The sequence below is a fragment of the Anabrus simplex genome, chromosome 4, assembly GCF_040414725.1.
Source record: "Anabrus simplex isolate iqAnaSimp1 chromosome 4, ASM4041472v1, whole genome shotgun sequence".
NCBI lineage: Eukaryota > Metazoa > Arthropoda > Insecta > Orthoptera > Tettigoniidae > Anabrus > Anabrus simplex.
The window spans coordinates 227,275,652-227,562,479 of NC_090268.1; the positions used below are offsets into that span (position 1 = coordinate 227,275,652).

Here is a 286,828-nt window from a genome sequence, read left to right on the forward strand (position 1 = left end):
TTTGACAACATTATTGTACAATTAGATGAACGATTAGAGTCATTAAACCAATTACAGTTTACTTCCTTGTTGTATCCTCTGAAGTATGAAGCGTACAAAGCTACTTTTACTCATTCCGCTTTTGAAAATCTTAAACTGTCCTATAAAGACTTGTTTGATTTTATCCAACTGAAGAATGAACTCGTGCTGTATTCGTTTGATGAATTTTATGGTCAACACCCTCATCAGTTAGAGTGTTCTCTGAAAAGCAAACGATTAGATACAGCCCTGCCTTTAGTGTATAAATTGGGTGTACTTATAGTAACTGTTCCAAGCACAACAGTGTCCGTTGAAAGATCGTATTGAGCCCTCAGGAGGATTAGGACTTTTCAGAGGTCAACACAGAGTCAAGAGCGGCTATCAGGCTTGGCAGTTCTGTCCAGAGAAAAGGAAGTTCTGCACCAACTGAAAAGCACACATTTTATGATGTCATCACAACATTCACAAAACAAGAGAGATGACTAGATTTCACCTTCAAGTAGACTCAAAGAAACCAAAAATCTTGTGGAGTTTTGTTAGTAGTAGACCATACAGTGGACAATAGAAGAACTTCTCACAAAAACGTATCAAATAAGTTACTATCATTTTTGATAGGCCTATGTGTACAATGTAATATGCATGATACTGTTGCAATAGTGTCAGAGGTATTTCAAGTTGGCTTCTATGCTGAAGGGTGAAAAGTGTAACAGGACAGAGAGTTTTCTGATACATACATAAGAGATCAAAGAGTTTTTAACTGAATAGTGACGGGGATACATGAAATAGACGTGATTTCTACTAATCTATGCACTTTCTTGTAGGAAACTGATTAAAATAACAATTTTTAGACAAAAACGCAACAATGGCACGTTTGTCTTCCTCTTTTACGGATTTTGCACTGTCATTGGGAATAAATAAACTATTTCTATACATCTCAATAAGTTAACCTCAGCTTAAAAAATATATCGATTTTTAAAATCTGTAGATGTGATGTCGCTAGTTATTTTGTGTTTCCTGAAAAGCCAAGGATTTGACATGATACAGTACGCTCTGGTTAGAAGTCCTTCAATTTTCATGAGATTACACATATGCAAGTCTATATGGTTACAGCTTGGTTACATTACTTTGTATAATGATATACGTTAAATTATAATTCCTACGTCCGGTAATTAGAACGTCCTACCTTGGACAGCATACCCACTTTTCAAAAACCACCGCACGCCACTGATATCAATGATATGTGTAAAGAAGTGGAATCAGAGATAAGGCTGTTTGCAGGTGATGTTATTCTGTACAGAGTAATAAACAAGTTACAAGATTGTGAGCAGCTGCAGGGTGACCTCGATAGTGTTGTGAGATGGACGGTGGGCAATGGTATGATGATAAACGAGGTTAAAAGTCAGGTTGTGAGTTTCACAAATAGGAAAAGTCCTCTCAGTTTTAATTACTGCGTTGATGGGGTGAAAGTTCCTTTGGGGATCATTGTAAGTACCCAGGTGTTAATATAAGAAAAGACCTTCATTGGGGTAATCACATAAATGTGATTGTTAATAAAGGGTACAGATCTCTGCACATGGTTATGATGGTGTTTAGGGGTTGTAGTAAGGATGTAAAGGAGATGGCATATAAGTCTCTGGTAAGGCCCCAACTAGAGTATGGTTCCAGTGTATGGGACCCTCACCAGGATTACTTGATTCAAGAACTGAAAAAATCCAAAGAAAAGCAACTCGATTTGTTCTGGGTGATTTACGACAAAAGAGTAGCGTTACAAAAATGTTGCACAGTTTGGGCTGGGAAGACTTGGGAGAAAGGGGACGAGCTGCTCGATTATGTGGTATGTTCCGAGCTGTCAGTGGAGAGATGGCGTGAGAGGACATCAGTAGACGAATACGTTTGAGTGGTGTCTTTAAAAGTAGGAAAGATCACAATATGAAGATAAAGTTGGAATTGGGGCAAATATTATTTTATAGGAAGGGGAGTTAGGGATTGGAATAACTTACCAAGGGAAATGTTCAATAATTGTCCAATTTCTTTGCGATAATTTAAGAAAAGACTAGGAAAACAACAGATAGAGAATCTGCCACCTGAGCGACTGCCATAAATGCAGATCAGTAGTGATTGATCGGTGACAACTGGCATTGTCGTCTTGGAAAATAAATGGTCCTAGGTCTGCGCCACACTAAAATGGTCCCTAGCAGTACTGGTATTCAGAACTTTCTTCTTAATGATGTCACAGTATGCCGTTCCATTGACTGAACCCGTGCAAACTTTAATTCTTCCCATCCCTTTAGGAGTTATTACTCCCCACAGCCTAACACTTTCAGTAAATTTCTTAGTTTCCACAACACATTCCTTCTTTAACTTCTCTCCGGGCTCCATCCACAGTTTTACACCACCATCATTACCGAACACATTAAATGTTTTTTCGTCTGAAAAAAATCACCTTACACCAATCCTCAGTTGTCCAATTTTCATACATTTCAACAAAGTTTTTTCTGTCTTTGTTATGCTTTTTTGTAAGGAGTGGCTTCTTTGCAAGCTTTTTCTTTTTAATGTTCATATCTGAGAGACGTCTTAACACTGTTTGGTGTGAAACGGAATGACCTAGATCATGTTGCACGAAAGCTGCCTGTAACTCAATATTCGTCCTTGTTTCGCCATTGCTTTCAGCGCCCTCACATTCTTGGGCTGGCATTCTTCTTGCGACCACATTTATGCCTCAAACTTGTCATCCCTGTCTCCTTTTTTTTCTTCAAAACTTTGCCCACTGTTTTATGGTCAATGAATAACCTCCTAGCAATTTCCCTGTTGGATATTCCTTGGGAACTGAATGCAAGTATCATGCCGTGCTTCCTTGGAGATAGGTCTTTCTTCCTCCCCATAACCTAAAAAAAATATCAACCTTAAATTCTCTCAAAATCCAGTAAGCTATGGGAACACAATTCTATCTATTGAGAAACAGAACAATAGCTCTCTAAGAACTTACCAGATGTGTTTTCTTTTTACAATTCAGCTTACTGAGGAACAACTGATAAGAAGTCAGACGGAAGTACAACTAGAGGTATATGGCGGGAATTTTTTGAACTTCAGTCATGTGCGCGCCATCTTGTGACCAAATATTGTGATGTCTCCTAGGCGCCGTATTTGAATGTGCCTCGTAAGCTGGTACCGTGAATACGGCAAATAACAAGATAAATAAATCACATTGTTCCAGCATTCACATTACTCGAATGTGCCTCGGAAACTGGTACCGTGAATACGGCAAATAACAAGATAAATCTTATCACATTGTTCTAGCATTCACATTACTCCAATTAACCTATCAAAACTGAGTTTTTAATAACAAATACCACTTGAAGAGTGTCTTAACTTCATAGAAAATAAACTGATAGCACGAAAACGCTGGTACCAATGCAAGTCTGTTAGAAAATGAGATTGAAATTGAAATATTGGGCCAGTATACGTAGTGGGGATATTTTTTTGGACCAGAGTGTATGTGGTTGAAATGGTACATACACCTCACCTGCGATGTGGGTTTTCCTTTAAGGAGCTGCACCACCTCGGGGTGAGGACATGAGTTTGCATTTTTAGCATTATATCGCCCATTAGGTTAGCTCTTGGTAACTTGAGATACGGAGTGAAGATTAGGAACATAATTAAACTACTCATTGTAGATATTCCACACTTCATCCAGGGTGATGGTAGTAATGGTGGTGGTGGTGTTGATTGTTTTAAGAGGAAGTACAACTAGGCAATCATCCTCTATATAACACGAATCAGGGAGACAAAATGGAAGAGATCCGAAACGTCGAAAAATTAAGGTATTGGTCAAAGGAAGTCAAGAGCGTAAAATAATGCCCTTTATAATAGAAATAGATTCGTCGAAAATGTGCTTTTTGTCCTGCCTGATCTCTAAAATTTCACACTGTGCACCGGTAAAATGAAATGGCGTCTGGCTTTTAGTGCCGGGAGTGTCCGAGGACATGTTCGGCTCGCCAGATTCAGGTCTTTCGATTCGACACCCGCAAGGGACCTGCACGTCGTAATGAGGATGAAATGATGATGAAATGAAATGTCGTGTGGCTTTTAAAAAGCCGGGATATCCCAGGAGGGGTTCGGCTCGCTAGGTTCAGGTATTTCTATTTGACGTCTGTAGGCGACCTGCGCGTCTTGATGAGGATGAAATGATGATGAAGACAACACACACACCCAGCCCCGTGTCAGCATAATTAACAAAAGATGGTAATATTCGCGACCCTGTCACGTATCGAACCCGGGACCCCTGCCGTGACCAAAATCCACCACGCTAACCATTTAGCCATGGAGCCGGAGATATTGTGGTACATAAGCACCTGTGTCCACACGTTCCTTACTTTACGTTATAATAAGGTTTTGGCGTGTAGGCCTATACATTCCTGTAAATATGGCATAATGTACATGTTCGGCTGAATATCTTGTTGTGCAGTAGAGAAATGCACGCCCTAGTTGAACACCCACAACTTTCAATTGATTGAAGGTATGCTCTGGGCATTTGGTGAGGTATCCAAGAATAACACAATTATATTGTTTCCGCCTCATGTATTTTGTCCTGCCATATAATGTCGTACTTATTTTTTCGGTAAGGTACTGTATGTATGCTTCGGGATTAACGACTCTTTCAAAGGGTGACTGTGTACACACTTCTTTAAAGTCATGTTCATTACCGCATCACAACATTAGTTTGTAGATTATTGCACTGTGCATTATTGGGAAACGGAACCAATACTTGTCCTTGGCCTACCTAAAATATTATGCATCGCTTCGTCCTCGAGTCCGGACTCGAGTACCTCGAGTTTTACGGCCCCAGACTCGATTCTTCACGAGTCCATTTGCAGCCAATCACTACCCTGAACATACCGCTTATAGTCTTCTTCTTCTTTCTTGTACTGTTACCCAGTCACTACACTTTTAATATAGAAAAACACACGAGAAACTGTATGGTTCCATGAATTCACATATGGAATATATCGGATTCACACGCAAAAAAATATAAAAACTATTATGTAACGAGCAGTATTACTAAATGATACACAAGTCTCGTATAGAAGGGGTCGTACACACAATTCTAATGGAAGCAGGGGCGAGAATGAAATTCACAAAGTCAATTGAGCGTCATCGAGGAATTGATTAAGAACCTGTATCTTGGCAGGTGAAGCAAGACCCACTCCAATCCTCAGACCTTAATGCTACTCTCTATCGCTCAAAGATGGCGAATCGACTAGCCGGAATTGTTGGAAATTTGGATTTGTTTTTGTTTGTTGTTATCGTAATATGTTGTCTGTGTAATTTTATGAAAGTTGACGATAAATGTTAGTTTCTTTGTAGAATATAAGTGTGCGAGTGTATTTATATGAGTCTGTGGACACATACGATCTGTAATTATACACAGTAATGTGAGGATTTGCTTGTTTTGACCGTGTTTTTACCCATTAAAGAACATGAGTGAACTAGGTGGACCAGGTTTTAGTCTAACTATGGCAATGCCTCTCATACAACTATTCTTAAGTTCCCTACAGAATAGAACATTAAGATAGAAATGGATTGGGAATATACATCGTGATTATTTTGAAGCCCATGACAAAACTCTAGCGTGCATACGTCATTCTGAGAATAAGTCTGAGGTTAGGGAAGCCATTTCTCTACTTCCGAACTATTCGTGTTCCTCGAAAAATATTAATTTCGATAGAATATAATTGATATTGTGTTATTCCGTCAGTGTCTATGTGCTTCGAAATGTCGAGTGATATAGATGCAAGTTTATTTTACAATAAACTGTGCTTTGCCTGCGGAAATGTTTGGCTGGATCTTGGAGTATAACAAAACGTCAGTTGGAGCAATCTGTATACTGTTACACAGAAGAAATAGTGACTTAGAGGGATTAGCTGGGTTTGTAACGTAGGGTTTTATACTACCAACACCTTCCTATTCATGCTGTGGTTAACTGTTATCAAGCAGATTGCGCCGAACTGAAGCTCGTGCATGTGGTTAAATATCAATGTTTAGTCAATAGAGTTTATGCACTCATGTTCTTTAATGGGTAAAAACCTATTATATCTTTAATGTCTGAACGTTTCATTACTAAGGTTACTATCATTGTGTGAAGTGCTGTCATGCCATATGTCAATATTTTGTTAACATTACCAGGGCCGTTCATTGGCTTAACATAATCATTTCGGGTGTACTTGGGCTGAGTGACTCAGACGGTTAAGGCGCTGGCCTTCTGACCCCAAGTTGGTAGATTCGATCCTGGCTCAGTCCGGTGGTACAGTATTTGAAGGTGCTCAAATACGTCAGCCTCGTGTCAGTAGATTTACTGGCATGTAAAAGAACTACTGCAGGACTAAACTTCGGCACTTCGACGTCTTCGAAAACCGTAACAAATGTAGTTAGTGGGGCGTAAAGCCAATAACATTATTATTCCGGGTGCATTTCCTATTCGTTGGGTTCTATATTTAAGAAATTGTCCACCACTTCGAAACTAAGGCAACAAACTGTGTTTCACTGTTCTCATGAGAGCGAAAAAATCGAGGAATTTCGTACCTGAATTTATTTCAAAACATTCAGAATGATGTTAGAAGTATCATTTTAACAGTTTTGTCATGTATTTACATCTATCCAGCGATGTGAAATCTAAGAAAAAGCGTTATTTGACACATTGAAATTTCTAAATAATCAGTTTGTTGGTCTCTTTTCTAGCAGAATATATGTGATTCTTGTTGGCGAAGCGTTTTCATACGTGTAAAAGTGATTTTCCCTATGATGTTACATTTATTATGTTAATTTACCGCCGTTTATATAATATGTACGTCATATTTTCGTGTTCGCCAATACCATCAATCCGGCTACTTTGGCCGCCATGTTTTTATATTACGGTCCAAGGATTGGAGTCGGTCTTCGGAGAAGGGTCAGATAACAAACTAGGAATACTAGTAGGAAAATGAATGTTCATCTGTATGAGGTTATGAGTAAGTTCATGGCGAGGTTGCAAATATACGGGACATTGGAAAAATACATGGTTAGAGTCTCCATCTGAATCACCACACACGCAATAAGTCAAAGTAGCAAGCCGAAAACGATATTTATATTGGGGAGTAAGAGCATGATTGAACCGTAGGCGTATAATGTTAGTGATATGTCGGCGTGAATGTGTTCCCTTATAAAACCAAGGTTGTGAGGATGATGATGATGATGCTTGTTGTTTAAAGGGGCCTAACATCGAAGGTCATCGGCCCCTAATGGAATGTGATAAACGACATGAGAGATGATGTTAAAATTTTAAAAACATATCCACTGACTAGAGTTTAAAAAATGATGGAGAAAAATGAGGGTGAGATTAAAACAATCAGTGGATCTAATACGCAATGCCTTATTTTCTAATAAAACAAGAGAAATTACAGGAAAACAAAAGAATAAGGCATTGCCTGGTAGTACATAATTTACGAGAGACGTTAAAATAACACATTAAAATAAGCAAAACAAACTAAAATTAAGTCAATAGGATAAAAGCGAAAGTGACACAAAACACACTAGGACAAAGGACAGCATTACACACGAAAAAACAGTCCACTATCCCTCATAAAGCGGATGACGAGGTCTGCTGACTGCTCGTCATCACGCAAGATAAGGGAGATAGTACTCGGAAGGTTAAGACTACGGCGCAGATCGACCAGGTCCACACACTCCGTAAGGATGTGCACCACGGTAAGGTGGTCGCCGCAGGTACACACCGGAGGGGGTTCTCCTTTCAAAAGATGCGAGTGAGTCAAGATACCGTGGCCGATCCGAAGACGACATAATACCACGGCTTCCCTCCGCGAAGCCCGAAGGGAAGTCCTCCATACCTTCGTTGTTCCTTTTATCGCTCTCAGCTTATTGGGAAGTGGAATGGCCTGCCACTCCATCTCCCAATGGGACATAACAAGATGTCTCAGCTGGGAGCGAATATCACTTACTGGAACCTGGAAAGGCAACGTGGGCAGTGTAACTGCCTCCTTGGCAGCCTGATCTACTAACTCGTTTCCCTCTATGCCCATGTGGCTTGGGAGCCACAGAAATGTGATTCTGGTGCCAGCATCCCAACACCCGGCCAGCAGGTCCTGGATTAGCTGCACCAGAGGGTGCCGAGGGAAACAGGTATCTATAGACTGGAGCGAACTCAAGGAGTCGGTACACAGAAGAAAGTGTCGGCGCTCATTGTACAGTGCGTACCGCAGAGCCTCATAGATAACATAGAGCTCTGCTGTGTACACACTACAGGTTGCCGGAAGAGCAAAAAGGAACCTATCATTGTTAACAACGAACGCACAGCCCACCTTCGTATCTGACCTTGAACCATCCGTGTAGACGACGACTGAACCTGGATAGCGGCCAACAACGGACAGGAAGAGCCTCCGATAAATCGAAGGGTCCGTGTTTTCCTTTGGACCAGTGTGCAGATCCAGGATTACTTCAGGTCGTCGTACGACCCACGGAGGTACCCCACTTGGTTGTCTGACAAGGCAAGGAACCGAAGATACGTCAAACAATTCGGAAATGTTATCCAAGCGTATCCCAACCGGCCGCGTCGCTCGAGGACGAGCAGCGTACAGCAAACGGTTGCCATTGTTGAACACGCAAGGATAGCTGGGATGAAGTGGCATCTGTCGCAAATTTGCAGCATATGTAAGTAGAAGTTGCTGGCGCCTCAGGTGTAAAGGCGGCACACCAGACTCAGCGAGCAGGCTAGCGATGGGGCTTGTACGAAAAGCTCCCGTCGCCAACCTAACCCCGCTGTGGTGGATACTGTTCAGCTTCGCAAGAACGCTTGGTCTTGCGGAGCCATATGCTGCACTGCCGTAGTCTAACCGGGATAAAATGTGTGCCCGATAGAATCGCAGGAGCACCGCGCGGTCAGCCCCCCAAGAAGTGCTGCTAAGAAACTTAAGGATATTAAGCTTCCTAGTGCATTGCACTTTTAACTGCCGCACGTGTGGCTCCCACGATAATTTACTGTCAAAAAGGAGCCCAAGAAATCGGTAGGTGTCAACAACTGGAAGAACGACATTACCTAGATAAAGCTCAGGATGAGGGTGAAGTGTACGTTGACGACAAAAGTGGACAACGGAGGTCTTTGCGGCAGAAAACCGAAAGCCATGTTCTAAGGTCCACTTCTCCACCCTCCTAATAGCTTGCTGTAACTGTCGCTCTGCGACTGCCATACTGCACGAGCTATAGTGCAGAGCAAAATCATCAACATATAGGGACGGTATGACGGCTGGACCAGCAGCCGCGACAATACCGTTTATGGCAATCGCGAACAGAGTGACACTAAGAACCGATCCCTGTGGTACTCCATTTTCTTGAACGTGGTATTGCGAATATGTCCTCCCTACTCGGACACGGAATAGACGGAGGGACAAAAAATTCGCAATAAATACCGGCAAGTTACCTCGGAATCTCCATTGATGCAGGACTGAAAAGATGCCATATCGCCAGGTGGTGTCGTAGGCCTTCTCCAAGTCAAAGAAGACAGCTACCAAGTGCTGTTTGCGGAGAAACGCATCCTGGATAGAGCTCTCCAGGCGTACCAAGTGGTCTGTGGTGGATCGAGCGGCTCGAAATCCACATTGGTACTCGGACAAGAGTCCTCGTTTCTCCAGACACCACACGAGTCTGCGATTTACCATCCTCTCAAAGAGCTTACACAGGCAATTTGTAAGACAAATCGGTCTGTAACTTCCTGCATACTTAGGATCTTTGTCAGGCTTGAGGACAGGGATGACTATGCCCTCTCGCCACTGAGACGGAAAATCACCCTCTGTCCAGATTCGGTTGAACACACGAAGGAGATATAGTAAACTATCATCACTAAGGTGTTTCAACATCTGGTTATGGATGTTGTCCGGTCCAGGAGACGTGTCCTTGCAAAGCGCTAATGCGCTGCGGAGTTCCCACTCCGTAAAGGGCACGTTGTAGTCCTCTGAAGCTTGGGTGGCAAAACTAAGGTGATGACGTTCAGCCTCCCGCTTCAGAGGGAGGAAATCAGGATTGTAATTCCCGGAGCCAGAGACATCCGCGAAATGACTAGCGAGATGATTAGCAATCGCGAGGGGATCAGTGGCGACACTGCCTGCAATGGAAATTCCCGGTACAGCAGATGATCCTTGAATACCCGAAAGTCGTCGAAGTTTCGTCCACACTTGAGATGATGGAGTATGCGACGTCATGGACGACACATATCTCTCCCATGAAGCCTTCTTACTTTGTCGAATAAGAACTCGCGCCTTAGCGCGGAGTTTCTTAAATGTTACCAAGTTGGCCACAGTAGGCTCTCGACGGTAACGTTTATGAGCGCGACGGCGTTCTTTGATGGCTGCTGCTATTTCATCGTTCCACCAAGGAACGAGTTTTCGGCGAGGAGCCCCCGAGAAAAACGGAATGGACTCCTCAGCAGCAGCAAGAATAACTTGGGTGACGTAAGTTATTTCCTCGCCGACGGTCCGCCTGACATCATCGTGAAAGACAGCTAGTGATGTGTACTTTGGCCAATCAGCATGTTTAAGAATCCATCGAGGGGGAGCCTCGACGGGTTTATGTTTCAACAAAGTAAGAATAATGGGAAAATGGTCACTGTCACAGAGATCATCGTGTGCATTCCACCGAAACAGTGGAACCAACGTTCGGCTGCATAGACTTACGTCTATGCGAGAGTATGTGCCGTAACGTACACTAAAGTGAGTTGGTTCCCCTGTGTTCAAAATACATAAATCCAGATCTGTTATAAGTGTTTCCAACTCTCTTCCTCGGGGACAAGGCGTCTCAGAGCCCCATATGGGGTGATGGGCGTTAAAATCGCCCAATAAGAGGAAGGGTGGTGGAAGCTGATCTATAAGATCAGCGACATCATTGATGTTCAGATGCTGGCCGGGTGGAAGATAAACATTACACACTGTTGCTATGACAGGCAGCGAGACGCGAACAGCTACAGCCTCTAGAGGGGTTCGTAATGGAACCTCTTCGCTGTAGCTATCAGAACGTACAAAAATGCCAACGCCTCCGGAAGCCCGGTGAGCATAGTATCGTTCTGTCGAGTATAGTTTGAAATTCCTCAAGACCGTATGATGACCAGGTCTGAAGTTGGTCTCCTGAATACAGACTATACTCGCTGCGTACTCACTAATAAGCTGACGTAACTCAGCAAGATGCCTGTCATAACCATTACAATTCCACTGTAACAGTGTCATAGTGTGGACTGTAAAAGGAGTGTTAGGTTATGAGCGAAAAATGCTCGTTAGCCTAAACACTATCTAATTCTACATCCGTAGATGTAGAGGACAGCGCGACATCCATCCCGTCATCAAAAGATGGCAGGGGTGCCGCCCAGAACTTCGACAAATTTCGGGCGCGAGGGGGTCCCCTACGAGGAGAGCGCGCAGGTTTAGGAGCAGGAGTGCCTCCTGGCGCAGACTCATACCCTCCAGATGGGGGGCATGACTTCTCCTTCGCAGGGGAAGGCCGAGAGCGCTCAGAACGGGCGCTCTTCTTCCCCTTCTTTTTTTCAGGTTTAGACGGGCTGGGAGATGGTTTCCCAGCCCTGGTCAACGAAGCCGCCTCCGCCGGCTGGGGCACGACTTTCGTCGACCTCCTAGGGGGGGGGAGACTTAGTCTTCCCCCCTTGCTGTGCCGGCTGGGAGTTCCCAGCCGGCACAGACTTCTGGTTGGTCGAAGGTGGGGTGGTCCCCCCCTTCGAGCTTTGACTATTTGCGACGTTGCTGGGAGCAGCAACAGTCGCCTTGGGCGCAGCGGTCTGGACAGGTGTCTTGGTCGTAAATGACGAACCTGGAAGACTCTGAGCTATCAAGCTATAGTCGAGTGTACGGGCAGGTGTATTCATAGAATGAAACTTACGGCGCGCTTCCTGGTAGGAAAGACCATCCAGGGTCTTGATCTCCTGGATCTTCTTCTCACTCAGGTATGTCGGACAATTCCGATCCCGAGGAGAATGAAAACCGGAGCAGTTAGTGCACTTGTATGGAGTTGTGCACTCCTCCGCGCCGTGAGCTACTCGTCCACATGTACTACATACAGCCTGATTCGAACAGCGAGATACCATATGTCCGAATCGCTGGCATTGATAGCATCGCATAGGAGGCGGGATGTACGGCCTCACATCGCAACGATAAGTTGTTACCTTGACTTTCTCTGGTAACACTGACAACTTGAAAGAGACAATGAAGGCACCAGTGGCAATGTCTTCACCGTTGACCTTGCGCGTAATGCGCCGGACGTGTGTCACGCCACGGTTCTTCATGTCTTCCATCAACTCGTCGTCAGTGTTCAAAATAAGGTCGCGGTGAAAGATGACTCCGCGAACCAGGTTCAAGGACTTATGCTCCTCCACTTTGACGGGGATTTCGCCAAAGTGCTCGCACTTAAGCAACTGATCAGCTTGCAGTGCTGTACGAGTCTTGAGAAGCAAACTACCGTTGCGCATTTTCTTAAGTTCCTCCAGTTCGCCATAGACGCCTTCGATGTGCCGACTAAAAAGGACCGACTTCACCAGCTTAAAATCGTTCCCATCGGTTCTGGTAGCGACCAGAAACCTAGGGAAGCTGGATCCCATTCCTTCACGCTGCGCATGTTCCCAGGGAGTTGAACCTCTCAGGGAAGCAAAAGTTAAAGACTTAGGTGGGCGACCACCTTGAGAGAGCAGACTTCGTTTGGAAGCCATGCCCGATAGCATCCTCCCCGAATGCCACCCACTCCGATCAGGGGTCTCTGTAGCCGAACCAAGCAGCCAAGGCAATACCCACCTGGTCATAGCAGGTACTGCCCGGGGTCCGATGTTGGACGATGCCTAATACGGCATGACTGAGGCAATGAGCACTAAGACTCCCTTCCTCCAGTCACCCGCAATAGCATGTACCCCATAGCGTTTACAGAGCACTAAATATAGAGAAAAAAATAAAAATAATTAATAATAATATGTCCTTCTGGCATTCGGCTGTGCGGGGACCTGCGTTGTCAGGCGGATACCACTGCCCGGGTACATGATACTCCCACCCGCCGCGTCCTGGGTGGTTGCTGGCACGGGCTTTCGAGCGTAGTCGCACACATAGGAGCTCCATCGCCGGGCAGCACGCACATCAAATTTTGAATGGTCTACATCTGACCCTCGGAAAAATAATAAAAAAATAAAGAGGGGACCATGGCCACATGACCCTTTAAGTCGCCTTCTACGACAGGCAGGGATTACCTATGGATGTATTCAGCCTCTCCCATCCACAGGAGGTCCATCACATTATACCAAACCGCAATCCATGTCCGCGCCAAGGTCGCCCCTTTTTGTCGCCTCTTACGACAGGCAGGGGATACCGCGGGTGTATTCTGCATGTGTGTCCCCCACCCGCAGGGGGTAGTGTGTTTGGTCCGCGAGAGGTATTTTATTTCCCTCAAGTCCGCCGGCAAGCCGGTTAGGACCCCCCTATCCGCCACCTGGGACGCGCCACGTGGGAGTATCACCTCTCCCCCTGCTACGCCATCGTAGTAGGTTCGTGGAAGGTTGTGAGGGGATGGATGGTTGTTGATAATAGTAGTGGCCTGTGGAACGTGCGGATAGACTCCGTTATTCTTGACAAGTCCGGTAGGCAGTCTCCTGTAATCATGGGTAGTAATCAAGCGGAGGTATGGCTACTGGGATGGGAGAGGTGCAAAGTCGACTGGCTTCTTTGGCAGCTGAATCGGCGAGCTCATTACCTGCAATGTTAGAATGCCCTGGGATCCATACAAGCGTTAAATATACTCCATCACGCTCAAGTTGAAAAAGTAAAGATTTAACATGGTATAAATACCAATTGAGGGAGGGAGAAAACGATGATAGCCCATGTAAAACACTTTGAGCATCTGTATAAATGGTGACTTTGGGGAAGGAATGTTGTTGAGTATAAAGTAAGGCTTGTTGCATAGCAAATAATTCGGCCTAGAAGATGGAAAATGTTGCAGGGAGATTAAAACGTTCTATTGTGTGGGAATGAGAAATGTAGAAGACAGCACCAACTCCTTGGGAATTTTTTGTAGATATTCACGCCACATACGGAAGGGGTGAGGCACGGTTTTTTCAAGGAGGGACAAGGTAGACTGGAAATAGTCGTGGATACGGGAAATATGGACTTATTAGAATAAATTACATTAGGGATATAGTGAAAGCTATCAAAAGGAAAGGAATACAAAGGAAGCGTAGATGTTTTAAGAAGCGAAGGTCGAAAATTATTAAGGGTAATATAAGCCGTGTATATGGCGGGAAATCGTCCGGTGCGAGGAGGGCTTGTTTGATAATATTTACATAAGAGCCGTAGCTTCGGGAATAAGGTGAGGAGGAAAAGGCAAGGCGTTTAAGCAAGTATTTCTGTGCAAGCATACGCCATCTAAGTACTAGGGGAAATTCAGCAGCCTCTACTAATAATGCGTTGGTAGGTGTAGTCTTGAGAGCTCCAAGGCAAAGTCGTAAAGCGCGAAATTGAAGGGTATTAAGTAGCGTAAGGGATGTAAGTGAGGATTATATGAGAACAATAGTCAAAATATGAGCGAATAGTCGCTCTATATAATGAGAGGGCGGTAACGGGATCCGCACCCCAGTGGCGGCGTATAACACTTTGCAGAATTTGAAGGTATCTATCAGCTTTTTGACATAACGGTGTAAGATGTTGCTGCCAAGTAAGCTTTTGGTCAAAGATTATCCCAAGGTATTTGTAATGAGTTGTAAAGGAAATACTATGCCCTTGGAAAGTGAGAGGGGAGCGGTTATATGAACGCTTGTGTATAAAGAGCATTGCAGCGCATTTGTCGAGAGATAACCGGAGTCCATTGAAATGATACATATATACCTCACTCATGACGTTTCTCATAAGTGCGTGTGCCTCATCAATAATTATGAGATGTGTATAAAACATTGTCATCCGCATAAATGAGGACACGAACATGCTGCGAAATAATATGTTCGAGATCACTAATATATAATGCAAAAAGAATGCCACTTAATATATCTCCTTGAGGCAAGCCATTTGAAGAAGAACGACTAGTTAAGTGATGAGAGGACGATTTAATTGTTAAAGAGCGAAATGTACATAAGTTTTGTAAGAAAGCTAGGAAGGCGGCAGGTAGCCGTTTCGCAGCGAGTTTAGCCCAAAGAACATGTAACGGGACGGAGTTGTAAGCTTTATATATTCCCAAAAAATGGCAAGGGTAAGGTCTATGGTCAAAACATTAATAGGATCATGAGTACTGCGGCCTTTGAGAAATGCAGATTGGTGTTTAGGTAGTGAATTACAATATTCCATTGTCCACAACGAACGTTGTAGGAGTATTTTTAATTTTTTTTTTTGCATACAGGATCCTAAGATGATACCACGATAGTTCCCTGGATTTGTAGGAGATTTTTGAAGTTTGGAAATAGGAATGAGGAAAAAATCATTCCACTGAGGAGGGGTATGAGTGATAAGCAGGATATCGTTGTAAAAGTGCAGGAGCACCGAAGCATTTTACAGGTGATGTAATCTGGACCAGGAGAGGATGTGGATGCTGAATGAAGAACAGATTGCAATTCATTTAATTGGAGGGGTTGAAGGAGGGTGGAGTATTGAGAGTTTAGGCATACGGGGGAGGTGGAAATAGAAGTATAATCAGGGGTCAGTGAATGGAAAAAGGAGAGGATAATATCTTGTGGTATGATTCGTTGAACATTATGTGAGAAGGGACGTGACAACGTCCGAATGGCATTCCATAATTATACGGGAGAAATATACGAAGTGAGAGAAAATATAAATAATTTCCAAGCGGCACGACGTTTTTTATTGAAAATTAATTTAGTTTTGGCAATATGATGTTTCAATCTGAGATAATTCAGACGTGTAAGGGATTGTCGATAGGTGCGGAATAACAGTTTACGCTGTAGAATGAATTGGTGGTATTCATTATCCTACCAGTGAATATACTGAAAGGGACGGGGGGCGGAGGTAACAAAAGGTTTACGAGGATGATAAGAATCCAGACACTGGGTGAGAAGTGCCACGAGAGATTGATACGTTAAAGTGTTTTCCGAGAGAAAGCGAAAGTGATATTGTAAGTATGAGAAAAAGGTTTGATCATCGAAATTCCGTAATGATCGGATAATACTAGCAGGGGTATGTGGATGACCACTGGGGGCAAGGCAGCCAAACCCATATGTAACCCAAATGAGATAATAATCGCTTGTGAACGTGTCCGAGACAAGGGAAATGTTCAATAATTTTCCAATTTCTTTGCGATCATTTAAGAAAAGACTAGGAAAACAACAGATAGGGAATCTGCCACCTGGCCGACTGCCCTAAATGCAGATCAGTAGTGATTGATTGATTGATTGATTGATTGATTGATTGATTGATTGATTGATTGATTGATTGATTGATTGATTGATTGATTGATTGATTGATTGATTGATTGATTGAAGTCCGTAGGGGTGTCAGACTTGAACGGCAAAAGGTAAGGTAGACTGCACTAGGTGGAGATCCAGGGGAAGCGATTCTCGTTGGAGAGCCATCGTTAAGAAGTGTCAAATCGAAACCTTGTAAAGAGAAAAAGAAGATATGAACCACGGGGAGTATCACCAGCTCCACCCCAGGCGGTATGGTGTAAGTTAAAGTCACCTAAGTAGAGGACATTAGGTAAATGCTCAAATTGATGGAAGAATTGCGCACATTGTGTGCTTGTGATATAAGTATCAGGGGGACAATAAAGATTGATAAGGTGTAACTGGTTATAAATAACACCAACAATGAAGGTGTGAGGTATAGGGTTTTGAATAGATAAGGGTTGGTAAGGGAGAGAACGATGGATAAAGAAGACAGCTCCACCATACCCTGGGCCGTCGTGACGATCTCGGTTACATCTTGGTAACGAAAAGGTTGTTTGGTCCGAAAACCACGTTTCTTGCGAAGCAAGAATACGAGCACAGGTTTCATTAATAATCAATTGAATTTCACTCTTTTTATTGAGTACGTTCATGGCATTCCATTGAACTATGTTGATCACGAAGATTTAAAATGTCACATAACCGGTATCGAAGTTGGTAGATGACGTCCGTGATTGAGGGGTGATCATCTAAGGCTTGGATTAAACGCAGAATTATGTTGTGAAGATATTTCTGAAGGTGTACCTTTTGACGATAAGCAGGGTGCTCCATATGTGTTAAGGGAGCGGTGAGGGAAATGACGTTATCTGTAGAAGTAGAGGGTTGCGACTGCAGGGGAGACGGGGGGGGGGGCGTTGATACTCACAGGCGCGTTATGTGGAATGGGGTGGATCTCTGAGAATAGCCATATGTGCAGCTCTACCATACACCGGAGGTGGTGTAGGTCAAGGCGAATGCATAAGAACCTGAGTAAATTTACGTTTTCTTGGGTTTTCGCTGGGAGGGGAGTATGGTTCCCTTGAAAGGTTGGTGGGGGGGGGGACAGTTGCGAATGTTGGGTAGGATAATATACCGGGGGTGAAACTTTGGATTTTGCTTCTGGAAAAGATACGTTCTCGGTGCTCGTAATTTTTTTACAAGTTGTTGATGTTTATGCTCGGGGCATGTAAAGTGCCCTGTTTGATGGTCCCCTTTACATTGTGCACATTTTTTTAATCTGTTCAGTACAATGATCCGTGGCATGTTGCATGGAACAGTTGCCGCATCGATAAGCTTGAGCGCGACACTGCCGTGCGGTGTGTCCATAGCGCTGGCATTTCTTGCAAATAATAGGGTTGAAAATAAATGGTTCAACATCAAGAAAGACACTATAAAGTGAGACGTAGCGTGGAAGATTTTTGCGAGCGAAAACATACTTTTACGGAGCCAGTGGGTATGTATTCAATGGAGTCATTAATAACAGCCTTACGATGGTGCCGATTGACAGATTTGACCTTGTTATCGGATTTGAGATGTTGGAGAATAGCCTCTTGTCAGGTTTTTATCCAACCTCGAATAATGCCAACACGGAAAATATTTGAGCTAGCGTGAATAGTTTCAAATAAAGAATGACGCAAAAATTCGTTCGCTTGAACAGCGAAACAGAAATCAACCTGGAGACGATTTCTTCTGTTGCGTGTAATTGATTTAACTGGCATGTTCCTCTCATAAAAAAGCCGGCCTAAAGCCATGGGATGAAGTTGACCTACATTTTAATATGTTACTGATTCCATCAAAACAATATATGGTCCAGAATGTTCCCGGGTATAAAATTCCTAGATAGCGGGAGGTAGTGGCTTTTGACCACGTTGCGCTGAGTAGACTGTTCTGTAGATTGATTATTCAAAGTCTCGTCGTCCATGGACATTTCAACCTTATTATCAATAGGCAGCTGTAAATTGTCCAAGAGGACCTTCATCCACTGGAGGTTGCCATCACACGTATTACTCACACTGTACCGCTTATAGCCGCCTCCTGGAGAGTAGCGTACATAAGTCGAACACTCGCCCAGCTGGTTTCCTCGCTGCACTCCTTGTAAGCAAGAGAATGCTTGTAAGGAGTCTCGATTTCAGAAATAGCCGTGTGAGCGCTAAAGGTGTGGTGTGTATGTGTCATCTGTCGGTATTCAGCTAAACTATTGGAATGGCTGCAATAGCCGGCAAAAATTATCGTATATTATGTTAACCAGTCCAAAAGTAAGAATACGATAAATATATCGACGCTATTTTGGAATGGCTGCAATAGCCGGCAAAAAATTATCGTATATTATGTTAACCAGTCCAAAAGTAAGAATACGATAAATATATCGACGCTATTTGTAAATAACGGCGACATTGCTGATAGATAAAACTTCCCGTGTTATTTTCTCCTCTGCCTTATTACCATATATATATATTACCGAACTCGTTCGCTTACGTTCATCGATAACACTGATTATAGGCTACCTGCTGAACGTATTTATTATTTATAATTTTAGGAAAGGTGATGTCAATAAAATTTGAGGTTAGGTATATACATAATTCCTAATTATAGTGACAGGGAGGAAATATCCATGCAAGATCCATCTCCGGTGTTAAAAACGCGTAGAATCTGTTGAAGTAAATAAAAAATTATTATTATGCTACAAATAGCATACATGAATATTATTTTGTATTGATTTAAATTTGGCGTACGCGGCATGTTAAATCTCTAACCTAAGTTTCGCCCAGTGAGTACCGAAAGTTTTACACATTTACATACATGCATTCACTTTAGAAGCTCTTAATCTTTTCAAAGATCTCTAGCGTCACTTGGACATTTCATTAGTCGGAGTTGACGTCCAGATGAATTCCTAACTCTCCCCTTCTGTCATTGACCTTCAGAAATTGCTGCAGGCAAGCTCCCCAATCCATTGACAATCTCACTGCTCACATATTCTGGCATCGCAGTAAACATTTCAACGCCTTGCTTAAAAGTTTAGAATGAAAAAAAAAATCCTCAGCCTGTTTCCAGTCATTCGACCGGGTCAGGGATGGAATGGATGAAGCATAGATTTAGTAAATGGTACACTAGAGGTAACATTGGCGCCACCGTCTGAGAGAGAATCACTGTAGCGAGCGGAGCATGTTGAAATCGCAGCTGTTTGGCAAAAAGCTTACTCTGCTGTACTCATCAATGTAAATAGGGGACGTTTAAAACTATGTGGACATATATAAGGTTTAAAATTCTTACATGTAAATATTCTCATAAACTACAGTATACTTGCGATGCTTCTTTCCAGTAAAAAAGAAAGTCTAAAAAGCATGAATACAGGACTAAATCCGTGATAAAAGAGGACAGTGTTCAGGTGCAGTTAAGTAACACAAAATCAATTTACTGTTCATATCAAGTCTTTTAATAACATACGTTTGGAAGGAGGGCACGTATATTTCGCTATGTTTGTGTAAATGACCAGGAATTTGGTATAATTCTGCCCAACGACAGAAAATGTCCTCTGTCGTATGAAGCGGATGAGCGAATTTTAGACCTAAAAACGTTTGCGAGATATTATCATCGCCGGTTTAGACCCTAGCTTTCTGAGCCCAAGTTGGCAGGTTTGAGCCTGCCTCAGTCCGGTGATACTCGAAGGTGCTCAAATATGTCATCCTCTTGTAGACAGATTTACCGGCCCATGAAAGAACTCCCGTGGAAAAAATTCTGACACCTCACTGTCTCCGAAAACCGTGCAAGTAGTTAGTGGGACGTAATGTCAATATTATTATTTTCATTATTAGTATTACCGGTATTATTATTATTATTATTATTATTATTATTATTATTATTATTATTATTATTATTATTATTATTATTATTATTATTGTCGATGTTTTCTAAACGTGATTACAAGTGGAAATATGACACTCGGTTGTGGCTTCAGCCCATTATGGAGGTTTTATTTAGCTTTTCCTGAAATGTATGATTTGCTTTAAGATTTTAACTTGTAAAATTATTTTCGTTAATGGACATGGGGAGTGGTAAATTATATGACTGAAGAGAAGTGAAAAAATACTTAAAATATTGTTTACAATTTGCTTTACGTCTCATCGACACAGATAGGCCTTATGACGCTGATGGTCTAGGAAAGGACTAGGAGTGGGAAGGAAGCGCCCGTGGGCTTAATTAAGGTGCAGCCATAGCATTTGCCTGATGTGAAAATGGGAAACCATGGAAAACCATCTTCGGGGCTGCCGACAGAGCGGTTTGTACCCACTATTTCCCGAAAGAAAGCTTACAGCTGCGTGGCCCTAACCGCACAGCCAACTCGCTGGATCAATAGTTTATTATGCTTGTATATATGCCTGTACGACATTTAAAGGAATAATAATATTGGCGAAAATAAAGGACTCATGTGTTCACACGGTGTTGCACATCTAGTCCCTAAATTGTAAAATCTCGTAAGGTATGATTGGGGACTGCTACACGTATTGTACGAAGGGAAAGCAACAAACTGTATAGGGTCCTATACAGAAAATATATTCAATAGCTTTTAATACTATAAATACACACAAAAAGAGAAAAACGGACCACAACTCCCCTATCATGCACATCTTTTCTTATTTTCTTTTTTGTACCAATTCGCTTTACGTCGCACCGGCACACATAGGTTTCACGATGACTATGGGTCAGGAAGGGGCCAGGAGTGAGAAGGAAACGACTTTGGCCTTAATTAAGGTACAGCCCCAGCATTTACCTGGTGTAAAATTGGGAACCATCTTAAGGGTTGACGACAGTGAGGTTCCAACTCACTATCTCTTGAATGCAAGCTGACAGCTACGTGACCTAAAGCCTGCAGCCACTCGCTCGATATCATGCACATGATTTTTCTGGATATTCGCTTTCAAAGACATGGCCATTCAGTGAAAGGAAAATGGCATGCCCTATATTTCGTTTATTTTCAGTCTTCACGGTAAGATCCAAAGAATCTCATTCACGCCGACAGGGGAAGCAGTCGCGAAGTCAGCCCAAGTAGGTCAGTACACATGACAACGAGTGTCACGCAAAGTATTCTTTTATACGCACGGAAATGCATTTCAAGGAAAATACCTGTGAAATGATACGCCATTGCCCTTTATGAACCTCTCTATGAGGCCATAAGCTGCACAGGAGACTTATTTTCTTTCAGAGAAGTATATAACTCAATTTATCGGGCAGCTCCAGTAGTGACAGTGCCAAACAATCCAGCTTTTGCCAAACAGCCCGCTCGCTCAACTTCGCACGCGACTGCAGCGACAATGCTACCTCCAGTGTATTATTTACTAACTCTATGGGATGAAGCCCTCGTCTAGCGGCGAGGATATGAATTGTGCCGGCTGCTGAAGCTTGTCACATTCCTCTGGGGAAATGATTAATGAATGACAGAGTAAATTAAGTGATTGTTGGGGATTCGAGATGAGTACATATCACGTATCATTTATTTCCAAAGCGTCTATACAGAGCTCACCTGCAACTTAGACCCTGTCCTGTTAGTAGTGAACAAATCAATCTAATATACAGTTATAAGTAATAAACATGCTGTGATAGGTATAATGGCCCTCTACGCAGTGATCACTGCCCGGTGGAGCCTGGTGTTTACCAGGACGAATAGAAGTACATAGTGTGACGACTTCTGCTGTTTGATATGTTCCTACGCTACGCGGCGCTGTTGTAGGTAAACAGGGATCAGCTGTCCCTGATCATGTGATTTTAAATGAGATCTGATGTGACTTAATTCGGAATTTATCGTTTAAATAAATCATTTAAAACCGTGTGTTTATTATTGTTATGTTTCAGGAATGTGCATTCTCTTTACTGACCGTTGACTGTGTTTGTGTGCGATCTGTGTTTCGTGCAAATTAAGATTATAGTGTTCCTTGTTTTGAAAGTAATATGTGACAAAATCATAGGAAATAGTTTACATTTAGTAATGATTTAATGACATTACTTCTGAAATTGGTTCGTCAGTGTCTTAACGAATATGTCAAACGGGTATGTGTGTATAGAGCTATTTCATTAATTCACCACAAAATCAAACTCAGTTGCAATTATCAGCTATAACCTTTAAAAAACACATGTTCGACTGTTAGTGTACCGGTACATGCTACGTAATATAAACATATTAAAACTCTGCAGGCACCCACATGATGTTACGTACCGGTATGTCATACATATGTAATTCCTACATAACATGCTCAAATTAATGAATCTTATCAGCACTTCACCCCATCAGTCAGTTAACTGGACACCTTGGACATTTTCCGGGTATGTTTTGCAGTCGTACAAGCTTGCATTTCTTTCCGTACTTCTTTTGTTCGGAAATAAAATCGGCATCGTATGTAATGAAAAATTAATTTTGGTACCAAGTCCTGAGCATGTTCAGTACAGCATCCAAGTCTATAAAAAACAGTAATTGAAGGTAAACTATCCAGGCATTCTTGAAATATTTCACCCCATATGCTTCTTATACACTAATATTTCTCACAACAACTTCCTCTACATGAGAAAACGTCAATAATAATTCACTCGATGGATAAATAAGATAGTTGGATGCGTTAAAGTATTCTTCTAGACTTGTTAGGTCCTCCTCTGTATTGTTTTGCATAGAACCAATACAAGTTGTACAGCCTATCACTTCGCTTGCATGTTTAACAATATACCTACAGAACTGATGAATGACATTAATTTTTGAACTGGTGAAAGGAGCTATTTGTTCATCTTCCCAACTTGATAATGCTGGACCGAGCTAGTTGGCTGTGCGGTTAGGGGCACGCGGCTGTGAGCTTGCATCCGGGAGATAGTGGGTTCGAATCCCACTGTCGGCAGTCCTGAAGATGGTTTTCCGTGGTTTCCCATTTTCACACCAGGCAAATTCTGGGGCTGTACCTTAATTAAGGCCACGGCTGCTTCCTTCCAACTCCTAGGCCTTTCCTATCCTATCGTTGCTATAAGACCTATCTGTGTCGGTGCGACGTAGAGCAACTAGCAAAAAAAAAAAAAAAAAGATAATTGTGGCTGATCAAAGGTAAGCGTGCTGTAATTTTTTTCCTGAGATGTACTTGTGATTTTGGCATTCTCTTTGACAACCAGCTTTTGCCATGGCTCTAATCTGACTGAAAAATTATGTTAAGGGTACTATCACTTTAAGGCAGATGTTGACGTGGGATAGCCTTCGACCACTTTGAGAACAGGGTGGGATCTTTTGGGGGTGAAACAAAAATGACTCTTATCATTCGAATGTTTATTGTAACCCGAATTACAACCCGGGACATTGCAAGTTGTAGGCATATTTACATGCGGTATTAAATTGAAGCATATGTCAAAGTATACATCCTACTTCTCACTTTTCAGTTCATGAAAAGTTAATGCCAGCTATTTTGCACTTATACAACTGGAGAATGTATAAAACTACTGAAAAAGACCACAAACTGTTTGCACACTTCCACAGTAAGCCGACGAAAAGCGCGCGTACTTGGCCCTTTTACCGACAGCAGCGCTGCAGGTGGCGGAGAACATGTACACCGTGTCTGTTAACATGTGATTCAGAGGGAGTCGTCACACTATTCATTTCTATTCGTCCTGTGTTTACTATAAATTCGGCGATTGCCATGGAATCGCGAGGAAACTCACGATAATACTCAGAGTTTGTAATAATATAGATAATAGCTCCCACATGTAGTGATAACTGCTGGATGGAGCCTGGCTATTAACAAAAGAATAAACTGTAATAGGGATAGTGGGCCCTCCACGCAATGATCACTGCGCGTTGTAGTTACCAGATATTCGGCGCTTGCCAGGAATCGCGAGACTACTCACGATATTAAAGGGATTTTGGAATGATCGGAATAATTGCTCCTGGTTCATGAGTCCATGAACGTACGATTTGTTGGCAATTTTCACTATTTTCGGTACCTCTCGTACTTGTCTGAATTTAAGTTTGATGTTGCTCTTACCTTAATTGTTTTAGGTTTGGTTACTTTTCGTTGATTTATTATAAGTTCCCTTTGACGTGCAATCATGTCACATGTTATACGCACACTGCTTGCCATTTTCTTCCCCTTTTCTTCCCCTCGCTCCGCTGACTTACGTCATTTTTGTCGCCTGTTGATTGGTTACATTGACATGACTGTTTGCGTCATCGGCAACTTGTTTCCAATTGGTACCGAGAATGTATTCTTCCGCGTCTTTCTACTTTTTCATTGGTCATTTCTGTTTTTTCTCTTTGCATTTGTTATATTATTAATTAATTGTAAATTATTGATATTCTTTCTGGACTTCCCTTTTCTCGTTATTTTGTATTTTTGATATGTTTTTTTTATGTACTTTTTAGTAATTACTACTGTTAGTCTTACATCGCTACTTTATGTCGGATCTGGCTTCTGCAGTGCTTATTAAGGACTGCCACTCATGTTCTCCAGGATTCGACTCCTCACTCTCAACGAGCAGCTCACCATAATAGCTGCTACGCGGCAATGTCTATGCTGACTTCTCGTCCAGGCTGATATTTTCGCCACGCGTTTGGAGGCGGAATTTTGACATGCATTTCATTTCGCGTTGCTTGGGGCCGTTGACCTGGGCTTGCTCACCTGTTTGAACTAAAGCATGTCAAGCCGAGCGCTTTCAACATTACTGAAGCTGCCCTGTCCAGCACTTCTATTTTACTGAACTTCATTAATGCCAGCCTGGACTTAGCATTCTGCACAAATTCGTGCTTTACTCTTATGAATATTTTAATCTACGTTTTTGTCAGCATGTCTGTTTCTGGAAGACGACATTTTTTACTCAACTGGTTTGCCTTCGAAGATTTGTCTATAGCACTGCAGTGTTGGACTATTTATTTGACAGTTTAATGTTTGGCAACCATTTCTTTCAATTGTTATCTTCCTGGTAGAGAAGTTAATGCTGACAGTCTTGATTCAAGTTTTGTCATTAAATTTCGAGTCTTTGTTAATCTATTGTTCACGGAAACCACTTTTATATTTAACTTTGTCATTTTTTTATGTCTTTAATATCTAGTTACGCTGTTAAATTTCAATATTGGTCTGGCTTGGACCAGCCTTCCAAGTTAATATAATTTTCAGATTTTCTGAATTTTGTCAGCTTCAATCTATATTTACATTTATGTGCACAGCCCGTGGCCGGTTTTGGCTCAAGGACATGTGTACACTACCCGATTTTCAAGTTTAATCATTGTTTAAATCATTCAAATTATTTATTGTTGTTTTCTTAAAGATTATAATAAATGTTGTGACTGCTGATCCCTTATCTTTATCATTCCCCGTAAAACTTGGAATTCCTCTCTGTCTTTTCCTTGTTTTCCACCTCCCACCAGTACTGCTAACCACTGGATGGGGCCTTGTGACAAGAATTGTTACGAATCCTGATTAGGTTCCGTATCATGGAGAGGAAAAATTAAGCTACCTTAAGTTGGCCTCCTCCTACACGTCCATCTGACCCCGTCAGCGTGTCTGGCAACAAATTGCCACTCGACGCTGATATTATCAAAACATTGCTAAATCAACTACTGACCTACTTATGCTGTCCAATTTTCTGTTTACTTTCCAGACCACCTATGCGTTTATGCAATTACTTCTTGCTATCCCCGACCATACGAGCCTCCGTGGCTCAGGCGACAGCGCGCCGGCTCTTACCGCTGGGGTGGTGGTGGTGGTGGTGATTATTGTTTTGAGAGGAAGTACAACTAGGCAACCATCCTCTATATAACACTAATCACCGGGAAAATTGGAAGGGATCCGACACTTCGAAAAATGAAGTTATCGGTCAAAGAAAGACAAGGGTCACGAAGGGCGTGAAAATGAAAGACTCGCTAGCCCTCGCAAACCTAATAGCGTCGGGGTCGGAAAAGAACAAGAGTTGACCAAGGGAGGTCGGATAGGATAGATGAAAGTGAGGAGCCTGGCACAAGTAAGTGGAAGCAATGCCAGGACTCAGCTAAGGGCCCCGTGGTCGCCAACCCACGCTCCAAAGTTCAGAGCCTCTGGGGCCCCTTTTAGTCGCCTCTTACGACAGGCAGGGGATACCGTGGGTGGTATTCTACCGCCCCCACCCACAGGGGGTTACCGCTGGGGTCCGTGGTTCAAATCCCGGTCACTCCATGTGAGATTTGTGCTGGACAAAGCGGAGGCGGGACAGGTCTTTCTCCGGGTACTCCGGTTTTCCCTGTCATCTTTCATTCCAACAACACTCTCCACTATAATTTCATTTCATCTGCCAGTCATTAATCATTGCCCCAGAGGAGTGCGACAGGCTTCGGCAACCGGCACAATTCCTATTCTCGCCGCTAGATGGGGGCTTCATTCATTCCATTCCTGACCCGGTCACTGATTGGAAACAGGCTGTGGATTTTCATATCCCCGACCATACATTAGCATACCATACCTTTCACTTTTCTTAAACATAGTTTTTTAAATGCACATAAAAACTTATTTAAGATACCTTCACTGTTCCACTGTTCACTATCCACACAAAAAATTTCGTTTATCCCTTTGCTTGCACAGCTCCTCTTGCTTCGGGCTCAGAAACAATGCCATGGACTTCTGTGTTTCTTTACAACAGCCTAGTAAGTGCAAGTCATCAGTTTTTTCCTGGCAAAGGATACACTGAGAGCTCTCTTTGCTCCCCGTCCATCCTTTGTTTCTGTACAATCCCATCAGCCACCATAACAATCCGGCTTTCAACCTTCTATCCCCCGAATCTTATGATTAACTTACAGATTTGGAGTACCTTACAGAATAAGCTGAGCGAAGGTCTATCCCTACATTCTTCCAATTATTTCTGCACTTCTATATCCTTAATTCTTTCTATTATAGCCCTCTGGTTTCTGCTTTCTTTTCCCTTCCATATCTTTCTCCAATATATCCCATACCCAGATTCTCGACATAGGTTTTAAGTTTTGCCAGCCAGCTATCGTCATGCATACCTTTCAATTCTTGCTTGAATGCTTCCTGTAACAAAATACCTCCCCGACCACTTTTAAGTCTCACCCAGTAATTCACTACTCTTTTGACGCATTCCACCTCTAAATACTCCCCGCATATTATTAACGCCCACATATTAGCTTACATTGCGGTAGTATCATAACTATCTTGCTAAATTTGTGTATGATTTGGCTCAAACTGACCATTTTCTTTTCCAATCCCCATAATTCTACCCCATATAGAGCTGTACTTAGTACTAATGCCTTTAACACTAATCTCGGTACCCTATAGTTTATCCCTGGGTATTTAGCCATTAGAATTTTTACTGCTGCGAGAGCAGCAATTCCTCTCAATTTACCCCTCTTAATGTGATCATCCCATCCTCCTCTGCTATTTATCAGCACTCCTAGGTATTCTAATCTCTCATCGTCCTCAATTCTTTCCCTCTGTATCATCCATTTCATTCCATGTTTTTAAACCTGGAACCTATAAATTGTTCACTGCCGGTACAGCCCAATTTGCTCCTCCGTGCCTATCCAGTATATCATTTATAAATAATAAGGAACAAATATTTTAGATTCCCTATGGGAATCAGCATCTTCATCATCTGATGGCCAGGCAGGCATCAATTTTTGAAAATGAGACAAAGTCTCTCATAGTGCACTGGCAATGACCGTGGCTCCAAGTAGCCTAGGCATTTGCATCCATATTATGCACTAGTCATGCGTCTTAGTGGGTGTGCTATTTACCAACTGATAAGCGCAATTTAGCACACTGAGGCGAAACGCTAGCAACCAGGAATGAGTTAGCTGGAAAATGTATCATATCCAATAAGGGACCATTTATATGGGTATTAAAAATTTACTCATTCGGGGCAAATATTTCAGGTTCTCTATGGGAATCAATATTTATATCAAAAGATGGTGTAACAGAAATGGATGTTAGGATGTGTTAGGAGCTTTATGTCTTCCATCAACTCATTGTCAGTGTTCAAGATAAGATGACAGTAGTAGATAACTCAACAAACGAGGTTCGAGTTTTTGTGCACTTTCACTTTGATGGCGATTTTGCTAAAGTGGTCGCACTTGAGCAACTGATCAGCTTGAGTGGCAAACTACCATTGTGCATTTTCTTTCATTCTTCCAGTTTTTCGTAGACACCTTCAGTGTATCTACGGAACAAAACAGACTTCACCACCTTAAAATCTTGCCATTCAGTTCTGGTTGCACGCAGGAACCTAGGGAAGCTGGATCCCATGCTTTCATGCTGCGCCTGTTCCCAAGGGGTTGACCTCCTGAGGGAATCACAAGTTAAGGACTTGGGTGGCGGACGAACCTGGGCAGACCTGAGACGTTTTGAGGCCATGCCGAGAAACATCCACCCCAAATTCCACCCACTCAGATCAGGTGCCTCTGTAGTCGAACCAAGCTGCCAAAGCAATACCAATCTGGTCGTAGCAGGTATTGCCCGGGGTCCAATGTTGAACAGTGCCTAATATAGGCTGACTGAAGCTATGAGCACAAGGACTCCCTTCCTCAAATCACTTGCAATAGCATGTACCCCATAGCGTATACAGAATGATAAGTATAGATGTAAAAACGTCCTTCTGGCATTAGACTGTGCAAGGACCTGCATTGTAAGGCGGATACTACTGTTGAGTACATGGCGCTCCCATCCAACTGGACTCTTGGGATAACATCTGGGCTTTTGAGCATCATCGCACACGTAAAAGGCCATTCCCAAAGCTGCACACACCTCAACATTTTGATTCAGTCTACAACTATACTTCAAGAAAAAATAAAAGGATAAAGAGGGGACCAATGGCCACATGACACATTTGGTTGCCTTCTATGACAGACAGGGATTACCTGTGGATGTATTCAGAATTCAAATCGCCGGCTATTACCGCCATTTCAACAGTTTAGTTGAATGCTGACAGATGGCACCTACAAAACACACCTTTAGCGCTCACACGGCTTTTTCTGAAATCGATCCTTACCGCTCCTTACAAGCATTCTCTTTGCTTACAAGGTGTGCAGCGAGGAATCCAGGTGGCCGAGTGTTTGGATTCGTATGTGCTACTCTCCTGGACTTCGCCAAGCGCTACGCTACAAGTACGCGCAACTTTTAATGATACCTGGGCTCCCTATTGCTGAATCGGTAAACCTCGGTTATCTTCGAGATTCGTTTTAGCAACCTTTGAAACACGAAGTATGAATCGATTATGCATCACCGTGAGACATTTGGCGTACACTTTACGAACTAGTACTTATAGTACTAGTACAGTAAAACCTCGTTTAACTGGCTCTCGTTTATCCGGATCTCCGGATTATCCGGATCAGATTTGTAAATATTAAAAAAAAATAATGTTCACATTAGATAATACATTTAACTATGATAGCAAGAACTATAAGTACGCCAAATATTCGTTTTCTAATTGGATTCAATGTACGGTTCCTGCGTAAATTGAACAATTAATTATGGTACTGTAATACGGTGCTTACGCAGTATGCCTCACCAGTTATAAATAGCGCCGGGGGAAAGCGTTGACCTTGATCCCTACGCGTCACTACACCTCCTTCTATCTCCTCAGTTTTCCTACAATATTCAAACGGCACGGGTCATTAAGTTTATCGTGTTTGTTTCAACCGGATTGTTTTTGTTTCTGATCAAAGTGTTTGGGCGTGTAATTCAGTGTACTGTACAAGTTTAAAATGACATCAAAGCGAAAGAAGGTTGTGGTTTCAGTGGATAAAAAGTTGGATGCTATTAATCGAAGTGATAAAGGAGAAACATTGAAGAAAATAGCCGGGGAACTGGGAGTTGAGACTTCAACAGTGTCCGACTGGAAGAAGCAAAGAAAAGATATCGAATATTTGTGTTGTAAAATTATATGTAAAGACAGCTTGGAAGGCAGAGGAACGGCAAAAATGCAAATGAAGCATTAGATGACACACTATTCATGTGATACCGTGTTCAGCAAGAACGTGGTTTGCCTACATCTGGGCCGGTCTTGGCCCAGAAAGCTTTGAGCTTAACCAAAATGTTACCGAATCCTGACCTATATTTCACTGCTAGCCGGGGGTGGATAGAGCGCTGGAAAAACCGACACGGTATTCGTCAACTTACTGTGACTGAAGAGAGCTTGTCTAGTGATGTTGCTGGTGCTGAAAAATTTAAAACGCACTTCGAACAATTTGTTTCATCTGAGGAATTGACACACGATCAAATTTATAATGCTGACGAAATTGGGCTTTTTTTACTGGATGCTTCAGAGCAAAACGTTAACATCGAAGCTTGAAGATTCGGCTAAGGGGTATAAGAAAAGCAAAGATAGGATAACTGCTATGGCTTGCAGCAATGCATCAGGGAAACATAAGCTTCCCCTTGTCGTTGTAGGGAAATCAAAGAATCCATGAGCGCGAAAACTTTGAACCACAATTCAATGACAGTGGTTTACCGGTCACGAAAAAGTGCGTGGATGGACAGATTTTTGTTTAAGAACTGCTTTTTTTATAACTTTGTTCCTGAAGTTCGAAAATTCCTGAAAATAAAATAGTTTACCAGAAAAAGCAATTTTACTGATCGACAATGCTCCGTCTCCTCCGGGAGAAGAAGAACTCGTGAGTGGAGGAATTAAAGTGAAATTTCTTCCACCAAATGTAACCTCATTGTTGCAGCCTATGGACCAGGGAGTCCTTGAAAACATCAAAAGACTTTACCGAAAAGAACTGATTGGTAAAATAATTGAAGAGGAAGGGGAAAGGAGTGTGGTCGCTTTGTTGAAATCAACCAACATCAAAGACGTTATTTACATGGTTGCTGACGCTTGGGACTGTATTATAAAAGACTCTTTGAAAAAGTCATGGAAAAAAACTGTGGCCTGCTATTTGTGCTACAAATGAAATGGCAAGGGATGATTCGGTGCAAGTGGCTGCAGACGACCTTCTGCAAATGTTAGGAACAATAAGTGGGTGCTAAGATGTTGATAAGGAAGACGTCAGTGAGTGGCTGAAAGACAACAATGACGGCGGCTACGGCACTATGTCGGAAGAAGAAACTGTAGCGGCATGCACATCTACAGCCGACAGTGAAAGAGAAGATGACGTGGACGAGGAGAGACCGATCACACCGCAATAGCGGACGACACATGCCGATGCTGCGCACCATCTGACAAACATTAGGACGTACTTGGAGCGTCAGCCCGACACCACTCCAGCTGAACTATTAGTGATAAAGCGCTTGCGTCACCGTGCTTCGTTCAAACGCCCCATGTATTTAAAAGAAAGGAGGCTGTGGATCAATTCTTTGTTAAAAAATGTGATTTTATGTACAGTAGGGTAATAAACATTTTTATATTTTGTAATGTCTTGTAAACAATACTATGTACAGTACTTAATTTTATTACAAGACGGGCTAGTTTTTATCATCATAAAGGGCAAGTCTGCTTATTTAAGGATTTAAGAATTTTGTTTTGATTATTACCCGTATAACCCGCATTATCCGGATTTCCGATTTTCCGGATTACCTTTGGTCCCAATTAGTCCGGATAAACAAGGTTTTACTGTACTTATTTTGTTCCTATTTTAATACTGTTGTTGCACGGCGGACTGGATCAGAGCTGACGGAAGTACTTTGTCAGCCTTATCACATTTTACACAGTTGGTCGTAAATGCCCTTGATTATGATGAAACTGTGATATGACTATTTCTTGACATTTCAAAGGCATTTGGGTACTGTTGATCATGAAATATTGTTGCACAAATTATATCAGACTGGAGTTAGAGGAATTGTTAACGACTCATTTAAACAACAATGACGGCGGCTACGGCACTATGTCGGAAGAGGAAACTGTAGCGGCATGCACATCTACAGCCGACAGTGAAAGAGAAGATGACGTGGACGAGGAGAGACCGATCACACCGCAATAGCGGACGACACATGCCGATGCTGCGCACCATCTGACAAACATTAGGACGTATTTGGAGCGTCAGCCCGACACCACTCCAGCTGAACTATTAGTGATAAAGCGCTTGCGTCACCGTGCTTCGTTCAAACGCCCCATGTATTTAAAAGAAAGGAGGCTGTGGATCAATTCTTTGTTAAAAAATGTGATTTTATGTACAGTAGGGTAATAAACATTTTTATATTTTGTAATGTCTTGTAAACAATACTATGTACAGTACTTAATTTTATTACAAGACGGGCTAGTTTTTATCATCATAAAGGGCAAGTCTGCTTATTTAAGGATTTAAGAATTTTGTTTTGATTATTACCCGTATAACCCGCATTATCCGGATTTCTGATTTTCCGGATTACCTTTGGTCCCAATTAGTCCGGATAAACAAGGTTTTACTGTACTTATCTTGTTCCTATTTTAATACTGTTGTTGCACGGCGGACTGGATCAGAGCTGACGGAAGTACTTTGTCAGCCTTATCACATTTTACACAGTTCAATCAATCAATCAATCAATCAATCAATCAATACTGATCTGCATTTAGGGCAGTCGCCCAGGTGGCAGATTCCCTATCTGTTGCTTTCCTAGCCTTTTCCGAAATGATTTCAAGGAAATTGGAAATTTATTGAACATCTCCCTTGGTAAGTTATTCCAATCCCTAACTCCCCTTCCTATAAATGAATATTTGCCCCAGTTTGTCCTCTTGAATTCCAACTTTATCTTCATATCGTGATCTTTCCTACTTTTATAAACGCCATTCAAACTTATTCGTCTACTAATGTCATTCCACGCCATCTCTCCGCTGACAGCTCGGAACATACCACTTAGTCGAGCAGCTCTTCTTCTTTCTCTCAATTCTTCCCAGCCCAAACATTGCAACATTTTTGCAACGCTACTCTTTTGTCGGAAATCACCCAGAACAAATCGAGCTGCTTTTCTTTGGATTTTCTCCAGTTCTTGAATCAGGTAATCCTGGTGAGGGTCCCATACACTGGAACCATACTCTAGTTGGGGTCTTACCAGAGACTTATATGCACTCTCCTTTACATCCTTACTACAACCCATAAACACCCTCATAACCATGTGTAGAGATCGGTACCCTTTATTTACAATCCCATTTATGTGATTACCCCAGTGAAGATCTTTCCTTATATTAACACCTAGATACTTACAATGATCCCCAAAAGGAACTTTCACCCCATCAACGCAGTAATTAAAACTGAGAGGACTTTCCTATTTGTGAAACTCACAACCTGACTTTTAGCCCCGTTTATCAACATACCATTGCCTGCTGTCCATCTCACAACATTTTCGAGGTCACGTTGCAGTTGCTCACAATCTTGTAACTTATTTATCACTCTATAGAGAATAACATCATCCGCAAAAAGCCTTACCTCCGATTCCACTCCTTTACTCATATCATTTATATATATAAGAAAACATAAAGGTCCGATAACACTGCCCTGAGGAACTCCCCTCTCAACTATTACAGGGTCAGACAAAGCTTCACCTACTCTAACTCTCTGAGATCTATTTTCTAGAAATATAGCAACCCATTCAGTCACTCTTTTGTCTAGTCCAATTGCACTCACTTTTGCCAGTAGTCTCCCATGATCCACCCTATCAAATGCTTTAGACATGTCAATCGCGATACAGTCCATTTGACCTCCAGAATCCAAGATATCTGCTATATCTTGCTGGAATCCTACAAGTTGAGCTTCAGTGGAATAACCTTTCCTAAAACCGAATTGCCTTCTATCGAACCAGTTATTAATTTCACAAACATGTCTAATATAATCAGAAAGAATGCCTTCCCAAAGCTTACATACAATGCATGTCAAACTTACTGGCCTGTAATTTTCAGCTTTATGTCTATCACCCTTTCCTTTATACACAGGGGCTACTATAGCAACTCTCCATTCATCTGGTATAGCTCCTTCGACCAAACAATAATCAAATAAGTACTTCAGATATGGTACTACATTCCAACCCATTGTCTTTAGTATATCCCCAGAAATCTGATCAATTCCATCTGCTTTTCTAGTTTTCAACTTTTGTATCTTATTGTAAATGTCATTGTTATCATATGTAAATTTTATTACTTCTTTGGCCTTAGTCTCTTCCTCTATCTCGACATTATCCTTGTAACCAACAATCTTTACATACTGCTGACTGAATACTTCTGCCTTTTGAAGATCCTCACATACACACTCCCCTTGTTCATTAATTATTCCTGGAATGTCCTTCTTGGAACCTGTTTCTGCCTTAAAATACCTATACATACCCTTCCATTTTTCACTAAAATTTGTATGACTGCCAATTATGCTTGCCATCATGTTATCCTTAGCTGTCTTCTTTGCTATATTCAATTTTCTAGTAAGTTCCTTCAATTTCTCCTTACTTCCACAGCCATTTCTAACTCTATTTCTTTCCAGTCTGCACCTCCTTCTTAGTCTCTTTATTTCTCTATTATAATAAGGTGGGTCTTTACCATTCCTTACCACCCTTAAAGGTACAAACCTGTTTTCGCATTCCTCAACAATTTCTTTAAACCCATCCCAGAGTCTGTTTACATTTTTATTTACCGTTTTCCACCGATCATAGTTACTTTTTAGAAACTGCCTCATACCTGCTTTATCAGCCATATGGTACTGCCTAACAGTCCTACTTTTAATACCTTCCTTTCTATCGCATTTATTTTTAACTATCACAAAAACAGCTTCATGATCACTAATACCATCTATTACTTCAGTTTCCCTATAGAGCTCATCTGGTTTTATCAGCACAACATCCAGGATATTTTTCCCTCTGGTTGGTTCCATCACTTTCTGAATCAGCTGTCCTTCCCATATTAACTTATTTGCCATTTGTTGGTCATGCTTCCTGTCGTTCGCATTTCCTTCCCAATTGACATCTGGCAAATTCAGATCTCCCGCTACAATCACATTTCTTTCCATGTCGTTTCCCATATACCTGACTATCCTATCAAATAATTCCGAATCCGCATCAGTGCTACCCTTTCCCGATCTGTACACTCCAAATATATCAAGTTGCCTATTATCTTTAGAAATGAGCCTTACACCTAGAATTTCATGTGTCTCATCTTTAACTTTTTCGTAGCTTACAAATTCTTCTTTCACCAGAATGAAAACTCCCCCTCCCACCTTTCCTATCCTATCTCTACGATACACACTCCAGTGCCGTGAGAAAATTTCTGCATAGTTGGTCGTAAATGCCCTTGATAATGATGAAACTGTGATATGACTATTTCTTGACATATCAAAGGCATTTGGGTACTGTTGATCATGAAATATTGTTGCACAAATTATATCAGACTGGAGTTAGAGGAATTGTTAACGACTCATTTAGATCATACCTGGATAAACGACCCCAGTTTGTTGAAATTAGACATTTTAACAGTAAAGGGAATGAGACATATCACTCTCAGATAAAAAAAACCTAAGACTTAGGTATTCCGCAGGGTAGTATTTTGGAGCCTGTTCTTTCCTTGATCTATGTGAAGGATCTTCCTCACAATAATCAAGTAGAAGCTGCAGTTCTGTATGCTGATGATACAAACATAATTATTCATAATCCTGAACCTATGTCATTAAAAGTTCAGTCATCTCACGCAGCATTAGTACCATGGTTACAGCTTGCATCGGCAATATCTACGCGCGGTATGACTGTCCTATGTTTATTTCTCGCAGACGACTCGCCGATGATGAAGCACAAAGCTGCCAATCACTGTATTTAGGAACTAGTCCATCTGTTAGCAAAGGGGGTCTAGGGCGTAAGGCCCCTGGTCTGTACTGATTAGGGTAGGGCATGGATAAGACCATTTGCCTGGATTGTTTATGGTACTGAGCCCTGGACCCACAATTACCTTTCTTTCCACATGTTAGGGTACTTAGCCCTGGACCACAATTACCTTTCTTTTTACATGTTACGGCACGTTGCCCTGGACCACAATTACCTTTCTTTTCACATGTTAGGATACTTAGCCCTGGACCACAATTACGTTTCTTTTCACATGTTACGGTACTTAGCCCTGGACCACAATAACCTTTCTTTTCACATGTTAGGATACTTAGCCCTGGACCCACAATTACCTTTCTTTCCACATGTTAGGGTACTTAGCCCTGGACCCACAATTACCTTTCTTTTCACATGTTAGGATACTTAGCCCTGGACCACAATTACGTTTCTTTTCACATGTTAGGATACTTAGCCCTGGACCACAATTACCTTTCTTTTCACATGTTAGGATACTTAGCCCTGGACCCACAATTACCTTTCTTTCCACATGTTAGGGTACTTAGCCCTGGACCACAATAACCTTTCTTTTCACATTACTACACCACGGCATTCTATTGGGTTACTGGTCAGGAAATGATACGATTGATAGCAGCAAAGCCTACTACGTCTTTCTTCGTACATAGCGCCTCCACATCTAGGCAGCAGTGCATCTGTCCATTGTTGATATAGAAAACAAATCTAATTCTATTGACATGGCATCGTGCGATGGATGCGTTATTAATGTTACAAGTTTAATTATTAGTGAATGAGAAGTTCAATCGTGTTGTTTTTTCATGTCGTTGCCGAGTACAATGGGGTCGGGAATGTGATTGGTATGCCAGTGCTAGAAAAAATACTTTCTTTGTATGGTTTGTAGTGTTTAGAATCGTAATTACTGCATCGACACGTCTCAACTATTTCAACTTCTTATATAATCGTGGCTGGCGGTGCCACGAATGGACTGTGCCATCGCCTGAAGATTTGCCTTATGAAATGTCACTGCCATACTTCAAGATGGCCAGATATTGTTAATCTTATTTGTTTCATATGGTTATTCTTTTACATTGCCTCACTCTTAGGTCTTTTCATCGCGTAAGTTGGTCATAATTTCTGCCTGTATTGAATTATGGGAACGACATTTCTTTGGACTAGCCTTCAACCAATGGCAGTGTCCATTCGCCCACCGTCAGCCATGATTACTATGTTATAAACTTGCGTGAGTAACGCTGAACTTTTACCCCTACGTCTATAGAAACTGCAGCAAATGCAGTCCTGTCTAGGTTAGAATCATGGTTCAGGAAAAACAAATTAACACTGAACCTAGAACAGACCCAATACATGGAATTCAAGGCAACTACCATGACAAAACTGCAAACAAAAAGACAACCTTATATTAAATGCAAATGCAATTGAAAATACGTTGAGCACAAAATTTTTCGGTGTCCATATGGATGAAAAATTAGGATGGGATTGTCATATTAAAATTAGAAAAGTCTCTGAGTTCTGTTTGGGTATAACCAGTGATTTAGTTGAAACGAAATATTTACAGGAACTCACCTTAGCAATTTACAAATGAACTCGTATTGGGTGTCAAAATCAGCGGCCTCATGTTTCCGACTAGTTGTTTCATCAGCTAAACGTCTCCCCTTTCGTAGCCATGACTTGACATATGGATGAGGGTTAAAAATATGCACAGGATGTCCACCGCTGCTTATGAAAATAAGACCGCTTGATCTTTCATCCAGCAGCCTATTTCTCTTTTCGGTGAGGATCTCATTCATGGTACTGAAAGCTCCTTCAGCGTCTGGTGAAGAGATGGGAATGGTCTGTAGTCTTGATTAAAGGCATCAGCTCCACTGGGATTTCCTTGGTCTTGACATACTTTATAAAAGCATTAATGTACCTCGTCTTGTCTGACACGTGGAAAAAGTCACAAAGGTTGCCAACACTCTCATCACCATAGTATATATCCAAAGTAGAAGCGGAGGGCCAGTTATTTTTGTATAGTACCTTTGAATCACTGATACCTTTTGTCATCCTCTCATGTCTCTGCTGACTAGAGCTGGAACCAAGATGAGATGATTTGGACACATTTTCCATAAGCCTGTTGTTTAAATTGTTCACAAGACTTGTGAAAAACTGCTTTCTGACAACTTTTTTTAGAATCATGTAATCCTATGTTTCTAAACATTTTGTTTTCTGCTGCTTTAAGAACTGTTCTGTAGTATTTTCCACGATCTGAGTTTCACATAGATTCAAACACTTTTATAGTGTGCTTGATTGTATTTTGAGCCTCTGTCAGACTTGTCTCTCTTTTCTGCAACTCTAATGACAAATCAGCTAACTCAACAAGAGCATCATACATAATTGCTCTATTTTCTAGGAATTCTACACATGTTAACATATTTTCTAGGCCTTGGAATTTTGCCCTTTCTTTGGAATCTCTCTGGTGGTCATTTTTGGGCTCACAAAAATGTTTTACTACTGCACTATAGTTTTCCCAGACAGCTTTTACAGTTCTCTGGCTCGATGCTACCCATCTTACTGTAAATATTTTGGATTCACTTGGATTCACACAAACATAACAAGTGGAAGAAGGTTGTTGTGCTCACTTCCCGCTCACCGAGTCCAATAGCAGTGTAGCCAACATTAGAGAACCAGAAAACCACCCAGGTGTGAAATCGACCGTATCTTATGAACATAAAACCGTAAGTTTCTGTATTAGTCCGCTAGAGTACACCCATGACGTTTCAGTGCTATGTATAGATTATAAGATTTTCTTACTGAATGTAAAAATCTTACGTCATTGTAAAGCGGGAAAATATTTTTCGGAACGGCGTTCCGGCTCGTTCCGGTCCAACTAAACCACTGGGTATAACTCCCGAGAAGGGTCGCCTGGATAAGTAACATAGTAATCATGTCTGACGGTGGGCGAATGGACTCTGCCATTGGTTGAAGATTAGAGCAATGAAATGTCGTTCCCATAATTCAAGACAGCGAGAAGTTATAGCCAACTTACGCGCGATGAAAAGACCTAAGAGAATGAGGCAATGACAAAGAGTAACGGAATGAAATAAATAAGCACAACAATATGTCGCTGTTTTGAATTATGGGAGTGACGTTTCTTGGGGCAAATCTTCAAGGAATGGCAGAGTCTATTCGTGCCACCGCCAGCCATGATTATATAGAAACAGCGAAGATTTATAACATAATGTTTAAGCAGTAATTACGATTCGGAACACTAGAAATCATAGACAGCGCCACTTACGATTTAATATTAATAAGAAATAGAGGCCTAAAGCCGCGAGAAGAAATGGAGGTTAGAATAATTACGTTTCCGAACACTAGAAATCATAGACATCGCCACTTACTATTTAATATTTATAAGAAATAGAGGCCTAGATGATTTAGTAATAATAAGAAGAAGAAATGGAGGTTTAGTTGTTGACAGACCAATGATTTTTGTAGGTAAGCAGTAATTACGATTCCGAACACTAGAAATCATAGACATCGTCAGCGGCTTCTAACGTTTGCTTGTTCACAGACCAATGATTTTGTCACTACCGGGAGCTAACCTAGCCAGATGATTTAGTAATAATAATAACAAGAAATGGAGGTTAGAAGCCACATCTATAAAATGCCTGGAAACAGAGAGCATGATGACCACTATCAGTGCGACGTCTGTAGCAAGGAAGTTGGAGGTAATGAGAACGCAGTGTAATGCGAAGGTTGCGACAAATGGCAACACGTGGATTGCTGCGGCATATCTAAAGGTGAATGGGATATTATCAAACGAAGACACTGCAAAGTAATATGGTTGTGCACAGAATGCAAGCCAGCTGTATTGAGAAAAACACGCAACGAAGACAAACTAGAAAAGATAACCGCAAGGTTGGAGGACATGCTAGTTAACATGGAAAAAAACATGGGAAATAAATTGGAGGAAATTAAAACCATGATACCAACGGAGATAAAAAGGTATATGGAAAATCAAAGGACATCAAATAGACAAATGGCAATCAAACAGAAAGCTCCTCAGCCCCCCGCCTCAGAGCAAGGAAGAGGAATAACACACAACCAGGAACGTCCCACAATGATAACCAATGAGCTAACACCATTGAAGGAGGCGATGCATTGCAAAGAAGAAATCCCAAATGAAAACCAGAAACTAGCGGTTAAAGAATCAAGAGCTTTTACTACGAACAAAGAAGGAAGGGAAGTAATGCAAGAACAAGAATCCGGAGACTACCGAATAGAAATTGAGTGTAACTGGAATATATACGAGAGGAAAAGGAGAGATACAAGATTAGAAAGGAAAACTGGGAGTGATCTTGACAATATTCATAATGCAACCATCCAACGAAGCAGATCAATAATAGGAGCGAGAGAAGGCGATACCAAGATAAGGGCAGCAGAGTCAAACGCATAGTTATATGTAGGAAGACTGGAACCAAATACAACCAAGGAAGACATATGTGAATATCTCAAGGAAAATGGTATAGACGGCAAGGTGTTCTGTGATACAGTTAGCGAGAGGCCAACCGGCACAGCATTTAAAATTGGAATTCCGTACAAAGACCTAGAACGAGTGCATGATAGTTCGTTCTGGCCTGCCCGTGTAGTATGCCGGCATTTTCGGAAACCTTGGAAATTTCGTAGTACACGGCAATGACGTGGAATGTAGAAGGACTGAGAGGTGCGCTAAATCTAATGTCAAGTAACATACTAGAGGAATTTGGCACATGTGTTCTAAAGGCCGGTCTCCACTGATTAACATTTAACAACAACATGTTAAATGTTAAAAGTGTTAAATGTTAACTGGTGACACCATCAACATGTTAAATGTTAAATGTTAAATGTTGAATACTGTTTCATTTAACATTGTGTCCACACTTAATAAACATGTTAAACTTAACTTTCTTTGTTTATATGTAGGTAGTTCATCATATCAGTTTGCGGTAATAAATTTAGGTGGTGTCTAGTATTTTCAAACAAGGACAATGGACTCAGATGAAAAAGATTTGGCCTTTATTATTGCCACTGTTGCTTCTTGTTATGATTTACAAATGCAGTTTTATTAGACACACTTCCTCCCCTCATCCTGCTCATTGCTTCAAAAGCAAGACACTATGAAGTAGGTATAAACTTCGTCCGTTCCCACCCCCGACTTCAGACTTTTTCTGATTTTTTTGCATTACTCGACTGTACTGGGAGCGGAGGTACGCTAGGTTTTTTTCGATGCACTCGCGGGAATAAGTATAATATAGAGTTCCTGGAAACTGTCGGCTTTCTTCGCTTTATCTCTGTATTCCTTTGATGAGACATCCCACAAACAAGGCCTTTCTATTATATCATTATTTAAGTCCAAAGGAATCTTGCTCCACTCCATTTCTGACTATAAATTTTAGTATAGTGCAGACAGAACGACACGCGTACGCGTACCGGTACTGGTACTGTATTTGTAGCTTATAACAAAGAGAATGAGTGTTGCGGAGTGTTGTAACTATAATCCTACTTCACGAGAAGCACGTCGTTTGCGTCGTTTGGCTATCTGTTGACATGGAAACGGCAAGGAAGTTGCCGAAGCTGTGCCAACATCTCACGAACAACGAATTGACTTGACATGTTTTCCACTTGGAGCGGAAAACACGCCAACATGTTAAAAGTGTTAACCTCAACATTCTGAGTTAACATGCAAAGTCAATTGGAAGACACAATCACAATATACATGTCAATTGTAACATGTTAAATTTAACATGTTGGTGTTAAATGTTAATCGGTGGAGACCGGCCTTAACAGAAACATTCATCAGGGAGGACTCAATAATAAATGTACCAGGTTTCCACAACTATCATGTGTACGCCAATCAACTCAAGGAAAGGGGACGGCCATCTAACCCCATGTAAGCAACTGTTAAGAGACGAAAACCTATTGATTTTACAAACTAAAATATTAGTGATCATGGCAGTATACTTCAGCCCTGAACGCACTGCAGCAGACATAGTTGATACGCTTGAAAATGCGTTGAATATGATAAATGATGAAGAAAAGGTGTTAATTGCCGGTGACTTGAACTGTCCAGTAGATAAACACAGCTGGAAAACTGAAGATTTTATGGACTACCTGAGGCACAGTGGATTCGTGCTCTTAAACAAGAAACAGGAATGGACACATATAGGACCAAATGGAGGCAGCACAATAGATTTAATGCTTTCAAGGGGTCTCATAACATCGGGAACAACAAAGCTGGTCCTCAAAGAAGACTTCATTGTAAGAAAGCACTTACCAGTGAGCACAGACATCATCACGAAGGAAGAAGAGGTGGCTGACCTAATAAAAGGAGCCAAAATCAGAAAGAATATAGACATAAACAAAGTGAAAGCAAAAACAAGCCAGATTGACCTGGTGAAGAAAATTATAGATGAATGTGAAAAAGATTCCGCAGCATGGGGGATAGCAAGTTGGTATGGAGAAGCAGCTCCTCTAAACCTGGGGACAAGAAAGTCAAAACCTTGGTTCGACAAACAATATTATGAGGCAAGGAGAAGCACATTAGAAAAATTGAACAGGACAAGGGAAAGAAGGAACATGGAAAACTTGGAAGAGTACCGGTAACAGAGAGTTCAGAACAAAGAGCTCCTGAAGAGAAAAAAGATTCAGTACGTAGAAGAACAACAGAAAAGGATCATAGAAGAAGCTAAATTAGATCCATACAAGGCTCTACGACCGAAAACGAGCAAAATACATTCTAAGATCGATATGGAAATCACACCTCAACAAAACAATTGCTTCGAGAGACACGAGACCAACACTCAGGTGTCCAGAACCCAGAGACCCAGCAAATGTTATAACGGAAAATGAAATCGTTCAGGCCATCAACGAAGGAAGAAGCAATAGAACACCAGGACCAGATGGAGTCAGAAATGAGCATCTAAAAGAGTCAGTGAGGGAAATGTTACCGGTATGGAGTGCCTTATTGAACAAATGCCTCGAAACTGGAAGGGTCCCAACAGATTGGAGGAAGGCAACAATCCGAATGCTATTTAAGGGGAAAGGAGACGCAGGTGACCCGAATTCCTACGGAGGGACCGCGATGGAACAAACAGGTTTAAAACTTCTGACGAGGATCTTAACGAAGATAGTGATGAATAAAGTGGATCCACTGTTACCAGAGGAGCAATTTGGGTTAAGACGGAAAAGATCTACAACGATGGCACTGGAGAATTTGCTGAATCACATTCGTATTACCCTAGAAATGCCACGAGGCAAATTATTTGTGGCATTCATTGACTACTCCAAGGCATTTGATTGGGTAAACAGAAGGTTACTCATAGATAAGCTGGAGAAGTTAATCGGAACATCTAATGTCACAACACTCATATCAAACCTGTTGGCTGAGAATTATACAGGTGGACGATGACATTGGGTCGTCAGACTGGATGCCACAGACTATAGGAGTTCTTTAAGGTGATCCACTTAGCCATATATGATTTAACGCTTTCATCTCTGATGTAGCGTCAGAGATAAAGGAAAAGACAGACACAGAAATGTACCTGTATGCTGATGACATGGCAATTGCGGCTGAAGACATAACAGAACTACAACGTGCGATGAACTTGCTAGTGGACTGGGCAAACAGGAATGAAATGAAAATAAATGAGGAGAAGACTGAACTAGTCGTATTCAGGAAAGGAGGTAAACTAAAGGAAACAGAGCACATATGGTGTAGTAACGTCCGCCTTCGCAGAGTTAGCAGTTTCAGATACCTAGGTATAACCTTGCAAACCACATGCAGCAGTTTCAGGATCCATATAAGAGCTAGAATTATTGCAGCTCTGAAAGCGATGAATGACATTGAGAATATCACACAAATTGCAGTGGATACAGCCATGGTATTTCTTCGAGTATAAGTTGTACCAGTGTTAACCTATGGGCTTGAGATCATAGGGGAATTTCTGAGTGTGAAGCAATTAGAAGACCTGGAAAAGATAAAATCCAGATATCTGAAGCGAGTCCTGAGTGTATCAAAGACCACAAGATCTCGACTTGTATATGAACTCGCGAGAGAAACTTTCCTGATTGAGGACCTGAGATACAATCTTGTTTTACCAGGAGGCGCAGCATACGATAACCTGTTGCATGAACTTAGAGAAAAAAAAGGGATATTTGGGAAGACATCTACTCAACGGAGACCATGACGGATCGGAAATGGATGGAAACGGGCTACCAACTGAGACACATAGTTACGAGATTGGCTGTGCACGGATTCCACTTCAAGATGTGTAAAAACAAAGTATTTCACGAATCGAACACAAACTGTGTGTGTAGGCTGTGACCAAGTATGTGAAATATATCATATCCAGAAGTGTTCCTCGAGGTCCTGTTCGATTAGTGAATTTATTAAGGACTAACACTTATGCAGAGCTCATTAGACGCCACGCTGGTTTATCTAAAGGCCGGTCTCCACTGATTAACATTTAACACCAACATGTTAAATTTAACATGTTACAATTGACATGTATATTGTGATTGTGTCTTCCAATTGACTTTGCATGTTAACTCAGAATGTTGAGGTTAACACTTTTAACATGTTGGCGTGTTTTCCGCTCCAAGTGGAAAACATGTCAAGTCAATTCGTTGTTCGTGAGATGTTGGCACAGCTTCGGCAACTTCCTTGCCGTTTCCATGTCAACATATAGCCAGACGACGCAAACGACGTGTTTCTCGTGAAGCAGGATTATAGTTACAACACTCCGCAACACTCATTCTCTTTGTTATAAGCTACAAATACAGTACCAGTACCGGTACCGTTGCGCGCACGTGTGTCGTTCTCTCTGTACTATACTAAAATTTATAGTCAGAAATGGAGTGGAGCAAGATTATTTTGGACTTAATTAATGACATAATAGAAAGGCCTTGTTTATGGGATGTCTCATCAAAGGAATACAGAGATAAAGCGAACAAAGCCGGCAGTTTCCAGGAAGTCTAAATTATCTATAATTATTCCTGCGAGTGCATAAAAAGAACTAGCGTCCCTCCGCTCCCAGTACAGTGGAGTATTGCCAAAAAGAAATCAGAAAAAGTCGGGAGGCGGGAGCGGACAAAGTTTATACTTCAAAGAGGTTTGCTTTTGAAGCAATGAGCAGGATGAGGGGAGAAAATGTATCTAATAACTGCATTTCTAAATCATAACAAGAAGCAACAGTGGTAATAACAAAGGCCAAATCCTCTTCACCTGAGTCCATTTTCCTTGTTTGAAAATACTAGACACCACCCAAATGTATTACCGCAAATTGATATGATGAACTACCTATATATAAACAAAGAAAGTCAAGTTTAACATGTTTATTAAGTGTGGACACAATGTTAAATGAAATAGTATTCAACATTTAACATGTTGATGGTGTCACCAGTTAACATTCAACACTTTTAACATTTAACATGTTGTTGTTAAATGTTAATCAGTGGAGACCGGCCTTAATTGTGAACCTTTATGCACATTGTGCGCAATAAAAATTTATTATTAATGTTTGGTTGTTGACAGACCAATGATTTTTGTAGGTAAGCAGTAATTACGATTTCGAACACTAGAAATCATAGACAGCGCCACTTACGATTTAATATTAATAAGAAATAGAAGCATAAAGCCGCGAACGTATCGAGAGCAATGTAGGGAGACAGTTATTACGGAATTGCACACTTTAAAGCATAGATTGGGCTGTTCTTACATAAGTGAGACACTTAGGGCCGAATTCATAGACAGCACGTATGCATAAGTGCCCCTCATAAGTCAGTTTTCATTTCATATTACCTACTTAAGTGTCCCACTTATGGCTATAAGTGGACCTCCCACACACACTTAAGTGTCTCACTTATGTTGCAACAAGATGGAGGATAATGATTTTGCTGAATATGTTGCATTTCATTCACAGACTGCTTTCCGTGCACACGTAGAGATGGAAAATCCTGTCGAAATGTAATGTGGCCAACAATTTAAAGAAGGTTTCGTTTTAGTAAAGTGAGTTATGAATATTCTTGTTCCTTTGATTAAGAGAGTGAACATAACCTCTAGAGGACTCACTATCTCACCATTAATGAAGATATTGTTTTGAGATTTTATGCCACCCCTAATTGCAAGTTATTGTTATTATTATCATCATCACCATCATTACCGGTATTTCGCTTAATTAATTGGAAACGTGTTACAAGTTGATCCGGATTATATCAGAAGTTTCTGAAATTATGGCATGGCACATCAAAACATACTATTTGCATTTTATTGGGAAAGTAATTAGGCCTATTACAACGTAACGGCTACGGATGTACTTGTCAAATCATTAAAAGCGCTGTAAGCCTAGATATTCTACATTTGGATAAAATTTGTATAGGTTCGAGTACCTGGATAACTATAAACATATTGAAAATTAGACTCTGGGCATTTTTGTAGTTTGCATTGTCCACAACAAGTTTTTCACACGTCACTCATATTCTGATGAGAAACTGCGTCTGTCTGCTTGTTCTATATTATGCACAAGTTCTTGCAGGTATCGTCTCAGCTCGCTGTTTTGTTATCCATTCTGATTACCAAATACAATATAGACGATCTTTTAACCTCAAAAATTACGCGCGCGGTCGCGCGATGTCCTTAGATAAACAAAACACAATATATCATCCCACTATTCGGTAGCCAGAACTACACAATCCAGGAAGCATGGGCATAATATACAGCATTGCCACATCTCCAGTGATACTTACTGTATCAATGAGTGTGCTCTGTAAGTGCTGTCTATGAAATGTAAACTCATATAAGTGATAACTTATAATAAATGATCCCCTATTACTTAAGGGTTCCACTTATGTATAAGTGCTGACTATGAATTCGGCCCTAAGACTTTTTTTGTTTTGTCCAGCCCCCTTCCTCACCACTTATGTCACCATCTTTCTCTGTGCCTCAAACTTTTCCTCAGAACAGTGTACCGCCTTCTCGCTTTCTGCGCCGCTGTTCACCACCTGTCTCTTCGTCTGGACAACCACCATCTACGACACCGTCAACTCCAGCCGCATCAGCATTGGCCGCCCCTCAACCAGCATCACCGCCATCAACACAGTCTTCAGTTGCGTCGTTCGCGGCGTCGACCCACTCATCTCCGTAACAGAAGTCCAACGCCAGCTATGCCATCACGCCATATCAGTCTGGAGAGCGTTTCGGATCTTCAACTCCACCGGCCCAGCATACTTAGTGCGCCTACAGCTACCCACTGCAACAGCCGTCGAACATCTCATCGCCGCCGCTGCCCCGTCTATGGTCGTCTCCATAACATCGAACCCTCTCGTTCCCCTCCACAATCTAGACTTCCCCTCACCGCACCACGTCACCGCACCCGGCCTGATCATCCTCATTTTCAATCACCCCACAACGTCCGTCCACCTTCTCCCCCAATTAATATCTTCTTCCCACCGCCGCCAACACTCGAACATCTCCGACACCTCACAACTATACTGTATCACATCGCCTACACACTTCACCACCTCACCCTTCCCCGCAACCTCCATTTAAGCACTCCCGTGTAAACGTCCATTTCTTCCCATCTCCATAACCAAGAGACCCCATCTTTTCTTCTGAACAAATATTCACATCGCTTTACCCATCCTCTTCATTCGGCCACATCGCACTGCTCTCTTCACATCTCCCGACCCGAGAGAGAGCGTCACTCTCTAGAGGGGAATGAAAACAAGAAAACAACATGAAAAAGAAGAGACAGAGCGTGACACTGTTTCACAGAACACACCTCGCCAAGTGGACATACTCTCCGCCGTTGCAACTTCCAATTTTTGCTCGGCCGGGTGGGCTTCATCTCTACCTGCTACCTAGCCGACCTCAATCAGCAGATCGGTTGACGCCTCACTGGCTGTTGAACTCTCCACGACCATGGCCTATTGTATCATCCCCGGAGTGGATCCAGCTACTTCCGAAGAAGACATCATCGATGACCTTCTCGCCGCTGACTTCCCGTTACATAACACCTACAGAATGACGAAAGGCCACACCTCTACACCCTCTACATAGATTCTCGTGCATCTCAGCGGAGAGGACGCCCTTTGCCGCCTCTTCGCTTCCGGCGCGATGATCCACTATAAGAACTACGCAGTGGTGCCAACCCCTCCGTACATTCAAGCCAAGTTCTCTGAAACTCCAACCCTTGTCCCAGTTGTTCACGAGCCCACATCCCGGACGACGCTTCAGCCATCAACACCCTCCTTTCCAACAACGACCACCATTATCATCACCACAGCGTCCGCTAGTATCCTTTCTTCTCTTCCTGTCACAACGGTTACCACTTGTCACCCTTCGCCTGTTACGTCGTCATCTCTCCCAATTTCTTCGCCCATTGCCCTTCTGCAACTCCCTGCTAGCACGCTGGACTCAATTGTCGCCGCTTCGCCATCGAGATCTTCGGCAGCCAACACCGCAGCAGCCGCCGCCCAGACATCATCGACCCAGTCATTTTCACCGTCCCCTCCAGCTGTGCATAGCTGTGTGCTACATGGAATCCCACCTAAAATCTCTGACAGGGACATTCTACAAGAACTTTGTGCAGCGGGCGTTCCCGTCCGGCGTGCTATTCGGATTTGGAACGCCCATGGTCCTACATTTATGGTGCGGCTCCAACTGCCTACATCTGATACCGTCCACCAGTTCATCACCACAGGTGCCAGTGTCCACGGCCAACATTATCGAGTGGAATCCTCTTGTTCCCCATCCTCACCCGGTCGCCAACCCTCTGATCATACGTCTTGTCGCCCCGGCCAGCCCCTCCTCCGCTTTACCCATCTCCACCAGTTTGTCCACCCCTTCCCCCCACCTGGCTTCATCCCCCCACCCCTCCCAACGTTTGAACTCCTTCGTCTTCTAATCGCTTCTCTCAGTCATATGACAGCTACCCTCCATCTCCTTACCTAGCACCTTTACCTCGGCAGTTCCTTCTAAACTTCATCTCTCCTACTTGCTCTCCACCTTTTCCCTCACACCCTTCCGCAAATCATGTATTGTCTCACGTGTACTTCTGAATTATATAAAGCCCCTTGTTCAGGGTGGGGAATGAAAACATTTATAGATATATAGAAAAAGATGATACACCATGCACAGACAATCTAGATAACTCTATGAACAGTAATACCCAAGATATGGAAGGGCAAGAAAATGACAGGCATGTCGAACCAAAGTGGACAGAGGTAGTCAAGAAGAGAGGAAACATAATAATAGGAACAAATACAGAGGAGAACAGATTACAGGCAGCTGTAAAACAAGCTTGGCTATACATTGGAAAACTTAAGGACACCATGACCATGACAGTATCAAGTCATATATAAAGAAAAAAGTGTTTCAATCGCAAAATCAAATGTGAAGAACTAAAGGCCCTTGGTAGCAACAAAGCACTTAAGTTAGGAATCCCATTCCAGATATTAGAAGAAATTGAAAAGCCAGAGTTCTGGCCAAAAGGAGCCATAATATGACAGTTCACTTTTCGGAGAAGGCAACAATACAGTGGAGTCAACGTCGAATAAAAAGACGACGAACAAAATGAAGAGAATCGATCAACGAAATATAAACGTAATATTGTGGGATACTGAAGGCCTTAAAACAACATTAATCCCAAGTAAATCTTTGGAAGAAGAACTTCATTTGGGCATTCTTATTTGGAATACTGAAGGACTTAAGTCACTTCCAGACAGCTTTTGGTGCCAATTCAATATAACCATAGCAACTGAAATCTTCCTTACAGAGCAAATCAGCATACCATATCTGTACAGCAAGCATGCCCTAGCCACTTCTAAAGAAAGAGGAAGACCGGAAGGTGGAATCAGCATATTCCACAAATACAACATAGGTGCTGTAAAGGAAGTTCACACAGAAGAAAACATGATACTTATCAGAACAAACAAAATTACTACTGTACAGTAGGTCTCTACATAAGCCCGGCTAGAAAGGTAGATGATGTAATAGAAAGGTGGTCCTAGGCGGGGATATCAACTGTAGAATCGATAGACTCGATCACAAATCCAGACTTATCCTTGACCTTCTATATGATGAAGGGTACACATTGATTAATAGAACAGAAGAAGTTACCTACATTAATCCCAATGGGAAAAGTACTATTGACCTAGCTTTTGTTAAAGGCGAATATTATAAAATACTTGCTCGAGAAGTATCAAGACCCAGTGGCCACATTAAGAAAGCACATTCCAATTTCAGTATCTATTGACTTTGGAAAAACAAGAGGAAATCTTAAGAACAGTTTTCAAATGCTCACCACAAGGAAAACAGATCTTAAAGCCCTTGAAAGGAAGAAGAGCAGCCTATAGAAAATTCCAGAAATGACTAACAAGACCTCCCAACACTGCAAAGATATGGTCCAGTAAGGAATGCTTCGACCTTAGAAAAGAGACTTCAGAACTTCTGAAAAAAGCAAGACAATTGGATAGTAATTACATACGGCCTACCTCTGACTACTTCTTTGTCACCTTGTCCGGTATTTTCAGAATTCTTTTTCTCCTTGCCCCTGTGTTGTGTATCCATCTTGATTATGGCGGAGGATCGATTAAAAGCTTTGGAGGAACAAAATAACAACTTGCAGAACTAACTCCAACAACTTACTGCTTTGACGAAGCCTTTGCAAGAGCAGAACGAAGCATTACTAGCCCGGCTCCAGGAGCATGAGTCTACTGGTACCGATGTTACATCTAGCAATGTTGGCCTAGTTGCCAAAATCTCTGCAAAGCTACCACCGTTTTGGTATGACAGACCAACTGTTTGGTTCGCCCAGGTTGAGACTCAATTCAGGCTCGCAGGCATCACGGCCGACCAGACTAAATTTGATAATGTAATTTCACAGCTTGACACCAAGGTCATAGCCGAGGTAGAAGACATTGTCATTAACCCCCCTACCACAGGACGTTACGAAAAACTAAAATCTGAACTAGTCCGTCGTCTTTCCGTATCCGAAGAGCAACGAGTTCGCCAACTTCTTGGTGACGAAGAACTCGGTGTGGTGATAGGAAACCATCACAATTTTTACGTCACTTAAAGTAATTAGCCGATAGCTCACTTCATGACGAAAGTATATTAAAACAACTTTTCATGCGTCGACTACCCCAGCACTTGCAGGCTATATTAGCGGCCCAGTTAATGCCTCTAGCTGATATAGCAGAGCTTGCAGACAAGATCTTGGAACTTTCACCTACTGTCACACCACCATATAGCCACTTGGCCGTACATGCTACAGCTGCGCCAAACACTATAGCTGCCGAGATGGAGGAATTGACACGTAAAGTCGATGCCCTGGCCCGTAACCAGCCCCGAGGCAGGAGTCACAGTAAAAGGAGATCTAAAAGCCGTGACCGTTCCCTTACGCCACAGAGCCGGCTTTGTTGGTACCACAAAAAGTTCCAAAATAAAGCTGTAAAATGTACTAGTCCCTGTTCCTGGCAGGCGGAAAACGGAACGAACAGCCAGTGAAGACGGCAACTGTCTGTTCTACATCGGGCCGCCGTCTATTTATTTTTGATCAGAATACCAAAGCAAAATTTCTAATTGACACCGGATCTGACCTTTGCTGTTTCCCGCGTAAGCTTCTGGGAAGCACTTGCAAAGCTTCTGGGTATGAGCTGAGTGCTGCAAACGGTAGTACAATCAGGACATATGGTAGCCTTCCCATGAACCTCAACCTTGGTTTACGTCGTGACTTTCGTTGGCAATTTGTCATTGCTGATATTAGCACAGCCATCATTGGTTCTGATTTTCTGGCTTACTATAACTTACTCCCTGACTGCCGTAACAGATGCCTCCTCGACGGCACCACCGGCCTACACGTTAAGGCATCTGTAGCCTCTATCGAACAGGCCAGCGTAAAGACTGCTGCAATATCCACCGACTCACCTTTCAGCATGTTGCTCGCTGAGTTTCAGTCCATTACTCGCCCACCTGGGATCCAACGTGATATTAAACACAATACTGTACATCACATTAGGACAACCGAAGGCCCACCAGTCTCTTGTCGACCTCGTCGTCTAGGACCCCCAAAATTGCAGATAGCGAAGAAAGAATTCGAGGACATGGTAAGGTGTGGTACAGCGAGACCTTCTAATAGTCCCTGGTCCTCACCCTTGCACCTTGCACCTTACACCTAAGGGGGACAACTCATGGCGTCCATGTGGCGATTACCGGGCATTGAATGCAAGAACAATACCCGACCGCTACCCGGTACGACACATAGGAGATTTTTGTCATAACATTGCTGGGTCAACCATTTTCAGTACATTTGACCTTATCAAGGCCTACCAACAGATTCCAATTCACCCCAGTGACATTTGCAAAACAGCCATAACAACCCCTTTTGGGCTGTTTGAATTTCCCTATATGTCGTTTGGGTTACGAAATGCTGGACAACCTTCCAGCGTTTTATGGATGAGGTCACTAGAGATTTAAACTTCTGTTTCCCGTATATCCACGATATCCTGGTGTTCTCACGGGATACTGAAGAGCATATGCACCATCTCCGCATACTTTTCCAGAGATTAGCTGATTACGGTGTAGTCATAAATCCATCCAAGTGCGTATTAGGTGCAAGTGAGGTAACCTTCTTGGGCTATCGGCTCTCAAAGGACGGTACAAAAACCCCACCAGAGAGAATCCAGTCTCTCTTGGAATACCCTCTACCGAAGACCGTCCAGGGCCTTCGCCGGTTCCTGGGCATGGTCAACTTCTACAGACGTTTCCTACCACATGCGGCTGAATTGCAGGCGCCGTTGGTGAACGTCCTAGCCAATTCTAAGCTTAAGGGTTCTAAACCTGTCCCCTGGACTCCAGAATTGCAACGTGCTTTCCACGAATGCAAAGAAAGCCTAGCGCAAACCACTCAACTCGCTCACCCATTGCCAGATGCGCCTCTAGGTCTCTTTACCGATGAATCAAATACTCAAGTTGGAGCATGTTTGCAACAGAAAGTTGGACACCACTGGCAGCCCCTAGCATTTTTCAGTAAGAAGCTTTCAGCGCGTCAAACAACGTGGCCGACCTATTACAGGGAACTGTTAGCTGTGTACGAGGCTGTCCAGCATTTCCGCTATATACTGGAAGCACAACACTGCACCATATATACGGACCACAAGCCTCTGCTTTATGCATTTTCTCAACACAGAGAAAAACTACCCCCAGCCCAACTAAATCAGCTGTCCTTCATATCCCAGTTCACAACTGATATTCAGCATATAAAGGGAGCAGATAACGTTGTCGCCGATACAATGTCTCGTGTTGAAGCCATCTCACTAGAAGACGACTACGCTGCGCTGGCTCGATCCCAAGCGGACGATGACGAACTCAAAGCCTTATTGCATGGTGGTACGTCGCTGACATTAGAAAAAGTAACCCTTCCGGGCACCACGACTACCATCGTATGCGATACATCAACAGGAAAACCTCGTCCGTTCCTGACACTTCCTTTTCGACGCAAGTTGTTTGACAAGCTCCATAACTTAAGCCACCCAGGTATTCGAGCCACCTCTCGTTTAGTCTCAGATAGATTTGTTTGGCCATCTATTCAGAAAGACACTCGTGCTTGTTTGTCGTGTCAACGCAATAAAGTGACGAGGCATAATATATCTCCTTTGGGGAATTTCGGTGCACCCACAGGCCGTTTCAGCCACATTCACTTGGATATTGTTGGTCCACTGCCTGTCTGCGAAGGCTATAATTATATCCTCACTGCTGTTGACAAATTTACTCGCTGGCCAGAGGCATGGCCGATGCACAGCATCACTGCCGAAGAAACAGCCGATACGCTAATAAGTGGTTGGATCTCCCGATTTGGTCTCCCAACTCGTATAACTACTGACCAAGGAAGACAATTCGAGTCTACACTCTTTCGCAGACTTATGACACAATTTGGTACAACAAAAATCCGTACAACCAGCTACCACCCATCCGCTAACGGTATGGTGGAGCGTCTTCATAGACAGCTAAAAGCTTCTCTGATGTGTCATAGTGCAACGTGGATAAAAGCCTTACCCCTAGTGTTACTTGGCATGCGTGCGGTTCTAAAGGAAGATCTGAAAGCTTCCCCCGCCGAACTAGTTTTTGGGGAGCCTCTACGCCTCCCTGGAGAAATGGTTACTTCTTCGCCCAGTTCTCCTACTCCACTTGACCCTTCTGATTTTGTAAATCACCTAAGGAAGGTAATGGCCGAACTAAGACCTGTTCCTGCCTCCCGCCATAGTCAAGAGAAAATATTCGTCTTCAAAAACTTGGCAACTGCCTCCCATGTTTTCCTGAGAGTTCATCATGTGAAGCCTCCCTTGCAACCCCCATACTCTGGTCTTTACCCTGTGGTCAGCCGTAATGAGAAGACTTTGACGCTAATGATCGGAAACAAGGAAGTAGTAGTGAGTACAGACCGTGTGAAACCTGCATACATAGAAACAAACCTTGCTGTTCCTACCCGCACCAACACACCTGACACATCTGCTGCCCCCATTTCATCCGGTCAACCTAGCACTTCTTGATGCGTCATCACCACCCAGAAAGTACACAACACGATCAGGACGAAGAGTTCGCTTTGCCCGTCCATTCGATTTGTGAACTTTCCTTCTCCATGGGTGGGGGGGTGATGTGGCGGCATCAGGAAGAATGAACTCGCCCCACATACAGAACGCACCCTTGTGCACGATGCAACATTGCATCAGGGTATAGCTTGCTAAACTAGCGTCATTCGGCTGCGTGGAGTGAGCATGAGCATCACGCCTGTTTGTGTCTTGTTGGTGTAATCAGTGTAACCTATCTCACATGCAGAGGTGTACTAAAACTGTGTGTGGTGTAAATAAATCTTATTATCCATGAGGGCTGGTTTATTTATGAACGATGTGGAGCCGCCTACAACCAAGACTCCATAAGCTTTATGAAAGGAAGAGGAACTCTACATATAGTAGCAAACCTCATCATATATGACACAATCAGACGTCAAAATGGCAAATTCTCCGCAGTCTTTATTGACTTCAAAAAGGCATTCGATCTACTTGACAGAAAAATTATTATTACAAAATTGGGCAATATGATTGGACAAGATAATCTACTAACCATAGCAGTCAACAATATCCTAGCCTTCAATCAGATCACAGTGCAAGATGGGAAATCATCATCGAACACCATAACTCAGGGAAACGGAGTATTGCATGGTGACCCTTTAAGCCTCCTCCTCTTCAACATAACCGTAGCAGATATCATGCAGGTCACTGACAATAGTTCAGTTGTACTTTATCTCTGTGAAGACAATATAGGTTCGAATAACAGGGAAGAGCTACAAAGATCAATGGACAAACTTGAAGAGTACGCAGCCAACAACAGCCTTGTGATAAATAAAAATAAAACAGTTCATATGGTTTTCCAGAAAGGGGGGGGGGGGGGGGAGAGAAATCGCAGCTAGTGACAGAATACAGTGGGGGCGGCTAGACCTTGACATAGTGAACTCGTTCTCATATCTGGGTGTCACTTTACAACCTATGGTCACCTCATTTAGAATTCATGTAAGAGAAAGATCTTTAGCAGCCATCAGAAGCATATATGACATTATAAACCCGACTGGACTATCGCTAGGCACGTGCATGGCCTTATTTTGCGCCAAGGTCCTCCCAGTTCTCATGTATGGTATGGAACTTATTTGGGGAAGACTAATGGTGTCTGACCTTCAGACCATTGAAAATGTAAAGGCCAGATTTCTGAAACGAACACTGGGCATCTCCAAGATGTCACCATCACGACTTGTGTATGAATTATCCAAAGAAACTTTTTTACTGGAAGATTTGAAAATGAGAATGCAGCTTCCACATACACAGCTAGAAGAAGTTCTCCAAGAGAGAGAGAAAACAAGCAGAAATCAGCCTGGACTTTTACTCAACTGATGCTATGATTGACCGCAGCTGGACCGGTCCAAATAATGACATGAGAAGTGCTTTGAATAGGCCGGCAGTACATGGGTTTCACCATTGTCTATGCTGGCGATCAGGCTTTCGTGAACCGTCCCTACATTGTGTGTGTATGTTGTGTGATAAACATTGCGATTGCTATCATTTCAGCAAGTGCAACAAGAGAACAAAATCTTTACTAGAATACCAGTATGTGAAAGATTAATGTATTTTTTAATGCACATTCATGTACTATTAAATAAATAAATATTCACAACACACAAGTACAATAAAATAACAAGTATAGATATGTACCAGTACATAGCAATTCTCAATTGACTATTCATTCCTTCAAGTGGTATCAATATAAAACTCGCACAACTCAACTCCGTTGCACTCACAATACCATCATCACATCACTACTACAATCACCACATAACTTATAAACAGTGCAAAGGAAATAATCAAGATCCACCAAGTGGTACTGATACAACTGATGTACAACAACTTGCTGCATAGCATTACACCAATCAAACTCACTCTACTCCCTAACCTACTGCTGAATGACTTCCAACAATCTTGATATATAAATCTAACCACTATGATTCTGGTTTCTTACAACATAATATTAATACAATATACCTGGAAGGTTCTACAAATAATATCCAGAATTCCTTGGTAAGTTCTTGTCCTAGAATTATCTTAAAATAAGTTGGTCATCACAGCATATTACCTAAGGATATCTAAAAAGACCTAGAATACTACACAGATGTCTTTGGTACATCAAGTTTCCAGAGTTCCCTTGAGTCAGCACACATACAACTAGAAGTTTCATGAACAACTTGGAACACAGGAATGGTTATTACAATTGATAAGAACAACCTAACCTAAAATATGTGAGCTACTGTCTGCAAAGCATTGTGACACTAAGGCTCCCAAGTGCTGAGTCGGTAGACATCGGTTATCTTTGTGATATGGATTGGCAAGCAATGACACCAAAGATGAATTGGTTGCGCGTCGCCATGAGACACCTGGCAGTGTAATCACAAAACCTTGAGTATTGTTATTTATACAGCAAAGCAAAGAAATAGGTGAAAACTAAACTTCTGCAACCCAATGCAGTGTATGTCCAACTCTTGTCCCCTTTCTGCACAGGGGTGGGTATGAAGAGAGATGAATCTTCGTAACGAGCTTTTACGATCACAGTTTCTTCCTTCTCAGTTCCAGACCTTTCCAACCAAATTGTCACCATGAGAACTGTACGTGTCGGTGTGACATAAAACAACAAATTGTCACCATGAGAACTGTACGTGTTGGTGTGACATAAAACAAGTATAGTAGTATGGTACTACTATGGAACATGTGACCTGTGTGAAAGATGAGAACAGTGCTACACCCTCTTTCACATGGCAAAAACACAAAAGATACCAGGATCATTAACACCAGACATCATGAAAGCTATCGGTTCAACAACGCACTATCTCTGAGAGGTTTGCAGTGACGATAGGATAGGAAAGGACCAAGATCACAAAGAAAGCGGCTGTAGCCTTTGTTAAAGTATATCCCCAGTATCTGTCTTGTGTGTAAATGGGAAACCACAAAAACCATCTTCAGTGCCGCTGAAGGTAGTATTCGAATCCACCATCTCACAAATGCAAGCTCACGTCCACGCAGCCAACTCACTAGGTGGGCTGTGAAAATATCAATCTAAAACGAGCTGATTGTTGCCAAAATAGGAACAAGAAATGTTGGCATAGGAAGGGATAAAGCCACCAAATATAACCATGTATAGAATTTATCTTTAAATATCTCTTTTTTTATTATAAAATGATTTGGTGCTATTTTATTAATGATTTGTTTACAGAACATCCATGAATAGCAAATGATGCTACATATGCTTACAAACAGTGTACCAACACCCCCATATGTAACTTTGAGAGGTCTATCTTCCTGTAAAACTGTCGTAAATCTAACTTTATTAATAAAATTATAATGCAAACAACAGCCCAGAACTAAATCTGCATACCATCTATAATTACATCAGTTTAGTTTCATAATAATGAAGTATTTGTTAGGTTTCTACTGTTGTTTGTGAAATAAATCCAGAATCTCGAATCCCAAGCATGTAGCCTATTTTATAACTGTGTGCAAGCATAAAAGATCGATTTCCAAAGATAAACAGATTTTGAGCTACGGCACCTTTAATTCAGTGTGCGATATGCTGTCCAAGTTACAATTTATAGCAAGTTTCAGTGAGTGGCCACTGAATTAGGAATTTTAATGAAATTTTGATTTTTTTATAGCATATGAACAGTTGGTTCTCTATTAAAGGTTTGATTCATATCTATTGGTGCCATCAGTGCAAAAGAAGGAGAAAGTTATGGTTATGCTTTGACTCACTGTTCTAGAAACTTATAGTCATAAGCATATGTAAGATATCGCCACAAACTGTGGAAAAAATTAAAAACGGGCGAGACAGTCACTCCTAGTTCGGTTCCTTAGCTACATGGTCATTGTCAGCCTCGTGTTCAGGTCGCCTGCATTAGGATGGCTGTGCTGATTTGTTCTTTCTGTTGCTATCCAGAACATGATCAAGTTTGTGCATGAAATGGTTGTCTAAAACACATTAGTTGCAGGAAGAACACAGGTTCTGTCATCTCTGTGGTTTTAGAAAGCAGTAAACCATATGATATTTATTGTTTCTTATAGTTTAGAGATTACATCTGACAGCATTTTGTATTCACAACTGAATTCCTCTTGCACTGATAAGGTATTATATGACTGATCCCTATTTGGGGCTCAAGATAATTTTGGTGGGAGCATAATTAACAGAAACAGTGGGACTTCAAGGGAAAAAAGTAAATATTAAATTCAATATTGCTATCTCTTTAAAACACGTTCATATTTAGAACTAAACAAAGAAATGTGCAACAACATTATAGTTTAATTCCAAATCCGTTTTCTGAAGGAATGCCCTTTTCCTTTGCTTGATTCACGATATGAACTCATCTAAAACCTCCTCCAGATCTAACGCCTTAGCAGCATCCTCACAGACATGTAAAAGTCTTAAGGGGTTAAAATCCCTCGACTAGATGAGAATCAAACCCAGGGTCCCAAGCTCCAAGGCACTGGCCTCTAAGGCATGCAGTCAGACTTTTGGGGTGTTGAAAAAGACTTGTAGGTAACTTGTAAAGTGCAGAAATTAAAAGTAGTTCTTCAAAATTTAAAAGTTCCTAAGTCACTGGCCAACCACTGTATATCCGGAGAACAACTTTACAAAAGGATCTGTAGGCTGGTTACTAGGTGCACCAACTGCAGTGCACATATTGACTTAAGTCACTGGAGATGTGAAAAATTATATGCAATTAATGACATTAGATTATGAAAGTAAATATAATCCTATGGACGGATTGGTGGGTCCCTAGCATTCATAATTAACACCTCTCTCCTCTGCAAGTTAAAACGAGGCAAGATCAGCTTCATTTACCTCTAGCTACAGTATTATGTTTTCTTACTCAACTCCATCAACTCCACCTTTTAGCATCAACCACAAGACAGTAACATCCATTTGTTTACCCCAGATGAGCAAATCACACAGAGTTGGAAGGGGCACTATCATTAAACTACACATTCTTCATTGAGAAGGTTCACTACAGGAGAGTATGTCTTGTTAGCTGCTGTGAACAGTTGAGTCTGAGGGGTATTATTGCGAGAGCTAGGTGCTGCTCCAACAAACTCCTGGCCGAAAGGTAATCTGACCTTACAGTATATGGATTGGAGATCAACGTACAGGCCATTATTCTCAAAAAATCATGTTTTCTTTTCTCCTTTGGGAAAAAAATTAATTGCAAAACAATACATAATATAAACTTAAAATCAGTGATCATCCTTCAAAATTCTTCCAATCAAAATATTTTCTGTGAACACAGAAAAATTTACTAAATGTTTTATGATTTCTGTGGAGATATTAATGTTTTATCACAGATAACTGATGCATCACAAATGGGTTACATCACTACAAACAGGTAACATCACCACAAACGAGCATCGTGAGCCAGCAGAAGTTGAACACAAGGAAAGAGAGCTTTCTTAGCTGCTGCCATGAGGGGAGTTGAACCTGCATCGTTGAGGATGTTCACATCAGCACCATGATCAAGGAGCAGCTTGAGACAAGCCACGTGACCTTCCCGAGCAGCAAAATGAAGGGCTGTATTGCCCTTTGTGGCTTGGTTAACTTGGGCACCATGATCAAGGAGCAGCTTTACACACCCTGCTCTACCCGATAGTGATCCACAATGCAAAGCAGTTCTCCCAAATTTGTCAACAACATTCACATCAGCACCGTGCTTCAACAACTTCATGCAAGTGACCAGTCCACTTTGTACGGTGACATGTAGTGGTGTAGATCCCTCGTGTGCTTTAGTATCAACATTCCCTAACTTCCCTAATACAACTTTCAAATACTTCTCACCTTTGCTAGCTGCATAGTGGAGAACGGTGCGTCCAAGGGCATCTGAAGAGTAGATGTCTACCTTTTGCAACATTCTCTCAAAATATTCCCAGCTCTTACTCATAGCCATTTCTAGAGGACAAACTGCATCAGAGTTTAATGCAAAGACATCGGCTCCATGATCCAACAATAACTGAAAACAATCGATATGCTGTGAATGAACACTCACATGTAAAGCCGTCCATTCTTGACTATTAGAACGATTGATTTTGGAGCCATTTTTGATCAATAATCTGGCACACTCTGTATGACCATTAGTGACTGCCAAATGAAGAGGTGTTTGTCTCATGCTGTCAGAATCATCGATAAGTGCTCCATTCCTTAGTAATCCAGCTGCACATTCCAAGTGGCCTTTTTTTGAAGCAATATGTAAAGGAGTAAATCCATCAATATCTTTTGCATTCACTAATGCTCCATGTTCCAATAGAGTCTCTACACATTTAACATTTCCATGAAAGGATGCTGAATGTAGTGGGGTTCCATTTGACTCAGGTAAACACACTTCTACATCCTCACCCCAGTCTAGTAGTATTCTCAAAGCTGTTGCATCCAGGGCAGCAGCTATATGCATCAGGGTAACACCACGAGGTCCTGTCTTTTTAACATCTGCTCTCGATACCAGCATTAAAAAGCATTCGACACTCTCGAGGAGAGCAAGGTGGACAGGTGTGTTTAAGCTGATCCAATCAGTGAAGATATTGGCTCCTCTCTGTACCAGCAGCTTGATGCAGCCCTCATCACAGCTCGTCACGGCTAAATGTAGAGGTGTGATAAGTTTTTCGTCTACCACATTTACATTTTCACCTTCATCTAGAAGAAACTTGGCGCATTTCAATCTTCCTTCCCGAGCAGCAATGTGCAACGGGGTGACACCATATTTCCCTTTAACATTAACCTTGGCTCCATTCTTGACAAGCAATTGTATGAACTTGACAGAACCTTTCTCAGCACTGGTATGTAAAACACTCATTCCTTTCTTGTTCAGTATTGAACTATCTGCTTTTGCATTCAGCAAGACATGGACACAGTCTAAGTAACCTCTACTCACTGCAATATGAAGGGCTGTGTTACCAGAAATATCCTGAGTGTTAACATTTAATTTCCTGTTCACAAGCTGCTTAAGTTTAACATGATCACCAGCCCTAACCACAACATGAAGTTCTGGAGCTTTATTATGTTTCCTCACAAACTCATGCAAGAGAAAGATGTCTACATTTGCACCAGGACTAACTTTAGCTCCAAATTTCAGTAGCACTTCTGCACATCTCCATTTCCCCTTTTCTACTGCACAGGTGAGAGCAGTCCTCCCAAATATATCTGGAGCATTAACATCAGCTCCATAGTGAAGTAGCAATGGTATACAATCTGGCTCATCTTGAAGGACAGCTAGAAATAGTGGCGTGACTAAGACATCTTCTGGAAGGTTCTCCGCAGACATCCTCATATTGGGATCAGCTCCTTTCTTCAACACAATCTCCAAACAGTCCATAAAACCACATGTAATGAAATGCCAAAGGAGATCTTCATGCGTCATAGCATCTTTGTATTCTTCTCGCTCCAGAACTCTCTTGATTGCCTTAGCATTTCTGCAATCAAGCAGACATATTAGATGGTCTTCTTGAGACATGGAGCCCAATTACAAACCTAGAAAGATAAAGAAACACATTAATGCTACAGATATCCACCATTAACTTATTTTCACTGCCCGATTCTCATTTGTCCATAACTTGTGTTGATGTCTAACATTTACACTATAGAAGGTTTATCCAGTGGTTTTCAAATGTATTTTATATTTTTGATATTTATATGCACCTTAGTTTGTAAGACTAACATATAGAGTCTGTATTTATATAACAAAACTTAGCATGTTATTTCCGTTGTATTTGTATGCTAAAGATGACCTTGAATAAATTTGAAACTTTGAGCCAAAAATTATATCTAAAAGCCATCATTATGAGTCAACACCACAACATCTCCCTTGGTAAATTATTCCAGTCCTTAATTCCTCTTCTTACAAGGCAGTGAATTTGCTTTGTGCTGTGGTTTTACTAGGAGAATATACACACCGTGTTCTGAGGTGCTTGTGGTTCTGCATGTGATCGTTGGCTGTTGTTGTGATGCACTGATGTGTTTTGCGTACCTGATAGTGTTGTTTATAATAACATTTATTCTTCCTCAAATGACTGAGGTTGTCAAACCAACAAAGATAATATTTATTCTTCCTTAAATGATTGAGGTTGCCAAACCGATAAGGAATATCATACAATATAAATTTTGTACAGAGTAAAAAAGCAATCATTCTATTGATAATATACAGAAAACAAAGAAGCAGCAGATAAATTACTTTAATTGATGTAATTAAGTGGATGGAGCATAGAGGTGATGCATCAAGATTGCTATCGAGGCTTTCAATATTTATACGCCCAGCTCACGATGGTCTCATTCGGTACACCAAAGCATTGTAAGTAGGTGACTAGTAGTTTAGGAATGGTGCACCTTGCACCCAGCATGAGCCCTATGACCTCCTCCAAACCCCACAGCACTTAACACCCTTGAAAGGGCCTTGGCCTGCCCAGAGACTGCTGCTCAGCCCAAAGGCCTGCAGATTACGAGGGGTTGTGTGGTCAGCACGACACATCCTCTCGGCTGTTATTCTGGGCTTTCGAGACCGGGGCTGCCATCTCACTGTCAGATAGCTCCTCAATTCTAATCACGTAGGCTGAGTGGACTCAAGGTTATACTTAAAGAGGTATTATGGAATGGTTGGTAAATATATCATCTTTTTTCTTCATCAACGTCTACAGGCTGTTGTGCATCTGCTTCAAATCTGACAGTCAGGTCAAGAATGAAACCTTTTTTGCTCCCGGGTTCGAAGGCGATCATGTCGATACGTCTTGTCTCACCGTAAATATAATTTAATCTGACACTAAAATATGCTTGCCACTAGACACAGAATAATTAACATATATTTTTAATAAATTTATAGCCATAGGTTTTTAGTGGAATTTTAAGTGCTGTGATGTCCGTACAGATGGTTTCTGATGACTGCTACTGAAAGTTTTATTATAGTTGTTACAATCTGATCTTGAAGCTGTTTTTCCAATTTGTATGTTTCCCTCCACTTTACAAATCCTTTGGTAATCGTTCCTCTGGCTCCAACGTATAGGCCTTTAACGGCCATTCTGTCAACATTAAACGATCTTTGAAAGAAGGGAATTACTGGTTCATATATACACACATAAAATTTTTTTTGCATCACCTTGGTGCTAAGAGGTCCTGAATGTTTACATACAATTGGAATAGAGATATACACAAACAACATTTCAGCTCTCTTCATTGCTCATGAAAACCACACATCGCAGACTGTACAATCATACAGCTAGCCTATCTGAAGTTGTGGTCCAGATTGCAGCATACACCAGTACCTCTAATACCCAGTAGTACATCCTCTTGCATTGATGCATGCCTGTATTTGTCGTGGCATACTATCCACTAGTTCATCAAGGCACTGTTGTCCAGATTGTCCCGCTCGTCAACGACGATTTGACGTAGATCTCTCAGACTGGTTGGTGGGTCATCTCATCCAAAAACACCCCTTTAAAATGTATCCCGGGCATGTTCGAGAGGGTTCATGTCTGGAGAACATGCTGGCCACTCTAGTCGAGTGATGTCGTTATCAGGAAGGAACTCATTCACAAGATGTGAACGATGAGGATGAGAACTGTCGTCTATGAAGATGAATGCCTCTCCAAAATGCTGCCGATATGATTGCACTATAGGTCAGAGGATGTCATTTTGGTATCGTGTAGCCGTTTTGGCGCTTTCCATGACCACCAGTAGTGTTCATCAGCCCCACATGACGCCACCCCAAAACAACAGACAACCACCACCTTGCTGCACTTGTTGGACAGTGAGTCTAAGATGTTCAGCCTGACCAGACTGCCTCCAAACACGTCTCTGGTGATTGTCTGGTTAAAGGCATGTGTGACACTCATCTGTGAAAAGAACATAATGCCAATTTTGACAGGTCCATTCAGCATGTCGTTGGGCCCATCTGTACTGCACTGCATAGTGTCTAGGTTGCAAAAGTGGACCTTGCCATGGACGTCGGGAGTGAAGTAGCAGTCATCCACTGCAATCATGGCCCTTGGGTGGCCTGAGCGAGGCATGTCATCAACAGTTCCTGTATCTCTGTACCTCCTCCATGTCTGAACAAGATCGCTTTGGTTCACTCGGAGACGTCTGGGAACTTCCCTTGATGAGAGCCCAACCTGACACAACGTAACAATGCAGATACAATCAAACTGAGGTATTGACCTTCTAGGCATGGCAGAACTACAGACAATACGAGCAGTGTACCTCCTTCCTGGTGGAATGACTGGAACTGATCAGCTGTCTTACGCGCTCCGTCTAATAGGCCCTGCTCATGCATGGTTGTTTACATCTTTGGGCAGGTTTAGTGACATCTAGGAACAGTCAAAGGGACTGTGTTCTTGATGCTATATAAACATTCAACGTCAGTGTTCCAGCGATCTTGAAACCGAAGTGATGCAACACTTTTTTTGATGTGTGTATATATTTCTTTTCTCTGTCAACCTTCTCAGGTGTAAAACAGACTTCAATCGAATAGTGGGATCTATTATTTCAGCTGAACTTTTGTTGCCATTAATAGCGATTACATCTATGTGACGATTGCTATCACCATCTGCTATGCAATGGACTTCTTCGCAGACCTCAAGTTTCTTGAATCTCAGACCGCTGGCTATCGGCTCTGACAGAGTTGTGACGTATGATGCGTAGTAATTCTCCCCGAGGTCATTTCTCGAGCACGTGTGGGAGGGTTTTATACCCACTACAGTGTCTGCAGTGGCCTGTGCTCGTGGAACATCGAGGGAGGGATGCACCGGAGTGACCATCGCCACCGTCATTTTTAACATGCCTCACCATTCAGAGGTCAAGAATCAATTATGATTTATTACCCTAGAGTTAGCTGATGGGACTTGCACAAGAAATGGAACCTCTCTTCCTTTATGAGGATAGTTACACCAGGTCTCAAATTCTCTGTATTTAAGAATATCTCTAATTTTCCTTACTGTGACTGATCTATCTTCAGTACTAATTTGGAGTTTTTTAAAGCAGCAGGTTCTTGCAGAATTGTAGTCTCAAACAGTATTCACATGTTGATTACTTGCAGCTTGAAGTTTATTTTTGATGTTTAACTGTTGCAAGTAGACTTGCCACGCGGTGCAAAGTACTGAGAGACCCTTATGTCTGTGACTTGCGTACAACATGCTATTCGGTGTATCACTCAGAAGTTGAACAATTTCTTTCACTGCATTCTTGATGATGTTATCTGCTTTAATGAGACATTTCTTAGGAATTTTGTGACAGGAACTGACTGGAAAGGGTATATTAATGTGGGCCCAATGAACTGGTTAATAACTGTTAATTTCTGTTGTGCCTTGTGCCTGTAAAAGATGGGTTGCTGCAAGGTAGTCTAGATTGTTCTTCAGTTTTTTTCAAAGTCTGATCTTCACTGAATATCAAGATTTTATTGAATGATGCTCCCAGGTATATGATTTCTTCATCATGGACTATACTGACAATATTTCCACAGGTGGTAGTAGACAACTTGTTTGATATTTTTCCTTGAATGATAATTGCTAAAGATTTCATAGTATTGATTTGCAGACCTATCTCATTGAATATTTGAATGGTGCTGGTAACTAAGAATGAGGCAGCCTCTTTGTCTTTCCCAACAATAACAATGTCATCAGCAAAGCATAATATAGCCACTGGATCAGCTGTCAGGGGTTAATTCAAAACCATACATATTTGCCACATTCCTGTCAGTGAGTTCATTTAAAATGTGGTTGATGCCCCAGTTAAATGGAAGAAGTGAAATGAGATCTCCTTGCATTACCCCACACATGATGCTAATTTCATCAGTCTGACCTTTACACGTTTTTACCCATTTTATTTTCTCTGAGAAGTTTTATTCAGGTAACTGAAAATGCTCGAGTGTCGCCTGAAGATGACCATGCCCAATGCTGTCAAAAGCTATAGTGACGTCCAGAAAATCCATGCATGCGTAAGATTTACACGATACAGCTGCGTGTAAAATGCCGTCGATGATGTTGGTGTTTATAAAGGTTCCCAGTCATCACAAATCCTTTCTGATATCGATTTAATGACACATCATTTCTGATAATACTATATAGAGTTTTTACTATAATCCTCCTGATGACAGAACAGATGGTTATGGGTCTCCACTTGTTAAGGTTCAAGTCATCACCACTGGACTTAAATATGATTTTATTAATCATGGAAAAAACCAAATCCTGGGAAATTTCAGGAATTTCATTATCTGTTACTGGATCAACCAAATTGCTAACAAAGAGGTACAGCCTGCCAACCAAGCACCTCGCAGGCACCAAAGGAATTTGTCAGCCCTCAGTGGTGGTCATTGGTTTGAGACTTGTCCCGTTGTGACACAGTAAATCTAAACCTATAGAAGTTACATTAATTAAACCACATTTCCAATACATAACAGTCCTTATATTTAGGGTATAACCATTATACAGGTGTTAGAACTAGGACATGTTTCACTTATACTTAGTAAGCATCATCAGCTAGAAAAGGACTTAAACCAAAGATAAGTCAGGGCCATGTACCCGGTTCATATAGTATAAAATGTTCCATAAGGTCTAATATTACATTGATAAAAACTAATTTTAACAATTTAAAACCAGTCAATAAGACTATACTGTGTCCATTAAAAACAAGTGTTAACTATAAAATTGCTGAAATACATATTAGGTGAGTGAAATGGAAGTGTTGCAGTGAGTTACTATGAGTGATCTTTCGTATAATGTTCGAGATCATAACAATCTTCACACAGTGGCATTTGAATGCTTATAATTAGGAAAAGTTTTTTTCCCAATAAGAGTGGACTAGTATGGATTTATGAGCTATGATCTCATTTCACAGATTAAAGCGTAGTCAGGTACGTAGAAATCACATGATGGGTTGGTTGAAAAACGAATGTTGTGAAGATCGTGAACACTAGGGACTTGCTCACGTTGTGTTCGACCGTTATTATTATGTGCTGGCAGTCTGTTGTCATGAGCTCCAAGTGGAGAATTCAACTAATCTTTAATGTGAAATAAGCAGAATCAAATCAGGTTGAACACCGTAGGATTAATACCAATGTGAACCCTCTAGGATTAATGCCAATACTGATGTATTGATAATATAGGATTAATGCCAATACATTTTGTACAAGTGTTACTCCAGTAACATCGAGAACAAGATAAGTCTTCATAATATGGACAATTATCAACTGCATAAAATCGTTAATACAGTTAACTCTCTTGGAGCCAGGTGGTACTGCGAGCACCCGCTCTTTAAATTGTCAGAGCCGATGAGATCGGCCTTTAAATAGCCGGTCGGAAGTTGCCAGAGCCGATTACATCGGCCGGCTGGAAATGCTATGATATACATAATTTTGTGGTCGCCTGTAGTTACGTGCATACTTTTGTGACAACCTGTAGTAAAGGGGCTACAAGTTATTGTGTGCCTGACCTTGCTTCGGAATTTCTAAGAGGGTGTTCTAGCTTTCACAAGAGTTGTTTCCTGTGTTTAGAAATACCGCTAACCGGTCAATACAAGATTGCTCCTTGCAGTGAGTCGATTCTTGACAGCAGAATGGTAAGTGGTTCACGTGATATATTTTCAGCAGGTATTGATGACGATAAATTAATGGAATATTTGGAACAATGCGAAGTGAATGCGGATGATTTATCGGATAGCGATAGTGAATTTAGTTCAGAGAGTAGTGATGAAATTATACCAGACACGCCCCTGGGATCACCACAGCTAAAGAAGAGGCGTTTGTTTGTTTCTAAGTGCTTCAACAGTGGTCTCGAACTTTGAACAACATTATGTAGCGGTGACGAGCCTTCTTCTCAAAAATTTTTGGTGAGTAAATTAATTTTGTCATTTTCCTTCTTTTTACTAGTGACATAATAAATTTGTATTTGCATATTTTCGTTTTCTTCTTGTTCAGAGCAATTATTCTGTTCATAAAGGAATTCTCTATCATACGTAAATGCCGGTCCCCGCGGGTCAAGTGTAGTGTTCCTGCCTCTCACTCAGAGGTCATGGGTTCGATTCCTGGACAGGTGAATGATTTTTACCTGGGACTGAGTGTTGGTTCGAGGTCCAGTCAAACTAAGTGACCCTAAGTGATTGGCCTAGAAAACCATGAATAATGAACGAGATAATTCATCTCACTGACCATGCGTCACCTCGTAAACTCCAGGTCTTCGGACTGAGCAGCGGTCGCTTAGACCAATGCTCATCAGAGCCTTAGTGCCAGACGTTTTAATTATGCATATTGTATTGTATTGTAAAATGTTTTTTAAAATAGATACTGGAACAGAAAACTAGAAAAAGGGATTTCCAATAAAATAAAAACAGTGTTTGCCATACATCGATATATACATGAATTTTATCGGTGAGTATAATTGTCTTATTTTCATTAGTGACATACGTTTGAATTTGAATTTTTTATATGTTTATTTTTCCCGTTCAAAGTAATTATTTTATAGAATTATATTTAGAAATAAATTCTACATTATCATGTATATTCTTTTGTATCGTAGATGATATTTTCAAAGTAGGCTAGATATTGAAAGAGAAAGTGCGAAAATGTTTTACTCATCCTAAAAGTAAACGTTATCGACAACCATAATATCAGCAATAATACTGTATAATTCTTTATATCACTCTAAATCAGTTGCTTATTTTATGTAGTCAACGTGTAGAAAATTTCTTGCCGGTATTTGACGTACACTGGTAGATATACGCAAATGTTAAAATGCACGTAATTCTACTAAAAATGGCCTGGCACTTTACAGTAGTAGAGTGCAGGCGGAGCTCTGGCCTCTTCCAGCTGCTAGTGAGCGGCCGACCAGATCGGATCCTGGCTCCAAGAGGGTTAACGAAGGTTCAGTAACAATTACACAAGTCAAGTAATACTGAATACAATTAGCCAGATCTCAAAAGGTTTTTTAAATGATTTTTAATAGGATGTTCAACAGATGAGTTTTGTCAATAAATTTAAAGGACAATGTTAACACTAAGATTTTAGACAAATATATTTTAACTTAAAGACATAACTTTTATTGTATAAGACTTGTAAAATATTATAAGATTTGTCACTCATGCTTACAAAGCATATTTTAGCTCAATAGAATATGTTCACGATCTTATGAAACCTCGGGTAAATGATAATTGGCTGATGATGCTCACAAAAAGGAGTGAAACATGTACCATATTAACAATTTAATAAAGATGTAAGTCCTCATTAGTTTATTATGTATTGAATAGGTGATATTTAATAAAATTATAAGAATTTGTATCACAAACATACCACTTAGTTGAGCAGCTTGTCTCCTTTCTCCCAAGTCTTCCCAGCCCAAACTTTGCAATATTACTCTTTTGTCAGAAATCACCCAGAACAAATCAAGCTGCTTTTCTTTGGATTTTTTCCAGTTCTTGAATCAAGCAATCCTGGTGAGGGTCCCACACACTGGTACCACACTCTAGTTGGGTCTTACCAGAGACGTATATGCCCTCTCCTTTACATCCTTACTACAACCCCTAAATACCCTCATAACCATGTGCAGAGATCTGTATCCTTTATTAACAATCATATTTATGTGATCATCCCAATGAAGATCTTTTCTTATATTAACACCTAGATACTTACAATGATCCCCAAAAGAAACTTTCACCCCATCAACGCAGTAATTAAAACTGAGAGGACTTTTCCTATTTGTGAAACTCACAACCTGACTTTTAACCCTGTTTATCATCATACCTACTGTCCATCTCACAACATTATCAAGGTCATTTTGCAGTTGCACACAATCTTGTAACTTATTTATTACTCTGTACAGAATAATCATCTGCAAAAAACCTTATCTCTGATTCCACTTCTTTACATATATCATTGATATATATAAGAAAACATAAAGGTCCAATAATACTGCCCTTAGGAATTCCCTTCTTAATTATTACAGGGTCAGATAAAGCTTCACCTACTCTTAATTCTCTGAGTTCTATTTTCTAGAAATATAGCCACCCATTCAGTCACTTATTTTTCTAGTCCAATAGCACTCATTTCTGCCAGTATTCTCCCTTGATCTACCCTATCATGCCTTAGATACTGGTAGGTCAATCGCAATACACTCCATCTGACCTCCTGAATCCAGGATATCTGCTATATCTTGCTGGAATCCTACAGTTGAGCTTCAGTGGAATAACCTTTCCTAAATCCAAACTGCCTTCTGTCAAACCAGTTATTAGTTTTGCAAACATGTCTAATATACCTAATCAGAAAGAATGCTTTCCCAAAGCTTACATGCAATGTATGTCAAACTGACTGGCCTGTAATTTTCAGCTTTAGTCTATCACCCTTTCCTTTATACACAGGGGCTACTACAGCAACTCTCCATTCATTTGGTATAGCTCCTTCATGCAAACAATAATCATATAAGTACTTCAGATATGGTACTATATCCCAACCCATTGCCTTTAGTATATTCCCAGAAATCTTATCAATTCCAGCCGCTTTTCTAGTTTTCAACTTTTGAATCTTACTGTAAATGTCATTGATATCATAGGTAAATTTTAATACTTCTTTAGTATTAGTCACCTCCTCTATCTGGACATTATCCTTGTAACCAACAATCTTTACATACTGCTGACTGAATACATCTACTTTTTGAAGATCCTCGCATACACAGTCCCCTTGTTCGTTAATGATTCTTGGAATATCCTTCTTGGAACCTGTTTCTGCCTAAAGTACCTTCCATTTTTTACTAAAATTTGTATGACCCCTAATTATGCTTGCCATCATGTTATCTTTAGCTGACTTCTTTGCTAGATTCAATTTCCTAGTACCCCTTGTGGGTGGAGGAAGCAGACGAAGAATACACCACGGTACCCTCTGCCTGTCGTAAGAGGCAACTAAACGGGGCGACCAAGGGATGATTGGATTAGAACCATGAAACTACTTGTGATTAGTACCACCACGCGGGGAACACAATGGGTCGCTATTACTTGCGCGTAGTACCACTATGTTAGGTACCAAATAGGTTTTTGATTAGTATCAATCAGGAGCACCGTGCGGTCAGGCTTTTACGGTACCTGTGATTAGTAGCACTATATGAGCGATACCAGGGTTCTGGCTTGCCTATGATTAGTACCCACTATATTAAGAAACACCACGGGATAGTACAAGTCCCTGTGATTAGTACACTTATGTGATGAGAACCATAGGTTTGCTTTGCCTGTAAATGGCACCGCCATGTGTGAAACACCATAGGTGTGTATTACATGTGCAAATTTCATTACCTGTGAGTAGTACCATAATGTGTGGAATACTGCGAGTCTACGATACTTTTGATTAGTAACGCACCATGTCAAATATCATGGTTCTACTTTCCAAGCGATAAGTATCATTATAAAAGTCCAATGACCTGTATTTTGGACTCCTTTAGCTTGCAAGCATCATCGATTCAGTATTGAGCTATAGAAGCAGTCCCTTGGTCAGTATTACTATTGTTTTCCGTCAGTTTCTGAGACTGAGGCACTGCGGGACGTCTCCACTGATTGTTTTAAGGGGAGTTTGAAAGCCTATCCTGCCAATGTTAAATAAGCCAAGATTATGTTCCTATATTTTTGGAACCAAGGAAGATACAACTCTGAATTTTTTACAGATGACATTTCTATATTATGTGGACTGAAGCAGAATTAAAATATAGAAACCAAAAGAACGAGATATATTAATTTTTAAAAAAGGTGCCATTTTTTACAAAAAATATTTGTAGATGGACACCCCTTACTTCATGTCTATGGAAACTTGTGCTATGATTCTGCTTCAGTAAGGACAGAAAGATATAATAAAGCATCTCACAAAGTTGCATGTATGTATCACATGTAGTTTTTCAGATAGAGGAACATTAATTGTAAAAAAATTAATTTTGAGAAAATCAGGTTTAAAACTTGAAATTATAAGAACTCACTCAGATGTTTAAATTAAGGTTCAAAAGCACCCCGCAGCATAGTCAGTATCCTCTTCCTGGTACCCCTCCTTCTCTAAAAACCTTTTACTTCGCGATGACCATGATGCTTTGGTGTTGAACTCTGCTGCACGCTGTGCCTTGGCAATTCTTAATTTGTCTAAATATTGCAGTCCCTTCATAGTATGATGGCCAGGGTTGATGTTGAGATGCAATAACACTCTTACTCTTCCCATGTTCCCACCATTGAATGTTAATACAGCATCACTCACTCCCCATTTCAAAGTTCTTAACCCCACAAATTAATACATTTTTGGGCACTCGAGTCCAGATAATATTCTTGAACGACTCGTTGGGATTCTGAGTGTGAAGATCTGGATGAGCTAGGTCTCTGTAGATTGGCTTGATAGCTTCCATAACTGCTACAGGTATAGAATTATTGTGCTCAAAATACTCTCCTGAAACTCCAGCCTTCCAGATCCCAGTTCTTCAAAATGTTTACCTAATTTAGATTCACTTGCATTGGTAGGGGGCGTGTCTGTCTTCTTGTTTGGTGTCACATTTTGACAAGCTGTTTCTACACTGTCGGCGGATTCTACCTCTTGTGAACCACATGTCTTCCGTTTTTAGTATGCTGGTTGCCACAAAACTTACGTTTCCCAAATAGACTATCACTTCTAGGCATATTTATACCTTGTTTACCAAAATAAGTGCAATCAAACTACACGGAAGCACTTCCAGTGACACTAATTCACACAAAATTCAACATTCATTACACAAAAGCAAGCATAGCTGCAGATATATTTGAAACAAGAGAGTAACGAAAATTGAGCGCCGAGTATTCTCTATCAATAGGCGAAAACCACAGCCTTCTACGTGCAATAGTTTCAGAGATATTCGTAAATTAAAACATGCATGTCCAAAATCAACCAGCCTGATGGATATGCAAGCAATGTAATAAAATTAAAAATAAAATACTTCTAGTGCTCACAGAGATAAATGATATACCATTTTAATCACGAAACACTAAATGATATTGTAGGACTTATTTTGAAAAATGTAAAAAAATTTACATTTTTACCTTTCAAACTCCCCTTAACTTCATATCAATCCATTCATGTTTTGTCCTCACGCTTTGAATTCTGGTCAGTGGAGGATTTTGGATTTTTATTTTGTCATTGCATTTCGTCTCAATCAGGGGCCGATGACCTAGATGTTAGGCCCCTTAAAACAAAAAGCATCATCATCATCATCATCAATTTCCTAGTAAGTTCCTTCAATTTCTCGTTACTTCCACAGCCATTTCTAACTCTATTTCTTTCCAACCTGCACATCCTTCTTAGTCTCATTACTTCTCTGTTATAATATAGCGGATCTTTACCATTCCTTACCACCTTTAAAGGTACAAAACCTATTTTCATATTCCTCAACAACGGCTTTAAACCTATCCCAGAGTATGTTTACATTTTCATTTACCGTTTTCCACCGATCATAGTTACTTTTTGAAAACTCCCTCATGCCTGTTTTATCAGCCATATGGTACTGCCTAATACAGTAGTCCTTCAGTCCTTCAGTATCTTCACAGTACAGTTTTAAGAAATGGTTTCTATGCACTTGTAAACAATTAGCAATGCACAAAAAGTAACCATAAGAACCACATCAAACACTCATTATATATTGATATAATGTGTATATTGCTCAAAATAATAAAAAACTATGACACAAACTATCAGTTATTGAAACAGGAATAATATAGAATAAATAAATGAGGCGCTCGGTCGTAAAACATGGTAACAAAAATTAATTTGCAGGAAACATGATTTCAAAATTAGGGAGAAATATTTACGTATATCACTTCAGAATATTAGGCAGTGTTTTCCTGAATATATTTTCTATGATGTTTTAGAACACATGAACTATAAATAATAAGAGTACTACTTTTTCCCAGAATGTGAAAGTGATTTTAAAAAGAGTCTGATTATGGATACTATGTTTTACTTGCAGAAATAGGTCACAACCATTTACACTCTGTAATTAAAGGAATATGGATGCTTCCCACTGGGAATAGAATCAGTTTAATATAATGTAATACATACAAAAATATTTAAGCTGAAGCTATGACAATTTTTGGTGGCCTAAAACATTGCTTAAGTAAAGAAATTTTAAAGAAATCCTTCCTCTGCATATGATACACATGAAAGGTATGAGACTTTTGAGCATTCTTCAGTACCACTCCCCATTCCTCTGGAGAGCATACAAATTGTATGTGGTCCCTTACATATTGCTCCACTCTTCCGAAGTCCCTGTCTGATAGTAACATCGTATGCCCAACAGTGGGGAAGACATGATGAACACTTTTCACTCTTCCACTTGCTAATAATTTTAGCCAAAGTGCGACAATAGCCCAGTTCTTGTTTTGGCCGCAGCAGTTGTCAGATATTACTATTATTTTGTCACATTGTATGTTCTTCTAATCGAAGTGTTTCAAAATGCAGCTGGCAATATCATCACTTCCTCTACTAGCAGTAGCTTCATCCCAGTAATAGAAATATCCTGTGTTGGATGAGCAGTCGTGAATGCTAAGGTTATAGCAGAAACATTTCCTTTTATAAAATGCAGGACCTGTGGATAGCTTTGGAAGTGGAAGAGCTTGCTGTAAACCAAATGTAAGTATGAGAGCATCTTTGTCGTTTGGTGCATCTTGAATGAACTTAAACCCAGCAGCAGCCTTCAAGTGGTGTTTCTGTATGCTTATACTGATTTCTTTTATTTTCGTTTTGTCTTTGTCCTTTTTCACTTGTTCAAGATCGATTCTCATAATCACAATCCTTACATGTACCTGTTTTTGGTTTCTTGAATCCAATATTAAATTATTCAGTAAATATTCTTTTAAATTTAAAAGAAGATACAGGAATGTAACCAGCTCCAGAACAGAAAGGGGTGTATTCTTTAAAACATTGTTCGATAGTGTACTCCAATGGACATGAACATTCTATAAGGGTGGGTTCTTGTGATGGGTATAATGACTTTCATATTTTGGGTGCCTAATCAATTTCAGAGTATTTTTTCTTGTGGTGACCATGGCTACCCCTTTTATCCTAAAGAGGAGTAGAGGATCCCTTAGTTTTTTTGGAAAGTAAAGTTTCAATTCTTCCCCCCTTTTTTTTTCAAACCATGGATAAACTTACTTAAAAAGGCCTTTTTACAAACTTCTACTTTCTGTACATCCACCACAATATGGCATATTGCAGTAAAAGCCCTAGTATTTGCCTGGTGTAAAAATAGGGAAACTACGGAAAACAATCTTCAGGGTTGCCAATGATTCGTTTCGAACCTATGATCTCCAGAATGCAAGCTACAACACACTTGGTTACACATTACAATTGCTTCATCTTCCCTTCGCCGAAGCTACCATATTCACGAGTAGATTACACTCACTGTAACAACGCTATAATCAAAGTTACACTTCCCCGTACGGTAGCGTGTTGCTTTAAGTGTCGATGATATTATGAGATTTAATTTCCACCAAAAGCAATATTCTTATCTGCGGGCAAGTCATGCTCATACTTAACCATATTTGAGTAATGTGTAGTAAGACAAACAGCTAACTGGCATTAGGCGCGCGCACCAACAAATTTCATTGGTTGCGACAAGCAAAGAGTTGTATGAAAGATACTTCTATCTCTATTTTCAAACCAATATTGAAACTTTAAACGATGTCTAGTTAAAAACCAGCTGAACACTGTTTATGCAATGGAAGATCGTGCTTGATTTAGACTTTCTTTAGGTAGATGTTGCCTAAGGCTTAAAACTAGTCTTCGTTCTGCAATCAGCCCATAATGTCCAATAACGGACCAACTATATAGGCCAAGGAATAGGTGGAATGATGGCCTCCATGAAGACCTGTGACAGTCAGTGATAGATATAGACAGATGACGACTGGCAGAGATAGAGAAGGAGACTTGTACTGGCATGCGGTTCATTCGGCATGATCGTGTAAAAACCTAATAAATAAATTCCTCTTCCTATGAATGAATACTCCCCCCAATATGTCCTCTTGAATCCAACTATGTCTTCATATTATGACTTTTCTCATTTTCGCTCAAACTTATTAGTCTTCTTTAACACTACTCATTTGACTGAAATTGCCCACAAGAAATCGAGCTGCTTTTCTTAAGATCTTTCCTGGTTCTCAAATCAAGTAATCCTGGTGAGGATGCCACACACTGAAACACACTCTAATTGGAATCTTACCAGTTACTTACACACCCTCTCCTTTACATCCTTCCTACAACCCTTAAAATACCCTCACAACCATACAAAGAGATCTGTAACCCTTGTGTACAATCTCATTAGTGTGATTACCCTAATGAAGATATTTCCATATATAAACACCAAAGTACTTAAAGCATTTCCCATGAGGTACTATGACTATCAACACTGTAATTACAACTGAAGGGACATTTTCTCTTGGTGAAACTTTCATCGGACATAGCAAAGTACAGTCCCCTAGTCCATGGCATGCCTTAAATGGTCAAGGGTTGCTAATGGTCCCCACAATGAATGGCCAAAATTTAGAAAAAACTGTGTAAGAAAGACATATTAAAAATCACAGGGAATATCAGAAGCAAGTACATGTATGGAAAGATCCATAAAACAATTTGTGAAATTGTAAGGATGTGCTTGGAGTCTGCAAGGTTAGATGAACCATTATTTGCTTGTCTATTCCTTAGTCCTATTTCTTGATGCAGGGCTGGGAATGAAGTGAGATGAATTGTTATGGCATGTTTTATGGCATGATGCCCTTCTTGATGTCAGTCTCAGCTGAGGAGCTACTGAAGATGAAAATGAATGATAGTGAATGAAAACTGGGTAAGCAGCTGGAAGGAATCAGCTGTGGCCTATGAATTTGAAATGTTTCAGCATTTGCCTGGAAGTGAAAATTGGAAACCATACAAAACCATTCTCAGGACAGTCGATGGTGGGGTTCGAACTCACACGCCTCGTGAATGCAGAGCTTGGCTCCATAGCAGTAGCATGTTAACATACACAGCCACTCAGCTCAGTCAAGGTTAGATGGCTTCTCTCAGGGAAAATATTTGACTGATGAGATTCTTATTACAACAAATAAATTTCATTTTTGTACCATACCTACTGAATTACAATTTTAAGGTTAACAATTTCAACAATGAAGACCCAACATACAGTATTACGTAATGATGGTTACATTAACCATATCAAATTAACATTTTAGCCTCGATTTGTCTTCACCATTGATTTTAGAGAACACCACAAATAATCAGTTTTTTATCTTCTCTTTAAATGCAAACAGCAAGAACTTTATAAGATGTTTTAATAGCCCAGACTTCAATGTCTTTGTACTCTGGCAATTTTAACTTATGTTCTTGATGTTAGCTGAAGATGATACGTACAAGGATTGAAACAGATACTAATTTTAAATTAAACTATTTATTATAACTGGATAGTTGAGCACAGTATTGAACAGGTGGATGAATATTTGTACAAGGATTCCTTGTGGAAATTTTTATAACTTAATTATTAGATTCTGGAAATGAATTACCCCAACATCTGAATGTTGTGTGTATTAATAATAATAATAATAATAATAATAATAATAATGAAATATGTTTTGCATTCGGGAGATAGTGGGTTCGAACCTCACTGTTGGGAGCCCTGAGAATGGTTTTCCGTGTTTTCCCATTTACCTTAATTAAGATCAAATCTGCTTCTTTCCCACTCCTAGCCCTTTCCTATCCCACTGTCACCATACGACCTAGCTGTGTTGGTGCGACGTAAAGCAACTTGTAATAGAAATACAATATGTTATCAATTTTGGTCCATGTACTGACCAAGCAATGGAACTAAAATGAAAGGCAGTACTGAGAAACATATACTGTATATCATTCACATTGACAAATCTGAAACTGAGATTACAGAGATTGTGTGTGGAAGTAAAATATCTACAGTCGTACTCAATCAACCATGATATTGGGGTGTTCATGTGTGGTTTCAACGCAAAGGATGATGAAGGGACAATAGGTTACATTGAAAGAAAATATGGTCAGGGGGACTGGAGTGAAAGTGGAAATTTGTTAGTAGAATTTTGACCTCAAATGCATGGTTTCGGATACCTCGCAGAAGACTATTCACATGAAAATCTCCTCAAGAAGTCCAGCCCTGTGGAGAACTGGTTAGCATGCTGGCCTTTGGTCCAAGAGGTCTGGAGTTTGAATCCCAGCCAGTTAATTGGTGAATTCATCTGGCACAGGACTTTGTTGTGCATGCAATCTTCAATATTACATTTCATTATAGGCAGGGCCTTATACTCAGACATGCAGGTCACCCATGGACGTCATCTCGAAAGACTTGCACCAGTGCTCTACTGAGAACATAAGCCATTATTATTGAACTTCAGGAGACCCAAATCATCCACTCAGAAACCAAACTGACTACAGTCTCGTCAACACATGGTACAGAAATGGTTTACATGGGGTGAAAACCTTTTTTGAGACAAATGTAGAATCAGATTCCAACTGATTAGTGGCAAAGGTTTCTTTTCGAGTGAAAAGAAACCAAGGAGGCCAAATTTAGTAGTGCTGAAAGACTTGGAGAAAGGGGATAATAAAAACACAAATTCTTAACAGTGACCTGCAACAGATCAAGGTAAACAAGAAAGAAGAAAAAGTGAGACATCCAATAAAAAAGAAACTGAAGATCTGTGGAAGGAGCTCAATGTCACACACGGGAATTGAAAAATGATTCTGCTAAGAAAGGGTCGAATACAGAGGAAATCTTGAACCTGATGACCTTATGACGGATGTTCAACAACTTAGACCAGAAGAAATACAATGGAATTAGGAAAAACATAGCAAGAAATACAAAGCGAAGCTAAGGAAGCATAGATGGATGAAAGGTGTCAAGAAATTTTTGACCTACAGAGAAAACAAGACGTTTTCAACTTAGCGGTGATTTTAATAAGTCGCCCAAAATCTCGTCTCCTAAACGAAGCAATCAGCCTGATTTCCAGCTGGAAGGAAATGAAGAAGAATGAATCACTTATGAACAGAATCTATTTGGAAGTGAAACCAGAACTGTTATATTTGCATGTTTTATAAATAAACATGAGATGTATCCCAAGTAAAAGCTCAATTCTCGATGATTGGGACTAATTTCAAAAATTTTATTATGCATATTTCAGCATATTTGCAAGGATTCAACATATTTATACTTGAAAAGCATATATTTGCATAGCCATACTATTTTAACACAAAAATAAAAGCTGTATGCTGCAGAAATGATAACAGTTGAATGCTGCTTTCAACTTTCAACTCTCCCTTCTCCTCTCATTCCAGCAACTGCTTCATTATTAGCACAGAAACAGTATCGTTAGGAAACTCATGCTTGCTTATTGCTTGTCCTCACCTGTTTGAAATGCATGCTACCTGGATTCTGCTACTACAACTGAAATTACTTTTAACACTACACACCAAGCTGATCGTCAACTTCTCTGTCATTTGTTCAGTTTTTGTGCATGGTGGCTTGTTGTATGCAGCTATTATGTATAGTTAAGTCAAACATTAGGAACACATAGAACAGCGAAGTCATCTCCGTACAGGCTTCCACTATCTGTAACCTCGGCACTTGTGGGGTAGAGTGGTTAATTCCACACTCGACGGCCTTTGCTCCCAGGAATGAACATGATGCTCAATTATGGGATAGGCTGAGTGAATCTCAGGTACATAAAATAATAATCGTGATTGTTTCGGAAAGAATTTCTATATGGTGATTACTTTTTTATATCTGTTACCAACTGATATATATAACCAATGTCATAATTTTCAGGTCATTTCATACATCAAGACTTCCAGAACAAGTGGTTTTTACACGTTCCTCTACATGGTGATTTTTTTGTTATGTTTTTAATGGTAAGTTATTTCAATTTTCTTTTCATAAGGACTCATTTTTAGTGTTTTGTTTATTAACTGTGTATTTTACTTTTAAGGCTAAAAAATGCCCAAAGGGGTTGAAACATGAACTTACTCTATGATTTTTGATAAAGTTCTTTTTAAAACATTTCTGTATTGCCAAATGTGAGATTCTTATACAAACCTTACTACAGTAGTAATTGGCAAGGAGGCCTTTAATAAGAAGAGGAGGCTTCTTTTTGGGTGCATGGATAGGGACCTGTGGAAGAAAATGGCGAAGTGCTTTATGTGGAGCGTGACGTTATACAGAGCTGAGACATGGACACTGAGGAAAGAGGAAGAATAAAGGCTGGAAGCATTTGAGATGTGGATTTGGAGGAGGATGGAGGGGATAATATTGGAAGAGAAAGTGAGAAATGAGAAGGTGCAGAGAAGATTGGGGGAAGAGAGAGAAATCTTAAAGGTAATCAGGAAGAGGAAACATAATTGGCTTGGACATTGGATGAAGAGAGATTGTTTACTGATGGATGCTATGGAAGGAATGGTGAATGGACGAGGAAGAAGAAGAATATGCAGAAAATACCAGGTGGTTGATAGTATAAGGATAGATGCCAATTATGAGAAAACTAAGAGGGTAGCAGGTAAAAGGATTGCTTGAAGAGCTGCTATGTGAAGACCTGCCCTAGGGCAGAACACTAATGATGACAAGTTTCTTCTTAAAACCCTTGTGTTTTTAATTCATGCACGACATAATTGCACAGTAAAATAAACCTGTATCATTTAAAAGTAGTGCATTCTAATAGTATGTGTCCATATTCTTATTCTATTCTTTATTCAAATAGTTATTTCATTCCTGCCGGTAAGGGGCAGGCGGGCCACCAGCTAAACATGTAGCTCTTTGGCTGGTGAGTGAGTATATAAAAGTAGAATTTTGGAACCTATACACAGAAGTATGTCTCGTACATGCTGAAAACAAAACAAAGTCAAATACAGAGTGAGACAGAGAAAATGTAAAACATACACAAGTATTAACAAGGAAATATTATGTGATTTCTTCCATGTCAGTCTATTTTTTATTGATTTCGGTTGGCACACAAAATATAACACACAACACATCGTACTGAGAGAAAAATGTCTTCAGTTCATCTTGACGTACAATACAAAAACACTATGAAGGAAATGAACGAACACTAATGAAACAATGAGAACACGAAAAACACAGAATGATGAAAAATGAACACGGATAGAGATGACACTGGTGGTGTCGTAAAGCACTCAGACACAAATATTGGAAGCCGGTACCACTGCTGCGAGGAGCATCATAATATCCAGTAAAAGAAAAATTTAGAATAAAAAGGCAGTGGGATAGAGGGGGAAGTTACGTGATAGAGGTGGGGAAAAGTAAGAGATAGCAAGAGAGCGGTCATTATTAAGGATAGCGGTGGCAAGAGGAGAAAGGTTGAGGGCTTCTTTAATCGCAGAATGATTGATGGCTCGGGCAGATTGTAAGTATTTGAGACAAAGATCATGGACATGAGTAAGGATGGTGGGGAAAGAATAGAGGTTGGAAGTCAGCAGAAGGGGTGTCAAAGAGGAGATGGTATGCAATACGCGTAGCATGTCTGTCAAGTTTAAGCAAGGTCACGTATTGTTGTCTGTCAGCTGTGAGCCTGGTCAATGAACTGTATGTTACGACAGGTCGGATAAAAGATTTATAAACTGTGAGGATTTGGGAAGGACGGAGGCCCCACGTTTTAGCAATAAGAACACGTAGGGCTCCGAAGTGTTGAAGGGCACGTTTGTAGACTTGTGTTAAATGATGTTTCCAATGAAGGTTGTTCTGGAATTTAATACCAAGATAGATTAGGGTATTAGTTTCTGTTAGTGGAGTATTATACAACGTTAAAAGAACTCGGTGACGGGGTCTAGAGAGGCAGGATTTTTTCCGGAACATAATAAATTCGGTCTTGAGGAGATTAACAGTAATATGCCAGGCATCGAACCAGGATTCAAGGAGGGAGAGGTAGGTCTGTAAATAACAGGTAAGAGTAACAGTGGTAGGTGTAAGTGCAAGAATAGCCAGATCATCGGCATATTGATAGAGTCTTAAAGGGGGGTCGGGATGTGGGATATCATAAGTAAATCAAATATATAAAAGTGGGGAAAGGGGGGAACCTTGGGCTACGCCCGCAGTCATACGAAAGGAATAGGAATGGGTACCACGGATGAGGATCTGTGCTGATCGATGTTGAAGATAATTGGAAATAAAGCGAATGATAGTGATAGGAATGGGAAGATGGCGTAACTTGAAAAGCAACCCAGCATGCCAGACTGAATCAAAAGCCATATTCACATCGAGACAAATTAAGGCGACAGTTTTATGGGGGAGAAGATAGGCATTGAGAGAAGAGGAGATGTGAAAGAGGTGATCTTGAGTGGAATGATGGGAATGAAAACTGGCTTGAGAGGATAGAATAAGACCTAGAGAGTCGAGATAGGAGGAAAGTCTTCTACTCAGAATCCCTTCTAGGATCTTGCTGAGGACAGGGAGTAAGGAGATTGGGCGATAAGACCGAATATCAGATGGGAGTTTATGGGGTTTTAGGAATAAGGGAAGGTTGGCATTACTCCAATGAGCGGGGTACGCACCAGTATAGAGAATGGAGGTGTAAATAATGCTAAGAAGATCAAAAAGAATAGGAGGGGCTTCTTGAATATGATGATATGAGATGGTATCTGAGCCAGGGGAGGTGTTTTTCTGATGTTTCAAGAAAAGCCGGCTGTCATTGGGTGTAATGGGAACATTTAATGGATGAGTATAATTAACATGAGAAAAATGAAGGAATGAAGGTTGAAGTTCAGGGAGGTTAGGATTAGAGTAAGCAATGATGGTGGGTTCGTGAGGATGATGGAAATTAGGGGCGTGGGACGGGGAAAAAAACAGTTTGATAATAGTCAGCAAAAAGATTAGCCTTGTCTTGGTCAGTTTGTGGATGATTGTGGGGAAGTGTAATAGGGTAGCGAGGAAGAGGGTTGGTAGTTTTGGTAAGTTGTCGAAAAGTCATCCAAAAACATCTAGGGTCATGATAATCAGATAGCTCAGTACACTTGTCCATCCACAATTTATGTTTAATAGCTTTAATATATGAGCGCGCGTGGCGTAAAGTTCAGCGGTGTTGTTGAAGCGTAGTAGGGTCCTTGGTTCGAGTATATGCAGTAAAGTAGCCATGAGATAGCCACAATAAACGGAGAGCTTTGGGGGTATAGGAGGTTTGGAGGGGTGGTAGGAGTGACGAGGAATATGAAGAGAATCAGCGGTAAGGATAGCTCGCTCTATTTTAGAAATTATTGCGAATAGAGTGGGAATATTAGTAGGTGGTACAGCATCACTGTAGTGCGATAAGCATTCCAATTAGTGTGATTGAAACGACGAGTAGGGGGAGGGCGAGGAGGAGGTAAGGTCTGACGGGGAAGGATACCAGGAAAGGTGAGAAGGGCTGGGGCGTGATCGCTACCTATAGAAACGAGCTGCTGGATGGTGATGGATGTGGCAAGGGAGGGAGAAAGAAGGAGGGCATCAGGGGTGGAATTATTAGCTGGGAGGGTGTGGAAAGGAAAATGGAAGCGCATGCCCCGGAGAGACGTACATAAATTAGTGAACTCAGAGATTTAAGTGGGGTATAGGAAGTAACATTAAGATCTGCAACTATAATATATTCAGAGAATTTAGCATCTATGTATTTAATAAAATCAGAGGGAATGAAAGGTTTAGACAGTATGTAGAGAGTAGCTACCGTAATAGTTTTCTGAGGAGTAATTACTTCTAGTATTAGATATTCAGAGAAATTAGTAGGGAAGTGAAAATAATGCTGAATAACAGTAAAATCCCGTCTGACGCCAATAGCCACACCACCACAGCCTTGAGTCGGACGATCAGCGTGATAGAAAGTAAACAGGGGAAACTAAGGCATTTGGGCCGGTGTCAGAAATGTCTCATTCAGAACAAAAATATCTGGGACATACAAGGAAAGGGAGGTGTCCAGCAGCGGCCAATTGGACTTAAGAGATCTTATGTTAGCATAGTAAAGCTTCAATACCCTAACGCATAAAGTGAACAGTACTTAGAGGAAAAAATGCAAAATGCATCTTATTCCCTGAGTGCGCCACATCGACATGGGTGTTCAAAACCAATCGAGCCGCTAGCTAGATATGATTTAGGATGTGTGGGCAAAGGAAGGGGAGGACGTTCTGTAACACCATCGTAATAAAACGAATGATGTTCTCAGAACTCGGGGAGGGGAGGGAGGAGGAAGAGACAGGGGTAGGGAGGTCTTGAGATTGAACAGGGACAACGGTTTCAGGGTGATCAGGTTCAGGAGCAGATTTGGAACGACACTTACAACTGAAAGCATGATAATTTTGATTAAAATTAACACATTCTGGATTCGACTTATTGGGGCAAGCACGAATAGGATGCTCCTCACGTGAACAGATGGCACATACCTCCGGATGAACACACGGTGTCCCTGGGGCATGGTTGAACCTCTGGCACGTCCCGCAGCGGATCTTCTGAGGTGGTGATGTTCTGGAGGGTTCCACCCGATGGCGCCGGGCGTAGATCATGGTGCCGTCGCGGAGCAGGGCATCGAGACGTCGCATGATAGAATGCGAACCAATGAAGTGGGACCTTGAGCATTCTGAATACGGAAGACTCGGTAGATGTGGTGGTCCTCAAGCTGGAGTTGAGCAGCCACCTCATCGTCGGTGTAGTCTCGGTCGACTCCATAAGCAACCACAGATAGAATTGGTGCTGGTCAGGTGGGCGGTGCAGGACGTTGTGTGGTGACATTAGTGGCCCGTGCATGTGGCCCCAGTTAATGAGCTCCAATGTTACTTGTGAAGTGATGGTAAAATGGTTGGCAGGTTTTAAGATTATAACCATCCCTCATCCGTTGGATTTCCAGTTTATAATCCTGAAGATTTGGCGTGAATTTTGCAATTAGTTGATAGATGCACCTGACGTTGGCCTTGGTGATGTCCAGATTTGTAAGCTTTATCAGATAGAAAGGCGGTTGAACAGTAGGGCTGGAGCGATGGAGTAACAATACTGCGCTGGCGAATATTAGGTGGTATTGCTAGGTTTTGCGCCGCCTGAGCATAACTATGTACATGTGCAGGCATGTACGGTGCAGGTTGGTCCAACAGGTTGAGCAGTTGGTGGGCGGTCGATGGTCCAAGGCCCAGCAAATGGATCCCAAGGTTCGTTCCAGAAGATTCCAGACGAGCATTAGATCCCGGTGAGGTTTCGACAGAGCCTGGAGAACGTTGTGTCAGGGATTGCGTCGGACAAATTATTTTCCTTTCTCCATCAGGACTTCCCGAACCAGACTCCGATAAACGACGAGGTTGTTTTACTTGAGTAGTTTCCATGTCCTTTGGTGGCGACCTGGGCGAACATGATCGCGCAGGTGATGGCGGCAGTGTAGGACTCATTGCGTAACTTCCAGAAACTTCCTGATATGTAGACATAAGACTGTCGACGGGTAGAGATTCCGGTCCGATCATATACTGTAGACTGAGTGATGTACGTGTCCATATGTTTTGGTTGTGTATTAGATAAACAGTAATGTTTTTTTATTGAAATTTACTGTACTTAGCTTTATTCTAATTTTTAAGGAATATTGTAAATATTATGGATATGGTTGTGGTGTGGAACAATTAGTCTATTTCAGAAAATTGGATGCAGGCCCACTAATCATTTGTCTGCATTTGCTCCATAAGTTATGTGATTTGTTACTAGGTGCTGAATTTCTTGAACCCAGAAAATCCAACATGTGCTAGTTCAGAAAAATTGGTTGCAGAGGGCGCACAAATTCAAAGTGAACTCTCGTACACAGGTGCACACTTTGTCACTTCTTGAAATAATCACCTAGCTCGAAGGACGTGACTACTGCAGTGAACTCATTTCTACATAGACATCTGCAATACCTGAATATAATTTGGTGTCACTATAACAAATGAACTAATTACAGTACAGAATATGACAATTAGAAATATGTACTGTACATTAAGAGCAAACTTCCACTACTTAGTATGATTGCAGAACTCAGAGCTGTTATCCTCATGTATAAAATAAAATGCAATACAGTACTACATAATACCACCTATTACCTCAATTCTAAATAACCATCCATATGAAACAAGGCATGCTGCTGACCTAGCTCAGCAAAATATGGCAAGAATGGTTTTAAATTCTTTGGAATACAGGCCTTCAATAGACTTCCTCTAGACATAAAATCAGCACCAACTTTGCTATTATTTAAACAAAAAGTTGTGGGGAAGTTACATTGTGACATAATCTACCTGTAAGAGAATGTAACCCTGCTGTTAAAGGCATGTATTTTCTTAGCACGCTTGCGTATATTTGTAAATATCTACCCAGATTATCCAATTACAATTTAAGTTAGTTTAAATCTGTTACTTATCTGTCCCTTTGGTAAGACTATGTTAATATATTTTTTTTCATTTAATTCAGTTTATTGTGTATCTGTCAGATAAATTTATGTACATACTTAAGTACATCTTGCCAAGACTTTGTCAAGTACACCAATTTTCTGATAATTAGTTTTCTATTATGAATGTTTATGTTACTCTTTAAGGCATACTTACTCCAAATGAATGCAGCAATGTATTTAAATTTCATCCTATTATTAGTACTTCCTAACTGACTGAGCTCAATCTGTAAAAGGCCCGCTCCAAATTTATGCGCTATTTATTTTTGCTACTTGTTTTTAACATCGCACTGACACATCTAAGGTTTTTGGCAATGGAGGGATGGGAAAGGGCTAAGATTGGGAAGGTAGCAACCATGGCCTTATTAAGAAACAGCCCCATCATTTGTCTGGTGTGAAAATGGGAAACCATTGAAAACCATCTTCACTATCTTCTGAATGCAAGCTCATAGCTGCACGACTCTAACTGCACAGCTAACTTGCTCAGTGAAATTATATGTACAATTCGTCTGTACTAGCCCACAGCTCACCGGAATTAATTGAAAAAATAATGATAATAAACTGCTTAACACTGTGGCAACAACTTTCAACAGTTTATGAGGACAAATGGGAAGATGTCAGAAAAAATGAAGAAAATCAAGGATTGAAATCCAGGTTTGGCACAGTGAAACAAAAGTTAGTGTAATTCTGCAAGGTGAGTCACAGGCAGTTTTGAATTACAGAGCTAAAGAAACAGTAGCCTACAAATCAGGGGCGGTGCATGGTATTGTTGCAGTGTTGCACAACTTCCAATAATTTTATACTTCACTTATCATCTTTTCTTTTAATACTTTTAGTTTAATAAACATATCATATATTCTAAAATATGTTAAAATCAACCATCTAATGCTTCGTAATGGACCAATATAAGCTGCTGGTTTCGAATCACACTCAGGGGGGTTTGCTTCCCTACAGTAACTCCCAAGTGGATAGCGCGGTGAAATGTAGATTCAGCACGGACAAACCTAAGCCTGTACATAGCATCAGAAAGCATGCTCACCAGTATCGGTCCTTGGGTGGATGACATCAGATGTTAACATTCCCATCAACCGTCAGTCATTGCACGGCTATGAGGCGTGTTGGGGATGTCGGTCTTGTCAAAAGCAGTTCTGTAGGAACTGCAAACCTGAAGTGAACATGTCAGTGTCAAAGGATATTTTACAGCTGTCTTTACTTTATTAGTTCAAATTGGGCAGCAATGTTGCAGAAGCTGCTCCAAAGATATGCTCTGCATTTGGAGAGGCATCAGTGAGTTGGTGCAGAGCACGAAAGTGGTTGTCGATTTGCATGTAGGGATGACAGCCTCGAGGACAAGCCTCAGCTGGACATCCATCCACTATCATTACTCTCTGCACAGTCCTTTTTTAGATTCCTTATATTCTATTTTCACTCGAATGCTTTTTCATTTAACCCATTCACTACCAAACCCGTATATATGCATTATTGAATGCCGTGCCTCATCCGCCAAACCCATATGTACGTTTCGGTGCATTGTGTACTTCACCAATCTCACAAATGAATGGGATTATAGTATAATGCTTTGAGATTCCGTGGAAATGCTCAAAGAAGTTATGTACGGCAGATATACCACTCCATTTCGTTGTGTTTTGAAAGTGATCTGATGTTTTCATTGGAGTGGAACATCTTTCCCGCTAACGTGTAGCCATCATGGCATCTTGAAGTATACATTCATTTCTTGTTGACGAAGAAATTGAACGTTTCCTCATGAAGAGTGATTCTGGAGATGTTAACATTCCCATCAACCGTCAGTCATTGCACAGCTATGAGGCGTGTTGGGGATGTCGGTCATGTCAAAAGCAGTTCTGTAGGAACTGCAAACCTGAAGTGAACATGTCAGTGTCAAAGGATATTTTACAGCTGTCTTTACTTTATTAGTTCAAATTGGGCAGCAATGTTGCAGACGTATTTTGATAATGAAGATGGAGTATATATAGGGAGCAATATTGAACTACAAGAAAGTGTGAGACAAAGTAGTAATGATGAATCTCATGCAGAATTGTCACCCCCTCCTCAGATAAATTCTTTTTCCCCTAAATATTAATGATTTTGATAATACCAGTTCTTGGATCAACAATTTTATATTTCAGTAATAGTATCACCGAGCGGAGTAGCCGTGTGTGTTAACATGCTACTGGTATGGAGCTAAGCACTGCATTCGGCAGGCGAGTGGGTTCGAACCACACTGTCAGCTGTCCTGAGAAGGTTTTTTCTATTTTTTGATGTTTCCCTTTTGCACTCCCAAGCAAATGCCGAGACAGTTCCTATTCATAAGCCACAGCCAATTCCTTCCTCTTCCTTACCCAGTTTTATTCACCATCATTCATTTCATATTAATTATCTACTCAACTGAGGTTTGCATCAGGAAGGACATCCGGCCATCAAAATATGCTGTAAAATATAATCTGAGTTCATCCACGACCCCGTATTGGGCTGTGGAGCTAAGGGGACGATATGCATTCAATTAATAGTATCAGTAAAAATGTATCTATAAAAGTGCTTCTTCCTTCTGGGTGATTTCAGACAAAAGAGTAGCATTATGAAAATTTTGCAAAGTTTGGGCTGGGAAGACCTGCAAGACAAATGAGCTGCTCGACTAAGTGGCATGTGATATAGATATTGATTCCCATAGGGAACCTGAAATATTTGTCCTGCATGAGTAAATTTATAATACCAATATAAATGGTCTATTTTTGAACATTATAAATTTAACTGGCATGTTCTGAGCTGTCAGTGGAGAGATGCGTTGAGGCCTTTGGTTCGGCAGTGAAAAGGAATATGCTGTTTGAGCTCTTCTTGAAAGCCACAGATTTCTTGTCCATCTTTTGGAAAGCAGAGTCGTAATGTTTCAAGATCAATTCACGAGAAGTCTAAATTTGAAGGATTCAACAAATATCTTACAAAATGGTTGCTTTTAATAGAATTATTTTTACTTTATGTGATTTTAAAATTTGTGAAAGTATTATCATTCCTTATGCAAAACAAGAAAGAGTAATGCAAGAAATTGTTGTGGCTACGAAATTCAAAACAAATGTTCACTATGTATTAAGATGTTAGAAATTTTCAGTCTTTGGAAGACAATATTGTACATTATGGGAGACTAGTACGCATCTTCAGTTACACCTAGGCTATCTATGACAGCTGTTGGTGGAGCTGTGGAAGATCAAACAAGCCTTTGGGGTGAATACCCAACATGCACACATGGGAGACTAATGACAAAAATGAGTGCAATTGGACTAAACAAAAGAGTGACTGAATGGGTGGCTATATTTCTAGATAATAGAACTCGGAGAATTAAGAGTAGGTGAAGCATAATCTAATCCTGTAACCATTAAGAGGGGAATTCCTCAAAGCAGTATTATTGGACATTTATGTTTTCTTATACATGTATAAATGGCTTTTTGTAAATGATGTTATACTGTATAAAATAATAAAAAAGTTACAAGGCTGCGAGCTACTGCAGAAAGACCTCAATAATGTTGTATGATAGACAGTAGGTATGATGATAAACAGGGTTAAGTCAGGTTGTAAGTCTCAAAAATAAGAAATGCCCTGTTTTAATTACTGTGTTGATAGAGTGAATGTTCTTTATGGGGATCACTGTACATATCTAGGTGTGTTCATATCTCTGCACATGGTTATGAGGGTATTTAGGGGTTGTAGTAAGGATGTAAAGGAGATGGCATATAAGTCTCTGGTAAGACCCCAACTAGTGTATGATTCCAGTGTAGGATTCTCACCAGGATTACTTGATTCGAGAACTCAAGAAAATGCAAAGAAAAGCAGCTCGATTTGTTCTGGGTGATTTCTGACAAAAGAGTAGCGTTATGAAAATGTTGCAAAGTTTGGGCTGGGAAAACCTGGAAGAAAGACGAGCTGCTCGACTAAGTGGTATGTGATATAGATATTGATTCCCATAGGGAACCTGAAATATTTGTCCCGAATGAGTAAATTTATAATACCAATATAAATGGTCCATTTTTGGACATTATAAATTTAAGTGGCATGTTTTGAGCTGTCTGTGGAGAGATGGCGTGGAATGACATTGGTAGACGAATAAGTTTGAGTGATGTTTTTTAAAAGTATGAAGGATCACAGTATGAAGATAAAGTTGGAGTTCACGAGGACAAATTGGGGCACATATTCATTTATAGAAAGAGGAGTTAGGGATTGGAATAACTTATCAAGTGAGATGTTCAGTAAATTTCCAATTTCTCTGCAAATCATTAAAGTAAAGGCTAGGAAAACAACACATAAGGGAATCTGCACCTAGGCAACTGCCCTAAATGCAGATCAGGATTGATTGATTGATTGATTGATTAATAGAAATTTACACGAGAAGATAATGCACATACATCTGCTAACCCACTGAAACCATCCCCCCCCCCCCCCCCCTTATGGTAAAAGCACAAATCACATACAGTACAACTATAGGTCTGACTCCATGGCTGAATGGTCATCATTCTGGTCTCTAATTTGAGGTGGCCACAGGATCGAGCCCCAGTTAGTTCAGTGATTTTAACTCCATATCGATCATTCCTTTGGCCGGAAGACTGAGTGTTTGCGTTTGTCTTAATGGACAACAAACCACACTACTATCGGTAACCACCACAGAAACACGCAATAGCAGGGCGGTGTGTCATTAAGGGCTTAAGAGGCTTAGCCCCACCGGATTTTTGGACATAAAGAGTTTAGAAAAATTATTTATATTTTAGATAATTAATTTAATGAGACCAAATTAATATCTGAGTACCACTATTCTGAAATGATACGAGAAAAAAAAAAGTATGATTGTATTACACGTTTTCTATGTTTATCCTGACACTGGGGCTAATTCTCTCTCAGTCCTCACAGCAAGTATTGATAATTGTTTTGAAGGTTAGTGAACCTTTGAGGGAATGAAAGTTTCAATGCATTTTAAAATGTCAAGCTAGGGGCTAGCTTTGATATGCCCGCAATAATAAAGGACAATATAGACAAAACTGTAGCGGCAGGTGATATGGTGATGTTACTGCAAACTAACTTGTATTCTTCTAACTCATGTAACATGTTGTGATCATTCAAAGAGTGAAGCTCTTGACATGTTTTGAATTTTAGTTTACAGTTCGCTTTTAGCAGTTATGGGGTGGAGAGCCTAAGTTCTGGACAGTTTCTGTTTAACAGCGATTAGTATGTAGCATTTGTCCGACTCATTGGCTGAATGGTCAGCCTTGAGGCCTTCGGTTCGGAGGGTACGGGGTTTGATTCCCGGCCGGGTCGGGGGAGTTTAATCGTGTCTGTTCTTCTGGCCCGGGGACTGGTTTTTTTTTGTTTGTCCCAACACTTTCCTCTTCATATTCAGACAACACACTACACTACCAACCACACAGAAACAGCAATAGTAATTACATCCCTCCATGTAAGGTTGGCGTCAGGAAAGGCATCCGGCCGTAAAACATAGCCAAATCCACCTGTGCAATATAGTATGAACCCGCGACCCCACAGATGTGAGAAAAGCAGAGGAAGAAGAAGATGAAGAAGTATGTAGGGTTTAAAATAGTGAATAGTTTGTACCGCAGAAGAATTGACGAGCGCAATTCCTTTATAAATCAGGTAGGCCCTCACTTTTGAAGTATTTTATTATTAACATGCATTAGAATCAAGAATGCTTAACTGTACTGATACTGCCAATAAAAATAAAATAACAAGGTTTAATATAGGTGTACAGTCGAACCTGCCCTAACAGACACCCTTATTCAGCGGACACCTCCCTATATGGACAATTTTCCTCGGAACCGATTTTATTTTACATAAGACAAGTGTTAAATTGGCCTTATTTAAATAGACACCTTGAACTCTGGACAGCGGACATCGCCATTTGTCCCGTCCACTTGACTAAGCGGACACTTTACACGTTGCAGGACAATTTATTACGCCGGACCACGTCATCCTTTCTTTTAAAACTATTCTTCAGACATAAGGAAATCCCCTTTGAATGTTTGTACTAGTTCGAGTGCAAGGGGAGAGAAGGTACATCGGAATGCAGTTCTACCTAGTGGTGTATACGCCTATTCTGAGAATTCTAGTTACCCAGAAATGCTGCCAGAGACTATTGACTCACAAGTTACCTGGGGATTTTCTTCACTTCTTGCATCATTCTATTCATAACTCGGATTGTCGCTGGTAAGGTCGAGCTCAGGTAGTCAACTTGAGAAGGAAAAGACAGTACAGGCCCTAATTAGTGAGACAGAAATACCGTCTGTCTGTTAAACATGAGTAACAAGGGATTACTTCACGAAACTGTAATGTTTGTAAATGATGTAAAATCACTTATAATAACTCTCTATGAAATACTAACACAGAAATGACTTAGAATAACAAAAATATATATATATATGCTTATATTTAAGGTGGATGTTCTTTGCCGTTAAAATGTTCAATTATTTTTACAAACTTGTTTTAGCGGACACCTTTCGTAACGGACATTTTCCCTTCGGAACCGACGGTGTCCGCAGAAGGGAGGTTCGACTGTATATACAACAGACGGAAGAAAAACTTTATTAATAATATTATTAATAATAATAATAATAATAATAATAATAATAATAATAATAATAATAGTAACATATAACAGTGTAATAATAATAATAATAATCATAATAATACCCGTATTAGCCTCACCTGCCGTTTGAACCACGAGCCGCTATAGTGACCATGTACATCCTCCTACGGTTACATCAGGAAGGGCATGTAGCCGTAAAACTAGCCCACATCCACCTCAAGTACCACCCCAATTACCTGGCAAAAAGGCTAATAATACTATTAAGAAAACTACAATAGCCTACCTACCCAGCGGAAACCAGATGGATAATGTTTGCACGAGGATAGAGAGAACTAATACCACTTCACCAACGGCCATGCACTGTTTTCCTCGTATCAGAATGGATTTAACTCAGCTTCCGACGACCTATTGTTGTGAAGGTTAACCTGTCACCAATCATTAAGTACGGTAAATGTGATATATTGTCCCGTTTAAGCAAGTTCTGTTATGTATTCTTGGTGCCTAATACTTACAGGTAACACACAAGTAGCTTACTTTGTAGAGGAACTATGAACCAAGCTATGAACACATTAACGGCGTAAATATTTATGAAAGAATGAATTTTTTAACGCCAACCACTGTGAATGTGACTGTGAATCCCCGGGCAGCTATATTGCCAGTTGACTTACCAAGGTTAAACACTGTTGCCAAAAGATGCCAAGAAATATTCAGAATTTCTAACCCATCACATTCGTGAAATGCATAACACTAAAGAGAGGCTATGGGGAACATAAGCTTGTTAATATTTGTATTTTTAAAATCACGGCCACCATCTAAATATACACAAGGCTCTTTACATCAGTCGATCCAACAGCTTCTGAAGACGGTTTGAAAAGCTAAAATTGGAACGTTTTTCCATAATGGCGCTACGGTGTATAAAAAGATTAATCTTTCACCGTAATTCAATATTGATCACAACTGGTGAAGTAGATGGTTCAGTAGCGACGTTTGGGAATTAGAAGTGGGGTGGGGCAAAAAAATGTAATTACAGGGAACAAAATATACCGGTACCCGCGTTTGTGGAATATAGCGGGTGGGAGCGTATGTAGCCTACATCAAAACTGAAAAGGAAAGCTACGTCAAATACAGTAGAGATAATACGCGACACTGAGCGAGATATCGAGGGACAGCTACTGGAGCTCACTCTAGCGGATAGACCTGAACAGTACTGATTCTCTCATAAGAGCACGTGTATTTTTGTGTGAAGTTTTTGATGTTATTTGTGAGTTTTCAGTGAGTTGACATAAATAAACAGTAGTGTGCGTTATTCCTTGATATCTCCTCTCAACATGAGGGGAAAGGTATGTGCTGTGTTTGGCTGCAGTAATTACGAAGTAGAGAAAAATGCGCGGTAGTTCTTCAGGTTCCCTCGTGACAAGAACATGTAAGTAATATTGTGTTTGCATATATATTCTTCCAGTGACAGAGATTTTTATAGTACTTCATAATCTTCTGACCTGCTCGACCCATATTTTAACTGGCTTAAAATGTAATACGCATATTTTATTGTATAGTGCAACAGTTAACCTTCAATACCGATGTGTTGTTGTAGGTGTGATCTGTAGGATGTCACAGAAGTGATTTGGATAAGGTGTACAAGAAAGAAGGGGCGTTACGCTTATATAAGAATTATAATACCTGTTCAGATCATTTCCAGGCCAGCGACTTTAAAAATCTCGACTATACAGCCAAGGGTATGTTACATTTTTACTCTAATTGTACGTAAATATTCCTCAAAGCATCACTATCGACAACATGTTCACATTTTTCTTTCTTTTATCCCTCTTCCCAGATTAAAACTGGGATTTTATAGATTATCTTTCTGCTATTAGGCTTCATGTTAAGAGGAAAATTGTCCAGCTATTAAATGTTAATTCGCCGGGCTGAGTGGCTCAGACGGTTAAGGCGCTGACCTTCTGACCCCAACTTGGCAGGTTCGATCCTGGCTCAGTCCGGTGATATTTGAACGTGCTGAAATACGTCAGCCTCGTGTCGGTAGATTTATTGGCACGTAAAAGAATTCATGCGGGACTAAATTCCGGCACCTCGGCGTCTCCGAAAACCGTAAAAGAGTAGTTAGTGGGACGTAAAACAAATAACATTATTATTATTATTAAATGTTAATTCATTGCATCATATGTGTAAGGAATATCTTTCTGTTAGTAGGCTTCATGTTAAGAGGAAAATTGTCCTGCTATTAAATGTTAATTCATTGCATCATGTGTGTAAGGAATGTGCCGATATTTTTATTGACAAGTGTCTTAATGTGATGATACAATGTTTTTAAATGAGAAAAAAGACAAATCCAACCGTAAGAGTTCAGGTAGGAATGCTAAAGCTAAAAAGTAATGCATAAATTGAAGATAAAGCCATTTCACAGCAGTCCATTTCACTTCTTGTTTATATGTCTAATTTCAGTCTTTGAATAATAACCTTTTAAATAATTCTTCATTCATTTATCCAGAATTGCTTTAGCAACTTCGAAGTTAATATCTCAATAACACTTTCTTTCTAGACGTAATTTATTTATCAATTTCCGTATATACATTTCCATTGATATTTGAATTTAGCGCGATTTGTTCAGATCAAGTCACTAGGAGCGCCACCGTCGAATTGTCTCCCATTTTAGCAAGGCGAAATCCGTAAGTGTCGCGTATTATCTCTACTGTATTTGGCTACATCCATAATGGTAAGTTTTTTTGATGCTCTCTGAGCGAATTTCGACAGAGAGGTAAAGGTTGACAGTTTACCAACTTAAGTGCGGTAGGTAATAATATTTTTTTTTTAAATATATATATTTTGATTCAATGTTATACACATTTCACAAATGGAACAATATTACACATGTAGGCCTATGTTTCACAAAATTCAAGCTCTTAAACCAGAGGTGCGGTTTGTACCAAATTCTTCCGAATCGTATCAGTAGTACAGGAAAAATCTTGCATTTCTTGAAAAGTCAACGGAAATATATTTATTATAACAATAATAATAATCCATCGTGCAGTCACCAGGATTAAATTCGACTCCCTGTATTTCCCCATTTTGCTTGTTCTATGCCCATATTTAAATCTTTTCTTGCTAAGCTTATATTAATAAATCCTTATTCGTTTTACTTGACCTCTGCTCTATGTTATTGTCTCTCTGCTTTGCGTACATGCCTTTTACACTTTGTTTCTCTAGTCTAAGAGGCCCGGATTCAGCTCCTGGCAGTTTCTAGACAGTTCCGACCGAGCCACATTACCTTAATAGGTACGGTAGTACATCAGACTGATGTAATATTATTTACTTGATATATTGTATTGAAAGGGTGGATCTCCTTGTCAATTTATTTCTTATAATTGCACTTCAATACGGAACAAAAATTAACTTTATAGCTTGTAATCAGTGTCCATGACATTGGCAAAAATTAACCCCTGCTACCCTTCCTCGCAGAAAATGTTATACGCTGCTGCTCGAGTCTCCACTACTTAGTGAGGTGCTATGCAGATCGGTTAGTAACGACGAAAGATATTTTGTATGTATTTCCGCTAATAATTTTGTTAATCTACGCTAATATTATAAAGAGGAAAAATATGTATAGGCTTATTTGTTTGTAACGAATAGACTCAAAAACTACTGAACCGATTTTAAAAATTACTTCACCTATAGAAAGCTACATCGCCAGTGAGTAACATGGGTTGTATTTTATTTTCAAAACAATTTGAGCTGGGGTGAACGGGGGGTGGGAGATATAAAAATAATAGGCTAATATAGGCAAAATATCGAATTTGTCGTACAAGAACGAGACAACGCTCAAATTAATCCCTTTGACGCAAAAACAAAACTCGATAAGCCCTACGAGCCCTAAACCGGGTGCGAACTGTGTCGCACATGTGATCTGACCCTATTTTACGACTGGATGCCCTTCCTGACGGCAACGATATATGTAGGGATATAATTACTATTGCGTGTTCCTGTTGTGGTTGGTAATATGGTGTGTTGAGTGAGTATGAAGAGGAGAATGTCGGGACAAATACAGTAGAGACAATACGCGACACTTCCGGATTTCGCCTTGTTAAAATGGGAGACAATTCGCAAGTGGCGCTCCTAGTGGCGTGACCTGAAAATTCACGCTAAATTCAAATATCAGTGGAAATATGGATAAAAAAATACGTCTAGAAAGAAAGTGTGGCTAAAATATGAACTTCAACGTTTCTAAAGCCATTCTGGATACATGAATGAAGAATTATTTAACAGGTTGCTATTTAATGACTGAAATTAGACATATAATCAAGATGTGAAATGGACTGCTGTGAAAAGGCTTGATCTTTCATTTATGCATTAATTTTTTAGCTTCAGCATAGCTGCCTGAACTTTCACGGCTAGATTTGTCTTTTTTTTCTCTCATTTAAAAGCATTGTACATCACATTAGGACATTTGTCAATAAAAATATCGGCACATTCCTTACACACATGATTCAATGAATTTACATTTAAGAGCTGGATAGTTTTCCTTTTAACTTGAAGCCTACTAACAGAAAGGAAATGTATAAATTTAGCCGCAAAAACATTCAAAATTTCCCTAAAAGCAATACGGTACTTGCCATTACATTAGGGTAAAGCAAATTTGCATCATCATCACATTTCTTAAATCACCCTGTTTTCTTCAGTGCTTGGCAACGCATTACGGCATTCCAAATGGGGTAACTTGGAACACAACCAGCCACACACATATGCATTTTCCTGAATTAAATCAAAACCCACAGATCACACCTACAACACCACATCGGTATTGAAGGTTAACTGCTGCACTAATACAATAAAATAAGCTTATTATATTTTAAGCCAGTTAAAATATGGGTCGCGCAGGTCAGAAGTTTAGGAAGTAGACCTTCTATAAAAATATCTTTGTAACTGGAATAATCTGTATCTGCAAACACAGTATTTAATTACATTTTCTTGTCACGAGGGAAACGGAAGAAAGACCGCGAATCCTTCTGCACTTCATACTGTAGTTATTGCAGCCAAACGCAGCACATATCTTTCCACTCATATTGACAGGAGATATAAAGGAATGATACACGCTACTATTTACTTATGTCAACTTAATGCAAACGCATAAATAACCCCAAAAACTTCACAAACAAATACACGTGCTCTTATGACAGAATCAGTAACTCTCAGGTCACTCCCCTAGACAGAGCTCTAATCGCTGTCCCTCGATATCTCGCAGAGTGTCGCGTATTGTTTTAATTGTATTTGGTTGGGACTCCCCGAGCCAGAAGAATTAATCACACGCGATTAAAAACCCCGACCTAGTCCGGAATCGAACCCGGAACCATACGAGCCGAAGACCTCAACGCTGACCACTCAGCCAAGGAGTGGGGCAGTTTTTATAATGAATATATCTACATTATATCTCATAAATGTAACATGTTACAGACGTGAAAATCCATATTTATAGTCTCCTTTAAAAATAAAGAAATGCGTCCTTTTTGTTTTCGGAAAATCAGCTTAAGCTGGAGATCGAAAATAAGTGAAGAAGGAGTTGAATTCTCTTGATGAGGATGTTTATATCTCAAAAACTAAGATGTTACAGACGTGAAATTTGGTATTTGGAATCTCCTTTAGAAATAAATAAAACTTTGTTTTTTCGACAGATTTAGGTCTGCCAGTAGTCTGGTCATCTTAGCCCCAAAAGGCAATGCCACAAACGTGGTTTACAAAGAGGTTCTGGGGCAAATGAAATGCAATTTTTCGGTGAGTTTTTATACTTTAGGGGTTTACAGATAATGTCTTAGTGCAGTACCGAGGAACAAGTATTTTTATCACATTACGAAATCCTCGCGAGCGAAGCCGAGGGTAGCAGCTAGTAATTAAAGAAATTGGTTAAACGAAAAAATTACCTCATAAGACAACAGGGCTTGTACAGTACAAATTGCTTTTTTAATAATTCGCATGATTCCCAGTTTCAGCTGGCTAATATGGAATAACAATTTAAGGTCTTCTATAGAAAGTGGAGGGCAATAACCCCCCTAGCCCCCCTAATCACCGCTACTGCTTGAAGGGGGTGAAAAGAAGTGAAAAAGGAGTTTAAATTATTTTTATGAGGATACTTATATCTCAAATACCTACTGAAGATGTTACAGACGTGGAAATTGGTATTTGGAATCTCTTTCAGAAATAAAGGAACACACGTTACCTTTTTGGTTTTGGAAAATCCACCTGGTGCAGTGGGATTGAAAAGGGGTTTCAGTTCTTTTTATATCTCGCAAACTGAACATGTTACAGATGTGAACATTGATCTCCTTTGAAAATAAAGAAATACATCGTTTTTGTTTTCGGAAAATTCTCTTAAAGTGGAGATGGGGGTGAAAAGAAGTGAAAAAGGAGTTGAATAATTTTATAAGGATACTTATTTATCAAAACTGAGGATGTTAGAGACATGAAATGAAATGGTGTATGGCTTTTTTAGTGCCGAGAGTGTCGTGCAAGTTCGGCTTGCCAGGTGCAGGTTTTTCAATTGACGCATGTAGGCAACCTGCACGTCGTGATGAGGATGAAATGATGATGAAGACTACGCATACACCCAGCCCCCGTGCCAGTGGAATAAACCCATTACGGTTAAAATTCCCTAACCTGCCGGGAATCGAGCCCGGCGCCCCTGTGACCAAAGGCCAGCACGCTAACCATTTAGCCATGAAGCCGGACATTAGAGCCATGAAAGTTGGTGTTTGAAATCTCATGCACTTAAGGAGGTAGGTGGGTATAGAAAGGAAGTGAAAAAGGGGTTGAAGTCTTTTTATGACGATATATATGTATACTAGCCGTTACCCACGGCTTCGCTCGCGAGAATTTCGTAAGTTGATAAAAATGAATTATACCTCGGTGCTGCACTAAGCCATTATCTGAAAATCCCTGAAGTATAAAACCTCGCCGAAAAATTGCATTTCATTTACCCCAGAACCTCTTTGTAAACCACGTTTGTGGCATTGCCTTTTGGGGCTAAGGTGACCAAGCTACTGGCAGAGCTAAATCCGGAACATGCGACATGGAACTCTACATGTGAGAAACAGTACAAAAAAGGTGGGCGGGGGGGGGGGGGTCTTTATTTCTAAAGGAGATATCAAATACCCATTTTCACGTCTGTAACATGTTAAGTTTATGTGATATACTGTAGATATACTAATTTTAAAAAACTCCCCACTCCTTGGCTGAGAGTTCATCGTTGAGGCCTTAAGTTCACAGAGTTCCCATTTCGATTCCGGGCTAGGTCGGATATTTTAATCGCGTGTGATTAATTATTCTGGCTCGAGGACAGGTTGTTTGTGTTTGTCCCAACACTCTCCTCTTCATATTCACTCAACACACCACATTACCAACCACAATAGGAATACGCAATAATAATGACATCCCTACACATAGGGTTGGCGTCAGTAAGAGCATCCAGTCATAAAATAGCTTCAAATGCACATGTGCGAGTGCGACACAGTTCGCACCCGCGACCCCACAGGTGTGGGAAAACCGATCGAAGAGAAGAAGATACTCATTTTAAAATATCGCCCGCTTTAAAAAAATGGCAGCCCCTTAAGTGGATTTTCCAGAAAAAGTGCGTTCATTTATGTTTGAAAGAGATTCCAAATTCGGCCTACCAATTTTAACGTCTGTAAAATCTTCGGTTTCTGAGATATGTGTATCCTCGTATAGAGAATTCAACTCTTTCCTCGCTTCTTTTCAACCCTTACCCCTTTAGTGGGTTTTCTGAAAACAAAAATTTGTGTTCTTTTATTTTAAAGGAGATTCCAAATACTAAATTTGATGTCTATAACATGCTAGGTTTTTGTGATATATTGTAGATAATCTCGCTACTGTAAGCATACGGTACTGGAGCTGGCCGTTGCCATAGTTACGGGAGTTCATTTCTTTATCCGATTCCTAGAGCAGGGATAGTGTGGTGCCAATATCTCAATACCCCCCCCCCCTCGAATTGTTTTGAAAATGAAATATAGCCCATAGCACTCAGGGGTAATGTATCTTTATATTAGTAAAATAATTTTTAGAATCGGTCCAGTAGTTCCTGAGATTAGCCATTGCATACAAACAAACTTTACCTCTTTAAATATTAGTATAGAAAAGGCAATGCACTGACTGATTGCCAATCAACGCCCAGCCAAATCTACTCGACAAAAAGAAATGAAAATTTGGGGATTTATTGCTTTTACAGCGTAGGCACACACAAAAGAAGTGTTTCAAAAAACCCTCCTCTAAGGGGATGTAACAGAGGTAAAAAGAACTACGATATTCATTACTCCGAAATCGTTCACCAAACAAAATTGAAATTTCACTCAATGATTGCTCCTTTATGAACTAGATGTTAACTTAAATACTGTATATCAAGTTTTAAAATGAAATTCAGCCCTAAGGGTTGTGTGAGGGTTGATATCCGAAAACAAAAATATTCATTTCTCTGAAACCGTTTGTCATACGATGTCGAAATTTCACATGATGGTTACTCATATCTTTTCTCATTTAGGGGCATTAGGGACCATGTCAAATAACTATAAGGCATTTCTGGAAGCCTTTTTTGCGCCATAAAAACACTGGATTCCTTCTCTGACCGCATGTCTTCTCTCTTCTGTTCAGCCGCTTTTCTGTTTTTGCTCATCGTGGAATCCCGTAAGTTGTTCTATTGCTTAAACGGCTTCCAGATGGCTCCGATTCCATCTTGCATGTTGGTACAGGCTCCCCAGAATCCGAAGGCCTGTGTGCGTCGCCTAAAACGATGATGGATTCCCATTGTCGGTTACCACCTAGGGTAGTTTCTTTCAGAAAGTTGTTCCATCATGCACAATAATTGTTATTTTACGGTATATTTTGGACGACAGATATCTCTGTCCAGTGTTAGAACTACGGTTGTAAGCCGTGGAGCCAGTTCTTTTTCCTCCTCAGCCGTTGGAAATATACCTCTTTCGCCATCAAGACCATTCACCGATGTTCCTGTTTTCCTTAGTTGATCCACAAGTGCTCATTTGGCTAGGCCTTATTCGCATCTGTCCAGTATATCTACAGGAACGCTCCCTGTCAACCAGTGGGACGCGCTGTGTCGGGGTTGAGGACCTCCCCACCCCAGTGACACAAGCAGCATTAAACCTAGAGAGCTAACGCTTCATCAGAATGACGACGGTCATGATAAAATCTCTCTCTCCCACCTCTTCTCGCAACCTCAGCCGCTTGGCTCCTTCAGTACCTTCATTTGTTCTTGAGCTGTAGATGATGTTACATTGATCGCGTCGTAAGTCTGTGATATAGATGTTGATTCCCATAGGGCACCTGAAATTTTTGTCCGAAATGAGTAAATTTATAATACCATCAATCAATCAATCAATCAATCAATCAATCAATCAATCAATCAATCAATCAATCAATCAATCAATCAATCAATCAATCAATCAATCAACCAATCAATCAATCAATCAATCAATCAATTAATCAATCTATCAATCAATCAATCAATCAATCAATATTGATCTGCATTTAGGGCAGTCGCCCAGGTGGCAGATTCCCTATCTGTTGCTTTCCTAGCCTTTTCCGAAATGATTTCAAAGAAATTGGAAATTTATTGAACATCTCCCTTGGTAAGTTATTCCAATCCCTAACTCCCCTTCCTATAAATGAATATTTGCCCCAGTTTGTCCTCTTGAATTCCAACTTTATCTTCATATTGTGATCTTTCCTACTTTTATAGACGCCATTCAAACCTATTCGTCTACTAATGTCATTCCACGCCATCTCTCCGCTGACAGCTCTGAACATACCACTTAGTCGAGCAGCTCTTCTTCTTTCTCTCAATTCTTCCCAACCCAAACATTGCAACATTTTTGTAACGCTACTCTTTTGTCGGAAATCACCCAGAACAAATCGAGCTGCTTTTCTTTGGATTTTTTCCAGTTCTTGAATCAGGTAATCCTGGTGAGGGTCCCATACACTGGAACCATACTCTAGTTGGGGTCTTACCAGAGACTTATATGCACTCTCCTTTATATCCTTACTACAACCCCTAAACACCCTCATAACCATGTAGTTGGTCCATCATTGGACATTATTAATTTTTCAGCTAACTCGTCCCTGGTTGCCAGCGCTTTGCCCCAGTGTGCTACGTTGGGCTCATCAGTTGGTAAATAGCACACCTACCACCGGCTCACTAATGAGCCTAACTTAGCACACTGGGACGAAACGCTGGCGACCAGGAATGAGTTAGCTGAAAAATGTTAATGTCAAATAAAGGACCAACTATATTGGTATTATAAATTTACTCATTCTGGACAAGAATTTCAGGTTCCCTATGGGAATCAATATCTATATCATCTGATGGCCAGGCAGGCATCAATTTTTGAAAATGAAACGAAGTCTCTCGTAGTGCATTGGCACTGTTGGTGGCTCAAAAAGCCTATGCAGTGGCCTTCCAAAGTCTCTTATAGTGCATAGGCACTGCCGGTGGCTCCAAGTTGCCTACGTAGTGGTCCCCATGACTGGGCATAAGAGCGAGCGAGGTTCATGCGTTCATCATCGACGCATCCACTGGCCTACAGAGGAACTACATCGACCGGTGAGTAATGCTGACCTTTGATTCATTTGGTCCACCGGGAGCCCTACACCGTAAGCTGCCACGGCAATTTAAGGTTGCTTGAAAAGGTGGTCAGATAGGTTAGGTTGACGAGCTCCGCGTGGGTTTCATCCCTGGGCTGCTTTTCGACTGGCGCGCGCGCGCGCGCGCGCGTGTGTGTGTGTGTGTTTTGTGGACAAGGCGAGGAGACTGCCTGGACTTACTCCTAGACTCTCAGTGGTACCAAACCCTATAGACTTTCATAAGTTATTAGTGAACTTTAGAGGATATAAGTCTCCATTAGTGTACTGTAGTACTGGTGCCCAAAACAGTAACGTGTTAATCTGAGCCACCATTTACCTCATGAGTGCCGCCACTAACAGCTCCGCCACAGTAACCCTGGCCAATACAGACTACATGCTATATAGCACAGCCCACACTCATTCAGGGGTGTGTACTAGCACTGATTCTACACAACCCCCACGACCCTTTCATCAGCTGCCATTAACCCCGGTACCATCTCTGGATTCTTCTCGAGTGGTACCTAAGCGATCTATCTCTAGCCCCGCAGAGAATAGCAGGCACAGGACGAAGATATCAGCACCCAAACAGCCACCGGCTGTTGCTGGACCAGACAACGCATCCGAGCCCAACAACTCCCCTCCCCCCAAACCTAACACCTCCTCAATCACCGATTCCCCCCCTCTCAGGAGACCGAAGACCCATTTCTAACGCCAGAACACTTCAGAAAGCCCCCCTGGAAACCCACTCTTTCCTACTCCTCTAACCAGTCGTCGAATATCGTAACCCTAGGACCATTTTCACAAAATTATTACAATTCAACTTCAGGCGGGAAGACATCGCGGATATTCGTTTCAGTAATAATGGAGTAATCACTAAGGTTAATGGTGAAGGCGACGCCCGTCGACTTACCAAAGCAGTCAGTGTTTCTCAGCTTGGCTCATCTTCACCCTTAAAATCCCTCTCCCCCCCACAACCAAAACCCCACCGCCACCTCCCGCGACACAGCCTCTTTAGTTGTGTTATCCGTGGGGTAGACCGCGACATTTCAGAGGATACAAAATGCGGAGAGCATTCCAGTAAGGAAGGCCTCCCAGATTAAGAACAATTCGGGCCCAACCTTCATGGTTCGAATTCCCCCCCCCCCCACCTCCCAAGACGTGGATCCCCACTTTTACATCCTGGGGTATACAAAATTCCCTGTACTTGCGGTAAGGTATACATCGGCCAAACATGCCGGTTCATTGGTACCCGTATCAAGGAACATGGACGTAATGTTCGTCTCAACCAGCCAGACAAATCAGCAATAGCTGAGCACGCTCTATCGACGGGTCATGATGCCATGATGTCATCTTCCAAGATGCTCGAGCTCTTACCCACACTAGACACTACAGCTCCAGGAATATACGGGAAAGGTGTGTAAATACGTAGAAATCCTAACAATTTCAACAGGGACTCTGGCTATCAATCAAGTAACACCGCGTTGCCAGTCATTAAGGATTTACGTAGGTAGTTCCCTTCCCTGCCCCTTCACTATTGTTATTTCGCTTCGGTGTTTTCCAAATTCGTACTTTCCTCATCGCCAGATGTTACATTCCAGGCTTGTGTCAATGTCATACACCTGTCAATGTCATATGTTACGTACACATGTTATGTGACTCTCTAAGACTGATTTAATGGTTCCGTCAGCTTCCGCTTCGAACAATAGCGCTGTATCGCGTTCAGGGAACCATCTGGTGACGAATGAACGCACCATTTCCACTTCTATTATAACGTCTAAATTCAAAAGCTCATTGTTTAAGTAGCCTTTCGCGTGGACAGTCGAGATTTTCTTCTGATGACGCAGAGCACTGTTCTCTGCGAAACGTAAAGAATTTCACCTTATTTCATTGACACGACATAAGCCCAAGAGCCTATATCATGTCTATAAGCACGGGCCGTGAAAACATCAATGGCAACCATGTTTTAGTGTTTGCTCTTTCTCACTCCCAAATACTACAAATTATTTACCCATATTCTGCAGGCGTCCTCTCGGACAAAATAGTAAAAGCAATAGCTGATCTTCAATAGAAGACCACCATGCCAATCTTTTGGCTAACTTCATTCTGGCTAGAATGGTGTCATATTTAATCCAGAAGTAGTATTTTACAGTACAGAGTTTGGACGAGAACCTTGCCGACTTTATTCATTATATAAAGTTTTATACGAGGATATTTGCCCTTCTTTTTCCTGAAGACCAAACTGTGCAGACGATTGTAGAAGCAAACTCTTCGCCCTATAGGTCATACGTATGTTTTGCATCTCGGCCTCAAACTTTCTCGGAACTCGAGGCAATGGCAGTGTCAGCTAAAGGAGTAAGGTATGCTGACACCTTACGAGTCGCCAGGGAGCCACCTCCGTCATCTAACAGTTCTCGGCCACCACCTCGCCGAAACCTTCTCACACGCAAGTGTTATGCATGTGGATCAAATTAACACCTTAGGAAGAAGTGTCCCTTGTGAAATCGAGGGGAAATAGGAACGGAGCCGGTCCGTCTCAAGGTTGCTTCAAGTGCGAGTCATTTTCCCATCTGGCACTTCACGTAACAGCACACTATCTTGTTCAACTTCTGGTGCCTCGAATACAAGTGATAGGAAGTGACTAGCGTCACCGGCTGAGTCACAATACTCACCTTCCAGAGGCTCAGCCCCTGTTAGATTAGGCAACGAATTTTTTAAGGATAAAACCTCATCTAATTTATCATTTGAAAGCTGTAGGGAATGCCTTAAAATTACTTCCGAGGCTCCAGAATTCGTACCGTATCTCAAAATTGAAGTAAATAACGAACCAGTCACGGCTCTATTAGACTCAGGAAGCGTGAGTTCCATTATTTCCGAAGAGCGGTATTCTAAATTAAAAGCTGTTGTAAATTTCCGGACTATTGTTTCACTTAATGTGTTTCGGCAAACTCGTCGCCATTGGAAATTTTAAGTTTTCTTTTTGTTAAAGTTCGCATTTCAAAATTTACCTGGAAAGTTATCTGTAGCCAAACAGTTGTCTTGCCCTATAATATTGGGGGCCGATTTCATGTCTCATACAGGTCTTGTGCTCGACATTCAGAGCAAGTCGTGCATCTTCAAGTCTGCTATTAACTGTAATATTTCTCTTTTGAAATGTAATTCTGCGGTATTTTCTTCTATTTCGCCTACCCAGAGTAAGATATCGTTAAAGGTTGTGTCAGTCCGTTCCTGACGTATTTTTAAGATACCCTTGGCGTCACTGACCTTACTGAATATAAGATTGAGTTAACAGATTCTATTCCAGTTAGGTTCCCTCCTTACAGACTATCGCCACCTAAAATGCTCTTAAGGAAATCATCGATCAGATGTTGAGGGATGGTATCATTCGATCTTCCAAGTCGGCGTATATATCGCCCATTTTTTTTGTACCGAAACCTCAAGGTGGTTTCAGGCCTGCACTTGATTATAGGGCTTTGAATCGTAAGTTTGTGTTACAATCTGTGTCCTTTCCGGATATTCATTGTTGTTTTTCATTGTTTCGCAAGGCTAAGTTCTTTGCCATCTTAGACCTTAACAGGGCATATAATCAAATTCCTCTAGCGGAAGATTCCAAACATCTAACGGCTTTTGCCACTGATTGGAATCTGTATGAATACAACCGCGTACCTTTCGTACTCGCCACGGGTGCAGCTGTTCTTACTAGACTGCTAGATAAGGTCTTCACTGACATCAAATTCGAATATCTGTATCGAATCTTCGATGATGTCATCGTGTTTTCAGAGACCTTCGAAGAGCACTTACATCATCTGAAGGAAGTCCTCAATCGCCATCGGAAGGCTGGGTTGACTGTTAAATTATCTAATATAAACAAGTCGGTCTATTAAATATATATATATAAAGGTAAAAAAATGAGAATCGACGTGAATTAATGAGGCAGTTCAAGGCATCTCAGAAACTTACTATAAAAATCGAAAAATTCTCAAAATTCTCTCAGAGGGCACGCTGGGGGATGGGAGAGGCTTGAAATTTTGGGCTCAGCATAAGAACACGCTCATATATATTTACCCAAAGCGATAACCTATAGGTTTAGTGGGGTTAAAAATTTCAGGAAATTCCTATTTTTTGTCCCCCTCCCCCCCCCCCCCCCAAATCAAGCTGGCGGCACAATCTGCCAGACGAGCTAGAAACTTGAAATTTGGCGAAATTATAGCTTTTAGCCTGTAAGCAACGGAAAAATTCCAAGAATTTTGAAATTTTCACTTTTTACTCCTGATTTTTCGTCGTATCTCTCTCCCTTATACGTTAGATGTGGCGGTGTTTCTAGATTGTACGTACATTTTGTGATTTCTACACGTATATTTCATAGTTTGACACACTTATAAGAAAGAGAGAGTCATCGAATTTGGCACGCACACTGACACGACCAATGCTGGCCATATGCGAGCCAAATTTCATTATTCTAGCTTCCACGTATAAGTATGCGAAAAATAATATAAAGTGTTAAAAATGTACCCAAATTTCACCCCATTCAAATTTTCTAACCCAATTGAACACATAAATATGGGAGATACGAGAAAATGTTTGAGGACCAAACATGTAGAACGATGAAAGTGGCGTTTGACGGCTTAAACCGTTTGTCGATATGATGCACCATTTAGGAGCAGTATATCTAGAAATGAAGGTCTGCACTTACAAACGTGCCCATGTTTATCTGTCATCTATATATAAAATCAAGTCGGTTTGGAGCGATCTAGAAAGTGTGTGTCATTATTATTAATACTTAACAAATTGATAGTGACTGTCAGCAGGAGGGCGTCTCCTGTTGTTATACTGTAAATTCTCCCTACGTCTACTGTGACTGGCAGTAAGAATGGGATCCACCGAGCTCGACAGCTTCAGTCGCTTAAGTGCGGCCAGTATCCAGTATTCGGGAGATAGTGGGCTCGAACCCCACTGTCGGCAGTCCTGAAGATAGTTTTCTGTGATTTCCCATTTTACACCAGACAAATGCTGGGGCTGTACCTCAATTAAGGCCGCGGCCGCTTCCTTCCCATTCCTGGCCCTTTCCTATCCCATCGTTGCCGTAAGACCTATCTGTGTCGGTGCGACGTAAAGCAACTTGTAGGAAAAAAGAATGGGGACTTTCTCCAACTCTTGTGTAACTGGCATTAGTAAGGAGGGCCTACCATTTTAATGAATAATTCCCTTCTCAGTTTGACTAGCAGAAGGCAAGGAAACATGCAATTTTGTTCAAATCTCCCCTACCCGATTGTGTCTGGCAGTAGACAAGGGTGTCCGTCAAAATCCAAAGGAAAGCAGCTCGATTTGTTCTGGGTGACTTCCGACAAAAGAGTAGCAAATTTTGGGCTGGGAAGATTTGGGAGAAAGGAGACGAGCTGCTCGATTAAATGGTATGTTCCGAGCTGTCAGAGGAGAGATGGCGTGGGAGGACATCAGTAGACGAATAAGTTTGAGTGGTGTCTTTAAAAGTAGGAAAGATCACAATACGAAGATAAAGTTGGAATTCAAAAGGACAAATTGGGGCAAATATTCGTTTATAGGAAGGGGAGTTAGGGATTGGAATAACTTACCAAGGGAAATGTTCAATAATTTTCCAATTTCTTTGCGCTCATTTAAGAAAAGGCTAGGAGAACAACAGATAGGGAATCTGCTACCTGGGCGACCGCTCTAAATGCAGATCAGTAGTGATTGATTGATTATAAACATTTTCCCATTAAAATGTGACTGGCATTAGGCAAAGTGGCCTGGTATTGTAACTGAAACTCACCAAGTCGAGTGTGACTGACAGTAAGCTGACTGACATTAGAAAGTGGGGCCTGTCATTATAATGATAACAGTATAACTCAATATTGATTGGCAGTAGGGAATGTGCCTGCCGTTGTAATGAAGGCTCCTCATCTGTAATGTGTCCGGAAGTAGGAAAGGGGCTGCCATTTTAACGAAAACTCCCAAAATCGATTGTGACCGACAGTAGACAAGGGGCCTGCCATTATCATCACAACTCCACAACTCGTACGTTACACGGGAAAGAACTCATGGGGTCCTCCCGTGGCGTTTCTTCGATAACGCTAAGAGACATGCTATTTAATAAAATCTCACTCACCGCGTGTACAGGAATTCACGTAGAACTCTGTAGACAATGTACAATACCGTAGCGAAGCACGGGTTCATTTGCTAGTACAGAATAAGAAAATGAACGCGGTATCTTCTAAGCAAAAGGAAGGTGCTTGGTTAAGTATTGCTGAAGAATTAAATTCCTCAATACATACTGTAGAAAATGTAAGTTATGTTCTTATAATGGTAAAAATACTATTTCAGAAGCGAAGATTGTATAAGTATTATTATACCTAGCACTAATTTGGTTATAATTTATTATAGCGAGATGCCAACAATTGCGGGAGGTATGGGCAAATATGAAATGCCATCACAAAAACCTCCTTTCGAATTCCACTTCACTGTAAAATTCAAACGGGTACATAACATTTTGCAAGAACCGGTATCGCTTTGGAGCACGGATTTCTTCTAACACTTCCTCAAAATCTTCATCCATTTTATAGGTTAAGATGCGAAATAAGTCAAGGGTCTGCTTGACTTGACGAAGTTCAACTTATTTCATCATATAAGTAACACTTAAATGACTATGAATTCCAATAAGTCCAGCTTCATGAAGTTAGACTTTATGAAGTATATCACTATTAAGTAGGACTTATTTGCGCCGGAATCTGGAATAAAGTCGAGATTTAAGTTCGACTTGAACGTAAGTATTACTTATTGCGACTATGAATACCGGACCTAGGACTTTATCGGCTCAAGAAGCCAAGTATTCTATCTATGAATTAGAGGGTTTGGCAGTCTTGTTTGCTCTGAAAATTTCCGCATTTACCTGGAACATGTCAAATTTGAATTAGAGACAGAAAACCAAGCCTTAAGTTGGGTTGCCTCTTCGTACCCAACGTATCGCCCGTTGGTCTACCAGGATCTAAGCATTCCAATTTGATGTACGACACATTAGGGGATCAGAAAATGCAGCTGCCGATGGACTAAGCCGCATGTTTTCTAGTGATGTTGAGACCAGTGAACAGGAAATAGTTCTTCTCTTCCCACGCCCATACCTTCTAGTATTAATGCTATTTTGACGGATGCCCCTACGCTATTCCGTGATATTGAGAAATATCAACGAGAAAATTCAGTGCTGGCTCCCATTATGGAAACCCTTTCTTCTGGGGAATATGCTGTCCCTTATGTGTCGAGGAACGGGGTTTTGTGTTGCCGTTCGAAGCACGATCAGAAGATGAAAGTTGTGGTTCCAACCGTTCTTGTGCCAATGATCTCCAAATACTATCATAAGACCCCATTGGGGGGCATTTGGGCATCTTAGAAACAAGGGAAAAAATCAGAGAGATGCTTATTTAGAATAGTGTGGACGGTGAAATCAGAGAAATGGTTAAAACTTGTAAATCTTGCTTGCTAAGTAACCCCACCTTGTCTACTAAGCAGGGCTATTGTCATCGCATCAGGCATCTCGCCCCATGGAGCGTTCTTACATAGACTATGTCGGACTCTTCCCCCAATCAAAGGGGAACGAAAATTAATTCATTCTTGTATGCGTAGATGACTTCACTAGATGTTCATGGTTGTTTCCGACTAAGCTGGCTACCGCTCATTCTACAATTTCTTGTCTTACTACTATCTTTGCTTCTTTTGGCCTCTGTCAATATATAGTCTCTGATAATGCAAAGGCTTTCACATCTAACTTATTCCGAAAATTCTGTTTCCTCCTGTCCACATCGCATGTAACAACTTCCGCTTATTACCCTCAACCATCTCTTGCTGAGCGGGTCAATCGTAATCTTCGATCGGCGTTGATCGCTTGTCATCATGAAGATCATTTCAGGTGGGATACTTCTCTGCATTAGTTATCTTTTGCTTTAAATTCGGCTGTTAAAGGGTCCCACAAGTTCACTCCTGCTTCTCTTATGTTTAAATTCGTTCCCAACACGCCCCTGTCCAATCTTTGGTCACTCAGTAACATATTACCTGAGACAATAGATCCTGATAATATCAGGGACCTGTGGAAGAAGGCTAGAAGTAATCTTAAGGCTTCTCATGAAAAGGTTAGAGAAAGTATGATCGTGGACGGAAGCCCACCAGTTTAAAGGTTGGAGATCAAGGTATGGTTAAGTATTTCGTTCCCGTAAACAAACTTGCTCCCAGATTTCATGGGCCATGTATTATTTTGGACACTTAACTCCTGTTACTCTTCTGGTCAGCAACCCAGCCAATGAGAGTATATTTAGGGTTCACCTTTCTCAAATCAAACCCGTATAATCTTTTATTTTTCAGTATGGGTCACTAAGTTATGGCAGCAAGGAATAAGTTATATTTCTTTCGGTTGCAGTTCAATGAACATATTGTTCTTAATCAGGTTGTAAGGTATATGGGGAGACCTTCTACCACACCCATATCTATTTAAGATCATTATTTTAATTATGTACAACCTTCCCCTCTAGTAAAGTTTACCTTATTCCATCACCTGGCAGCCATTACCTTGTCCCCGCCTCCAACACCAAGCCTGCAATCACACACTCATCCTCTATGCAGCCCGCCTCATCTGAATCCGCAGCGTAGAACAATACACAACTCCCACTCTGTACCAAAACGATCTCTGTCGCCAAGTAAATTGCTGTTTCAGTGCCCTCTCCGACGTCGGCAGCCGAGTTGTAACATCTGACGAGCGATGCTGGCGTGTGGTAAGGGCCCACTCTCCTTCATAACGGCGTGCTGGAGCACCATCCTTTCCAGCGAGGGCTGAGGTGCGGTAATACAACCGCCTACCCATCTTGGAGCAATATCTCTATATCTGGTCTGCGGCGACCATCACCATGGCTACCCTTCCCATGGTAGCGGGAGAGGTGTATCTGAGGGCACTTAGGGGGGTCAGAAGGACGCCATCCTAGTATCGACGGTAGCGGCCGATCTTGCCGTCAAACTTGAACTTTCTATCCCAGACTTCTATGACTTCAAGGTTGGTTTTGACTTAAATTTTTCTTTTAAAGGAACTTTTTCAAGAAAATTCCTGTAAAAATTTTTGTTTTTTCCTAACAACAAATTTTTAATTTTCACCATGAGGAGAGACTTTAAGGGGGTGGGGGAGGTCTGTACCGCGAGGGTACATCCGCCCCGTTCATTCAAATTAAGCACCTTGAAAAACGCCATCTTCAATATAATCTTGCAACATCTTGTACAAGAAATTTGGACTTTTCTTCACAGACGTCTCTACCAAAAGAACGTATGTTATGCCCTCTAGTGTGAAGAGGAACTATTACAATTCTAAAGTAATTTGTTATTTTAAGGTTTCCTCAAATGAGTTGATTTGCCTTTGTTTTAGGTGTATCACAGTTGTCAACACTTTGATCTCTTTCTGCCAACTTTAGAATTAACTAATAAGAAATTTTGTATGTGTATTTTTCCACCAACCAGAGTTTTCTTCTACATATTTAATTATCCAATAAAAATTGTGGGTGTGTCGGGCCTTAGTCCAGATCTCTCTCGAACCTTCCTCTCGGGTATAAAAGCTCGCAAATTTTCGAGCTACCTTATCTTCTTGATCGTCCAGTTTACTGAGTGTGTGCTAATAGTGGAGGCGGGGGTATCTCACCCTTCATCGAGCAGTCCAGCGCAGTAAGGTAATGGCAGCCATTTAATAACTAGGTGATAGCCTCTGAAAGCTAGCTCGAGAGGAAGGTTTCCATCTTTAATAATGTAACTTTAAATTTCCAGTCTTCTAAAATGTATATTTCAAGTGAGCTGAAAAATACTTAGCTTAAATTCGGGAATAGAGAGTGTGACACCCTCTCGAGTTCCCCATCAACTTGAATATAGGTGACTATGTTTTGAAACCGTTTTCTGTCTGTAGCTTTGTAACTTAAATCTTCTCCACCTAGTCACCTCAGAAGTACCGTATAGGATTTGCCTCTGTAACGTCGGGCATTGAACCCAACTAGGTTTTCAAGGAGTGCAAGTGTCTGCCTGGCGCATCGTTTTGATTTTTGGGCCAGTACTTTAACCTGTATTTTTTTCTCCCCACAAGGGCCCAGTAGAATGAGTATTCAATACTCCCGTAAAACTCAGTTATTTCTGTTAAGTGGTTAAACTGTTGAGGGTTTAAGACAGTGAATTATTTTTGAATTGTAAAATGTAGGCTGTGCCTCGAGATACCTGGAAAGTGTAAATTTTAGTGAGCAAATGGGCTCTGGTTGTTGAAGGTTGCCATGATAAGGCAGTGAAGGCATAAGCTTTGGAGCGTAGTCTCCTAGATATTCATAGAGCATACGTAGGTGGTTTGGAAAGTTCTCGGAATGTACTAGAATTAAGTATCTTTTACCTCGGTGGAACTGCTTTTATATTTCAACATAGTCTCCCTGTAGACTAATGCACTTGGTCCAGCGATGTTCCAATGCCTTGATCCCATCTCGAAAATGAGATTCCTCCAGGCCTGCAAAATACCTCTCTAATTCGGCTGTCAGTTCTTCCCTTGTAGAAAATCTCCGTCCACCGAGGAAAATTTTCAGCTTGGGGGATAGATGAAAGTCTGATGGTGCCAAATCAAGTTAATAAGGTGGATATGACATGGTGCCAAATCAGGTTAATAAGGTGGATATGACAACAATTCGTACCTCAGTTCATGAAGTTTTGCCTTGGCAATAACACTTGTGTGCGGCGGAGCGTTGTCCTGATGAAAGATGACCATTTTTCCTTGCCAAACCAGGCCTTGTTTCGCGAATCTTTTCCTGTAGTTGGTCTAGGAGGTTTCCAGAGTATTGCCCCGTACTTGTTTGGCCAGTAGGAAGATAATCTATCAGCAGAATGCCTTTTGCATCCCAGAAAACTGAGGCCATGACCTTTCCGGCCGAACGCACTACCTCTGCTTTCTTTGGTGGTGGTGAATCAGCATGTTTCCACTGCTTTGACTGCTGTTTTGTCTCTGGGGTATAGTAGTGGACCCAAGTTTCATCTGTAGTCACAAACTGGCGCAAAAAATCTTTCCAATCTGGTGCGTTTATTGCCCAATGTCAAGAGCCGCGGCACCCATCTTGCGGATCATTTTTTCATACCCAATTATTCGGTTAAAATATAATATACCCGTTCAGAAGACATCCCTACAGCTTCAGCAATCTCCCGCACTTTCAGTCGACGATCCTCCATGACCATTTATACACTTTTGCGATACATTCTGGGGTCGTAACACTTTTTGGCCGTCCACTCGCGGATCATAATGCAAGCTCTCCCGACCAAATTTAAACTCGCTGGTCCACTTGGCAACAGTTGAAAATGAAGGAGCAGAGTCCTCCAGTGTGTTCTGAAAGTCGGCATGAATTTCCTTTGCTTTCATACCTTTCTTTACAAAGTATTTAATCACTGCTCGAATCTCAGATTTTTCCATTGTTTCAAATCACTATGCGGGAACAACAACAAAGAGTCGTCACTACCACACTCCTGCAGCTAGAGCACTGACGCACCACGTGTTCACTCACAAAGGATGTGTGATTATTGCGCGGGAACCTCGTTGCTCTAGCATTGACATCTAGCGGTGATTCCGAGAACTTTTCAAACCGTCCTCATAGATCCTCTTTCTATTTTTTATAGAGGTGTTAGTATACTCGGTAAATGAACTTGGAAGACCTGTCTCCTTAACTATTGAGTGGATGGAACAATATTGCTCAAGTAACCTTTGCAAGATTGGGAGCGTTAAGCTCGTACTGTTAATTGGCAATTTGTTGATGTTTCTGATTTTGTACCTGAAATCTTGTTCTGTTGCAGAGTGACTGTTTTGTTATTGTTTTGCATTTGGAATAAAAAAAGAAGAGAAAAGAAATATAACTTTAATTTTAAAGCTTTTAACTTAATCTTTTGATTGTAGTAGATAGACCCATTCATGCCCACACCTTCTTTCACCTCTGTCGACCACGGAATCTCCGTAACACTTACCTTGACACCTTCCTCTTCTGGTGCGACCGGTGGCACCTGAAACTAAACCCCAATAAACCCTGGTTGGATTCAGACATGATAAGCGTGAACTCATATGAAACATTCCGTATTATACGAACGTGCAGTGGTTAAGTAGAGGAAAAGTTTTATGTTGCTTCTATGCTCTGAGAAAAGAAATAGCTCTCTTTATGGAAATGCACAGTGAACCACTAGGAGAACTGAAAAATGGAAAATAGATAGGAGATGTGGCATTTCTAGTACCGGTACTGTAGATTTAACCAGCCACCTTAATGATCTTAATTATTATTATAGCAGTTGTTCATATGGTAACATTTCCGAACAGGAAGTACAGTATGGCCATGGTATGAAACCCGCCTGACTGCTATTCTCTTGTCACGTGACAGACAGCCGTCCAGAAGGGAGCAATTAACACCCGCTCTCTAGAGCAACTATGTGATGACGTCTGATTTACACAGCCAAGCGTCTACACAAAAAGAAGCTTTTAAATGAAATTTTGGAAGTCGAGGACCCAGCTGCAGGAGGCAAAAAACATTACAGAATCTCAAAGATTACAATTTCAAATCCATGATTTCCAATTTTGCATCTGCTGTCAATGATATAAAATTATCAACTTTGAATAACTCTTGGAAGAAAATTTTAATAAATGAAGATGTTGAACCAGATAAGGTTGGATTGGAAACAGAGGAATTTCACAACACTCTCTACTAAGGTAGTGAAAATTCAGCAACACTGGAAGACATTCAGTTGTGGCTAGAAGCAGACGAAGATGATCCAGGTTATTACATTTTAACAGACGAGGAAATCATTGAAAGTTTGATCGCTGCAGAAAGCTCTGGAATGGATGAATACAAACAGGATGAAGCGGGTAATATTATTAACCCTAAGCCAAAACTCAGTGAAATTGAAGACCATCTAAACACTGTCATTAAGTACGTTGAAGATAATAACAATGAAAACATATCTGCATATTATGAACATTTGAGAAATTAATGTCGAAGGAAGACAACAAAAGATCAGTGTGTCAAGTGCGGTGAATGTGGCCTTGTTTGCCATGTTCTAATTCTGTACTGCACTAGTTATTCTGTATTTTGTAGGGTCTAGTAATGTATTGCATTATATCTTGTATACTAAATAACCTTTGTATTTCTTAAATTTAAAATACCGTACTGTACACATTCTTTTTACTGAGTAAAGTGTTTAAATATGTACCTTCGCCTTAAGTTATTCATTTAATCCGGACTTTCATTAATTCGGACAACCTAGAGCCACAATTAATCTGGATTAATGAGATTCTACTGTATATACCATTCCATTTAAAGAAAAATGATTTTGTTTCTGATGAATTTCACAAATCAGTAACAATGACTCAACTTGCTCAACAGCTGAAGATTACTTTGGACAAGCAGGCTGGAAGAATGAATTAATCTTCAACTTTTACCTGCTCGCTTGTTTCTTCTAAACAATTATTGAATGAAATTGCCTGAAATGTTATTACTAGTAGAACTACAGATGCTTCTATATATGTGTGATGACACTGTCCATAAGATTTCTAATAACTTGGGACAAGATGAAGCTGAATTTTCTTTAACATTGTAGTCTTCTTCCTTGCCCTACAGAATGCTTTCCACTATTTCTTCCTGGCTTAGAATTTGATAACCTCGATCACCATCATCATTGTCTAGCTATTCTTCAACGTCATTTTCGCTAAGATCATCTCTGCTCTCTTTATGACTGTGTGGAAATCCAGTGTCTTAAAACGTTCAAAATTGTTTTCAGATTCCACGATGTGTCCAACCACAGGTTGAAGTTGTGATTTTCATCTTCTTCTATGCAGCAGCAAATTTAATATGTCTGCACAAATTTAGCTTTGACTTGACCTATTTTATAATCTTTGTTTTCCAACATGACCATCACTTCTTCAAAAACCTTCTACTTGCAACCAACAATGACTCGCTGGTCCATCGGATGTATTTACTGAAGTGGTATTTGGAGGGAGGAACACACATCATATTTTTCCATTCCTACTAACCATATTTTCATCATTAGAATGGGCTGGCACATTGTCAAGAAGCAAACTTGCTTTTTAGGGGCCGATGACCTTCGATGTTAGGCCCCTTTAAACAACAAGCATCATCATCATCAAACTTGCTTTCATTCCTTGAGAGAGAAATTTGGGAAACTCTTCTTGAGGTCACAGGCCTTCCAGTACAAAGTGACTGAAGAACCAGCAAGAAAAATGATCACTTGTAAACCATGTATTTCTCGAATGTGAATAAATAACTGGCAGCTAATTCATAATACCGTATTTTTCAAAGTGCAAGGTTTTCTTGATTTCCTGACCACCCTAGGCTTTAGGCAATGGGCACCGTCAGCATTAACACAGAGTAAGGCCACAGTCTAACATATAGTACGTGAAGAACCTTTTGTTGAGCCTTGAGCTCCATAGTGCTGAATGGGAACTTGGGCTCTAAATATTATTTCAACACAATCGTAACCTCTAACATGTACCAGTGTTTTAATTTTCAATGTGTAGAAAACTGCTTGTCCACCTCTGGGCTGTAGTGGTTAGTATGATTAGCTGCCACCCTCAGAGGCCCAGAATCGATTCCCGGCTCTACCATGAAATTTGAAAAAGTGGTATGAGGGCTGGAACGGGGTCCACTCAGCCTCGGGAGATCAAATGAGTAGAGGGGTTCAAGTCCCACCTCACCGGGCGGGTTGGTCGTGTGGTTAGGGGCGCGCAGCTGTGAGCTTGCATCCGGGAGATAGTGGGTTCGAATCTCGATGTTGGCAGCCCTGAAGATGGTTTTTTGTGGTTTCCCATTTTCATACCAGGCAAATGCTCTGGGGCTGAACCTTAATTAAGGCCATGGCTGTTTCCTTCCCACTTTCCCATCCCATCGTCGCCATAAGACCTATCTGTGTCGGTGTTACTATTCATATGGTACGACATAAAACAAATTCTAAAAAAATATTCCCACCTCAGTCATCCTCAAAGTCGTTTTGCCTGGTTTTCCACTTCTCCAAGCAAATGCAGGGATCCTACCTAACTTAAGGCCACAGCTGATTCCTTTCCTCTCCCTTGTCTATTTCTTCCAATCTTCCCATTCCCCACAAGGGCCCTGTTCAGCATAGCAGGTGAGGCAGCCTGGGTGACATACTGGTCCTCCTACCCAGTTGTATTCCCCGACCTAAAGTCTCACGCTCGAGGACACTGCCCTTGAAGCAGTACAGGTGGGATCCCTTGCTAAGCCTGAGGGAAAAACCAATCCTGGAGGGTAAATGGATTAAGAACAAAAAAGAAAGAACTAATTGTTTGTAAATAGTACGAGGGCTGATTTACTGAAGAAAAATGTGAACTACTTGTATAATAACATAAAGTTATGTTTGAATCATTTGGAAGACAGCCAGTTTATGTCAGCAAAGAAGAAGAAATTAGTACGGAATGCAGTTCCATTCCAAATAAACCTCCGCAGATTTCTTCAAAATGAAAGGTATTGATAAGGGATGATCAACCTGTGTCAAAGGACCACAACAAACGGTTGTATGTCGCACCGACACAGATAGGTCTTTTGGCAATGGTGGGATAGGAAAGGGCTTGGAGTGAGAAGGAAGTGACCGTGGCCTTAATTAAGGTACAGCACGGTGTGACAATCGGAAACCAGGGCTGCCGACAGTCGGGTTCAAATCCACTATCTCCGGAATGTAAGCTGACAGCTACACGACCGCGCGGCTACTTGCTCGGTTTCAGAGGGGCAGAAATTATCTTGTAGGAAGTCAAGGAGAATTTAGAGAAAAGGAGCTGTTGTTAAAATTTCCTTTATATTTAAGGAGAATGCTCACAAGCTTGGATGTGGTATACTGTTAATTCCGTAATGTAATACCTGATTTTTTCACATTAATGCTGTGAAGGTACTAAGTCATTGGTGTTGAAATTATTTATGAAACTAAGAATAGATTACATTGCAAAACTTTGCAATGAATGACTTCTGTGCCATAGAACAAAAAACTCAAAATACTTTAAAATTCAGTCATCTAAGTTGCTAAGATCTTTGAATGTTATTAATTTGAATTGTTTTTTTAGTCCATACTATTTTTATGTGAAATTACCAAATTCAGTTCAATAATAGGATTTCAAAAATGGCTAAGACCTTAAAGTGGTGTGATCAGCTGTTCCTTTTAAAATAAACTATTGTTGTTTTCGTTCGGTGTGATTACCACACTGTAGCAATAAGTAATCTAGTGTATCAATATGTTTCCTTAAAATTTACAATTAATATATTTGTTGAGGTGGTTACAGTTTATAATTTACATGGGAAGGTGCAATCAGCTGTTGGGTAGAGAATTGTTCTTGACAGTAAGAGCTTGCTGGCCGCTGCGAGCGCTGGCGTCGTTCCGCCTGTCAACAGGATGCCATTACATCACTAACAAGCTTCCCGACTGTGTATTTTTTTTTTTTTAAATTTTCAAAATCTTCCTCCACTTGGAGGCTGCCAAAGACAAAGAATACACAAACAATTTCATTCAAAAATAAAATAAGTAAATCATGTCTCAATCTGGCAAGTATAGGTGGTGTCTGAATATCAAAAGGGAACCCCCGAGTGCTTTCAGCCCCCAGTCGATGAACTCCTTTGGTACTGATGTTAAAGGTCTTCATCAGTTCTATCGTCTTCTTAGGGATTGTCCCTCTCGCACCGATAATGAGACCCCTCACTTCTATGTCGTCCAGTTTGTATTTGTTCTTATAGTATGGCACTGTAGGCTGGTAGATAGAATTCTTTTCTTGGTCCAGTTCGTCTGGTTGGTCGGAGTGTGTTTCGAAACTTACTGTGGGGTCTAATATATATCTTTTCTTCACTTCAACTGCGATCATATTAATCCTTCTCGTGCTGCCACTTACTCCAATGCCAGGGACTTCCTCATGCACTTGATATCCTTTCTCACGGAGCGTCTGTGCTATGGCTGACCTGATGTTGGGACGTCTAGTGTCGAAGAGTTTCACCGAAGGCACAGGAACCCAAGACGTTAGGTAATGTTTCAGTCTCACTACATCTTCTGCAGCGGTTACCATCAAGGGACCTTCCTGGTACAGCTCTTACAGGTGCAAAGTTACATGCCATTTTCAGCGCATCTCTCCACGTGGTAAGGCAGTGCACTTGTTAAGTTTATAACCCCAACATGCTACTTTCATGTCTATAAACCAGGATATTTTCAGGAACAACTTAAAAGAAAAGATCAGACTCATCTGCATTGTAAACTTGAGACAGAATAAGACCCTTGGATTTAATTAGATCCTTTGTTTTCTGAGAGGTTCAACTTGATCCATATCTGCATTTCAGCTGTTCACCACTCGTTTTTCTGTTACTGATACTATGGTATCTATGAAAATGCCAAAGCCATCCATACCTTGCCCGGAATGCTGTTTCTGTATGTTTTGCTAACTTATCTGCAGCTGCCCTTAACTCAGTACTATGACACCAATGGACTACTGTTGAAGAAATCTCTTGTATACAGCTTCCCTAAAGGTCCTTTCTATAGCCTGACTTCACATGTTTCTGCCCCTCACTGTGAAACTGCTCTTTGAGCTTGTATCAATACTTTAAGTGAAAACTGAATAAGTTTTTCTTTATTTTCACAAATGTCTGATACAATTTGTTTCTTTATACCCCATAGAGTTCACATACACATGTAACTGACACACCACTTTTCAGTTTTTCAATCAATTCAAGTTTCTAAATTATGTTTAGTGTGACACATTGTCTCCTCCTCCAGCTATACCAAAATATTTCTTTACAAGTTTATGTAAAACAATATCCATGAAACACATGCTCAAGAATTGCAAATCTTACAGTAGCATACAGACCACAAACAATCCTGAAGATGAACCGAGATTGAAGATGCACGTGGAAGCATAAAGGAGAAAAACTTCAAGACTCTAATATTCTGTTCTCTACATCATCCTACCTGCTGCTACTATCATCCACCTCTTTCAATTACAAATTAAATGGTAAGCATGTTGTGACAGTAAACATTGTACAGAATGTAAATCACACATTTAGAGCTTCATTTGGACATTAAAAAAGAAAAGAAAAAGACACAAAATTTGTCTGGTAAATCTTATGTCCATAGAACTGAAGTTGGTTACACAAAGGGTTTACTGTAATTAGTAACCAAGATATTGTTCCTAATTTGGGAACTTATCACTTCAGCTACATAAAATCATAACATTAATTGTTAAAGTAAAAACAAAAAACAAACAAACTTTGGAACATGATATCTTGCAAAATTAAAGAAAAGTTATTCCTGTACCCAAAAGTTCATTTTTACATTATTGTTTGTGTCTGTCCCACTACACCAGCCAGGTGTAGTGTTTACAGTGCACTACGTCTTCCAGTATGGGCCAGAATAAATTTATTTCTTTCATTGACCTGTCTCAGTCTCATCCTTGACTTTGATAATATGAAAGTGACCGAGGAATGAGCGATGCTGGTAATACCATTTCTTATGCAGCCAGTCCCTATTATGATTAGTGTGAAAATATCGCTCATAGGGTTGGTTGGTGCATACATTTCAGTGGGGTTGGCAGACTGATAGGTAATAGTAACTTCTGGCTCAGTGAGGAAAGCAACGGGGAAGCTACCTCACTCCTCATTTTCCTAGTATGCCTCTTCAGTGACGCCTAGGCTCTCCATGACAGCTGTTGGCAGAGCTGTGGAAGATCAAACCAGCCTTTGGGCTGAATAACCAACATACTACTAACAGGACTGGGTCAGCGAAAGGAGTTATATCTGAAGGTTTTAGGCAACAATTTTATTCAGTCTATTTAAGTCAATTAATTTAAGTCAATTATTTTCGTAACACATTTCTTCACAAACATGATCTTGTAATATAATTTACAATTCTATAGTGTAAATAATACATACAAGGTGTGTCTAAAAAGTACGGTGAATGGAACAATATTGCAATGGTATCACTGAGTGCATGTCTGCCCCCTAGAGCAATAGTTAGTGTAATTAGCTGCCGTCCTCGGGGGCCCAGGTTCGATTCCCATTACTGCCAGAAATTTAAGACTGGCAGGAGGGCTGGCATGTGGTTGAAAGGGTACATGCAGCTCACCTCCATTGGGGGTGTGCCTGAAAAGAGCTGCATCACCTCGGGATGAGGACACGAGTTTTTTTTTACTGCGTGCATGCACATGTAAGTGGAGGGACATCTTGAGAAGCACCATTTAGCATTGAACACAAAGAGCTGAAGCAGGTTAATCTGCTGCGGGCAGTCGGATGTAGTGCTTCTGAAAACTCGTGTCATAGGGCATTGGAGCAACATGTATGTTTTGTTATAAACTGGGAAAAATGGCGACTCAAGACACATGTGATGTTGGTGCAAGTGTATGGAACAGAAGCTGTAAGCAACGATTGGTTCAAACACTTTCAGAATGGACTGGAAATGATGTGCCACGTCTGTTCTGCTCACTGCTTCTGTTCTGTACTCTTGTACCAACATCTCGTTCATCTCCATCACCGTTTTTACTAACTTGCAACAACACTTGATGTTTATGCGTAGCTCCATTGCACTATGACACGAGTCTTCACACACACTACCTTTGACTGGCCGCAGCACAGCTTCAACTCCATGTCTTCAATGCTACGTGGCACTTCTCCAAATGTCTCCCCATTCACATGCGCATGCACGCAGTGTTACACACGTTCCCATTTCGATATCTGTCAATTCACCGTACTTTATAGACACACCTTGTATTTACAAAAGTAGGAACATTAAAATTCTTTGTAAATAAGTTACACTGTTCGCATCAAAACATGATCTATGAAAGAGGAAATCCCATAGGTAGGTTACACTTTAAAAAATCTTCTAATCTCGAACTGTAAAGTTCAAGATGAGAACCATGACCTCCTACGTTTTTGAACATTGTAAATTCAGGTCGCTTCCATTCCTTCCAAGAAACTTGGAAAAGTTAAAACATTTTTAGGAGAAAGACATCTGAACAAAAACTGTGACAAAAAGTAATAATGTGGACATCCCAAATGTATTAATGAAGATATTGTTTCTACTAAAAAATCAGTAAAATGTCACTGTTAATACTGGTAAAGTTGACATTTTTCATTTTCTTTAATAAGCTAAGGAAGCAGGGGGCAAACAGCTTCTCACAGGTTTGAGGGAGAAAAGACCACCTGGTCTTAATAGATGTATGTATGCTATCAACTACATATGTCCTCATCTTGTAAGTTTCTTCTCTCCATCCATTTCCTTAAAAGGTATCACTCATTCATTCATACAAATGTGCTTTTAGTGGGCGATTTTTTTTTTCTTTCTTTTCGTTGCACCGATGCAGATAGGTCTAATGGTGACATGGGATAGGAAAAGGCTGTAGGTGGGAAGGAAGCAGCCGTTGCCTGAATTAAGATACAGGCCCAGCATTTGCCTGGTGTGAAAATGGGGAACCATGGAAAATCATCTTCAGGGCTGCCAAAAGTGGGGTTCAAACCCACTACCTCACGAGTGAAAGCTCACAGCTGGATGCCCCTAACTGCACGGCTAACTCGCTCGGTTTCAGTGGATAAATACAATATTGAGTGAAACTGTTAATCAAAAACTATTGATCATCATCATCAGAAAAACTGAGAGCCCAATTTTATAGAATTTCCTCATATTGCACAATTTTTAGCTCTTTCTGTATTACCAAATATTTTGTTCTAACATTCGTTCATTTGTTATTAATCTATCAAAACCTAGTCGAGTTAAATCAATAGTCTCAAAGCCACCATCTAAAATCATCTCCATCACAGCACGTCCTACTGCAGGAGATTGTTGGAATCCTGAAAAGGGAAATGATGATGTCCATATTAATATTAAAATCAAACAGACTAAAATGCATAATTGTACTTCAAAAATTCTTCAAAATCAAACAATGAACATGGCGGTCATTCCTCAATGACACAGTAACTTGTGCTTCAGATGGTAATATTTCTAATTAAAGAGCAAATATACTTGAGCCAGTAATAAACAATTAAATAACTATAAATGTATTAATGGAAATAGTAAATTTAAGAAACTGACAAGGACCTGTAAGAAAGCAGCAAATCAAACATATTACATTTAGTCTCATGCTCTAGATGGAATCAAAATAAATGTTGGAACTCCTTTTCTGCATGTTGCTGAGCTCAAACAAAAATTTCAAACTTGCATGATGAATGATTAACACGAACTATAAATTCAAGAAGCTTTTTTTATTTTTTTCTAATAATAATGTAGCCAGGGTTCTCCTACAATATTGTCCAACTCTGTACTGTAATGGTTAGCTCTATTAGCTGCCAGCCTTAGATGCTTGGATTCAATTCCTGGTAATGCCAGAAATTTATGACTGATAGGAGGGCTGGTATATGGTTAAAAAGGCACATGCAGCTCACCTCCATTGGGGGTGGGGTGCCTGAAAAGCGCTGCACCACATCAGAATATGGACACAAATTTATATAAAAAATCCATAACAATTTTCAGCAGGCAATGTCTATTGACAATGTTTCACTGAAAAATGATTTGTACGAAAAAATTCTACAGAAATACTACAATCAACATCAGCATGTAATACTGATCTCTTTTTTTTTCATTTCAAATTCTTTCTAAAGATTAATTTTCTACACACTTTAACTGAAAACCCAGAGCAGTTGTTTAGGTGCATGCTTTCTGGACCTTTGGTTGTGGGATCTCAACCCAATGTAGTCAACTGGGATGTAGGAGTGTATAAATTGAAGAGGCCTGAGTAAGTAAATTTACTGGCACACTGAATAATTCCTATCTAGGGTAAAATTAAGGCACAATGCCATTTCTTGACTTATACACGTTGAAGAGATGTTTAAACCAATAAAAATAAATTCAAGGCTGAGATAAAAGCCTTGAGCCACCCACCATTTGAAAGAGTAAGGTCTCCTTCAGACAGACAGTCACAAAATTAATGATTTTTGTTTTTCAGTGTAAAATTTATCTTCTGTATTTTTATTTATAACATAAAGTTCAAAGGTTATGCGTGAATGGAACAAGAAATGCCAACCAACTATCAAGATCGGTAGAAATATTAAACTCAACTGCCTTGCTTTTGCGGACGATTTAGCATTACTTGCAAATACAATAGAAGAGGCTAAATTTCAAATTGAACAACTAGAAATTATAGCTAAAAAAATGGGATTACAAATTTCATTTAAAAAAACAGAAATGATGCCAACTTTTAAAGTTGATTTACCAGTTATTCAGCTGAACAGTAATAAAGAGATTAAAATTGTTCAGAAATTCAAATATCTTGGGGAAATAATAACATGGAACACAAATGAAAAAGAAGCAATAGAACACAGAACAACTAAATTTAAACAAGCACAAAGACTTACCTGGCCAACCTATAAAAAAAAATCTCTTTCGATAAACGCTAAGCTGAAACACTATAATTCCATAGTTAAACCAGAGGCAACCTATGCTAGTGAAACTTTATTCAAATTAAATGTAAAATCTACAACAGACAAATTACAGAAAACTGACAGAAGAATTCTTAGAACAATTATTAATAAAAAACACCAAGTTGATATACAATAGAGATTGTTGCCTAACAACATTGCCTATCGTGAATGTGAATCAATAATATCTACAATGAGTAAAAGAAGAATTTCCTTTTTCTGTCACATATCAAGATTAGCAGACACCAGGATATTGAAACAACTATTCGATTACTTTTTGAAGAATAAAATCAATAATAATTGGTTCAAAGAAGTTCAGGACGATTTGGAAGAATTGGGTATAACTCGGCAACAAATCAAAGACAGAAAAGAGAAGAGGATTTTGAAGAACAAAAGCATAAGTCTCAAACTAAAAGCAGTTGAACGGAAACAATATACTATATCGGACACACAAAGGGCTTCCAGGTCGGAGAGGATGAAAAAGTTCTGGGAGAAGAAGAAGAAGAAATTAACTCAAATGTATTGATTTCAGTGCTCCAATGTGGGCGTAAAATATGTAAATAAATAATAAATAAATAATAAAGTTCAAGAGTTTACAAAATACTGGTATGCTACCTCATTGTCTTAATGGATGGTTTCTCACATGCAGGCATAGTCTTAAAACCCAGTGACTACTGAGAGTAATGGAGTATTAGAATGAAAAAGAAATTATATTTACAAAACAGAGCGACACTGTGGTCAAAACAGAACAAAGCAGAAGCATGTTGAAGCAATGCCAGTTATGGCTTGAAGCTTTATCACAACCACTTAGGCTAATCAGCTATTAACATTATTACAAACTTACCATGACCACTGAAGCCTGTGGCAATGTATAAATTATGATAGTAAGGATGTGGACCAACAATTCCATTTTGATCAAATGTGTTATACTCATAATAGCCACTCCATGCAGACCTCACCTGGAAAGAGAGATTAATAACATAGTAATTGGAGATGAAATTATTACAGATAATTATCTATGAGATACAAATAGAGGGGGTTAACAATGATATAGAATAACAGTTTATTTTCAAACTTCAAACTTGGTTTTGCAAAGGAAGCAACTCTTTTAATAGACAAAGTGGATATGTGGGTACTAACTCTGTTAAGTCTTGTTCTATAAGACTGATAGGAGGACTGGTATATGGTTAAAAAGGCACATGCAGCTCACCCCCAAATTTATATATTTTTTTATCCATAAGAATTTTCAGCAGGCAATGTCTATTGACAATGTTTCCCTGAAAAATGATTCGTACAAAAAAATTCTACAGAAATGCTACAATCAACATCAGCATGTAACACTGATCTCTCCTTCCTCCATTTCAAATTCTTTCTGAAGATGAATTTTCTACACAGAGCAGTTATTTAGGTGCATGCTTTCTGGACCTTTGGTTGTGGGATCTCAACCCTGTGTAGTCAACTTTACAGAAACTTAAGCTTTACTCAGACACATTTATTTACACACTAAAACCATTCAAATGAAATTATATACTAGTGTATAAAAGTTAAGCATAAGTTACGAGTAAGCAGGGCAACAGGAAATAGACAGCAAGTTGCACGACATATGCACCTACCAACCTTACGTGTTCGCTCTGTATAGGAAAGGAGTGTTCCCTGCTTTGACTAGCGACATAACCGCAAGGTAAACACAGCCAGTGCCTGCACCCCATATTACCTCAGTCATGTTTGCCCTGTTATAGTGTGCAGAACAACGCCACTTGGATCCCATTTTGCAAGGGTAGAATACTCGGCCGCCTGGAAGCAGGCCAGACACAGATCGAAGTCGTCGTATCCTTGAATGTGCCACAAAGTGTCATTTCCAGGCTTTGGAGATAATTTCAAGACACAGGAGATGTTAGTCGTAGGCCAGTACCAGGTCGACCAAGGGTAACCACTCCACAGCAGGACCGATGTCTGGCCTTAACCGCCCGACGAAATCGGAGTGCACCTGCAAGACAATTGTCAGCGGAGCTTGCAGTCATCTCAGGGGTTGCTGTTTCCCGGCAGATTGTGTACCGGAGGCTCAGAACAGCAGGGCTGTTTGCCCGACGTCCAGCTGTGTTCAGCAATCCATCTGACATTCCTATCAGGCAGTATGGCCCCGTTTAGTGATTATGCTTAACATTTGGACACTAGTGTAATTTGATATACTAATCAGTTACACCTGGAAAATACCAAGGTGTGAGTGTGACTCATCCTCATCAAGACTAACGGGACTATAGAGCGTTCCAACCTTAAATTGCAGTACAGCAGTAATTGGATAATTCCGTCTCTTTCCTTCTCCCATGTTTTGCGGGTAGCGCTGTCCTACTCTAATGCAGCGGGTTTGCCAAATATCCGTAAATCAGAGTGTTATCGGTTAAAATGGGTGAATATCGTGTTATGTACAGAATTTCAAGGCACATTTTATGCCGTTAACAAAAAAATGTAAAAAAATAATTTAATGTAAAAATGGTAATATAATGGAAAGTTTCGCCAAATGCAAAATCTTCATTGCATAGAACTTATCATGTCATAACTCCTATTTTATATTCATTATTTTCCTAATTTTTTCACTGCTGGTAAAGAAACATTTCAGCTCGATGTAGATAAGTTTATTTTTAAATTTAAATGATAACAAAATGCAGTATATGCGTTTATTTTCAGTCATGTTCAGGGAATTTTTATGTGCAGGCACGAAAAAGTCAGTCGCTGGCCAGCGTCTTTCCTATTGAATTTGCGTGGGGGGTCAAAGCGAGGCAAATGGTCTTCAGATATGGACGTTATTTTTAAAATAATCCCGAAGTTCTTATCTTGCTTAGTTCTTAATTTGTGACAGGAAGAATATCTCCCAAACATGCGCTTTTAACATTTCCAGACAGTCGCATGCAGTGCAGTGCCCACTGTGCGTCAGTAGTAAGTATAATAGTGATTAAATACATATCAGTGACATATGTACAATTCTTGAGGGAAAGTGTATTTCGTTTGTGTGGTTCGTGAGTTCGTGCTCGTGCGTGGGGATCTAACTGCAAAGAAAAAGCGCAGAAGGATCATGGCGTGGTTAAAGCAAAGCAAACGGTCTTAGAATATGGAAGTTATTTTTAAATCATACCTCGAGTCCTTATCTCGTTATCTCTTAATTTATGACAGTGAGAACGTCTCGTTTGTTTACGTTTCACAAGTGACTCAGCTGGCTGAGCTTTTAAATATACTGACAGCCGTGTGCAGTGGTGTTCATTTAATCAGTATTATAAGATTAATTAAATAAAGATCAGTGATATATATATCAATAATATTTTATGGCGTGTGGCCTCCGAAGTGGCCGAGTGCAGGTCTTTGGAGTTGACGCCGCATAGGCGACCTTCGCGTCTATAAGAATGGGGCCCTACCTGTGATGAATTCTAATTCTGAAGACGGCACACACACCCAGCCCCCGAGCCATTGGAATTAACTAACAAAGGTTAAAATCCCCGACCCGGCTGGGAATCGAACCCGGGGCCCTCTGGAGCAAAGGCCAGCACGCTAACCATTTAGCCATGGAGCCGGACATGATCAGTGATAAATGTATAGTTCTTGAGGACAAGTGGATTGTGTTTGTTGTGTTTGTGTAGTCTGTGTAGTTGTCAGTTCGTGCTCGTGCGGGGTGTTCTTAGTTCGAAGAAAAAGTGCAGAAGGATGTACAATGGATCGTCAAATTAAAAAGAAACGTTCCGTAGGTAAGGGGAAAAGAACGCAATATTATAACAAGTATCCTGGATTATTTTTAAGCAGCGCAGTCAGTGAAACAGCTAAAGCTACAGGTTGTTCCGAAAGAACAATCTATGCTATAAGGAAGGAACACACACATGGTCCTTTGCGAACTCCCGCAAAAAAAAGAGAAGGACGGCAGAAAAATGCAAGGAAAATAAAATATGATGAAATTATGCGAAGTGGAGTGCGTCGGGTCATTCACTCTCTCTTATTTGCTAACATACCACCGACATTGAATGTGATTTTGAGTCGGGTAAATGGAGAAGATTCTTTGCCACGATTTTCCAAAACTACGTTGTATCGCTTCTTGCATGATATAGGCTTCAGTTATTTAAGTCGGGGTAATAAAGCAGCTTTCATTGAAACCGATGAAATTATTAATTGGAGGCACAGATATCTCAGGGAGATAAAACGTTTGAGGGCACAAATAAAGCTATAATTTACACAGATGAATCGTGGGTAAATATTGGGCAGACAGTGACAAAAGAATGGAAGGATATGACAGTGAAAAGTGCACGCCAGGCGCCATTGAAGGGGTGAGTTCGGGACTTAGGCCACCGAAAAGCCGAGGACCGTGATTTGCCTTAGTCTACGCGGGTAATGAACATGGCTTTATTCCCAATGCTGAACTAACATTTCTATGCCATAAAAATATAAGACAATTGAGCAAATTACGTGAACGAAGTAAAGAAAAAGAAAAATGAGGTTTATGGAAAGCAGACGAATTACAGGACGATGTCGGTGATGAAAAGTTTTTAATACAACTTTCTTCATCGTCCGGATCATCCTCAAGTTCATCTCCCGAACCCGGTTCATCCAAAGCGGGAACATCAGGCCTTGCAGAAATGATAGAAGATGTACGTCCAATGTCTGAGAGCAACGCCAGTGCCTACAAATATTAATTTATGAATGAAGGAACTTAAAATTACAAAATTACAAAGGAAAAATATGGAACTGTGACGCCCTGTTTGAGTCACACTCGAGCGTGATCTCCACGAGTCGATTTCGCAACAGCGCGCTCCATCTGCGCTGTACTGCAATTTAAGGTTGGAACACTTTATAGAATAAGATTTTGTTCATCTTTACTGGATGGGACAGACACATACAGTCTAGTAATACAAGTCTAAAAGCGAAACACTCAGGTATTTTGTTACCTTGATAGATTCAAAAGCAGGCACTCTTGAAGCCAGAACTGGCCAAATATTTTTATCAAAGAAATCATAGTCTACATCTAGATTTTCCACACTTGGTTCTTCTTCAGGTTTTGGACATCTCCCGGCAATGTAACGGCCTCCAAGACCTTCTCGCCTAAGGAATATCACCAATAACAAAAGAAGAGAATATTACAGTCTTGTCTCAAGTAAACGCTACAATGTGATCACATTCACAATATTCAGTAAAATATCAATACCTGCACCAAATTCCTGTAGAATCTATTACAAAAGGCATGTTCAGTCCTGGACCATCTGGACAATGAAAACAGTAAACATAACGTTTCCTGAAAAAATAAGAATATTACTTAAGGAACTGCAAATAACATGAGGAAAAGGCTGCTATTTAAAGTATTGGCAACTTCCATTCTCTTAGTCAGCAAATAACTTAATGTTTGATTCATTATGGTGTAAGGACTATGGATGTGAGTGGGAATTAAGGAAGATGAGGGAAGAGATAGCAAGTTTGAGGGAGATAATTAGGCTTGTAATGGAGGACAGCAATGAAGATAGGTCTCTCTCAATCAGTTCAAGGATATGGTAAGTTGGCAAGAAGGAGGGGGGAGAAAAGGGAGAAGTTGTGGAAGACAGGTGATGTTTTAAGGGGAAGGAAAATGAGGGATAATGGGGGTTACGAAGCGCAAACATATCTACGAAATATCTCTGTCATATCTGTCGCAAATGGAACATAAGAACTGCTTTTAGACAAATAAAGTCTAAAATCTGCGGTAAATTGAGAAATAGTACGAAATATTTTACTCGCAGTGAATAATATGGATACATAATTTACTACCTTACAACTATCTTTTTGCAGCGCTTCTGTATGCGTTTTGTTTGTCTAACACTTTCATGTGTGATGTCTTTGCTCACTGAAGTTGTTTGAATTAATTAGGTGTCATTTTATTCATGTTGCTCATTCGTTTTGTGCTCTAACTCATTCATTAAATGATATATTTATTGGTCCAGGGATTTTGCTGTTTGAACTGCTCGCGCTAGTCATATGGACAAAGATAATGAGAATTCACAGACATAGCACTCCCAATCATCGGTGCTAGCCCTGGACCTCAAGAAAGAAACAAACGATGGCACGAGCAGCAAAATACATTATAAGGGAGTCCCGACTACAGCCCGTAAGTAGGTATACATATTTCTCTAGTAACGACAGTATTTCTTACTTTACTGCAGATTTTTCACTTCATTTGTGTAAAAGCAATATTATTATGTTCCATTTGGGACAAACATTACAGTTTTCACTTTACCATGGTGAAAAACTGAGTGTATCCTCTTTATTCAATACATCATATATTCCAACCAACCAGCCAACATTATGAAACGACAATCAAGAATTGAGAAGATATTGAGAATGCTGCTGTTAAAAAGCTTTAAATTTCATAGGTGTTTCTCCTTGCCACAGGCTTTTCGCCTGCTCATTATGTCAGGCTTGGTTTCTGAAACTTTTTCGTTCCCGCTCCCCTCCTAGCCAATTCGATGTGATGGGTTTCTACAGAGATAGATTTTCTGCCTGAATTTTCAACAGTGATCTCATCCTATTTTGTATTGTTACAAAACCAATATTTTGTAAACTAAGAGGTCCGCAACCTCACTATGTGCACTTATTGTTCACTTCCATCTGTATAATTTGTTCTCATTTCTTTTCTTCTTAGGTTAACACAGTTTTTAGTTTCAATTATGTTTTTGCATTAACCCCTATTTCACTGAATTCTGTTGCAGCGAGTTGTTTTTTACTCCACATGATGATGTTATAGCTATTATGTTAATGTGCATATGTATATCTATACAATTTTCTGTAATGTACATGACAATGATGGGAGTTAACGATGACTCTCTTCGCAACAATGACTTCTGCGAGACAACGCAGCAGTGTAGTTCATAGTGCAATTACCAGATGTCAGGTACAGAGGGGGGTACAAGTTAGTGCGCGCGCTCAGTGCTCAGTGTTGATACAGAGTTGAGTGAATATGGTTGTTACACCACAACAACGCGCTCAGCGTGTCGTATGGTATACCAAATTTTCGAGTGTAGTGGAGACCCAGAGAGCTTTCAGACGTCAGTACAACTTTAGGCATGTCCCATCACATCGGGACATTGTTAAATAGTACAACATGTTTTTGGAAAATGGATTGCAGATGCCTCACACAGGTGGAAGGCGGCGTGATAGCAACAACAATGATGTGTGAGCGGCAGGAAGGCGACGATCAATGGTTAAAATGATGGATGTTCACGGACGAAGCCACATTCCACGTGAGTGGCCGAGTCAACACGCATAACTGCATCATTTGAGGAACAGAAAATCCACATGTCTCATACGAACTCGAAAGAGCCAGCCCTAAAGTGAATGTGTGGTGCGCTGTGACCTCTGAGAAAGTCTACGGACCATTCTTTTTTGCAGAAGAGACTGTTTGCGCCGACAATTACCTTGACATGACGTGGCGCAACGTGGATTCCAGGTATTGTTTGTGCCGCACGCGCGATGGTGGACATGTTGAGTGTTAATGTGCTGTGACACAAACTCCAGACTCTCCTTAACATGTATGTACCGTTAATAAGCAATAAATGTGCATAGTTTCTTGTGTATAGCATTTTACTTTTCTGACATCCCAAACGGATGACCCTGTATATTGTGCTAATTTAGTTTCTGTCTAGGCTCTCTTTTGTTTTTTCATTTGTTCTTTCATTATGTTTTTTGGCATATTTTAGCTTATATTATGTAAACTATTTCACTCCCCTTTTTTCACTGAAGATGGCTCAAACGAGCCGAAACATGTTTGAATTTGATTACTCCATCTAATAATGGAATATATAATGTATTGAATAAGGAGGATACACTCATGTTTTCACCATTGTAAAGTGAAAACCATCAATATGGAATGATTCTAATATCTTGTAATAAATATTACAGTGACATTTCATAGATATGTTTGCGATACATAACCGGCTAAGGTTTTCCACAGGGGATAGGCCCAGGAGAGGAATCGATATGAGTCACTGCAAGCAGATCAGCAGAAGGAAGATGGAGATCAGGCAAGGGGTAAGGCAAGAGGAAGGCGAACGGTAGGAAAGGGAAACATAGAGTAGAGGATAGGAAGAGGGAGGCAGAGCAGGGTAGTGAGAGGGAGGGAACAGAGAATGAAGTAGGTTCTGCAGGCATTAGGGAAGTTAACCCATTCTGGTCTGGGCCTGAATATTCCTAACAAAGTTTCTGGACTAGGCATTTTTAAGGGTTTAAAAAAATATTATATCTCTGTACCTAAAGGAGATATTTGCACGATTCTTTTTTCTTTGTGCTTGTTTGAGCATCTAGTAATGAAAAATATTGTTTGTTTCACATCAGCTAGCACTTTATTGTGTGATATTAAGGTTCGTTAACAATGACAAAGCAATGAAATATTTTAAATTGAAAAATGTGTTAAATATTAATAATAATTAACTTGTTGTATTTCAGAAGATGGAAATCTGAAATACGAAGGATAATGGATATTCTTACCGAAATAATGATATACAAAAATTCAGGCATATATTACACAGACACACATACAAAAAAAAAAAAAAAAGGGGGGGTTGATCTGCAAACCTCAACAATATGTGCGAGGTGTGAAATAACTGGAAGTTATTTGTTTTTTATTTATGTATTTTTTTATTTTTATTTTTTAATCTAGGGTAATTTATGGTAAAGTTTTGGTAAATTTCATTCCTGCTCATTGGCAACACTTGAACCAGGGTAGAGTTTATGTAGGAGTTAGGTAAAGGCAGATGTTGAGGAAAATAGAGACCGAGCTCGATAGCTGCAGTCGCTTAAGTGCGGCCAGTATCCAGTATTCGGGAGATAGTAGGTTCGAACCCCACTATCGGCAGCCCTGAAAATGGTTTTCCGTGGTTTCCCATTTTCACACCAGGCAAATGCCGGGGCTGTACCTTAATTAAGGCCACGGCCGATTCCTTCCCACTCCTAGCCCTTCCCTATCCCATCGTCGCCATAAGACCTATCTGTGTCGGTGCGACGTAAAGCAACTAGCAAAAAAAGGAAAATAGAAAGGAAGGAGAAGATGGTAATTTTCCAGATTGGTACAAATAACATAAGGCAAGCAGGAATTGATACTAATATAGAGGGATGTGTAGGATCTGGTTACAGCAGCATGGAAGAAGTTTTAGGAAGCAGAGATTGTTATCTATGGGATACTGACTGGACGGTGACTGGAGATTTAAATGAGACTGTGGAATAAGTATGTAGAAAACTGGGACTGAGATATGTAGATCATAATGGGTGGGTAGGAGATAGGGTTCTAAGTTCAGATGGCCTTCACGTGAATCACAATGGAACATATAAGTTAGGGGGTTTGTTTAGAAGAGTTACAGGGAGGTACATTCAGCGGAATGGGGTGGATAGGGAGCAATGATGACAGTATAGGAAGGATAAGTCAAGAAGGGATGACATACATTTTTTTTTTACAAGTTGCTTTGCATCGCACCGACACAGATAGGTCTTACGGCGACGTTGGGACAGGGAAGGGCTAGGAGTGGGAAGGAAGCAGCTGTGGACCTAATTAAGGCACAGCCCCAGCATTTGCCTGGTGTGAAAATGGGAAACCACGGAAAACTATCTTCAGGGCTGCCGACAGTGGGGATCGAACCCACTATCTCCCGAATACTGGACACTGGCCGCACTTAAGCGACTGCAGCTATCGAGCTCGGTGACATAAAATTGTTAGTGTTAAACTGTAGATTGTGAAGAAAGGAATAGGCTTAAGTACAGTGGAAGTCCGGTACAGCGAGTAAGGAATACAACGAGAACCCCGTTATACTGACAATATTTTGCTGTACCTTCAAAATTCCTATATTAAACTGTGTATTATCCCTTGGTTACAGCGAGATCCATATCACTGACACATCCGTTATTACAAGCTATTAAGCGTGCACGATTTTTTCAGTTACCGATATTTATGCACCCCAGCGATTATGTTGCATGCAATCAATTATCTTCGGTATAGTTTCCTCCCTATGTCCACTAGCGAGTTCTCTCATCAACATTCGAAGGCGATGTCGGAGTTGATTAGTAATGCCCGTCGACTATTGTTCCGTAAAGAAAAACTGAAAGAGAACATATTTTCATAATAAATGCGTAAATAACGTGTCCGTTTACAGTTCTTAACTCATTAAAAATAAAGGCTGACTAAACGATTGCTTAATTTTAATGCTAAGTACAGCAATTAAGTAGAAATGGGATACACCTCGAGATATGGCAGAGTGCATAATTGATTTCAGAGGTTAGTTAATATTTTCCCGCATCTGGTTAAATTACGGAAAGGTTATTATGAAAAATTTAGACCGAGAAGGTTATTTCTCTACTGGCGCTTGAAGTATATTTTCATCATATGTACAGTATGGTTAAGTTAGGATAGGTGATGCTGTTGAATAAGGAAATTGAAACCTTTGCTACAAAATGCGAGCGATCATCTTTGGTACGGTATGGTTTTCTCACACCAGGCGAATTGGCCGTGCAGTTAGGGGCGCGCAGCTGTGAGCTTGCATCTGGAAAATAGCGAGTTTGAATCCCATGTGGGCAGCCCTGAAGGTGGTTTTCCATGGTTTCCCACTTTCACACCAGGCAAATACTGGGCCTGTACCTTAATTAAGGCCACGGCTGCTTCCTTCCCACTCCTAGCCCTTTCCTATCCTATCATTGCCATGAGACCTGTCTGTGTCAGTGCGACGTAAAGCCACTAGCAAAAAAAAGTTTTCTCGCTATGTGCATTTGCGAGCTCTCTTGTCGACATTCAAAGGCGATGGTGGAGTTGATTAGTAATACCCAACGACTACTGTTCTCTAAAGAACATTAAAAATGAAAGAGGATAATTTTTTGTAATAAATGCGTAAATAACGTGGCCGATAGCAGACGTTAACTCGTTAAAATAACGACTGAAGTAAATGATCTCTTCATTTTAATGCTATATACTGAAATTATAAGCAGTATTTCATACCAATTGTAACGTACAGACTAGAAACGCTGGTAACTAATAAGAGACAAGATAGTAAGATCCAAGCAGTAGAAATGAAATTATTTTTAAGAATATTGGTTAAAAAGACAAGAAGAGATAGAATTCAAAATATTAAAATCAGAGAAGAGCTAAATATAGAACCGTTAGTACAGAACATACAGAAAGCAAGACTGAGAAGGTTCGGACATGTAAAAAGAATGGGAAAGGAACGGGTAGCAAGGAGGAAATTGGAAAGAGAAGTTTAGGGACAGAGACCAGTTGGAAGACCGAGAAGAAGGTGGACGGATCAGATCTGGAAGGACATTAGAAAAGCTGGATCGGATGTGGCAGAAGTAATGGAGCAGGAAAAGTGGAAGGACAGAAAGGAGTGGAGGAGGCTAGTTAACCACACTCGGGCGACTGGAGTGGGACACTGATGATGATGTGATACCGCACAATGTTTTTTCCTCAGAATCTCATGCGAAAAATCATGGGTTGTCTTGCATTCGCGGCCTAACAGTAATGAGTACAACTGGCAACTACCGCGGTAACCACGCTGCTTCTTTTCATCCTTGCATGCACGCACACACAAAATTCATTGGCAATAAACGACTTCCTCTTTGTTACTCATCACTAGCGGTGACAACTGGTTGTAGAGTGCCTGTGTGTAACGTCACATATTTACGTCACTGGATCTCGGGAAATAGTGAAGAGAGAGAGTGACATTCTATTAGCCTCTACAAAAACGTTTCTCAAACCTGCAGAATGCCATCAAAACATCCGAACCTTCGAATTATTAGAAAGCCCACGGCTATTCAGTGGCAGTTATGACATGTCTACTGTCATTTGCTTCCTAGCACGTTATTTTACTAATACATCCAACACTTGGTCACGTAAGATGAGCCATAATTCGACTTATTTCTCTTCAATTCTTCCTTTCATTCTTTTTATTTAATATTTTACATTCCTTAAATTTTGTTAATATTTCCTACATTTTTCTAATTTATTTTTCCTTTCTTTTATATCAGCATTGGACAAGATTTCACTCCATCATTTGAATACAAAGAATAAAAATCTTTTAACTTAATTCAAGTGCCTTTTCACTTTCATTTTTTAAAGTCATTAATCCCCATTGATACCTTCAATATTCTTACATTGTTTTCTTTATACACAGTTATATAGACTTTCCTTTCCACTGCAATAATATATTTGTTCAACTCATATTTTAATTAGGACATTACTTTGCATATATGCTCAATTCTACATCTCATCAATGTTATAAACGATTTAAAGTGTACACTTCTCAGTGATACGAAGAATACCAGAAGACTTCTTCTTCTCTACTACAACAACATTAACTCTTTCCAGTCTAGTAAGGTTTGACAATTCACTAAAAATCGAGAACGAGCTATGCACGCATTCTGGTGGTTACATAGTGTCTTCATGTATTAGTTACGAGAGTATTTAAGCAGATGGCAGTATTATATGTCTAAGTCAGAGAATTTACGATATTTTCGATCAACATGCATCAGTAGATGTTGTCACTCAGTGTGCTCTAAGACATGGCTTCTCGCGGCGAACATGTGCTCGATGAAAGTGATATTTTCGATATTTTATGATATACGTTTATGCGCATATGAACATATTATTGACATATGAATTCGAAACAACTTCTTACATTTCATTATGATTGGAGTTCGTTTTACGGCCTAGCGCATGTTCCCGCGTATGTCAAATTTGCGTGAATACGTAAGACGGTCAACAAATTAGTAAAGTTGTCTGTTTAGAAGACTGTATTTTCTCTTTCTCAGAAGACTTTTGTGGTAAATGGAACAATATTTTTACATTTGAATAACTTTTGACAAAATTTATCAATTAAAATAAAATGTCATAAGAGCTTCCATTCTCATTATTGTAATTATTACTATTGTTGAAAAATTATTATTTGTATATCGTACTCATTATTGTTGTTGTTTTGTAATTACAATGCACATTTTATATTAGCAAAATAGGGTAAATATAACAGTATTTCACAAAACTATACTTGCTTAGTTATCCGTCAGACCTTTTTTCCATTCGCAAAACATGGTATAATATATAAACAATTTTAAAATCTCAAGTGATAGTTGACATAATACAAACAGCGTTTTTCAAAACTAGATTCTCAAACAAGCACAAAGAAAAAAGAATCATGGAAATATCTCCTACAGGTACAGAGATATGTTTTAGATATCCTTAAAAATGCCCAGTCCAGAACGTTTGTTAGGGATATTAAGGCCCAGACTGGAATGGGTTAATGCATGTATGCCCAATTCCATACTTCATCAAGACTGTGAATTTTTGAATTGTATCTACGTTCTTGAATACTATGAAGAATACTAAAAGACTTCTTCTTCTCATATATTCCCACAGCTAAGTGAACAAAAGTGTTTTAAGGAAATTCTAAAAACAATTTTTTCACAGTGTCAAACTTCTATGGTTTAAGACCATCTTTAAAACAACTGTGTTTCTAATACATTGTTATACACGCGATATGGCTGAAGATGACCATTAAATAGGTCGAAACTAATCTCATTAAATGTTTATTTAACAAACACTATTTAATTTGTATTGAAAAGGTGGATTTAACTCGCTTATTTTAATTTGGTTTAATCAAAGATCAATACGGACCCATAAAATGAAATTCATTTCTCTAGTTTTATAGACAGCAAGAATATTTTCCTAATGGATCGCCGTATTGTAGAGACGCATGGAATAGGTATTGCGGGCAAATTTTTAACGGATACTCTTCGGTATTATGATGCCAATTTTAAGTTAATGGTCATTAAACCCGCGGAAATAAAAAATAATTGTGCAGCCGCAAAAAAATGCGGCATAATGAAAGCCATTGATATGATTGTGCAATGCACTTTTTGAGCCTGATTTAAATTTTTTGAAGGAAAAAGTGGGGTTCGTCTTGGATTCGGAGAAATACGTTACTGTAATATTTCAGAATGAAATTAAGCACTTCGAAAAATAACAAACAAGTAAATCGTAGTGTGGATATCATCTGCGGAAACGCAAGTTTTGAACAAACTGATTGCGGTTTCGTAGCGATAAGAATGTGTATTGGGGGGGGGGGGGGGTCCCCGACTTTTATACCAAAATTGGATATAACGACAATCCAATATAGCGAGTAAATTTTCCGCTCTTGTGAATTCTCGCTATAATGGATTTCTACTGTAATGTAATACATATATAAATTTACCAGATGTTGTAAAAGGAACTGAATCATGACTGAGAAGTGATATTATGGATGCAGAAATTTTCTCACAGCACTGGAGTGTTTATCATAGAGACAGGTTAGGAACGATAGGAGAGTGAGTATTCATACTGATGAATGAAGAATTTGGATGCTAAGAAAAAGTTAAGGATGAGAAACATGAAATTCTAGGTATAAGATTTATCTCTACAGACAACAGACCATTTGATGTTTTTTGGGTGTACAGACCTGTCAAGGCTGGTGCTGACACTTATGCAGAATTACTTGATAACATAAATGAGATAAATTTGATAATAAGATAATCAGCTATGTAGAGAATGGCACAGAAAGGAACAATACTGTAGCGGGTGTAGTAACAATAGGACTATTAGGCAATACCATATACCATAATGAAAAATGGTAAATAAAAACATAAACAGCCCTATGGGACGGGTTCAAAGCAATTGCTAAGGGTGTGAAAATAGGTATGTACATTTGAAAAGTGGTATGGAATGGTAACGGCCCATTATATTATAACATGGAAATAAAGAGATTAAGACGGAGGTGCAGATTAGAAAGAAAAAGAGTTAGGAATGGTTGCATGAGTAAGGAGACATTGAAGGAACTTGCTAGGAAATCAAATTTAGCAAAAACGTCAGCTAAGGTTAACATGATGGCAAACAATTGGCAACCATATGAATTTTAGGGAGCAATGGAAGGATATGTATACAGAGTGAACTTTAATAAAACCGACAAACTGCAGGGAAGATATGAAACTTAAAGGGGTCCACCTTTTCAATACAAAATTGTTATAGTTTATTACAACATATATTTACATTTGGAACTAGTTTCGACGCTGTTTGGCGTCATCTTCAGCCAAAATGTGGGAAATAGGCTAGCATGTAGACATTTATATACACAAGGCGTTATATTAAACAATACACATCTTGCAAGGAGATAAAAACAGGGACAAATATAGAAACAAATGAATCGTTGAGAAAGCAAAAGTTATACATATTAAAAATAACCTTAACCACACATCTTGTAGTGCGAAAATATTCGCCTTGAATGATTCCTGAATACAAAACGCACACGCACACATTTCTGAAGAGCCAGCAGGCAGGAAAAAGTAAAGTGAAACCTTAAGAGTTCTTCTGAGAAGAGTTCATCGTTTTCTTTATGTTCGGACTAACTAATGAATTCTCCCTTGAGTTCCTGATAAACATACACAACAGGAAAAACTCCTTCACTCTCAACAATAGCTATAAAGACCAACGGTAAATTGTATTTTAAATACTGTGCAGAGACGTGAAAGCATGATCTTGAACATGATATAACTTCTTCATTTAATCACCTTTGAAAGCCTCTCTCTATATTACGTAGCTTCATTAACACCACCCTTCTGTAGATGCACAAAATAATCTTGTAATCTTCACAGGTCCGGTATTCAGCTCGACGAGAATATAAAACTGGTATTAAGGAATTCGTTTTCTGAGAGTTTGGAGGTTGACTGTGCCAGTATTTGTGGTGTATTGTTGCAGCGTTACGTGTAGGGTGGGGGCAGGTTTCTATGATGTTTATTGCGGGACATAAGGCGGTAAAGCTATGGCGCGAGATGAAGAGGAGCAGGGCGTGTTGGATAGTTTAGGTCTGGGGAGCGGCCATTGTTGGATTAGGAGGGGAGAGGGAAGGAGCGGTAGGGGAGGAGGAGTGGAAGGAGGGGAAATATGGAGGGTGATGTGGTGAAAGTGTGTGGCGTGACAAAGTATTATGCATAATGTGAAAGACAGATCTGTTTTTCGGGATATTCATGTTTTTGAAAAATTCAATGAGAAAGTCGAATAGGATCTTTGGTTTCTCTGAGATATCATTTAAGTTTAGGTTGGGATTGAAATATTGGTCTAAGTGAATATAGAGGTTTTCAGTGACGTCTAGGAAAGAACCTTTGTTTAGAATATCTAATACTTCAAGATCTTGATTTATTTCAGTAAAGTTGTGCTTAAATTCTTTTATATGTAGGCCGACCGCGGAAAAACGGTTGTGTTTTATGGCATTGACATGTTCTGCATATCTGATTTTAAAGCTGCGTCCTGTTTGCCCTAGGTAAGAACTTTTGCAGTCTTGGCAAGAAAACCTATATACACCTGATTTAGAAAAAGGACTACTTTTATTTATTGATGAAGAGTTGTGTAGGATCTCTGTGCTTCTATTGTTAGTACGAAAGGCTATTTTAACGTTGTGTTTTTTAAGAACGTTAGTGACGTTGTAAATTTCTTTATTGAAGGTAAGTGTGGAAAACGTGGCAGTGCTAGTATTGTCTTTTATTAGGGTGGTTTTTGGGCCTTCACGTCTCTGCACAATATTTTAAATGAAATTTACCGTTGGTCTTTATAGCTATTGTTGAGAGTGAAGGAGAATTTCCTGTTATGTGTATTTATCATGACTCTTCTCAGAAGAACTCTTAAGGTTTCACTTTACTTTTTCCTGCCTGCTGGCTCTTCAGAAATGTGCGCACGTGCGTTTTGTATTCAGGAATCATTCAAGGCGAATATTTTCGCACTACAAGATGTGTGGTTAAGGTTATTTTTAATATGTATAACTTTTGCTTTCTCAACGATTCATTTGTTTCTATATTTGTCCCTGTTTTTATCTCCTTGCAAGATGTGTATTGTTTAATATAACGCCTTGTGTATATAAATATCTACATGCTAGCCTATTTCCCACATTTTGGCTGAAGATGACGCCAAACAGCGTCGAAACTAGTTCCAAATGTAAATATATGTTGTAATAAACTATAACAATTTTGTATTGAAAAGGTGGACCCTTTTAAGTTTCATATCTTCCATTCTCAGTTCAATACGGACAAAAATGAAATTCTTAGATTTAAACTGCAGGGACTTATTCCTGACTGGAAATGGAGGAAAAAAATGACCTATGAATATGTGTCCGGAAATGCATCGCTGCGTTGGTAGATGGCACTGATGAATGAAATTTTCTCTGACTACTTGCAGTATGTTTATTCTGTTGCAGATAGTGTGGCTGAAGCAGCGTACTGTTGGAAGCAGAATGGTCCGGTATTCATGTCGGGAACAAGCCAAGATGGTGTTTGTGAACAGCCAAACCAATGGAAATGGTTGGGAGGCAGCACGGCTATACCAAAGAAGTACCCTCACAGACACCAACCACATCACACAACGTTTCAAGCCATTTTGGGGGCGTTTGTATGATCATGGGTCCTTTCAGACATCCGAACGTGCAGGGAGGCGGCGGACTGTGCGTACACCAGATCTGGAAGAACAGGTTCTACAGGACATTGAGACGAACCCTACTACAAGCTCCAGGCAAGTGGACCGCCAACATGGTGTAAGCCAGACGATTATGTGTATCCTGCATGACAACTGCTATTATCCCTACCACCTGCAATGAGTGCAAGGATTATCAGCAGCGGATTTCCCTCTACAGGAAGGAATTTGTCGATGGGTTTTGCACCAGGCCATCACAGTTATGGGATTTCTGTTGTCGGTCCACTTTATCAATGAAGCAACCTTTACCAGAAATGGCATCATCAATCTGCATAATCGTCATCTGTGCGCTACAGAAAATCCATGGGGAATGGTTGAAGCATCTCACCAGCATCGGATCAGCATTAATGTTTGGGCAGGGATTCTTGGCACCACATACTTGGACCAGTTATTATTCCACAACGCCTCAACGGAGGAACGTACCTGGACTTCCTGCAGAATACTTTGCCTGGATTGCTTGAGAATGTGCCTTTGGCAATAAAACAGGTTATGTGGTTTCTACATGATGGAGCACCACCCCACTTCCACATTACAGTTCGCCAACACCTCAACAACATCTTTCCCAGGTGCTGGATAGGATGCGGAGGCCCTGTTGCATGGCCTCCTAGATCACCGGACTTAAACCTCCTGGATTTTTACCTCTGGGGACATCTGAAAAGCGTTGTGTATGCTGAACCAGTTCCTGATGTGCAGACCCTTCAACAGTGTGTTCACGACGCCTGTGACGCTATTCGGCGAGAGACTGGAAGGTGCGAAAGAGTGAGGCAATCCATGATGCGACGTCTGAACGCAAGCATTGCAACCCACGGAGGCCACTTTGAATATCTGCTGTGATATGGATGTGATTCAGCTATGTACTGTGTTCCGGGACTATTTGTTGTCGTTGCACGCACACCGTCCATTTCCGGACACATGTTCCTCCATTTTCAGTCAGGAATCAGTCCCTGCAGTTTGTCGATTTTATTAAAGTTCACCCTGTAGACACTTTAAGGCATAAACAGGTTCCAGGAAGTACATTCCTGGATCATTAATGGACAAGGCGAGTGTATATGTGAGGACTTACAGAAGCCAGAAGTATTCAGTCATCAGTACAAAGGAGTATATAACAGTTTTTGCATATAAGGATAATGTCCAGATAGAGGAAGTGATTAATACTGGCAAATTACTGAAATTTACCTATGACATTAAAGATGCTGTATTTACAAAAAGATACAAAAGTTGAAAGCTAGAAAAGCAGCTGGGATTGCTAAGATTTCTGGGGTTAGTTTAAAGGCTATGGGTTGGGATATAGTGCCATATCTGAAATACCTACTTATTTGATTACTGTTTGCATGAAGGAGCAATACCAAATGAATGGAGAGTTGCAATAGTAGCTCCAGTGTACAAGGGAGAGGATGATAAACTTAAAAGTGGATAATTAAAGGCCAGTCAGCTTGACATGTTGTTTGAAAGCTCTGAGAAAGGATTGTTTCTGATTATATTAGACATGCTTGCAAAATTACTGACTGGTTTGATAGAAGGCAGTTCGGGTTTAGGAATGGTTATTCCAGCGAGGCTCAACTTGTAGGATTCAAGCAAGATACAGCAGATATTTTAGATTCAGGAGGTTGAATGGACTATACTGCTATTGACCTATCCAAGGCTTTTGATACGGTAGATCATAGGAGATGACTGACGAAACTGAGGACTATTGGGCTAACAAAAGAGTGGTTGAATGGGTGGTTACATTTCTAGAAAAGAGACTCACGGAATCACAGTAGGTGACGTGTTATCTGATCATGAGCGGTAAGGGCCGCTGTGGTTACGGCGCAATATATTGCGTGTCGGAATTTGAAGTAATATATCTTCGTAACTGTATGTTTTTGGACAACAATTGAAAAACGGATAGCTCCCTACATCTGTTGGCTATATTTTGAAGTCGTTAGGTTATTGTTATCACCACGGGGAGTGCTGGAAATGAAATGTTTTTAAGCTTTAGCGAGTCAATTGCAAACAGTTGAACATGGCTGCGCGAAGACGAGCTGACTTACTTACAAGCGACGATACAGTTCGTGAAATTCTTATGAATACTGAAAGTGATTGTTCAGTATTTGAAGACAGTGATGAAGACGATGTAGGATGTATATCTGGAAATAATTCAAGTGGTGAAGACTTAAATGAAAGTGAGGATGAGGTCTTACAGCCACCACATCCGAAGCGAACAAACGTAAATAAAGCGCCTAGTAATTACAGAGTTTGGGAAGACGAGACTATAACTAACCAATTCACGCCAACTGCTTTAGCTTAGATGGCAGTAAACCAGGAATTCAGAATGTTTCACTGACGAAAAATTCTTCAGAAATTGACATTTTCAAAAAATTGTTGTCCGCCTCTGGTGTAGTGGTTAGTGTGATAAGCTGCCAGCCCTAGAGGCCTGGGTTCGATTCCCGGCTCTGCCACGAATTTTGAAAAGTGGTACGAGGGCTGGAACGGGGTCCACTCAACCTCGGAAGGTCAACTGAGTAGAGGTGGGTTCGATTCCCACCTCAGCCATCCTGGAAGTGGTTTTCTGTGGTTTTCCCACTTCTCCTCCAGGCAAATGCCGGGATGGTACCTAACTTAAGGCCATGGCCGCTTCCTTGCCTATCCTTTCCAATCTTCCTATCCCCCACCAAGGCCCCTGTTCAGCATAGCAAGTGAGGCCTCCTGGGCGAGGTACTGGTCACTCTCCCCAGTTGTACCCCCCAACCCAATGTTTCATGCTCCAGGACACTGCCCTTGAGGTGGTAGAGGTGGGGTCCAGCGTTGAGTCCGAGGGGAAAACCAACCCTGCAGTGTAAGCAGATAAGTAAGCAAGTAAAAAATTGTTCCCTGTGCCTTGTTTTGAGGATTATCATACCAAAACACATTACTAAAATGATGTTTCACAATTTGTGTGCTCATACTAGTTGTTTGATGTCTTGTTAACATACTATGTTAAATTCATTTGCTTCATTAAAATATAATGCCTCTTGAGGGTTGTTTTGCAAACATGTGCAATAACCTAAATTTTGGGGTGTGCAGTGCACTAAGAAACCTAACTCTCAAAGGATTATGAGAGCGGTCCCACAGGGCAGTATTATTGGACCTTTATGTTTTCTTATATATATATAAATGCTATCAGTAAAGAATTGGAATCACAGACAAGGCTATTTGCAGATGATGTCATACTGTATAGAGCAGAGATTCTCAACTATTATGAGATTGTACCCCTCACTCAGGGCTAAAAGTTCAACGTACCCCCACAAAAAATCCCTAAATGGTAGATTTAAAAATAAAAGTACCTGGCTAATTGTTGAGGCATTTTCAATTTTTTTATAAACCATTATTTTAAATACCCATCATAAATAAGACAAGACTGTAAAATTAAATACATTTTTATAACACATCACAGGAAATTTAAGAGTTTGTGTCTGTATCAAGTATAATACAATGATAATAAAGTAATAGAGGATACCCTGTTTGTATGAACGTTTCACAAAATGCTCGATTTTAGCCTCAATATTAAAATAAATAAGGATGACATTTTTTCAAATTCTGGAATTCAGACATTGCGAACCATCAGAATTTCGATGGAATGGGTATGCCGGCATGGCGTAACACAGTTTTCTGATGTACCGCAGTCCAGGTGAAACTTTCAAGCGCAGTGTGGTTCCATATATACATAATTAACGTTCTTATTTGTTTCCATATTTTGATTCTTCTTAATTTTTTCCCTGAAGGCTGCTTGCATACCCCCACTAAAAGTCACAGGTGTACCCCTAGGGATATGCATACTGCAGTTTGAGAACCACTGGTATAGAGTATAGTAAATACATTACAGGATTGTGAGCACCTACAAACATACCCAGAGATGCAACTGAAATTTAGCTATCTCAATCGGAAGCCATATTTTTGGTCATGCTAGCCCAGGGTGCCTTTGCTGGCGGGACGTAGTGTTTACAGTGCACTATGTCTTCTGGAATGGGCTAGAGCAATTTTGTTAATTTCATTGATCTGTCTCAGCTTTATCCTTGGCTTTGACAAAATGAAAGTGACTGAGGTATGAGTGATGCTAGTAATGCCATTCCTTCTGCAGCCAGTCCCTGCTATGAATGCTGTGAAAATATTGCTCATAGGGTCAGTTGGTGCAAGCATTTCAGTGGGCTTGGCAGACTGATATGTAATAGCAACTTCTGGCTTGGTGAGAAAAGCAACGGGAAACTACCTCACTCCTCATTTCCCTAGTACGCCTCTTCAGTGATGCCTAGGCCATCTACGACAGCTAATGGCGGAGCTGTTAAAGATCCAACCAGCCTTCGGGCTTAGGACTAAACATATGCTAGCCCAGGAGGGCATATATAGCAAGTGGAGAAGCAATTTTCCTCTAGTACGTCAGCACTGCATTGTGCTTATCACATCTATAGCTTGCAGTGGTGTCGCTACCGGTGTGCTAACTGGCCAGTCTTGGGAAAGTGCAGTATCCAACTGAAGAACCCATGCCGGACTGGGGCGAAACACTGGTAATGTTTTACAATTGAGTTTCCTGAACTTTATTTAGCTTAATTGGAAGCCATATTTTTGGTCAAAAGATGAATTTATTTGCAGTGTTAAAAAGGAAGTCAAAACATAATTCCAAAGTACCTAGCTTGTAAGTAGGTGCCTATTAGGTTATTCTGTTTACCATATTAGTTTATAATACCAATATAGTTGGTCTGTTATTGGACATTATTCTAATTTTTCCAGCTAACTGATTCCTGGTTGCCAGCGTTTTGCCCCAGTGTGCCAAGTTGGGCTCGTCAGTTGGTAAATAGCACACTCACGAAGACGCATGGCTAGTGTATACCGTGGAGGCCACTGTGTAGGCACCGTGGAGGCCACTGCGTAGGCTACTTGGAGCCACCAACTTGGCATACTGGGGTGAAACGCTGGCAACCAGGAATGAGTTAGCTGGAAAATTTGTAATGTCCAATAATGGACCTATATTGGTATTATAAATTTACTCATTCGGAACAAATATTTCAAGTTCCCTATGGGAATCAACAACTTTATCATCTGATGGCCAGGCAGGCATCAATTTTTGAAAATGAGACAAGGTCTCTCAGTGCACTGGCACTGCTGGTGGCTCCAAGTAGCCTACGCAGTGGCTTCCACGAATTACACTAGCCATGCGTCTTGGTGGGTGTGCTATTTACCAATTGATGAGCCCAACTTGGCACACTGGGGCGAAACGCTGGCAACCAGGAATGAGTTAGCTGGAAAATGTATAATGTCCAATAATGGACCAACTATATTGGTATTATAAATTTACTCATTTGGAAGAAATATTTCAGGCTCCCTACGGGAATCAACATCTTTATCATATTAGTTTAATCGATCGGTATTTTTTGTAATTAGTTGACATTCAACAATTAATTAAACTCAGCTCTCTAGCCTACCCGCCTGGCTGAGTGGCTCAGACGGTTGAGGCCTGGTCTTCTGAACCCAAATTGGCAGGTTCAATCGTGGCTCAGTCTGGTGATATTTGAAAGTGCTCAAATACGTCAGCTTCATGTCAGTAGATTTACTGGCACGTGAAAGAACTCCTGCGGGACTAAATTCCAGTACCTCGGCATCTCCGAAAACCATAAAAGTAGTTAGTGGGACGTAAAGCCAATAACATTATTATCTAGCCTACCCTACGACTATGAGTCATGCTCATGAACGCTCGAAATTGTCTGTTTTATATTGGGAAGAACCGCTCGGGATTCTCTTAGTTCATACATCGCATCACAGCACAATATTTCAATAATCAAATCACAAGATCACCGGTGTACGTGGACAGAGAGTAAGTGAGCCGACTGATTCAATAACTTAAATTTAAAAAATGTTTAATCAGAAAACCAGTGGGCTAATGTACATCTTGGGTAGCCTATACAAAATATGACAATTCAAAAAATCATCGCGTTTAGGTTCGCGTAGCTATGACCTTGCATTCGGGGGTTGGTGGGTTCGGATCCTACCGACGTCAGCCGTTAAGATGGTTTTCCGTTGTTTCCCAGTTTCATACCAGGCAAATGTTGGTGCTGTACCTTAATAAAGGCCATAGTCACTTCCTTTCCACTTCTAGTCCATTCCTATCTCATTGTCGCCATAAGACCTATCTGTGTCGGTACAACGTAAAGCAACTTACTTGATTTATATTTAACATGCAGGCTACTTATTGCGGACACAGGTATTTTTACATCTAATTCGGTATATATAATAGAGTTGAGACTTTCAGAGAACTGTGGAAAACCATAAAGTAATGTGTAAAATTTGAGATATATAAATTATTCTTATTATTAACTATGGAAGTTTCGTGTTGTAATATGCTTGTACAGTATTGCACAAGTACCTATTTTTTCCCGAATTTCAATTTTTAACTTATTTATTTTGTATTATGCACTTGCCGAGATTATAATGAAATTTCCAAGTTCTATGAAATCATTTACGAAAAGACTATGCAAACAATTGATTGGGAATCTCCCACCTACGTGACAGCTCTAAATGCAGATCATTGATGATTGTGTGTACAAATATTTTTCATCTAACTCTATAAACGTATTTAATGGAGTTGTCACTGTCAGGGGAAGGCTCTGTAACATCAAAACTTGATGTGAAGGAAGTTGCTGCAGGAGGATCGAGAATCTGAAAGCTAGATGCCGCACAGGAAAACAGTTCAAAGACCAGATGGCAGCAGCAAGCATTGAATATTGTTGCTGCTGCCTCATCAGTACACACTACGCAGATGAAATAAGATCGATGACTCTAATCAGCTGTGAATTGGCTCACTGTAACGATTCAGTAACATGAATGGAATCAAATGAAGCGATTCAGTAAAATGAATCGAATATCCTATCACTAGTGGGTGGTGCATGCAGTTCTTTCACTTAACCCTACTATTGTTCTTGTTGTGTCAATATGGTAGGTAACTGTAGAGACAGATTGAAAAATAAGCGAGTGCAGGGTTTTAAAGGTGAACGAGTTTCTTATTCAATAAGGATTCATATTTTGCTTTAAATATGAAGTCATATACCATTGTACAATTTCTTAGTTTCTGAGTTGTAAGGGAATTCCATGTAAGCTGTGGAAGGAGTAGGTTTGATGATGTCACAATTAAAAAAAAAACCAGAGCAGTAATATTATAACATTCAGCTAATAAGCCTGCCTGTCTTCATGCTTCGAGTCTTCATGATCTGACTCTGTGGTTAGCTGTTCAAGCCCTGGTGGTGGAAAAATATTCACCAGAATGTTTGCCAGCGAGGTAGAAGAGGTGATGTACAATTCCTAATCACAAGATTGCATGTCAAATGCTTAGGCTCAGTTCAAAACCTCTTCATCGTGTTCATATGGACTGAGGTCATATGGCCCATTGATGAGAATCTATCAGATGGGGACGTTAAATCTTGAGCAGATCGCTTGATGTTAATCGAGAGAGTAGGTTATGAGCCAACACTAGATTTCACCCTCTCCCTACATCACTATCATCAAACAACAGTCATCACAATGAACATAAACATATATATGAGCCGATTGCAGAAACTGTATTTAGACGATGTCTATGGTTAAACAATGCCTAAGTATGGCTGCCGCATTGCAGAGATGTTATCTAACACTTAGACACTGTCTAAAACTGATCTTCAACCGGTCATGTTTAAACACTGCCGAGAGCACTGTTTAACCTCAAATGAGAGGAGTGAATCACAATCAGAGGTTACGTACCATGAAACATGTAATTTGTATTATCATGTTGAGACTATTCCGGGAAGAAAAGTTAGTCTGATGGCCTCTCTGTGGGTCGCCCACTGCTAAATTGCAGTAATTCGTTTGACATATATAGGGGGATAGATCTTAAAATAAGGTTTCGCTTTTCGAGAGACTTGTTTCTTGAGACTGACATTTTTTTCTTTTTTGCTAATTGTTTTACGTCGCACCGACACAGATAGGTCTTATGGCGACGATGAGACAGGAAAGGCCTAGGAATGGGAAGGAAGCGGCCGTGGTCTTAATTAAGGTACAGCCCCAGCATTTGTCTGGTGTGAAAATGGGAAACCACGGAAAACCATCTTCAGGGCTGCCGACAGTGGGGTTCGAACCCACTATCTCCCGGATGCGAGCTCACAGCTGCGCGCCCCTAACCGCATGGCCAACTCGCCCGGTGAGACTGACATAGGGACAGTCCGGTAATTGTCAACTTGAATACAATTCTTGGCAACCGATATATTTTATTATATACATGGGGTAATTTCCATGGAATTATAGGTCACTTCGGCTACATACATATCAGAATTACATGTCCTGATCGTCAGAGGGCTGTCACATACATCAAACAGGCGATATTCACTTATATTTACTGCCAAGTAAACACACATAATAGTGAAAACTAAAAAGTAGGTTGTATGGGTTTCAGGCAACTATCAGATAAGAAAAGGCAAGTGGTGGTGATTATTGTTTAAAGAAGACTGAGGAAGAAAAGCCGTGACCATAATAACAGCCCTAGTAATTGCTTGGTGTAAAAACAGCGAAACTACGGAAAACAATCCTCAGGGCTGCCGTTGATGAGTTGTTATTTTTTATTTATTTTTTTTTTGCTAGTTGCTTTACGTCGCATCGACACAGATAGGTCTTGTGGCGACGATGGGACAGAGAAGGGCTAGGAGTGGGAAGGAAGCGGCCGTGGCCTTAATTAAGGTACAGCCCCAGCATTTGCCTGGTGTGAAAATGGGAAACCACGGAAAACCATTTTCAGGGCTGCCGACAGTAGGGTTCGAACCTACTATCTCCCGAATACTGGATACTGGCCGCATTTAAGCGACTGCAGCTATCGAGCTCGGTATGATGAGTTTCGAACCTACGATCTCCAGAATGCAAGCTACATCTATATGGCCTGTACAACATACTCGGTTACACATTACTATTGTTTCATCTTCCCTTCGTCGAAGCTACCGTATTTACGAGTAGATTACACTCACTGTAACAACGCTATAATCATTCTTTTGCTAGGGGCTTTACGTCGCACCGACACAGATAGGTCTTATGGCGACGATGGGATAGGAAAGGCCTAGGAGTTGGAAGGAAGCTGCCGTGGCCTTAATTAAGGTACAGCCCCAGCATTTGCCTGGTGTGAAAATGGGAAACCACGGAAAACCATCTTCAGGGCTGCCGATAGTGGAATTCGAACCTACTATCTCCCGGATGCAAGCTCACAGCCGCGCGCCTCTACGCGCACGGCCAACTCGCCCGGTACGCTATAATCAAAGCTACACTTGCCCATACGGTGGCGTGACGGTTAGTATCGATAATATTATGAGATTTAATTTCCACCGAAAGCGATACTCTTATATGCGGGCAAGTCATGCTCCTGCTTTGCCATATTTGAGTAATGTGTAGGAAGACAAACAGCTGACTGGCGTTTGGTGTGCGCACCAATGAATTTCATTGGTCGCAACAAGCAAAAAGTTGCAAGAAAGATACTTCTATCTCCATTCTCAAACCAATATTGAAATTCTAAGCGATGTCTAGTTATACATCGACTATGCAATGGAATTACAAGTTGTCCATTTCATGACCGTATCGATGTTTAATCAAGAAGTAAGTATAAATAACCACCTAAACGATACTTTATTAATGCCTCAGGCAAAATTGAATAATTATTAAAACTTACAGGACATGTTTCGACCACTTAGTGGTCCTCTTCAGCTGTATAAATAAAGAACTGAAAAGAAAAACATTATGACAATAAGCACAAATAAAAGTTCTTTGGAGACTCCTTTGATAAAAATGGAGGTCATCAGAATAGGTCATCTTGCCTCTCGTTCTTGTTTGGAAAATATGTTTATTCTGCGCTGTCTAGAGGGTCTGTCTTTGAGCGCGACCTGGTGAAGTAACGATGTGATACAGTTTGACAGTTCATGGAAAGCTCTACAAACAACAACACGAAACATAGATTCTTTAGTCATAATAAAGCTAATAAACTTAAAGATGACGAATTCCAGGAATCGGGTATTTATAAGCTGACTTGTGCTCAATGTAAAAAAACTTACGTGGGACAATCTGGAAGGAACTTCTCAATTAGATATCAAGAACATGTCAATGCTGAAAGATACAAAAGATTCTCTGCCATGGGATCCCATATGAAAGAGTCCAACCACAAATTCACTAATATAAAACAGGACCTTCAAATTATCTGTATGATTAATAAAGGTAATCTTATGAACAACCTGGAAACCATCCACATCGTTCTTGATAAATTGGAAAACGGTGAAGAGAATCTGAACGAAAACAACGAGCACAAAAACATCTTATATGAGAATATTAGCAAATACTTAGAATGGGTAGACATGAAACAGACTAGACGAACAAGAGATATAATCAAACACGACATCGCAGAAGCACAGCCCAATCTACCTCCTCCCTCGCATGTTATTTTAGATGACGATAAAACCCTTCTTACTTCTTATGCAATGGAAGTTAATAAACTTAACCATGATAGGTAATATTGTGTTTGGTCAGTATTGACTGGTCTGAATGTATAATATAACTATTTATAATAGTTTATTTAAATCCGGCTTGATCAATACACTCATTAAATGAAAGAAACATTATTAATTAAACCATACATGTTTCGGGAAATCTCAACCATTCCCTTCATCAGTGTTTAGATCAAAGAATAACACAATATGACACAATCTTTTGTTTTACAATTTGAAGGAGTATTGTGTCCCAATACATCATATCAAAGAGTAAAGAGAACTTATGAAATATTATAAAAATGATCAATACATACAATTTTGGTTGAACTGAATGAGAACACTATACAAATTTAGGATCTTCAAGTTTTTCTTCTTTTCTTCTTCTTTTTGTTCCTTAAATGATTATATGCTAGCCTAAACAGTGGGTTATCTTCTGTACTTTTCTCATTTAAACTTGATTCAGAATTACATTTTTGTGTAAGGTAAATTTCTAAATTTTCCAAAACATTCATAAGTTTTCCCTTTTTGGTCGAATGTAATAATTTCATGTCATTGGAAATGTCTGTAAATTTATGATTCATTTCAACCATATGTTCTCCCATTGCCGAATATCTTTTATGTTTGACCGCATTAACGTGTTCTTTGTACCTTATAGCCAAACTTCTTCCGGACTGTCCTATGTATCATTGTTTACATGTTTGGCATGTTAATTTGTAAATTCCTGATTTATTAAATATACATTTATTCTCTATTTTATCTGAATTGAAAATTATCTTATTAGTATTATTATCCGTTTTGTATGTGACATTGATGTTCTTTTTCCTGAAAATTTTAGCCAGTTGATAAGAGTGCTTATTTCGAAAAGTTAGAACTACGAATTTCTTTTTCTCTTTTCGCTCTTTAATTAAAGTTGTTTTAGGTTCATTTTTCACTTTATTTATCATTCTATTAATAAATCTGTTGGAATATCCGTTGCTATGAGCGATTTGATGGATTATATTTATCTCTCTATCATGATTCTTCTTAGACATAGGTATGTTCATAGCTCTATTAATTAAACTGTAAAATGTTGCCTTTTTATGTTGACCTGGATGATTGGAGTCATTTCTGATAATAGTATCTGTTTGAGTAGCTTTTCTGAAAATTTGAAAATCAAAATGACCAGAATTTCTAGTAACTGTCAAATCTAAATAATTTAAAGTCCTATCATTTTCAGATTCCATCGTAAAATGCACTTGTCTATCCAAAGTATTTAAATACTGTAATATACCATCAGGTTTAACCTTTTGTTCATCGATAATAACAAATATATCATCGACGTATCTCAACCCTGTAATCAATCCATCTATTTTATCCACTATTTTATTATATTCCATGTAATCCATGAATATGTTAGCTAAAATACCTGAAGCCGGCGAACCCGTTGCTAGGCCTTTAGACTGTTTGTAAATTTTGTTGTCAAAAACAAAATAGTTATTTTCCAAAGTAAATTCTAGTAATGTTAAAAATACTTCAATTTCCACCTTGCTTAATTTGCTGTGTTGCATTAAATTCTTTCTTACTATTTTTATAGTATCTACAATAGGAACGTTGGAGTACATATCTTTGATATCCAAACTATGTATCGTGTAGTAGTCTGTTAGCTCAATGTTTTAAATTCTGTTACAAAAGTCAATAGTATTAATTAGGTGCGACTGGCTATAAAACTTATAGTGTTCTTTTAAAAATATTTGTATGAATTTGGCCATCTTGTATACTGGACTATTTCTGAAATTAACTATTGGTCTAATAGGAATTTCTTGTTTATGAATTTTCGGTAGTGCCTTTAAAGTAGGTATTTCTGGGTTCATGTTAATTAAACAGTTAGTATCTTTGGAGTCTAATAAAAAATTTATGTTATTGAGAATTTGTTTAAGTTTTTTCTGCATAGAAATCAATTCAAAATTATTGCTAGTTAGAAAATTCTTAGTCTTTTCAATATAATCCTGTCTTCCTATCAGTACAATAGTATTACCTTTATCAGCTTTTGTCACAACAATATTATTATTATCTATCTTATTCTTCAATAATTTGATATTCTTATTCAACTCCTCATTGTTCTCTACCGTATGTTCTATCATATTGGATAATGTTCTACTAACTTCGTATCTAAGAGGAACTTGTTCATCAACTGGTAGGTTAGCTATGGCTACTTCAGTTTCAGCTATTAATTTAACAAGATCTTTTCTATTACTATAATTCTCCTTTTCCCAATTGAATTTAGGCCCCTTACTTAAAATGTTAATTTCATTACTATCAAATTGAACTTGAGTTAGATTTCTAAGAGGTTCAAAAAACTTGTGTTCATTGTCACTCAGAATAGATGTTGTTTAGGTAGACATTGTCTAAGGCTTAAAACTAGTAATCGTTTCTGCAATTGGCCCATACACTCGTGTAATGATATTCGCCTCTGAGGCAAGGAATAACTAACTAACCAAACGTGGAGTGCTAGTAAGTCACAACTGGAAACCACAGGCAATGGACACGTATCCAAGTGTTGGGCAATGGAACACACATGTGTTCAACTAATATGCTAAGATATAGTCACTCATGAAGCAATGTTAGAGTGCCAGCTCAGCATCATTATCTCACCTTGGTTCCACTGGCAGGGGAATGCTGAGGAATCCAGGACCACTGCCAATTCTGGCCATTTTAGCAACATCTGTAGAAAAAGCACCAGCAGCAATTACAGCTATACCAAATTTAATGGAATGAATTTCTCCAGTCTGAGTTCGAACCTAAAATGCCAAAAAATACAACAATGTTAGTACATAACAAAATACCTATATAACAACTGTACGCAATATTTGATTAAATTACGTACTAACAACTTATCTACTGCTTCATAGCTTCCGGGTTCCACACCACTTATAAACATGTCTCTCATTTCCTTGAACTCAAACCCAACAGCCTCAGCATCAATATATTCTGTTCCAAGACTAATGGCCTTTCTCTTAAATGCATGTAACAATGCCCAAGGATCAAGCCTGAAAATCAAATACAAAAGAGAAATTACAATATATAAACATATTATAACATATAATATAATCAAAAGAAAGTAGTCTGAATGGGAAAAATGTATTTTCACACACTTTTTTACTTTTTATTGGAATTCATTGTTCTTCTGTGTGCTGTATCAGGTCTCCCTGATACCAATTTGGTAAGTTAACGTCTGTCAACAGCTCTTCTAAAAATCTGTTCTGCTGACCGAACTCCTGTCCAGTCCTTGATGTTGTCTAACCATGATATTCTCTTACTTCCAGGTCCACAGTGACCATCCACTTGATCCTAAAGTATAATTTGATTTTTCTCCCCTCAGTAAGTGACCACGACAAGATTTTTCCAACATTTCACTTTCTCAAAAGTTCACACCTTGCATTAGCTCGTAAAAGGACTTTGACTGTCTGGCCAGTTAAATCTGCTATGGTAATGGAGTAAACCATATAGCCAGTGTCTACACGCCGAGAGTTGGGTGGCAGTAAATAGCCTGACCCACTATAAGGACCAATGCCTACAGGCGGAGGAGTCCTTATAGAAGGGAAATGGGCCCTTAGTGGAGGAAATGCCACTGAAACCCCATATCAACTGTAGCATCTGTACTCCAGAGGAGCGGCTACAAAAGTCGTCTTTTCTGCATGTTAGGAGCGGCCTACAAGTTTCGGCTGACAGTAGCTCTAAAATGCCTTTGGGAGTGGCGAACTCATTGTAATAAAAGCCCATATGTTGACAAGTGTACTGAAGCCTTGGAAAATACTAGGGCATTCCCCACAAGCAACGTGCAGTTCTTGTGATGCTGGAAGAAATTTGAGAATTGGGCGACCAGCAACCAAATACATCAATGTAGTGACACTAACAGGGAAAGTGGAAGAAATTGTAGATTTTATGGTTGACAAAGATATAGCACTGCTGGGAATCAGTGAGACCAAATGGAGAGGAAAAGGTGAGAGGAAACTAAAGAAAGGACACACCTTGTACTATATTGGAGGAAGAGAAGCCAAAAATGGTGTAGGTCTCATAATTAGAAAAGACCTAAAGGAATACCTAGAATTGGTGGAAAAAATAAATGACAGGTTGATTAAGGTTAGACTGAGACTTGAAATTGGTGTTACAGATATAATTCAAGGGTATGCTCCACAAACAGGAAATACAGATACGGATCTAGATGATCATAGGAGACATGAATGCCCAAGTAGGTCAGGAAAGAAAATGGGATGAAGAGATTATAGAACCATTTGGATATGGGAAGAGAAACAAGGCTGGAGATATTTTGGTGAACTTTTATAGAAGAAATGAGCTGATTGTTAGTAACACATGGTTTCAAAATAAAAACAGTCAGAAGATAACAAGATATAGCTGGGATAACAAAATTAAAACTCTGACAGATTACATTTTGGTTGACAAAGATAACAGGAAAATGTTGGTAGATGTAACAAACAGCCCTCCCATGTAAATCTTTTGAAGGAGATCACAGAGTTGTGATAGCTAAGTTAAGATGGAAAAGATATTAAAGATGACTGAGATTAGGCAGAGAAAGCTAAGGGTGTGGAAATTGCAGGAGAAGGAAATAAACAAAGAGTTCCAGACACACATTAAAACAAGTATACCTGAAGAAGACATCGGGAGGGTCGAAGAAGAAAGGGTGTATTTTAAAACAGTCATGGTAGAGCTGCAGAAAAAACCTGTGGAAGAGTATCAGGAAGGAAGAAAGATCAAGAAACGCCCTGGTGGAATGACAGAGTAAAAGATATATTTAAACAAAAGACACAAGCTTTGAAAAAATGGCTGAGAAACAGAACAACATAATGCAAAACAGAATACAGGCACTGCAAGAAGGAGAGCTCCAAGGTGGTTCAAGAAGAGAAAAAGAAATTCTGGCAAAAATTCACTGAATCTCTGCAAGAAAATATGACTGGAAGCATAAAGATCTTATTCCAGTGGGTAAAACAGAAGAAAAACTCAGGTGAAAGTGCTAACTTCATTAAAAATGAACAGGAAGAAGTGATGACACAGAAGCAGGATATGTTGCAGAGGTGAGGAAAATACTTTGAACAGCTTTACAACGCGCAAAATACCTTGGTACAAGGAGAAATCGAAGAACCAGATTTAGTGCAGATGGAAGATAATGAAACGAGGTGTCCATGCCAGAGACTGAGGGGCCACTAAAAGGATGAAATGAGGCAAGACAGCTGGAATTGACGAGATCACCATAGAAACGATAATAGCAGCAGGAGCAATTGGCCTACAGTGGTTGTATAGACTTCAGGGAATTGCACAGGGTAGTATAACTGGTCCATTACTTTTTTTAATATAAGCAATTACGATTTAGGGAACAATATAACCGAAAAAATAAGACTGTATGCAGACGACATAACTGTTTATACGGAAATAAATAACACTGAGGATTGTTCAGAATTACAAAGGGACCTTGAGAGTATCCAACAATGGGTTGAAGAGAATAATATGAAGGTTATTGGAGGCATATCAACTGTTACAACATTTACAAACAGGAGCTTTAAAACTGAATTTAAATATATTTTGGATGAGGTAATTATCCCAAAAGATGGCAAGTGCAAATACTTAGGTGTGAGATTTGAAAGTAATTTGCACTGGAAAGGTCATGTTGATGACATTGTTGGGAAAACATACAGATCGTTACATGTCTAAATGAGGATACTTAAAGGATGCAACAAAGAATTAAAAGAGAAAAGTTACATAAGTACGGTTCGCCCATTATTGGAATATGCAAACAGTGTTTGGGATCCTCACCAGGAATACCTAATAAAAGAAATAGATGGTGTGCAGAGGAAAGCAGCAAGATTTGTAACAGGGGATTTCAGGAGAAAAAGTAGTGTATCAGAAATGGTGGAGCAACTTGGGTGGGAAACTTTAAGTAAGAGAATGGAGAAAACTAGACTTATAGGATTATATAGAGCCTACACAGGAGAAGAAACATAGGGAGAAATCCATGAGAGGCTTCAGTTGGAAAATAATTATATTGGCAGGACTGACCACAAGTATAAAATTAGAAGGAATTTTAGCAGAAGTGATTGCGGTAAATTTTCATTCATTGGGAAGGGCATGGAGGAGTGGAACAGTTTACTAGGGGTAGCATTTGACCCTTTTCCAAAATCTGTACAGATATTCAAGAAGATAATAAACAGCAACAGAGAAAATAAATGAAATGTTAGAGGGCATTCGACCAGTGCAGGTTATCGTAAATAAAAAAATGTTTGTGAATAAATTAATTCCATCCCCTGGTCTATGGAGATTGGACAGCCAAAGTAGGGGCTGCCGGTAAGGGTGAAGTACAGTGGGGACTTCGAGGACCCTAGGACTGCTATGGTAGCTGTGAAGGCCCTTCAGAGACTGAAAAGTGGTGGCAAAAGGGGCTCTGGTTAAGACGCAGCAGGTCGTTATGCTACTTAGGTTCCAAAATGGGTAAAAAGTAAAAAAATAAATAAGTGCAATGTACATTTTAATCTTATAGCAGCTGTACAGTATTATTTGAAATAATTCCACATGCTGTATATAAGTTGACTATGTTTATAAGTACAGGAGATATTATAAGTAGAATTTTGTAAACAATATAAATTTTTAAAGAATGAGCTGTGTGTTTAAAAGAAAAAAATATTAGTGTAAATTGTATAATATTGTATTCTAGGAAAAAAATGTCTTCTTCTCATGCCAATTTAAAATTTAGTGCTTGACAATAATATATTTTAGTGTACCATTTGCCACCACGGTAGACACCTCATTTGCAAATAAAGTGATTTTGATTTGATATGGAGAGAAGAGACTGTTCCAAAAGAGTGTACGAAAGGGGTCATTATACCAATTTTCAAGAAAGGAGACAGGAAGCAATGTGAAAATTACAGAGGAGTGACACTAATACTTCATAAAGCTAAAATCCTTGAAAGAATCTTGGATAAACGAATAAGAGACAGATTAGAGGCGAAAATTGGCAGAACACCAGTATGGATTCAGAAGAAGCAGGTTCACATTTGACCCAATATTTACATCACGTCAAGTGATAGAAAGGTATGGGGAATATGGAAAGGACATGGTAGTAACCTTTCTAGATACTGAAAAGGCATATGACAGTGTCCCAAGGAATCTGGTATGGAAAACACTGACAGAGGCACAGACTGGGAATGAAACAATCCAGATGATAATAACATTGTATCAAAATTGCAAAAGCTATGTTAGAACCAAAGTGGGTCAAACTGAATGGTTCAGAGTTGAGACAGGCTTAAGACAGGGAGGTGTATTGTCTCTCTTACCTTCGTTATCATCATGGATAGAATTCTACGTAATGTCAAGGAGAAGATGATGGGCGACCAAGTAAAAGTCTATGCTCTTTGCTGATGACATTGTAGTTTGGGGGGATAATGAAGAGGAAGTACAGACACAAGTTGATTTACAGAATGAAGAGAAAAGACATTTTGAAATGAAGATTAGTAGTGCGAAAAGCAAGACTTTGATCAAGACGAGAGGTAACGGAAAATCCAGGGGAATGATAAAAATAGGAAATGAACCTCTTGAAGTAGTGAACATTTTTAAATATTTGGGTAGCATGATGTCACAAGATGGAAATTTGGATGGAGAAATTGATTTAAGAATACAGCAGTCTGCAAGTTTCTACCAGTGTGTGAGAGACATTGTATGGAACAAAGATGTGCCAATGAAGTGCAAGACGGTTTTATACTCGTCCTATTATAAACCTATACTGACCTATGCTGCAGCAGCCTGGATGTTGACTAAGTTGTCTAATAGGAACCAAAGTAAGATACAAACAATTGAAATGAGGTTCTTGAGGAGCATACAGGGAAAGACAAGACAATATAGAATACAAAATGAGGAAATAAGGAGAAGCGTGAGAGTGTGTAAACTTCAAGAAGAGATTGATACAGCAAAGCTAAAATGGTTTGGACACATGATGAGAATGCCAGGAGAGATAATACCAAAGAGAGCATTCATGGATACAAAGACTGCAAAAGAGGACTAGGGGACAACCAAGAATGAGATAGAGGAGTTCTGTTGTGGACTGTATTGTAAATAGTGGAGTCAATAGCAATAAAGTACTAGAAGAGGAGTGGTGGAAAGATTGAGTAAGGTGGAGGGCTTTGGTACACTGCACTACCCAGAGAGAAACTGGAAAAAAGGGAATGGATGAAGAAGAAAAGAGGAATTTATTATTTGGAACCCTGTCAAGTCAGGATATTCAAAGCATTCTACTATACAAGCACATTTCAAATGCCCGTAGCATACTAGTAGAGTGTCTACATAGACTACACATAACATTTAACCATTCTACAGAACAGCTTGAAGCTGAGGTTGTCATTGCAAAGAAGTGACCCCATTCTGTGGAATGTAGATGAGGCTATTTCAATGAGCACCTTTATCTATCTACCAGGATCAAAGTCCTTTGTAGTGGTGCTGCCCAGATATTTAAACTTGTTCACTCATTCTATTTCTCTTCCATTACGTTTTAGAAAGACACTGTCATGTTTCTAATGGCTGAAAACTGTAAATTTTGTTTTACTGATGTTGGTGGTGAGACTATAGCTTCTCCAGCTGTGGAAACTTTGTTCAAAAGTAAGTAGTAAATGTAATAGGACAGTGTCACTGGCATATCTGATTGTGCTGATATGCACTCCATTGATCTTAATTCCAATTTCTGTTCCACCAGCAGCTTCCTTGAACACCCTGTTAAAATAAAGGTTAAACAATAGTGGGGAAAGAATACATCACTGCAAACCCATCTGGATTTTGATATTATTTTGATGATATTGGTCCTCCAAATTGAACTTTGTGCTTTGTCCCTAGTACAGGTTCCTGATAATTTGCACATCCCTGCTGTCAACACCACTTTGCCTAAATGATGAAATGAAATGGTGTATGGCTTTTAGTGCCGGGAGTGTCCGAGGACAAGTTCGGCTCGCCAGGTGCAGGTCTTTTGAATTGAAGCCTAGGTGACCTGCACGTCGTGATGAGGATGAAATGATAATGAAGATGACATACACCCAGCCCCCGTGCCAGGAGAATTAACCAATTATGGTTAAAATTCCCAATCCTGTTGGGAATCGAACCCGGGATCCCAGTTAGCCATGGAGCCAGACGCCTAAATGATGAACATAAATCATTGTAGTGTTTTATTCAGTAAAATGCTATAGCGCAGTTTAAATTTATCTGGAAGTTTGGTTGAAAACACGTACTACGACTTTCGTTTATGGGCCATCTGGGAGAATATTCTCGAGTTTAGCTATGCCGAAGTTGGAGGGGCAGTAAACACTCTTATCTGGGACTTTGCTCCTATCGGGGACGCTAATTTAAGAATCAAGATGTCTACACATTAAGATGAATCTACACCTGCATGATGCTATATGAATAATAAGCAGTTATAATGTAATCTATGTATATACACTGACTGACAGAGCAAATGCAACACCAAGAAGGAGTGGTCAGAACTTTATGCCAATTGCAGGGTAGACTGACGTCACTGAGGTATGCTCATGATGTGAAATGCGCCGCTGTGCTGCGCACGTAGCGAACGATAAATGGGACACGGCGTTGGCGAATGGCCCACTTCGTACCGTGATTTCTCAGCCGACAGTCAATTTAGAACGTGTTGTCGTGTGCCACAGGACACGTGTATAGCTAAGAATGCCAGGCCGCCGTCAATGGAGGCATTTCCAGCAGACAGACGACTTTACGAGGGGTATGGTGATCGGGCTGAGAAGGGCAGGTTGGTCGCTTCGTCAAATCGTAGCCGATACCCATAGGGATGTGTCCACGGTGCAGCGCCTGTGGCGAAGATGGTTGGCGCAGGGACATGTGGCACGTGCGAGGGGTCCAGGCGCAGCCCGAGTGACGTCAGCACGCGAGGATCGGCGCATCCACCGCCAAGCGGTGGCAGCCCCGCACGCCACGTCAACCGCCATTCTTCAGCATGTGCAAGACACCCTGGCTGTTCCAATATCGACCAGAACAATTTCCCGTCGATTGGTTGAAGGAGGCCTGCACTCCCGGCGTCCGCTCAGAAGACTACCATTGACTCCACAGCATAGACGTGCACGCCTGGCATGGTGCCGGGCTAGAGCGACTTGGATGAGGGAATGGCGGAACGTCGTGTTCTCCGATGAGTCACGCTTCTGTTCTGTCAGTGATAGTCACCGCAGACGAGTGTGGCGTCGGCGTGGAGAAAGGTCAAATCCGGCAGTAACTGTGGAGCGCCCTACCGCTAGACAACGTGGCATCATGGTTTGGGGCGCTATTGCGTATGATTCCACGTCACCTCTAGTGCGTATTCAAGGCACGTTAAATGCCCACCGCTACGTGCAGCATGTGCTGCGGCCGGTGGCACTCCCGTACCTTCAGGGGCTGCCCAATGCTCTGTTTCAGCAGGATAATGCCTGCCCACACACTGCTCGCATCTCCCAACAGGCTCTACAAGGTGTACAGATGCTTCCGTGGCCAGCGTACTCTCCGGATCTCTCACCAATCGAACACGTGTGGGATCTCATTGGACGCTGTTTGCAAACTCTGCCCCAGCCTCGTACGGACGACCAACTGTGGCAAATGGTTGACAGAGAATGGAGAACCATCCCTCAGGACACCATCCGCACTCTTATTGACTCTGTACCTCGACGTGTTTCTGCGTGCATCGCCGCTCGCGGTGGTCCTACATCCTACTGAGTCGATGCCGTGCGCATTGTGTAACCTGCATATCGGTTTGAAATAAACATCAATTATTCTTCCGTGCCGACTCTGTTTTTTCCCCAACTTTCATCCCTTTCGAACCACTCCTCCTTAGTGTTGCATTTGCTCTGTCAGTCAGTGTATTTATAAAATATATCAGGCTTCCTGTCCAGCTATCACAGAATTTTTAAAAACTTCCCAAACTAGCAAGTTGTTACCACTGACAATATGACTTGTATGCGAACACGTCAACGACAAGCCTTCTAGGTATCTATGGTCTTTATGGCGTCAGTGCCATTATTTAATGGTTCGAGTCCCAATAGTCCAAATTTGTTTACCTTCTAAATGTTAGTCAGCAGGGTACTAAAGATGATAGTACACATTTTCTAATAACTAGAGTGTGTGCCAACAGCTTGGTTATTATTCCAAATCTCTCCGCACTACTCATATGGAGTAAGGGTATACAAAGTTGTTCACAGTGATCTGTCCGTCGAATGAGGACATTAAGGAGCTTATCTTTCTTTCACTTCATAACAACTTACTCTGACACTAAAGTGGAATTGGAACAAATGTAGAATTCAAGCAATCGAAGGAATATCTGCTGAGGTGGATATATGTTGTTGAACAGGTTGATGAACAAGTCAATGTTTTCTTCCCTAACGAGTTTCAATACTTACCCTGGAATACTATCAGACCCAGTAGCCTTACTGTCCCTTGCTATTAAGAATAATGTATAACTTCAGAGTTTTAGGATCTTGGGTCCTTTGAGGTCACCCTCTTGTTTTCTTTCATCACTTCTTTAAGTCACTACAGAAATATTTTATATGGGACTCCCATGCTCTTTTTTTAAATTTCTGATCATTAACCTTTTAAGTGCTGAGTTACCAGTTGACTGATTTGTACCTCATTGCTGAGGTTTTTCATTCATATGTAGAATTTTTTGTAGAAGCCTCAATTTTTAACTTATCAGTGGGGTGATTCACTTAAAATGTTTATAAATGTTGGTTCTTTATAAATCTACATGCACATGGAACATCCTACACTGATGTTCAATATTATTTTGAGAGAAAATAAAATTAAACTTTTGTGCCCATGCGTACATTATGTTTATACAAAACTACTAAAATCTGTAGGCAACTAACACATGTAACTTCTTAGAGGTATGTAAGTTGATATTTTAAAATACTTTCTAAAACTGGAATGTGGTGATAGTTCAATGTTTTCTACTGGTTGTTTGTGATATCGATTTGTTCAACTATATGCACCAACTCCACTGGCAAAAATGTTCTTAAAAAATCAATGATTTTCGGGTTGTCATCAAGCATTACTTGGCTCTCAGAGTCTGTCACAGTTACTTGAAAGTCTGGTGAAGAGAAGTAACCGTCTGCCACAAAAATAGTGATAAAATAGCTTTTGAACTCACCGTGTTTTTCTTCTTTCATTTAGAAGGAGGCTGTTTCTTTCTCACTTACAATACTTTAGGCACTCTTTGTATCACTCTCACTTTCAAAATCACTTAACAATTCATTAAAATCATCCTCTCCACCACCATTTTCCATTGTGGTTAATAACTAAAGATTCTTTGATCCGAAATAATATCGCTGCGAGAGCAACTAGATTGTTGTTCCGCCATGTTTGTTTACATCACAGATGAACACCACAGACATTTACAAAAAGCTCTGTAAGTTACTTCCCGAAGCTATAATCTGTGATCAATTGGTTCTACATAATGCCCAACAGATGGCAGAACATGTCAGAGATCAAATTGGCACTCAAGAGTGAACTGGGAAACTAAAAAGAAATTAAGTTCTCGCACACCGTCTATAGACGGGCATAGCAGTGCTGCACCGGCTGTGTCATCCCGTCTATAGGCGGGCGTAGCACTCATCGAGTTAATCAGAGTTTTATTTAGGGATCTAGTAATGTCATAGAAATCTGTCTTTTGTAAATATTTGTTACTTCTTTTACATTCTTATGGACACTGAAGCGATCACGTCTGGCATTCAGCTCCTCCAGTTCTTTGCACCTTTCAGCCATACATAGTTCCTTTGCTCTTCTGACTTCTTTTTTAAATCTCCTTTTCTAATTCCCTGTATTTTTCAACATTGTTCTTACAAAGCCTGCATTGTACTATCAGGCCTATGATGTGATCAGTCATCAGCCCTTGAATTTTGGGCATCTCAATCGTTCTTAGGTACTGATCACAGACTTTGTTTATGGAAACTTTCAAATGATGCCAGTCATCACGTATGTCCTCCTTGCTGTTTCTAGAAAATTCCATAAATACATTGTTTATTTGTTGCTGGATTGTGTTTCTGCAATCCTAAACAATGAGTTACATTAGTTTCAACTACACATCCTAAACCTTGAGTTTTATTAGGTTCAATCGCGCATCCTAAACCTGACCTTTGCTTGCAAAACAATAGCCTACCAGTGACAGACACATGCAGGTTTCAGGATCTCCATTTTCATAAGAGATTAACATAGTACCCCCCCACATCCGTCAGTTGAAGGCCGCCTGCACGAAGAGATTTAACATGCTTAAGCTTCTCAGTGACACTTCACGAGGAGCTGACCATGCAGTGCAGCTATGTATTTACATGGCTACAGTTCTTTCCCAGATTGACTATGGTAGTGCGGCGTATGGTTCAGCACAAAGAACAGTGCTGAAACATTTAGATTCTGTAGAATACACCATAGTGAAGTTAGGCTGGCAACCGGAGCTTTCCATACTAACCCAATTCCCAGCTAAATTGGGAGTTCCACCTTAAAAAAAAAAAAATAATAAATAAAAAAAAATTTAAAAAAATAATAATAATTTAAAAAAAAATCAGTAGATACTCCTCATGTACACTGCCAAAATTCATGAAATACTGCAACATCCAAGCTATCAAGCCTCTTTGATATCCAATACCTCCACAGGTAAGAAAACCAACAGAATGCCACACGATCATAGTTTGCATCGTGAGTTGGATGTGGCTATCGGCAGTTATCTTAAATAGCCCCTAGCAAAGTACCTCCATGGCTAATTACGCAACCAGATATACAGCTACATCTTCTCTGTGGACCTGAGGTGAACACAGATGTGTTCATCAGAGGTATTTTCATTACTTTGTTCAACAATACCCGGAAATACAACAGCCTTCACAAACGGTTCTAAATTAGGAGAGAATGTTGGTTGCTTGTTCATTTCCGGTGATCTCAGTAGCAAGATCTCATTTCCTAGTGTCTATAGCATATATACTGCAGAGTAAATTCTTGTCATTTTTTAATTTGTTTACTGTAACCTAATATATTTACAAACTGTAATCATTATTTGTCAAACAACGCAACTGTCGCTGCACTTATTGTCTATTTGTGCCTTCATCTACCATTTCATTCCAAACTATAGGGTGTTTGCTGGTTTTGTGCACTGCTTATCATGTGGGTCAGGGTTTGCCCATACATGATCTGGTTGCTGAATCTTTCAAGTCTATGAACTCCCAAGTTGATATCTTCGAGTGTCTCCAGGTCTCATCTAGGTAGGAAAACCATCTCTTTTAGATTCTACTAACTAGTTCCGTCATTTATTCCCTTGTTCCAGTCCATTTCCTCCAACTAAATTACCTTCTCTTTCTTAAACTATCATTGATTTCCTCTCTCTCATCATAATCAGATTTTCATCTCATTTCTTTTTCTTCTTTCATGACTGCATAGGATCATTTTAGTCAGTCCATCATTCAGGTCTCTTTGAAGGGATTGTTTGGATTTTGCGGTCCGCCCAGTACTTCTTCAGACGCTCCGATCTTCGTGCCCTTTCTCCGGTTGAAAATGTGCGTGTTGTGGGTTTGTTTTGCGTAAGGGTAAAGCAGAGGTTTGTATTCTTGAGATTTGTATTTAATTTTATCTTATTCGTGGTGTCTTCTGTTGTAAGGCCTATTTCCTTCAGATCCTCTCTTACTTCTCTGATCCATTTACATCCTGTTTTTTGAGATGAGATTGTGTTATACTAGTTGTTTCAGAAGTCTTGAATCCTGCATCCTCATGAAATGTCCAAAGAATCCCAGTCTCCTCTTACGCATAGTATCTGTAATGGGTTCTAGCTCTTTGTACACAACTTTGTTATGTATTATCTGCCACTAGCCATCTTTCTGGTATTTTTTGTTGATGCAGGTTCTTCCAATCCTCCTTTCAATTTTCTGAAGTCTTGTCAGTCTTTGATTGTTTATTCAGGTGAAAAAGTGTTTCTGCTGTATATGTAGCTTCCAGTTTTATAACTGTGCTGTGTTTTAATTTTGCATTTATTGATAGACATTTCTTTTTGTAGATATCCCATGGTAATTTTTGTGCTTTAGCTAATCTATTTGTTCTTGATTAGATTGAGATTTTTTCATGTAGGTTATGTGTTATTACTTCTCCAAGATATTTAACTTCAGTTACTATTTTGATTTTATTACCATTTATGGTAACTTCTTTTAGTTGTGTTGGTTTTTGGGGCATAATTTCTGTTTTTTCAAATTATATTTTCAGGCCAATTTTATTTGCAATGTTTTGAAGTTCTGATATCTGGGTTTTTGCTTCTTTTATGTCAACTGCTAGTAATGCTAAATCGTTGCCAAAACCCAGGCAATTTGTTTTGATTTTTTGGCCAATCTTTATTTTCCTAAACCATTCCCTTATTACCATTTCTAGAGCACAATTAAATAATAGTGGTGAGAACCCATCTCTCTGCCGTAGTCTAGTTTTAATTTCAAATGACTCTGATATTTCATCCCTAAACTTCACTTCTGATTTGGTGTTAGTGAGAGTCAGTTTTATCATGTTTATTAATTTGGGGTGTAGTCCAAGGTATCTTAGCGAGATTTCCCTGTAGTTAATAGGGTCGGTTTTGTCTCCTTTTTTGTGCAGTGGGTGAATGAGGGCTGTTGTCCACTGTTCTGGTAGTTCTTCTTTAATCAAGATAGAGACAGATTGTTGACAGAGGGCAAATTTTGCTGATCTTCCTGCATATTTCCAGATTTACGCAAAGGTCTGTTCTTCTCCTGGTGCTTTGTAGTTTTATTAACTTATTCAGTGCTTGTTAGACCCTTTATTGTTGGGGGTTTGATGTCCTCTGGTGGTGTTTTTATTGGGGTGTTGGTGTCTAAATGGAGTTCTGTATGTTCCTCACAATTTAGAAGCTTGTGAAATATTTAGCTAGAATTTCTGCATTGTCTTTATTGTTATAAGCCAGCTTACCATTTTCATCCTTCATCAGTAGTGTCGGGGGTTCATATTTTCGGAGCTGTTTTCTGAAGGTTTTGTAGTGGTCCCTTGACTGAATTCTTCTTCAATTCATTGCAGTGTGTCCTTATGATGCTGTCTTTTTATTCTTCCTAAGACTTGGATTGTTTCTTTTCTCTGTTTTACTAGATTTTGATAGGATATTTCTGATTTCTGGGACTGACATAATAGCCATGCTTGATGTCTTTTCTTGACTGTTTCATCACATTCGCTGTTCCACCATTTGTGTCTTTTACATGGTTTAATTGGAGCCAGGTCTTCTGCAATTTATTTAAGGTTGTGCACTAAGTTTTCAAGTTTATCTGTGATTTTTATTTTTTCAGTTGTTTTTTGGTAATTTTTGTTGTTGATTAGCTGGGTAGGATCTATTTTTCTTTTAGTTTTAGGGGCTAGCTTTTGTTGTCTCAGCTGGGGAGCGAGTTTAATTTTAACTACGTAGTGATCTGAACTTGTATCTATTCCTCGGAGGACATTGACGTTATACATCTCTTTGTGGTAGTATTTGTCCATGCAGATGTGATCCACATACCATTCTCCTTTAGTGTAGTCAGGGTGTTTCCATGTTTTAAGTTTTTGAGATTTTGAGATTAAGTTATGGTTTTTACACAGGTCAATAGTCTCTCTCCATTTTTATTTGTTCTCTTGTGTGCTGGCCATTTCCTGATGATGACACAGTATTTTCTTTCTCTGCCTAGTTGAGTGTTGAAGTTACCTATTAATAATTTTACATGGTGTATGAGGATGTTATCTATGGTCTGGTCGAATAGGTCCCAAAATTCTTCTGTTTCTTCATGGTCTTATGAGGAGTTGTTTTTATCATTAGCAGGAGCATGGGCATTTGTTATTGTATAGATTTTATTAGATGCCTTTAAGGTGAACGTTGAGAATCGTGGAGACTATAATTTGAATTCTTGAACTGATTTTATTATTTTCAGGCTAACCAAAAATCCTGTTCCAAATTGCAGGACATCATTCATCACACTCTTTCTGGGTACAGTATACCTTTATAAAGTCTGTACCTTTTTGATTCCAAGACATCCTGGTCAGTGTTTCTCATTTCCTGTAATCCCATGATAAGAATTTTGTGTTGGTCCATTATGTCTGTGATCACCTTTAGTTTACATAAATAGTGTCCAAAAGTTAAGCATAATCACTAAACGAGGCCATACCGCCTGATAGGAATGTCAGACAAATTGCTGAACAAACAGAAACTGAATCACACACCATATGTCACACAACTTGTCCAAAAAAAAAAAAAAAAAAAAAAAAAAAAACAGTGTCAGAAAGGTTCTGACAGCTAAGGTACACCTTTGACAACAACTAACAAAAATGGCAATGTTATCCACAACAAAATATGCTGTTAATAGGGTGTATGGTTACCCTTAACGGCCACACGATCCCATTCCTCCGAAAGGGCAATGCGAAGGTCTTGGAGGGTCCTTGGTGGAGGTTGACGGGATGCAATTCGCCTCCCCAATGCATCCCAGGCAGGTTCCATTGGATTCAGATCCGCAGACCTCACTGGCCAGTCCCTGCGATGAATGTCTTCCCCAGCCAGAAATTCATCCACCAGAGCAGTGCGGTGCGGTTGGGCATTATAGTCAATTAAGAGGAATTCTGGACCAACTGCACCTCTGAAGAGTCTAACATGTGTCTCTGAGCATTAACAGCGTTCCTCGGACCATCCATGAAGATGTGCAGGTCCGTACGACCATTCCACATGATGCTGCCTCACACCATAACGCCACCACCACCACCATACTGGTACCATTCCACGATGTTCCTGTGGTTGTATCAGCTACTCAGTTCTCTCCGGATTAATGTGTGACGGGAATCGTTCTGCAAACTGAAGCGGGATTCATCTGTGAAGAGCACATGCCTCCATTCATTCATGGTCCAGTTTCGATCTTGACGGCTCCACAGTAAACAAACCCGTCTTTGTGCTGGAGTGAGCGGGACGCACACCGCTTGACGTCGGGCAAACAGCCCTGCTGTTCTGAGTCTCCGGTACACAATCTGCCGGAAAACGGCAACCTCTGAGATGGCTGCAAGCTCCAACGACAATTGTCTTGCAGGTGCACTCCGATTTCGTTGGGCGGTTAAGGCCAGATATCGGTCCTGCTGTGGGGTGGTTACCCTTGGTTGATCAATACTTCAACCCTAATTTCAATTTAAACGACATTTCTGAAAAACCCAATATCCTTTTCGACTTCCTAATTCTTCTTCTCAAAAATTCTAAATTTCAAAACCCCAATTCTATTTTCCATGCCTTACAAAGTTCCTACCCACATTTTCTACCTCCAATAACCTACCCTAAACTACCCCTCCTTCATCTATCTCCCTATCTTATGCTTCCTCAACACCATTTAATTTCAATTTCTTTTATTCTTATCTTATTCCACTATTCCTCTTCCTCTATTAATTTATTCTATCTTTTCTTTATAAAAAATAATAATAATCAATTCCACCTTCATTTCGGTTCTTCTCATTCATACTCAACTCCTGCCTTGCGCCGATTTCGACCACTTCAATCAAGACCTGAATTTTTTATGTTTTAAAAAATTGCGCACTGTGCATATACGTTTTCATTTGTTTCCAGTATTGCGCTGTTTACTATATTTTTTTCTCTTCACAATTGTTTTTTCACGTCAACTGTTCTAAGTATTCTATAGGAGCACAATTACTTATCCAATTATATTGATTTGTATTATATTTATCTATATACTTACTTTCCCGCGACCGAGGAAAATTACGGGATCTTCAAGCTATTCTCCATTTTACTTGGCCTTTGAAACCACAGTGCCTGATATTGAATGTGTCGCGCTGATCACCGGGAGCTGGCAAGTTGCTTCAATGGATCTACTTGTCTTCAACTCCTGCACGATTATGGATCTTCGTATGTGTTCGATTGTGATGCAACTTTGTGCCTGACAGTGTTTAAAAACTGGCTCATTTAACCATTCTCCACTATTGATAAATATTGTGGGACTTTGCCTAGCGCTGCGTGTGCCATGCTGCCGCTCAGAGAATTGCGCACTGTTTTCTTTTGAGTGACTTGCATTTTACTTCTTCTGAGTTTTACAGTGTCTACCCCCATTCATTTATATCGCCTCTTCTACTGATCCGGAGTGTACTTAATCTTTTCCTTTTCCTATGCATTGTTTTTCATGTTTTAATCGGCTGACGATGACCTGGACTAGGGTCGAAACCGGTACCATTTCTACTTATTATTAAATGGGAATGTAATTTACTACGTTTCTTATTCTTTTGTATTGAACAGGTTGAATCTATTTATCATTATTTCAATTTTAACTGGTTCTGGCCTACGACTAACATCTCCTGTGTCTCGAAATTGTCTCCAAAGCCTGGAAATGACACTTTGTAGCACATTCAAGGATACGGCAACTTCGGTCTGTGTCTGGCCTGCTTCCAGGCGGTCGAGTATTCTACCATGAAAAAACAGGGTCCAAATGGCGTCCTTGTGCCATTATGCTGTTACGTTCAACATGAGGCTACACTCCGCACACTATAACAGGGCAAACGCAACTGAGGGAATACGGGGCGCAGGCACTGGCTGTGTTTACTTTGCGGTTACGCCGCTAGTCAAAGAAGGGAACACTCCTTTCCTATAAAAAGCGAACATGTAAGATTGGTAGGTGCATAATGTCGTGCGATTTGCGGTCTATTTCCTGTTCCCAGCTTACTCGTAACTTATGCTTAACTTTTGGACACTAGTATATTAAATCTTTTATTCTCAATATATTTACTTAATGTCAACATCTGTTGAAATGGAAAGCAGTCAGATCTAAACAACTCTGATGGATACTACAGTAGTTTGAATCTTGATAACTGTACCGGCTGGTACACCTCTACGCCGTACATTTGAATTTTCCGTCTTAAAGTACTCCTCTACAGGAGAAACTGTGAACTTAAAACTGGATCTACTTAAACTTTTGCTCTGAAGATGTCACTGTGTTAATTTCGTCGTGTTTTTGTTTACTATTTATCAAGAAGTTTGGACATTGTCTCATAGATGTCTCTACTAAAAAACTATGATCATGCACCCTGGTGCAAAGTGAAGGAACTATTTTTGAAGAAATTGTGGATTCATAAGTTTTCTCTTTACTAAATTTCGTTCTTTCAGTTGTGGGTTGGCAATATTAATCTTTCTTTCCGCCAGTTTTGAAGTAGCCAATCAATTATTTCTGTAATTAATTTTTGACCAATCGTGTCTTTCTTCTTCGATTTTGTGTGTAACTGTGTACGGTGACCAATGAACGCCTGTGGGTGTGTCTTAATTATTCATGAAAGGTCTCGAATCTTCCCCAAGGGTATAAAAACTGCTGATTTTCTTGTCTCTCGGCCACATCATCAACATTTAACTTAGTGTATGGACGTGTAGCAGGAGGCAGGAAGCGCCTCTTTCTTCTGGCAGCAGTTCTTCAGTAACATAATGGCCACTTAACATCTTTATTTCTTGCTAGTTCAGCAGCTTTACCCGCGAGGAAGGTCCAAAACTTTTACCATGTAACCTATCTCTTAAAAATGTAAATTTCTTCTTGTTTATGTAAAAACATATATCTTTAACTATAAATCGGGGATAGAGAGTGCTTTACCCTCTCGAGCTTCCCTTCATTCTGATTTGAGGTTACTTCGTTTTTGTAACTGATTTTCTTCTAGTCCTTAATGTGTTAAATTTATTCAGTATACGAGTCACCTCCATAGTTTGGGAATAGCCCCTGTTCCATCGGCCTTGCGCCTCTTAGGTTTTAAGAAGTTTCATTTAGGAGTGCAAGTACATGCCTCCATTCATTTTGTATTTTGGGTCATTTACTTAACCTATTCCTTTTCTACTAAGGCCCAGTAGGTTGGGTACGAGATACCCCCGCTTCATTTGATGTAAGTTGTGCCTTGAGGGCAATTAAGTGTTAAATCTGGTATGACCTGCTAATAGGCGTGAAAAACTGAGAGCGGGCCAGCTCTTTTTATGTGGTAAAAGTGCCTCTACGAGGCCTGATACAGTTTTTGGAGCAAATGCTCCTTGAATGAAGGGGTTTTCTGCCCTTTGAACAAAAATTTGCCTTGGTAAAGTTGAGCAAGTAACTCAAGGATTGTAAAAATTGGGGCTCGAAGCCCAGAACTTGTAAAGACCCCTAAACTTGTGCTTTCGTGCTCTTGTTTGTAAAATTATACCTTGTACCTGATCTTTTATTGTTATTTCACCTAGTGAAAATTTGTTAAATCGTGTTATTTATTGAAAATATAACCTTCAGTAAAATTTTAAGTTTATTTTCATATTGTGGATAGACCCATTCCAGCCCGCACCTTCTTTCACCTCTGCATTCCACGGGTATCTCCATAACAATAACAATTCATTTGCTATGCTAGTGTTAGAAACTTAACTGTAGCTCTAGGTTTTTACTCAACACTGATGACGGGCCCTGGAGATCTCTGTATTACTGCAGCCAGCGGTGGTTGACGGGCCTCAGAAATCTCTGTTTTTACACAAGGGCATCGTTTGAAGCTTGCTGTACTATCTGTTGGTTTGAATTTGAACTCCTAGCAAGCATGTTATGGAGAATTGGGATCACACATGTTAGTGCTGATATATTTTTCTAATTGTACATTCTTTGTAGCCATGGAAACTACATATGTATATGGTTGTTCTTACAGGTCAAGAGTCAACGTGCATGATGCTACGACCATGGCAAGATGTCTTATATGACGATAAAATATTTAAAGATTTATACCCAGAGTCATTATCTTGTAAATTATTATTTTCATAACGAAGCTAGTCCCATGATGTTTCAACGTTAATATAACTTACATCATTTAACAATGTATATTGAATAGGTGGATTTTTCCTTATTTTGATAATTGTGATTCATTATCTTATGTGCCACATGGGTGACGCGCCCTGAGAATTATTGTAGTTTCTCAGCTGATGGGCTAAAAGAATACTTTCATGCACCTCGTATTTCTTTGATCATTGCTACAATTTAATGGTGACATGACAAGTTTCAAATGGTGTAGTCATGGAATGTAGAGCACAAAGCAGCCATCACCATCTGTATCTTTCTTTCTTTCTTTAAACCTTCATGTAGTTAACAACATAATATCGGAAATATACTGTAGAGCTATTCCCTGGAGCTTCAGTGTGGATGTCAACATGATGTGGCACATTCAGTTGCTAATGAATACCGATATTTGTGATTAATGATGTACAGATCAGTTATCAGATGAATTGGATATTTCTAATGATGAATAGCTAACACTAAACGGGGAGTAAAGGTAAAGAAAAAAATCCTTGCATAAATGAATATAATAAGTATATGAAAAGCGCAGGCAGGGCAGATCAGTATCTTTCCTACTACACCATACTGAGAGAAACTATTAAATGGAGCCACAAAAGGTATTTCTTTGAAAGGTATCACACTGTACAAACTGTAACCTGGTGAGTATGTGTTCCAAGTTTGAGATTGATATCTTGAATACTTTTCAAGTTACAGCAGTTTGAGTGCAGCAGTGTACGATTTTTCTTGGAGGCTTGAACTATCTAGTCAACATGGGTTAGCAGTCTCCGTTCGGTGGCCATCATCAATGTGTTAAACCAATTCCTTGATTTCCCCTACTTCATTTTATTTATGATTTTCCAGTCAGCTTTCCAAAAATACTGTTCTTCCAGCCTGTTCTTCACCTACATCATCAATATCGTTTTAGTCTATCCATTTCTTTTTTCAATGTCTCTAATCTACTACCGTGATTCACACTTCTAACATTTAACCATTTGTGATGATTGCTTCCTCTTGGGTAGTTTCCACTCAAAGACCTATTTCATGTCCAGAGTATTTTTTACTGAGAAAGTTGCATATCCTTAGCAGATAGAGCTTAGTTTCCTTTGTTTTTAACTGTAATGTAGTCATCTACATAGCTAGTCTATATAGGGTAAAATTTCAGGACTTATTCAGTTAATCCTCCAGACTGCTGACTTGGAACTTCTGAAAGGGCCGCTACCCCTCTCGACGAACCATTTGTTGGTCTGGCCACTAGGTAGATACTCATCCACATCATAATAACAAAGTCATGTGGTTCACAATGGAGAATTTCTACATTATAAAAAATTCTGATCTTATTTTATACAACAATAGTGTTCTGAGGTAGTGCAACTGTTAACTTTCTTGAACCCCCCTTTGGTAGTCCCTAGAAAGGATGAGTCAGACTGGATAGCTACCAACCTGTATGTGGGCATATGACAACCCCTTCTTCTGTTGTCACTTGCGTCTGATGCCTCCGTGAATTTTCTGGAAGGCAAAACTAGAACACTTGTATTCGGGCCATACCCCGAAGATACTGGAACTTCATCACCAGGAATATAAAAGCAGGCTTGCTTCAAAGAGTGTGTTGAGTAGTTAGTTACAAGTCGTGAACTGGGAGATCAGTGTGTGGAGCGGTTGTGCGAATTGATTGTGCAAGTTATCGGTCTTGTCTGGAGTTGAACCTGTAACTGCCCGAAGATCAAGCATTGCGTTCAGGGTTCCTCTGAGCAGAAATTCATAGGTAACTGTCACTGACTGCAGTCGTAGCCCTTGGACGACCTGTGTGAAGCGAATCATCAACAGTTCCTGTCTCCCTTACCGTTTTCTTGTTCAAACAACTTCACTTTGATTGCATTCCATGCGCCGAATAACGTCCTTGTCTTAACATAATGCGATTATGCATACACATTCATATGTCAACACTGCACATCGTGCCATCCTAGATGCTCACTACACTGCTTAGAACACGTCCGTAGTGCCTCCACAGAAGTGCTATAACTCAACTGAAATACTGCCTCCCATTTCAGCATGGTGCCCTGCCTGTGGGTTGGGGTTATGTGCACTTGTGAGTATAGTTACAAACTTCCTAAGGGTTGTCTTTCCAGTCTGCATAGGACAGGCCAAGATAGCAATACAGCTAAATAGCACACAGTTTGTTTAAATGTGTGTAATTAGAGTAACTGAAAGCGTAACTGAAAATTGAAACTTTGCAGATTTGTTCATCCTTAATTAACAATTATTTTAAAATTCTATTCTAAATAAAATAGAATTATTGCATCACACGAATATAGCATGCATTTAACATGAAATATTTACTATGAATCAGAATACATTACCATCCTTCATTTTCAAGCCCATGACAACCTAAAGCAACCCCTTCCGTATTTATCCATGGAAATTTCTGTTTCAGTTTGTTGGGGGAGAGTAATTCATTTTTGACTCCCAGACTCCTAAACATAGAAAAAAGAAATACTTATTATAAATAAATAAATAAATAAATAAATAAATAAATAAATAAATAAATAAATAAATAAATAAATAAATAAATAAATAAATAAATAAATAAATAAATAAATAAATAAATAAATAAATAAATAAATAAATAAATAAATAAATAAATAAATAAATAAATAAATAAATAAATAAATAAATAAATAAATAAATAAATAAATAAATAAATAAATAAATAAATAAATAAATAAATAAATAAATAAATAAATAAATAAATAAATAAATAAATAAATAAATAAATAAATAAATAAATAAATAAATAAATAAATAAATAAATAAATAAATAAATAAATAAATAAATAAATAAATAAATAAATAAATAAATAAATAAATAAATAAATAAATAAATAAATAAATAAATAAATAAATAAATAAATAAATAAATAAATAAATAAATAAATAAATAAATAAATAAATAAATAAATAAATAAATAAATAAATAAATAAATAAATAAATAAATAAATAAATAAATAAATAAATAAATAAATAAATAAATAAATAAATAAATAAATAAATAAATAAATAAATAAATAAATAAATAAATAAATAAATAAATAAATAAATAAATAAATAAATAAATACATACATACATACATACATACATACATACATACATACATACATAAATAAATAAATAACATCATCATTATTTTTGAAGTCCCATCAACTGCTGTCGGATTTAAGAAATACCAGCGTCTCAATATTTGTCCTGATAAGGGTTTCTATTAAATCTATAGATATGGATCTCAAAAATTTAAGCACTCATTAATGACAACGAACTCTGTTCCAGGATTCGATCTCTCGATCTTGAACACAGAAAGTGTCTAAACCAACTATACAATCAGTCTTAAAGATATTTACTTTCACGGAAAGGACAACACAGTTCACTAACACAGAGAACAAAAACTGGGTTCATTAGAACGCCCTAAAAAATATACATGTTGATTCACAAAACAAGAGGTGCCATGGTTAAGCTTCTTAACACATTCTGTCCTATTGGTTTTTCAGGTCTTTAATAATAGAAATTCCTTTGTTCACTACAAGCATCTTAGTCATACAGCAGATACGCATATTTGTAAGTTTCATTTGTATTTATGCTTTGCAAGAGGGATGTAGTATTATGTGAGAAGTGTGATTGTGGTGTATGGTATTAGACTGGTGATAGCATTCTTATCGTTTGTATATAGAATAGATGCGCCAACAAATTGTCGTTAAACTGCTGATACATTACTTTGAATGTTCCACCAACATCTCTGTTATGGAATTTTCATGGTTTACAGAGGTGTAAGAAGCGGCTGGAGTGAATGGGTGGACAAGGAATTAATTAGAGCATAAGTTAACAAAATAAATTTTGAAATTTTATTTCTTTCCTTTTTATTTTGAATTTAAAATTTGATAAATAGAAGATCTGAATAAACAATAACAATCTTATAATGAGCTCGTCAGCACCAACAACAATGACTGAAGAGTCCAAAAATCAGGTACAAAACTTGAGAGAATTACAAATATTAATTTCCACAGAAGAGAGCTGGATTGCTCCTGGCAGGTACAAAATTTTATAAGAGCTAGTAAGCTCCAGGAAAATACCCTTTGTAGGAGTCTGCGCTCCAACTATATCATTGTCCAGCCTCTCAGAGGCGTCAGTTTATAATTGCGCACTTCCAACCTTTCGGTTGCTCTTAATTAAAGAATTTACACAAGGGAACCTCGAGGTGGGCCTGTCTATTGCTCAACAGTTTATAACTTTCCGTCCCTCAAGGGACTTTCACACCAGACTCATTTCTGCACACCACAATCAATTTACAGGGAAAAGAGAGCCCATACTAAATGGCCTTAATGTAAAAAGAAAGCGTTGTTTGTAATCTGCCATAAACAAAATGCTAAGGAGGCAAAACATTTGTATTCCTTCTGGAAAAACTTAAAACCCTCAGTGGGCTTATGGCCCAATGATACAGAAGCTAAGCCTATTTTACAGCGGGGTGACTAAATGAGAAATTAAATACCAAAAAGAATGTTAAGAAGTTTAAAGGTTTAAAAACTTTAGTCACCCCATACGAAGGTGAATGGGAATCAACAGAGGGTAATCACTCTTTGTTCCCTTACATTACAGATTTCCCAGTAGGGAATAGAACAGAGTCCTCAGACTGGCCAAAAATACTACATTTAAACCACCAGATTAGAAATTTACATGAAATAAAAGACATTGAAACCTTCCCCTCAAGCTATCTGCAGGAGCTATCACATTTTTATGAAAATTCTGCCATTACCTTGAGTTGCTGGGCCTTCTGAATGCAGAAGGAACCAGCAGAAGTTCTGACAACTTTGACACATAAAGAAAATAATCTTCAAAAACTAAGGTTAGCCAATCAATTTTCCCTTAAGAATTAATTATCGTTGATCCCGCCAGAGGGGGCACTTAGACCAATGGTAGAGATATCTCTCTCACAGTTGAAAATCCAAGTAGCCTGCATAATGTTAGTTTAGGCTCGATTACATAGATGGCCTTATAGAAGGTGCACAGTTTAACTGGCTGGAGAAGGTGTACCCCTGGTACAATCTCAATATTGCATAACCGGTCAAAGAACAGTCATTAAAGGAAGATGCTGATTTTAACAAAATCAAGACTCTTGGATAGATGAGAACATCTACAACAGAGATTATGGTGAAGGTAGTAATTTTGGTGACAATCAGCGTGTTACTCTTTGGAATGATGACACAGTAGATTGTATAACATCAAGTGAGTGTGCACAAAGTAGTCATTTGATTAATGCTTCGTGAATGCCCAAGAAAACCTCTCATCAACTTTTTCAAAAATTATTTAGCAGATGCATATAAGTTATGGGCCAGGCAGCCACACAAGAGAAGGAATTCTAATCCCCCATTTTTCTGTATTCATGAAAAACCAATTGATCATTAATGACAACAACTTAACCTATTTAGTCCCAATATGCTTTCATAAAACCAGTTAGGAGTTTCGTTTAAACGTGCAGTTGTTTGCTTGTAGGTCACATAAGATGAAAGTTTGTGTCCCCAGAAGAAGCTACAGATTATCTGGAAACCTAGAGTGAAGCTAACATTGAAGATATTTGCCTTGATAATGAAGACCATGACTCTCTTGATAGTACGCCCCAAAAAATTTTTTGACAAATTATTTTTCTGCATTTTTGTCTTAATTTTATACATTTATGTGATGTGTTCAGCCTACAGTGCATTTTAAATGGATTTAAAATGGAACAGTTATGAAGAATAACCGCTTGACTGTGAGTCAACAGGTCCTGTATAAATCTGAAACTACTGAAGTTCACTGGAATCCTCATCTACATTGGTAACCACCATTTACCCCAAGAATGTACCTGTAGGATAGAGATTCAGACAGCAACAATGAAATGATCAGACTGTATGTCTCACAACAGATTTCAAAATTTTTTAAAATGACATTCACTTCAATGGCGATAAAATTGTTAAAATGGATGGATACTACAAAGTTCAACCACTCTATGATTTGGCTAATGACTGAATGACATTTCATGTTTTTAGTAAAATTCTGTCTATTGATGAGTACAGGATAAAGTATTTCTTCTTAATATTTAAATGTATGTTATTCATCTGACTTCACTGCTCTATACGCACACGCTCCATTAAGACAATATTATCACATTATGATCCCAATGTCCTATGTACAGGAAACTTGAAATTTCTTAGCCTATCGGGCATTTTCTTAATTTCTGTGTATTTTTTGCCTAATTTTATAGATTTATGAGATGTGTTCAACCAACAGTGATTTTTAATGTGTTCATTCCTTGAAAAGAAAATGTAAAGGGACTGGAACAATGAATAAATTGTGGCATCTTTTTGCAATTTCAAGACACCACAAGCAAGATATCACAAAAACATGGATAGAGATTTAATTAAGTTCCCAAGTGTGGAAAGCATGATATCATAAAGACAGTAGAACTGACAGGTTAAGAATCTGAAATATCTTGAAATATTCCATTGCTCCCTCATCCCAGAACTTGTATTGAAGGAATAAAAACTTGTAAGCATAACAGAATTATCAGCCTGGCCTTATTTCACAGCCAAATGGGAGAGAATAAAGGGAACTTCTCAAAATATTCTGGAGCACCGCAACCTATTGCTCATGATATAAAACAAAATATGTGCAGAGAACTGGTGACAAAGAATATTCCAGATTTATTCCTGAACATAACAAAAGAAATAGGTCATATTTTGGAACAAGCCATGTTATGCAATAAACAGCAAAATAATCATGCATTCCGTCACAGCAAAAGTGTATTACGGAAGTTCACCGGAATCCTCATATTCATTGGTAACCATCACTAACTCCAAAAACATACCAAATAGGATAGAGATCCAGACAGCAATATTGAAATTCTGTCATACTGTAGTTTCACAACAAATTTCAAAATGTACACACACACAAAAAAAAAGTCTATTGGCGAGTGCATGATAAAGTAAGCTCACAGGAGAAAAAATTAAGTCACCCTAGTGCGTACGCACAGATGGATTGTTAAGTCTGTACAGATGGCGCAGCGAACGAGTCCCGTGTTCAACTGCACGTGCACTGTCTCTACTAGAGCATAAGGAAGTAGCGATCGTTAAGACATAGATGTTTCGAGGAGATAGTGTTGATGATGATGATGATGATGCTTGTTTAAAGGGGCCTAACATCGAGGTCATCAGCCCCTAATGGTACGAAATGAGACGAAATGTAATTACAAATTAACAGTCCAAAATCCTCCACTGACCAGAATTCAAAACGTGAGGGCGAAGAATGAATGGATGGATGTGAATTCAAAACAATCAGTGGATCCGACCCGCAATGCCTCGCATTCACAGAAACTGACGTAAAAAAATAGTATTACTGAACAGGAGACTCCTATAGTATAATACTGAATCGATGATGTTTGTAGTCTAAAGGAGTCCAAAGTTCAAGTCATTGGCCCCTCATAATGGTACTATCGCTAGGAAAGTAGAACCATGGTATTTGTCATATTGCGGTACTAATCAAAAGTAGCGTAGACTTGCGGCATTCCACACATTATGGTATTACTCACAGGTAATGAAATTCGCACATGTAATACAGACTTACGGTGTTTCGCACATTGCGGTGCCATTTACAGGCAACGCAAACCTATGCTGTTCATCACATACGTGTATTAACTACAGGGACTTGCACTAGCCTGTGGTATTCCTCATATAGTGGGTACTAATTATACGCAAGCCAGAACCACGATGTCGCTCCTAAAGTGGTACCAATTACAGGTACTGTTAAAGCCGGCAACACACTCTGTTGCTACTAATCACAAACCTATTTTGTACCTAACATAGTGGTACTATGCGCAAGTAAAAGTGACCCATGGTGTTTCCAGCGTGGTGGTACTAATCACAAGTAGTTTCACGGTTCTAATCCATTCATCCCTTCGTCGCCCCTTTTAATCACCTCTTACAACAGGCAGGAGATACCGTGGGTGTATTCTTCGTCTGCGCCCCCCCCCCCCCCAACCACAGGGGGTTGTGTGTTTGGTCTGCGAGAGGTATTTTATTTCCCTCAAGTCTGCCGGCAACCCGGTTAGGACCCCCCTATCTGCCACCTGGGACGCGCCACGTGGGAATATCACCTCTCCCGCTGCTACGCTAGCGTAGTAGGTTCGTGGAAGAGACAGTGTACGTGAGTAGATGTAAATACAGAGTGGCAAAAAGGGGCAATCGTTTTTGTCCGTGTCTATGGCCATACAGTGAGTGAGGTTGCTGGATTTGTTGGTGTTTTGCAGCTGGCTGTTCAACGTGTTTACAAACAGAGGTGTACTACACAGGGCCACGAAATACAACATCAGAGTTGTGGTCAGAAAAAGATCCTGACTGAGAGGGACCCCGAGACGTGTTTCATGGCTTATGAATCAAAATCGCTTTCAAACTTGACAGGAATTGCTGTAGTCAGAGAACGAATGAATGTCCATCCCAACCTGTTAGCGAAAGAACATTGCAATGGGAACTGCATGCAATAAACATTTGAAGTGCTAGAAATCATTGAATGTAGAAAGTAGTTGAGTGGCAGACCGTAATGTGGTCCCACGAATCATGTTTTTGCCTGTATTCCAATGATGCATGGCGTTGAGTGCACCAAAAGCCAAATGAAGCATTTCAACCTGGACGTGTGCAAGGTCAGGTTCAAGCCAGAGATGGATCTGTGAGGTTTTGGGACTGTTTTTCGTATCATGGATTGGGCCCGCTCACTGAGGTGACCACTAACATGAACCAGCATTATCATTTAGACTTTCATGGCCCGTGTAACTATTCATGAGGTATATTTTTGGGCTAATGCCGTGTAATTAATTATAAAAGCACACTCAACGCGTTTCGAAAGGAACCTTGCCTTTCTTCATCAGGAGACACAGAGAAATGAAACGACGCATAACAGGTTGCTAGGAGAAAGCAACAAGGAACTTGAAATAGTGCCCTAAGATGTAAACGGGACACCATTTTAGCCCCACATAGAGACAACGAATGGCAACAGTAAAGCATTACTCTCTAATGGTTCTGATAATAGGTAGCCATGATTCACTGAGGTTGTAGCCTGTATCGCGGTTGAAATTATCGGATGTTTACGTATTTCAACCATCTTCCTGATAATTCTTAGGCGATATTGCTTTATACGGGCAAGAACTTCCACTTCTTGGAACAAAACATCATGACCAGGTGTTAAGGCATGATCAGCAACAGCTGATTTATCAGGTTGGTTGAGTATGATACATCTGGTATGTTCTTTGATGCGAGTACATACCGTTCTTGAAGTCTGCCCAATATAAACCTTGCCACAAGTACACGGAACTCTGTAGATACCAGGTTGTTGCAATTTAGGCAAACTATCCTTAGCTGGTCGCAGGAGTTGCCTAATCTTAATTGATGTTACAAAAACAGTTCGTACATGGTGCCTATGTAAGATTTTAGCAATACGATCAGTCGTGCTATTTTTGTAAGGTAGGTAAGCAGTTCCTTTTACATCTTTTTCCTTAACAGACGTCCGATTATGTGTCGATTTAGGAACCGTTGAGATCAAAGCTCTGCTGTAACCGTTGCTCTCAAAGGTGGTTCTCAAGGTGTTAATTTCCTCTTGTAGAGCTGACACTTCACAAATCCTCCTGGCCCTGGTAGTCAGATTTTTAAGGATACCATGTTTCTGGGCAGGGTGATGGTGAGAATCTGCGTGGAGATATCTATTGGTGTGTGTAGGCTTACGATAAACGCTGTGTCCTAAGGATCCATCCTCTTTCTTGGTGACTAGAACATCTAAAAATGGTATTTTGCCGTCAGATTCCATTTCTATGGTGAAACAAATGGAAGGGTGCTGGCGATTAAGGTGATCTAGAAAGTGACTAAGATTGTCTTCACCTTCCGTCCATACGATGAACGTATCATCCACATAACGCCACCAGATCTTCGGTTTGCAAGGTGCCGACGACAACGCTTTCTCTTCGAAGTTTTACATGAAGAAATTAGCCACAACAGGAGAGAGAGGACTTCCCATGGCCACGCCATCTGTCTGTTCATAATATTTCCCATTCCATAGAAAGTAGGAGGGGGTCATGCAGTGTTAATAAAGCCTTGCGATCTCTTCAGTGAAAATATCATTAATGAGAGACATAACACCATCAACAGGTACTTTCGTAAACAGAGACACCACGTCGAGACTCACCAAGATATCGCCTGGCTGAAGTGATATAGTTTTTAACTTCTCAATGAAATGTGTGGAATCCTTAATATAGGAAGGGGTGTTACCCAGGTGTGGTTGAAGTAGACTACCTAAATATTTAGAAAGGGCATATGTCGGGGAACCAATCGTACTCACAATAGGCCTAAGAGGAACACCTTCCTTATGTATTTTGGGAAGCCCATATAGTCTCGGAGGAACAGCATCCCCTGGAAGGAGACTCTTCGCTGTACCCTCAAACTGGTCAAGCAATCTTCTTTTCCAGAAGATACAGCGAAGAGTCTCCTTCCAGGGGATGCTATTCCTCCGAGACTATATAGGCTTCCCAAAATATATAAGGAAGGTGCTCCTCTTAGGCCTATTGTGAGTATGATTGGTTCCCCGACATATGCTCTTTCTAAATATTTAGGTAGTCTACTTCAACCACACTTGGGTAACACCCATTCCTATATTAAGGATTCCACACATTTCATTGAGAAGTTAAAAACTATATCACTTCAGTCAGGCAATATCTTGGTGAGTCTCGACGTGGTGTTTACGAAAGTACCTGTTGATGGTGTTATGTCTCTCATTAATGATATTTTCACTGAAGAGATCGCAAGAGGATGGATCCTTAGGACACAGCGTTTATCGTAAGCACACCAATAGATATCTCCACGCAGATTCTCACCATCACCCTGTCCAGAAATATGGTATCCTTAAAACTCTGACTACCAGGGCCAGGAGGATTTGTGAAGTGTCAGCTCTACAAGAGGAAATTAACACCTTGAGAACCACCTTTGAGAGCAACGGTTACAGCAGAGCTTTGATCTCAATGGTTCTTAAATCGACACATAATCGGACGTCTCTTAAGGAAAAAGATGTAAAAAGAAATGCTTACCTACCTTACATACATAACACGACGGATCGTATTGCTAAAATCTTACGTAGGCACCATATATGAACTGTTTTTGTAACGTCAATTAAGATTAGGCAACTCCTGCGACCAGCTAAGGATAGTTTGCCTAAATTGCAACAACCTGGTATCTACAGAGTTCCGTGTACTTGTGGCAAGGTTTATATTGGGCAGACTTCAAGAACGGTATGTACTCGCATCAAAGAACATACCAGATGTATCATACTCAACCAACCTGATAAATCAGCTGTTGCTGATCATGCCTTAACACCTGGTCATGATGTTTTGTTCCAAGAAGTGGATGTTCTTGCCCGTATAATGCAATATCGCCCAAGAATTATCAGGAAGATGGTTGAAATACGTAAACACCCAGATAATTTCAACCGCGATACAGGCTACAACCTCAGTGAATCATGGCTACCTATTATCAGAACCATTAGAGAGTAATGCTTTACTGTTGCCATTCGTTGTCTCTACGTGGAGCTAAAATGGTGTCCCGTTTACATCTTAGGGCACTATTTCAAGTTCCTTGTTGCTTTCTCCTAGCAACCTGTTATGCGTCGTTTCATTTCTCTATGTCTCCTGATGAAGAAAGGCAAGGTTCCTTTTGAAACGCGTTGAGTGTGTTTTTATAATTAATTACACGGCTAAAGCCCAAAAATATACCTCATGAATAATGAACCAGCATGTTTATTTAAACACTAGCTGATGTACCCGTGCTTCGCTATGGAATTCTACATTGTATAGAGAATTCTAGGATAGGTAGTGTACACATTGTGAGCAAGATTGTATTAAATTGAAAGCTCTTAACGTTACCCTACAAACGCGGCGGAGAATTCACCAAACGTCTTTTCTCATATGAAGATTGGGTTAGAGAATTTTCATTGTAATGGTAGGCCTACCATTGCCTACCATCAGTCACAATCAGGTTGGGGAATTTTTTTTATAATGGCAGACACTCACTCTCCACCTGCCTTTGACATCCTGAGAAAGACGGTCTTGGTGGTTTTCCCAACCAAAATGAACATAGGTCATTAAATTGACGTCAGTAAGAATGGCACGATTAAAAGCAATGCTTTCATATGAACTACTAGATCAAATGAAAAACCACACATTTTCTCACTTTTAATGAACGGTGCTATGCTGCCGATCTAGCAGTCCAAAGTTCCACAGCTGGAACGACCAACCTGCACACAGCCGTGATGCGTGAACACTCAAGTCTTTTTTCAGCGGGGGTGGTGGTGGGGGGGGCGGGTGGAGTGTCGATTAGTGGAGAGTCCCAGGGCAAAACCTATGCCCTTTTACCAATATGTTTCTTAGGAGTACCCGATGAGTCACGAAATCTCAATTCACTACACTGGCGGCAGGAAAATCTATCTGACTTGGAGGCAAATTCTTCATCCAAGCCAGAGGAGAAACCCCTTCTTCATTGCTAATTTGGAATAAAATGAATGTAGAATTTAATAAAAGTGAAGAGGAAGAAGCTCTTCTTAAGAAACGGCTCTTTTCAGGGTTGAATTTTGAGTTTATTAGTGAACTGTGGTACTATAATTTGGAATAGGCCCAGATTGTAATTCTAGACCAGGTCATACTACTACCAATAAGTTAGCCACCGCCTTAAGTGAGCACACTGTTCATTCAAAAAAGCACGTCAGAGTAGGGATCGAATAGCTGGAATACTATGATGAACCAGTGTGTTACGTACCATCAGTATCAGAAAATGTATGAACCAGAGAAATGGCATGCTAAAGAAGAAAGTTTTATCACTCCCCAGCTATTTCCCGCCAATATCCAGTCAGGCTGTTATACTCGGTATGCAGCAGTAATCCCATCTGTCGTAGTTCAGTGGCAGCATAAGAGACAAACACATCACAACAAACAATAGTCAATGTAATGTCATTGTTGATAAATATTTGCACTTTCGATATTGTAGGCCTTCACATTTAGTTTTCTTCCGACTCTGAAATACCACTTTTATTATAATTATAGCCTAGTTGGTATAGTACAACTGGATAAAGCTTAAATGATCAGAAATTGTATTCTCTATAACTTTTGTTATGTATAGGTAGTACTTTTCGATAGGACCAATAACATACGCATTTAAAAATTAAATTTTAGGTGCCTTCCCCTAAATTACAATTTCATCCAGGGTGACTAAAATTGCTTATAAGTAAAAAAAAATTATATTTGTTCGGAGCGTCGACCCATGTGGATCTTTTGCCCCTACTGGCACCATATTGTATGAACCGAAGATTCAGCACGTCACAAACACCCAGTCCCCAGGCCAGGGATATTAATCATTACAATTAAAAACCCCTGACCTGGCCGGGAATCAAATCCGGGTCTGCCGGGTGACAGGCGGACGCGTTGCCCCCTACACCATGGGGCCGGACTGTTTATAGCTTAGACTCTCTATACCGATTTTCATTAAATTCTCTTAGTCCATTTTCTCAAGGCTTGGCGTTAATATGGACTTAGCAACAGAAATACAAATTAATGAATATCTGTCTTCATAGCCGGTACGGTACAAATGGTTAAGACATAAATGATCGGAAATTTAATTCTACATAACTTCAGTTATGTAGTATTTATCAATAGGACCACTAATAATATAAATATTTGAGACTTAAATTTGAGGCCTTCCCCTAAACTACCATTTCACTCAATGTGAGTAAAATAATTTATAGCCTAGATTATAGTGGCTCATCCCCCGACTTTCATTAAATTCTCTTCAGCCGTTTTCTCGTGATGCGTGTACATACATACATACATACATACATACATACATACATACATACATACAGAAATTACGGAAAAGTAAAAAGTGCATTTTCTTGTTACTGTGGACATGGCCGATACAGAAATACCATTCTTTTCAAATTCTGAGCAATGTACTGACAAAACTCTCATTTTATATATATAGATTCTGAATGATCACGTGTTGTCTTTCAGTCAACATCTGCATGGTGAGTATGCTATTGATACCCCGATTTTTCAAAGATGACAACACCAAAGTTGAGCTGGATGCATATGTGAGTAGTTTTATGAAAAACCCCCAACCCTATTACTTCTCCACTGGCCTGCAAAATCACCTGACCGGGCGAGTTGGCCGTGCGGTTAGGGATGTGTGGCTGTGAATTTGCATCTAGGAGATAGTGGGTTGGAACCCCACTGTCGGCAGCCCTGAAGATGGTTTTCCGTGGTTTCCCATTTTCATAGCAGGCAAATGCTGGGGCTGTACCTTAATGAAGGCCACGGGCGCTTCCTTGCCACTCCTAGGCCTTTCCTATCCCATCGTCGTCATAAGACCTATCTGTGTCAGTGCGAAGTAAAGCAAAAAAAAAAAAGTTTAAAAAAAACCACCTGACTTGAACCCCAATGAAAATTTGTGGGACATGTTGGGACAGCGGATAAAACACAGACATCAGCATCCTTGTAATTTTGTGGAATTGCATGATCAAATCCTCAGCGAGTGGCTTAACGTGGATGCGATGCACCTGCACAACCTTGTTGACTCGCTCCCTAACAGATTCCAGGCGATTATCAAATCCAGAGGAAGAGTTACACAGTATTAAATAATGCTTAAAATGATTTCTCCAGGCATGACTGGGAAGGAAACGACTGTGGCCTTAAGATACAGCTCCTTTTTTTTTTGCTAGGGGCTTTACGTCGCACCGACACAGATAGGTCTTATGGCGACGATGGGATAGGAAAGGCTTAGGAGTTGGAAGGAAGCGGCCGTGGCCTTAATTAAGGTGCAGCCCCAGCATTTGCCTGGTGTGAAAATGGGAAACCACGGAAAACCATCTTCAGGGCTGCCGATAGTGGGATTCGAACCTACTATCTCCCGGATGCAAGCTCACAGCCGCGCGCCTCTACGCGCACGGCCAACTCGCCCGGTAAGATACAGCTCCGACATTTGCCTGGTGTGAAAATGGGAAACTATGGAAAAGCATCTTCAAAGCTGCCGACAGTGGGGTTCGAACCCCACCATATCCTGAAGGCAAGCTGACAGCTACATAACCCTAACCGCATGGCCAGCTTGCTCGGTAAAATCCTTTCCCTGCACTTTTCGAGGGAGGATCAAATATAAAGGGGATTTTATTTTTTATTTAAATTAATTTATTGAAAAACACACACTAGGCAATTACAATTTATTTTTTCACATAGTTTCCTGCTTTGGAAATGCACTTGCCCAGTGTATGGGCAGCTTTTTGATGCCCTCATCTTAAAAAGAACAGAGTCGTATCACCAGCCAGTTGTGCACAAAGTCTTCCACACTCTCGTCATCTTCAAATAGGTGCCCTCCTAAGAGCTTTTTTAAGCGGTCCGAATAAATGGAAATCACAGAGCGATAAGTCCGGGCTGTAAGGAGGATGATCAAATGTAGTCCGGTGCAATTCCTGTAGCTTGGAGACAGTTAGAGCTGCAGTATGGGGCCGCGCATTGTCGTGGAGGAGGATGACCTGTCGAATCGGCTAGTCTTGTCTTTTGTGGCAATATGCAACCCTCGCCTTGTTCAACAGCTCTCAGTAGTAAGCAGCATTAATTGTGCGTTGCTCATGCAAAAAATAAATCAGCAAAATGCCTCGCCGATTGAAAAAAAAATGGTTGCTTTAACTAATGCTGCCTCCCCTTTCCTCCACCACTCCTTACCGGCTTGTTTGGATTTGGGAATGTAGTAGTGGACCCACGTTTCGTCGCAGGTGACGATCCGATTCAAAAATGCATCACCTTCTTCCGCAAACCTTGCTGTAAGCCTCTGACAGACCTCCAAACGTCTCAACTTCATATTTTCGGTCAACACGCTTTACAGAACTGTAGGTCATTTGTGATGATTGCTTAACAATTGCCATAACCAATTCCGACTTGTCCTGTAATTTCTGATACTGTCGCCTGTTGACCGTTGTCAATAATGTCTTTAATTGCACAAATGTCTGTAATGCTGGTCCAAGGACGGCAATCCTGTTGCTGATTTTCCACACGTACTCGTCCTTCCCTGAACTTTTTATGCCAGGCAAACACATGCGTCCTTGACGATGTTTGATCACCGAACTGTGCAGTCAATCTCTGGCAAATTTCCGCCCCTGTAACTCCTTCACAAGCAAAAAATGTTTATAATTATGCATTGTGCAGTGAAGGGGTGCACTTGTTGCTCCGATATCGTGAGCATTACTGATGAAACGGCGGGAAATATCTAACAGCACGCTCTCCCCATTCCTAACAGTTCCGCCTAAGCAAAGCAAAAGCGCAGTGCCAGTCCTACCAACTGTTGATGTTCAAGAACAAAAATCCTGTTTATATTCGATTGACCTTCGTATTTATTGATTCCTTCCCTTGGCTGGAAATAAGCTTGAAATAAGCAGCCAAGCAACTTGTGATACAAGACTGTTCGCAACATACAGCAGGAACCATGCAGAAGCTTATCTGAGACTGAACTCCTAAAAACATGAATCAGTTTGTAGGAGGTGGGCTAAGCGGGGAGATGGCGGGATGCTCAATGGTAGACAAGGAGGTGCAGGAGGCAAGATATGAAGTTGAGCATAGTCATGTTCAATATCAGAATAATGAGCATTCAGAGAAGCTTTGTAATGCACCTAGCTGAAGCAAGTTCCAACGTCCACGTAGGGAGCTAGCTCCATGTTGTGAGGTTCCTTTTGGCTACTACTATTCATGATCAGGTGAACCAATTGCCAAAGCAATATTGTGAATAACAGACAATGTGTACAGTTATAATGATGCCGCAACATTAACGCAGCAAAACTAAATAAACTGTTACTGTTACTACATACAGCAGATTAAAAAATGCCACACTGTGTGCATTGCCTGGTTTATAGTGCACTGTGTATTGCAACAAAATGTTCAGTTCGTACACACAAGCTCTCAAGTTCCTAATATCTTGGCAGCTAATAATGTTTTTGTTTTATTACAATTTGTTTCACGTAACACAGACACACAGATAGGTCTTATAGCGACAATGAGATAGGAAAGGACGAGGAGTGGAAAGGAAGCGACTGGGGTCTTCATTAAGGTACAGCCCCAGCGTTTGCATGGTGTGAAAATAGGAAACCATGGAAAACCATTTTTAGAGCTGCTGACAGTGAGGTTCAAACCCACTATCTCCTGGATGCAAGATCACAGGTGTGCACCCGTAACTTCACGTCCAGCACGCCCGGTAATAAAGTTTCTATTAAAAAATGCAATCTGCATGCTGGCACCATTTCCATTCCACTGTTTGATGGTGGTATGAGGGTGTGTTTATTGTGGAGTTGCTTTTAGTTTAAGCTCACAACTGCATGGCCAACTTGCTTGGTGATTGTGATGGTATGATTGATGGTATTGTCAGTTGAGCTGCTTTTAGTCTGTGGTATTTGTGAGTTTATTTATGTAGTTATATGCAAACTAAAAGTACAATGAGTATGCTTAGTAATATTAATAGTGTATAGACTATTATAAAAACAAACTATCATCCCTGCCTCTCTTGAAAACAGAATAGGAGCAAAAACTGTCGTAGACTTACTCCAGTGCTTCAAATAGACAAACAAAATATAAAGACAAAAAAGTGACACGAAAATTTAGTATACATAATTATAATAGGTATGAATGGATCTGTGCATGTGAAATTTAAAATAGTCTCATTTGTATTCCAAGCTTGTTATTTGGGACAATCAATGCAAAAGGAGCTTGGACAAAAACAGGCATTATGAACCATGCTCATTTATCCCAGAAAATTACAAACCACAAAATGTCTAAATCTCACATAAATGTACATGTTAAATACAATTTCTTAAGAAAGTAGAACGTTTGACAAGAAGTCAACAGTGCGTACAGACAAACTGTAGAAAGGCACAATGACCAAGTTAGGGAAAATCATTATGTTCTTTCTAAAATAATCGACTGCATCGAATTTTATTACATGTGATAAAATTCATTAACATTAGATAGAAAACAAAAGACAATAAACCACAAGCTAACTTGTTTACAAAAAGCCAAACCCAAAGCCGTCAACCAGAACAGGAACACCAGATTTTCTACCCCTTCGTTGATGAACAGTCCCACTACAATTAACTTATCTGACACAATTTTCTCAGATAATGAAATGAATCTGCTCAATAAAGGCATAAATACTACTGGCCTAATCCACAAAAGGTCAAAGATGTAATCAACACCATCGCCGAAACCGAATCTAATATTAACAAACAGATTCCCTTAGAGAAACAAAACGATGTTAAATACGAAATAAAAAAGAAAATACCTACACTCGTTAATGACATAATAACTAACAACAATTCTAACCTTTCAAAACAAAACCTAAAACTAAAAACTAAAATTAACAATAACGTCATAGTAACAAAGGCTGAAAAGGGCTATACAACAGTTTTAATGAATAAAAACGACTACATTAAAAAAAAAAAACAGAAGAGTTTTTCTCCGATAAAACCTACACATTAATCCATAAAGATCCCATCGTAAAAACACAACGCAATCTAAAAACACTCCTTAAAAATTCAACATTCCTACTAAATGAACAAGACTATCAAAAAATGATCACTATGAATCAGAAATTGGTGGGACGATGACCTTCGATGTTAGGCCCCTTAAAACAACAAGCATGAATCAGAAATTACCTACAGCAAGATCATTACCTAAAATACACAAAAAAGATATCTCCATCAGACCAATAATCAATAGCAGAAACAGTCCCACTTATAAAACTTCTCAGTTCCTCCACAAGTTCTTAAAAAAACATTTTAAATTTCACAATGCAAATCCCATCAAAAATTCTATCGAACTTTGCGAAACTTTAAACAAATTCAATTTACAACCAAATCACGTTTTGTTCCTTTGATATCACGAACATGTACTCAAATATACTCGTCAACGAAACTATCACCATAATAAAAAACAACCTCTCCAAACACTGCGCTGTGTTGAAATAGACGAATTCATAAAGTTACTAAGTTTTGTTTTACACAATAATTACTTTGCTTTCAACAACAAAATATATAAGCAAGAAGGCTTAGCTATGGGAGACTCAATCTCCGGCATTTTAGCGGACATCTACATGGACAATCTAAAACACAATAAAATAGTAAAAAACATTAACAGACTCAGTTTATGGCTCCATTATGTCGACGACACATTAGCAATTATTGATAACTTAACAATAGTGACAACATCCTAATATTTCTAAATAATTTAGACGATAATATAAAGTTCACAAAGGAAACAAAAACAACAATTCAATCAATTTTCTAGACATCAAAATCATGCGAGTTATGGACAAATTTGATTTCCGAATTTATCCCAAGCCTTCATTTACCCCAATAACTATAAAAAACGAATCTTTGCACCCAAATTCCCATAAACAAACCACTTATTACAGTTTAGTATACAGAGCATTAAAAATCTCTCTTTCACCGAATAATCTAAAAAATGAATTAGATTTCATAAAAGAAATAGCCAGATTCAACGGGTTCAATCCAGATATGATCAACAAAATCATTAATAAAGTCAGACTAAAATTCTCCAATAAAACCCAACAAACCAAAATTTGCAAAATTCACAATTACCAACCCAAAAATCCATCAAATCACCAATCCTTTAAGAAAACATGATATAAAAATCGCTTACACAACACAGAATACAAATCTAAATTTATTTTTTAATCATAGCTCAGTCAATTCAACCAATAGTAAATATTCAAGCTCGGGTATATATAGACTCAAATGCTCAGTATGTAATTTTTCTTACGTTGGTCAAACTGGCCGCTGTTTCTCAACTAGATATGCAGAACATTATAACGCCCAAAAACATACGAGGGCTATTTTTTTTTTCAAGGTCCGATTGGTCACGAAATGAAACAGCAGTACAAATTTGACACTTTTCTATTAGTAACACTTACTGATACATCACAGCTATTTTTCAACATAGTCGCCTCGCAGATTGAGACATTTGTCGTAGAGCGTGGTACCAACTTGTCAATGCCCTCTTGATGGAATGTCGCCGCCTGCGCCTGTAACCATCTTTGTACGCTGGTCTGCAGCGCCTCGTCGGTGTCAAAACGCTGTCCTCCTAGCCAGCGTTTCATGTGAGCAAAGAGGTGAAAATCTGATGGAACCAGGTCCGGACTGTATGCTGGGTGATCGAAAACGTCCCACTGGAAACGCTGCAGGAGGTTCGTGGTGGCAGCTGCAGTGTGCGGCCGAGCATTGTCATGGAGGAGGACAATGCCTGATGACAACATCCCTCTCCGCTTATTCTGAATTGCCTGTCGTAGACGTTGAATAGTCGCACAGTATGCGGCTGCAGTGATGGTGGAACCACATTCCATGAATTCCACCAACAGAACTCCTTTCCGGTCCCAGAACACAGTAGCCATACACTTTCTGTTGGAGAATGTTCGCTTGAATTTCTTTGGCTTACTCGGGGAGTGCGAATGCATCCACTGTTTGGATTGCTCTTTTGTTTCTTCCGTTTCAAAATGAACCCATGTCTCGTCCCATGTGACAATTTTGTTAAAAAAATCCGGTCCTTCATCATGGTAGCGCTGGAGAAACGCTAAAGCGGCGCCCATTCGCTGTGTTTTGTGACGGTCAGACAGCATCTTCGGAACCCATCTCGCACAAAGTTTGCGGTACTGAAGTGTCTCACTCACAATTGTGTAGAGAACTGACCTGGAAATTTCAGGAAACGAAGCACTCAACACAGAAATTGTGAACCGACGATTTTCTCGAATTGCCTGATCCACACGCTGAACAAGATCATCGGTTGACACACGCTTCCTTCCCTGGCCGCCTGCATCATGGACGTCTGTACGCCCTGCTGTAAAGTTCCTGCACCATTGTCGCACTTTGCTGTCGCTCATGCACGTTTCACCATACACACGACTTATTCGGCGATGAATTTTGGCTGCACTGCACCCCTCAGCCTGAAGAAATCGAATTACACCGCGCACTTCACACTTGGCGGGCGAAGTGATCGTTGTAGCCATGTTTACGAGTGCGATGCACGTTCACTACTGACGGGACTGAGGTGAGGCGCATAACGGTAATTTCAGAGACGTTGCTCAACACATCTGCGCAGCGGTTCATCATATATTCGCGAGCGTTTGACTGTCGCGACCGATCGGACCTTGAAAAAAAATAGCCCTCGTAATTTCTCTGCGATGAGCAACCACATGAAAGAAACAGGTCACAAATTTACTACAATAGATCAGGATTTACAAATTTTAAAAAGAATTGAAAAAGTAAGCTCATGACAGAATACGAAAACTTATACATCATCTTAGATCAACAGTTTAACAAAGACAAGAACTTAAATGACGTAATAGATAACAAAAGTCCTCTTTATGAACAGATTCCAATTCTATTACAAAAACCATTCCTTCTGAATACACGCCCACCAATCCAACACACAAACCCCTCCCCTCCTCTCATTGCCGACAACTCCTCCTCACGCGCAGCGAATGGGCCCTCAGCCACACCTTCTCAAGCTCAGCCCCCTCCACCAAGACTTCACAAATACAACATACGAAGTAAGAGCTCGGCGACTGCCAGTTACTCTAAAACTCTAAACGTAAGCTAACATCTCAGCGGTCAAAGAGGCAAGTGTCAACACTCTTCATTTAACTTCCACTATTCAGCCCCTTAATTCCAATTACGGTTATTCATTAAATTTTCAAATAAATTCTTTAATTAGAGAATTCATCATACATTTGGCTAACCACCAAAAGACAACAATGTTCCCTTCCAACTAATACGCACACCTCAACACGCCCAAGAGCAAAGAGCCACACCTATCACAAACTCTTACCACATCAAAGAAGATGGTCTAATGACGTCTACACAGACTTCAATATAGCCTAAGACAACAACATTTCCAATATCATCTCAAAAGGAACCAGGCCATATGAAAATTCTTCAAACTTTATAAGCAAATAAATAAAAATCAATATTTATTAACTTCAAGAACCAACGACCATTACCATTGCTCAACTTTCCATAAGTTTTTAACAACACGCCATCTGACAACTAAATGGAATGTGTTTTCTGATTTTTATCTTTATTGTAATATCTTTTAATATGTCATAATCCTCAAATGATTGTCATGTTTTTAGACTCCAATATTATCACAAATATTGTCAAGTAACAGCATACTACATTTTATATTGTAATAGTTGTTTAGCAATCTCTAATACATTTTAAAAGACATAGTTTTTAACAGCATTCATAAGTTATTTCCAATCAGATACCTGATCTATTCCTAAGGTGAAAAATATGGCTGATGATGCCTACTACTGATAGGCAAAACATGTACCATCTAATATATTAATTTCATGTTAACAATTTTGATAAGGACAATGTCCTAACTTTTAAGATTATATTGTATTGAATAGGTGGATGAATAATAAAACATACAAGCGTTATTTAATGCATCAAATTTGACGGTATATATATATAAATTTGCTCTTAGGGGTCACGAGTCATTCGAGTCAGCAAACTCGGGGATTTTTCGAGGTCTTATAAATTTTAGTTCAAAAATTGACATTGCCCTTAGAAACAACCTTTGAAAGCTATAGTTTTTAAAGGCACATCAAAAGAAATACAGAACAATTTAGGCCTACTTCCTTGTATGCTCGAAGTGTCAAGAAAGAGTGAAGAGGAAAGTATCAGAAGCAAATTTTGTGTCTATCATTGACGATGGAACAACTGGTATCGAAGCATTTTCCCAATTAGTATTGGTTTTGAGATTCGTTTTGCTGTCTGGGAAACCTGTAGAGAGATTCTGGAATTTCTGAACCCCTCTCACCACAATGCAGTCTCATTAGCAAAGTAACTAATAAAAGATGTTTTGATGGGAATTATAGATGACTCCAATAAAATAATTTCACAAAAAAAAAAAAAAAAAAAAAAACTAATGCTCCTCAACAAGTCAATTGGTGCATGTTGAAACCTTATAAACTCAGTGCTGTAGTGTTTTGGTGAAGCTATTAGTGTCCAGTTCAATTCCTAGAGTGAATTTTAATTCGAGGAAGTGTTATTCACAAGAATAAAAGTGTGGTATAGTAAATATTAGTTGAATATTAACATCACGCAGTTCAGTTTTGAAAGGGAAGCCATCTTACTTTGTGACATGAATAGGGTGCGCTCCTTATATCGGGTTAGCCTTCAAAGACATAGCCCTCTTGAGTTTGTAAAGATCAAGCAGACAATGGGAGACAATCAAAGAGAAAACAAATGTGCAAAATGCGATACAGCATTCTCAAATGAAGATAGTGCTATTGGCTGTGACGGAGTATGTAATCTCTGGTTTCACAGAAAATGCACGTCAGTCAATGTAATGGAATTCAAGGCCCTATCATCAAATAATGGATCCCTCATGTGGAAGAATTAGCAGTGTAGGCATTGTCTAAAAAACTACGGGCTCAATTCTGCTATACAAGAGAACAATGAAGCCAGGCAAGCCACACTCGAAAACAAACAAACATGTGACGACATCAAAAAGAAACTAGAAGTAGTGAGTGCAGAGTTGATGAAATAAATGACACTTATCTTGGAAACACAACTTCATCAAGCAGAAATATTAGCTTCAGGACTAGGAAAAGTCTTGAATAAACCAGTACAGGACCCACAGGGATTAAAGCAAAGAAAATCTACTATTACCAACAAGGAGGAAGAATGGACAAAACATAAAAATACTAACAACAACAGGGAAAATGCTATGAGTATGATTGAGTTCGGAAACCCTACAACAACAGCCCAACACAGGTTATCCTCTCCTAGAAGAGATACAAGACAATATGAATCACCAAGAAGACTCCCCCAACAAGGCACAGGAGGCAAAGAAAAATGAAAACTAAGAGCAGCACCCAGGACAGCATGGGTGTACGTGGAGAGACTGAAGGATGACATCACAGAAGAAGATCTGAAAGAACACCTCTCACACAACGGTATCACTAAAGTAATTGAATGCGAACAATTACCCACACGTGGATCAAACAAAGCGTTTAAAATAGGCATACCTATGGAAGAACGGGAAATAGTCTTTGACCCAGAATTCTGGCCTAATGGAGTAACCTACCGCACTTATCGATTTCGTAAACAATAAAGACGAGACTTCAAGAGAATTCCAGAAGACGACAGGCAAGACATTGAACATACTACTTTGGAATGTGGAAGGGTTAAAGAGTATTGTTAATACAGCACCAGATGATATTTGGATAAGACAAGATGTAATAATAGATACAGAAACTTTTCTGACAGAGCCTTTTGGCATCACAGGATACTACACAGCACACACTTATGCTAAACCAAAAGCTTTAGGCAGACCGAAGGGAGGTGTATCCCTTATGTTCAAACACACCATAGGAAAAATTAAAGAGATAGTAAAGGAAGAAAACATGACAATCGTAAAATCCACGGACATTACAGTTGTGGGGATGTACATTACATATGGCACGTCAATTGAAGATACAGCGGAGCAGGTATTAGGGGCTATATCACAAGTGAGAACAGAAGAAAACGTAATTATTGCAGGAGATTTCAACTGCAGAATTGACAAACCAAATAACAAAACAACAACTATACTGAATATTCTACAGGAGGAAGGTTTTAAACTCATCAATAAGGCCGAAGATATAACCTATATAGCGTACAATGGAACAAGCACAATAGACTTAATTTTTATAGAGGAAAGAAGATCATAGTTAAAAACCAAAAAAGGAAATGGAATACCTTAAACACACCGCTCACTAAACATATCCCCATACATACCAGATTTCTACTAGTAAGAAACATAGATGAAAAGTCACTTCCTGACTCACATAAAACAACAAGAAAAATAAATTTAGAAGTACTACAAAACAATACACAAGCTATAGAAAGCGCAAAGCGACACCTAAGAGACAATGATATCAATCTCACCATGACTACCATTCAAGATGCTATAATTGCAGCAATGGTAGCAGCCAAAATAACGAAATCGAAACCATGGTTTGACACTGAGTGCTACCAACACCGAAGAGAAACGTTAGATGCCCTACACAAAGCAAGACTCACAAATGTTAAAAGATGACCTAAAGGAATATGCTAGGAAGAGAAAGGAATACAAGATGCTCTTGAAAAGCAAGAAATCACAATTTATAGAAAAAGAAGCACTAAGAGAAGCAGATGAAGCACGCAAGGACCCCTACATAGCACTCAGAAGAAAGGTCACCAGAACATCAGATGAAATCCAAATGGAAAGTTGGGAATGCTACTTCTCTCGAATTTAAAATAAAAGACAGACAAACAAATCACATGATAATAGGACACCGAATGAGGAAGAAAAGACCTCCCAAATGACAACAGAAGAGGTTGAAACAATAATCAAAAACACAAAAAACAAAAAGGCAGCAGGACCAGACGGGATTTATAATGAGATGTTAAAGGAATCAACAGGAGTGTTAATGGAAATATGGACAGAGTTATTCAATAAATGCCTCAGCTCAGGAGAAATTCCAGATAGCTGGAGAAAGTTAACAATCAAAGTCCTATACAAGGGATCAGGGGATACAAATAATCCGAATTCTTACCGTGGTATAGCACTTGAAAATAACATACTTAAAATCTATACAAAGTTACTCAACAAACGTCTCACGGAGACAATAGATCCATTGATTCCAGACCAACAATTTGGCTTTAGAGAAGGAAGGTCCACCTTACAGGCCATATGTAATCTTCTTAATGACAATGACCAAGCGCTGAGACATCCAAAAGGCAAATTCAGAACCGTCTTCATCGACTACACAAAAGCCTTTGATTTGTTGATCAGGACAAAACTCGTAGCAAAAATGGAATCCATGACAAACGGAGGAAATGAAGTTGTTGTTGTTGTTGTTATGTAGAAATGAAAAGGTTAGCACAGGATAGGGTGGCATGGAGAGCTGCATCGAACCAGTCTATTGACTGATGACTCAAACAACAAACAACAACAACAGAATACAAATAAAGGACGGAATAACAACTTCAAGAGAGATCCTGCAGACAAATGGGGTTCTACAGGGGGATCCCATCAGCCCCACCCTATTCAACATCGCCACTGCAGATATCGTGAAGATCTTAGAAAAATCGAATTCATTATCTATATATATGTATGCAGACGACAAGGTCATACGTTCCTCAGACAGACTTGAATTACATGAAGCACTAAACGACTTACATAACTGGGCAGAAGAAAATTACTTCAGTATAAATAGTAACAAAACAAAATACATGGTGTTCCGGAAAGGTGGAAGATTAGCAACAGACGATAAAATGACTTTAGGAGGGAAAGAACTGCAGACAGTAAACTACTGTAAATATCTAGGAATCACCCTACAAACAACACACAATTCATTCAGGATACACGTAAAGGAAAGAATAACAGCTGCTATAAGAGGAATATATGACATAAAGAACATAACCAGTCTATCCCTCCAGACGGCTATGATCTTATTTAATGCCAAAATATCGCCAATGCTGACCTACGGATTAGAATTGATATGGGAAAACCTATCTTTTTCAGACCTAAAGTCAATGGAGAAAGTAAAAGCCCGATATCTGAAAAGAGCACTTGGAGTGGCAAGAACAACACCTTCCAGGCTTGTTTACGAATTGGCAAAAGAAACCTTCTACATCGAGGACTCACGTTACAAACTATCCCTGCCATCTACTGAGCAAGCGACAAAACTGATCCAGACAAGAGAGAAGAAGCACGAAGAAATCCCTCTGGACTTCTATAGCACAGATGCAATAATCGACAGGAGATGGGTAAAAGAAAATCAAGAATTTAGAAATGTAATTACAAGATTGGCAATTTATGGTTTTCACCATAAAATTTGTAAAAACAAAACGTTTCATGAACCAAACAATGAATGTGTATGTGCATTGTGTAACAACCACTGCGACGATACCATATAACCATGTGTCCTAAACGAGAAAGATCGATAGTGGACTATAGCAAAGAGTAACTATACAGGTGCGAATTTTCCTTTTAACTTCATCTATGTACATTAGTATGCAATAATAATAATAAAGCTATGATGGGACAAATGTAATAAGTGGTCGCCATGCAGGTGTTCAAGCTTCGTTGCAGATTATTTTAAATAGGTTATGCCTAATATGTTCACTGCTATGCACATGCTTTGAATCTAAAACTGGCTCAAGTCACTACTCAAAATACAGATGTTTGGGTATTTTTCTCAGATGTCAGTGACATACCCAATTTTTTCTCTTTGAATTCTCCATAACAACAGCAGTTTAGCACCATAGTAGGTAGAAGAGTACCCCATGCTTCTAACACCATGTGGAATTTAAAATCACAAACTGTTGGAAGTAGTTTATAAGAACAAGGAGTCCTTTAGTGAAAGCGTTAAAGAAATTGAAATGTCTCGGCAAGGTACATTATCACTGGCACGGAGATTGCATCTTACAAAGGAACACAGGTCTACTACATTTCAGTTTTTGCTGTCTATTTTATTTAATAATGCCCTATTGGCAGGTAAACCATAGACTTGACTGACATGAGGAAATGCGTGTCAGGCACTGACCATCTAGTGCATAACAAAGTATCAACACGAAGATCCATGGTAGGCCTAGTAAGCCAGTGGTAGCGTCTTCGAATTGCTTTCAACAATCAAACGAGCCTCGGATGGAGATAAAAAATAATACCGAAATTGACTAAGTCTTCGAGCAGATCTGACAGGTATGACGGCCAACATGGCTCCGATGAAAGACAGATATGTCCAAAGAACAATGTAAGAATTGGGACTATGAATATTTAGACCCTGACTGGAAAAACTGAAGAACTTATCGATATGATGAAGAGGAAAAATCTATCCATATTGGGAATGAGTGAAACAAAATGGAGAAAGGCAGGTAGCAAGATTCTCAGAGATGGCTACAAATTAGTATGGAGTGAACACGAGGAAGAGGCCAGAAATGGTGTAGCTTTCCTGATAACAAAAGATATGGACACCATTACCGAAGTATCCTATAAGAATGATAGGATCATTAAATTATCTATGCAGCTGGAGTCCACAAATTACAAGGTATTGCAGGTATATGCACCACAGGTTGGATGTAGTGCTCAAGAGAAGGAACAATTCTGTCAAGATCTAGAAGATATAATTGATGAAGAAAATGTCATCATCATTGGGGACTTAAATGCACAAGTTGGGACAGACAAACTTGGTTATGAGGAAATCATTGGACCACATGGGTTTGGGAACAGAAATGCAGAAGGCGAAAAACTGCTTGATTTGTGCAGAAGAAATGGATTGATCATTAAAATTACCTTCTTCCAAAAACAAGACAGCCAAAAGATAACATGGCTGGGATGGAAAACATAAGTCTCTCATCGACTATATCATCACTAACAAAGGAGGAGGGAAATATGTAACTGATGTCAAAGTCATCCCCAGTGAGAGTATGGACAGTGATCATAGATTATTGATTGCAGACCTAAATCATGCGGCTAACACAACCCCGAAGAAAAGAAAAAGAAAACGTAAAGTGAAGACTAGGAAATTAGAAGAAGCCAAGCTGAAGGAAGAACATAAAATAAGGATACAGAGACACTTCCCAAAAGGGGAAATGAATACAGTAGAAGAAGAATGGAAAATTTTTAAGGATACTTTGATGGGTGAAGCTAAAGACCTGTGTGGAGTAACAGGATCGACCATGAAAGAAAAAGAGACCTTGGTGGAATGACACGAGTCAGATTGGCTATAAAAGAGAGAAATTGGGCAGAAAAGATGCTAGACAAAGAAAAGCAAAAAGATGCACAAGATCCAGGTGGCCAAGAAATAACTAAACTATAGGAACTCTATAGGGCAAAAAAACTTACAGCTAAGAGGATAGTAAGAGAAGAGAAAAAATGGAATGAGTTTGTGGAAAAGTTGGAAGAGGACAGTAGAGGAAACAAGAAACTTCTTTACAGAGTAATTAAAAACAAGCAAAATAACTTGGAAGACATCAAGGCAATAGAGCAGGACAGTGGATCAGTAGTACGAGAGTAAGATGGAATCAGGAGAGAATTCAAGACCTTCTTTGACAAGCTCCTGAATGGAGAGGCATCAAATGTAATTCAAAACAGAGAAGAATCTGGAAAAAGTGAAGAGCCCAGTAAAAATATGGACTCCTAAATGTAGTATGGCAGAAAAATACCGTCCCAGAAGACTGGAAGACAGGTATAATTGTACCTATATTCAAGAAAGGCAGCAGACGGAATTGTACCAACTACCGTGGCATCACTCTACTCTCTCATGGATTAAAAATTCTGGAAAAAATTATAGAGAATAGACTACGAGAAAATGCAGAACCACTTTTAGAAGAGGAACAATATGGCTTTAGGCCTGGAAGATCAACAACAGATCTTATATTTGCTGTCAGGATGCTGATGGAAAAACATTGGGAAAAAGAGAAGCCTTTATATCTACTGTTCCTTGACATCGAAAAGGCCTATGATAGCATACCAAGGGAGCTTATTTGGGAGTGCCTGAGAAAGCTCAAAGTTCGAGACAGTCTAATTTGAAAATTAAAGTGCTTTACGAGAAAACCAGAAGCTGTGTAGAAGTCGGTTCTGGACTGTCAGACTGATTTGAGACAAAAAGGGGAGTACAACAAGGTAGTGCTTTGTCGCCCCTATTATTTATCATTGTAATGGATACCATATTAAAGGTGCTAAAGAAAAGGGGCAACAAGACTTAAAAGCATTTACATTTGCAGATGATGTAGTAATTTGGGGTAACTCAGAGAAAGATGTAGAAGAGAGACTGCAGGGGTGGAGTCAGGAGTTTGAGAGATATGGATTAAACATCAACAAGGCTAAAACAGTGGTGCTGAAGGTACAGAAGGGTGACAATCAGCCAGAAATCATGCTAAATAGCACTAAGCTGGACAGTGCCACAGAATTTAAGTACTTGAGTAGTATAACGTCCAAGAATAACTTAGCTAAATATGAAGTAAACAGTCGAATCAGCAAAGCAATACATTTTTACCTCGAAGTAAAACAGCTACTATGGGATAAACAAGTACCACTCAAAACCAAGATGACACTGTATACATCATACTACACCCCTATCCTCACATACAGCCTGGAAACCGCTACATTAACAAGAAAGGACAACTCGAAACTCCAAGCAGCAGAAATGAAGTTCCTACGCACAATGATCCAGAAGATCAGGAGGGATAAAATCAGGAATGAAAAAGTCAGAGAAGACAAAGGACTAGAAGACTCCTTACTCCAGAAGGTCCAAAAGTCAAGACTGAAGTGCTTTGGTCATGTGAAAAGAATGAGTGCCAACAGGTCTGCAAGCAAGGAGTATGAAAGAGAAATCAGGGGAAAGAGACCAGTGGGCAGACCTAGAGAAAAATGGACAGACTTAGTGAAGTAGGATGTAGAGGAGAGAGGTCAGGATTGGGAGTGGATTGTGAACGAAGAATGGTTTATGGACAGAACAAAATGGAAGGGGTTCGTGCCTCTGTGGATCAGCGGTAGAGTGTCGGCCTCTGGATCCCAAGATAGCGGGTTCAAACCCGGCAGAGGTAGTCGGATTTTTGAAGGGCGGAAAAAAGTCCATTCGACACTCCATGTCGTACGATGTCGGCATGCAAAAAATCTCTGGTGACACATTTGGTGTTTACCCGACAAAATTCATTAAATCTCAGCCATAGACGCCCAAGAGAGTTTCGGTTTACTCGGTCTGCCATCTAGTGGGGACCTAGAGTAAAACAGAACGTCGAAATTGACGAGCAGACAGCCAGATGGCGTCAAACTGAAATGTCTGCACACGGTAGCTGAGGCCATACGATGATGATGATGATGACCACACCTGGGAAACTGGAGTTGGCCAACAATGATGATGATGAATGCCATATCTTGATATTTTATGTCTGGCTCCATTTCTAAATGGTTAGCGTGCTGGCCTTTGGTCACAGGGGTCCTGGGTTCGATTCCCGGCAGGGTCGGGAGTTTTAACCTTAATTGGTTAATTTTGCTGGTACGGGGACGGGGTGTATGTGTCGTCTTCATCATCATTTCATCTTCATCACAACTTGCAGGTCGCCTACGGGCGTCAAATCGAAAGATATGCATCTGGCGAGCCAAACTTGTCCTCGGACACTCCCGGCACTAAAAGCCATACGCCATTTCATTTTTTTGATATTTTATAAAACTAATTGCAAAACAGAATATCAGACTGAGGTGAAATTTTAAAAAGGCAACTGCTAACTTTGAATATGTCGCCCTAAAAGTTGAGAGATAGTAAAATAGAGTCGCTTTCCAATGTGTATAATACAATGTTCGAGCCAGTAAAAAGACCACATGCAGATACATGCATCTGCAAGAAAATGGCAGCCTAGGAAACTTGCGACACAATTATTCTCCAAGCAAGGGAACATTTTTAGTTCACCAATCACCTTCTTTCAGCAAATATGTTTCATTCTGATAGTTTTGAAAAGCACGAAAGCAGTTCCCATCTGCTATTTTGAAGAATGTACAAGAAGTTTATCCTTTTATTGAGCAAAATATACTTAAAACTATATATGAGTGTATATTTTCAATCTGTGTCCAGTTCTGTACATCTACTTCAATTTCTGCTTCAAAACAACATAGTGAAATAATAAATTTACTGAAACTCACTGTAACAGTGCCAATGGCTACATCACAAGTTGAACATTGCTTTTCAACGTTGACGAGGATAGACTTTCTTAGGTAAACCAATGAGTGAGGAAAGACTGACTGCTCTTACAATGCTCTTGACTGAGAAGGAATTAGTCAGTGATAGGCCTGTAGTGGGTTTTACCAAATTTACTGCAATGAAAGAGAGAAGAATGAACTTTATGTAAACCTATAAGCAGTTTGTATAGGTGAGTGTATAATTTATTGAAATTATTTTTGCACGACTTACAATGTAGTTTTGTAGCTTTCTTGAGGAGATCCAATACTGAACCCTGAGAACTGAGAACCCCCAGCCACCACTGCCCGAAGTAGCTATAGTGTTGACTTAGCCTTTTACCATAGCTCCACTTATTTGGACATCATCAAACTTTTATTGGACCAAATATATCCACTTGTAACTTATGCTGTAGAGCAACTTTCAATAATTGAGAAGCCTGTATCACAGGGGAACTCTGTCTGAAAAATAGCGTGTTGTGCTCTCCTAGTCATATATAGTGCAATATTCAATGTATGTCAGGTTATTGTTGTTTGTGTGATCAGTCCATAGACTGATTTGATGCAGCTCTTCATATCACCCTTTCCTGTGCTATCCTTTTCATTTCTTCGTAACTGCTGCATCCTACATTTGCTCTAATCTGCTTGTCATATTCATAAATTGGTCTACCCCAACTTTTCTTACTGCCTACACTTCCCTCAAAAACCAACTGCACAAGTCCTGGGTGACTTAAGATGTGTCCTACCATTCCATCTCTTCTTTTGGTCAAATTTAGCCAAATCAATCTCCTCTCACAACTCGATTTAGTATCTGTTCATTCGTGATTTGATCTATCCATCTCACCTTCAGCATTCTTCTGTAACACCACATTTCAAAAGCTTCTATTCTCTTTCTTTCTGAGCTAGTTATCGTCCACGTTTCACTTCCATACAATGTCCGGCTCCATGACTAAATGGTTAGCATGCTGGCCTTTGGTTCAAGGGGCCCTGGGTTCGATTCCCAGTTGGGTCAGGGATTTTAACTTTCATCAGTTAATTCCCATGGCTCGGGGGCTGGGTGTTTGTCACAAACATTTTCAGCATTAGATTTCATCTCAGATAGGGCCCCATCCTCACAGACATGCAGGTCTATACAGCGTCATCAAATCGAAAGATCTGCACCAGGCATCTCCGGAGGCCACACGCCATTTAATACTTCCATACAATGCCACACTCCAGACGAAAGTCTTCAAAAACATCTTTCCAATTCCTATATCGATGTTCGAAGTGAGCAAATTTCTTTTCTTAAGAAAGACCTTCTTTGCTTGTGCTAGTCTGCACTTTACTATGTCCTCCTTACTTCTGCCATCGTTAGTTATTTTACTATCCAAATAACAATATTCATTCAGGTCCTTAATTACACAATAGCAACAAGTTGTTAGGTTAAGCTAGGCTAGACTAGGCCAAGCCAGGTAATAGTACGAAAACCCAGTATTTTCGCACCCCTATTCCTTCCTTCTACCCTAATGAATATATCTAATAGCATTTGACGGCGCCAATAAGTGAACTGGTGATGGTCAGCTTTTGTACCGTAACCATTGCAAAACCAATTCCAAGGTTGTGTATTCCCATATGATACACCCACTACTGCCATAAATAAAAAATATCGCTTACTGGCAAATCAAGTAGGCCTATTTGAAATATTTCAAAGACTACTACTACTGCATGCTGCCCCCTCTGTTTCTATCAGACATATAATCATGCTAACTCAGTCATCAATGAAATTCCATGGACATGGACATGGTGTGGAACTCTGCTAAATTTTTCACGGTTATATCTCGCATGGTACTGAACAGGAGTTGGCTGTAATTTTGATTCAGTATGATGTCCTATCACTTTAGTAGCCCAAAGTTGTGCATAACTAAATTTTAGTACGATAGTTTTTGAGTTGGCGTGTTTTAGCTTTTTTCTTTTGCTAGTTGCTTTACGTCGCACTGACACAGATAGGTCTTATGGCGACGATGGGACGGGAAAGGGCTAGGAGTGGGAAGGAAGCGGCCGTGGCCTTAATTAAGGTACAGCCCCAGCATTTGCCTGGTGTGAAAATGGGAAACCACGGAAAACCATTTTCAGGGCTGCCGACAGTGGGGTTCAAACCTACTATCTCCCGAATACTGGATACTGGCCGCACTTAGGCGACTTCAGCTATCGAGCTCGGTGGCGTGTTTTAGAATTCAGGTCCCTAGCAACAGGTTAGGTTAGGTTAGGCCAGGCGGGGTCATGTCCTGCTTACCAAATATACAGAAAATAAATAACACAAAATATGATATTCATTTTGTCTGCAGTTTAACATTATATGACTAGGATCTAGTTATAAAATAGAGATGTCAGCATGATCATTTGTTTATATCTACCATTCTCCTCGATTCAAGATGTATGTTCCAATAAATAAAGCCCAGTTCCCAGGTACCTCTCCAGATGGTGCAGTGAAGCTGTCATTCTATATTTTATGGCTTTTATCTACATCCAATATATATTAATCTCATATTCAAGTTTCTAGAAATTGCTCACTCAATACTAAGCTACAAAATGCTTCTGTCTTCAAAAATCTTGTTAATATCGCTAGAGAATACCTACCACTGGAAATCAGCATTTTTCTGTAGCTGCTCAGCTCCATCCTCTGTCGCAAGGAATAAATATCCATTAGGAACAAACTGAACATCTGGAGGATCAGCGCCCTCGACAGACAAATGACGTTTAATGTTCCGGATAAACTGTGCTCCAAATAAAGACATTTCTATGTTTTCCTTCAGAGAAAACTGCTGTCTTAATCCACCCACAGATAAAACGGTGGAAGCACAGGAATACTGTAAAGGAAACAGAAGTTAACGAAAGTACCTACAAGCATCAAAAATCACCAACTTTCATAAATAACCAACTAGTACCATGGATGGTACTGTTACCTGATTGGAACTGTTTGATATTACCGAGGGATCTTTCTCTACGACGACTACGTGTAATCCTTGAGGAGCTCGTTGTTTTAACCAATAAGCAATTGAGGATCCAACTGCACCTCCTCCAATAACAAGTACATCACAATGGCTCGATAGGAACTTCTGTTCAGATGAATCATCTTGCTCTTGTTCTTCAGAACTAAATACAGACTTTACCCTTTTCAGATCATTTTTTAGAATCCTAATTGTTTTAAATACTGGGTGTTCTGGTTCAGGAGGTTCGACAGGTTTACCGGTATCAGATTTGTATCTTTTACACATTGAACAACATGCAGCTTTACGCACATGCACATCGTTAAAAATTAATTTCCTACAGTTACTAATGAACAACTGCCCCAACCGAACCATTGTGAATATAAAATTATATTAAAACAGTTTTATCAAAAGCGTTCAGTTATATATCATATCATATCGTATCTTATCTTTGATCCCTCGGTATGACGCGCGATGACCTTAAAAGAAAAATCAAGTCAAACACTCCTAATAAGAAAGAGAATGGGCCTAATAACGCGCTGTAACAAACATAAACAACAAACCACACATGTATCAAACCATGTGCTTGGTAAATATGAAGACAAATTTCGTGTTTCAACTGTCCTTTTCGATAACCTAAGAACATCAAAATATCCTGCATAGCTCTTTTGAAGGACTTTATTCCTCCACAAAATTTAATTTTTGGGAAACTAATGCACTTAGAAGTCAACATATAAATGAAATGCAATGAATAGTCATAAAGTTTACTGAAATTTTAATAACATTAAAACGATGCCACATGAAATGCCTCCTTTGGCATCATAACTAAACTATGTTCAAGAGTAAATCATTTGATTTATGATAACACTCCTGAAAAGTAAAGAGTTTCTGGTATGATCGAAGGTTTCTGGCCACGTTCGCTCTGTTTCAGTTATAATTAGATCATGTTGGATATTACAAGCTCACTAGAGAGAGAGGCAAAAAGAAATTTCATTTTGTGCAACTAACCAAAAACTAATCGTAAATCGTGGCTGTTAAAAATACACCTGGGCATGGTATGGCGAATGCTGGAGTAAGAGGGTAAGATGCTTACTCTCGTATTCTTGTTATCGCCGTTACCGATGTTCCTGTAATGCTTGATCTAAGTTGAAATTCAAAGGTAAGATGGTGTTTCGTGAGCACTCTTATCACTGAAATACAGTATTGGTTTTGTTTGTATTAATCAGAAAGAAACTAATGGTTTTTTTTTTGTTTTGAACGAACTAATCACGAGTTTTTGGATTTTTTTTAAAACAGGCGTTTTATATTGTAACTTCTGGATAATACTTGTCGAATCAGAGATAGTTATTTGAAGTGTAGAATCTGTTTAATATTGGCATCTACCTTTTTAAAAGGGAAATGACAATGTATCCACCTTAACCCACTGCGTATGGGGGTGGTAGAATACATTCACGGTAGGTATCCCCTGCCTATCGTAAGAGGCGACTAAAAGGGGGGATCAGGGACTCTTAACTCCGAAGCGTGAGTTGGTGACTATGGTTCCCCTAACTGAGTCTGGTATTGCTTCCACTTACGTACGGTACCGGTATGTCAGGATTATTACCATGTTTCCTGTCCGACTGCCTTGGTCAACCCTTATTATCTTCCGTCTCCGACTGTATTAGGTTTTTGAGGCCTAGGGAATCTTTCATTTTCACGCCCTTCGTGACCCTTCCCTCTCTTTTCCCGATACCTTCAAAGTGTCGGATCTCTTCCATTTTCCTTCTGATTACAAGTGTTAAGAGAGGATGGTTGCCCAGTTGTACTTCCCTTTAAAACAATAGCCTACCAACAATACATATTTCCAGGTGTTGGCAACTAACAACTATTATTGCCGGTACGCTCCGGGAGAAAGGATATCAAGTGCATGAGGAAGTCCATGGCATCGGAGTAAATGGCAGCACGAGAAGGATTGATATGATCGCAATCAAAGGGAAGAAAGGATATATATTATTATATATTAGATCCCACAGTAAGATTCGAAACACACTCCGACTAACCAGACGAAGTGAACCAAGAAAAGAAGGATATCTACCAGCCTACAGTGCCGTATTATAAGAACAAATACGAACTGGACGACATAGAAGTGAGGGGTCTCATGATCGGTGCGAGAGGGACAATCCCTAAGAAGACGATAGAACTGATGATGACCTTTAAAGGGCCCCATAGCGTCCGTCTTACCTGCGCAGTTCTAAGACGACAGGTAAGATGGACCGTGTGTGGTAGAATTTTCATCCCTGTACCGTCTTAGGCTTGGCTCGAAGTGAATCTGGCAGCGCCTGATTTTTCTGTGCGTGTACAGGTAAGTCGGCGAGCAAGTTGGAGCGTGTGTGGGGTCTTCAGACTTAGCGTCAGTTTTAACCAATTGCTCCTACAGTGCAGTTCGCTCGTAGGACATAATGTCGGATTTAAGAATCATGTCTCGAGCGTTTCTAATGGAATTCATACAGCTATACCGTTGTAATCCGTGCTTGTGGAAAATCAAAAGTAAAGAGTACACGGTATAGGGTTATTTTTACATGTTTTCCAACAACCGCACCCAGACAATTTGGAAAATTCCATTTTCTTTCAAACTGCTGTCCAATACATATCAATTCATCTTCTTTTGTTGGAAACTGAAACAAAATAAGATAAAAATAATTATTATTGTTATTATTATTAAATCATGCAACTAAAATATAATTTAACCCAGTGTAATTAATTATATTTTTTTGTTTTTAGGTTGGTTGGGCGAAGACTGTTAATTTTCACACTCCGTTATATAATTCTTCCTTATTGCACTCTAAGCATACACTATACCTTGTTTTATATTAAATTAACATGAAATACATTTCCTTTTACCTTGTACAAGAAAGTTATAAATTTTACTTACTTTGAAATACTGTTTCTTGAGCACCTTATATATTGCAGCGCAAGTCTCAGGAATAATTACTCCCAAAGACTGGGCTGAAATTGCAGCGGAAAATTTCAGATCTTCGTAACTTCTTCCGGTTGCTAGGAAACGAAGTGTGACGTTGAGTCGTTCATGAGGTGTTATTGGCCGTCTCATTGCACTGTCACTCTTTCTGATATGGGGCGCTACCAAGTGAAGAAGGTGTAAACACGTTTCACTATCCATCCTCAAATAATTGTACCAGCCTTAATTAAGGTACAGCCCCAGCATTTGCCTGGTGTGCAAATGGGAAACCACGGAAAACCATCTTCAGGGCTGCCGACAGTGGGGCTCGAACCCACTATCTGCCGATTACTGGATACTGGGCGCACTTAAGCGACTGCAGCTATCGAGCTCGCTCATTCTGTATCATCTGCACCACTGGAGATTTCCCTGAGTCTAGCACACTAAGCACGGGAACAAACAATGTGCTCTCGGCAAACAAATGTTCCACACTGGGCGCAGGTAGTCTGCGTTTTTCGATTCTTTTATTTATTTATTTATTTATTTATTTATTTATTTATTTATTTATTTATTTATTTATTTATTTATTTATTTATTTATTTATTTATTTATTTATTCCTGACTTACATTTGTGGCGAAGTTAGGGCTCACGGCCCCCTTTCTTACACTTAACCACTATAAACATTAAAATTTAAAAAATTAAACATAAAAGTAAGACATAGAAATTCTATAAAGAAATAATACTACGGACAGATAATTCTAAGACTAAGTTAGGTCTATATATCAGTACAGCAATTAATGTGACAATAATAATAATAATAATAATAATAATAATAATAATAATAATAATAATAATAATAATAATAATAATAATAATAATAATAAATGAAGAAACCCCATTCACACAACATACACACAATGACTCACACAACTCAGTTTTATGTTCCCAGGAAAACTTTCGGCAGGCAGATTTGAATTTATGAGAAGAAGTAAGGTGCCGAATGTCCGTTGGGAGTGTATTCCAGAGTCTCGATGCAGTAACTAAAAAGGAATGATTGTAGGAATTCGTTCGACTTATAGTGGAATTTCAAGTAGGGAACCAGAACGGGTACTAATTTCATGGAATGAGGAAAGGAAACGAAAATTAGAAGAGAGATAGTGTTCGTCGAGAGCACTTGGTAAACAAGTGTCATTAGGTGAAAATTCCTTCGTTCATTTATACGTAGCCATCCCAATATTTTGAAAATTGGTGTAACATGAGCGTCATGTCGCAGTTGGAAGGCATATCGTATGCATGAGTTTTGTGCTCGCTGAAGTCTCCAAGCTTGTTCAGCATTTAGATTGACTAGTACCGTACAGTGGCGGCTGGTGGTTTAAAAGTTCAGTGGTGCACAATTTTTACCATTAATATAATATGGTTACAGGCTAATTTTCAAATCCAGGTACATCAACAATACTTTTCATTATTAAAAGTAAAACAAACATTTTACATTTCTATTTTCAGGAATATTACTACAACCCAGTAACATTTTTTTCATTTAAGAACTCCTTTACCATATTGAAATGAAACACTTTGAGGTAGGCTAATTCCGGTATTGTATCTGGTTTCGAAATTAAACGTCGCGTAGGCCTACCGATTCGTTTCACCTCGGATTTTTCTTCGGCAGTCCGTTGCGGAAACGGCCCAGACATTAAAGACTGCACTGAATTCATGATCTGGCAAAATACCACTAACTGATAAAAACGCACAGCAATAAAAACACACACGCTGACACGATTGTTTACACAGTGAAATCAATAAGCTACGTAGCTTGTACGCACATAACGAAGTTCACGACTATGCTAAAAGAAATGGCGGTATTTATTTTCAAATTTAAAGCCATTCATTATATATCCAGCAGATGAACTTCCATCCAATGTCGCTAGGTGACATCCCTGTTATATAACAGACTCTCACATTGAGCGCCAACGGTCTCTAGCGACTTTGCTAGTACAGTAGAAGTCCGATAGTCCGGCACGTTCGGGACCGGCCCGGTGCCGGATTACCGAAAATGCCGGACTAACGGGCGGTACCTCTTACTAGGATATAGGTTAAGGCGTACAGCGAAAACAGCTGTAACACGGCGTTTTGCAGTAAAATATTTTTTTGTTTTTTTATGTCGTAAATGGTCGACGAGCCAATTTTAAATTAATTCAACAAAATATTTCTATTTTCACCTTCCTCCAGGCGTTTGATAATTTCCAGTTTCTGGTTGATGGTCAGAGTTACGTGCTTACGTTTATCTCCTGATTTGGAACTTGAAGAAGGTTTCGGTTTCGAGTACATTGTCACTGCTTACATACCAAGAAAACTTCCACAACGCACTTTGATATGTATGTTCACTAAACTACTGCACTACTGTAATACGGATCCTAGATCGCAAGAAAAAATACTGCAGCTAAAAGTGCTCGCAATCAAAACAATGTACTGAACCTGTGTGTTGTGACAGCCAACAATGCAGATTGCGTCTAACAATAGCAGACGCGTAGTGGGCACTTCCTTGTGATTTCGAACCGCGCTGTGCGCTTTAACCGTCACAAATGTATAAAAATTAACATAAAAAATCCTGGTATGGTGCCGGACCATCGGGCGTTCCGGACTGCTGGATGCCGGACTAATGGAATTCTACTGTACAGTAGTTGGTTACGTAGGAGCACGGCCGACTAGATCCCTCGCTGCACTGCAAGGAGCTAGCTAGAGCGACGCATCAAGTCGGCCGTGGTAGGAGGAGCCAGGTTGATAAACCTCAATTTAAGCAATGTATAAGAATCCACGCCTATCTTTACCTCTCCCCGTGCACGCCTCTGGCAGCCCATGTTTCATCCTACCACAGGTTGACTGTTGCAAACTTTTCAGCTCCTGCAGTGAACATCTAAGAGTACCGGCTTGTAGTCTCCTGTAGTCAATGTTTGCTCTTTCAAGCTCTTGAAAGGTTTGTCTTGTTGAATGAAAATACAGTACCTAGTTGAGTAATCCAAATTATAAAACTTTACCTAAAATAAAAATAAAAAATCAATGGGGGTAGCGCAAACCTGCAACCTTATGGAGAAACCGCTCCTGGTACCGTATCACAGTAGTCTAAAATTGGGAATAGTAGTGCTTGGATTAATTTTAATTTAAGTTTTTGAGGAAAAGAATTCGTGTGACGTTTCAGGGGATATAGAGCTGCATGAACATACATTTGTTACGTGTTCATTCGTGGTCAGATGGAGATGGAGATTCTAAGATTAGTTACATTTTAAAGGTACGGTACAGCAATGTCATTGATTATGATTGGAGGAGGATTGATATTGCTTATTACATGTAATAATTTAGTTTCTTATGATAATACTTTGTGCTTTGCGAGGATTTAGGAGTAAGTGATTGTTTTTTAGCATAGGCGGTAAGCCTTTCAATATCCGAATTAATATGCTGAAATGTTTCATGTAAATTGTTTGTAGTAATGTGTTTATATATCTACATTTCATCACCATATAAGTGGTAGTTGCAATACTGAAGTGTGGAAGATATGTCATTAATATGCAAGACGAACAGTAAGGGTCCTAGAACAGACCCTTGAGGGGCATCGGATGATTTTACAGCCCATTGGGATCTTTGATTATTTACCATTACGCACTGGCGACGATTTATATGGTACGACTTTTAAAAAAAGGGCTATCGGGCCGATATGCAGAGAGCGTAGCTTGGATAATAGTATGCCTATATTTGCCGCGTCCAACGCACTACTAAAGTCAAGGAGTGTCAGTATCGTCACCTGCCGTTTGTCCATTGCTAGTCTTATGTCATCTGTTACCCGAAGAAGTGCAGTCGTAATACTGTGTCCCTTTCTGAAGCCAGATTGCAATGGGTCAAAAAGAGAATGTCTGGTTAAGAATTCTACTATCTGCTCGTGTACAACTCGTTCAAGAACTTTCGAGAGAGAGGGAAGAATCGAAATAGGCCGGTAATCAGATGGTGCATTTGCTGTGGTACCGGTATGCTTTAATATTGGGGTCACTAGAGCATCCTTCCATGCAGTTGGAAACGTCCCTGTGGCGAGACAGTGGTTTACAATGTATGTAATAATTGGTAGGACCGCGCCAATAATGTTTTTTATAAAGCCTATTGGGATGTTATCGGCTCCTTTAGCTTTTGACTTAACTGAATTCAAAATACGCTTTACATCATTTACACTGACAGGGTGAAAAGAGAAATCATGTTCGTTTTCTGTAACGTCACTGATTCTTTTATTTAGATTGATAAGATTTTGAGGTTGAGATTCCTTTATTGGGTTAGTTACGAAGTGAGAGTTGAGTGTATCGAGAGATATAGTTGCATTTTCCAACTCCCATAGCTCGAAGTTCGTTCCAGGTTTCACGTGCATTTAAGTTCCTTGTTACATCTTTTAATGTGATTAAATTTGCTATTGCGAATTAATTGCTTTGTTCTGTTACGTAAAAGACGATACTGTTAAAAATCTAGTTCATTATTTGTTTCCTTGTATCGGCGGAACATTGCGTCACGGCGAGCCATTGTTGCTTTTATATCGCTTGTTAACCAAGGTGCAGGCGAGCGAGTGACTCTAGCTTGCCTAACTGGAGCATGCTTGCCATATAGGTAGTCCTATGAGTAGGGAGTTAAATCTTCTCACTTTCATGCCTGTGTCCTGCAACTGCTTTATATCTTCCCAAGGTAAACTGTACGCATCATTTTGGAGTTGTTGTAGATCGATATTTTTTCAGATCCCTATAACTAATGTATTTAGTTTTGTAATTTGGTACACGTAGAGAGTAGCACAGGTAAATTAAGTCATGAGTTGAGATGCCAGGTACAGGAAATTGACGTACAAGAACTTTATGTGGGTTAGTTGTAATCAGGAGGTCAATTCCAGTATGGCTTGTATATCTAAGTCTATGAACATAATTAGTTGCATCTAGCGGTAAGATCGTCATGTCGATGGAGGTAAGTAGGTTGCTGATTTGTTCTGATTTGCCAGTCGGGGCTAAGATATTTGAGTTAAAGTCGCCAAGAAGTAATATATTCTCGTAGGTTGGTACTAGCTTGAGAAGGTCAGATTCAAGGTCAGAGATATTATTAACATTCGGTGCTTTATAGACAACTTGTGTGGTTACAGAAAGTGCACCGCCCTGGAAACTGGGGCTTCTGCTCTGGAGTTCTTTCTTAAGGAGTTCCCTGATCCTGATCTTTACTCGAAAATCGGGACGAATGCTCCTTGTCGTCAGGCAGATCTCTGAAAAGTCCCTGCATAGTTCCATGGATAGATCTTTCAAGAACTTCCTTCTTGTACCTAGCTCCATGTTGCTTTTCAAAGTGATGTAGATATTGATGCCTGCAATGTTCAATAGAGTGTAAAATAAAGTGAGACTCCATCGATTACGATCTTGCATCATTGTACACTTGTTTCAGTTGATCGACTACATCGACACCCCCTTTGGTTAGGTTGTAGAATGTGAGAATTTCAGGGTTGTAAGACTCACCTTAGCGTCGATTTTGTCTGTTTCGTGCATGGTGGATAAAAGCAACACAACGTTGTTCTTTGTAGGATCATATGAAACCAGCATTAAATCGCCTTTAAATCCGAAAATACTGCTTTTCACAGGCTTCTCTTTTACTTCCTTGAAGAACTGAGGAATTACTGATTTATTTTTTCCGAATTATCCCCACTAAAGTTAATCTATGATCCTTCAAGAGAGTTTCTGCAAGGAAACGGAAGTGTACCAATTATCGGTAGTAAAATTACGTCCACTGTTTGAAATCGGCATAATCAAACGTTCAACAATGTTCTTTGCACTATGGTTCAGTTGGAAAGGTCCGGGATACTCTTTTACATGTGGACAGTTTAAAAAAATGCTACAGGAGAATGAACGCCTGCAGATTGAACAGAATTTGGTTAGAAGACAACTCTTTTGTGAAGAGGTATAAATCGTACGTGCATCAACCAGGCTGAAGATTTTTAGTCCATAATTCGTGGGCTTGCTGGGGATAAATTGCCGAAAGGAACATTTAGTCCGGAATGCCTCAATCATTTAATCGATGGTTACATACTCACTAAGGGAATAATATTTCTGCACCGAATAACAAATCCCTCGAAAATGTACCTGATAGGTGCCATTTTATCAACCGATTTTCTTTCATCACGATCATTAATATTATCGAACCTTAATGTTCATAATAGAAACTGAAACCTTCGTATATGCATTGTAATTCTGAAATGCTCAATTCCTGTTCCATTGGTTGACCACATGTCCTTGAGGTTTGTATAATAACACTTCACTGTTCCAGCTAATTAGAATAGACTTATCACATCTTTTATTTCTGCCAATTTTGCATCGCCAGCACCTCTCTCCCTATAATAGCTTGTCCTGGTTTTTCTTATTCAAATATTTATGAGGTTAACAATTGAAGGGTACACGGGAAAAAGGGGGAATGTCATATCTTCTACAAACTGAGATAATGAAATTTGAAAGTTTCAACTTTTAATACTGTCTACAATAATACATGTACATAAATTATTATATTACGTAACGTTCGCCTAAAGTATTGGTATTGTAAATAGATAATAATGAAAATATAGAATTAAGTTTTATCATTTTTTATCACGAAAATAAAGGGGAACGTCAGTCGTATGAACACATTATCACGGAAATAAAGGGGAATGTCACTTTTAACAAAACCTAACAAATAACCTGTCAATGAATAGTGAGGAAGTGTATCAATGAATGATCTTCCCTCTGGTCCACAAAATGATCTAAGGACGCGCAGATCAGAAAATTTTGCTGTAGAGATTGGATGTAAACCTGAAATAGAAATAAATTACATATTTGAAATATCAATCTTGCCAGAATGTTTGCGAATGTAGAGCAACTTCATGTACATTAACTCTTGGACTTACGTTCATAAGATGCCCCTGGAAGAACAAACTCACTAACTGGTGTTTCTGGGAAGTGTGGAGTTGATTTTGTAGCATTTACAACAGGTCGTTCCCAATGGCCATTGTAACTTTCTCTGTATTCCATGAATCGTGGATGCTCAATGGAGATGACAAGTTCCCTTATAGGTCTTGTTTTAAAAGGGCAAACTTTTCTGTACAAGGGAATAAAAAACTTGGTCCACAGACGAATCATTGGTTGATCAACTTCGATTACATGGAAAGGGAAGGGCTTATTTCTGGCACTTCTAAAATTATCCGCCCAGTCTTCTGGCGTTTCAACTGCAAATTTCTGATTAATTAGTGTCATGTTTCTACCGCACTCTAAGTACGAGTGCCCACGAACTGGAAATACTATTTTCACAGACTAGAGGCGTTTGGCATGATGTACTATAAAGTGGAGAAATCTGAAAACAGTCCAGTTCTTGTTTTGTCCACATGCAGAATCACAGAAGATTGTCAAGTGTTTTATCTCGTCCCCAAGTTCACAAAATAAAGAATGATGTAACACAGAACACACTTTATCTGCTGCTTTATGTGCAACTATCTCTGGGTATGTATAGAATACTGATTGTCCACTACACAAAACATGTATATTGAAGGAGAACATTAACAGCTGTCTATGGTAATCACGTCGTTAGTGGATAAATTAGGTATGCATAAATTCTTTTGGAAATCCATCTCTATTGCCACATACCAAACTGACATTCCCCCTTTGTTTCTTGTTCTGTGGTGATATTCCCCTTTCATCAATTGTACATGTATTCTTAAACTTGTTATATTTCTGTGATAATTCCCTTTACTTGGTTGTACATTGTCTTAAACTATTCTCCTGACCATAAAGTATATATGGGTAGTGTTAATTCATTTTTTGTTTTACATTGACATTCCCCTTTTTTACCGTGTACCCTTCAATTTCCTCCAAGACGCTGTTGGGGAAAAATAACCCCCAGGATTCCAGTATGGTAGTGGCATGTCGAGCTTGTCCTATCGGACCGGGTAGGTACGTTACAATGTTCCTCCTTCTAGCCCTTCCTCTACCAGTACTAGAATTCCATCTTGTTTCACAATTTCCACCAATGTACTCGAGTAGCGGTTGGTCTTGATTGGGGTCTACTTGATAAACTTCATCCTCAGATCCTGCGGACTCTTCAGAAGCACTGTCATGATCACTGATTTCTATATTATCAACCTCATCATCTGCTCTCTTCCTCGAATCTCTCTTCACAAAAGAGTTGTCTTCTAACCAAATTCTGTTCAATTTGCAAGCGTTCATTCCCCTGTAGCTTTGCTTCAAAACTGTCCACATTTTTCGTATCCTATATTCATCCATAATGTCAATAAAACCCGTCGCTTTGGAAGTCGCACGCGGTAGAAATGTCCACACTAAACAATTAAGCGGGAATTCGCATGCGGTCGAAAGCACCGCACCGACGATATCCTGGCTGCTATGACACACTAGATGGCACTGTCACAAGCTTCTTAAACACTACTGACTGTCAGTTATTCACCCATATGAGAACCCTGCCCACATCCCCACCAACGATATGATAGAGGTTGATCGTCATTTGTCACCTACATTCCAAATGATACCAACTTTACCATAACTGCGGCCTTTTTCCCGCCATGCACCTTCTCCCGGGTTAACACTGTCTGACGTGCGAGACAAAGACTTCTGTCATTTGTTTGAAAATGGAGGTAACAATTTGTTTTACTATAAATATTTAAAATGTTTACAGGCTTGCTACAGTTTTGAAAGAATTTTCTATAGTTGGGCCCACGAGAGTTGAAGTCTGACGTTTAGCGCCATCGGCGAGAAAAAGTTGACTAACGCTGCTCGAAAATGGTCTGATGCTATGGCAACGATAACAGAGATGCCACATTTAAGGTTGCTATCGTCACGTGGGTTGGCTTTCTTCTCAGTCGCTTTTGTGATATTATTCGGAGTAGTGCTGTGTTAGTTGTTCGTGGTTTATGTAATAATTTAAGTGTTTGTTTCCTGAATATTATTTTCGTTGTTAGTTTATTTTTTGTAAGTTAATCAGTGGGTAGTTGTACAGTTATATTCTCTATTTAACATGTGCATTTATTGAGGTTATTATCAGTTTAATGAAATGTCAGGCTTCAACTCTCGTGGGCCCAACTGTAACGGCTCGATAACATGAAAACATTTCTATGTAAACTTTCTTCAGTTTATACCAGTTATTTCTGGGGTCGCTGGAGCCACCCAGGCTCGTTTTGATTTGGCCGGGGATTTAAGACCGGATGACATTCCTTACGCCACGTGATTCTGGGATGAGAATCTCGACCCAGGATCAACCGGAGGATCAAGCCTCAGCCTTCCGGGTCCGAAACCACCAGCTCAGCCGAGCTAATCACGCCCCTCCTCCCATTTCAGTATATTTATTGAAATCGGTTGATTAATTCGATTTTTAAAATATGCCGTTTGAGCGTCATATTTAATAGTTTTTTTGTGTATATATTATACGTGAATTTCATTAATTTACATCTTACATTTATAGAAAAATTATTTTTTTAAACATCGCATACAGGTTTCTTTGATTCTTCTTACAAATAGACCTATACTTGGGATCATCTTGTTCAAACATTCAGCTTTGGTCTTTGACCAGTATTGTCGCATCTTCTTCCGGTGTAACTAGTTTCTTTCTTCTGAATCGGGAAGCAGGCCTACCCTTCTTCATAGGTTTTTCCTAAAAAACCAAGGACTTTCTTCAGGACCTGTCTCACAGCCAATCTGTTTTGTAAATATGTCAGCGCAAGTTCTCTTATGCTCTTCTCAGTCTCCCTCAGCCCCGTGGTATAGACTTTCTTGTTTTGCCAGAAGGTGAAAAGGCGGTTGGTCAGTCTGTTGGGAGAAGATCTTGCCACATGATTATAGAAAACTAGCCTCGTTTTACTACCATTTTCAGAGAGCCTCTCTGTTGTAATACACTCGATCTAACTCCATACATTAAATATATCTACTGTGTAAACTCAATAACAACACATAATCGTGATAGATTACAGACTTGGTCGACAACAATTAACTTCACTGATCAAAGAATAGCCATGATGCGCAACCTAAAGACAATAAAAGTACCAAACAATTCAAAACATTTTAAATTCTCAACATTTCTCCCAATCTGAAATTGTGAGAATAATTTCAGTCACTTTAATATCACACACATCTTATGCCTGCAAATATCGCAGTTTTTTATACCACATTTCCATAGTCTATAACTTAAGAGGAGTGTTTTGGATAGGGGACCACTCTGCGACCACTACGGGTTCTGTACCTATGGGGAGTATTATCAGGTGAATAGGTTTTGGAAACTGAGGGGCCCTCACGAGTGTCTATCTCCAGAGGGTACAGTCGTTCAATAGGTCTTATAAGTGTTCCATCTTTCAGTCTCATCTTGGCTACCCGAGATACACTGTTCTTACCAGGAAAGAGCGACACTATTCTTGCTAGTGACCACTCCACTCTCTTTTCTTGCTCGCAACCAACCAGAACAACATCATCTTCCTTCAAAGTCGATGTTGCTTTTCCTTCGGGGCGCTGGATCAGCTGGGACAGATATTCCTTCCTAAAGCTTTGTTTCAGTTTTTGCATCACGTCTTGTCGGTGGCGCAGGCGTGTCTGGAAATTTTCCTTCTCGAGAAGATCAGTATCATTAAGACAAATTAATGGTGTCAAAGGATTTAAATCCTCAGGATCCTCTGATATATAAGTCAGTGGGCGTCGATTAATAACGGCCTCTACGTCACAAAGCGAAGTCAGTAATTCTTCATCAGTGAGTTCAGACCGTCCGAGCATTCGTCTCAACAATTCTTTAATGGAATGGACCAGACGTTCCCACCATCCTCCCAACCAACTCGCATTAGTAGTATTGAATTTTATATCTTGAAACCTAAATTGTTGTTGAAGTTTTTGGAGATCTAGACTTTTTAATGCATTGGAAGCCCCAACAAAATTAGTACCGTTGTCAGAATAGATAATGGATGGACGGCCCCTTCTAGCGATAAATCTTCTCCATGAATGAAAGCTTCGGTACTCAGTGACGAAATTAGTTCAAAATGGATTGCTCGGAAGATGGCACAGGTGTAGAGAACAATCCATATCTTAGAATTACGGCACCTCTCAGAATTAATGGTCCTGCCATGTTAATGTCTACCACTTAAGAAACATTGGCATTGCTCGATCCTTGGGTAGAGGGGCAGACTCTGCTTCAGCATTCTTTAGTTTATGACACTTACACTGCAGACAACTTGCTATCTATCACCTTCTTTACAGTCCTCCTTTTACTCAAATAGGCCATTAAAACAGCAAACCTGCATGACAATGAAATTGATGTTGCTCCATAATCATTGCTTCAACTATTTTATGTTTCTTAGGTAGCAACAATGGATATTTGAAGGTCATTAGATCCTCTCTCATTAAAATCTTGGTCTTCACTCGGATGAGACCTTCTTCGTCCCAGACATTTATCCCATTGACGTTATCGCCTTCAGCTGGTAATGAACCTGACTGAATACATTTAATGACAATCAGCTTTGCTGCCTTTATTTCTGAAAAATATAGGGGGCCTGCATGGGAGTTACTCTTCCTTGTATTACTACAGAACCTAAGAATCCATGTCACAACCCTAACTCGTTGAGGAAAGCTCAAATTTCTTGTCATTTCTAGAGATAGCCTTGTCATAGTGTAGCCCAACTTCTTCCTTTCTGCTAGGATTGTGGTTTCCTACTCATTGTCTTCCAGCTGATTAAATGATCACTCTTCTTCTGGTCATTTTAACCATTCCGGACCTTTCCACCATTCCGAGTTCTTCAGCTGGGTTGAATAGCATCCTCTTGATATGTGATCAGCCGGATTGTGTATTCCTGGAATATGTTTCCAGTTCTCTGAACATGTTAAACTTCTGATCTCTTTTACTCTGTTGCTAACAAATGTAGCCCATGGTTCGTCTCTTCTTATCCAAGCTAATGCGGTTGAATAGTTCCAGAAATATTCTCTCACATTTTGTGGATGTAGAGCCGAGTTGATGCGAGTCTACTTCCAGCGAGGTAGCCTAATAATTCCAGCCTGGGAATAGTGATAATTTTGAGAGAGGCTACCCAGGCTTTAGCTAGCAGCAGCTGCACTGAAACTACCTGGTCACTTTCAGTTCGTAAAAAGATCACAGCAGCATAAGCGTGTTGGCTAGCGTCTACGAAGGCATGAGGCGTCCATTGATTTCTTTCCTTCACACCGCCCGTGATTGGTCGAGGAACTTCCATTTCCCTTAAGCAGTTTATTTCCTGATAACGCTTCCGAAATTCATAAGCGATACTCTCAGGCAATGGCGAGTCCCACTTCTGTTTGACCATCTTAGTTTCATTTTCTACGCACCATGCCTTCTGCAACAACAGCTTGAATGGGAGAAGTGCCGGAGTGAGAAATCCAATGATGTAAAAACCCGTGTGTATTGAGGAAAGTAGGATTCTCTTCGTCAGTACTTCTGGGAGAGCTAAATACTCTGTAATAAATTCAATACTCAGTGAGTCCGATATTCTTTTCCACTAGTCCGAGAATGTGATGTATCTCTCCTCAATTGCACTGTCCTCCATCGATGTGATTCCTTCTGTTGAATATTCCCAGTTCCTAAGTTACATTTTTGCATCATTCAGCATTTTAATGCTCTCTTCTAAATGTATCAAATTCTTCCTTCGAAGCTACCGATGTCACACAGCTGTCAACATACATCGACTCCATCAATTTATGTGCTGTTGACTTGTCTTCCTTACGGGTGTTGGTAATGTGATGTTCTATTACAGTGCCTAGGATAAACGGACTGCAGGTAGTTCCAAAAACCACTCGCGAGTATCTGTGAACTGTAATTTTCTTCATAACGCAATTCTCCCACCATAGAAAACACAGGAAATCATGATCCTCCATCGCAACCTCAATCATTTGAAAGGCTTTTCGGATGTCTGAAGTAACTCCAATTACGTTCTCTCGAAATCTGAGGAGTATCTCTGGAAATAACTGAAGATGATTGGGCCCCTTCTCTAGACAGTCATTTAGTGAAGCAGGATGCGTCGAAGACTGGACGAACAGGAGATGTCAAGCTTGTTAGGTAATTTAATTACTGGCCGATGAGGAAGATAACAGCAGCACCTATCTAATTCTTCATTCGGTACCTCTTCTATGAATCCTTCTTTCTTCCAGTTCGTGAAAATCTGATCGTAACTGGTGAACAGGTTTGCCATCATCAGCTTGTCATTTGTTGACTCCAGTCTCTTCTCTGCAATATGCTTATTGCAATTGATTTCGGGGTGACCTTTTCTCCACGGGAGGCTTATAGCGGCCGTTACCATCTCTTTTTAAAGTGATAAGGAGATTCTGTTTGACCTCTTCAGTCATTTTGTCTTCTACCTGATCACAGATACTAATGGTCTCAAGGTTCCAAAGCTCATGTACGGTTTGCATATCGTCACAAGCCATTGAGATGGTGAGGTTACTCAGACTAACCTTAACAGATTGGTCTTGCCTCTCACCAGCCAAAGTCCATCCGAGTTTCGTTTCCACGGCTAGGAGTCCATTCTTCAACTGAACTACCTTTCCTGTGAGAATCTTGGCATATACTTCCCATTCCTATGACTAGCTCATTCTCGGGGAAATCATCACCCAAATCACTGATCCATATCCTCTTCATTTTCAACTCTTGCAGCAAATCTAAAGACCTCAACACTCGTGGAATCGATTGACAAATTCTAGGATAATCCCGTAACTGTAATTCACAATTGAATTGTCCATCATTTCTTTCTACGTTGATTTTATATCTCTTATGTTTAATGCTAGAAGTTTAATCTCCACCAAACAAAACATGGGTTACTATTTCTTCTGCACAAGGTTCTAGCCTCAACTCTTTAACTGTACTCTGAAGGAGGTGACTTCGTTGTACCGGTAAGCCACAGTCTAAGAATGCTCGTACAATTTTCTGTTTAACATTCCATTGTAATTTGACCGTCAGTGTTTATAGGACAACTTGATTGATACAAGTTTGGTTAGCTAGGTCGGATGTAACTTGTGTTTCCTTATGAGTCTTAGTTTCACTCTTCTCTTGCAGTTCTTAGCTAAGCGGTGTGCCACACCGTGGTCTCCTTGGGTCGCACCATTCTATTATTGTATTCTTTGGCGATGTCAAAGACAACCAGTCTGTACAATGTTCCCTAATGTGACGTAATATTCACTTCTCTTTGACAGATGGCGCTCTCTGACCACCTGAAATTGTAAAAGCATTTCTCTCTCTCTCTCGATTGATTATTTATTGTTTTGCTTTCCCTTGAAGAGGCAACAATGTCTGTGTGGTAAGGATTGATACGTTGGACCGCGGCGTGAAAATGTGCGAATTTAAATGGTATTTCGTGTGGAATTACTGTATGCTCTACTGGACTCCCTGCCTTGAGTCAATATTGATTATTATATAGAGTCTTCGGGTTCTGCTCTTCAAAATATAAGGCATTTATTACACTTTGAGGTCTGTCATAGTTATTCTGATCTTGTGTTTTGGTTTCCTGTTCTGCAGACTTTTATGTATTTCGCTCAATTGCGAGCTATATACAGCATATATATGTTGGTTTACGTTTCATTAATTTTGTGTTTTCGTTCTGTATGTGACAACGGAAAGTGATACCGGTCTGTGCAACTGGTGTGCATGCGTGTGGCTTCGATTTGAGACCCTTGATTATTTTTCTTCGAATCTTCGGCAGGCTGAGCTTGGTCGATATTGTTTTGGTTTGACGCTAATGCTGTGCATTTCACGTTCACCTTTGAGTTAGGCTGATATGAATTCGACATGTGACGTGAATTGTGTGTGGGGGCTATGATTGTGATTGGATGAGCCTGGGCTATTTTGCGGCGACCCAATGTCACAGTCTGGGATTTTCTTTAAGCTCAAGGGCCTGCTATCTTGTCTGTCTTGACACTGACATTATACTGGGTTTGTTTCGCCATGGTCTCTATGCTGTGTTTGCGTGTATGTTTGTGTGGATTGTTTGTGAAAATTTGTGTTAATTTCTGTCTCTCACGGGTGCTAGTTTAGCTCCACCGTGACTCCTTTATTTACATTTGCTCTCGGCTTTAATTGCCTGATTAGTCGTTTATTTTAAAGATTTTTCCTTTCTGTTTATAGGTGTCATTGTTAGGAATGCTTGTTGATCTCAGTGACTATGGCAACCTCTCATCCTCCTTGATTTTGTTTTATGTTATCTATTGGTTTGCTCTTTTGTTTTGATTTCTGGGGACGCAGTCTCTATGGAGCCGATTTTTGTGGTCCGCGACTTTTGAAATGATGATGGTGGCTCGAGTTTAGCATTGTCGTAGGTGCCTTTCTGCATGATACATATATTGGAGTGAGATGTGTTATTTCACGCGAGTCCAACTCTTTATTACGGAGAAAGGAATGCTTTATGTAACGGACTAATTCGTTGTTCTGAGAAACATTTAGTTTGATTGCTAATGTATTTACGAAGCTTCGTAACGTTACTACAGCAACCTCATTGATGTCTATTAAAACGATGTGTGTGGTCAGAAGGAAAGATTACTGCGTGTAAAATACTCTCTGGAGCTGATTATGTAAGCAAGTTGTTCTTTGCATCCCCTGTTTCTTTTGTTCCTTATTAATTTGCATTTTATTTGTGTTAATAAACCTTTTCATTCGATTCAATCTTTCACTGGGGCTTCATGCCTCTATTACTTCCTTCCTGTAATTTTAAGAGGTATGTGTTCAGTTCCAGGCAGTTTCTGGCCTGTTCCGACCGAGTCCACGGAGCTGGGGTAAATGGGTGAGTATATATACGTATGTTCCGCGTTTGTCCGTGCGTGTCCGGTGGTCTGGTTAAGTTTTGCATACAAATAGCAACGACCTTTTCCTTTCATTTTATCTCCGTTCTTCTATACTCATTTTCCTAGTAAAAGAACATTTATCACTTTCATGAGATTTACTACAGAAAATGGATGACACCTAGGGACTGTTGATGTAAAAATGCAGCAACAGTAGGAACGGGTCTATCAACATGTTCTTTATTGTGTTTCTTCTCCGTTTTGGTAGAGCCTAACCGCTTCTCATTCTTACTTTTCACAACCAAATTACTCAATCCTGTTTGAGCCAGTAGAATCTTCCACTCCTTTTGGACTTCACTACGTAGAAATTCTATAAGGCACTCAAGTCGAGACTCAATTTCTCCGTTTGTACTTCTTCTTTCGAGAACCGACTTCTTTGCCAGGCTCGTAATGTCTGTCATGGGAGTCTAGATTCGACTAATGCAAAGAGCCATGTACTGTACTTGGGTCCCCAGATGCTAGATTTAAACTAATGAGGGGTCGAAGGTGAGACTGTAACTTGAGTAACAAGGTGGGTATTGGAAGCTTGTCCTCTTGTGTCGCATTTGAAATCACTAACTTTAGTAATTCCCCTACATACACTTGTAATAGAAGATCTTCCAAACCGTTCTTGTAGAGTTTGAAAGACCTTTGGGGAATTTTCTGACGTCTGTGGATAAATAACTTAAGTACAATTTCGTGAGGTTCAGTTGCTGTTTCCATAACTTGCAATAAATACTGTAATTTGTCACTACCATACAAACTATCATCTTCGTGAATCTTCCGAAATTGCGATCAAAATTGAATCACTTTCGTAAATCACCGTTAAATTTCTTCATTTCAATCATAAGAAGTTTACAAGTTCTCCTGACATTAGGTCACTTCTCGCGCGTCACTTAAAGAACTGTCTGATCTACGGATGCGTCAAAACATTATTCACCTGTACCCGTATAACCTCAAATTCGTCGTTACACTTCTCGGAAATTTCTCTTTCTGATACGATTAGAGTCATATCATCACTGCCATCTAAAAGTGCATCCATTATTTTGCTGTCTAATTCACGAAGCTCTGACGGTAATGCCTCTAAACGACTGAAAATGGAAGTAAGTGCATCATTAAAATCGGGAGACGTACCTGTTGCGATAATTCCCTTTATGTCGTTTATGTTCTTTGTGAAGCATTTTCTCACAGATATTCTACCTTTCTCAGTTTTCCATATTTATTCCTTCTCGACTTGGAAAAAATAGTGACCTGGTACCACGCACTATTGTACTTCAAATTCCTTCTCTTCTAAGACAGGAATAAACTCACAGAATCTATCACGTCGGGGGGTCACCAAAATGTTGTAATACACTCGATCTAACTCTATACATTCAATATACCTACTGTGTGCACTCAATAACAACACATAATCGTGATAGATTACAGACTTGGTTGACAACAGTTAACTTCACTGATCAAAGAATAGCCATGATACGCAACCAAAAGACAAAGAATAAAAGTACTAAACAATTAAAAACAATTTAAATTCTCAACGCACTCTATCGGCGAGTAGATCTCTGAATTTCGAAGTCTCCGTTCTTCCAATTCCGGGCCCAAGATCTTTCCAAGAATTATTCTCTCTCTAATTTCCAGTTGTTCAATCAAGCATTTTATGTTTAGTGACAGATAGTCCATCACATTCAAGGCTTCCAGGCAGATGACTGTTGTGCTTCAGCTTCAGATTGCTTTATTCATTTGTTTATTTATTTACGTGACTGGCATCACTTTTGTAGGTGTTTTGTCACTGGAGAGGTCAGTTCCAGCTTATTAACTTTCGCGGGGATTTGTTTATCATTTTTATAATATCTGGCATTTATTTACATTAAAATAAAATGGAATTTCCATAAAATTTGTGGGTGTGTTAGAGATATTCGAATAAATATCTCGCGAGATCACGATCAAACTATACAGAGGGCTGCGGCTATGGAGTAATCTCTGCTCTTGGTTGATGAGTGGATTCAAATCCCACTGTCGGCTGACCTGAGAATGGTTTTCTGTGATTTTCCATTTTCACTTCCAAACAAATGCCGGGACAGTTCCAACCAACGAGCTAGAAAGAGGACTATAGAGTGGCTAACATGGCTGCTACAGCGCTCTGGGTGGTGCCAAGACAAAATAGCGACTCCATAGTTTAAGCGCCATTCATATAATTTCTTCCGCATACGGTGCGATACTTTTAACAGATTAGATCGAAGAAATTATGTTATCTACGTGTGTGGCATGCAATTGCATAAATTGTAGAGAAAACACGAAGAATAAATATCATATTTCAGATAAGATTTTTTTTTTTACTAAAGTACACAGTTTTGGGCGATTAGCAGAATTACGTTGCCTGTGTAGCACAATCCAGCACGTGTACATCAGGCCTACTTTTATTTTCTTGTAGGAACTGGCAGCCAAACACGATAAAAATGTATCCTGCCTGACTAAGTGGCTCAGACGGTAGAGCGCTAGCTTTCTGAGCCCAAGTTGCCATATTTGGTATTTGAAGGTGCTCAGATAGGTCACCTTTGTGTCAGTAGATTTACCAGCCCGTAAGGGAACTCCGCCGGGGCAAAACTCCGGCACTTCAGCTTCTCCGAAAACCGTACTAAGTAGTCGGTAGGACGAAAAACCAAGACCACTATTTATTATTACATTGTATCCTACAGAGCACATTTCCCCAGCATTTTGAAAATAAATATAAAGTGAACAACGGTGTTACAAGACGCCTGCTGTCCAACGCCACACCTACAATATTTAGAATTTCCTAGTCAGCCCATCCCCTCTGCCAACGATACGGAGTAATATGAGGACTTTCAGTCCTGCATCACCACTACTACTGAGCGAGTTGGCTACGTGCTTCGCGGTATATAGCTCTTAGCTTGCATTCGGGATATAGTGAGTTCTAATTCCACTGCCGACAGCACTGATAGCTGGTTTTCCATGGTTCCCATTTTCACTTCAGGCAAATACGGGGGCTGCTGTGCCTTAATGCCACTGACACTTCCTTCGCAGTCCTAGCATCGTAGCTATAAGGCGTGTCTGAGTGGGTGCTACATAAGGCAAATAAAAATCGGCGTTACCATAATCTTCTTCCAAAGATAATCGAAGTGAATTATTCAGTAAAGTTAACTTATGTGATTTAAGATCATTATCACAAGAAGAACTGTTCTCTTTTTCAACAATTATTTCAAATTGTTTATCCTACAAATTCTTGTTATTCTATTATTATTATTATTATTATTATTATTATTATTATTATTATTATTATTATTATTATTATTATTATTATTATTATTAATGGATACTTTATTACACCATTGTTCACTTCAAACCTTGTACCCCACGGCTCTAGAATACTTATTTTTCGTAAATTATTGTTAGTTTTACGTCCTATTAACTACTTTTTCGGATAAGCCGAGGTGCCGGAATGTTGTCCCGCAGGAGTTCTGAGGGATATGAGCACCTTCAAATACTATCGTACTGAGCCAGGATCGAACCTGCCAAGTTGTTTAGTGTCGGCTCCTTGAGAGAATGATCAGCGTGCTGGTCTTTGGTTCAGAGGGCACCGGATTCGACCGGGTTGAGGACTTTAACCGGGTAGTCGACAGTTAATTACTCTGGATCCGGGACTGGATAACCTTCTTCATCTACACACAACAGAACATACTACAAACCACTACAGAAACACGCAATAGTAAATACATCACTCCACCTAGGTTTGGCGTCGTCAGGAAGGGCATCCGGTCGTAAAATTAGGCTAAATCCATACAAAATTCCAATTCCAGGTAAATGGAAAGATACTAGGATTTATTATTATTATTAAAGTTATATTAATTATTTCTCGATGTTGTTATATTACTTTGCTCAAGGTTTTCTGTTCTATATTTTCATTCCCTGTAAGTGGGTCTAAATTTTTGGCAATGTCTTGTAATTTGTATTGTAATTCGGACTACTGGAAATGCGCTAATTTTCTTTCTTTATACAATATGTAAGTGCGTAGTCTGTATCTTGTATTTTTAATGTCCTTTAAACAGACATTGCGCATCTTTGAGTGCTTCCCTAATAAAGAAAACTGTGAAACGGTATTTATTCCCGCAGCCTCTGTACTTGCTTCATCACAAGCCCACTCGATTTGATCGCTTACAATATGGCGGACGTGGCTTTCAAGTAGATTCAAATATGGTGGTCCAATAGCCACTCTATGGTTCCAACCCATAGGCCACAGCCAATTCCTTCCATCCAGCGGCGTAACGTTAGGGCCTGCAGGGCCTGCAATGCAGGCGGGCCCGGGCCTTTTAAGAGCCTCCCAGACACTTCACAGAATATATATATATATTTAACCTAATGTCACTGCACGGAAATGGTCCAAGCAGTTTTGTAGAAATCAGTCTAAATAGTTTGTTTTACAATTTTTACTTAGAGGAATTGGCATCTAGCAGGTGTTATTATAGCACAGTTGTATAGCACAGCTGTAAACAATGTTCGCAAAAGACCTGCACCAAAAAAATTAAAAATAATTAAAGCAATGAAAATTGATACCAAAATATCATATTTTAATTAGAAAATGATACTTTCTTGATGTGTAGTGCATATGAGATCGTATTATGCACAAATTTTGCCGAACATTTAACTTTTATCACACATTCGTCAACAATGTATAATTCTAATAAGAAGTAGGTGTAGTAATACTCAGTCAATTGAGTTTTACACGAGCTCTGTTTGCGCGAAGGCTTATCAGTTTTCACTTGTGCTGTCTGATATTTTTCAAACTTTACTTGAACAGTTGTTGATATACTTTTGTTCGCATATTTTTCTGCGTTGTAACGGGATAAATTATTATAACTGAGACTTTGGTATCGGTTACAGAATGTAGTTCCATAGTTGCTGTAAAATGAAACCAATTTTCAATACGAACAACCGAGTAGTGAATGGTTTAGCAGCTTAGCCGTTAAACCACGAAGGCAGTTAAATAAAACATATTAAACTTATCTTTGAATAATCTTACAATAGTGAATAATTCCTTTGTTTATATAACTTGGCAATATATTACATATTATCTACCTGCTGTAATTAAATTTAATTAGTTATTCGTAGATTTTGCATTATTTTATTTGAGGGGGGCCAATTTTTATTTTGGCAGGCGGGCCCTATCGCATTCGTTACGCCCCTGCACATTCTCACCCAATTCCGTTCGCCATCATTCATCTTCATTAGCCCCTCAACTCATGTTGGCGTTAGGAAGGGCATCTGGCCATAAATCTCCGACCCCGTACAAGGAAACGGGACTAAAGAGTTGACATACATCACAATCAAACCATCACTACTAACGATATTAATAAGTTAACCGGTAGTCAACACGTTTCTATAGTGACTTTAGGTTGCCCAAATACGAACACTGACTAACTTTGATACATTTATCCAATTTATTTTCTGCAAACAACATTTTAGGTGGGGGAAACAAAAAGAATTAAGGGGGGACGTGTGCAATGTTGGGTCAAAAATGCGATTTTTTGAAAACAGTGTTATTATTTAGTTAGATAGGTTGACAATATATTCCCAAAGTTTCCTGATGATATTCAGTCTACAAGTGTGTCAAAAGTAATATTTTGTTTCGACGTGCAAAAGTTGAGACAATTCTTACTGCGCGATCAAGAAGGCTGTGGCAACTTCCGCTCTATTGCCGCGTGTGCATAGCCCACTTCCGCTGTAAACAGAGTTGCAAATTGTTGTTGTTGCCAGATTATAAACCAATTTCTGAAGTAAGCGGAGTAAGTGAATGAGTTTTATTACTTTTGCCCAGATTTAGTCCGTGAGTTTTTAGAAAAGTGAAGAAGGCCCGCATCTAACGAATTCGAAAGGAAAATACAAACGTCGTGTGCCAGGAACCAACTCATGACTCTGAAAATTCACCTGTGAACAATGGTAGTGCATCAAAGAAGAAACTTGGATCTCGTATATCCTCAGAAGGCAACACGGGACGTAAAGCAACTAGTGTTTCCAGATTTATAGATTTAGGAATTCTGAGCAGTGTTATATCTTCTTCTTGTGCATGTGCTGTTTGTGGAAAAACATCACTGAAACTCTTTGACAGTGAAGACAATATCGGTGTAGTATGCAAGTTACATCTATTTTGTGAGAACTGTCAGACTGATATACCATTTTTTACATCTACCTCTCACAATAAGATTTTTGAAGCAAATTTGAGGTCATGCTATGCCATGAGATGCATTGGGGTGGGGAGGGAAGGCACAAATTTGTTTTGTGGTTTGATGAACATGCCACCACCGTCAAACAGGTTCACTACCCTCAACAATCACATTCTTGGTGCCATAGCAATAGAAAGTAAAGAGAGTATGGCTGATGCTGCTAGAGAAGTAGTTATCTTGAACAGGGAACTTGTAGATAATGATTGTCCTGCTACTGATCTGGCCGTTTCATGTGATGGTACTTGGATGAAGCGTGACCACACCTCCGTTCAGGGTGTCACCTCTGTAATAAGCATAGATACTAGAAAAATTCTTGATCTTCAGGTAATGAGTAAATTCTGAAGTGCATGTGCCTTGAGGAAACCATCTGAAGATAAGGTGGAAGAAGGAAGGTGGTTGGAGAAACATAAAATGTTTTGTGCCCGAAACCATTCAGGTACGAGCGGTGGAATGGAACCTGCTTGTATGAAACTAATTTTTCATCGGAGCCAGACACTTCACAATGTAAGATACACATGGTATTTAGGAGATGGAGATTCCTCTTCTTTCAAATCTGTATTTGAAGGTGAACCTTATGGTTCAGATGTTCCAATCAAGAAACTTGAGTGTGTAGGGCACATTCAGAAAAGGATGTGTGGTAGACTGCTGAAATTAAAGCGTGAACTGAAAGGCAAAATGCTTGAAGATGGGAAACCACTTGGAGGCTTACACAGGCTCACAGATAAAGACATACACAGTCTGCAGGTTTACTATGGAAAGGCCATAAGAGACAATGTTGGAGATGTCAAAGCCATGCAAAAAGCAGTGTGGGCAGTATTTTTTCACAAGCTCTCTGCTGATGAACATGCAATACATACTCTTTGCAGCATAACCTGGTGCAAATATAAACAAGCACAGGCAGAAGGAAGATCATATAAACATAAACACAATCTTTCTGAAGCTGTAATGAATGCCATCAAGCCCACATTCCGGTTCTAGCACACCCAGATCTGTTACAAAATGCACCCATGGTAAAATTCAAAACGCGAATGTGAGTTACAACCAGTTAATATGGAAAAGATGTCCGAAAACAACATTTGCTGCTTCTGATGTTGTTAAAATTGCTGCATATGATGCATGTTTGGTGTTCAACGATGGAAATAACGGAAGAATCAAGGTCCTTGAAAGGCTTGGTTTTGATGCTGGTGCTTACACGCGGACAATTCTGGGAAAGATAGACGACCAACGCATTGCTGCTTCAGAACTATCAGGGGAAATGCTCATCAAAGAGTCCAGGAAAATGAAACAGGTGAAAAGGAGGGGTTTAGAAGAGTCACAAGAAGAAGAGGAATGTGGTTATGGCCAGCATTAGTTGTTTGTTTCTGGTAAATAACATTTCAAATTTTCTTTCTTCATTTCCCGTAAATTACATATTGTAACATATACGGAACATTTTCTCTTAAACTAATAGGGCTATTCTACTGAAATTTGGTACAGTTATTTCAAATAACTAGGTCTACAATACCCTCAGACAGTTTTTTCCTAAATAAATTTGGAAAGAAATTATGCATTTATATATACCGTACCTATAAAAGAGGTCAATATTTTTTGTAGAATTGAAAATATAATTTATAAAAAACAAAAACATTCTGACTAATTCTGTTCGAGAGAATTTTTCAACTGCTTTCTTACAGTCTATATACAAAAGTTCAGGTTCGTAGCAAAGACAGTTTTTGAGTGAATGTTCCTTACATCATGACAAAATTTTCAAATTTTGAATTTTCAGAATTTGAAAAATATTAAATATTATATTTTCATATTGGTGGAAAACATTCCTCTCATACCTATTTATGTGTATACAAAGTTTGGAAAAGCTAACTCTAAAATGCCCTGAGTTATAATAAAAATGCTGTTATACTGTAATATCGCATACGCCCCCCTTAAAATGGGTACTCTAGGAAAAATATGTCCTACTCCTGTTGGGGTTTAGTACAAATTTATGTGGCTCTGAATCTGTACTACATCTGTTGGGTGTTAGTCCGGCTAGAGGTTCTCTTCGGGAGCTTTTATTTTCATGTTTCAGAGTCAGTGACTTGCCTTTTGTTAATCGGCTGACTTAGGTATGGGCTTTAGGAATGCAATTACGCGGGAAATTCAAAATGATGAAATAATTTTAGTGATCACCATGAACTGTTTAGAAATACGTATTTTTATTTAAAAGCGTGAACGCGCAAAATCTATTCGGGATGAAGGTGTGACACTTTTACGGAAATGGAATGTTTTGACATTTGAACGGAACGCCAAACATTCCAGGAAATTACAGTACTAAGCATGGGTTATGTCAAACATGACACTTGCACGTAGGTCCAAGGAGGGTTGGAATGCAGAAGCAAGGGAGGGGAAGTCCCAACCGGTAAAAAGATAGATAGATAGATAGATAGATAGATAGATAGATAGATAGATAGATAGATAGATAGATAGAAGCCTTTATAGTTCATTGTTACCGTTAATACCTGGTGACAATTAATGTTCTTTGTTGAACTGGTGATAATTGTTCTGCAAGTATGGAGTTCATCAAGACCACCAAGAGGAAGCTTTTGTTGATTTACAACGGGCACAAATACAGAGTGCGCACAAAGTCCGTATATCCCTACTCATTATTTATTTATATTGTCAGATACCCACTGTTATTGACTTCGATTGTTGACAGTTGTTGGTGCCAAGTTATTGAAAGAATGGCTGGTACAATGATTATACGACTGAGGAACGTTTTCTGGCCGCTGTGTGGATTCAAGAGCGTAAAATTAGTGGAAAATCAATTAAAAATGTGACGGACGATTTCGATGCGCGGTTTGTGAAAGCAGCGTGGGAAAAGAATGCCTTTTTAACGGGCAGTGTTCGCGATGCACCGAGAAATGAAGACCATTCACAAGACTTGAACTCTGTGCTGGCGTGGAATCTATCGAACAATCTGCAGTCAAATCCATACGGAAAGGTGCGTCAGAGTTGAGGATACCGGTATCAACCATGAAGAAACACATCAAAGTGGATCTGAGAATGAGGTGTTGGCGTCCATTGAGTGTCAATGAACTATCAGATGATGATTTGGAGAGACGTGTTGATGCTTGTGGTCAGATGCTGCAACAATTCCAGACAATGGCTCAGAAGGCAGAAGTCATGTTCACTGACGAATGTGCGATTTATCGCAGCTCCCGTAGTCGCAATGTTTGCTTTTGGGGAAAAGAAAATCTACATTATTGTTTTTTCAGGAAATTGAGCAAAACCCACCTCACGTCATGATCTGGGCCGGAATGATACAAACGTGTCTGTTTGACACATATTTTTGATCGCTCTGTTAATCAGAACAGTTAATTCCAGATGATTAATGGCTGGCTCATCCCGCAGCTGCAAATTGCGGGAATCTTAAGGCGGCCATACACGAGCGGGATTTCCTCAAGTTTCGGCCTGAACAGTCCAATCTGTGAGGAATTCCTTGACGTGTGTGGTGGCGTCCTTGAGGCCGCGCTGGGTGCGAGAGATCCAAAAATCCCGAACAAAATTCAATTCTTTTCCGCCTTGAGGTCAAGCAGGCCGGATTTCCCAGTCTCTTGCTGCGTGTATGTGTTGACAGCAGTAGGCCTTGAGGATTTGTGAAGTGAAGTGGTTGTCGGGAGTGTCCTATTTCGTCATATCTCGAGAACTTTTAACAGAATATAATACAAATATACCAGAATGAACCTTTCTTGTGGCAAGTGAGTTCAAAAAATGACCATGATGAAAATTATTTGCAACACCACGTGAACAACCAACCACCACCAGTCAACTTGGAGTTGAACCTTGAGAAAATCCCCAAGGCCTTTTCCTTCAGGATTTCCTAGAGGATATACTCTCCGTGTGTGGGCGAGGGTTCGGTTGAGGAAATCCCCAAGGAAATCCCGGAGGCTTTTTCCTTGAGGATTTCCTGTACGTGTATGGCTAGTTTTAGACGTTGTTTGGTTTCAACACGATGGGGCGCCGGCTCAATTAAATACCCTGTGACAATTAGTGTTCTGTGTGGAACTGGTGACAATTGTTCTGCAGCTATGGAGTTCATCAAGACCACCAGCGGGAGCCTTTGTTGATTTACAGCGGACATCAATACATCAGTCAATTCATTATTTATTTCGCTGTGGCTGTTCGACAACGTCTGAACTCAGTCTTTACCTGGATAGGCCTAGGATCGGAAAATGATCCAGTTCCTCTTCCATGGCAACGAAGGAGCCCTGGTCTAACAACACCCAATAACTCACTCTGGGGTTACATAAAGGAACAGGAGAGGAAGCAGTGGTATGTTGGAGTTGATGACCTGAAAAATGCGGTGCGCGAAGCTTTCCAGACTGTGACGCCAAGGATGTTGCTTAATATGAGCATCATAACATGACGGCGTATTCAGCTGTGCAGAGACCAAGGAGGGAAACTTGGATTCCTAAGATGTAGAATGTAAGTAGAAAATAAATAAATAAATAAATAAATAAATAAATAAATAAATAAATAAATAAATAAATAAATAAATAAATAAATAAATATTGAGTATGTACTTTTATACCATGTCAGTTTAAGTTTAATTGAATTTAATATACGGGTATACAGACTTTATGCGCACGGTATATTGTGGATTTATCAATAAATATCAGCTGAATTATTGGCGGTGCGTAGATTTCAAAAAAGGTAAATGTAGAGGAAGGATAACAAGAGAAAGTAATACGGTTTTATGCGAGGCTAGTCATGTTTGCATTCCAGATAAAGCGGCGAATGAAGCGAGAAAAAGTGTTATCAATTCAAAAATACGTGCGAGGGAAACAGGGAGTATGATTTCTTTAATTTAGGCTATGAGTTTGTGACATCGCTGCCATCACACAGAAGTGCCAAACAATCATTAAATTGCATCTGACGGTATATAGGATCTACAAGAGGCCCGATCGATTATGAAGGAGTAAAACTATAGGAAATCCACATAGCCATGAACTATGGTGGAAAATTCCTGCTTAAGGACAACAGTGGCCCTAAAGACAGAATATAAGTGTTTGCCAGCGATAAAGGAAAATCTTCTTTATCAAGTTGTTCTTCATTCTTCGTCGACGGAAACTTCAAACTTTCAGGCAAGCCATTTGGGCAGTTAATTGTCACCCATGATTTTGAATTATTGGGAAGAAACCAGCACGATTCGACGTGTCTACACACTGTTACCAAAAAAATAAACGGGAAATATATAATCGTTTCTTCAAAGCTGGTAAAAGCAATATACCAGGATGGAACCCTATGACACTTATAATGGACTTCGGAATCACCATCTTCCAATCAGCTAAAACGCTGTTTTCTGAAGCTGAGATTTTTTGTTTTAACTACAATTTCATTCGGTGTCTACGGAGGAGATTGTGGCCTTGTTACTGCAAATAGAGAAAATTAAGAAATTCGTCTTCACATTCGAATGTGTTAGCACTAGCGCATGATCCCCTAGAAATGACTGATGATGTTTGGCTATGTATTCATGAGATCCCTCCTGAAAACCACAATCTATAGATGTTTTACGACTATATCGTCGATCAATGGCTGCATAACGAGCAAATGCCAAGGAATATGGGGTACTGTTGTGGAAGGCGGCACCAAAACATTCACATTTCTGAAGGTTGGAACCAAGAAATAAACAGTTTAATTTCGAGAGCGCACCCTTATGAACATTCAGTTATCAAGACTCTTCGAGATGTCGCGGAGTACTACGGTCGCCAGTTTGACAGGATAGTTTTAAATATCGAAGGGAAAAGAAGGAATAAATCGACATCTAAGATCGATGAGAGGATTTGAAATGTCTTTAAAAATCTTGAAGTTAAAGGCAAACTAAGATCATTCCTTGTTTACGCGGTTTACGCTCAGAAACTTCAGTAAAACTATATCTAGGAATATTACTGGTGCACTATAGTAAATCATGGAAATATTCTGAATCAGAATTAAGAAAGGAAAAAAAGTCTGACAATGGAATCATTAGATAAAACCATGTAAATATATACATATTTTCAATAAACATTTAAAAAAACACTTACATAAAGCGAACAAATATCTATGGGGAACGCAAAGAAACTACCTCCCCGTGGTGTTCACTGAAAACCGCGCGAAGTCTGCGAAATATCCCTTACAATTTATAAAATTAACATTTACTTATAAAGTGCATTCAAATTCACTACCGCGATTACACACACACTCACATGTTGTAATGTACGTGTCTATTAATACCAGAGTATATGAAAATCGAGGCTCCGTGCAAATGTCACCATCCTACTTCTGACTCACTCAGTGCTGTTAAGTAGAGTGAAGAGTTCCGTGCAAGTGTCACCCCATGCAAATGTCACTCCGTGCAAGTGTTCCAACCCCAGAAAAATCATCTCCGTACAGGCCATGAAGTTACTTGGAAGGGTTGAAGGGACGGCTTCCAATATCCGCAATCTCGGCACTTGATGGGGTAGAGTGGTTAGCTCTTCGCCCGGCCACCTTTGGCCCCAGGAACTAACCAAGTACTCATTTTTGGTGTAGGCTGAGTGAAGCTCAGGGCCAGAAGTGGAAAACTCGTTTCTTAAATTTTTCGATTTCCTGGCGGGGAATCCAACCCACCTCCTTCCGGTTGAACCGAGCACGAATTTACCGCATCGGCCAGGCAGCCCCTGAAGTCTAGTAGGGCGCTGTAAAATTTGAGGCTAAACATTGAATATTTTATTTACAAAAATGAATCTGTTATTTGAATTCTTTACTATCGGCTATGGAAAATGTCTTAAGGCTGACTCATTGGCTGAATAGTCAGTGCAATGGACTAATTTCACAGGGCCACGTGTCCGATTTCCGGCCGGACTGAGGATTTTAAGTCACGTTTGGTTCATTCCTCTAGCTCAGGAACTGAGTATTTTGTGATCGCCTTAATACAGGTCACCTCCACACAACATTATCATACTACTAAAAACCACATAAACACGCATTACTGAATACACCCCCTTCACATAGGTTTAGCGTCATGAAGAGCACCCTACCGTAAAACAGCGCTGACCAGAAATGACTGGGGGAACGATCAGGAAAATAGAAGAACCCCTTATGTATACCTGAAACACGATCCATATGAAGTGGTAACAAATGTGTCAAAAACTGAAGCCAAAAATTATCATATATTTTAGGCTTATAAGTATTCAGATTTATAAATAGGTGATTTCAATTTGTATAGGCCTAATATTAAGACGAGTCGTGTTTAGAAAGATAGGAATATGCTCCTACGTTTGTCCTTGTGCCCTCTTTCCAAACTAACCGAACAAGTGGCCGCGCGGATTGGGTCAAGTAGCTATTAGCTTGCATTCGGGAGATAGTGGGTTCGAACCCCCCCCACTGTTGGTAGCCCTGCAGATGGTTTTCCGTAGTTTCCCATTTTTATACCAGGCAAATGCTGAGGCCGTACCTTAATGAAGGCCACGGTCGCTTCCTTCCCGCTCCTAGGCCTTTCCTATCCCATCGTATCTGTATATGTGCGACGTAAAGCAAATTTTTAAAAATAATCAAAACTGACCTGCCATTACGTGCGACCTATTGTGTGTTCCTTCTTGTTGTTATATCTCTGTTCGACTTGATTTGACACTCAATACTTCTCAATACTTATAATATATATATGTTTTCCGTTTTCTGTATTTGTACGACGCCAATAAAATGCCCAAGCAAAACATTTTAGAATGAATAACTTGCTGTGGAGCGAAAATAATTGAGTGATTGTGCAAAATTTGTTAAGAACATTTCACCAAAATTAAAATTTCCATTTATGTTTTCAGTAAATTTGCTAACTACATAGGTAAGGTAAGGTAAGGGTGCATTCTGCCCGCAGGCAGGTCCGAACCTCCTTAGAGGTGTGCCTGAGCCGGAGTTTACGTGCGATAGGGTGGCCAGTTCCTTTCCGCTCCTCCATTCCCTTACCCCCCATCAACAGCACGCGGCAACCCATCCAAATCTTGACCACGCCCAATGTTGCTTAACTTCGGAGATCTCACGGGATCCGCGGTTTCAACACGGCTACGGTCGTTGAATATGTTCATAGAAAATCATTGAAATATGGCATAGATTTTATAGGTCAAATTCAATTGTTTATTTTGCAAATGCTTGTTTTCATGGTAGTTCTAATTTATTGTGTTTAAAAACCCATATGTACTGTTAAAATTTGTCAAGTTTATTTTTATTTCGGGGAAGGCGGGGTTTGAACCCTCATCCCCCGTAACACACCCTGTGGGTGCGACCACGCCGAGGCTGTAGAGATGGACTAGGATTCGATTCCCCGAGAGAAAGTCAAAAGATTGAAAACGAGATTTCCACTTCTGGACAGTGATATGGCCCTGAGGTTCACTCAGCCTACACAAAAAATGATGATGATGGTGATGACATTTGTTGTTTAAAATCTAGGTCATCGGGCCCATAACAGATGAGTACCAGGTAAATTCCTAAAGGCAATGGCAAATTAATTCCTGGAGGCAATGGCGAGTTAATTCATGAAGGCTATGGCGACCGGGTGTAGGGCTTACTACTCTGCCCCATTTAGTGCGAGGTTACGGATAGCGGAAGAAAAATTGAAGTGATGTAGCCTCATGCAACACTTATAGAGAAATCAAACTGACAAGCCGCACTATGAGACTTTGAAAGAGTGATTGGAAAAGGGATGCATAAAGAAGTCCAGATAAGTAACGAGCAATATGAATTCCTGCCTGAGCGAGGAACATCGAATGCTATTTTTCCACTTCTCTACTCCTGTGTGTGTGTGTGTGTGTGTGTGTGTGTGTGTGTGTGTGTGTGTGTGTGTGTTGGGGGCGTGATTAGCTCAGTGGCTTAACTGCTGGCTTTCCACCCGGAAGGCTGAGGTTCGAATACTCCTGTGTGCGGGAACGGTAGAACAGTTGGGTGAGGTGGTTTCGGCTCCCAATTATCAGATTTGACGTTTGACTGTTGTTAGGTAAATTTAATCACTATAGTATACTTTGTCTTGTAGGTTGGCAGCTGTATAAAATGTGTACATTATTAAAAATACAAGATGTCGGAAAGCTTAGTTCACATTTATTTCATGGTCCTCGCAGCCCGGATGAACTTGCCTCAAACTCCTACAATCAACCGTCCTATATAAGGTAATTAACGCAACCATTGGATTACAGTCACTTAAGTATAAAACCTCATGATTCTGATCGAATTCAAACGAATATTAGATGTTTGACCAAGTTAACCTAGCACAACCCTTCACCCAAAGTCACAACTTTTCAAGGAACTCACAGCTAGGTTATGGTACAACTAGCGCTACCTTTCGCCCAAAGTCATAACTTCTTGCAAGGTCCACAACCGTCCACTGCTACAACTACCCTGGCCAGTACCATCTACTGACAAATTCACGAACTTTATAAAATCTAGTTATTTGTTCCCACTTACTCTTCCGTTCATCCAGAAAGTTACGTATTTCCTCAGAATAATTATTATCCAAATCTTACTCATTTTATAGCACCACTATATTCTATAAATATGGAAGAGTTCAACAAACGAACATTAACCAAGAGGAGAACAACCTTGAAGGCCTGTGTAACTCGCATTCAACACTTCGTTGAGTCGGAAATAAATTCTGCCGATATCAACCTCATTCAGGTTAAATTAAACAGACTGCTCTCCACCAACGAAGAATTCAAGCAAATTCAAAGCCAACTAGAGTCGTATGATGAAGAAAATGAGGAATCTAACACGATCTACCGAGAAGAATTCGAAGGCACAATCGACTTGCTGGAGGCTAAATTAAGGAAGGCCATCAATCTACAAAACATGTCAGGTAATGTTGAAGTGCTCACTCAGTCACCACATGATATGCCTAGAAATATCAAATTACCGAAAATAAATCTCCCTACCTTTAGTGGGTCTCTAATTACCTGGCTGCATTTCAAAGACACGTTTGAAGGCCTGGTGGTCAACAATAATGACCTATTAAACATAGAGAAGTTCCACTATTTGCTCTCCTCTCTGAAAGGCGAAGCCAAGGACACCATAAGAAATATTAGCATTTCTGACGCCAACTTTCAAGTAGCCTACAACATTTTGGTCAATCGTTATCATTCACCCAAATTAATTGCAGCTGAACACATTAGGCAAATTACGGAAACTTCACATAAAATAGGTTCAACGGAGAGTGAAATACGCAAGCTGATCAATATATTCAAGGGCAGTACAGATGCTCTTAATGCCCTAAACGCCCAGCCAAGTATCCTAGATTTACTTCTTAATGAACTCCTACTCCCTCGACTAGACAAAAAACTAAGGTTAGAATTTGAAAAGGAGCATTCTCTTTCCGATGCAGTTAAATTCGAGGAGCTCATTAGCTTCTTGGAGAGACGCTGTCAGACACTACAGCTCTGCTCTTTTACCCAACCACCTGCAGTCAGTCTTAACAATTATCCAAAATCAGCGCCACGCTTGATAACACAATAACGATCATACGTCTCGACAGCAGAGAGATGTTACATCTGCTCAGAAGAGCACAGACTGTATAAATGCCCTGATTTCCTCAATTTGAGTTCTGATGAAAGGTTCAAATTGATCAAAGATAGCAAGCACTGCAGTAACTGCCTTAGTCCATCACACACTTGGAAAGCATGTAGATCCAGTACCGCATGTAAGGTATGCAAGAAATACCACCACACGTTGCTACACCAAAACGATCAGAATGAGGAAAAAACTAACATAAACAACACCATGGCACAAAGCCCACAGGGTAACGACACACTTCAATCGTCGTATCAATCTCTCAGAAGTACTCCAAACACTCAGGTTCTTCTAAGCACAGTCATGGTTAAAATCAAGGACTCAAACGGAAGATATCGCATGCGAGGCGTATTAGACAGCGGCTCCCAAAGCAACTTCATATCCGAGCAGGCAGTAGAACAACTTAAGAAGAAAAGAACGACCGTTATATCCCTGAAAGCATTCGGTGAACTGACATACGAAGCTGATTCATCAGCAAACGTAGAAGTGCACTCGACGATCAGTGACTTTCATTTCAATATGGAATGTATAGTACTATCTAGGATAACTGGCAATATCCCTGCATCAAACATCGACCTCAAGGAATGGAATATCCCAAAGGATATCATCCTCGCTGATCCAGATTTCCACCTCCCTCAGGGTATTCGCTTACTAATCGGAGCTCAGTTCTTTTTGCATCTCATGAAGGAGGGAGGAAATTTCGCTCAGGATACCCAACACTACAGAACACTCAGCTAGGATGGATTCTAAGCGGGGAGTATCCACGGCAAATGAATGAAGGAAAAGACAATGGGCAAAGATCTAATTCATTCTTCATTAGGTCTCACCTCAGTCTTAAGAATCAAATACAACGATTCTGGTCCATAGAGGAAATAAGTCGTGAAATTCGTTCACCAGAGCATGCGGAATGTGATAAAAAATTCATCGATACTACCTTAAGGGATGAGAGTGGAAGATATTTAGTAGAACTGCCCATGAGAAAGGAAATTAACCTAGGAAGCTCAAAGGAGATTGCAAGACAACGCTTTCATTTCCTGGAAGGAAAATCGCAAGTACAGAGCAACCTTCGTCAAGATTATGTCGAGTTTATGAGGGAATATGAAGCACTTGGACACATGGTTGAACTTCAACCAAATTCCACACTAAGACAGAGTATTACCTTCCTCATCACGCGGTTCACAAGCATTTGAGCAGTACTACCAAGACCAGTGTAGTTTCTGATGCCTCTACAAGAACCGACAATGGCGCGGCACTAAATGATATTTTAATGGTAGGACCAACAGTACAAGACAACTTATGCTCATTGGTCATGAGGTTTCGTATGCATAGAATAGCCTTTACAGCTGACACAGAGAAAATGTACCGACAAGTAAGAGTGCACCCACAACATCAACCCCTGCAATGCGTATTATGGCGAGAAACCCCTCAGGACGAACTAAAAGCCTACGCCCTCACTACCGTCACGTATGGCACATCATCAGCAGCTTACTTAGCTACAAGATGCCTGGTACAGCTGGCTACGGATGAAGCAACCAGATTCCCTCGAGCGGCTTCAGTCCTTCGTCATGATTTTTATGTGGATGATTGCATCTCAGGAACAAATACTTTGGATGAAGCTCTAAGGTTGCGAATCGAGTGGTGCACAAATAGCCCAGAACTCCTTGTATCAATCCCAGAGAACTTGCGAGAATACACTGACTGACAGAGCAAATGCAACACCAAGAAGGAGTGGTTCGAAAGGGATGAAAGTTGGGGAAAAAACAGAGACGGCACGGACGAATAATTGATGTTTATTTCAAACCGATATGCAGGTTACACAATGCGCACGGCATCGACTCAGTAGGATGTAGGACCACCGCGAGCGGCGATGCACGCAGAAACACGTCGAGGTACAGAGTCAATAAGAGTGCGGATGGTGTCCTGAGGGATGGTTCTCCATTCTCTGTCAACCATTTGCCACAGTTGGTCGTCCGTACGAGGCTGGGGCAGAGTTTGCAAACGGCGTCCAATGAGATCCCACACGTGTTCGATTGGTGAGAGATCCGGAGAGTACGCTGGCCACGGAAACATCTGTACACCTCGTAGAGCCTGTTGGGAGATGCGAGTAGTGTGTGGGCGGGCATTATCCTGCTGAAACAGAGCATTGGGCAGCCCCTGAAGGTACGGGAGTGCCACCGGCCGCAGCACATGTTGCACGTAGCGGTGGGCATTTAACGTGCCTTGAATACGCACTAGAGGTGACGTGGAATCATACGCAATAGCGCCCCAAACCATGATGCCGCGTTGTCTAGCGGTAGGGCGCTCCACAGTTACTGCCGGATTTGACCTTTCTCCACGCCGACGCCACACTCGTCTACGGTGACTATCACTGACAGAACAGAAGCGTGACTCATCGGAGAACACGACGTTCCGCCATTCCCTCATCCATGTCGCTCTAGCCCGGCATCATGCCAGGCGTGCACGTCTATGCTGTGGAGTCAATGGTAGTCTTCTGAGCGGACGCCGGGAGTGCAGGCCTCCTTCAACCAATCGACGGGAAATTGTTCTGGTCGATATTGGAACAGCCAGGGTGTCTTGCACATGCTGAAGAATGGCGGTTGACGTGGCGTGCGGGGCTGCCACCGCTTGGCGGCGGATGCGCCGATCCTCGCGTGCTGACGTCACTCGGGCTGCGCCTGGACCCCTCGCTCGTGCCACATGTCCCTGCGCCAACTATCTTCGCCATAGGCGCTGCACCGTGGACACATCCCTATGGGTATCGGCTGCGATTTGACGAAGCGACCAACCTGCCCTTCTCAGCCCGATCACCATACCCCTCGTAAAGTCGTCTGTCTGCTGGAAATGCCTCCGTTGACGGCGGCCCGGCATTCTTAGCTATACACGTGTCCTGTGGCACACGACAACACGTTCTACAATGACTGTCGGCTGAGAAATCACGGTACGAAGTGGGCCATTCGCCAACGCCGTGTCCCATTTATCGTTCGCTACGTGCGCAGCACAGCGGCGCATTTCACATCATGAGCATACCTCAGTGACGTCAGTCTACCCTGCAATTGGCATAAAGTTCTGACCACTCCTTCTTGGTGTTGCATTTGCTCTGTCAGTCAGTGTATGTCACATGTCCCTGCGCCATTGACTGACGGTGAGAGCAGCGTAGTAAAAATGTTGGGTTTAACTTGGCACCCTTCAACGGACCAATTTCAAATCAACTGTAGCCTGAAGCCACATCAATCGATCTCAAGGGAATCCAAGCACTGGCGTAGCCAAGGGGGGGGGGGGGCAGTGGGGCCGGCCCCCCCCCCAAAAAAAATATTTCCTGAAACTAGAGCGAAGATCAGCCGTTGTTTTACGTACGGTACGAACAACTTAAAAACGTACGCCAAAATGTGAAGTTAATGTAGCGACAAGAATCTACTAGCAGGGCTCAATAGGGCCATACATAATTCTCAATATTTGTACTGCTTGAATGAAAGGAAGACACTTAGGATTTTGATGCGCGTGGATATTTCCCTGTAGAGGCCTCAGTATTGGGAATGTAACCGTGTGTTGACAAATGTTAAGACATGAAGAAAGGGGCAATTAGCAGGGGATTACTCGGTAGGGGGCCGGGACGTGACCACCGAGATAACGGGGGGCCACGTCCAGAAACAGTTGCAGGCTTACAACATCGTGTCAGCTTTTACATATCGGTTCCAGGAAACAACAATGTCCTAGGGATCCTCGGGTTGTATCGTGGTTGAGAGATGTGCTGTGTTTAAGTTGCAGCGTTGGGAAGACTGTGACAGGATTGTGAGCTGCACGTTAGTTCCTCATTTTGTGCCATAAAAGTAACCTTTCTTGAAGAGGGACCGTTTTGTCACTGAGAAGCCAACACTATGTGCACCCTCGGTAAGTTATGAAAAAGTTTTTTTACTTTTAAAATAGCAAGACAATCGCGGAGTCGTGCCTAAGTTCGATAGGTAGGCCTATATATTTTGTCAAATGCCTGGGGACTGATTGGAACCTCAAATTGCACCATCAAAAGTGCGGGTAATTATTTTGTAATTGGCGGGCGTGATAAATCCATTCCAATGGTTCTATCTTCTTATCAGGACGGCCCAGGCTTGAATCGCAGTCGATACATGAAACATTTTTAAAATGGGAAGTCACGTTCTATTGATACGGATTCTACTTAAACACTAGATCCCGTCCCTTACGTTTCCTTACACTTTTGAGCCAGAACCGCATCATTTATGGTGGCGTATTTTGAGTATCCAACCATTCTTCGGACTTACCTTGTACCTTCAATGGTGAGTGTATGCAGTGGCGTACCCACAAAATAATTTCAGTGGGTGGGGTGTAAGTCTAGGCCAGTATTGTGGATAATACTTTTCCTTGGAAGGGGCTGTGAAAAGATTTTTTATTTAGAATTTGCTTTACGTCGCACCGTAGGTCTTATGGCGACGGTGGGAAAGGAAAGGGCTGAGAGTGGGAAGAAGCGGCCGTGGCCTTAATTAAGGTACAGCCCCAGCATTTGCCTGATGTGAAAATGGGAAACCACAGAAAACCATCTTTAGGGCTGCCGATAGTGGTGTTTGAACCCACTTTCTTCCGGATGCAAGCACACAGCTGTGCGCCCCTAACCGCACGGCCATTTCGCCCGGTGGATATAAAAAGAAAGCCGGTCCTACCGAGTGCGGTGACGGATCTTCAGTAGATATTGTTGGTTTTGATTGTTACCATGTACAATCATAGCTTCTGTACTCTTAACATACACCGGCTGCATTATTGAAACTGTTCGTAAAATTGATAATATCGTTCTTCGTTTGTGAGGAAGTAGAATCTTTACTTAATTTGTCTTCTTAAAAAAAGGAACCACTTTGGTACTACACTCCGTGAAGATGACTACCTTCCAGGCCGTACATATTTCGATTACGGGAAACTCAAGGAAAACTCTACTGCACCCAAAAACAAGGTTGTGTCCTCCCCATCCCATGCCTTTCTTAACTCTGTCAGTGCCGGGAATCGAATGCAGGATGCCTTGAGTCAAATTCGATAATAAGGAGACCTTAGGACAGTAAGAAAACGTACGCCTTAATGACTGCTCCTCATAAAACCTTTGTGAAAATACTAACTGCATCTATTTATAACAATAATCACAAACGCCTTCTTTTCATGTGGCCCAGTTGGTTGTGTCTCTGTCCTTCTGAGTCCGAGTTCGCAGGTTCCAATCCCGGCTTGGATCGGTAACCCTTAAAACGGTGTTGACATGGCAACAGCTCAGTGTCGTTGGTTTCTGACACGTTAATAAAAATTATACATACGAATATTAGCGTCACAAAACTCTAACTTTATACTACTATATTCTGTATCCCAGGCTTGCGAGGAAAATAATTAACACAGATAGGTCTTATGGCGACGGTGGGATAGGAAAGGCTTAGGAGTGGGAAGGAAGCGGCCGTGGCCTTAATTAAGGTACAGCTCCAGCATTTGCTTTGTGTGAAAATTGGAAACCACGGGAAAGCATTTTCAGGGCTGCCGACAGTGGGGTTCGAATCCACTATCTCCCGGATGGAAGCTCACAGCTGCGTGGCCCTAACCGCGTTGGAAACTAATAGGACAAGTTAAACCCTACATAGCATATGTTGTAACGCCTATTTTTCTTTACCAACTAACAAAATATCTATACCCATACGCTTTACATTATTTATTTATTTATTTATTTATTTATTTATTTATTTATTTATTTATTTATTTATTTGTTTGTTTGTTTGTTTGTTTGTTTGTTTACTTATTTATTTATTTATTTATTAGTGCCTTCAGTACAGTGGCGAAGTTAGGGCTCCAGGCCCTCTCGTACACTTAACCACATACTAATCAGAATCTTAAATAAAATACTGAGATACTTAAAATAGTTAAAACTACATAAATTAATAGAATTGAAAATAAATTTAAATACATTACTTACTAAATTAATATTAGAACTAATTAATATTAAAAACTCTTAAAAATGGCTAATCCTCAGGAATGCACACATTCATACGTCAACCATTCAGTCAGCTGTCCTCAGCAGGTAGTCTCAGCAGGTGACCTTAAATCGTTATTTAAAAAAGCTAGTTTCTCTGACCTGAACTGGCAGGGAATTACATAATCTGGCGACAGTCACCACAAATTATCTATTAATTTTATTTGTGTGGTGCAGTGAAATAGAAAGAATGAATCTAGAACGTGTATTTAAGTTGTGAAATTATGATAGAAAGATGAATTTAGAAGAAATATGCATTGGCTGACTTTCAGCTACCACTCTGATCACCATCGTTAAAGTGTGTAGCTGCCGACGTTTATCAGACATCAGCCATGAGATAGCCTGATAGTATGGGGTGATATGAACATTGTACCCGATCTTGTAAATAAATCGCAGGCAGGTATTCAGTGCTCGTTGAAGTTTAAGTGTTTCTTCTTTCGTCATGTCAACTAAAACAACGTCACAATAATCAAGAATAGGGAGAATGAGTGTCTGTATTAGCTTGGCCTGTATCTCAAATGGAAATACATACCTCTGCCGTTTAAGAGGGGGAAGAACGCCAAAAATCTTTTTATGTATTTCTTTCGTGTGATCAGACCAATCAACTGTTTCATTCATCATTACGCCGAGATTTTTAACCGTTTTACTGTAGGGAATTATGTTACCAGTCAGTAGGATAGGCGGGATTGCGACATTGTTTGAGCAACTCAGTAATTTTCGTGATCCAATTATGATTGCTGAGATTTTGTGCAGTTTAGTATAAGAGAGCTTCGTTGTGCATATACAGTACACTGAGTCGTCGGAGATCCCTGTTAATATCTTGTCTTGCAGTGTCGATATATCGTCAGCACAGAGGTCATGTGTGTTATTTCCTGTCACAGATGGTATGTCATTGATAAAAATACAGAAAATTAGGGGCCGTAGAATACTGCCCTGTGGGGCAACACTAAGTTTCATTTTCCATTTAGAGGCCTTGTTATTTACTGTTACACGCTGTTGACGGTTACTCAAATAAGAACTAAAAACGTTAATCACAGCCAGGTCGAAATTTAGCTGTTCCATTTTCTTTATCATAGTCGGAATTACAATAGTGTCAAGGGCGCTACTGAAGTCAAGAAGGATGCGTATAGTGAGCAGCCGTTTGTCCATAGCATTTCTAATGTCTTCAGTAACCTTCTAAATTGCTGTCGCGGTACTGTGAACCTTCTCAAATCCAGATTGTAAAGGCTACAAAAGAGCATTTTTATTTAGGTATTTCAGAACTTCGTTGTGCATATACAGTACACTGAGTCGTCGGAGATCCCTGTTAATATCTTGTCTTGCAGTGTCGATATATGAAGATCGTCAGCACAGAGGTCATGTGTGTTATTTCCCGTCACAATAATCAAGAATAGGGAGAATGACTGTCTGTATTCGTTTGGCCTGTAGCTCAAATGGAAATACATCCCTCTGCCGTTTAAGGGGGTGAAGAACTCCAAAAATCTTTTTACGTATTTGTTTCGTGTGATAGGACGATAGTCAGAGGGTGTTTGTGGGTCTAAACCCTTAGGTACCGATACAATATCGGCTGTTTTCTAGACAATAGGGAAAGTTCCGTTTAGTAAACAGTATTTCAGTATGTGCGTCAGCATAGGCGAGATAACACCCATAATGTTATGTATAAAAGTAATAGGAATACCATCTACACCTGTAGTCTTTGATTTAATCGAGTACAAAGCCTTTTAACCTGATTTTCTGTGACACTGTGAAATGTGAATGGTGGATTGGCTGGAGGAGGGCGGTGAGTCGGTGCAGTTAATTTGGGTAGGTTGATTATTTATTCTACTAAAGTAATCGTTCAGTTTGTCAAGTGGAATGTCAGGAGTTATCTGTCTCTGTTGATGTTTTCCTATTCCCAGAGCTCTAAGCTGGTCCCGTGCGCGATTAGAATTTAAGTTGTTAGCTAAATTCCGAAAATATATACATTTTTTTTAAATTTCTGATTAACTGCTTTGTGCGATTTCTTAAGATGCAGTTAGATTCGAAGTCTGTGTCATCTAGGGTTTGTAATAATGTCGAAATAACGAGTCACGGTGGGCCATCATTCTCTTGCCTTCATCATCTAGCCATGGACAAGAAGGACGAGAAACCTGTATTCGACGCGCGCGTGTGTGTGTGTATATCTTTGCCGCATTATTTGTATGAAATGTTACTCCTTTATTGCTTATCACATGACCATTATTATAATAACTTTACCGTATTTATTCTAAACCAGAATATTGCATCCTTACTCAAACTGTTTATTCTCGCATTCATTTCACTTGTACTCGGAATATATGAAATGCTGCAGTTATGTTGGGATGGGAGTAACAGAGGTAGCCGGGGGACGGAGACGGCGGGGGAGTTGTCGTCCAAGAAGTCCAGACACCCCAGGAGTTTTAACGAATGTACTTTTATTGAGCATTTTATACATAATGTACATTAATATTAGCTTCCGGAGTCCGACTCATTGGCTGAATGATCAATGTTGAGGCCTTCGGTTAAGACGGTCCCGGGTTCGATTCCCGGCTGGGTCGGGGATTTTAATCGCGTCTGATTAATTCTTCTCGCTGGGGACTAGGTGTTTGTCCCAACATATACAGACAACATACTACACTACCAACCACCAAAGAAACACACAACACTGATTACATCCCTCTATATAGGGTTGGCGTCGGGAAGGACATCCGGCCGTAAAACAGGGCCAAGTCCACATGTGCGACACAGTTCGCACCCGCGACCCTACATATGTGGGAAAATCGGGGGAAGAAGAAGAAGAAGATTACTATTAGCTTCCGGAATCCGCACGAATCCACCACTCTTACTTGGATCCAAGGACACCCATTTCCTTTTTCGGTATTCTACACCACCTAAACTATGGAAGTTTGGACACCTATCAAAATAAAATTCTGGATGAATGCCCCCCCCAAACTGAAATCCTGGCTACGCTACTGAATCCAAGTGCTCAAAACGTATGGTGCTGCCCATAATATCATTAATATTTGACCCACTATGGCTGATAACTCCCGTAGTTGTTCTCTTCAAAGTCTTCATGCAACGCCTGTGGCAAGAAGGTTCAGGGTGGGATGATCAACTGCTCGGGAATTTGCTCGATACCTGGACTGACCTATGTCAACAAATATCACTACTTAATAATTTCAAAATTCTAAGACTGGCCCTCAGTGAAGGGATAGGGAAGAATGTCGAGATACATGGCTTCTGCGATGCTTCAAAGACTGCTTACGGAGCTACCGTATACAGAAGTTCTGTCAACCACAAAGCCGAGGTCCTCACGAGACTTCTTTGTGCAAAATCAAGGGTTACACCTCTAAAACAGATTTCAATCCCCCGTCTCGAATTATGTGGTGCCTTAATTTTGGCTCGCCTCATCAAGGAAACGCTTGAAACTCTACGCACTACCCCCGATGGTGTACTACTTTGGACTGATTCAGCAATCGTATTAGCTTGGTTATACGCATGTCATACAAAATGGAAAACATTCGTGGCAAACAGGGTGGCAGAAATTCAAGACACTGTACCAGCCTCCCATTGGCGTCATGTTGGATCACTGGACAATCCTGCAGATCTTGCATCACGAGGAGTACAGCCACTGCTTCTTCAATACAGTGCACTATGGTGGGAAGGCTCCAGCTGGCTGCGTCTAGACCCTGCATCATGGCCATCACAATCAGGATGCGACACCTCGAAGATCCCTGACCAAAGAATTATAACATCACTTATTGTCATAAAACACGATGATACATTCCTGAATAGATTTTCATCCTTAAACAGATTACTCAGAACAGTTGGTCAGTGTCTCAGATTCTCTTCCAACTGCAAGAAAACTCGCAGTGAGCGCGATACATCACCACTGAAACCACAAGAGGTAAATAAGGCCTTTAGGGTCTGTATCAAAATCGTACAATCGGTCTCTTATCAAAGAGAAATACTCTGCCTCAAACAAGATAAAGCTGTTGATACGTCCTATCAACAAGTTGTGTATATTACCAGAAACGAGCTGGGACTGATCATCAAACTACAAAACGCTTGAACATTATCAACGTATTGTTATAACAATCGTGTTTGCCCTATTTTTGACTAGTGCATTTTTGTGTGCATATGTTTCATTTTATTATTTTTCTGCAAAAGGCCAATGCCTTTTGGTGTGGCGGTATGTTAGGTAAATTTAATCTATATAGTATACTTTGTCTTGTAGGTTGGCAGCTGTATAAAATGTGTACATTATTAAAAATACACGATGTCGGAAAGCTTAGTTCACATTTATTTCAACTGTTGATTTGGGCTAGTGGTTTTGGCACCCGCTTCATCACTGAAGTTAGGTCGCTTTGGCTCCTGCTGGGCTAACAACATTTCCCTCGTCATTTATCAGGCTTAGAACAGTCAATCCTAAAATTATAGCATGCTTAAAATGTTGTTAAAGCAAGTACATTTCGTCCATGTCATAAACAATTACTGGAAAATTAAAATACATGATTGGCATGGTTAATGTTGTTAACGTAAGTACTTTTCATTCATTTTATAACCATTTCCTGAAAAATGTATCCTGACCTTTTTCATGTACTGCAGTCTAGTGGTCATCTCGTGCTAGTAGTCATTCATGGCTGGCTGAATAATTGTATCAGTTGTGTTTCGTTTCTTTGTTTCCTTCTGTCGTTATTTGCTTCGAAGATTTATGGAAGTGTCAGCTTGAATTCCCTTCTATTAAGTTCCTGGTTGAATTTTGCATGGAACGATTCGCGGCATTTTGTAGTCCTGTCTCCTGTATTGCCAATATTAGCCCACATTTAAGGAGGAAAGTCAGTTTCATTCATGAAATTAGCACACACATATTCAAAAACTTATCCAGATTCTTATGTATTGGATTCATGCACTTCAAGTCTTAATGAAGTAGTCTTCAGTCTGTGACGGAAGCAGTAGTGGTAGAGCAAAGAAAAGTTTCAGATGTTTGGCGTTCTCCGACTCAGTATTCTTGAAATAGTTAGACAACCCGACGTTTTAAAATTTTCTTCGCCATGCCTACGCCAAGCGGAATGTGCATCCTCAAACTTCAGTCATGGGAAAAACGGACAGTTGTATTTATTGCCCTCTCGAAATTTGCAAGCACTACCTTTATAGAGATGTAAACTGTGAAAGCTGTTCCACTACAGTCTTGTAGCTCTGGATTTCTTTGTCTGAAAGAAAGCTGAAGACCTGAGCCTCGTAAAAACATTTAATAAATGCAGAAAACGTTAAAACGGTTATGGGCAACTTTTGAAAGTTCCACCAACGAATACATTAGTAGCGTTCTTAAGAGTTTCCAAGTTTTGACCACGCGTAAAAATCAGTACGTTCTTTACTGCATCATTATATAAAATAAAATCTTCTCCAATAGATGGACATTGTTATCTCCTACTTGTGAACACTTTCGTGTAACTGTTCCAAGGTTTTTGGTAACTTCTCCTTTGGGTGGGGGCGGTGGAAAAACATCCACGCTATCTCCTGCTTGCCGTAAGAGGTGAGTAAATGCGGCCCCAGGGGCTCTGAACTTGGGAGCGTGGGTTGACGACCACGGGGCTCTTAGCTGAGTCCTGGCATTACTTCCACTTACTTGTGCCAGGCTCCTTACTTTCATTTATCTTATCCGACCTCCCTTGGTCAACTCTTGTTCTTTTCAGACCCCGATGGTATTAGGTATCGAGTCCTAGGAAGTATTTCATTCTCACGCCCTTCGTGGCCCCTGTCTTTCTTTGGCCGATGTCTCCATTTTTCGAAGTGTCGAATCCCTTCCATTCTTTTCTCTCTGATTAGTGTTATATAGAGTATGATCGCCTAGTTGTACTTCCTCTTAAAACAATAATCACCACCACCATTTTTGGTAACTTTGGAATTTCCCTCAACTGTGCAGCATTTAAATTTGTTCATGCTCTGTAGACATCGTGCGAAGTCAGAACCAATGGTGTAACTAAGAAAGACCCCCGCCCCTTTTGAAAAATAATGTTTTGGGCCCAATTCCTCAAATTCTGACATAGTGCGTGAATGTTTCCTGCATTAATTACTGCAACTAAGAACGAGAAGATCACAGTTGACAACCCATCCGGAGTATTACTGTGACTTCAGTACTGAAGAACTGGACAAGGCTCTATCCAAGATAAATATAAATAAAGCTGCTGGTCTGGATGAATTATATCCTGAGTTTCTGAAGGCTATAGGCCCTGGTACAAAACATTGGCTAGTCAAATTCTTCAATGAAATTCTACAAACTGGTAAATTACCTAAGTTGTTAAAACAAGCCAAAGTAATTGCAGTCTTGAAACCAGGAAAGGAAGGAACTGATGCTTCACATTAACCAATTTCGCTCCTTAGCGTAATCTACAAGATGCTCGAAATAATGATACTTAACCGTATCCAGGAAGCAATAGAAAGAGTCATCCCAGTTGAACAAGGGGGTTTCAGAAAGAATCGTAGTTGTTGTGGTCAGGTGTTAACACTGACAACACAGATTGAAGCAGGATTCCAGAAAAGCCTGAAGACTGCCGCAGCTTTTGTCGACCTTACATCAGCCTATGGCACGGTCTGGAGAGAGGAACTGTTGCTCAAGTTTGTTCAAGTCATCCCTTGTCAGAAGCTAGCATGCTTACTAAACAACATGTTATCCAACCGTCGACTTGATGTATTTCTGAACGGTGAAAGAAGCAGGTGGATATCTCTAAATAATGGCTTACCCCAAGGGTCAGTATTATCTCCCATTCTATTCAATCTTTACATCCATGACCTGCCAAGAACAACTTCGAAGAAGATACAGTTTGCAGACGATCTAGCTTTAATTACTCAGAGTACGGTTTTGGCACACTGTGAGGACGTACTTACAGAGGACCTAGCTACCATGTGTGATTATTTTCACAAATGGAGACTCCTGCCAAATCCTAGTAAAAGGGAAGTAACAGCATTCCACTTGCATAACATGGAAGCTAATCGGAAGCTACATGTGGTTTTTAACGGAACAGAAGTCTCCCACAACTTCTTCCCAAAATGTCTGGGTGTCACACTGGATCGATCCTTGTCGTTCAAACAGCATTGTTTGAATCTGTCAAATAAGCTGAGTACAAGAGTAAATTTGCTGCATAAACTAGCGGGCAGCAACTGGGGTGCAGATGCAAACACTCTTCGCACTGCTTCACTTTCTCTAGTATACTCGGCTGGTGAGTACTGCGCTCCTGTATGGGAAAACAGCATACATTCGAGCAAGATTGACGTACAGCTCAATGAAACCATGAGAGTTGTTCTAGTACAGTGAGGTCCACTCCTACTCAGTGGCTGCCTGTTTTAGCAAACATTGCTCCTCCAGGTCTGAGGAGAAAAGCAGCGAAAGTACAGTTGATCCAGAAGACCTCTGCACATAGGAACTCACTCTTGTTCAGTGCCTTAGGAGATCCACCTGTGATGAGGTTAAAATCCCGGAATCCACTCTGGACTGATCTACACTCCTATGAAAAATTCAGTGTAACAGCAGAATGGAGACAGCGATGGGAACAATGCCCACCCACCAACGCCTTTTTGATTAAAGACCCAACGAAGAAAGTGCCAGGTTTCGATCTTCCTCGATATGAGTGATCAAAACTCAACCGTTTCAGAACAGGCCACGGCAGGTGCCGATATATGATGAAAAATTGGGGATATTGTGAAAGTGCTGCGTGTGAGTATGGTGCTGAGAAGCAGACATTGCTTCATGTTGTTGAGAGCTGTCCATGGTCAGCATTTAAGAACGGTGTACGGGCTCTGCATGAATTGACACCAAGTGCAGTGGACTGGTTATCGAAGCTGGACATTCTAGTTTAATTACTACTATATTTTAATTTATACGTTAATTGTATATTTTTACACATTGTGCTTGTAAATGCCATACGATAATAATAATAATAATAATAATAATAATAATAATAATAATAATAATAATAATAATAATAATAATAATAAATAATAATAATAATAATAATCACTGCATGCTTACATACTATATTATAATTAACTGAAACTTACCAGAAATAGCATCCATCATAATTTTCCGAAGCGTCGTTGTTTCGTTGAGAGAAAATCGTCTCCACATAAATACTGCTGATTTCATCACTTCCAACGAACTTAACAGCCTCTGTGATATGGTACTGCGCAGGTAATTTTTTATAAGCTTTAGTTTGTTGAACGATCGCTCGGCGGATGCTGCTGTGACTAGTAAAGTGAGATAAAGTTGCAGCACTGTACACAAACCAGGGACACTACTACATTTTCACAGCAATTACCGAGGTTTTTATGAGAAGTTCGGTCAGTTCTTTTACAGTTGAAAGGTCAAGAATCTGTCCTGAAAGAGTAGGAAATAAATCGGTTGGATAATATTCACAAAGTTTATTTGATTTTTAAAATATAATTGGCTACATCGCACCGACACATACGGGTCTTATGACGACGATGGGACAGGAAACTGTTAGAAGTTGGAAGGAAACGGCCGTGGCCTCAATTAAGGTACAGCCCCAGCATTTGCCTGGTGTGAAAATGGGAAACCATGGTAAACCATCTTTAGGGCTGCCGACGGTGGAGTTCGAACAGTTTATTTGTTGTTTCATGTTCATGCTTTCTAGCGCAGCCTACTGAGAACTGCTGGGTTATTACATCCAGGCAATCTTCAAACACAAATATTCGGAATCTTTCTCCTGGGTTTTGAATTCTGTCATCAATCACCAACACATTAAAGAACCTTTTGACTAGACGTCGTATTCTTTTGAAGACGGTCTATTTTTCAGGAATCTGCAATTTCCTTCGCTACCTTCAAAACATTCGTGAAATTTAATCTCAATTCTGACATGTTAATCTGAACCTGTTTTAACATTGAAGTAGCTGTTAATTGTCAATGGATTTATCTTACAAATACATATTTCGAAACAATATTAATTGGCTTTAATATCTTGCACTGTATTATAAGCAAAACAACGAAGTTACTACTCAGCGGTCTTTCCTATTACTTGGGGCTTTCTATTTCCATCCGCCTGCAGGTGGGGCGGTAGTATAACACCCACGGTATCCCCTACCTGTCGTAAGAGGCGACTGAAAGGGATCCCAGGGGTTCTTAATTTGGGAGTGTGGATTGGCGACCACGAGGCCCTTAACTGAATCCTGGCATTGCTTCTACTTGTGCCAGGCTTCTTACTTTCATCTATCCTATCCGACCTCTCTTAGTCAACTCTTGTTCTTTTCCGAACCCGACGAATCCTGGAGATTCTTTCATTTTCACGCCCTTCGTGGCCCTTGTCTTTCTTTGACTGGTACCTTTATCTTTCGACGTGCCCTGCCCCTCCCACTTTTTTCCATCTAATTAGTGTTAATAGAGGATGGTTGCCAAGTTGTATTTCCTCTTAAAACAATAATCACCACCATTTCTCTTTTCAGATGCTTTCGAAAACAGAATGATATTTTCAAGGCACACCATTACTTACGCAAAACCATGTTTCCTTGCGAACTGTCAAGCCGCGAAGACCATCTAGTAGGACGAAATTGTTTTAGTGTTCGTTTCACTGTTTCATTACGGTACTAAGTGGATGGAAAATCCACAGCCTGTTTCCAGTCATTTGACCGAGTCAGGAATGGAATGAATGAAGCTCCCATCTAGCGGCGAGGATAGGAATTGTGCCGGCTGCCGAAGCCTGTCGCACTCCTCTGGGGTAATGATAAATGAACGACAGATGAAATGAAATGATACTGGAGAGTGTTGCTGGAATGAATTATGGCAGGGAAAACCGGAGTACCCGGACAACAACCTGTCCCGCCTCCGCTTTGTCCAGCACAAATCTCACATGGAGTGACCGGGATTTGAACCACGGAACCTAGCGGTGAGAGGCCGGAGCGCTGCCGCCTGAGCCACGGAGGCTACTAAGTGCATTGTTCAGGTTATACCAGCACGGTAAACTTTCGCTGAAAAAGACATATTTTCTGCACGGATGTATAAAAGTCTCTAGTGTGTGAGATGTCACTAACAGAATCATTTAAAAATAAATTTAAGTTGTGAGCTGCGCAATGTACTGGTACTGCCGGTACTCTCTCCATGATGGCCGCTCATGTTGGTCGCGTCATCATATCAATCAATCAGTCAATCAATCAATCAATCAATCAATCAATCAATCAATCAATCAATCAATCAATCAATCAATCAATCAATCAATCAATCAATCAATCAATCAATCAATCAATCAATCAATACTGATCTGCATTTAGGGCAGTCGCCCAAGTGGCAGATTACCTATCTGTCCTAGACTTTTCTTAAATGACTGCAAATAAATTGTATATTTATCTAACATCTCCCTTGGCAAGTTATTCCAATCCATAACTCCCATTTCTAGAAACGAATATTTGCCCCAATTTGTCCTCTTGAATTCCAACTTTATCTTTCCTACTTTTAAAGACACCACTGAAGTTTATTTTTCTACTGATGTCATTCCACGCCATTTCTCCACTGACAGCTCGGAACATACCACTTAGTAGAGCAGCTCGTCTCCTTTCTCCCAAGTCTTCCCAGCCCAAACTTTGCAACATTTTTGTAAGGCTACTCTTTTGTCGGAAATCGCCCAGAACAAATCGAGCTGCTTTTCTTTGGATTTTTTCTAGTTCTTGAATCAAGTAATCCTGGTGAGGGTCCCATACACTGGAACCATACCCTAGTTGGGGTCTTACCAGAGACTTATATGCCTTCTCCTTTACATTCTTACGAAAACCCCTAAATACCCTCATAACCATGTGCAGAGATCTGTACCCTTTATTTACAAGCATATTTATGTGATTAACCCCAATGAAGATCTTTCTTTATATTAACACCTAGGTCCTTACAATGATCCCCAAAAGGAACTATCACGCTATCAACGCAGTAATTAAAATTAAGAAGACTTTTCCTATTTGTGAAACTCACAGTCTGACTTTTAACCCCGTTTATCGTCCATCTCACAACATTATCGAGGTCATTTTGCAGTTGCTCACAATCTGGGGCTGAACTTTGACTTACACGTACACGTCATCCAGAGTGCCACAGTTCATCTCAGTGACTCCGAAAACTATGGATTCGACACTAAAATCGGTCCTTTCGGTTATTACTAAGTGCATTGTTCAGGTTTTACCAGCGCAGTAAACTTTCGCTAGAAAAGACATATATTTCCTGCACGGATGTAGGCTATACAAGTCTCTATTGCGCGAGATGTCACTAACAGAATGATTTAAAACTAAATTTAAGTTGTGAGCTTGTGGTGTCTTGCCCCCACAGTAATTTTTTCAGATTGTAAGCCATATGTGTACCAAATGTGTACAAAATGACCAGCACATCAGTGATGCCGCCTGAGGCCCGCGTACGGTGTAAAAGGAACTGCCGTGAGAGAGGGCACCAGACGCGCCTCCTATCGCGGCATGTCGACGTTACCAGAAAAGGCACTGTCAATAAAACCCCATGGCATGCCAATCATGTGTGTCGATTATTACCTCTCTACCACTAATATTCCGTTAAGTAATGCCTCGTCAAATGTTAACGAACTTTTTGTTCATCCTGTATATTTGTACAAGCTATGATATGCAGATTCCGCCAGTATCTGTCAGGCCGTCGGCTTCAAACATTAACCTGGCCAACAACAACTACTCTTCCAGGCAGTGGTGTAACGTTAGAACCTGCAAGTAGGGTGACCAGATGTCCTGCTTTTCGCAGGATACTCCTTGTTTTTAACACCCTATTCTGCGGTCCGCGAAGAGGCTCGAAAATTGTATAAATACCCTGCTTTTTTAAACTATCCTGCGAAAATACTGCGAAATATTTTTGCATTATAAATGGTTTCATATCTTTTGCAGAATGTGGTATATGTAATTATTAATAATATGATAAATTTCGCACAATGTGCATTTAGTTCTTACAGAAACTTGTCAAAGAGTTTGGTCTTTTGTTGCACAGTATTAGATGATATCGGTCACAGTAGGCTCCGCATAATTTACACTTGCTTTTATCGTCCAGGTCATGGAATTTATCTGTTAGGCATATCCGATGATGGGAACCGTGTACGGCACATCTTGTCAGTACATGACGTAGGTCATATCTGGCTTGTGTCCATTCGTTGAATAAAACTCTGGCCATATCTCTTGTCTATTCTTATTGAGTTCCAGCAGTACATCCAAGTAGGCTTTGGTAGCTGGTAGGAGCAGGTCGAGGCGGAGGTCTTCGATGAAAAATTGCTCTCTTGCCAGTACATATGTAAGTCGGGATAATGTGTACTTTGACAGACATAGTGCTCTTTTGAGGAAATTGGCTTTGGCTTTTTCTATGTCTTCGAAATTTTTCCTCTGTGGCTAACCGTAATAGGGGAGGTGGTGGACTCTCGTGGTCAACTGCAATACTGCTACTGGCTTGAGAGTGGCTCTAGACGGCAAGGCACGTACCTTACCATGCTCCACGCTAATGGGAATATCAGTGCATAAACCGTGACGTCATCTGCTCTGCGATTGCATATAGTCGTCGGCACAATAGCGCATTATCCAGTGTACTCGCTGCACTGTCAGTCAAAACGAACAACTGTCGGTGTAAGTTTTAAATTATCCGTGAATGCGTAAAGATGTATTAAAACTGGGTGTTCACGTGCTCATGTGCTCCTGAGAGCCCACCGCCACTGGCAACAGCTCTTTCACGGCTTTGCGTATAACTTAAGCAACGGTACTGGTGATTATCCAGATGATCAGGTAGTGTGGTTTAAGCTAGCCGTGGTAATCATGCCTAAAGTTACAGGTAAATGTGTACTAAATGCTGAAACTGTAGTTTCTCTACCCGTTTATAGTACCAGATAAATCGAAAAAGCGACGTTCGCTGCACCAAATGTTCAGCTTTGTTTTCAATAGCAAACGGCGGGGAAAGCGAGATTGTACGACATTTGGATACTAAGAAGCACAAACTCGCTGACAATGCTGCTGCATCCAGCTCATTTCTCACTACCGGTACTTTCTTTCGAGGAGCTGAACTGGGGTAAGCAGAACAGAAATTGGCAGCTTCTGAAGGCAGTTTTGCATTCCATACTGTTAAACATAACCAAACATTTCGCCCAGCAGACTGCACGTCTAAACTGCTTCAGAAGTGTTTCAAACCGAAATGTTCATGTGCTAAGACAAAGTGTGAAGCTATTGTCACTAATGTAATTAGTCCATTTGCGATATCCGATGTGAAAAAGGACTTGGAAAATGTGAACTATGTCTCGGTCTACACAGACTCTTCAAATCACAAATCCACCAAACTTTTCCCCCTTCTTGTTTGCTATTTTATTTACAAGGGGCTACAGGTAAAATTGTTAGATTTTGAAAAACAGGTAAGGGAAACTGCTGACATTATTTCATCAATTGTCCTGAAAACGCTAAATGATTTTCATCTTGAAAGTAAAGTGGTTGGACTTTGTGCAGACAATACTAACTTCAGTGGCTCGTCTCGGAAAGGTTCTAAAAATGTTTATTCCATCGTGCAGAAGTCCCTTGAGAAATCGATTTTTGGTGTTGGTTGCAGTGCTCACATTGTCAACAATGCAATACAAACTGCTGTGGACTGTCTTCCAGTTTGTGTTCAATGTATAGTGAAGACAATCTACTCATATTTTCAAATTTACACTGTACTTAAGGCCTCCTTGATTGAGTTTTGTGATTTCGTCGAAACTGAGTATTCCAAAGTTCTTGGTTTCAGTAGAACAGGGTGGCTTTCCTTGTTACCTTCCATTGGGCGACTACTGAAGTTGTATCCAGCCCTGAAATCATATTTTGAATCACAAAGCAGGTGTCCAACTGTAATCAAACAGTTCTTTGATGATCCCTTATCTGAGGTGTGGTTGAATATTTTGCATACTCAAGCAGCAATCTTTCACAGTGTTATTCAGTTATTAGTGGGGCAACATGTTATGTTGGAGCCGGGCTGAGTGCCTCAGACGGTTGAGGCGCTGGCCTTCTGACCCCAACTTGGCAGGTTCGATCCTGGCTCCGTCCGGTGGTATTTGAAGGTGCTCAAATACGTCAGCCTCGTGTCGGTATATTTAATGACACGTAAAAGAACTCCTGCGGGACTAAATTCCGAAAACCGTAAAAGAGTAGTTAATGGGACGTAAAACAAATAACATTATTATTATTATTATTATTATTATTATTATTATTATTATTATTATTATTATTATTATTATTATTATTATTATTATTATTATTATTATGTTGGATGCCTTTAAAGTACTTGAGGATCTGAGTAAAAAGCTCTCAAATAGGCTAGACTGTGTTTTTGTACCCTCAGATGTTCACTCTAAACTAAAAAAAAAACCTTGAAAATGATGGCTGAGTTAATGTTTCACATTTCAAGAAAAATGTTGAAACATTTTACTCCACTTGCTTGGAATACTTAGACCAGTGCACTTTTAATTTTTATGAACTCAGTGTGTTAATTTGGGCAGATCTTAATTCTGTGTTCGAATGGAGTGATGTACAAAGGTCATTAGGTTTTGTACTTGAGTACACTGGGAAAGACATACAGTGGCTCAAAAAAGTATTGGTCTGTCGAGATATGCTACTTATGAGGACGAGGAATCTAAAGGAATGATGATAAAAATTGACATATACTAGAATCCCTGATTATTTATCATCTTGTGTAACATGTACATTGTAAGAAAAACATAATTCTTCCATGTCCATATAACTAAAAAGCCATAACTTAAAAACAATCATTTTCACTTGCCACCAAAAAAGTATTGGTCTGAGTTAACATAACGCAATTTCTTGATCCTTCTTGAACGTGTCAGTACTTGGTAGGTCTTCCTTTCCTCTTTATAATCTCATCTGACCTATTTGGCAACGAACGTACCAAAGTTTCCGTAGTTTTTTGTGGTATGTTATTCCATTCGGTGAGTAAAGCTTCTTTCAGGTCAGCTTTGTTTGATATTGCATGCTTTCTCACGTTTTTCTCCAAATAGTGCCACAAATTCTCGATGGGGTTGATAACGGGAGATTGTGGTGAAGTTTCCATCCAACGCGGTGTATTATATAACAGCCATAGCTTCCTATTCAGGGCTGTGTGTTTGGGCTCGTTATCTTGCGTAAACGTATACTTTGCTGAGAGTCCGATTTTTTGTACACTTGATGGAAGATGTGTCTTGAGTATGTTAATGTATGCTTTGTGATCCATAGTCCCTTCAATAAAGTCTAATTCACCTACACCATTCGCACTCATGCAACCCCACACCATCAGGGAACCACCTCCATGTTTCACAGTAGCTGTCACGTTCTTCTCTTCAAGTTCAGAATTCGTCTTCCTCCACACAGTTACTCGTCTGTCTGACCTGAAGAGGGTAAATTTACTCTCATCAGTAAAAACGACTGTCTTCCAATCCTCATAGCTGTCATTTCTGTGATCTTTAGCGTACGCAAGTCTCTTCTTTCTGTTAGCCTTACTGATGTACGGCTTTCTAAGGGCTCTTCTGCCCGCATATCATCTTTCGCGTAGCACATTTCGGATGTTTTCAGATGACACTTGCACTCCTACATCTTGTTGTAACGCAGCTGCTATCTTCGGCGCACTTTCCTGAGGATTTTGGGCCACTTTACGCACAATGTGCAGTTTGTCTTGTATTGTTACCTTTGAGGGACGGCCGCTTCTTTGCCTATTTTCTATTGTCTTTGTTCGTTTGTACCTGTACACAATATTTTTAACAGTTGTAACAGATCTTCCAATAATTTCACTTATGTCCTTGAAGATTTACCTTCCTGAAATAGTCGCACTACAATCCTCCTTTCTTCCACGGTTGTTTCTTTCATTTTCCTTCCCATTGCTAGCTGAATACGGAAACAGTGCTGAATATTACCTTCCGTCGTGTCAGCACAAACACAATGAGCCAGATGCAGCAGACAGCACGATATCACGATGATATTGTGTACTAGACCAATACTTGTTTGGCGTGTAATGAGGCACGCCGTTGTATTACTGGTCCTTTTGCAAGCAGCGTGAATCTCCTTGGCTCTATATTCAACCTACTGATGTATTTGACTGTCTTACATATCTGCATATGTATAATTCCATTATATGCACCATTATTTGTACCATACACTTCCGTTCATACCACGGCTTTGGACAGACCAATACTTTTTTGAGCCACTGTATGTGATACAGTGCTTTTTGATGAGATTGTTAATATCAGGGAATATGTCACAGTTACTAAAGTAAAGGAATGGAATTCGGCTTGTACACCAACTAATTTGAGGTGGGTGGAAATATTCACTAATTTTGAAGACAGGAATATTGGCTTCGGGAATGTAGGTGATATTGTAGAATTTGTGTTAAGTTTTCCTGCTACAAATGCTCCTACAGAACGGGTAATTCATCTTTGGACAAATGAAAATCTAGGCTAAAGGCTGGAAATATAAAACACATGGTAATCTCTAGGTGCAACTTGGATTATAACCGCGTAGATTTTTTTGACATACGTGTGGAAACTTAAAGTTGTTGAAGACAATTTATTCAAGTGAAAAGTACGAGATCCTGTCACAGTGACTTCACACTGCAACGTGTTAATGTAACACTGTGTGTAGTAGCCTAATGTAAACAAATGTAATAGCATAATAGGTTACTAGGTTAATAAAATTTGGTAATTTTTGTTATTGGAACACATTACTTCCTTTTTTATAGCATCCAAAAATCAGAGTATTTTTAAGTTTTATCATGCTGTAGTGAGTAATAATGTACGATTCGTTGTATGCTTTTTACGCTTGGTATCGCTTAAAAGGAACGAGAAAAGTCGGCGATCAAGTTCGCTGCTAGATCATATTTACGATCAGGTTCTGCTTTTTGTCTTTGAATATCTGGTCACCCTACCTGCAAGGCCTGCCATGCAGGCGGGCCCTGGATGTAGGCAAGTCTTTTATCAACTCATTGGTAGCTAGAGATTCCTCATGGAGAAGGAAAGACCTAAACGGCCTAACAGTGAAATGACCCCCATATAATAGCGGTTCAAAATTATACATGACTAAAAACAATATTGCACTTGTACGAGCGAAGCAAACCTACGTGAGTTCGGAAACGCCAAATGTCTTCGCGGACGGTTCTGAGATAGGAGAGAATCAGTGGCGTATACTGAGGGCTACCAAGGCTATCAGTGAAGCCCAAACCTCAAATGCGAGCGATGGAAATCTAAAGCACGTTATATTGTAAGCATCTGACACATTGTTCCATTTGCAAACTTTGAAAGGAATGACAAAACACGTCGCACGTATTTCTGAGAACAAGGCTTCGGAAACTGATATTGCAGCCCAGACTCTTGTCCCTTCCCATCGACTCGCCTCACGCGGCTTGCTCCTGTCTGCTTACAGGCGCGGGGACCGGCGGAGGATAGCTGTGCTAGGCTTCGGTCCGTCAGATCGCACTGCTAACTATCACCATGAGTCACTCATCGTATATACTTCCTCACCTCATCCTTCTGTCTTAAATAAGATAAATAACGGAGTGCTGGTATTTCACTCCCGTTTACTTCTACATCCTTGTAGGAAGACACTGCAGGGCTGCTGTTATAGGAGTAATATAGCTTTCTTTTTATTGGTAGATCTGCTAAAATGAAACGCAATCTTTCAGGTTTAGTGTTCTCTTTTGTTGGTTGGAATCGAACCCGTGATCATGGGTCGGACACCACCACTGATCTTCCGAGGAAGATAATTAACCATTGAACGATGGGTACGACTGCTGTAAAATTCAACATTGTTATTTAACGATTGTGATGATGTTAATAATAATAATAATAATAATAATAATAATAATAATAATAATAATAATAATAATAATAATAATAGTGCATGGCATCTACATAGGCTTGGTGGTGACCTAATAAGGATAAAATGAATGGCGAATACGTCATAAACACCCAGTTCCCAAGTTAGGGGAATTAACACAATGGGGGGTTGATTCTGAAAATTGAACCGGGGCCGTCGGACCAAAGACAAGCATTCTATCTATTTAGCCTCGAAGCTGGACTTCAATTTGCTAAACCTTAGGCTACCAACTCGATTAATCAGGTGTTGAGTATTGACGGTGGCAGAGGCCAGGGCAGTAGCTTGTGAAGCAGCCTTGACAACACAGCGGGCAACTCCGTTGGCTGTTGGCTGCAGCTCAAAATGCTTAAGGTTTGATGTTCCCTAAACCAACTATCGAAAAGGGGTAGCCTAAGTCTAGTGGTAGCCCACGTCTTGATACCAGCATACGCCACTGGAGAGAATGTTGGATGCTCGTTCGTCTCCGACGATGTCAGCACCAAGATCTCGTTTACTAGTGTCTGTAGCGTGTGTACTGCAGAGATCTTCGCCATCTTAGTGGCTCTGCTGTTTACGATGAATCACGAACGAGACCACTTCTCATGTGTACCGGCTCGTTAAGTTCTCTGCATTCTATTGATACATGTTTTCCGCAACACCCGTTGGTGCAGCAGATCTTCTAGCCGGGTTGTGCGATGCTGGCACCAGAATCGTCTTTGCGGGGCTTCCAAATTACGTGAGGATTGCAGCAACGAGCAGACGGATCAAGCTACAAAGAAGTGATACTTTTACCAGTTAGACCTATGAGCGTACCTGCTACGGATATTTGTTCTCAGCTGCCATCTTAACGTCTTGGGAACTGAGTGGCTAACTATCCGAACTCCTAGTAAAGAGCAATTAAGGAGACAACTGCTGTATGACGGTCCTCTTTCCGGCCTTCACGGAGAGAGGCCGTAGTTTTATGTAGGCTGAGGCTGAAGATAGGTAATGGAAGATCTACGCACTCTTACGTCCTAAAGAGAGAAGATCCTTCCCCCACCTAGTGTGTTCTTGTGGTGCTGAATTCATCGTGGTCCACACCCTTACAGAGTGCGCCGATCTCTCTAGCCTACTGTAAGACTAAATCTCGACCTGCAGGAAGCACTCGAACTAACGCCAGCCGATGACGAGAATACTGCTGATCTCGTCATTCGCTTTATGTGTGAGAGTGGATTAATTAAGCACATATACATTTCAAGTGTTCTCTTACTTTTGAATTGTTTGTCTCCATTTCGGCTTGATACTTTTTTCATCTATCTTCTATCTTAATCTGTTTACCCTCCAGGGTTGGCTTTTCCCTCGGACTCGGCGAGGGATCCCGCCTCTACCGCCTCAAGGGCAGTGTCCTGGAGTTTCAGACTTTGGGTCGGGGATACAACTGGGCAGAATGACCAGTACCTCGCCCAGGCGGCCTCACCTGCTATGCTGAACAGGAGCCTTGTGGAGGGATGGGAAGATTGGAAGGTATAGACAAGGAAGAGGGAAGGAAGCGGCCGTGGCCTTAAGTGAGGTACCATCCCGGCATTTGCCTGGAGGAGAAGTGGGAAACCACGGAAAACCACTTCCAGGATGGCTGAGGTGGGAATCGAACCTACCTCTACTCAGTTGACCTCCCGAGGCTGAGCGGACCCCGTTCCAGCCCTCGTACCACTTTTCAAATTTCGTGGCAGAGCCGGGAATCGAACCCGGACCTCCGGGGGTGGCAGCTAATCACGCTAACCACTACATCACAGAGGCGGATTTTTTTTTCATTCCTTTTCAAACTTCCCTCTTGAGTAAATAGTTTTATTTTAATTTGAAATGTTGTTTCCACTTAATTTATTCAGAGAGGATGGTTACCTATTTGCACTTCCTCTTAAACATAAATCATCACCACCATCACGGTTCCCGTACGCCCGTAGGAAACCCATCAACTTCGATGAATGCATAATCAGATAGAAAAATAATAAAACTTACCGCATTACTGTAAGTATTGAATGTGTTCTCCCTCACTCTGTAGACAAGCGTTGTAGCGTATGAAGGTAATCCGGTTCACTCTCTGCATTTTTGCCTCAAAATGCCGGGCCGAGTGGCTCAGACGGTTGAGACGCTGGCTTTCTGACCCCAACTTGGCAGGTTCAATCCTAGCTCAGTCCGGTGGTATTTGAAGGTGCTCAAATACGTCAGTCTCGTGTCCTTGGATTTACTGGCACGTAAAAGATCTCATGTGGGACTAAATTCCGGCACCTCGGCGTCTCCGTAAACCGTAAACGTAGTTAGTGGGACGTAAAGCCAATAACATTATTATTCATCTTTAGAATGTTGGTGCGAATTGCATTTAAAACCAACAGCACACGAAAATACGCTGTTTAACACTTCGTTCAGAAGCCAAGAAACCCACTAAACCAATCAATTACTGCTGTGTAAGAAACAGTCACGCTGTACGGAAGTTTATCGCAGGCTAGCTGAGACCATGACGTCACTGGGCGGGTTATAAGGGTTCGGCCATACCCAACTCCGGCCCTTTACTGTTAACAGTTCCACAGGGATGACGTCATTGTTTTAGTGTGTCTGCGTGAAGGCATAAATCTTGTTTACATGATAGTTTGATTGTACGTTGTTGTTATTTAAACATTATTAAAATGTTCGTGGTTACTTTCAAGAAATAATAATATGAAAAAGTACATGTAACATATTTTTCTGTAGTAATATATATTTCCTACTATAGTATTGTAGTAGTTTAGTGTTAAAAAAGCAAGAATTGCTAGGTTGTGTGAACCCACTGAATTTTCATGACTTACCTAACAAGGTTTAACATTTAGTTATTATTATTATTATTATTATTATTATTATTATTATTATTATTATTATTATTATTATTATATATTCGCGTAGCATAGGCTCCTCTTCACAAAATAGGATGAATGTTTAATGTGCCTGGTTGTAAGTCTATTTATCTTTCAAATGAGGAAGGGGATATTTCAACATTGCCTTTTCTAGTGATAAAGAGCAGCGAAACAAATTGATTCATGGTATACACTGGACTGATTTCGAATCCGGTAAACGTAATTATGTCTCTATCAGGCATTCTTATGAAACATCGTGTAATTATGGTTTTAAAACATGCAAAAAGACCGGACGGTTCTTTTTTAACTGTACCAAAGAAAAGTCCAATATTAACTCCCAACGATATTTCTTGGGCAGCCCTCATACATGTCACAATCAACCTCTGCCAAACGAAAATCTCAGAAGAAAGGAGAGAGGGAGGGTATGTTGCAGAAAGACGAGTTGAACTTCATGACATAGTGTAAAAAAGATTAATATTACGTTGTAAAATTTTGTTAGGTAATTTAAGAGATATAAACTTATTTGAATTTTCACGAAAAATGCGTGTTTTTACGTTTTCCTTGTGTTTTATTTTACAAATTTTAAATCAAAGGCATTCCAACTGTAAGCATGTCCGTAAACATTTTGTAAGATTTAACTGTTCAAGTGTGCCTAAATGGTTACAAGAGTCCGTCTTTTAAGAAGTGTATCCATATTTTAGGAGATATTTTTCTGCGTACAACATGTTCAACATGTGAGTTTTTAGTAAGCCATTTGAATGCTTTCACACTCTTCTACATTACTAGATACAGTTAGCAAGTAAAGTGTCTGTTCTGAACCTTAGATGATTGTATTAGTGAGTAACTACACCATGCGTGTGATCACGTATTACCATTCATTCAAATACTGAAGTTATCATTAAAAGAACAGCTTGAGTTCAGTACCTATGTCTTTATTAGCGAGGAACCACTAGGCATGTACACTGACTGACAGAGCAAATGCAACACCAAGAAGGAGTGGTTCGAAAGGGATGAAAGTTGGGGAAAAAACAGAGACGGCACGGACGAATAATTGATGTTTATTTCAAACCGATATGCAGGTTACACAATGCGCACGGCATCGACTCAGTAGGATGTAGAACCACCGCGAGCGGCGATGCATGCAGAAACACGTCGAGGTACAGAGTCAATAAGAGTGCGGATGGTGTCCTGAGGGATGGTTCTCCATTCTCTGTCAACCATTTGCCACAGTTGGTCGTCCGTACGAGGCTGGGGGAGAGTTTGCAAACGGCGTCCAATGAGATCCCACACGTGTTCGATTGGTGAGAGATCCGGAGAGTACGCTGGCCACGGAAGCATCTGTACATCTCGTAGAGCCTGTTGGGAGATGCGAGCAGTGTGTGGGCGGGCATTATCCTGCTGAAACAGAGCATTGGGCAGCCCCTGAAGGTACGGGAGTACCACCGGCCGCAGCACATGCTGCACGTAGCGGTGGGCATTTAACGTGCCTTGAATACGCACTAGAGGTGACGTGGAATCATAAGCAATAGCGCCCCAAACCATGATGCCGCGTTGTCTAGCGGTAGGGCGCTCCACAGTTACTGCCGGATTTGACCTTTCTCCACGCCGACGCCACACTCGTCTGCGGTGACTATCACTGACAGAACAGAAGCGTGACTCATCGGAGAACACGACGTTCCGCCATTCCCTCATCCAAGTCGCTCTAGCCAGGCACCGTGCCAGGCGTGCACGTCTATGCTGTGGAGTCGATGGTAGTCTTCTGAGCGGACGCCGAGAGTGCAGGCCTCCTTCAACCAATCGACGGGAAATTGTTCTGGTCGATATTGGAACAGCCAGGGTGTCTTGCACATGCTGAAGAATGGCGGTTGACGTGACGTGCGGGGCTGCCACCGCTTGGCGGCGGATGCGCCGATCCTCGTGTGCTGACGTCACTCGGGCTGCGCCTGGACCCCTCGCACGTGCCACATGTCCCTGCGCCAACCATCTTCGCCACAGGCGCTGCACCGTGGACACATCCCTATGGGTATCGGCTGCGATTTGACGAAGCGACCAACCTGCCCTTCTCAGCCCGATCACCATACCCCTCGTAAAGTCGTCTGTCTGCTGGAAATGCCTCCGTTGACGGCGGCCTGGCATTCTTAGCTATACACGTGTCCTGTGGCACACGACAACACGTTCTACAATGACTGTCGGCTGAGAAATCACGGTACGAAGTGGGCCATTCGCCAACGCCGTGTCCCATTTATCGTTCGCTACGTGCGCAGCACAGCGGCGCATTTCACATCATGAGCATACCTCAGTGACGTCCGTCTACCTTGCAATTGGCATAAAGTTCTGACCACTCCTTCTTGGTGTTGCATTTGCTCTGTCAGTCAGAGTATTTCTATGGGCACCTTAGTTCATTACTTTTCATTTTCTGTTACATACATTCAGTTGATAAATTCAAGTGTTTCGACACTACCTCATCCTTCTTACTTTTTACCTTATTTCAGACGTTGATATCTGATTTTAAACGTGCTTTCTTAACGGACAGAAATCATGGCTTTTTTTACCTTTAAAAATTAAAATTGAAGAACGCCAATTTTTGTTACAAAAGGTAGTTAGATAGATAGATAGTATGGAGTTAACGAGCGAAACAATGAACAGCTCCATGTGCTCAAGCCCCCCTGTGGGTGGGGGCGGTAGAATAACACTCACGGTATCCCCTGTCTGTCGTAAGAGGCGACTAATAGGGACCTCAAGGGCTCTGAACTTTGGAGCGTGGGTTGGCGACCACGGGGCCCTCAGTTGAGTCCTGGCATTGCTTCCACTTACTTGTGCTAGGCTCCTCACTTTCATCTATCCTATCCGACCTCTCTTGGTCAACTCTTGTTCTTTTCCGACCCCGACGCTATTAGGTTTGCGAGGCCTAGGGAGTCTTTCATTTTCACGCCCTTCGTGGCCCTTGTCTTCCTATGGCCGATATCTTCATTTTTCGAAGTGTCGGAGCCCTTCCATTTTTTCCCTCTGATTAGTGTTATATAGAGGATTGTTGCCTAGTTGTACTTCCTCTTAAAACAATGATCACCGGGCGAGTTGGCCGTGCGCGTAGAGGCGCGCGGCTGTGAGCTTGCATCCGGGAGATAGTAGGTTAGAATCCCACTATCGGCAGCCCTGAAAATGTTTTTTCCGTGGTTTCCCATTTTCACACCAGGCAAATGCTGGGGCTGTACCTTAATTAAGGCCACGGCCGCTTCCTTCCCCCATCGTCGCCATAAGACCTATCTGTGTCAGTGCGACGTAAAGCCCCTAGCAAAAAAAAAAAAAAAAAAAACCAATGATCACCACCAGCACCATGTGCTCAAGCGTAAAATAATGGCATTTAAGATACTGTAATTCGCCTAGTGATCATCATACAATTCAGGTGAGTAGAATTCGAACATTCTTTATAACGTGCAGTATACTTCTTCTTCCTTTCATATTCAAATAATATAACACACTACCAACCACCACAGAAACACGCAATAGAGATTACATCCTTCCACATAGGGTTGGTGTCAGGAAGGGCATCTGGTCGTAAAACAGGGTCAAATACAATTGTGCGGTGCAGTTCGCACCCACGACCCCACTGGTGTGAGATAAGCGGTAGAAGAAGAAGATCTTCCTTTCGTTACGCGAACGCTATGTGGAGGGATTTATTAACGATTGCGTGTTGTTTTCTGTGATAGTTAGTAGTGCATCGTATTGTGCGTAGACGAAGATTTGTACTGAGAGACAAACGAATCACCCAGTTCCTGAACCACAGGAATGAACTATAGGAGTTATAATTCCCGACTCTACCGAGCTCGATAGCTGCAGTCGCCTAAGTGCGGCCAGTATCCAGTAATCAGGAGATAGTGGGTTCGAGCCCCACTGTCGGCAGCCCTGAAGATGGTTTTCCGTGGTTTCCCATTTTCACACCAGGCAAATGCCGGGGCTGTACCTTAATTAAGATCACGGCCGCTTCCTTCCAATTCCTAGGTCTTTTCTATCCCATCGTCGCCGTAAGACATATCTGTGTCGGTGCGACGTAAAGGATATAGCAAAAAAAAAAAATCCCCGACCCGGCCAGCAATCGAATCTAGAACCGGCTGAACTAAAGGCCAGCACGCTGACCATTCAGCCAAGGAAATGTGTACATTGAGTACATATATATTATTTCTATATGAGTAATTCTGATAGCGTTTAAAAATTTTTTATGTGTGGTATCTATATCCTTATTATTGCATCCCGTTGCCTTGTTATGATAACAAATCGTATCAGTTGTATAGGAATTATATCCGGCGAGTGATGGCCAAGGTCGTGGACGTACGAAGCTGTAAATAAAGGAGTGGCAACGTAGTTCAGACACTCGCAGGAGATCGGGCATGCGCGGTTAGGTGACGCTGTTGTCCATGTGTATATGTCTTTTCACGAGAGTCTAATCCTGATGTAAACGTGGTATGTCCACGCCTCCGCCGAAGAAAGAGTTGTGATTCGCTGAGCGTGTAGTACCGACCTCCACTCCGTCAACGTCTCGTGTTCGGACGTACAGGGCTGCGCATCGCATACGGCAACAGTGCGAGTATCTGAACTTCTGAATAAACGATTAAACCTGGATTCTGTTCTCTTAGTTTAATGAACACATTCACAATGCACTGCCTATGGCCACTTTTGAGAGGGTTTCCTCTTTTGTGCTTCACTACACGCGATGGTCCTACCACTTGCTTCATTTCTTTCACTATGAATACTGACACTAACTGCTGCTGCAAGATACAACACCTTATCTCCACGCTTACAGTCTGGGTCTTTGCGTCACTACGAGAAGACTTTCTGTATCACATTACGCCTTGTGCCTTCATTTCTCATTATTCAATCACTATTTTATAAACCATATTTTAATTTGATCACTCAAAATGTAATTAACTAAAATAAAATAAAATTAATGCGATGTACTACTTTTCTTCGAGCTCGCATACAGTCAAGTGAGTACGGCGGTTGCTTCTCCAATCAACTACGTATATGTCAACGCGCGAAGACAAGGTGCTCCGCCTATTTGTTTACATCAGGATTAAACTCTCGTGAAAAGCGGTATAGTATGCATTTGACGGGCATTGAAGTGACGAGTGTAGATTTCACAGCTCTACAGCAAAAATGCATCAGAATGTTATCGAGGATTACGTGAAGCCTGCGGTAAGGATGCATTACTGTATAGGACGACTGAACGATGGGTCAAGGTCGGCCGTCCATTTCTCAAGATCAAATTGACATCATGAGTGGTCTCATTTCCGTAGACCATCGGTGGACTGTCCGGGAATTATCGGTAGAGGCATCTGTACTCCACATAGTAGAGCGTTCCGTCGCTGTCATCATCAGAGAACGCCTTGTCAACGGTCTCCAACGGCTTCTCGACATTTGCCAAAAGTAATAGACTATGCGGGCGACGATATTGAAGGAATGGAATGCAGGTGTACTTGTTAGTTCATTAAATATTGCGTTTTATCAATATTGCAACTACTTTATTTACAGCCCTTGTAGTACCGCGCTGTGCCGTCGCAGCTCTATAATAGCATGTGTCGTTTTTCTCGAGCCAGTCTGCCCCGTTTTACGCTGCTGACATGTAAGTAGCAAACAAAGCAATATCAATCAATGTTGGATGGGTTGTATAACTTCATCAAATATAAGAGGTTGGTGGACCACAATAATATGCCGATTGTATCAAAACACTCAACTTCTAGGGATGATAGAAGAAACCGAAGAAACATTTTTTAAATAAATAACAATGGGTCTGAAACGAATTGTTGACTGGCAAAATCAGAAACTGTACTGTAAGGGTATCAATTAATTATGACTTATTCTTCAAAACCATCAACTTCTTCTTTTCTTTCTTCTTCTTCGCGGGTATGAACTGCGTCGAACATGTGGATTCAGTCCTGTTTTACGGCCGGATGTCCTTCCTGACGCGAACCCTATAAGGAGGAATGTAATCACTATTGCGTGTTACTATGATGGTTGGTAGTGTAGTGTGTTGTATGAATATGAAGAGGAGAGTGTTGGAACGGACACAAACACCCAGTCCCCGAGCCAGAAAAATTAATCAGAAGCGATTAAAGTCCCCGACCCGGCCGGGAATCGAATCCGGCACCCTCTGAACCGAAGGCCAGTACGCTGACCATTCAGCCAACGAGTCGGACCTTCAAAACCATCAACATTACATTAAATATGCCATGGCATCAGAATGTAATGTCTGTGTTGTAACAACTCGCAATAGGTTTTCGTTCATTTAGAGCAGAACGAAAGAGTGTACGAGATTTTAAGTGAATCCGAGGAAGAGCTTGTCGTTGGAAGCTTGCAGTTGTGTACTCCCTGCAGCAAATTAATGGAGTCTTTTAGCGTGCGCGAAAATGCAATATAACACGTCGTTTGTGGAGCGTGTATTGAAGCAGGAGGGCGCACTTTTGAACATTTTTGTAAACGATTACAATTAAATTGACATGTAATAATTTTATTCTCGACCACCTCAAAATGAACTGTGTATGGTTATTTAATAATAATAATAATAATAATAATAATAATAATAATAATAATAATAATAATAATAATAATAATAATAATAATAATAATAATATGGCCCCGTTCATGTAAATGGTATATGGATCAAAAGGAAAACTGTAGATTTGTACAAAACAACCGACAAGTTCACCAATACCGTACGCAGGTGACGATTGAAATTCTATGGCCACTTCTGTAGAATGGATGACACCAGATATGCAAAAAAACTGCTTGGTATAATCAATTCAAAGAAGGTCAAAATAAGCTGGTTTGAGGAAATAAAGCAGGACTTAAAAGATATGAACATCACAGAAGATATCATCAGGGATCGCAAGGCTTTTGGGAATCTGGTTGCAAAGCACACGTTTACGGAAAAGGCTAAAAGAACCTGAGGGAAACAATGGACGGAAGAACGCAAGAAACAGCATAGCGAGTTCATGAAGAGATTTCGGGAGGAGAAGAAGAAAGGAAAACCATCATCAAGCTAACAAGTTCCAACGCGCTCTGTAAACGGGCATAACGAAGAAAGAATAATAATAATAATAATAATATCTATTTCTGTCTCTTCTATCTTCCCTAGGAGTTTGAGTATAAAATGTTGATACACACTGTTTATAAAAGTGGTAATTTTATCAGCTGTTGAAGTTAGTCCATTAGATTGCTTCGCGGGCGAATTCAAATGGACCTTGCGAGGCCAAGAAGAAACTTCGCCTGGGGAAATATTTGAAAACGGACCTCCGAGCTGATAGGATCACGCCTTAGCAAGTACGCTACAGTGACACCGGCTGTAACCCACGGTGTATTTGTGTTTGATGCTGATTTCTCGGCATGCCTCTCAACCCACGTGCATATTTAGTAACACCACCACCCCAAGGCCCATTTGAATTCACTCACGAAGCGATCTCATTGGCTGACTTCAGCAGCTGATAAAATTACAACGCCGTGAGATATCGATTTTTTTTTTCAAATAACATATCAGCATGAGGAACGCTCTAACGCTGATATACCCGGATCACGTTGTTTGCGACCACCCTACACACAGAGTATCGCAAATAAACCTAGACCAAACGCGCGGTGTTTGTACTCTGCGCTACGGCAACTGCATAGTTCTTGACCTTGCAAGCAGCCTGCACGTGTTCGACCTGGCAAGCATGAGTCGCCAGTATGAATCTTAGCTGTTAACATGGTGAGACAGTTATCATCGCAACACCGTATTTTCGTATGTAAAAGTTCTGATTTCATCTTAAGGGGATACGGAACGATTAAAATGGTCAAAAATATCATTTTTTATATTTTTATATTTTACGAATCTCCGAGGTCTGCTCTTTAAAATGATGTATAATACATTATAGTTTAACAATTAAAAGTTGCCACAATTTTAATTTAAACTTGCGCTAACAATGAGAAAATCATATGTGTGGAAAGTTTTAACTGCAGTTTTCTCAGTTTCCAATTTTTTCAGATGTATGTTCCTTTTTTCTAGATGACTATTTATCACAGAGCTGTGTAATTTTCATCATGAATTTGTCTCATATTGATTAACATTTTAACGGAGGGATTTGCTGATTTAAATAAAACTGTTTGAGATTTGGCTCTTTTTTTAGGAAAAACAATTCTATTTATTGACTGTTTAAGAAAAATATGTATCTGAGTTCCCTTAAGTCCAATTAAAAAAACGCTCCGTCAGTATGTCAAGTAAGGTTTGAATAAAATGTGATATAAATTTCATTTTCATAACTTCATTAGATCCTGAGAAAAAGGAACATGAATTAAGCAAATTTAACATTGTTAAGATAGGCCGCTCCGTATCCCCTTAATGGTCGTGTGAAGAGACACAACTCTTGCTTTTGGTGTGCACAAAATCCTAATGGTCCCTCGTTGTGATAGGGACTGGTATTTGGTGTGCTGTTAATGCAAGACGAATAATTGGGCCTATTTTTTCCTAGACGACAGTAAATGCAGAGAGGTGCCAAGATGATATTTTGAATCCGTTCTTCCATCAGTTAACGGAAGAAGAAAAATCGCGTGGGTTTCAACAAGATTCAGCCCCTCCCTATACAGCAGAAGATTTCCTTGTTACAATCTCGGAAGTGTTTGCATACAGGGTGATCAGTGCTGGTCTATTTAACCTCGTTTTCCAGATCTAATAGTGTGTGATTTTTGCTTGTGCGGTAAACTGAAAGAAAAAGTGTATCGAACAAATTCTCACAAATTAGAGGAACTGAAAGAAAACATTACGAATGAAATACGAAACATTACAATGGCAGAACTCACTCGCGTCAGCCAGAATGTGGTTACCAGATACAGTGCCTGGATAACCCAGGAAGGACGACAGTTTCAGCATCTTCTATAACAGGGCCTCTCAAACGCCCATAATCTCACGCGTGCAAATCGAGGCGCAAGAGCTCCGTGCACTTTGCATCGGTCCCGCTCGGCTCAGCTCGGACCAATGCTTCGTCTCTGGGCTACTCGGCTACGCTGGGCTCTACTCGGCGCAACTCAGCTCGGATTTGAAGCGCTACGGAGCAAGTTTGGCAGAGGGAGACAGGGGGAGCGAGCGAGACAGGCGTGAGGAAAGAGAGAGTAAGCGCTATTGCTCCAAATCGAGGAGTGGGGGTCTGCACTCTGGTCAACCAAGCGAAGTCGTCTTTTGCACCGTGCACAGTGCATGCACCAGGCGCATGCACCCCGAGAGGCCCTGTTCTATAAGGTAAGATTATATATAAGATTGTATACGTGCTTGAAGCAGGGCGACCACGCACGACGTAAATTCGGCTGAGGCAGCTGTCGTAGCGCAGAGTACAAACACCATGCGCTCGGTCTGGGTTTATATGAGACTCCCCGTAGTCACATATTATGTTGTCTCTCATTCGTCCATTGTACTCTTCACTGCTGGAGTGGGACATGATCTGTTTATCTTGTTTTTAGGCAGAATATATGTTCAGTCAATAAAAAAATAGCTTGGACAGTAAGGGTATGCTTGCTTCACATGGAGAGAATTTTAGAAACGAGACAGTCACATCTGGAGAGAGCACATGACTCTTCGATTTACTCATGTTTAGCAGATTCGAGTACTGGTGTAATTCCTGGAATCATTATCAAATCTGCAAACACATCCAGGTAAACTCTCCACAACATGACAATTTTACAATTATTGTCCTTCAGGTTCCCGGACCTAATGCATGTGTGAGGCATGATGTGTAGACGACTGTACAACTCCCTCACGCTCCTAGAACTAGATGTGATGTAACTGACCATCACAGATCAGCAATTATGGGCCGTAATTCCACAGGAAGTGATCCAGGGTCTTCTTGACTCCATACTTCAATGTATTGCTGCTCGAATCAGCTATACACTGTACTGTCTAGAAATTTTGATAATCCAACTTCCGTTCTGCACACTCTATTGCAGATTTCAACTGCCATCCCTTCATGGTGACGATATTTCCTATTTGAGTACTACATATTGAACCCATGACCTTTGTGTCATAAGAAATCAGAGTCTTAAAGTGTTACCACATGAGGCCCTGTATTAATCGCAATGAGAAGCTTCAGTTATTTTATCTCGCAGAAACGGCACGAGGCGAGAAGGTATCAACTCTCTTTCTCACGCTCTGAAAAGTGACGTCACCCGCACGTGTCGATGGTGCATGGGTACAACAAAAGTGTTGTTTAAATAAATATATATATTAAAAGGAATTAGCAGCGAAACTAATATAACAAATGTCCTATAATTGCGTGTAAGACAATTGGGTCATTAGTAATACAAACTTTAGATCGCTAAACAGTTTCCAGGGGGAAAGTCGGCAAAAGGCGCGCGTTCTGGTCAACCTATTTCAAGTCATCGGAATGTAGTGCCTATCAAACGAGGTCATTTAACCAGTCAATCTGTTACGAGATAATTTAAAATGTTCATAAACAATGTCACTAGTAATTTAGCAAGTACTTGGTTACAGTAAAAACTGCTTTCAATACATTTCCACAAGGTCGGAAAATGTATGTAAAATTTCTTGGCGGCAAAGAAAAATGCCTAAGAGAGGGGGTTGAAACTATAAAAAGGGATGCGCCATCTTGAAGTCACCCGCATTGAGTCCTTTGAACTTGAGGGAGAACGTCATACTGTTGTGCAATTCATCGGCGAGTATTAGACTAAATCCAACAGTGAACTTAGATTTTGGCCGATGTGCCTGGAGTATCGTCTCCAAGTGGAGATAGTTTTTGTTAAGTAAAGTGTATTTAATAAACATGTTAAAGACGGTCATACCTATGCCGCAGTAGTATTAGTGAAGTTTTAAATAATATCGTGTTGTAAAAAGCATTTTTGGTGCGATCGGCAGGACAAAGAGTCGTGCTCGGTCCGCAAAAATATCGAATGAAGGGTATATATTGTATGTGCCTTTATTTTGAGGAAAAACAATAATGAATAAATAATCTGTGAAGCCAGAAGTGTTAAAATGACTAAATTAAAATACCAGACAGTTGCTGGTGAACTCACACGATGGAAGCTCACGTACGTCTAAGGTAGGTGAATTATCACCATCACAACCTATGTATTTGTTTCATGATGCCACCACTTATATTTTGTATGTGTATTTGTGACGCAGTTTTTTCACCCATTTATTTCATGAAATGTCATAAAACATGACGAAAGGTCAATTGTTTTTAATCTGATATGAAAATTTTCTGTTTGAAATTATGACGAATGTTGTGTAAGAAATCCATGGTTACTCATTTTCAATCGAAAGTAGGCATGCTGTTGTTGAGCAATGTAGAATTTTATTAAGGAAAGTTAAGAGACGAAATCAATAAATATCTGTTACGAAGGGAGTGCTATTTCTATGTCCGTTTAAACTGTGTATAACTAACAATAAATAACAGTAAAACTTATCAGTCATTTTTGTGAAGTCCAGTTCAGAAATACGTTATGCGAAGAGGTTTCATTATCCGAGTATTTGTGTGTGTACAACGTCGTGGGTCCTAAGAATTATATTGCATTTAATGTCGTCGAGATTTGTCGTGTTTTGAAGCAAGTGGTTTAAGTCTTGTTAAAATGTGAGTTGAGGTAGGATTTTTGTGAATCAGATAGTTGGAAGCCTGTATTTGATGCCGGGTGATTCTGTGTGAACCCGAGGAATTTATGTGAGTAATGTTTTGAGATGGAAATTGGGATGGATTCCACGTAGAAGTGTAGATTCGCGATATGTATGAATATCGAGTGACATCTTAAAGTAAATCTCTGTGCATAATCTGTTTGGGTCAAGAATGTCGTATTTGTAAATTTATCAGCGAGATCGCAGGTATCATTTCTTTAGAGACAAGTTTAAACATGAGTGAAACATATGGTTCCTGTCAAAGCGAAGGGGTGGCTCGCTCAGGTACACAGCTGACTTAGAGAGTAACGGTATCTTTGCTGTCTTTTAGCATGATGAAAATCAGATTGTTTTCTTTAGAATGGAGTTCATAACTTTGTAAGAGACTAATTGAAATTTTATCAATGAGTAATGTGTATGTTAATAGATAGCATTCCTTTATATTAACTCGTTTAACCGAGGTCTGAACGTATATTTGAAGCGACGGAAATTATACTATAATGAGCGGATTTAACCATTCCCAGGGATGTCCAAAGTAGAGTATTGGTGGTAGTTATTGATTTTGTTTTGAGGGGCGCACAAAGCCTTATTTAAATGTCATGATGGGATGTGACATAGTACTGGCTTCTTGTACGTCGAGTTTTGCTTATGCAGATATTGAGTACTTAATAATTAGGGTTATCCAAGTGTTAATAATTGCTAGTGTTAAATTAAATTTATGGTGTGACGTCATGAAACAAATATAATACTGGAAATAAATGAAATGTAAATTTTTACCAGCTTCCACAATATTAAGCGACGATAAAACGTTATAATATAACTACATAAAAATTTGAATAGGGACTTGTTAAAGAAACCATTCGTCCGCTGAGATATAATTTGTTAATAGAAATCATTTCAATGTATTAATTTATTAAACTCATTGGAAACCGCATTTGAGAAATAACTTAAAACCAAGTGATTAACTTTAAAATGTATTCTGGAAATCTTAGTTTATTTCGCTGGGAAAGTTCATTTGTTAACGATTAAGGGGACATGTCCGAATATAAAGAATTTTACTACCACAAAGTGTTGTAAGCGTTGTTGTTGTTGTTGTTGTTGTTGTTGTATTATTTGACTTTTGACTGATGGAGCATCAAATGTGCTGGGAGTATTAAAGTGGAAACCTTGGTCATCAACTACTTTAACTTAATTGTGTTTAGCCTTCAGCTTAGAAATTTGGGTGGTCATGGGGTCATCAACCTCAGTGACTTAGGTTAAGGCCATATGCCATTATAGCATCATTTTCCTTGCGGTCATCATCCGCAATGACTTAAACGTAAATTGGAAAGTTAGATGTCGGTCCATGACATAGTCGCAGGTCATATCGATTCAATTAGGGGTCCATGCCGTA

General features: G+C 40.2%; 1 protein-coding gene across 2 annotated transcripts; it reads right to left on the minus strand.

Moving 5' to 3' along the window:
- Positions 1-122,394: 122,394 nt before the first annotated feature.
- LOC136871798 (FAD-dependent oxidoreductase domain-containing protein 1) lies at positions 122,395-212,167 on the minus strand. Of its 2 annotated transcripts, none has more exons than XM_067145396.2 (9): positions 211,539-212,167; positions 211,213-211,442; positions 179,100-179,213; positions 157,812-157,974; positions 157,580-157,725; positions 132,123-132,209; positions 131,866-132,019; positions 127,788-127,902; positions 122,395-125,320 (listed from the first exon to the last, which is right to left on the minus strand). In XM_067145396.2, the coding sequence occupies exons 1-9, from the start codon at positions 211,935-211,937 to the stop codon at positions 125,181-125,183; spliced, it is 1,548 nt and encodes a 515-aa protein (XP_067001497.2). In that variant the 5' UTR covers positions 211,938-212,167; the 3' UTR covers positions 122,395-125,180. The 2 variants fall into 2 exon arrangements, with proteins under 2 accessions (XP_067001497.2, XP_067001498.2); XM_067145397.2 differs by having other exon boundaries at positions 211,563-212,166.
- Positions 212,168-286,828: the final 74,661 nt, after the last annotated feature.

Coding starts and splice junctions, on each gene's coding strand:
- LOC136871798 (XM_067145396.2), bottom strand. CDS start 211,937: ATGGTTCGGTTGGGGCAGTTGTTCATTAGTAACTGTAGGAAATTAATT. Junction 211,443..211,538: donor TATCAAACAGTTCCAATCAG/GTAACAGTACCA, acceptor TTTCCTTTACAG/TATTCCTGTGCTTCCACCGT. Junction 132,020..132,122: donor TCTACAGGAATTTGGTGCAG/GTATTGATATTT, acceptor GATATTCCTTAG/GCGAGAAGGTCTTGGAGGCC.